The sequence below is a fragment of the Ochotona princeps genome, chromosome 2 (assembly GCF_030435755.1).
Source record: "Ochotona princeps isolate mOchPri1 chromosome 2, mOchPri1.hap1, whole genome shotgun sequence".
In the NCBI taxonomy this organism is placed as follows: domain Eukaryota; kingdom Metazoa; phylum Chordata; class Mammalia; order Lagomorpha; family Ochotonidae; genus Ochotona; species Ochotona princeps.
The window spans coordinates 16,309,662-16,572,337 of record NC_080833.1 but is presented as its reverse complement, the minus strand read 5'-3'; the positions used below and the strand labels follow the sequence as shown (position 1 = coordinate 16,572,337).

Here is a 262,676-nt window from a genome sequence, read left to right as displayed (position 1 = left end):
ACCTCCTCCGGGTCTCCCACATGGGTGCAGGGTCCCAAAGCCTTGGACTGTCCTCGACTGCTTTCCCAGGCCACAAGCAGGGAGCTGGATGGGAAGTGGAGCTGCCGGGACCAGAACCGGCGCCCATACCGGATCCCGGCGCATTCAAGGTGAGGACTTTAGCCGCTAGGCCATGCTGCCGGGCCCAAATGCATCTTCTTAAAAAGATTCTTTTTTTTTTTTTTATTAGAAAAGCAGATTTACAGAGAACAGAGACAAAGATCTTCCATCTGCTAGATCATTCCCCAAATGACCACGACAACTAGAGCTGAGCCAATCTAAAGCCAGAAGCCTCTTGCAGCTCTTCCATGCAGGTGCAGGGTCCCAAGATTTTGGGCCATGTTCCAGTGCTTTCCCAAGCCACAAGCACAGAGATGAAAGGGAAGTGAACCAGCTGGGACATGAGCTGGCACCCATTTGGGACGCATTTGCAAGTGGAGGATTAGCCAAAGAGCCATCCATCGTGGAGGCCCCAAATAAACGAATCCTGAAAAAAAAAAAAGAACTTGGGTTCCTGGACTTGGAGAGAGTTCCTGGCTCCTGGCTCTGATCTGACCTGGTCAGGGCTGAGGCAGGCATCTTGCCAGTGAACCAGTGGATAGACAATCTCTCTGCTTAGCTTTGTATTTCTCTCTCTGCTTTTCAAATAAATACCTATTTTAAGAAAGAACCATACGGCGCACCCTCCTATCATTCCCTGGCTGGTACATGGCAACCTTTCCTGTCCTCTGAGGTGCAACCCAGCAGTCACTCTCCCTGAAGGTTACCTGGGGTCCCTGGGCAGAAAACCCCTCCTCCTGCTTCTAACAGCACTCGGTCAACTGCCTTAACTCGCAGTTGAGTCATGGCAAGAAACCAAGCCAGTCTCGGGTGATCTCATATAGCATGTGGATGTTCCAAACAGTGGCTTCACTTGCCGTGCCACAAAGCCCACCCTGCAGCTCAGACCCCAGTCATGGTGCTTTCCAAGCTGAGCGACGCTGGGCAAGTCCCCTGACCGCTGTCTGTTCAGTGATCTCATTGAGAGAATGGGGATCGCCAGCCCCAGCCCAGGGGGTCTGGTGAGGGTGAGGATGAAGGCTGAGGAGTGGGTGGTGCTAGGCTTTGGGGTGAGAGCTCCAGGAGGTTTCTGCTCTGCTTGCCCCTCTCCCTGCCGTCATCGGCCCTCTTTCGTCATCCCTTCCCTCTGAAACCCTTGCCAGAGTTGGATCTACATTAAGAGGCATGGGGTGAGATGCGGTTTAATCTGGGGTTGGCGTTTGGTGGCAGGGCCTCTGGGTGCTGACACCCAAAGGAGACCAGGATATACTCTCATACTAGTACATACACACACACACGCACACACACACTTCCTGTCTCTGGCCATGTGATACCCTGCACCCCCTGGGAACTGGCCACTTTAACTGTGGCCCAGATTAAAAATAACCCCTCTCTCTCTCACTTGCCAGGTCTGGGTCTTGTATTGTCAGCAATAGAAAGCAGACTGACCCCTTGTGCCCATCCCCCTTCTCACTCTCCCGTTTCCCACCTCTCCTCCGTTGCCATCACTGCTTCTTTCATCCCTAAAGGTGCCTTCTTCTTCCACCTTCTCTTCCCCATCACCAGCCTCACCTCCCTGTCTCTCTTCTTTCCAGGGACCAGGATGCCACTGTCACTCAGAGCAGGGCGGGCTGCCTCTCCAAGGTCAGCCCAAGAAAATTCCTGGACACCAGCAAGCCTCAAGACCTCGCCATGGTGTGGCCCTGTGCATGGAAAATGCCCACTCTGAGGTCCGGAAAATTCAGGGACTCAGTGATGCCAGAAGCAGGGGTGTAGGAAAGGGACGGGGGGGACGGAGGGGTTCCCAGGGGCTGACTCCATGCAGGGAGTGAGCGAGGAAGACAGCTTTGGAACCAGAGAGAGCTGAGAAGCAGCTGTGGTTCCAACCCTTCACAGCTGGGCCACTGGAGCCAGGTCTGAAATGCAGGGAACAAGCCCGGTCCACAGATACTAAGCACTTAGCACACGCCAGGCCCTGTGTTGAGCCTCCGCGTGCACTGCTGTATTTGTCCCTCAGACACACCCTGTGCACCAGGGCCTGGTGTTCAACCCTTCTAACAGAAAAGGAAACTGAAACACTTGGAGTTTCTTCATCCAAGACCTCACAGGCCGTAAGGGATGGAGCCAGGATTTAAGGCCAGGCAGTCTGAGAATGCTCCACAGGCTATGCAGAGACTAAATGGTGTAATTGACATCTCTTACCTTCATTAGTTTAATGGGCAAAAAGGAGATGGCTTAAAGTACTTCTGTTTCATATTTCCTTAATTACTGTGAAAATTGATGCTTTTACAAAGCAATAATTTTCTACATGTGTCTTCTTGCATGAACTATCTCTTCTTATATATTTAATTACTTATTTCATGAGGACTCAATGTCTACTCCTTTTCAAAGAGAATCTATGGGGTTGGCACAGTGGGTTAAGCCATGGCTTGTAATGCTAGCATCCCATGTCGAAGTGCCCTTCTGAATCCTGGCTGCTCTGCTCCCAGTCTACCTGCTTGTTGGTGTGCTTGGCAAAGGCAGTGGAGGATGCTCCAGTTCTTGGACCCCTGCATCTGTGTGGGAGATCCAGAAGAAGTTCCTGGCTTCAGCCCAGTCCAGCTCTGGCGGTTGCAGCCTTTTGGAATGCGGATCATCAGATGGAATCTCTCTCTCTCTTCTGCAACTCTGCCTTTGAGATAAATCAAAGAATGTTTTTTTAAAAAAAGAGAGAGAATCAAAGGGCTATAGGGCTTTTCTGAGGTAGTAGCCACTAGCCATATGTGACCACTTAAAGCTAATTGAAATAAGTGACAACAGCCACAGCAGCCATCCTACTGCCAGGAGGCAGCATACTGCACAGCAGTTCAAACAGACAGCTGCTCTTGAACTTGAGCCCTAGAAGGATCCTAGCAGGGTGAGTTCTAGTGTGGCATGGGCATGGACCAAGTATGTACCCCAGCCCTCCTCTCTATAAAATTGGGCAGAGGCTGGGCCAAGTAATGAATCTCCCCTAGCGCGGACTCTTCGTGAGCTCTGTATCCATGTCCCAGGCTCTCCGAGAACTCCAGCCAGAGGACAGATGCGATGAGCTCCACATTCATGTTATTTGGAAGCTGGAGGGACAGACAGGATCTCCTGTCTGCTATTTCATTCTCCAAAGGACCACAATAGCCAGAAATGGGCCAGCCAGGAGCCAGGAACTCCATCGGTGTCTCCCTTGTGGGTAGCAGGGGCCTGACCATTTGGCTGTCCCCTGTTGCTTCCCAGGGCACACCTCAGCCAGGCAGCTGGATTTGGGAGTGAAACTGGGACTCAAATCCAGGCACTCCAATATGGGATGCAGGTGTTCGAAGTGGTATCTTAACCATCAGGCCAAACGCCTGCCCCCAGGACCTGATTTTGGGATTTAGGGTTAGTTACTGAATTTCTACAGGTGTTTGGGACCATGACTGGGAGAGGCAAACGCTATTGGTGGCTTCACCCAGCCCCGTGGACTGAGTGGAGGAGACAGCCAGTCTGAAGCAAAACAGCCTGATTTCTGACTTTCCTGGAAGGTTGAGAACATTTTCTCTTTGAAAAAAAAAATCACACAAGCTCAACAAGCACAGACATACAGACACCAGAACGCAGTAGATGGAAAGGAGCCGTGGGTTTTGAATTTGTCCAGTGTCCCTTCATCACCTGCCCCCCTGCCCAGTACTCTTCATGCCTTGGTACCCATGACCTTGTCCAATTTTCGCAGCAGTCCTTGAGAGAGAGGGGACATTTTCCCCATTTCAGAGTCAGAAACAGAAGCCCAGAGAAGCTAAGGGACTTGTGCAGGGACACACAGGTGCTGAGAGGCAAGGACACTATGAGTCAGGCGCTGGAGACGCCAGCAGGCTGGGACTTGCTGACATGAGCACAGTTCAAGAGCAAGGAAACCCACTGGGCCCCACAGCACAGTGGGCCAGAAGATGACAGCATGTGATGGGCGTGGGGGACAGAAGGATGTGGTGGTCTGCCCACAGACTGGAGAGCTTTCCAAAAAAAAGCACCCAGAACCTCTCCACAGAGCTTGTTTTCTGTCTTAAGATTTTTCCTATTAATTATTTTTTGTTTTGTTTTGTTTTGTTTTGTTTTGGATTGAGTAAAAATCACTTCTTTTACCTGGCTCAACAGAAAAGGCAATGCCCAAGTTTGTTCTGGAATCGAGGAGAGTTTATGTGGCTGCTTCCTTTACTATGCAAAGATCTCTTTTAAAACAATAAGAAGCAGGCAGAAAGCCCAGAAACCCAGAGGGTATCTATCACTTCGGGGACTCTCTGGAACACTGCTTGAGGGGTGCACACCCAATGTTGGGGTGGTTGGATTCCAGTCTCGGTACTGCTTCCAATCCAGCTTCCCGCTGTTGCAAACCCTGGGAGGCTGTGAGTAGAGACTCAGGTGTGTTGGTGCCTGCATCCTGTGTGGGAGATTCCGCCTGGCTCCTGACTCTGGCCTGGTCCAGCCCTGGCTGTTGCAGGCATTTGGGGAGTGAATCAGTAAATGGGGTTAGCTTCTATCTATCTATCTAGTTCTCTGTCTACCATCTTTTCATCTATCCATTGTCCATCTATTTATCTCTGTCTATCTATTGCTCTGATTTTCTGATTTTTTAAAAAATGCAAATTAAAACAATATAGCTATACATTTTTTTACCTTCCAGGTTTTTCTTTCTTTCCCCTCCTTCCTTCCTTTTTAAAATTTATTATTTTTTTTATTGCAAAGTCAGATATACAGAGAGGAGGAGAGACAGAGAGGAAGATCTTCCGTCCGATGATTCACTCCCCAAGTGAGCACAATGACCGGAGCTGTGCCAATCGAAGCCAGGAGCCCGGAGCTCCTCCAGGTCTCCCATGTGGGGGCAGGATGCCAATGCATTGGGCCGTCCTCGACTGCTTTCCCAGGCCACAAGCAGGGAGCTGGATGGGAAGTGGGGCTGCCGGGACCAGAACCGGCGCCCATAGGGGATCCCAGCGCGCTCAAGGTGAGGACTTTAGTCACTAGACCACCGCGCTGGGCCCTCGCATGACATTTTGGGAGCAGGAATCCAAAGCCTTAAATTGTGCCTCCTTCTGACTCAGCTCCAGGTATTCATCAGAAGGAATCCCCAGTCCAGGGCCAGTCTCTCCAGCACAATTTGCAGCAGTGGGAGGGCCTTGGGTGGACTGAGCCTGGAGGGAATTAGGGGCTTCAGCAGTGTGGCAAACGGCTGTATTTATCACCATGGTTGACACATCTCCATAGGCTGCCAGTCAGGCAGCCACACTGTGCATCCTTAACACCTGTTTTCAAAGCTGAACATTTTTACCTTAAAAAAATATATATTTCTTGGGCCCAGAGTGATGATGGTCCAATGGCTAAATCCCTGCCTCACAAGCACGGGGATCCCATATGGGTGCCTTTGCATCCCAGCTGCTCCACTCCCCTTTCAGTTCCCTGCTTGTGACCTGGGAAAGCAGTGGAGGGTGGTCTAAAAAGCCTTGGGACCCTGCACCTACATGAGACTTGGAAGGGGCTCCTGGCTCCTGGCTTCGGATTGAATCAACTTGACCACTGCAACCACCTGGGGAGTAAACCAGCGGATGGAAGATCTTTTCTCTCTGTCTCTCCTCTCTCTCTCTGTAAATTTGTCTTGCCAATAAAAATCAATCAATCAATAAATCGGATCTGTCTTTCCGATAACAAATGAATAAATCTTTAAAAAAAAAGAAAGAAAAATTAAGAATAAAAAATGTTTTTTTACTCGAAAGGCAGAGAGAGAGAGAGAGAGAAAGAAAACAGAGATCTATCCACTGGCAGCCTACTTCCCAAATGTCTGTAACAGCCAGGCCCAAGCCAGGAAACTGGGAACTCCAGCCTGGTTTCCCCCATGGGTGGACTCATGCCACTTTAGCAGGAAGCAGGCTTAGAAACAGAGGAGCCAGGCCTCACAGTGCAGTTCCATGTGGGATGGGCCTAATCAGGCACAGCTTAATCCTCCGCACCACAAGCCTGTCCTCTCTCTCTTTTTTTTTTAAGCATGGCTTTTAGTTCTTCGTAGAATCAGAGCTGGGATCCTGCTACTGCACACCCGGAAGGCAGCAGGTGATGATGGCTCATGGGCTCGGGCCCCTGCCCCCCACACGTGGAAGACCTGGATGGAGCTCCTGGCTGCAGCTCAGCCCGGCTAGGGCTTTTGTGGCCATTTGGAGAGTGAATCAGCAGACGGAAAGGCCCCTGCCTCTTGCCTGTCTCTCTCTAACTCTGCCTCTTAAGTTAATTTTTAAAAAGATCTAGACCTGGAGACTGGGGCTTTGGGTCTTGCCTTTGCGACTGCGCTGTAGGTGATGAGAGCGCCTTGGAAGGTACTGAGGAGGTGGTCTAAGCAGGTGGGAGGACAGGAGGACCTACGGCAGAGAGCCTGCTGCCTTCCCTGTCGGGCGGGGGTGATATTTTCCCAATGCTCGGATAAGAAACTTGAGGCTCTAGGAAGTGACAGGACACAAAACCACGCTGTGGGACTGGGATTTGAATATAAGGTGCTCTTTTTTCTTAGGTCTCTGGCCCTAGGCTGTGGGGCCATATGCTGTGTCCCTGGTCGGGGTAGGCTGCAGATCTCTCCCAGAGGGGACTGGGGTGGGAGCAGAGACTCATGGTGCTCTGGGTAGGGCATGTCCTCAGTAGGGGTGGAGTGAGTCCATTCTCCACTGCATTCTCAGGTCTTTAGCAGAGAGCTGGGTTGGAAGTGGAGCAGCCGGGACTTGAACCTGTGCCCACACGGGATGCCGGTGAAGTGGCTTTGACTGCCACACTACAGCAGGGCTACAGGATGTAGGCAACTTAACTGCTAGGGTAAGTGCCCACTCCTGCCCCTTCCTCACAGGGTGAAGCATCCTGATTCCAGGAGACTTCTGTGCCACCTGCTGCTCTGCAGGAGGAAGAGAGCGAGAAGGATCCCCCACCCCGCCCCTGCTGGTCCACACCCCGGATGCAAGCAGTGCTCGGCTGTGTCTCCCAGGTGAGTGACAGCAGCTCCATCACCTGAGCCCTCACTGCCACCTCCCAGGGTCTGCACTGGCAGGGAGCTGCAGCCAGGAGTCAGAGCCATGCGTCACACCTAGGGACTGACGCAGCATCCCAACCACTAAATGCCTGCCCATGCCTCTCCTCTTCATGCTGCCAACACATGATTCCCTCCCAGAGCCTGTGAGTCCTCCTCCTCGGAGTGTTCCCCGCACTGCCCTTTATCTGGGAAGCTCCTTCACAACCCTGCTCAGTCTGAAACCTCTCATCTTCCAGGAACTGTGACTTCCCTGACTGGTCCTGTCACCATCCTCTGGTTCTCTCTTCCCATCTGGGAGTCGTGCAATGATGGCATCACTGTGTCCCCCCCCCCCCCCCCGCCCCACAGTGATGGTGCAAAGTGTGCGTCTCTCGGGAACCGCCCAGGTCTCATTCGCAGTCTGGGTATGTGGCCTGGCTCTCGTGGGTGGTCATGAGGAGCTGCACTGAGCTAGTTGTGAGGCAAAGCTCACCAGGCGTTGTGCCATACAGACTCCAGTGCCAGTACCAAGGGCCAATCCGCTTATGGTCAACCAGGCACAGTGCCTTGTAGGCTCATGGTGAGGAAGATGTGAGTGTGCACTAGGGCTTCAGGACTGCTCCCACTCCAGCCTTCGTGGTTGTGGTGGCAAGTCCTGGTAGCTTCTGGTGTGTGTTCCCAGCAGTGCCAGCTGAGGGGCATGGGACTCACTCTCCCCGCTGTCATTGTCTCTAAGCCAGCCGACACCCAGACAGGAGCAATAGGAGTACTTCCTGTGTCCTTGCTCCTGTTCCCAGGGATGCTTCAGGGATGGTGTTTGGTCTAGCAGGTAAGATGTCCAGTGGTGGGGCTGACACTGTAGTGTGCAGAGCCACCACCCACATCACTGGCATCACATACGGGTACTGGCTCAAGTCCCCAAGGCTCCAACTTCTGATCCAGCACCTGGGAAAGCAGCAGAGGCTGGCTCAAGTGTTGGGTTCCTGCACCAACATGGGAGACCTGGAAGAAGCTTCAGGCTCTGCCTGTGGTCCCTGCTGTGGCCACCTGGGGAGTGAGCCATCAGATCTCCCTCTCTCTCTTCTCTCTTGCTCTCTGTTCCCATGCAACCCTCCCTTTAAAATAAATAAATAAATCTTTTTAAAGTTTTGTAGGATGACTGTATCTTACTGATCAAAACCAGAAACATAACAGAGACCAACTAGTCCAGGGCCATGGCAGGCAGAAAGGACCCCATTACTACCCTCTCCGGCCCCAGCCTGCTTCCTCAGTGTCACTTCCACGAGAAGGGTGGGAGAACCCGGAGTAGCTGAGCCCTGGCTGGGGGGCAGGACAGCAGGCCTTCACAGTCTGTCCTGGGACAGCCAAGGGCTGGCCCTTGCAGTGGGACTGTATTCAGGGAACGAGGAGCTGCCTAGGGAAGTGGAGGGGGCAGAAGGGTATCTCCTGGTGCCCCAGTTCCCAGCAGCTCTCATTCTCAGTGCTGTCTGATGCTCCCGAGGACCACCCGTCAGAGAGGTGACCCCAGGTAGCCTGAGGGCTCTCCAGTGTTCAGCCGGTGTGTTCTCTGCACTGCCCACGCACCCTCTCCTTCTCTGGGCTGTGAATTCCCACCTACTAGGATCGCTTGGAGGAGACCTGGCCAAGAAGAGGGTAGAGGAGGACGTAGCCTAACATTGGCAATGGGCACCTGCCCACAGCCAGCACAGCTCCACCGGTCGGCCAGCAGATGGCGCCGTGGAATCGCCGGTGCCTCGGCTGCCCTTCTCTCCTAGACCAGGGACTCTGTGGACTCCAGGCAAACCTAGGGCGCTCCTTAAAGCCCAAGCTTTGGAGCCGACAGATCCGGACTGGGCCCAACTCTTCGGGTTGGCGATGTGACTTGCGATGCCCCCTCCGAACCTCGGTTCCCCCGACAGGAGGCAGAGGTACCTACATCACCGAGCACAGGTCCTCAAGAGGCCGCGCGACCTTCCGGCCCCCACGTGCCACGCATACTCGGGCCACCGTGCTGCCCACATCCTGCCGGCTCCCTGGGTTTTCCTTGTGTCTTGTGCCCTCTTTCTGGAAGGTTCTTCCCTCCTTGACCCGTGACTTCCAGAACAATTGATGCTGATCCTTTCTGTGATTGCAATTCAGAACCTCATGGAGGCATCACAGATGGATCTTAACATCCACGCTACAGCTCTCAGAAGCTTGACCAAGCAGCCTCCGGGATTTGATTTGCCTTGGCCCCAGGTGCCAGGCTGTTTATCCCCCGGCCCCCTGCACACTGCCACCTGCCCCACTACAGCATCTCCACCTCCTTCCCTCCTCCCCAGCCGCCGTCCTGGTTTCGCCGGACCAGTTCCTCTGCTTTGCTTCTGTGTGGGCCTGGCCCCGAGTCAGCTAGCTGAACGACTGGGCAACAGCTGTAGCATCATCCCTTTCGCCAAGGCTGCCCCCCACCTGCCAGCCACGTGTGTCCTACCCTACCCCAGCCTCAGTCTCCCCTCCCAAGCTTGCTCCTAATATGACCTCTCACCACCGCACACCTCCCGCCCGCAACCCCACTTGCGAGCAGCCCTGGTGTGGGGTGCTCCCGGCAGTCTCAGCCTCCACCCCTTCCCCATCCTCCAACGCCCGCAGGGGTGGACTCCTCAGACCCCAAGGGCAGTAAAGGCAGGTCTGGAATGGCCTGGCCAGGACTCAGGGCCAGAGGTGTGCCTTCCTGGGCCTCAGCTGCCCCGTCTGTAGATGGGAGTCATCTCAGCGCCTGCCTCGTGCATGAAGCTGCGAGGGGGTCACGAGTTGAGCCTGGTCCGGGTTTGAGCCTCTCGGTCCGGGCAGACTGTCTTCCCCTCTCTGTCCACGGGAGGCGATGCCGCCAACCTGATGAAGCCCAGGGGGGCTCCAGGCTGGGAGGCCTGCCCTCGTCCTGCAGTCGCTTAAGACAGACCTTGCTCTGAGCCCCACCGATCCTCTTACTCCCACCATCCTGGTCCCTGGACAATGTAACACCAAATCGTACCCCGTCACCACCCAGGCAGCTCCCAGCACTGCCTGGGTCCCACCAGGGGCCCAGTAGCCACCTGCACCTGCAGTGTCCTACCTGCTCCCACTGCCCCTCCCCTGCAACCCTTCGGGGGTGGGGGTGGGTCCCCCAGCGGGGGTTCCCAGGGCCCTGGGCTCTGCCCGGTTCTCATCTGCATAGCGAGCCCCTGTGTTCTGTCTGCTTTGCACTTGCAGTCCTCGCCTGGTCACTGCTCCAGCTGCTCCTTCCCACACTGACCAGGTCCAGCTCCAAAGCCGCCCACGACACATCTTCATCACACCCTGGGCTTCCTCTTCTCAGCTCCCATTAGTCTATAATTGCTTACCCAGTGGCTGTGTGATGGCTATTTGCTTCCCCACTTCCTCTGAGACTTTCCTGAGGGTGGCATCCTTGGAAATCCTGATCCCCTGGGATCTAGATGCCTGATATGAGCCAAGGGAACGGCTGGATGGAGTCCAGCCATTTCCCTCCGTGTCTCTCTGGCCCCTCTTCTCCCCTGCCAGGGCCCCAAAGGGCAAAGCCACAGTCGATAGTGGGTCAGTGTCTGTAATCTGACTAACCTCCTGATACCTGCAGTTGGACAAATGATTGAAATTTCTTCCTGTTTTTTATAGGGCTGCTATTGTAACAGAGTTTAAAGAGCATGAGCTGGAGCCAGTGCAGTAACCACCCTGTGGCACCAGCATGGCATGTGGGCTCTAGTTCTAATGCTGGCTGCTTCACTTCCCTTCCAGCTCCCTGCTTGTGGCCTGGGAGGGCAGCAGAAGATGGCCCAAAGCCTTGGGACCTTGCACCAGCGTGGGAGACACAAAACAAGCTCCTGGCTCCTGACTTCAGATCAGCTCAGCTCTGTCTATTGTGGCCACTTGGGGAGTGAATTAGTAGACAGAAATCTTTCTGTAGATCTGCCTTTCCAACAAAAATAAATCTCGAAAAAATTAAAGAGACGACACCATGTGGTACTGGAAGATGCATCCATACAGGATCAATGATGAGCCCTGGTGGGCTGTGGGGGCTGAGCCAGCATCCCATACTTTAAAACAAGAGATTCAAGGGAGCTGAGTGGCGGGTTGTGGAGCTGGCAGTCAAACACAGGCCCTGTGTCCTGACCCCATGACTTTCCAGTCCGGAGCCTGGACCCCAAGCTGTCCCCACACCCAGCACTTGGGAAGGAGGGGGAGGTGCCTGCCAGCCTTGGGACCTGCTGGCATCTTTGCAGGAGGTAGTCTTAACGGCAGAGGCCACTGGAGGAGGATTTCCCAGAGCAGGGCTCTGTCCCAGCTGGGTGCCCCCCTTCTTTGTGGGGTAAAAGAGAGACTCAGACAGGTGTGGGATTAGCAGTAGCAGCCCTGGCTAGTGTGGCACCTGGCCTTGCCCAAGGCCCCGGCGTTTGTTGCCTCTCTCTGGGGTCCAGCTAGGCTCTGCAGGCTGCCAGGGTAGAACTTGGAGGCAAACAGGGCTTGGGGCAGCTCCTCTGCCCTCCTGGCAGCCTCGACGTGTGCTGCCCTTAAAGGTCACACCCCTGAAATAAACGAAATTGGACCACTCCATTCTGTAGGCTCACACGGCAGGTTCCCAGCAACCATCAGTGGTCTGTGGGGAAGACACCTCCATCATGGCCATCCAGTTGGACAAGGGAAATATCTGAATGTAAATAAGCCATTGGAAGGAGAAAAAAAAACCTCGCCAAATGCCATTTGCCAAAGAAAACCACTGCAAATATTATGCTGTGGTCATTCCCGGTTTTTCTGTATGTGATATGTGTTACTTTCTTCTTTTCTTTTTTTAAAAAAAGATGTATGTATTTCCATTCAAAAGTCAGATGTACAAAGAGACAGACAGACAGAGACAGAGAGAGATATTTTCCATCCACTGATCCACTGGTTCACTCTCAAGTGGCCACAACAATCAGAGATGAGCCAATCCAAAGCCAGGTACCAGGAGCTTTTTCTGGTTCTCCCACGTGGGTGCAGGGTCCCAAGGCTTTGGGCCCTCCTCCACTGCTTTCCCAGGCCACAAGCAGCTGGGATATGAACTGGTGCCCATATGGGATCCTGCCACATTGAAGTTGAGGACTTCAGCCACTATGATACTATGTCGGGCCCTTTTTTAAAAAATGAGTTAATTCTGTTTTAGGACTTGGTTTTTCACTTCTCAAAGTACCTCTTTTCTGGAATAGTTTTTGAAATATATAGCCACAACAGTTGGAGCTGAACCCAGGTGAAGACAAGAGGTGGGACCTCCATCCGGTCACCTGCTATATGGGTAGCAGGGGCCCAAGCATTTGGCCACTGCCCTAGGCACATGAGCAGGAAACTGGACCGGAAGTAGAGTGTCCAGAATTTGAAGAGTTTTTCCAGATTTCCCATGTGAGTGCGGAGTCCCAAGGCTTTGGGTTGTCCTCTACTGCTTTCCTAGGCCACAAACAGGGAGCTGGATGCAAAGTGGAGCAGCCAGGACACATACTGGCACCCATATGGGTTCCCGAAGCATGCAAGGCAAGGATTTAGCCACCAGGCTATTGTGCCAGGCCTGCATCTGCATTTCTTGCAACTGCTCTCCTGTGATTTTCAAACACACAGACAGGGGAGAGTGGTCCGAGAAGCACTCCCAGCCTCCCAGCACTTCACACCAGACATGGCCACACTTGGAACACCCTGGGCCACAGTCAGGACATCCCGGCCCCCATCGAATGCCTAGGGTGGCATCCAGCTCCGGCTCCTGACTCCAGCTGAGGCAGACCTTGGGAGGCAGTGGTGATGGGTCAAGGGGTTAGCTTCTTGCCATCCCTGTGGGAGAGCTGGCTCACCTCCCAGGCTCCTGACCTTGACCTAGTTCTGGCCAGCCTCGGCATTTAGGGAATGAACTAGTGGCTGGGAGCTCTCCCTCTCAGGGTCTCTCTCTGCTTCTAAAATAAATACATTTTAGAAAATAGTATAAAATATCCCAGCATATTGAAGATCTCTTTCTGAATATCTTCCTAGGTCTCAACACACACACACACACACACACACACACACACACACACAAATACGTACATATAATGTTGGTGTCATATTTTACAGGTTGTTCTGCAACCTGTTCTTTGTTTTATGAGCTTTCACTTCATCATACAGGATACTTCTGAATGCTCATGGAAAATGGAATTCAAAGAGGATTTTGGGATGGATGTGGTGGTGTAGTCAGTTAAAACACCACTTGGAAGACCTGCATCCATGTCAGAGCCCTGGAATTGAAGCCTGCCTCCATTCCCAGCCAGCTTCCTGCTGATGGGCACCCCGGGAGGCAGCATGGGAGGCCAGATGCAGTCCATGGACACTGGCCTGACCCAGCTCTGACTGTTACAAGTATTTAAAGAGTGAATCAGTGGATCAAAGGTCTCTTTCTCTGCCTCTGTGTTGATTTGCCTTTTAACTAAATTAAATACATAAACTTTTTTAAAACTAGGTTTATTTTGAGATCAAAAATTAAAATTTGGGCCTGGTGCAGTAGCTTAGTGGCTAATGTCCTTGCCTTGCATGCACCAGGATCCCATATGGGCACAAGTTTGTATCCCAGCTGCTCCACTTCCTTTCCAACTCCCTGCATGTGGCGTGGGAAAGCCGTGAAGGATGGCCCAAAGCTTTGGGACCCTTGGGAGCTTGCACCTGCATGGGAGACCTGGAGATGCTCCTGGCACCTGGCTTTGGATTGGCTCAGCTCCATATGTTGTGGCTATCTGAGAAGTGAACCAGCAGACAGAAGACCTTTTTCTCCGCCTCTCCTTCTCTCTGTAAATCTACCTTTCCATTTTAAAAAAAATAATAAATCTTTAAAAAAATTAAAATCTGTGCATATGTGGGATTTCCTAAAAGATCATGGAAATGTGTATTATAAAGAAAAAACATTCCTGGCTTTGAACATGCACCAAAATAATCTCATCACTTAATTGTTTCCCTGAAGGTATTGAACATCCTTATACATTGCGAACACCTCCAGTTTCACTGTGTTCCCATCACGTCATGTCCAATGGCTCGTTGGTGCCCACTGCGGGGGTCTCATACACTCTGCCGTGCTCCCCGTGGGGTTGGGCATTGCTGTTATGTTCAAGGGGCATCTCTGTGTCTTTGCCTTCCTGTGACTACTCCCTGAGAGTGAGTTCCCAGACTGGGGGTGCAGCAGGTGGGTCCATCCCCTTCCCCAAGGCTGCACCAGCTCCTCCCTCCACCACTGGCACATGGGCCACTCCAGGTACCTGCCCACTCCACGCTGACAGTCTTTTTCTTGGGGAAATTGCATGTAGAAATCTTCATCTCTACCGCTCTCACCAGAGATGATCTACTTTTCAGAAAAATCATTACTATTTAATGGAGAGGCAGAGAGAGAGCAAGCTCTCATTTGCTGCCAGGTTTCCCATGAGAGCAGAAACCCTGTTACCTGCGCCATCAAGGCAGCCTTTGAGTGACTGCAGTGGCCAACAGCCAGAATCACAAGCCAGGGCCAGGACTGGAACTGTAGTGGGACAGAGGCGGTTTATCCGCTAGACTCAAGGCCACTCCAACCTTCTGATTTTGACTATTTACATTTCAGATGTTCGCTCAGTAGTGGGCAGAGGGTGGACACCAGCAAATGGCGGTGAGTTCTCCTCTTGCCCTGCCTTTGTGGACTGAGCGAGGGAGGGGCCGTGACACACAGAACACCATGGCAGTCATCTTCCTATCAAGTCAGGTTTTAGGGTCACACATAATCAAATGTTGAAGGAGCAAATCCTTGAAAATCCTTAAGGAGAATGCCACAGGAGGCTACAAGGAGCGGCTTGTAGTTACTCAGACACTGTTTAGTTACTTACTTGTTCAGCCCCTACCGGGTGAGCCAAGCAATGCCATGGACCACACAGCCGAGGCTGAAGCAAAGTCTGGAACTTTGTGGAGCCGACCCAGCAGGAGCATCACGTGGGATACTGATGAACTGAAAGCTGCAGAGTGATCACTGAACGCTCTGAAGGGAAAGAAAAGCAGAAGACAGAGCTAGAGCATGGCATGGGGGATGGAGACCTTCATGAAGCTCCTGGCTTTTGCCTGGCCCAGTTCTGGCCATAGTGGCCATTTGGGGGGTGTGAGCCAGCAGAGGAAAGGTCTGCCTGTATCTCTGCCTTCCAAATAAACAAATGTTTAAAAAATAGAAATAAGAGACACATACAGCTCCTTCTAGAACACAGAAAGTTGTTGGGATTTTCTGAGTGGAGGGGTGAAGGAATTTGACACTCTTTTTATTTTCTAATGGCACTGTTGTCTATGGAGAGTCACATGCTTCCGTGATAGAGGCACAGAGCCCCAGCGGGAGGTCCAAGTGGTGCCCGAATGTAGGTGGTAGAGGTAAGAGGGTGAGGACAGGCTAGGGACAGCTGGGCAGAGCTGGGGAATTGGGGATGGGTCCCATGTGGGTGCAGGAAAGAGGAATCTAGGATGACCACCCCGGGCCTCGACCTTCTGGGGAGATGGGAGGACCCGAGGAGAGGGAGGTTTGGAGGTAAAGCCGTGGAGGTCAAGTTGTGGAGAGATGGAGTGAGAGTTTCCTGCTGGACTCTCCTGTCACCTATGTGGAGATGGGTGTCTGGGCTGTGAGTCCAGCGGGGAGCCAGAAAGGGGGTGAGGCCCTAGTGCTGGCTGCCAGGTGCTCCCACACCAGGAATTCAGGATGAGGAGAGATGTGCAAAGGAGACTGCAGAGGGCTCCACAGGGTGCGAGGAGAAGGAAGGAGGTGTGGGACTCAGAAGGAATGGAGGAGGTGGGCAGGGAGGAGGCTGAGCTGCCTGGCTAGGTACCTACTGATGGGAGAACACCGAAGATGCCCAATGTGAGGGCCTCCATTGCCTCAAAGGCACCTTGCACAGTGTGGACAGGGCAAAAGCTCAACAGAGGGAGCTAAAGACAGAGAGGGGCAAGAGGGATTAGGACAGGCAATCCAGGAGCAAGAACTGTGGCCATGCGGGTTCAACCACATCACATATCCGAGTGTTGGATCTAGTCCTGGCTCCTCTACTTCGAGTCCAGCTTCCTGCTCACCCATTCCGGAGGCAGCAAATGAAAACTCAAGTACTTGGGTCCCTGCCACCCAACTGAGAGAACCCGTCAGAGGGTTGGTGCTCCCTGGGTGGAGGGATGTGTGACCCCTCACTGTGCTCACTGTTCATCCTCCTCTCCTCTTCTTTGTGTGATGAGGTGAAGGCACAGCTGGAGTCTCCAGGCCTCTGCCTCCAAGCCACAGGCCTCCTGACACTGCATTCCTGGTCCATGTCACAAGGGGCAGCGGACTCCTAGGGAAGAAGGTGACACAATGGGCAGGAGGATAGAGGCCCAACTTTGCCAATTTCAGAACATCACACCTGAGCAAGCTCCTAGAGATCATCTGGCCCAATGCTGTTATTTTATAGACCCATAAAATATGTGTCAGGGGCTCACTCAATACTGCACAGAACTCCTGTTACCACCACCACCATCATCACCAGCACCACCACCATCACCTCACCACCACCATCATCATCACAACCAACACCATCACCACCACCACCGTTGCCATCATCACCACCACCACCACCACCACCACCACCATCACCACCACCATCACCATCACCACCATCACCATCATCACCATCATCACAACCAACACCATCACCACCACCATCACCATCATCACCACCATTACCATCATCATCACCATCACCACCATCATCATCATCAGTTGCCACCCTGATCCATCCTCCTGGGGACATATCCTTTCCTAGTTCATCTGTGCAGCCCCTGGCAAGTGTCTGTTTCCATGATTTTCATTTCACTGCTGAGCAGCTCAGGTACAACCTGGGAGACCCTCCTGTTACCCCCTCAGCAACCATCTTCGGCCAGGATCTTGCACTGGACCATCATGCCTGAGATTCAAACAAGCAAAGCCCCCAAACCTGTCAGGGTAAGACCCATTAGGGAGGCTTGCTCTGCCCAGAGGGTGCATTGACTGAAAATACGAGCGGCTTCTAGAAGGATGAAGATGACTTCCCAGACAGCTGTCCACATGGCTGACAGAATGGTCTGTGTAAGACACAAACCGGAGCATAGCCTGCACTGGCCAGAACAGTCAGCCGCCCTGGGAACGGCATCAGACCCTTCCCCCCCCGCCCCCGCTTGCCCAGCCTCCCCTCCCTGCTCGCCAGGCTCCAATCCTGCTGCTCCCTGTGGTTCCTGGAAATGCCAAGCCCTGACTGCTCTGGGGCTTCGGTATATCCTTTCCCTGCACTGGGCTTCCCTCTGCCCTCTGCCCTTTGCTTTCCGCTGTCTGCCTGGGTGGCTCCTCTTCATCCCTTACCCTTCAGCCTATGTGTCACCTCCTCCAGGGGGCTTTCCCGGCATGCCCACCTGGCTGAGTCAGCGCCTGGTCACTCGCTGTCTCATCACCTTGTGGTTTGCTTCTGTACTCTCGCCACATTCTTTTCTTTCTTCTTTTGGCCTTGTCCCCTTCCAGAGGCTGGTGAGCTCCCTGAGGTCTGTGTCCTCGTCTGCCTTTTGAGCCTGGCAGATTCCGGGGACAGTGCACTGCATGCCCTGGGTCTGGCACACACTGGCCATTCATTCAGTGCTGGCTGGGAGTTGGACGCTGTCCCAAACCCTCTTACATGAATCAACCTCTTCTTTCTTCATACACTAGCCTCATGAGGAAGATACCTTTCTGCTCATCCTTGCTTTAGAAATAAGGAAACAAAGACACAGTTTGGTAAGTGACTTACTTAAGATCACAGCAGCACAGATGTGGGCCTTGGGCCAGACAATGAAGACGTCTGTTGGGGTATCCACATCCTGTGTCGGGTGCCTGGGTTGGAGTCCTGGCTCTGACTCCTCACAGCAGCGCACATGTGCACCAGTTGATGGCTTGGGGAGCTGGGTTTCCACCAGCCACAGGGGAGCCTGGATTGAGTCCCTAGTCCTGGTGTTGGCCGGACTCAGCTACAGCCTTGGGGGCATTTGGGGAGTGAACCAGAGGGTGGGAACTGTGTGATGGGGTGTCTCCCTCTTTCTTTAAAATAAAAATTTCCAAAAATGTAAGCAAAGGGGCTTCAGGGTCTACACTCCTCACCACAGCTCTCTACCCCCTCTCCAGCCATTCACTGACTGGAATCAGGAGATGTTTGACGAATAAGTGGACAAATGGCAGAGGGATGGGGACAAAGGGTCCTGGAACCGACAGATGTGGATTTGGGGCCAGCTCCATGCTCTATGACCTGCAGTCTCACAAGATAACTCTATTTTAAAAAAATTAGCAGAAGAGGCAGTGACTCAACAGGCTAATCCTCTACCTGAGGGCCTGGCACGGTAGCTCAGTGGTTAAAGTCCTTGCCTTGCAAGTGCCGGGATCCCATATGGGCGCCGGTTCTAATCCCGGTGGCCTTGCTTCCCATCCAGCTCCCTGCTTGTGGCCTGGGAAAGCAGTCAAGAATGGCCCAAAGCCTCGGGACCCTGCACCTGCTTGGGAGACCCAGAACAAGCTTGTGGCTCCTGGCTTCGGATTGGCTCAGCTCTAGCCATTGTGGCCCCTTGGGGAGTGAACCATCAGACGGAAGATCTTCTCTGTCTGTCCTCCTCTCTATATATTTGACTTTCCAATAAAAATAAATAAATCTTTTTTTAAAAAATCCTCTACCTGAAAGTACCAGCATCCTGTATGGATGCCAGTTTGAGTCTTAGCTGCCCAATTTCCATTCCAGCTCCCTGTTAATGTGCCTAGGAAAGCAGCGAAGGATGGCCGACACCCTTGGACACCCACATGGGAGACCCAGAAGAGGCTCCTGGCTCTCAGCTTTGAATTGGCCCAGATCTGGCCATTGTGGTCATTTGGGGAGTGAGCCAGCAGATGAAGAATATCTCTCTCTCGGGCCCAGTGGCGTGGCCTAGCGGCTAAAGTCCTTGCCTTGAACGCACCGGGATCCCATATGGGCGCCGGTTCTGATCCCGGTAGCTCCACTTCCCATCCAGCTCCCTGCTTGTGGCCTGGGAAAGCAGTCGAGGACGGTCCAAAGCCTTGGGACCCTGCACCCACGTGGGAGACCCGGAAGAGGTTCCTGGTTCCCGGCTTCGGATTGGTGCACACTGGCTGTTGCGGCTCACTTGGGGAGTTAATCAACAGATGGAAGATCTTCCTCTCTGTCTCTCCTCCTCTCTGTATATCTGCCTTTCCAATTAAATAAATAAATCTTTTTAAAAAAAGAATATCTCTTTCTCTCTGTCTCTGTAACTGTTTCAGGTAAAATAAATAAGTCTTGAACCACATACTTGCCACTGACTGGAGAGTGGATAAAGTAACTAAGTATCTAAAGCCTATTTAGAGTACTAGACAGTAGAGAAAATGAATGGATGGCAGCTAAGAATACAAAAGTGTGGACATATTTTAGAAAATAGCAATGCATGGAAGAAGTTACACCAGAGATTGTGTACGTGCACACCAAACCACATGTTACATAGCATTCATCACCAAGTGGAGAAGTGCTTGGCTTTTTAGAGCAAAGGGAATGTGACCACACCCTTGGAGAGTATTTCTCTTGGAAGGAAGACAGGACACAAGCTCAGGGCACACAGAGGGGGCAAACACGGGGCACACAAGGAGCACACACAGGTATCAGGGGCACATAGGAGGCACATACAGAGGCACACACAGGGGAACAAAAAGGGGGCACATACAGGGAGCTTCAGTGGTCTGCCCCAGATCGCCAAGAGGGGGCAAAAACTTCACAGGTGTTCGCTTTCTTTCTGTTTTGTTTGTTTTGTTTTTAAATATTTATTTATTTTTATTGGAAAGGTAGGTTTATAGAGAGAAGGAGAGAAAGATCTTCTTTTGCCTGGTTCACTCTCCAAATGGCTGCATGGCCAGAGCTGAGCTGATCCAAAGCCAGGAGCCAGGAGCTTCTTCCCAGTCTCCCATGTGGGTGTAGTGTCCCAAGGCTTTGGGCCATCCTCAATTGCTTTCCCAGGCCACAAGCAAGGACATGGATCAGAAGTGGAGCAGCTGGGACACAAACCATTGTCCACATGGGAGCCTGGCACCACAGGCAGAGGCTTAGTCTGATGTGCTATCATACCAGCTCCATTTTTCTCTGTTAACTAAAGATTAGCATCACAGAAGCATGTTGAGGCTGAGCACTCAGACACTAGGAAGGCAACAGACTCGCCCTGCCCCGAGCCTATGTCAGAAGCTCAGTAGCTTTCCCTATACACAATGTTGTGGGGCAGGGTGAAGAGGGGATGTCACCTGTCCTGGGGAGCCTTGAGGGAGCAGAGGGTAGGAATTGTGCCCTTAAAGCTCTATGTCCCCCTCCCCCACTGTGTGAAGCAAGGCCACTCACCACCACCTCCCCTACCCCGCTACAGCCAGGATTAAGGCTGGAGATAGGAAGGCCAGGTGGGAGACTGCTCAAATCTCCCAGGCAAGAAACCGTGGAGTCCTAAACCCAGGAGCCGCCATACCGTGCACAGGCACAAGAGGACCGGAAAGGAAAGGATGAGTTCCAGGGCTGTTGGGGTGGGGGGGGGTCAAGTGCATTGTACTGAAAGACTGTGCAATGGATCACTTCAGACAAGTCCAGGGACAAAGTCCTGAGTCAGAGAGTGCCAGAAGGAAAAGCAGGCTGGGCAAGAGCAAGGTGGTGAGTCTAGAGGGGCGGGTCAAGGTGGGGCGGGTCAAGGTGAGACGGGGGCGCCAAGCATGGAAGTCCAGGGGGTGCTGCACCTGCATGGGGAGCTCAGGACCAGGAGGGGCTGAGGCTGTCCATCGAGCAGGAGGGTGTCCAGGGTGTGCAGGGGGCCAAGGTGTCATCAACGGGCTGGGAAGAGGCCAGCAGGGGTGAACATCTGGCTCAAGGTTGAAGACCCCACTTCTTGGGATGCCCACATCCGGTAGTATCACATGTGGCTTCAAATTCTGGCTCTGCTTCCCATCCAGCTTCCCGCTAATGTGCATCCTGGGCCTGTGCACCCATATGGGAGGCCTGGTTGAGTTCCAGGCTGCAGCCCCTGGATGCTGGGAGACCCAGCTTTGGAGAAGCTCTATGCTGAATCCCAACAGGTCAACATTATGTCATACCCACTTTACAAATGCGCAAATTGAGGCCCCGAGGTCAGGGATTTTAGGTCCCAGCCCTCATCTGTCGGTAAGGGGGGGGGGGCGGGGGGTAATTAGGAAAAACAAACCTGTAGCATCTGAACTCTGTGGCTCTCGAACTTAACCCTACATACAAATCACCTGGGACCGCGTGAATTCAATGAATTCGCACTCTCAGGTCCCAGAAGACAGAAGCTCTGGTCCGGCAGGTGTAAGCAGTGTGTGGGGATCCGTACTGTTACACAGGGCCCCAGCTGACCCCCTGGAGAGAGCAGGCCACCCTGGAGAAGACTGGACGCAGCCCCTGCTGCAGATGGCCTTGGGAGTGGTGGGGACCCTGAAGCTACTGGTTTCTGGCGATCTGTTAGGGCTTCGGCTGCAGCTGGGAGGGTCTGGGGCTGGGGAGGCAGAGGGTGGTAATAAAGAAACAACAGGAAGCCCTGCTTTTATTAGCCCTGGGGCGGCGCAGCTGCAGGTGAGTAATCTGATTTCTGCGGCGTCCTGTTTTCTCGGCTGCCTGGCGGTTCCTCCGTTCCTCGACACCCACTCACCTGCCACCAGCCACGGGAGAGAGGGCGACGGGCGGGAGGATGGGCGTGGGGCCCCGCCCGCCTGCGACCCTCGCCCACGCCCACAGCGGCGCCACCGGGCGGTGCGCACCTGCTGCACTCTGCGGGCAGGAGGAGGTGCCGCCCCTCGCCCCACCAGCTGTGTCCCAGGGGCTGCAGGCACCTCTACAGGTCATTTCCTAGCCCCACGATTGACTTTCTGAGCCTCAGATGCTGCTTCTGTGAAATGGAAAAAGGGCCACCTCCCAGCATCAGGCTGGTGAGATGGGAGAAAGGATGATTGAGGAATAGACTGACCAGTGCTGCACCAATAACCCAGGTGTAGGAGGAGCCCGCCGAGAGAGGGGCCAAACTGGACTGGTCTGTGCCTCGTTTCCCGTCTGTGCCTCAGGAATGCACAGCCTGTGTTGGTAAGAGGGCATTGGGAATGAGGAGGGAGAACACTGTGGCATTAGCTGGCACGGTAGTGGTTATCACCTGGTGCCATGCAGGCCTCAAATCCCTCTTCCCACTTAGATGCGCCGGTTTTCCTTAGCTCACAGCTGGCAGTTGGGAAATGAGAGGTTTGGATCAAAGAGCCTGAGGGACAGGGGCTTCCCCCAGGTGGGGACTTCACTCCATGCTCAACTCTCTGAACATTTTCTATCTGTAACGTGGGACAGATAATGCCTTCCCTGACAATGCAGAGCCGTGAAGACCCAGTGCAGGAATTGTGTGCTATCTGCTTGCCCCAAGCACTTCTGGAGCATTCTATGATGATTTGTCCTTAGGACCCAACTTAGCCAGTATGCAGCTCAGGGTGCACCTGCAGGAGTGGGTTGGGGAACAGGTTTGGGGCTTGATGGGACTCAGAGCAGGGAGGGCTCAGACTGAGGGTGTTGTGGCGGGACGAGCTCTGGGGAGGAGGCCGCCTCCATGGCATCTGGAGTTCAATCAGGAAAAGGGTTAAGGCATGGGCTGTGTGATCATGAATGTCAGTGGCAAAGTCTGGGGCAGGCCAGTGTGTTGGGGGCTCGAGGGGAGGCCCTGAGGGTCTGAAAGGAAGCACAGGAAAGAAATGGCTCAAGGGGAAGCCAAGTTCAAAATGGAGAGCTTGGAGTTCACCCTGAGGTTAATAGGGAATGACTTGGTCAGGTGAGGGTTCTAGAAAAATGACTGTGGTAATGAGTTATGGAGATTAGAAAGAAGGAAGATGGAGGAGGGGAGGCAAGAGGAATGGATGTTGCAGGGAGGGCACAGTGGCCTGAGCCAAAGCAAACAGCGGTGGGGAGTGAAGAGAGAAGCATTGACTGGGGCAGTGGATGATGTGCCAAGTACCTGGACCCCTGCCATCCACGTGGGAGATCCAGATGGAGCTCCTGGCTCCTGGCTTCAGACTGGTCCAGCCCCTGCAACTATGTGGGGAGAGAACCAGTGGATGGAAGGGCTCTATACCTTAACTCTACCTTTCAAATCAATCAGTCAATCAATCAATCAATCACTCTTTAAAAAGCATACTTGTGTTGGGGCACCCCAGAAGGCAGCAAGGGGAATGAGGTCATTGTAGATGTACCTATCACACCACCATTCTGCATTGGACACCTGCACACCTGGATATGGGAATCAGTAAGGTCCAAGATCACCTTGAGAGGCTAAAGAGGGAAGGTAGGGCCCGGCGGCGTGGCCTAGCGGCTAAAGTCCTCGCCTTGAAAGCCCCGGGATCCCATATGGGCGCCGGTTCTAATCCCGGTAGCTCCACTTCCCATCCAGCTCCCTGCTTGTGGCCTGGGAAAGCAGTTGAGGATGGCCCAATGCATTGGGACACTGCACCCGCGTGGGAGACCTGGAAGAGGTTCCTGGTTCCCGGCATCGGATCGGCACACATCGGCCCGTTGCGGCTCACTTGGGGAGTGAATCATCGGATGGAAGATCTTCCTCTCTGTCTCTCCTCCTCTGTGTATATCTGGCTGTAATAAAATGAATAAATCTTTAAAAAAAAAAAAAAAAGAGGGAAGGTAATACTATATGAAGCAGATGACAAAACCTCAGGTCAAACTAGGTTAGGGAAAACAAGGGACAGGTTGCTGAAATATGGTGGCTTTTCCACCTTGGAGTCTCAGGGGAATCACATGGGGGCCTTGTCACACTTGGGGGTCCGAGAGTGTCATCAGGGTGGCTCCCTGCTGCTCCTTAGAGCCAGCTCTGTCCGCTTTTGCCTTTCTTTGTGAAACGGGTGTTTGGCTGAGTGGTTAATATGCCCATGGGGCACCTAGGAGAACCTGGATTTGATTATAACTCCTGACTGATCAGTTTCCTGCCAATGCAGACCCCAGGAGGCAGTGGTGAGGGGTGATGGCGTACGTACTGGAGCCTTGGATTGAGTTCTTAGCGCCTGTCCTCAGCTCCCCTGACCCTTGAGGGCATTTGGAGAGCGAACCAGATATTGGGAACTCTCTCTCCCTTTCTTTCCTTCCTTTAAAAATTTTTATTTGAAAAGTGGAGTTACAGAGAGGAAAATCTTCCATCTGCTGGTTCACCCCCCAAATGACTGCAATGACCAGGGCTGGATGAGGCCAAAGCAAGGAGCACAGAACTCCATCTTGGTCTCTCATGTGGGTGTCAGGGTTGTGAGTACTCAGGCCATTTTCATTGATCTTTGCAGGTGCATTAGCAGGAAGCTAGATCAGAAGTGGAGCAGCCAGGACTTGAACAGATGCTCATATGTGGTGCTGGTGCCATAGGGGGTAGCTTAAATGGCTGCCACAACGCTAGTCCATCAGCTTCCTCTGGCATGACAAATAGGCCCTCTCCAGTTCCATGCTCATGAGTTCACATCCTACCAGCTCCTGCTTCAAATGGAGATAGCCAGTTTTTCCACTAATTCCCAAGTCCCAGGGAAGGCTCTGATTGACTCAGTTTGTGTCATACACCCAGACTCAAGTCAATCATTGTATCAAGGAAAATGGGGCACTATAATTGGCCCATTGCCTTTTCAGCCGGCAAGGCCCTATGATGCATTCCACACAGACATCAAATGAGAGGAGCTGGGGAAATATGCCAAGCTGACAAAATGTGTCCCTGCCTAGGTTTTCTGTGTGGGAACAGAACCCTGGGGAACCCCACCAAGCAAGAACTGGATAGACCTTCGAAAGAAGACAGAGGAGAAAGTGAAAGACAGTTAGGGAGGAGCTGAATCTTCCGTGGGAGGCAAGAAATTCTACAAGGAGAGATGATCAAGGGCAAATGCTAGAGGAAGTGAAACTGTTCTAGATAGGAAGGCTTTGGGGCCAGCTCTGAGAGAGAGATCTTCCACCTGCTGGGTCACTCCCTAAATGCCTGCAGTGACTAGGGCCGGGCTGGGCTGAAGCCAGAATCCTGGAATTCTACATGGGTGTGGGGGCCCAAGGATGCAGCCATCTTCCATTGCCCTCCTAGGTGCATTGGCAAGAAGCTACAGCAGAAGTGGAGCAGCCAGGACTCAAACTGGCACTCCTGTGGAATGCCATTATTGTGGGCAGCTATCATAAGACAATTTTTACTTTTCCAAGAGACCCAGTTTGCTTATTCAGGAAATAAGAATAATACTGGGACCCCAATCCCAGAGTGACAGAGATGACACTGAGCATTTTATGCCCCATGCCTGGCACATACTGAATGCTCAGTATATGGGAACTATGAATGGTGCTAACAGAAGAGACCGTTCCGGTGGTCCTGGCCTCTGCAGTCCTGACGTTAGGCCAGAGTGCAGAGGAGAGCTAATGAATTCGGAATAGCTGAGGCTTTGTTCATCCATTCCTTCAACTATCTGTGGATGTGCACAAGGTAACAGGTACAAAGAGCAGAACATGGGAGTTTGAGGTGGGTGGGGAACAGGCCCAACCTGAGTTAAACAGATGCCAGACAAGAAGTTCTGTAAGAACTGAGTTGGGGGAACTGGGAGAGAAACTCAGGTTATATTGGAGACACGAGGGCGGCCCTTGTGGGGGCAACGTCTGAGGGGGGTCCAAGACACAAGTTGCTGACATCAGCTGCACATGGGTTGGGTGTGACAAGTGTCTCCACATAGGAGATGGGTACCGCTGTCCTCATTACACAGGTGGGGGTTGGGGTCTGGATTGGGTGGGTGGCTTGTTGGGGGTGGTGGCTGACCTGGGGCCTGAGCCAACTGAGTAAGCTTGTAGGTGGAAGACTAGAGACCCCAGGCAGAGGTGCAAGGACTTTGTGACCAAGGACAGAGGGGGCCAGGAGTCGCCTTGGGCATGCCCTGGCCTGTGGGTATAGACAGGCAAGGGTGAGCCCTGGGTCTCCTGGAGCCTGCAGCATGCAGGGGCTGAGCCACAGCCCTGGTTGTGCCAGAGCAGTGACCCCCACACAGTGTGTCCCCCCACACAGCCCTGGTTGTGCCAGAGCAGTGACCCCCACACAGAGTGTCCCCCACACAGTGTCCACCTGTCCCAAGAGGATGGGCCTGGAACACCCACAGGGAGCTGGGAGTTGGCCCCAGGACACTGTCTTATGTTGCTGACAAGAAACGCAGTCTCCTAGGAACATGACACTCCACTCACATTTGGGGAGGCAGGATGGAGGGGGGTTAGGAGTGAGGCAGCAAAGCGGGGAACTTGCAAATGAGGACAGTGAGACCCAAAAGGACAAAGACTTGCCCCAGACAAGCTGGTGATAGAAGCCCACCTAGAAGGCAGGCTACCTGACACCCTGTCTGTCCCTTACTCCAAACTTCCACTCACAGGTCCCTTCAGCAAGCGCTACCCCGGCCACCTTCCCATCCTCTGCCTCTGCTCCTCCAATCCTCCCTGGGGGCAGCTGTAAGGTCTAACAGCCCCAAATCCGGCTGGCTTATGGAGAATGTGTTAAAAGCCCATGCTGCCTCCCAGTGGCTTAGGATCCCAGCCCCTCTGACTGCAAAGCTGGCATTGTCCCGTCTCCACCCTGCCCCCTGCCTCTCCACCCCCGACACCTTCCAAGCCCCCACCCCACCCAACCTTGCCTCTGGATGGAGGGCTGGCCATGGGTGAGGGCTTAGAGGGCATGTCCAGCAGGGGAGGGGACAGTTCCTGCAGCGGGGAAGCATGTGGCCCTCCAGGCCAGGCCGCGGGCTTCCTAACTCTGGGTGGGCAGGCTAGGCACCAGTGCTGTCAGCTTCCTCCTCTGTCAACCCGGGTGGGGTCAAGATAACTCTTGCTCACCCGTTGCTGAAGTGGGTGGCTGGGGGCTGGATGTGCTTGTGGTGTGAGTGTTGCCTCATTTGTAAAGCATTTGGGTTCATTTGTTTTTTTGTATTGGAGAGGCAGAGAGAGAGCACACCCCCCATCTGCTGGTTCAACCTCATATGCTCCTAAGAAGCCTGGGCTGGACCAGGCTGAAGCTGGGGATAGAACCCAGGCCTCCTGAAGGACTGTCGGGCAGGGACCTAGCTACTGGGGTCATGGGCGCTGCATCCTGGAATTGGCATCAGCCAGAACCTGGAATACAGAGTAGAATTAGGGCTCCAACCCAGGCACTCTGGGGTGATGTCTGAACTGGCTTCTAAACCGCTGGGGGAAGTGCCTATACCTCTTGTGGCCCTTGGCCTATATCTGCCCCGGGTGAGTGGTTCACTCTGCTTGTCCTTGTGCCTCAGTTTTCTCACCTGTGAAGTGGGGGAGAGTATAATGGTGCTGATCACATTAATATAGATGGATAGGCAGATTCCCTTACAAGGACCTGGAGTGTAGGAGATGCCCACTCCCCACTGGCCTCTCTAGTAAGTGGGCAGGAGGGCTAGAAAATGCACTGAGTGGATTACACACACCAGGCTTACTTCACTGACATTTCATCTTTGCAACATCTCCTTTCATTTTGCAGGTGCACAAACAGGGGCTCCTGTGGTGTTGTGCTCAGGTGACAGGTCACTAAACCCACGTGTCTGGCTGCCTAGTCTGTTCCCATCCATTCCCTGCCCCTTGCCACCCCCTACCCTGCTTATCCAGCTTTCCAACAGCTGAGCTTGGGCCAGTCATACCTTGGGCAGGAACTGTTGCCAGGCTGTGGTCACTTGAAGGGGATCCAGGAAGCTCCCCCACCGCAGCCAGCTGAGGCTGGGTTGGGCCACACCTGGCACCGTCGCCTCCAGTCTCCTTAAGCTTCCTCTTAAGCCCCTAGCAGCAGAGGCCCTGGCCCAGGTGGGGCAAGGGCTAACGGGTGACAATGACCGATTTAGAAAGTAAAGTTGCTTCTCAAACAAATAAGAAAGAAGAGGAAAGCAAGAAATGGCCTGCCCGCTTCCTGCCCCACTCTCTCCCCAGCACCTGGGGCACAGCTGTGAGCTTGCTGCTGCTCCTGGCCGTTTGTTTGGTTCCTCCTGCCTCAAGGAGCCTCTTGTTAGTTCCCTCCCCGGAAGGCTGAGCCAATGGAAATCAATGGACACCCACGGTGATTGGGGTATTGTCTCCAACATTGTCTTGGACAACAATGCCCTTAATCCTTACAATCTCTGCCTCCTGCTGCTAGGAAGGCAACTATCCCAGGAGGGGTTCCCTAGGCTCTGTGGATTCTGGGCTGTGGAGGCCTCACTTCCCTTGTCTGAAAAATGGGCTAAAACCAGCATGGGGTGGAAAAGGGCAGTGCCCAGCCTGGTGGCAGCCCCTTGACTGACCACCGGGAAAGCCAGGGACATACAGGGACTGGATCCTAAGCTGCTAATGGGCAGCTGGGGCATGTTTTTAACTGCTGTCTTTAGGGCTCTGTGTGAGGCAACTCACTTCAACCTCACCACCACCGGAAGTGGCTGCTGTGGTCACCTCCACTTCATAGCAGGCAACAGTAAGACCGACTTTATTGTCCATCGGCACATCTACTTTTTTTTCTTATTATTCATACATTTATTTATTTTTTTTTGAAAGGTAGAGCACCACAAAAGAAACATCCACTGGTTCATTCTCTCCATAAATCTGACCTGCTACCAATAAAAATAAATAAATCTTTTTAAAAAAAAAAATCCCACTGGGTCACTCTCCAGGGACCCACAACAGCCAGAGGTGGGCCAGGCTGAAGCCAGGAGCCCAGAACTCCATCCTGGTATGGGTGGCAGGGGGCCAAGCACTTGGGCCATCATGGACTGCCTTCCCCAAGAGCATTGCCAAGGGAGCTGCAAGAGATGCAGAGTAACTGAACTGGCAGTGTCACATGGGATGTGATGTCTCAAGCAGAGGCTTACCCTGCCATGCCACAGTGCACGCCACCCACATCCACTTGTTTCTGATGACTCTATACCCTCTTCTGAGAACTGCTCCCTGCCCCATTCACATGGTCCCCAAGGGAGCTGGTGTTTTATGTGCCTCCTACCCATTGGCCACAATGATCCACCTCCTAGCCATGCAGTGAACAGCAAACCTGCAGGGGGAGGAAGAGGCAGGACCACTACATTTTTTTGTCTGGAATTTTGAATTTGGTTCAAATGATTTTTTCTGTGGTGACAGAAGCTGTGTGACACAAAATCTAGGCATTGTGCTTTCTCCACGGTGAGGGTTAGGAAAACCAGTGGGCAGGAGGAAGACAGGTCAGAGATGAAGTGTCCATGGACTGCCTGCTGCTGCCTGTCCTGGGCACCTAATTCTGTTCCTATTTCCACAGGGCTACCCAAAGTGTGGCCTGTGGACCAGGGTTATTTCCCCAACTATGACCTACAAATCCATAATGAGGTTGAGTTCAGAATCTGAGGAGGCAGGGGCAGATGTGGCATAGCGGGTTGAGCCACCGCTTTTGACACATACATCCCATCCTGGAGTACCTGGCTGGAGTCCCAGCTCCTCCACTTCCCTCCTGGGTTCCTGCTGCTGCACCTAGGAGGCAGCAGAAGACAGCGCTTGTGCTGGGGTTCCTGCCAGCCACATAGGAAACTTGGATGGAGTTCCTGGCTCCTGGCGTCCCCCTGACCCAGCTCCTCACCTATTTAAAGAATGAACCAACACATGGAAGATCTCTGTCTCTTTTTCTCTTTCTGTCTGTGTTTCAAAGAAATAAATATTTAGAAAAAAAAAAAAGTGGAGTACTTAGCACCTTTGATGGCAATTGCCATTACTGAGACATCAAGTGGCTCTTTATTTTTCTAGTTATTCATACTTGTTTAATGTACCAGGTCTTGGTCAAGGTTGCAGATCTGGGCTGTGGACCCCACACCTGGGCCGCTGAGCTTCAGACACATCAGGGTCTGGTCCTGACTGTGGCTGAGTCATTTGTCTTCTAGGCCTCAGTTCTTCCTGAACAAAATGAAAGGCTCATGACACCTGCCTAGAGACAGGACTCCATCCTAAGGAGGGGTGGGTCAGATGAGTGATAATAGAAGAAGACGGTGGCTGGGCTGGGCCACAGCATGGCTGTCCCTGCTGTCACTATTGTGAGTTGTAAAGTTGCAGGCAAGAGCCAGAGGCCTGGAAGTTGCTGGGGGCCCCGCCCAGCTCTGCAAGTCCAAATCCTGTGGTTATAGCTGCCTCCAGGAGACACCTGCAGGAGGTGGCTCCACCGTTGGGGCTAAAAATGTCCTGAGGCTGCCACCATGTAATCCGCTAGTCAGCTGCTTAAGTAAAGGTAAACTCTAGGGCCTAGCGTGATGGCTCAGTGACTAAATCCTCACCTTGCAAATGTCGGGATCCCAAATGGGCACCAGTTCGTGTCCTGGATGTTCCACTTTCATTCCAGCTCCCTGTTTGTGGCTTGGGAAAGCAGCAGAGGATGCCTTGGGACTTAGGACCCTGCACCCAGGTGGGAGAGCCAGAAGAAGCTCCTGGCTACTGGCTTCGGGTTGGCTCAGCTTCAGCCACTGTGACTACTTGGGGGAGTGAACCAGTGGGCGGAAGCTCTTTCTCTCTGTCTCTCCTTCTGTCTGTAAGATCTGCCTTTCCAATAAAAATAAATAAATCTTAAAAATAAAAGTACAGTCTGCTCCCCTGCCCCTGCTGCAGCCCCTCTGAGCTGGGGGATCTGCAGAGATCCCTGGACTCCTCTGAGATTCAGGACAGAAGGATCACTCTCACAGAATTTTGTTGAGTGACATAAAATGTCTGGCAGCCTGGCAGCAGGTACTTGCCTAGAGGCCATAAGCACTGGTTTGGGGGGCCTGCCAGTGTTCCAGTCCTGACTGGGCCACTTCCTGTTGGGTGACCCTGGCCGGGTTTCTTGGATTACCCCCGCCCCTGTGCCTTAGTTTTCACCATTGGAAATTAATCAGCTGACACGTGGCAGGCATTCAGGACCGAGGGGAGGGAATAGATGTGAAAGTATATTGTCCTTTTAAATGTATACAATTAGATTTAAAAATTGTATTTTTATTGGGAAGGCAGACCCATAGAAAGGAGGAGGTACAGACAGAAAGATTTCCATCCACTGGTTCACTCCCCAAGTGGTTGCAACGACTGGAGCTGAGGTGATTTGAAGCCAGGAGCCAGAAGTTTCTTCCAGGTTTCTCACGCAGGTGCAGGGTCCCAAGGCTTTGGACCATCCTCTACTGCTTTCCCAGGCCATCAGCTGGGAGCTGGATGGGAAGTGGAGCAGCCAGGACACAAACTAGTATCCATATGGGATCCCATGTGTGCATGACAAGGAAGGATTTAACCACTGAGTCATCATGCCAGGTCCTACAATTAGATGTTTAAGGGAGTTGTTTATTTGAAAAGCAGAAAGAGAGTGCCCATAACACCCAGGGCTGAGCCAGGCTGAAGCCAGGAGCCAGGAACTCCATTGGAATCTCCCACCTGGGTGCAGGAGCCCTAGTGCTTGGACCATCTTCTGATTTCCCAGCTGCATTAGCAGGGGCTGGATCAAACCGGTGCTTTGGTATGAGATGTTGACATCCGAGGCAATGGGTTTAGCTCCATGACACAGCACTGGCCCCTTAGTGCCCTTTGCTTTAGGGGGCGTCCGCAGGTCCCCCCGCCACTCACATGTGGCTTCCTGCTCAGAGCTCTCCATTTGCCCATCCGTTCCCCCTCTGCTCCCCCAGCTTGTTTTGCCTTGCTGAGTGCCCTCTATGCTGTCCTCTGACTTCCGGTGGACAAGGGCCATAGATGGCAAGTTAGGAATGGCATTCATTTCCCCTTCCCGCCCCTTGCTCCAGGCTAGCCACAGGCTGACTGTGTCCTTCACCCAGGCCTCCTTGTGCTTCTGTCCTTGGCCTTGGGTCCAGATAGCCTCTCCCTCCCTTTGGACCACAGGTGGTGTCACCCCTCAACCTTGCCAGTCCTGGGGTCCTGGACCCTGCCCACACCTTTGTAAGAGCCCCTCAGTCATCTCTCCCCAGTTTGTGTGCCACATCTGTTTCCTGTCAGGGCCCTGACCCTGGCGTCCACGGGACATGTGTCCTGTTGCATTCCTCCAGGTGTGCCAGAACAATACTAACTTCTCACTGCTCTCTAACGTGTGTCTCCCGCTTTATGGCTTCTAATCAGTGTGTGTGCTGTGTGTGTGCTATGCAGGCTCTGTGCAGGGAGCTGGGAGAAAGAGACCAAGCCAGGCCCAGCTGTCCAGGAGCTGCTGGGTCCACTGCTGAGACAGACAGGGCAACAGTGAGCAGGACAGGACAAGACTCACTGAGAGCCCCATTCAGGCCGGCAGAATCCTGCCTGAGGTGGACTGAAAGGTCAAGGCCTAGAGGGTGCCACTCTAGCACAGCGGGTAAGCCTGCTGCATGTATCATTGTGATCTCATGGGGTGTTGGTTCGAGTCCTGGATGTTCCACTTCCAATCTAACTCCTTGCTAACGTATCTGGGAAAAGCAACCGAAGATGGCCCGGGTGCTTGGGCTTCTGCACCCACATGGGAGAGCCTGAAGAAGCTCCTGGCTTTGGGAGGCATTTGGGGACTGAATCAGCAGAGGGGAAAAAATCTCACCCTGTCTCTGTGAGTTTCCCTTTTGAAAAAATAAATTAATCTAACAAAAAGAAGAGAGTGCCAAGTCCTGGAGCAAATATGGTGGCTGTGCAGCCAAAGGACTTGGAAAAAGTGCTCTTTTTTTCCCTAATCTAGCAACATTTTATCTAATCCAATGTTCTGAATTACTATTGATGTGTGATATTATCAATTCTATCAATGTAGCAATTCTTGAGGTGCCTACACCTGCATTAAAGCCTATGTACTTGAAGCTCAGCACCTCACAGTTCAGACTGGCCACAGTTCAAGTGTATGGGAGCCACACACCACTAGCATAAGTGGTGACAGCTCTGGATGCTGTGAGGGTCTTCCCCCCCCAGGCTCATGGATGAGAATGCAGAGGCTCGGAGGAGAATTGGGTCAGTCTCCTGAGGTCCCAGTAGCTCCTTGGTGCGGCAGGATTCAAATTCAAATCAGAACTCATGTAGGATGCTAGTGCTGCAGGTGGCCGCTTAGCCCACAGCACCACAACAGCAGCCCAAGCCTCGGATCTTGCCTTCAGATTGGTAGGATGCAGAGCGTTGGCCCGATTCGGGGAGGTAAATGTGGCAAGGGAAGGTTTTATGAGGTGCGGTGTGCTGGGAGTTCCAAGGAAGACATGCTGAGGCCTTCTAGGAGGAGGGAGCACCCAAGCTGGTCTTGAAAGGGCAGCAGGACCTAGTGAAGCCAGAAGAAGGAAGCCTGGCTGCTGAGACAGGCAGGGGCTGAGGCTGGCCAGGGATGCGAAAAAACCAGACCCAGAAGGCTAGCCCCTGCACTGGGCTCCTGCCCTACCCTTCCCGGTCAGACCGGAAGAGCTCCCTGGTGCTCTTTCCATTGTCCCAGCTCAGCCCACCCAGCCCAATCCCAGGGCTGGGCTTACTCCCCTTGCAGCCGGAGCCGTCATCCTAACACTAAACCTGCACCTGCTCAGAGGTGCTCAGCCATACCTCACAGAGCTTCCACCTCCCGGCTGAGCCAGCAGGCATCCTGGAAGGCAGGGCCTGTGGCCAGGGCTGCTCAGCAGGGAAGGGGCCAAGCCTGGGTGGGAGCCGGGAGCTGGGGAAGCACCTGGGGAGGAAACCTTGGAGACTGTTTTCACCTGTGGCCTTGCCTGCACCACCCAGCAATGGAAAATGTGTGTCAGAGGAAGTTGCTGCCGTGGGGGGGACGGGGCAGGTGTGCGTGGGTGACAGCAGGTGGGGGCGCCACAGGAGGGCAGGATGTCCTGGGGTTGGGGGCATAGGCAGGGGTGCAGGAGCAGGCTTCAGGTTTCTGCCGACTTGCTCTCGCGGACTCTCGCTTTCTTTATCACGCCCTCAGAACCCACAGGAAAACTTTCACTCCCAGAAAGATGGGCAGCTTGTCCAAAGAAAGCTGTCCCCACGCTCTGCTTCATCCCACCCAGCCTGCCCTCCTGGGCCATGGCCAAGTCTGCTCAGAGCTCACTCAATAGGCACGTACAGGGCATTTGCTGGGAGCTGGGACACCAGGCTCCTTTGCCACCTGCAGAGGAGTACAGTTAGCTGGGGACAGAAGAGGACGTGACAGGACAGGCATGTCACCCAGTGCCAGGGGTGTGACACGAGCCTGGGGCCAGGGAGTGCACCAGGGAGGAGGTGACAGTTGCTCTTTCATGTGCTATAAGTCAGAGTACAGGGTTACAGCCTTTAATTTTTTTTTTTTGAAGATTTATTTGTTTTGTTTTATTCAAAAAGCAGCTTTGTAGAAAGAAGAACAGAGAGAAAGATTTTTCATCTTCTGGCTTACTCCCCCAGTGGCTTCAATGGCTGGAGCTGAACCAATCTGAAAGCAGGAGCTTCTTCCAGGTCTCCCATGCAAGTGCAGGGTCCCAAAGCTTTGGGCTGTCCTCTATTGCTTTCCCAGGCCACAAAGCAGGGAGCTGGATGGGAAGTGGGGCAGCCAAGACACAAACTGGCACCCATATAAGATGCCAGTGCTTATAAGCAGAGAATTAGCAATTGAGCCATCACACCAGCTCCATCCTTTAATTTTTTTTCACATTTATTCATTTGGGAGGCAGAGGGACTTAGAGATCTCCCATCCACTGGTTCATGTCCCAAATGGCCACACTGGGCCAAGTTGTGAGTCAGAAACTCAGTCTGGGTTTCCCACATCTGAGGTAGGGATCCAAGTCCATGAACCAGCACCTGCTGCCTCCCAGACTGTGCATCAGCAGAGAGCTGGAGTCAGGAGTAGAAGTGGGACTTTGTTAGGAGCCACAGACTTATGGGCCTTAGACTTGGCCTACCTGACAGCCTGTTGCATTGCAAAGGCTGCCTTGAGCAAGCAGGACCACAGCAAGCAGGGCCTGTGTAGAGCAAGCAGAATAGAACCTCCACCCTTGTTCCGTTCAAATGATTAGTTCCTCCCCTGTTTCAATATAGATGATTAGTTCCTTCCCTGCTTCAATGAAGATAATTATTCCCAGGAAACCCCTCCCCTTCTCCTCCTCCCCTAGAGAAGAAGGTATATATATGAGGAGTGAAATAAAGAGCAGGAGGCACTCTTTTCCACCAAGTACATGTGTCCGTGTGTTTCTTGGGCCAGCAGCCCGGGAGCTAGCAGCCCGGCATTCCCAATTCACCCTCAGGGTTTGAGCGCTGTGTCCAGCAGGTCGGGACAGGTCTTGAACTCAGGCATCTGGCATAGGATGTGGGCACCTTGACTGCTAGGCTAAATGCTGACTCTAAAAGGTTTGGGTCTTCAGTAGCCTTTTTTTTTTTTTTGAAGGCCCATTTTATTTTGTATGTAAGGCAGAATGACTCCAAAGACAGGGAAACACACAGAGAAAAGGAGAGATCTTTCCTTTGACTCACTCCCCTCAAATGGCCTCAACAGCCAAGACTGGGTCAGGTCAAAGCCAGGATTCTGGAATTCCAACCAGGTCTCCCACAGGGGTTGCAGTGGCCCAAGTTCTTTCCTGCTGCTTTCCCAGGAGCATTAACAGGGAGGCAGATTGGAAGCAGGACAGCTAGGACTCAACCAGCACTCACATGGGATGCCAGCATCACAGGTGGCCACTTCACCTGCTGTGTCACATTGCTGGCCCCTCTAATGGCTTTTCATACATTTCCATCCTTAAACAGCCCTGTGACATGGGAACTGTTGGTATCCCCACTTTACAGGTAAGGAAACTGAGTCATGGAAAGAGTCAGAATGCACTCAAGTTCTCATTGCTGATGCTGGGAAATGACAGAGGCAGGATCCAACCCAGGCAGTCTGCTGGTAACAGAGGAAGGGGAAGTGGGGACAGGTGTCAGTGCAGGGCAGGAGGGAAGATGTGGAGGCAGCAGCGAGTGGCAGGTCCTAGAGGAGATGGTGCTGGAACTGAGAATGGAGGCAAAGGTGCTGGTGGAGAGGCTGGGCAGCAGCCAGGGCCAGGGAGTGGACAGAGCCAGGCAGCGATCAGGGCTGGGCAGCAGACACGGCCAGGCAACAGACAGAGCCAAGGAGTGGCCAAGGCCAGGGGTCAGACAGGGCCAGGCAATGGCCAGAGTCAGGCAGCAGACAGGGTCAGGGAACAGCCGGGGCCAGGCAAAACATCACCACCGGCGTTGCCCTGTGGAGTCTGGACGTGTTTAGACAAAAAGGCAGCCTCTGATAGAAGGGGTCGGGGTGGGGGAACACGCTTCAATTTGTGATTTAACGTTGCTGTGGTTTAGTAACCACATGGAATGCCACCAGCCGAGCAGTTCAAAGTGAAACGGGTCAGGTGCCTAGAGCAGCAGTTAGGACACTGCTGGAGGCACACACATCCCACTTTAAGTGCCAGGGTTCAAGTCCCAGCTCCCTGCTAATGCTCACTCTGCACTTGGCTCCCCCCAGTCATGTGGGAGACATGGATTAAGTTCTGGGATCCTTTTTTTTTTTTATAAGATTTTATTTGTTTATTTTAATTAAAAAGGCAGATTTACACAGAAAGAGAAAAGATAGAGAAAGCTCTTCCAGCTGTTGGTTCACTCCCCAAATGGCCCCATGGCCACAGCTGAGCCAATCCGAAGCCAGGAGCCAGGAGCTTCTTCTGGGTCTCCCACATGGATGCAGGGTCCCAAAGCTTTGGGCTGTCCTCCTCTGCTTTCCCAGGCCATAACAGGGAGCTGGGTAGGAAACAGAGCAGCTGGGATTAGAACTGGCACCCATTTGGGATCCCAACATTTATAGGTGAAGGATTAGTCTATTGAACCACCTCACCAGCCCCTGTAACTATTCTTTAAATAATTTTTTTTTTCCTTTTGGAAAGGCAGATTTAGAGAGAGAGTTATTTTCCATCCTCTGGCATGAGCTTTTGCCATGGCCACCAGCAATCCTGCCCCAAGCTGTGACCCAGTTTCCTCGCCACATGCAGGCATGAGGGTCGTCTTGAACACAAGTCTCACCCCTCTCTTGCTGCCATGGAGCTTGCTTCCCGGAGCTCCTTATTCCTCTCGGAATGAAGATTGCGTTTCTGTGTCCGCCCCTCCAGGCTGGCTGTTTCCTGCTGCTCTATGGAAGTTCTGCACTACAGGCCGTGGGGGTTCCAGGATTCCCATAGGGACCAGGAGGTGCAGCATGGTGGGGTGGGAGTCTGATCTCGAAGCTGTCTTTCCAAGCAAGGTGTTTGGCACGCAGTTCCCACGTGGATGTTGTTTGAGACACCTACATCTCTTATCACAGTGCCTGGGTTAGGGCCCTGGGTGCAGCTCCATTTGCAACTCTAGTTTTCTGCAGACACACACACTCGTGGGCAGCAGCTGATGCTCAAGCAGTCAGATCCCCGCCATCCAGGTGAGAGACCTGCGCCATGCCCAGCTCCAGCCCAGCCCTGCCTTTGATGGGCATTTGTAGTGAACCAGTGGATGGATCTCTCCTCCATCCCCCTCGACCTCTCTTCCTTTCAAATGAATAAAATGAGTGCCTTCTGTGCCTGACAGGGCTCTTGCCTGCATCTCCACATGCCTCGCACAGAGCGAGCTCTCCCTGTCCCACTCCTGCTCTACCTGGTGGAGAAGGGGCCTCTGCCCTGATCATGAAATCAGAAGGGCCACCAGGGGCTGCAAGCACAGTCGCCTGGCTGGCCTTTCTGGTAATGGTAACAGAAGGGCGCCCCCCCCTCTTTCCTTAGGGCCAGCTTCTAGCCCCAGGTCTGTGGCTGAAGGTAGGAAGGAAGGTGGATGAGAAAAGCTCCAGAGTGGAGAACTGGCTGCTTGGGCTTCCTCGGTCCTGCTGTATGACCAAGGAATCACTCTCCATCCCTGGTCTGTTTCCTCTCTGTTGGGAGGCACCCAGGTAGGGATGGGAGCTTGAGCTAAGCTTCTGGCCAGACCTTGGGCACCAGAGTACCAGACCGCCTGGACTCCTTTAATATGCACACATTTGCATGCATTTGCATATGCACTATAAGAGGCACCTGCTACCTCTCATTCATAGAAAGAACTGGGAGTGTCTTCAAAATGATGTCCAGACCTGGAAAAGCCCCAGCCGCTCAGGGTTCTGTCCTTAACCCTCCAGGGCTTTCAGGACTGAACACTTCGAACCCCTCCTCCTGCAGGAGGCTAGACACAGAGAGGGACAATGACGAGGCCCAGGTCACACAGAAATGGGGAGCACCTGCCTCATTCATTCCAGGCTCCCCAGCATCCCCCAGGGCCTATACCACACACGTTGTGGGTCATTCCACACAGGGTGGAAGAAGGGGCAACTTGGGGAGGAGACCCTTCCCTGCCCCCTAGCACAGCAAGGCTGGCTAGCTTGGCAGCCTCTGCCCCCAGCACACACAGGAAACCAAACGGTGGTGAACGGCAGCTGGGAGTGGAAAATCCTTGCAGCATGTTGCTTTCACCTGTGCTAAAAATAAGCTGGCTTATTAGAGGTTGGTAGGTGGCAAGATAGCCCACAAGTTATTCCACTGAGGCTGGGGAGGGAGGGTGCGTGGTTTTGTTTAAACAGAAGGGGAGCTAGAAGCCACTGCGGGGTTGGGGGGCAGGGGACTGATGGAGCAGAGCTGGCTGGGCGCAGGATTCACCGCAGTGCTCACCCGGGTGAGCAGGGGGCCAGTTCTGGGACAGGCACAAGGCCAGGCTGCAGGAACAGCCCAGTGCCAGGCAGTGTGCAGGCACCTGGAGGAGACCATGGTCTCCCGAGGCAGGTAATGGCAGTCAACTCGAGTGGGCCAAAGGGGCTAAGTGCTGAGATAGACTACCATGGGAGATGGCCTTGAACCGGGAAAGCCCATGCACTGAGGCTGGGATAAATAGGAGTCCGTGCAACCAGGGCCAGAGGCAATGGCACCTCCAGAGAGAGAGAGAGCTGGGCTGGCAAGGAAGCAGAAGGTGGGCAAAGGGAGGACTTGCAGGAGGAGGGGAGAAGCGGGCAGGGCGGGAGAAGACGACTCAGACCTCTGGGTTTGAGGCTAGATGGGCCAAACCTCCTGAAGGCATTTCAGCAGCACATCCAAGAGCACCCGCTCTGGCCATGGACAGGCAGATGGTTTGTGACAGGGCTATAGTGTGACCCAAAGAGGTCATGGACACAGCGTCCAGGCAGGAGAGATGGGGGCCTGGTCAGAAAGGATGGGCAGCCAGAAAGGATGGGGCAGCTCCCAGATCTGACATGTCAAAAAAAACCCTACAGGAGCTGCTGATGAACTGGCCTCTGGGGAGGTCAGAGGAGCAGGATGCCACAGGAGGCCCCGGCTTTGGGCTTAAGAACCCATTGGATGGTGCAGCCACGTCCTCAGGTGGGTGGCAGGGCTTGGGGTGAGGGGCCTGCATGCTCTAGGGATGAGTGTGGGCCTTTAGTCCAGAGAGACTGCAGAACATTAAGAGCCCCCAATCTGCTGGGCTCTCAGGCCATGGGGGACAGGTGTGGATCTTGAACCAGGGTCCTCAGCACCTAGCACCTTGCACATAACAGGTGCTTAGTAGACTTGGGAGCTGAGTGAAGACTGAGGGGTTAAAAAAACAATCCCAGTACCTGTCCCACAGTAGGTGCTCAGTCCCAGTACCCCAGAGTAGGTGCTCAGTCACAGTACCCTCCCCACAGTAGGTGCTCACAGTACCCCACCACAGTAGGTACTCAGTCACAGTACCATCCCCACACTTCCCTCATTCAGACCCACAGCCTTCTGTCACAAGTGCCCCTCCACTTACCATGTGGTGTCACCCCAAGAAACTCACATTGAAAATCACACAAACAGAAAAGGTGTTTCACCACCCCACCACCCCACCACCCCACCACCCCAGCACAGTGGCACTGAGCCCTGCTAAGCGTCAGTCTGGACCACGGCTCTGGCTGGCTGTGAGAGAACAGTACTGCCTATCAGGAGCCAGGGAAAGACTGAAGCTCAAAATTCTAAGTAGGCTTTCTACTGGGTGTGTCTTGCTTTTGCACCATTATAAAGCTAAAAAATGTGTTCGAGAAAAGCATTTAAGATATGACTGGAGGGCTCGGCAGCGTGGCTTGGTGGCTGAGGTCCTCGCCTTGATCCCATATGGCTGCTGGTTCTAATCCCGGCAGCTCCACTTCCTCTCTGTCTCTCCTCCTCTCGGTATATCTGACTTTGTAATAAAAATAAAATAAATCTTAAAAAAAAAAAAGATATGACTGGAGGCTGTACAGGCTAATCCTCGACCTGCAAGTGTCACCATCCCATTTTGGATATAACGGAGCAATGGAGGATGTGGACAATGACCACAGCTGAGCCAATCCAAAACCAGGAGCTTCTTCTGGCTCTCCCACGTGGTTCAGGGTCCCAAGGCTTTGGGCCGTCCTCGACTGCTTTCCCAGGCCACAAGCAGGGAGCTGGATGGGAAGTGGAGCAGCTGAGATATGAACCCGTGCCTGCATAGAATGCTGGCACTTGCAAGACGAGGATTAGTCAATTAAGCTGTGGCACCAGGTCCTGCTTGACTGCTTCACCTGAGAACAGGAACTGGGTCTGTGGTTCCTCATCTTCAGCCTCGCAGCCAGCACACATCATTTGCTCAATCAAGTGTCCTTTCACAGGAGCCGCCTTGTAAGTGTCCTACTTTCTGTTGCTTGTTGGTTGGTTTTCATTTGAAAGACAGAGAGAAGCCGACAGAGATCCTCCATCCGCTGGTTCACGCCCTGAATGCCCACAGCAGCTGGAGTGGGGTCTGACCGAGGCCACGAGCAGGGAATGCAACCCTAATTGCCTGCTCAGCGGGGACCCAACTCCTTGAGCCCTCATCTCTCAGGGTGTCCCTTGGAGGAAGCTGGAGTCGGAGCTGGTCTCAAACCTGCACACTCGGGCAGCCCGGGCAGCTGCTCAACCCAGCTGCCCAACACCCACCTTTTATCTTTCCTGCTTAGAACCGAAGCCCCAGGGACAGAGAACGCATTCCATTTTCTGGAGTGGTGCGTCCAGGCATCTTGTGATCATGGTCACTCTCACCATCACGCTGCTGGGCGTGGCCTGGATTGACAGATCCACTTCTCAAGTGAGGATACTGAGGCCTAGAGAGTTCCAGCAACTCATCCCAGCCCCTGCAGCCAGCAGTGGGTGGAGATGGTGGGGCTCACCCCAACCATGCTACGTGGGGCTGGAGAAGACCCTGCAGATCCAAACCCAGTCCTGGGTGATCCAGGTCCTGAGGTGACAAGGGTTGTTAGTCACTCCCTCCCCTGGCTAGAGGGGCGGGGCCTGCTCCTGGTCCGACACCTCCCCAGGGCAGGACACCCTTTGGCACTGAAGGCTGTAGTCCTCCCCCTGTCCAGCCTCTCCCCACCCCAGGCCACGCCCCTCTGTAGCCCCCTCCAGGATCCCGGAGAAAGCAGCTGCTTGTCAGTATAAATGTGCTGGGCTCAGCTCAGCAGCTGGAGATGGATGGGCAGGAAGCAGTAACAATGGATGAAAGACCCTCTGTGCCCAGGTGGGTGGGGGAGGGGAGGCAGGAAGCAGAGTAGCCTCCCGCTCCACCGACTGGGAGCAGGGAGCTGCCTGTGGCTGGAGGGCGGCCTGGAATACCAGAGCCTCGCAGTTTGTTTGGATTCCCTGGGGATCCGAGGTGCACTGGGGAGTCCTTTGCAAACTGGAGAGCTGCTCAACCCCATGGGGTGCCAGGCCTGGACGTGGGTGTGGCAAGAATGTTGCTTGCAGGCTGTACTGTCGGACCCCCATGGCCTAGCACAGGGCCATTCCTTAAGGGACTGGATTTGTTGGATGATTAAATTAATGCATCACTATGAATACCTAAAGAATTACACTTGTTATATTGATTTGCTTGTGTAAAGTTTCTTCTTTTTTTTTCTTTTCAATTACTAAAGATCCCCCCCGCAAGTCTGTGCTTTCTCTCTTGCTGTTCCTTAGGCAACATGTGCCCTTCCCTGTGATTGTGCAAGGTGCATTCCTTCCCATGCTCTGCTTGTAGCCTGAATAAAAGCATTTCCGTGAAGCCTGGGAGTTGGTGCTAAGAGATACCCCACTTTTTGCGACCCACACTCGCCCCGCAACACACCACCCCAGCCCGGCACTCTTCCTGGCACATATAGACTGTCATCACAAGTTCTCAGGCTTAAGATGCATCACTAATTGTTTCATTTCCTGTTCCTCCCTCCACAATGCTGGCTCAGAAAGGGCTGTCTGATCCTCTTGTAGCTGGGGCCGATATCTGGAAAACACTGCAGGCACAGTTGTTGGCTTGGTGGAGCCAGCACAGGGACATCCCTGTACTAACAGCAGCCACAGCTTTGCGTGCTCACTCCTGCTGCCTGTCCTGTCCGTGGCAGGGAGCCTCCGGTGGCGGTGTCATTGTCTGCCCTGGTTGCCACCAGGGATGCTGGAGTGGCCAAGGCCGGGCTCGTCTCACCAGGAATGTGAAGGTCAGACGCATCCATCCAGAGCGTCAGCTGCAGAGTCCAGGAGAACTGTAGATTCCGCGGGTCCTCGCTCTTTTATTTGGTCACACTTTGCTCAATCAATGAAGGAAAATTTATGGAGCTGGCCCAGCATGGCGGCCTAGCGGCTGAAGTTCTCACCTTAAACGTGCCAGGATCCCATATGGGGGCCAGTTCTAATCGCGGCAGCCCCGCTTCCCAACCAGGTCCCTGCTTCTGGCCTGGGAAAGCAGTCGAGGATGGCCCAGACTTGGGATCCTGCACCCTCGTGGGAGACCTAGATGAAGTTCCTGGCCCCAGGCTTTGGATTGGTGTAGCTCCAGCCATTGCAGTCACTTGGGGAGTGAATCATCAGACGGAAGATCTTCCTGTCTCCTCCTCTCTGTATATCTGACTTTGCAATAAAAATAAATAAATCTTAAAAAAAAAAAAAACTTATGGAGCACATGTTAGGTGTACCCTGGGCTATCGCAGGAAGTGCAGGTGGAGCATCAAGCAAAGGCTCGGGGATTCAAAAAATGAAGTCAACAGTCCACCATGTTCCAGACCCGCACGCCCACCACGTGCCAAACTGCACATGCTCACCACATGCCAAACTGCACATGCCCACCACGTGCCAGACCCCGCATGCCCACTGTATGCCACACCCCACATGCCCGCCACATGCAAGATGCCGCATGCCCACTGTGTGCCAGACCCCACATACCCACTGTGTGCCAGACTAGTAGACTTTAGATGCACTTAAAGTTCTTACACGCAACTAATTTCCTACAGCCAAGTCCCGTTTTCACGATAAGTTTACTGCAAGCCAAAATGCCCACCATGTGTCAGACCCCACATGTGACACCGGAGCCTGAGTCAGTCCATGCTGATAAAATCCCAGACCGGCTACAAACAACCACAACTATTTCCTCAAGGTCAAGACCCTGATGAACCCTGTGTCTGGGGAGTGCCTGGACTCCTGTGTCCTCCAGAGGGGGGGACCGCTGTGTCCCCACGTGCAATAATGAACAGAACAGCAAGAGTTGAGCCAAATCCCGGGCTGAAGGCAGACCCACCAGTATTCAAGGCTTTCCCTCACCCCCAACCACACCCCCAGGGCTTACTCCTGTCACATTGGGAACCAAGCTACAACCTGAATTTTGGAGATGACACAAACATTCAAACCACAGCATGGTCCCATCCCACACTGTCCTCAATACCAGGGCAGGGCTGGTGAGAGGTGCCATGTGGGGTGCTCACATCCCAGGCCACAGTCCTGGGTTCGAATCCCCTCTCTGCTTCTGAGTCCAGTATTTCTGCTCATATACATCTTGGGAGGAAGCAAGTGACAGCTCAAGTTCTTGGGCAGCTGGCATCTACTTGAGAGACCCTGATGGGGTCCCAAGTTCCTGGCACCTCCAGTGGCTGTGCAGGCATTTAAGAGTGAACCAGTGATTGGGAAATCTCTCTCGTTCTCTCTCTCCTTTCTGCCTTTCAAATGAATAAAATAGTGGAAAAAAAATTTTTAATTAAAAAAAAGGAGTCTTCTACCTTCGTGGGGGCAGGCAGTTGACAGAAGTCATGACAATGCCCCACAGATTGGCAAGGACAGCCCCCAGCAGGGCTCCCAGATTTCCTTTTCCACGGTTACTGGGCAGCACAATGCTGAGAGCATAGTGGAGCACACAGACTTGGGTCTGACCCAGCTCCACGTCCAGGTCAATGTGCAGCCCACAGCAGGTGACTTTGGCATCTGCACGCTTCAGGCCCCTCACCTATGAAACAGGAATCATGGCTGTATCTGCTCAGGCAGCGCTGTGGCCATTTCAGGAGACCAGCTGTGTCACTCTTGGCATGCAGTGAGTGCTACCTTATAAAAGCCAGAAGTCAGGCGTGAGCTTCTCCTGCTCTAGGAGCTGGGCAGCTCTGGCATAGGACCCAGCTTGGTCACAGGTGCACCTTGAATTCCCTTGTGTGACGTTGCCAAGTCAAATCCCTTTAACTACCTGCCCCATTCTGCCCAGCTCCAGACCAGGACCTGTCTGGTTCACTCTGGCTCAGACCCAGGGACTGCCTCTCTCCTACTGCCTCCAGAACCCACCCCCACACCCCACCAGCCTGCTGGATCCAGTTCTGGGTGTTTATGGGTTCCTTGGTGGGAGGGCTAAGCTCCGATACCCCTGCCCCCCAGCACTAGCCTAAACCAGACCTTGTCCTGCCTGGGTTCTCCAGTCCCCAGCACTGTCACCACGATGAGGGCTCTAAGTTCCATTTGCAGGGGTCCCTCCAACTACTCAATAACACTCAAAGGCTCCCCATCACCCTCAGGCTCAAGTTCAAGTTTTTCACCATCCGGCTCCACCTCTCCATTCCTGCTGCCTTATACTTGTGTCACACCCGCTACCTTGGCAGTGCTGTTCGTCCACTTCTTGGTCTGATCCGCTCTGCGGAGTGGCTCAGATCAGACAGCCTTTGTCTTTGGGGACACTTTCCCGTATGACCCTCTTTCAAAAAACCCTCCTGGCTGTCTGCCAAGGGTGAGCAGCCCTGTTCTCCCAGGCCTAGCTTTCCAACACACTCACTTCTGCCTCTGGGTGGGCACCTGTCACTCCAAACAGCACCCATTTGGATTCTCTGTGTATGGTCTGCCTTCCCCCTGCACCGACCAACACTAGACTGAAACACTGTTGTGGGCAGGGTCTTTGTTTTATTTTTCTTTCTGTATTCCTGATGCCAGAAACTGAGGCGCTGCCTGGGATGCCTACATCCCCCAGTCCAGTCCCAGTCCCTCTGCTTCCGGTTCGTTTCCTGTTGATACGCATGCTGGAAGTGGCAGGTGGTGATGGTTCAAGTGCTTGAGCCTCTGCCTCTCACGCAGGACACCTGGATTGAGCTTCAGGCTCCTGGCTACTTTGGGCATTTGGGGTGATGAATCAAAGAATGGAAGATTATCTAGTTCTCTGCCTCCCTGCCTTCCAAGTAAAATGAAAATAAAAGAAAGTTTAGTAACCAAATGGAAAGAACTAGGACATCCAGTAAATATTGGTCAAGAAATTGAATGCAGGAATGCAATAGACAAGGGTGAGATGGGAGAAGAGAGGGAACCCGGTCCAAGCCAAGGGGGAGGAGGGTCTGGAGGACAATGTGGTGGGGACTTGGAGAGGACAGTGGGTGGGTGGTGAGGTCCAGGTGGTGGAGGAAGTGGCTTGTGAGAGTCCCCCAGCTGTGGCAGGAAAGGCCCAGGGATAGGAGAACCAAGGTCAAGTTTTGGCTCCTCTACTGCACAGCTGAGTGCGCCTGGCAGAATGCCTCCCGCTCTCTGGCCTGTTTCTGCATTCATAAAAGGAGGAGTGCGTAAATAATGCCTGCTGCAAGTACACCATGGGGACAGACCGCGGGACAGGTGCACGGGGCCGTCCGGGGCAGCCTTGATCTTGGAGGCAGCCAGGTGTGGGCTCAGCCGCCAGCTCCTGCTGCCTCATTAGCTGTGTGCCTGGGGCACATCCTCTGAACCTGCAGAGGCCCCAGGCTGGTCTCTGTGGACTCATGGGGCCAGCGTCAGGATGCCCTCACTTGACCACCTCCTCGGAGCCCTGGCCCACCTGGGATGCAGCTAGCCAGGTCATCTGTGTCCTGCCTCTCACTGAGCGGTCAGCATACAGGACTCTGCCCATGGCCCAACTGGGAGGAGCTGGCAGGAACCCCTGGGCACTGGATCCTGGCCCTTCATTTTACAGATGGGCAGTTAAGCCCAGCTCTCTTCAGTGGGTGCAATTCCAACCCTTGCTATTGTAGCCAACCCAGTGACTGAACCTCCTGCTGGGTTACCGGTCTGTCTGCAGCTGCCTCCACGGGCCAGATACTGGGCTGCGCTCTCTGCACCAGACAACCTCTGTCATCATCATAAAGCAATCAAAGCTCAGAGAAGGTGAGTGGTTTAGCCAAAATCACACAGCAAAGGAAAAGCAGGTCCAAGATTCCAATTCACACCTTGTGTCTCAGAAACCTTCATTCACCATGACCTCTATACAGGAGCACTCTGTCTTCTTAAAGTCTTGCCTAAGCATTGGTTTGCTCAGGGAATGCTTGGTGCAGCCCCAGCGCATGCCAAGTTCTGGTCCTTTGTTAGGGATAACAGAGCAGAAATGAGCAGGCCACGGTCCCTGACCCCACCTTCAGCTAGCCTCTTGGCAGGTTTGGGGCATGCTGGAGGTTCCAGCCCAGACTTCCTCTGCCCCCACCCTCTGTCCAACCCCACCCCATGTCCCCCTGGAGAGGCCGAAGGAAGGAGGTGGTGAGAGTGCTCACCCTGACTCTGAGTCATCCCCGCACCTGGCAGAGGCCTCAGGCAGCCACGCTGGAAATAGACAGGGAGGGAGGGACAGGAGGTGGCACCTGCACTTTCAACTATTGTCCCCACCCTCCCCACCAGCAAACAGAAAAAGACATGACCGAAGGGCGCCCACCTGAAATGGCCCGGCTGGGGGCTGCCCTGCAGGAGGGGCACCGTTATCGCTGACTTGAAACATCATCCCAGCAGGACCCACAAGGATGCCTCCCTCTGCCGTTGTCGCATTGGCTATGCACGGGACTGTGGCCTGGGGAAGTGCTTTGCATGTCGTCATGACCTCATGGACTGCTCACTGCTCAGCCTGCCCACGCAGCTGTGCTGTGATGAGCCCATTTCACAGATGAGGAACTTGGGACTCAGAGAAGCAAAGGAACTCGCCTAAGATCACAGAGCCCTGTGTGGGAGACAACAGGGTCCTGCCCCCATGCTCGCCACCCATTGCCCACTCAGGTGGCTCACTCAGGGCCCAGGAGCCAGTTCCCATTCCTGCCGGCCCTGTCCATGGCACCTGCCCTCTTGTGATTCCCCCACCTCCCCAGGAAAGCAGGACATGGCCCATCCACCTTGTCCTTTTTCCCCATTTCAGTTCTGCCCAGCTCCCAGTTGACCCTAAGGCCTCCCTCTCTACAACCCACATGGCTCCCCATGGCCCACAGCATGTGAGGCACTCAAGGGCCTCATGAGCTGGGTCCCAGCCACCTCTCCACCTTCATCCCTCACCTGGGTCCCTCGAGCAGGACACCTCCCAGGCCGCCCTGGTCTGATGGAATGGATAGAGGGCAGCTAAGGCATGTCTCCTCCCGAGCTGTGTACTTGGCCTTGGTTTTGTGCTGGGTCAACCTTCCTGGCCTGCTCCTAGCACTGAGTCAGCAGCTGGGGTGCAGTCAGGGGTGGGGACACGGTCTGCCTTCAGCCAGGCTGCCTGGCAGACCTGCCCAAAGCTGTCGGTATTACTGGAATTTCAACACATTCTGCAGAGGTTCAGGGCGGCGGCAGCTGGCCCTGGGAGCAGGGGGAGGGGTAGCGAAGGACGCCACCTGTCAGAATACGGTCTCACCTTTGCTATGGCCTAGAAGGTTGAGACACCCAACATATAGCAAGGAAAACTGAGGTCATCAAAGCTATCAGTGGCAGGGAGGGTCCAAAGTGCTCACTCTTTCTACGCCTACGTCCAGCCGGAAAAGCTTGCCGAGCAGAGCAGGCACTGGTTCAGTTGGGGGCAGGGGAGGTAGGAGGGCAAAGCGCTCAGGTGAAGGCAGAGCAGGGCAGGCACAGAGCTCAAGGCGATGGGAGTGCGAGGGGGTAGAGCTGAAGAGCTGGGTGAGGTCACCAAGGGCAAGCAGACACCTGCACTTGGTGCTCAGCACCCTTCAAACGCCAAACCTCCCCGCTGCGCCCATTCCCCAGCTGGAGAAACTAAGTCCCCGTGCCTTGCCCAGACCTCCGTGATGCTCTATGGTGGAGGCAGGATGGGCTGCTTCCTCCTCCCAGCCCCTGCCGCCCCCAGGCTTGCTGGGGTCTGCTGACTTATGGGTGGGTGTGACTCAGACAGGTGGCCCTTCTCCCCGGGGCCTCTCTGCTGTGATGGGGTCACGGGCTCTTCCTTCCTCCTGCACCTGCCTGAAAAGGTCACCTATTTTCAACTCTCTCTCACCCCACCCTGCCCTGCCTGTGAAGGATGAGCTCCAGCCCCAGTCAGTAACTCTAGACCATACCCAGAGAGCTTTGCCTAGTAGGTAGGAGGGGCCACCACTTGCTGTTGCCAGGTGACTGTCCAGGGCTGCATGAAGCCACCTTGGCAGCTTTTCATGTCATAAACATCCCTGAGCAGCTCTATGTGCCAAGCACTGTCCTAGGCTCCCCCAGGGGACAGATCCCTGACTGGTGGCCACTTGTACTTCAGTCACAGCCAAGCAGACACCAGACAATTTCTAGTGGTGACCTCAGGATAGGGGGCTAGACAAGGAGGGACTGTTTTACAATGGGTAGTCAAAGAAGGCTTCTTGGAGGAGGTGACTCAGAGGTGGGGAAGAGTGGGAGAAGCAGGTGCAAAGCCCCTGGGTGAGAATGGAAGGGAGCATCTGGGCGGTGGTTCTCCAGGGGTCCCCCAGCCAGCAGCTGCAGCCTCACTGTAGAACCTGCCAGAAACAGGCCTTCCTGGGACCCAGCCCAGATTTGCTAGAAGTCCATGGTGAGGCCCAGCCAAGTGGGTTTTAGCAAAGACCCTGCAGGTGACTATGCCACACCTGAAGCTCAGGGTCACTGCACTAGAGCTTAGGACCAGGGGGGTGGGGTGGGAGGGGCAGGTTGCTTGCCTCACCTCTTCCCTTCTCTCTCCCCAGGGTCTGCTCTTGCCTCCTCTTCCTGCCGGCCTCACCGCCTTCGCCGGCCCACCACAAAGCTGAAAGCCCACCCGAGGCTCCCCTGGCCCTCTGGACAGACCCAGAACATCTCAGCTGAGCTCAGGAGAAACCTCCAGAGCGCCTTCCTGTCACCTCTCCAGCTTCATGACTTATACTTCTAAGCACAGCCATCCCTTCCCCATCTGAGCACACTACTCCGTTTTCCTAGGCTACTCCTTCTCCACTTCTTCCCATGCACTCTGCAGGACTGCTGCTAGCCAACTGGAGACCCCCGGGACAGTCCAGAGCCCATGGGCATGGCTCACATTTGCCCACCCCACCTCGCCCAGGTAAGCCTGTGCCCTCCTCGCACTCCTGTTGTGTTCTCTTCCTCATGTGACTCTGGGTGACATGGAGTGACCCCCGCTACCTGCAGGGAAAAGCAGGTCACAAACCTTCATCCATGGCATTGATCTCCCGGTGTCATCACCTCCATCATGAGCCCCCCGGGTGCGTGGAAGCTGCTGACTGATGGAAGCTGAGAAGTTTCCACTTTCCCTGTTAGAGAACAGCTACATCCATCATCTCAGGGTGAGTGTGGGTCCCTAGGAAGATAGCATGCAGTTAGAAATGACCTCATGACTTTGCTGTCTCTGCAACCCAGTCCCTGCCCCACACCCCGGCCCCACACCCCGGCCCCAAATGGTATCCTTGGTCACCACTATCTTTGTTCAGTCACAACAGGAGCCAGCGCTGTGCACGGTGGCAGTGTCTGCCATGATACACACCCAGGAGACATTGCCATGACCCCCTTCACTGTGTCCCCTGCCCCCTGCAACCCTCCCATTGAAGCCATGGCATCACCCAGCCAGGATATATCTCCCCTGGGAAGGGGAGAGGCGAGGTGAGCTCTGCTGGGTGGAGTGACATGGAGAAAACGTGGCAGTGAGGGTTAGAGGGACTGTGTGACCCAGAGCCAGTGACCTCACCTCCCAGGGCAGCAGTCACTCAAGGCAATGTGTCCCGGGGAAGACAAGAAAAATATATGACGGGCCCGGTGGCGTGGCCTAGCGGCTAAAGTCCTCGCCTTGAAAGCCCCGGGATCCCATATGGGCACCGGTTCTAATCCCGGCAGCTCCATTTCCCATCCAGCTCCCTGCTTGTGGCCTGGGAAAGCAGTTGAGGACGGCCCAAAGCTTTGGGACACTGCACCCTTGTGGGAGACCTGGAAGAGGTTCCTGGTTCCTGGCATCGGATCAGCGCGCATCGGCCCGTTGCGGCTCACTTGGGGAGTGAAACATCGGATGGAAGATCTTCCTCTCTGTCTCTCCTCCTCTCTGTATATCTGGCTGTAATAAAATGAATAAATCTTTAAAAAAAAAAAAAAAGAAAGAAAAATACATGACGTCCCCTGCAGAGGTGTCCCTGAGTCCCCAGGACCTGCCACCCTTCTCCCCATCCCACACCCCCAGCCTTTCAGGTCTCTAACTGATGGTGGCCAATGGAAGCAATGACAAAAGGCTGGGGCTTAAAAAGAAATTTTAAGTGTATTTTCTGGGGCTGTGGCATCACGGGTTAAGCCTCCATTGCAGCACCATCATCAAATGGTTGGAGTCCCACTGCTGCACTTCCCATCCAGCTCCCTGATAATCTTCCTGGGAAAGCAGTCTCAAGTGCTTGGGTCCCAGCATCCCAATGGGAGACCCAGAAGAATCTCCTGGCTCAGCTCAGCCCATCTCTGGATGTTATGGTCATTTTAGGGAGTGAACCAGAGGATGGAAGGTCTTTCTGTCTCTCCTTTCTGAAAAGCTGCCTTTCTAATAAAAATAAATAAAATTTTTAAAGATTTTCTTTATCTAATTGAAAACAAATTATCAGAGAGAAAAAGAGACAGAGATAGATTTATGCATTGGCTCACTCCTCAAATGGCTACGATAGTTGAGGCTAGGCCACGTGCAAGCCACGAGCTAGAAACTCCATTCAGATCTCCCCTTTGGGTGACACTTGGGCCATCTTCCTCTGCCCTCGCAGGTGCGTGATCAGGCAGCTAGATTGTCAATAAAGCAGCCAAGACAGGAAGCAGCGTTCCCTCTGTGTGACATGTGATGCCAGCCTCAGCATGCAGGCTACAGGCTTCACCGGTCCTAAGGCTAGATGAGAGAGTGAGCAGGTGTTTCCCCCTGGGTGGCCACATGGAGCCCCACTGCCCAAGGCCACAGCTCTTGTCTGCAGCAGCAGCTGCTACCACTCCTTTCCCTGACCGTGGTGGGCTCACAGTGGCCAGGCCTTCCCACCATGGCACAGTCCTGGATGCCTCCCTCCCTCCCCGCTGCCCACCCTGTGTCCAGCTCTCCTGCTGAGCCCTTTGAGGGAGCCGTCTTCTGGGGCCTTGACTGATTTCCTAATTTCTATCAATGTGCTGTCCCTGTCTGTTCCTTACCACGGCTGTCTGTGTCCCCAAGGATAGACTAGTCTTGGAAGCACCTCCCGAGTTAGAGCGAGACCCCCCTTTGAGATCAGCAGCCCTAACAGAGACTGAGGGGTGGACTCTGCAGTGGTACTGGTCCCTGAGACCCCACCCCCTCCTAAGCTTTACAAGGTCAAATCCAATCTGTCCAACCCCCTTTCCCCAAGCCAGGTGTCCAGGCTGTGGGACCATGACTCACATGAGTAACTCATCCAGGACCACGCATTGCTCCAGAAATGTACAGTCATTGGTCATCGATCAGGCGGGGGCCGTGCTGGGCAACAGGGATTCTGGGGTCAGCTGGGTGGGAGGTTGGATTCCAGGAACGAGCAGTAAACCCAGAAACGGAAACCAGACATGAAATGCCAGCTCTGTGCCTTGCACTGTTGTAGAACTTTTTAAAATGTTCTTATTTGTCTTCATTTTATTAAGAAGGTAGAAAGAGAGAGGTTTGAGGACAGCCAGCTTTCATCTGCTGGTTCATTTTCCCAGATTCTTGCCACAGCCTAGGCTAGTCCAGGCTGAAAACAGAAGCTAAAAAGTCAGCCCGGGTTGCCCACTTGGTTGGCAGGGACCCAGCTACGTGAGCCCCAACTGGTGCCTGCCACGGTGCACATAGCAAGCAGTCAGCATCAGCGGCTAGAGGTGAAGACAGAAGCCAGACACCTCATTAGGTAGTATGGGTTCTGGTCTTAGCTGAAAGGCAGAGAGGCAGAGGCAGGCACAGAAAGATGCCCCATGTACTGACTCACTCTCCCAATGCCACCAATTCTGGGTCAGGCTGAAGCCAGGAGCCTGGAGTTCAGGTCTCCCATGTGGGTGGCGGGGACCCAAGTACTTGAAGCCTCACCAGTGACCTGCTGCCTCCCAGGGCACTCAATAGCCAGAAGCTGGATTGGAAGTGGAGGAGCCAGCAGGCTGACCGGGCACTGTGATATTTGGCTGTGCCAAACACCCATCCCATGTGGGGGGATGGATGTGTTAATTCATTCATTCGTTAGGCAAGTGTGCAGGGGAGCATTCCAGGACTTGGGACCACAGGAGGCAAGGACACAACCCTCTCAGAGCCTTAGCAGGTGAGTGTCTGTAGTTCTAGTTAGTCCTTGAAGAAGGTTACTGTGGTTGGTCCAGAGTCGCCAAGGGTACTGACTGGTGAGTAGTTAAACCAGGACTTGAACCCCAAGCCTGGCAGACTGTTGCATTAGAGAAACACGGGAGGATGGGGAGGCAGTGTGGAAGGAGTGAGGGCCTAGTTCTGCAGAGAGGGAGGAGCCCAGAGGCACGGTGAGGATAGGGCTGGCGGCACCGCTCTGCCTACACACTCAAGTGGAGGATCATGACACAGCCAGGGTGGATGCGCTGTGACATGATGCTCCTCCCACTTTCCCCTGCTTGTCATTTCCCTCTTGACGTAAAACGCTGTGAGTCACTGTTTCAGAACTCGTCGGGATTTCGCAATCCACAAGGATGACGAAGTTCCACCCAACACATTTGCAAGCAGATGTTCCCCTTCCGGTCCCCAGCCGCCTCAGGCAGTCAGGGATTTATCTGGGAAGGTGGGAGGGAGCCAGGCAGGGAAAGGTGGGCACAGAGCCACCAATGTCACTCAGGGGGCCCTCCTGCTGAGAGCAGGAATATCCTGTGCTGGGCTGGAGCTGCTTTTTTGCGTCCCTTGCAGTGAACACATGCTTTGCGCAGGCAGAGTACCAAGCAAAGCTGGGTGAAGGAGCCTAGGTCAATTGCATTCAAGATTAGGCTGTGCTGCTTGGTTGGCTGTGTGATCTCAGGCAAGTTAATTCACCTCTCTGAGCCTCAATGTCTTTACTTGAAAAAAAAAAAAAGATAAATAATGGGGAAAAATAAGATAACATAGTCAAAAGTCCGTGCTTACCTTGCAGGCTTGGTTTGAGAATTCAATGATGTAAATGCACCTAAAACTCTGGAGTATTAGAAGCGTGCCAAAAGAAGAAAAAAAGTCAACCATAATTTTGTTTAAGATTTCATCGAAAGGCAGAGTGACAGACAGTGAGTGTACGGAGGGTGAGGAGGTGGGGAGAGACGGAGAGATCTCCCATCTGCATGTTTACTCTGCAAATGACTGAACTAGCCAAGATTGAAGCCAGGAGCCCAGATCTCCAACCGGGTCGTCCTCTGTGGCTTTCTCTGATAAAGCAGCAAGCAGGCGGATCCGAAGCGGAGCAGCCAGGACTTGAGCTGGCACTTGGATGTGGGATGGCAGTGTTGCCTAGCTGGCACCTTAACCTGCTGCACCACAAGGCTGGCCCCCAACCACTCACCACTCTTACCGTGGTCAGTCTCAAGGGGAGGGGCAAGCACGTGGTCCAAACGCAGTGCACACATGTGAGTGGAAATAACCCAGCTGGGACACATGCTCTGGTCAGCAGCCATCCTCCCCACACTGCTTTCACAAGCCCAGCACCTGGCTAAGCTTGGTTCCAGCACCGCCTCTTCCGAGCAGCCCCTCCAGCTGCCTGGTCTGAGCAAAAGTTGCCTCACTGTGCTACATTACCCTTTTACTGACAAACTAGAATTTCACGTTCTTGAACATTTTCTCATTGACTGATCCTCAATGACCTCTCCCAGAAAAAGGAAAGCTTCCATCACAGCAGGAGCCTGACATTAGGATCCTTTGTTGATTCCCCCAGCCAAACCCAATGCCTGGCACTTGGTAAGCACTTTTGAAATATTTGTCAAAAGAACAAGTAATGGATCAAATCCTCCCAGCAGCCCTCTGTGGGCACTGTCACCTGTGTTTGACAGAGGAAGGAAACTCACGGGAGCTGATACAGTATTCAGCACCAGGCTTACCCCTCTTTTTTTTTCTTTAAGATTTATGTAGGGGCTGGCCCCATGGCATAGCACATAAAGTCTCTACCCTTGGCAATGACATCCCATGTGGTTGCCACTTAGAGTCCAGCTGCTGCACGCTTGATCCAGGTCCCCGCTGTCGTGCATGGTAGGGTCCCACCTTCCACTGCCTTTCCAGGTGCGTTAGCAAGGAACTTGACTGGAAGCAGAGCAGTTGGAATTTCAACCAGCGCTCCAGCATGGGATGCCAGAGTTCTGGGACTTCTTACACTGATTACACTTGACATGAAGACCGGATACATACAGAACCCAAGTGGGACCCCTTTGAAGAGCAGAAACAATGGCTTGGAGGACCCCTTGCCTTCTCCAACCTCCGTGATCCCCAACACGCTTCCATGACAGCTCTGGGCTTGGAGGCCCCCAGTTTGGAAACCAGACAAGGGTTATGAAGGTGCAGGAGTCCCCGGGGAATCGTGGGGGCCCTGCTCTCCCAGCTTGCAGCTGAGCGCGGCTCTGGAAGCTGCAGCCCAGCTGCCTCCTGAGGGTCATGAGAAAGAAGGTAAGGGCAGGCAGGGGACGCAGGAAGTGGAGCCGGCCAGCTGGGAGGCAGTCAGGGCTGCTGGTACGGCGGCCTCCTGGATGGGCCGCTGACATCACAGCTCCAGGAAGCAGCTGCCCAAGAGGCCCTAGCGGTTCCTCATTCCTCCTCTGGGAAAAGCAGCCGCCAGCTGCCACAGTCCTTTTCTGACTCGCTGGTTCCTTCTGAATTGTCCCCTCGCCAACCAGCCTCTTCAGTAGTATCAGCCACTTCCTCTCTCAGGCCAGCTACCGGAACGGCACTCTCCTTGACAGTGAAGGGGCACTTTCCTTTACAGCATGACGTCATTCAGCTGAGGATCACATGGCCATGCAATAGGAAGCAAAACCACTGGTGATGGGAGGCTCAGAGACGCAAGCCCTGCACAGGCGCTCAGGGCTGGTCGGCTCAGAGAGGGACAGGTGCTGGCTGACTCCAGGCCCTGCTGTTGATGTGAAGGGTCGCATTGCCCCGGTCAAAATGAATCAACACCAAGCCCCGAAGCAGTGAGATCACACCTCAAACCCAATCTCTGTCCAGGGCATCTGTGACCTGATAACCATACTGTTGTAGGAAGCTCCCCACGGTGCCAAAGTTCTAGGCAGAAGATGCCAGAGTCGGGGTGGGCATTTGGCACAGCAGCTAAGCTGCTGGCTGTGACAGCCACACACCCTATTGGAGTGCCTGGTTAGCCAGCAACTCCACTTCCAGACCGACTCCCTGCCAGTGCACACTGTAGGGGGCAGTGGTGATGACTCTGGGTCCTGGCCACCCATAAGGCAGACCAGCTGCAGAGCCTGGCTCCTGGTTCCAGTTTGCTCCAACTCTGTCTGTTGCAGGAACTGGGGACGTGAATGAGCTGATGGAAGATCTCCTTCCATATCTCTCCATCTCTCTCTCTCTCTCTCTCTCTCTCTCTCTCTCTCTCTCTGTCTCTCTCTCTCTGTCTCTCTCTCCCTTTCCAATAAAGTGACACTGAAGAAACACAAGACTCTAAATTGGAGCTGTTTCACACCAACCATGACTTTTCTGGCTAGGACATTTTTCTTCCCCGCCCTCTGCAAGCTGCCTCTAGCTGCTGCAGGCAGCTTGCTGCTCAAATCATTTGACATGTATTCCAGAAAGCAGGTGTTAAGTTCCATGGCGGCAGGCAAAGTTTGACGCTCTCGACTTGGGGTTTCCAGCCAACTGGCTCTGTTGTCACACTTTTCACTGTGTTTTAACTCGCACTTCCCTTTCTTTTGCAAGGACCCCAGTCTTTGGTAGTTAAGGCCCCTCCTACGTATGGGATATCTTATTTCGAGGTTTTAAATCGCATCTTTGAATGCCTTATTTCTTTTTTTTAACTTTTTAAAAATAAACCTTTTTTAAAAAGATTTATTTATTTTTATTGCAAAGTCAGATATACAGAGAGGAGGAGAGACAGAGAGGAAGATCCTCCGTCCGACGATTCACTCCCCAAGTGACTGCAACGGCCGGTGCTGTGCCAATCCGAAGCCAGGAGCCACGAACTTCCTCCAGGTCTCCCACACGGATACAGGATCTCAAGGCTTTGGTTGTCCTTGACTGCTTTCCCAGGCCACAAGAAGCGAGCTGGATGGGAAGCAGGACTACCAGGATTAGAACCGGCACCCATATGGGATCTCGGTGCGTTCAAGGCAAGGACTTTAGTTGCTAGGTTATCGTGCTGGGCCCAATGCCTTAGTTCTGAATGTGCTCCTGACCACAGGTTCCGGGGCTCAGAGCTTGGACGCACCATGATACTGCCCGAGTTCATGGCAGCAGCAGGCATTTGGTGATACCAGTGTCCCATAATGCATGCCAGCTGGAGTCCCAGTTTCTCCATGTCCTAGTTAGCTCCCTGCTAAGGTTACTGGGAAGGTGGTTTGAAGATGGCTCCAGTACTTGGGTTCTTGCCAACCACATGGGAAACCAGGATGAGGCTCCAGGTTCCCAGTTTTGGCTTGGTCCACCCCGCCTAAAGTGGCCATTTGGGAAATGAACCCTAGATGGAAGATCTCTCTCACTCTCTCTCTCTCTCTCCCTCCCTCTGTCACTTTGCCTTGCAAATGAATGAAATAAATCTTTAAGAGACAGATGTCAATCAGCAGTTTTCACAGTTTCCTCAGCTGTAAAGTGGGACAAGGAACAGCATTTGCCTCACAAACTTGCCGTTAGGTCTAAGGGAAGTTCCCGACACAGTCATCAAACTTTTTTTTTAAATAAATATTTATGGGCCCGGCGGCGTGGCCTAGTGGCTAAGGTCCTTGCCTTGAAAGCCCCGGAATCCCATATGGGCACCGGTTCTAATCCCGGCACCTCCACTTCCCATCCAGCTTCCTGCTTGTGGCCTGGGAAAGCAGTCGAGGACGGCCCAATGCATTGGGACCCTGCACCCGCGTGGGAAACCCGGAAGAGGTTCCAGGTTCCCGGCTTCGGATCGGCACAGCACCGGCCGTTGCGCTCACTTGGGGATTAAATCATCGGACAGAAGATCTTCCTCTCTGTCTCTCCTCCTCTCTGTATATCTGACTTTGCAATAAAATGAATAAATCTTTATAAAAAAACATAAAAGAAACATTTATTTATTTATTTTTGTTGGAAAGTCAGATTTACAGAGAGAAGGAAAGAGAGATAAAGATCTTCCGTCCACTGGTTCACTCCCCAAGAGGCCACAATGGCCAGAGCTGCGCTGTTCCTAAGCCAGGAACCAGGAGCCTCTTCCAGGTCTCCCACATTGGTGCAGGGTCCCACGGCTTTGGGTCATCCTTGACTGCTTTCCCAGACCACAGGCAGGGAGCTAGAGATGAAGTGGAGCAGCCGGCACATGAACTAGCACCCATATGGGATCCCCGCACATGCAAGGTGAGGACTTTAGCCACTAGGCTACTGTGTCAGGCCTGGTCACCAAACTCTTAAAGAACATCTCTTGTGCACCAGGCAGATCACACACAGTAAGGGGTCAGCAAAACACCCGGTGCCTGCATCAGAGCAGTGTCGGTTCCTGTCCTCCTTGCCCTAGTTCATGAGTCAGGTGAAAGTTCATGGCAGAGTCTCCAGAGAGGGCACAGGCAGGGGCACGCTGCAGGTCAAGCAGCGGGCACGTGCTGGGAAAGCCAGGAGGACACGGCCAGACCTCATGGAGGAAGTGGGTTTTCGTCAGGCCCCGAAGGACAGAGATGAGGGTGAGGAGGGGAGACGGCTCACAGCAGTGAACAGGCTGGGCTCGGGGAATGAGGTGACACAAAGCCCAGGCCTAGGTCGGGCCAGGGCCCTGTCTGAGGGATTCTAGACTTCACAGAACAAGTGAAGCATCTGCAAAGTTTAAAAAGAAAGAAAATAAAGACAAGGATTAGTACAGAGATGAACTGAGTCCACTGAGGCCAGTGTTGTGGGCATAGCAGGTGAAGGCACTACTCGCGATACCTGCATCCCGTTCTGGTCCTGACCTCTGTCTCTCTGCCTGACAAACAAATACATCCTTAAAGAAGACTCTTACTTAATTGTATCACATCTATTTCCATTTAAAATTCACTCCAACTTTGATACCTTTTCCACAAGGGTAGTTATATACAGACATTTCTGGGTTTGATGGCATCTAGATTTCCTCATAAACACAGCTGCTTTTGTTTTTGTGCAAAATTATATTTTTATCTTCATTTGTGTGTGTGTGTGTGTGTTTTTGCTTGTTTCCAAATTTGCTATTTCTTCTTGTTGTTCTTGGGGAGAGGGAAGAGACAAAGGGCAAAGCCTCACTTAACTTTCCACACATCCCGGCACCCAGGGATGAGGAACCGCCACCTCTTATCAACCCAGAGTCTCCATGCGTTCATATTCTGAGAGTTCTGCCCAAGTGGTTTGGATAGTTCTGAGAGGCTGTCGATTTTGCCGATCCGAGGATGATGTCACCAGAGGGTGACATAGTAAGCCTCCAGTCTCCAGCCACTGAGACATTTTGCTGTCATCATTTAACTAGGGTAGTTGTTCAGTTTGTTCTGTTCTCCTTTTTCCACTATGGCATCAAATGAGCTGCCATATTCTCTTTTTGCAACAGGGCCTGTGTCCACTGCTCTGCCTTTTTCACTAAGTAGAGTATGTTCTTGCAAGTGAGCCCAAGGACCTGGGCCAGGTGTCCCAAGCCTCACTGAATCCCCCACCCCTGGGGCTCACAAACCCATCATCCACATCACAGGCTGGCCCCAGGACCCAGGCCAGGTGACCCAAGCTTCACTGGATCCTCCAACCCCAGAGCTCATAAACCTGGCACCAACATCGCTGGCAGACTTGGGCTAGGCCACCCAAGTCCCTCTGGACCTCCCACCCCCGGGGCTCATAAACCAGGCACCAACCTAAAAGGCAGGCCCCAGGACCTGGGCCAGGCAACCCAAGCCCCACCAAATCCCCAATTCCCAGGGCTCACGAACCCGGCCCCCACCACACAAGTAGGCCCCAGGACCTGAGCCAAGCTACCTGAGTCCTGTTAGATACCCCATCCCTGGGACTCACAAACCCGGCCCCTGCTGGCACCTCAGCATCCACAATCTTACTGCGCAGCCTGGCCTGGTCTAGCCTGCCCCCTGCTCCAGCTCTTGCTGGTGCTGCAGCCTATCCCAGCCCAGCGTGATTGCTGTCCCAGTCCTAATATGAACTGGCTGGTGTTGTGGCCTGATCTGGCTCCTCCTGTCAGTGGGTGTTGTGAACTGGCCCAGACTGGTCTGACCCCAGACCTGACCCACATGTATGCCAGTGGGTACTGTAACTTGGCATTGTCTGGGCTGCTCCTTGCCTTGCTTCTTGTGCTCACCTGCAGGGACTATATCCCAATGAAGGATTTTCCCAAGCTCCTCTATCAAGTCTCCTCCAAGAGGCAGTTCTCACACCAGTGGGTCCTTGGCCCAGGTTACCTTTGTCCACCTCCTGTCCTGTGCCTTGCTCAACCGGCACACACCCATTCTAGTTCTTGTTGTTAGCTATAGGGACTGCATTTTTTAAAATGTAGATTTCTTTCTCTATTTTAAAAAGACAAACTTATTTGAAAGGCAGACTTACAAACGAGGGATGGGAGAGAGAGAGAAAGAGAGAGGATTTTCATTCACTGGTTCACTCCCCAAATAGCTGCAACAGCCAGGACTGAGTTGGGCCAGGTCAGAGCCAAAAGCTCTGCTCCGTCTGCGTCTCCCCACTGCCTTCCAGCTATTGAGGTGCATTATTAGGGAACTGGAGCTGCAGTAGAACAGGTGGAACATGGACCTACACTCAGATATGAAATGCCAGTGTCGCAGGCAGCAGTGCCACAGCACCATCCTACAGGATGACCTGAGCCTATGGGTCATCGCTGGTCCATCCCAGCCACTTTGTCCAGCCCTAAGCTTAGAAGCACTCAGTACACATGGCCTTGAACAAATGAGTTATTTTCATGTTTCTATTTTGCAGAACAGCATGACATCTTGAATAATGTGCTAAAAAATTCTTGTTTCACAGCCTGGGGCAAGTACAGTAGTGATATCTACAATCAAAGCCAGGCAGGATTCCTTAGCTGAAGACAGCAGCAAAGATCAGCCAGGAATCCCACAGGACAGAGCCGTGCTACCCAGGCTTTCCTAAGCTAAACTTGGGAATTTGTACTTTGTGCTGTGAACCAGTGGGGTGAGGTCGGAGTGCTTGCAGCTTGGGGCAGCCCAGCAAAGGTGGATGCAGAAGACTCTATAAACGAGCCAGCAGCCTGAGGCTTGAAACAGAGCAGCGAGGGAATTCACACGAGCCCACCTGATCTTCCGTGTAGGACTCTTGAGACCTGCAAACCCTGGCGAGGCGCACGCTGCCCTGCAATGAGAAACAACAGCTTCTGTATGGTTTATTTTGTTTCTGGAGCCACCAGATCCAGTGGGCGGATTGTGTCTTGAAATAGAAGCATCTCAAAAGGCCTGTGAATCATTTCTCAGCACAGGCCTGCGAGGTTTCATATCCTGTTCTTGCAGTTACCTTGGGTGCTCTGTGTGTGTGTGTGTGTGTGTGTGTGTGTGTGTGTGTGTGTGTGTGTGTGTTGTTTTCAGGCTTGTTTGCTTGGGATTTAGTTTTGAAACTTTTACTTTCTTATAATAGCTCTTTCTCTCTTTTAAGCTGGATGAATTTTTCAAATGGTTTCTGCAAGAAAGTTCAAACCCTGGAATAAATAACTCTTCAGAAGAATTTGTATCTGGTATGAATCACCCAGCCACTGATTTCTGCAGTGAGAAGACCTTCTGGGTTTAAGCATTTCAATGTACACATGGGGAAACTGAGGCTTGGGAAGGATAGAAGTCGGCTGAGTCCCTCAGCAGGTGTCAGTGGGAAGGGATAGGACCAGAATCAGGTCTGACTCAGAGCCAGCTTGGGAATTGCAAGCTTGCAATCACCCTGTCTCCACATGGGCAGATATGTTTCTTTCTTGTTTTAAAGATTTTTAAAATCTATTTATTGGAAACGTAGAGTTACAAAGAGGGGGAAGCAGAGGGAGGGAAAGAGACCGAGAAAATTTCGTATCAGTTATGCCATAAACACCTGCAATGGGGTCAGGGCTGGGTGAGGCTGAAGCTGGGAGCCAGGCGCGTGACCTGTGTCTTACACATGGGTATAGGGGTCCAAGCACTTGAATCATCTTCCACTGTTTTCCCAGGCACAATAACAGGGAACTGGATCAACAGTAGAACAATTGGGACTCAAACTGTCGCACATATGCTGATGCTACAGGCAATGACTTTACCTGCTAAACCACAACATCAGCCTCTTGGTAGATCTTCAAATTAGCAGAGGGGTGAGCATGTGCAGCGGTTGGAAAATGGCACTTGAGACACCTGCAGTGTGTGGGGTCTGTCACAGTCTATGGGATCCAGTGCTGGCTCAGCCTCCCATGCCAGCCTGCTGCTAATGCACACCCTGGAGCCAGCAGGGATGACTCAAGTACTTGGGTCCCTGCCACCGTCTTGGGGGTAGCAGATTGAGTTCTGAGTTACTTTTATCTACTCCAGCCCTGGTTACTGTAGGCCTTGGTGTAGTGAGCCAGTAGACAGATCTCTCTCTGCCTCTCAAATACATTTTTAAAAATTAAAACAAAATTAATAGAAGAACGGAAAGGATAAGAGGGTTCCAGGCAGTCCCAGTTCTAGCCTAGGTCTAGATGGAATGTGGAAGGGGATGTGTGGAGCCATCACCCCCGCATCTGTTTGGCTCATTCTCCCCAGCATCCCATTAGGCAGTGATTCTCAGCCAAGGTTGACCCTTTCCCCCCAGGGCACATGCACATATTTGAAGAGACTGGCTCATCTCCACTTGGGTGGAGGTTGTTATTGGCATCTTGTGGGTAGAGGCCAAGGGCACTTTGAAACACCCTACCCTCCACAAGACAGCCCAGCAAAACAAGCAATTCCCCAGCCCAACAAGCCGGGAGTGCCAGGGCTGAGGAACCACGCCGGTCAGAGAGCAGCACACTTGCAGGTGGAGTCTTCAAAAAGGCACACTGTGGGAAAAAAAAATGTACATGGATTTCAACTTTTCCTGCACCGAAATAAATACATCTTATCAATTTCTTTTCTTTTTATCAGTGTATTTGAAAAACAGAAGGACAGAGAGAAAGAGAATCTTCCCACTGCTGGTTCACTCTCCCCAGAATGGCCACAATGACTGGGGTTGAGCCAAGTCCATCCAGGTCTCCCAGGTGGGTGGCAGAGACCCAACACTTGGGCCATCGTCTGCTGCTTCTCAGAGTGTACTCCAGCAGGGCAGCAGGATAGCTGGGCGCTTGGCCGTGCTCTGACCTTGTTGCTCCAATGTGGGATATGTACGTCACAGTGCAGGCTCTACCTGCAGCACCCCAACACCAACCCTGAATTCTTTTTCCTGTGGATCTTTCTGCATAACCCCTATCCATCCAAACTTAACTGCTAAGAAGATTGAGGGTCAGAAAGTGCAGCCACTCACTAATTTGGCTTTGGGCAAATGAATCTCTTTGTGCCTGAGTTTCCTCATCTAGAAAATGGAGATCATAGTGCCTGTGTCAGTACTTGGTATAACCACTAAATAAGTCATGCTGGCAACACACTTAGAACAGTGCCCAGTACAGAGTTCTATGAATGTTTCCTAAAAATATCTAAATAAATGAACAGTCTTGCTTGGGATACACAGAAAAGGGGTGGAGGAATAGGAATGAAAGCCTGGGTTTTAAAAAAAAAAGAATCAGAGGACATTTAAGGATACAGGGGCTGGAAGACAAGAAGCCTTCTGGGGTTGGAAGGCCCTGTGCACAGCTGAGCCACATCTGCATGGCATCCCAGGTCTCCTGGGCCGTGAACTCCTCTCAGACCCTGCTCCCTAAAGGCAGCTTCATCTTTCCAGTTTCCAGCGATAGGCACTGCACCCACTTCTTGGTAAGCCTGCCATGGTAACCCCTGATCAGCCTTTGGTGGTGGCTCAGGAGCAGTTCCCAGCTCCCTCCCAGACAATCTCCCTCTTTGAAGGCCAACTGATCAGCAACCTCAATTCCATCTGCGACCTCACTTCCTCCTTGCCATCCAGTATGTGCAGATTCCAGATTAGGACTCAGACATCTTTGGAGTAGGAGGGACTACTACTCGGCCCGTCACACTCACCAACAGGGAGCAGTGGGGTCGTGACACCCCCCTCGCCTCACCCCCACCACACACAGACACAGCACATGCTCCCTCTAAGGGTCCAGTGGCCACTCTACCCCAGTTGATGTCATCACGCACACAGTTCCATGTGACTGGCTCAGCCACTATTTCAAGTGAAGCCAGAAAAGCAGATTCTCAGGTGAAGTTTTCTAATTCTGAAATCACTGGGGCAGAGTTAAAAAAAAAAAAAAAAGTCACAGGCTAGATTTGGCCTGCAGCCATGCAGGTGTGGCCTCTGCGTCCACCTGCACCCCCCATCAACTGTACTGAGATAGTCCCAGCCATCGCAGGCCCTCAGGGATATCCACCCAGTTGGGTCTGGGGGTGGGAAGAAATTTGGTTCAGGGGGTATGGTGGGTACTGGAGCGTACACCTTGGGGGAAAGTTCAGACGGAGAAGGGACCTGCCATCTCCCTAAGGGACCAGTCATCACCTGCAGGAAGCAGTAGTGCATCAAAGGGGACAGGAAGTCAGGCTGGGGCAACCCGAGGAAACCAGGCAGTGCATGGTGGGCCTCACGCCTTGAGTGCTTGGGACAGCTAAGTGCAGCCTTTCTCATTTCAAAATGGGTCTGGTTCTTCTGCTCCCGCAGGGCAGGGAGGACTGACACACGGTAGGAGGCTGAGCTTGAGAAAGAGGCTCATCACCTTAGGCCTTTTCCTGATGTTTGACTTTTGAACCAGGTGCAAGTATTTCCTACTGAAAACAAGAACTTGAAGTCCTTTCATGCACTTAGAATCTTCTAAAACACAAGATTTGGCTGCAGAGATGAAAACACGAGTGCAGCTGTCCTGGTGACTGTACTGCCCCTCCCGGAAGCGGGCAGGTGTGATCTTGCACAGGAAGGTTTGCAAATGGTGAGTGAGATGTGCATCATGCTGGCCGTTTACTCTGCACCAGCCAGCTATGCCCAGGGTCACCTTCCTCTAGCCTCACGTGGCAGGACCCCAATAAAGCATGCAGGCGTCGTCTTCAGTTCTGAACTTGGCCAAGCTAAGGCTCTGGAGTCAGTCGCCTGTCCCCTCTACACTGTATACACACTTCTCTCTGAACCTCAGTTTCCTCACCTGTAAAATGGGAGGGACAGTAACACCTTCATGAGGTTGTTAAGAGGATTAATGAGTGAATGTGCCGAAGGTGTTTGGAATAACACAAAATCAGTGCCCATAAATGCTGACATTTGTTAGTATTCTCACTGTTTTCTTAACCTTGTTTTTATTTGTTTATTTATTTTTAACAAATTGAGCTTGAAAGAGAGAGAAAAATCCTCTATACACTGATTCACTCCCCAAACAGCTGCAAAAGCCAGGAGCTAACAAATCCATCTGGGTCTCCCACGGGTGGCAGGAACTCAAGTTGTTGAACCGTCTTCCATTGCTTCCTAGGGATGCTAACAGGGATCTGGCTCAGAAGCTGAGTAGCCAGGATTCATACCGGCTCTGTGATGTGTGCTGCATGTGCCCCAAGTGGCAGTTCAACCCGTTGCACAATGCTATCCCTCCATTTAGCTTTTTAAAAAACTGCCAGACTAGGACCTGATGCGGTAGCCTAGTGGATAAAGTCCTTGCCTTGCATATGCCGGGATCCCATATGGGCACGGGTTCATGTCTTGGCTGCTCCACTTCCCATCAGCTCCCTGCTTGTGGCCTGGGAAAGCAGTGAAGGATGGCCCAAGGCTTTGGGATCCTGCATCCCTGTGGGAGACCCAGAACAAATTCCCGGCTCCTGGCTTTGGATCGGCTCAGCTCATGCTGAGGAGTGAACCAACATACAGAAGATCGTTGTCTCTCCTCTCTGTAAATCTGAATATCTGGGGAGTGAACCAGCAGATGGAAAAAAATCTTTCTGTCTCTCCATAAATTTGATCTGCCTTTCCAATCTTTCCAATAAAAATATTTAAAAAGCCATCAGACTGTTTTCCAAAGTTTTATATTGTATTCTCACCAGGAACTTATGAGCTTCTTGAGAGAATTAACAAAGTGCTAACCTTGCGCCTGATCATAGTAAACTCTCAATAAACTACAGCTAGAATGAATCGAAGTTTCTGTAGGATCAGGTACAGCCACAGGCCCCAGAGTCCTGCTGCTCCTGCCCTGGAGAGAGGGTATCTCAGGATGACCGTGGCACCGAAGCACTGACCAAGTTTTTCTCCCAGGCACCACCCAATCACGCTCTCATTCTTACGCTGTTAGCCTGGCATTCAGTTCTCCACAGACACCCTGCCTCCATCCACTTACTCAATCCTTTTTTTTCAAACAATTTACTTATTTTTATTGGAAAGGCAGATTTTACAGAGAAAAGAGAAGACAGAGAGAAAGACCTTTCATCCACTGGTTTACTCCCCAAGTGACCACAATGCCAGAGCTCAGTGCTTGACGAGAGAGGATTAGCCAACAGAGCCATTGCGCTGGGGCCCTACCCAATCTTTTTTTAAAAAAGATTTATTTTGTGGGCCCGGTGTGGTAGTCTAGTAGCTAAAGTCCTCGCCTTTAATGCACCAGGATCCCATATGGGCACCTGTTTGTATGCCGGCTGCACTACTTCCCACCCAGTTCCTGCTTCAGGGAAATAAGTATAGGAGGGCCTAAAGCCTTGGGACCCTGCATCCATGTGGGAAATGTGGAAGAAGCTCTTGGCTCCTGGCTTGGGATTGGCTCAGCTTCAGCCATTATAGCCACTTGGGGAGTTAACTAGCAGATAATCTTTTTCTCTGTCTCTCCTTCTCTCTGTAAATACAACTCTCCAATAAAAACAAATAAATCTTTATTTATTTTGTTAAATAAATACAAATAAAATAAATACAAAGTATTTATTTTGTAACAGGTTAAGCTACCACCTACAACACCATCATGCATCCCTTAAGGGCACCTGTTGAGGTCTCGGCTGTTTCACTTCCAATCCAGCTCCTTTCTGATGTGCCTGGGAAAGTACTTGGGCCCCACACCCACGTGGGAGACCTGAAGAAACACCTGACCATGTGAGGCAACAAACCATCGGATGAAACATCTCTCTCTCTCTCGTACTGCTGTTTCTTCCTCTGTCACTCTTTCAAATAAATAAATCTCGTAAAAAATAAACAAAAGATTTATTTAGTAGAAAGAGTGACAGAGAGGGGTGAACATCAGAGAGCTGTTTCTTTCATTGGTTTACTCACCAAATGGCTGCCATGGTCAGAGCTGGAACACCACGTGTCTCCCACACGGGGACAAAGCAGTCAGGTGCTTGGGCCATCTCCTGCGTCTTGTCAGGCACGTGAGCAGGGAGTTAGCATGGAAGTGGAGCAGCTGGGATTTACACCAACATTCGGACGAGCGATGCCGGCATCAGCAGCTGCACTATGACCCCAGCTGTCACCAGCCCAGGCAGGGTGAGTGTCCTCGCCTGTTGCTTCTGCCCCATGGAGCTGACTGGCACCTCCGTTCCTCCCACTCTGGGCTCTCCCCCTCCTGGCATGCTGCCTTTGAAAACCTCAGCTGACTTCAAAGTTTAGCCCTTCTCCTCTCTCACGTTGGCCCTGATTTTATTTCTTTTAAAATGGTTTTTATTTATTTATTTGAAAGAGTTACAGAGAGGGCGAGGCAAAGAGAGAATATCTTCCATCTGCTGGCTCATTCCCCATTTTGGGGAATGGGGAGCCAGGAACTTCATCCGGATCTCCCGCATGGGTGGCAGAGGCCCAAGCGCTTGATTCGTCTTAGCTGCTTTTCCCAGGTGCATTAGCAGGAAGTTGGAATGCACGTGGAACAGTTGGGACTCGAACTGGCACCCACATAGGTTGCCAGCACTCTAAGCACTGTCTTAACCTATTACACTACCTCATCAGGCCCCCATGCCTTGATTTTCTTTCACTAACCGGGTCAGCATTGTCCAATCAGTAGCAACTAACCATGTGTACCTATGGAGCACTTGAAATGTGGTTAGTCCAAATTGAGAAGTGCTGAATTATAAAATGTACACCAGATGTCGGGAATTTAGTATGAAAAACAGTGTCGAAATAATGGTTTTCAGGATTGATTACATGATGAAATGGAATCACATGATGAATATTATTGGGCTAGGTGAAAATAAATTATTAAAATTAACACGGGGGACCGGTGCTGTAGCCTAGCAGCTAAAGTCCTCGCCTTGCATGTGCCGGGACCCCATATGGGCTCTGGTTCTAATCCCGGTGGCCCCGCTTTCCATCCAGCTCCCTGCTTGTGACCTGGGAAAACAGTTGAGGATGGTCCAAAGCCTTGGGACCCTGCACCCATGTGGGAGACCCGGAAGAGCTCCTGGCTTCGGATCAGCGCAGCTCCAGCACTTGCAAGGTATGAATTTAGCCAATGAGCTGTCACGCCGGGCATTCTAATATGCGAAGCTGAAAGGTAGGCATCCTAGTCGGTGTCTTGAGTGTGGTACCAAGCACTTGCTTGCTTCACAAATCTAAAAAAAATCTTTGTCATTTTTATTTATTTGAAAGGCAGAGTGAATGAGAGATCTTCCGTGACTCCCCCAATGCCTTCAGCAGCCAGTGTTGTGCCAGACAGAAGCCCGGAGCCAGGCACTCAGTATGGGTCTGCTACATAGATGGCAGGGCATCTACTATGTTATTAGGGAGCTCCATTGCACACTCTGTAGGGCAGGCAGGCTTCCCAAGTGGTGGCTTCACCGGCTGTGTCATAGGGCTCACCTTTTCACAAACTTTTTAAAGTAATCTATATATATTTTAAATTTTCAGATTGCTACATTGTTCAGAAAGGTAGTGAATGTGGGGCCAACGTGTATAACGGGGTAATATACCATGTGAGGCACCGACACCCCATACCGGAGTGCTGGCAGGAGTCCTGGCTGCTCTGTTTCTGATCCAGCTTCCTGCTAAGATAGCCGGGAAGGCTGCAGGCGACGGCTCAAGCAGCTGGTGTGAGACAGGATGAAGCTCTCGGTTCTGGCTTTGTCCCGGCCCAAGCCTGGATGTTGAGAATATTTGGAGAGTAAACCAGCAGATGGAAGATATCTCTCTGTCCTACTCTCCTTGTCACTTTACCCATCAAGTAAATAAATCTTAAAAAATGAAAGATAGTGAAATTATTTTTTAAAACATTTATTTATTTGAAAGGTAGTTGCAGAGAGAGACCTTCCATGCACTGATTCGCTTCCTAGATGAATGCAATAGCTGGGGCCAGGAGCCAGGAACTCCATCAGAGTCTCCCACATGGGAGGCAGGGGCCCACAAACTTGGGCCGTCTTCTGCTGCTTCCCAGACATACTATCAGGGCACTAGGTTAGAAGCAGAGCAGTGAAGACTTGAACTGGCACTCTGGCCAGTGTCATAGGCAGGGCTTAACCTGCTGTGCCACAACACCAGCCTCACACTTATTTATTTTTTTAAAAAGATATACACAGAGGAGGAGAGACAGAGAAGATCTTCCATCTGTTGATTCACTCTCCAAGTGGCTGCAACCACCACAGTAGAGCCAATCTGAAACCAGGAGCCTGGAACGTTTTTCAGGCTTCCCACACACAGGTGCAGGGTCCCAAGGCTTTGGGCCATCCTCTACTGCTTTCCCAAGCCGTAAGCAGGGAGCTGGATGGGAAGTGGAGCAGCCAGGATGCGAACTGATGCCCATGAAGGATGCTGACCCTTGCAGGTGGGGGCTTAGTTAATGAGCCAGCCATTTCTCTGGAGCATTGCGTTGCATTTCTATTGGACAGTCCTGGTGGGTGTCACGGACACGCTGACAGCTGCCACAAATTCCACACCTATTTCCCTCTCTTTAATGTCTGTTACCTGGTGCACTGCTCATCACGGTTCTGTGGGTGGATGTCATGAGCTTCTCCTCTTACAGGTGAAGAACAGGAAGGGGTATGTGACCCCCGCAAGGACACAGTCCCTGCACGGCAGATCCAGGATTCAGATTCGAGTTGTCTGACCCCAAAGCCCCTGCTCTTCCACAGAATTCTGCTGCACAGTCTAAAGAAGCATGGAAAGATTTGGTGTGTCAGCTCGCTGGAACTGAGGTTACTGGGCACATCTCCGCTCTATTCTGTTTTTAAAAATCTGTTTACCATTTGAAAGTCAGAGTTACACAGAGAGACAGAAAGGTCGCCCATGGACTAGCTCCCTACCCAAATGGCTGCAACAGTCAGGGCTGGGCTGGGCCAGAGCCAGGAGCCCATCTGGATCTCCCACATGGGTGCAGGGACCCAAGCACTTGAGCCAGTCTCTGCCGCTTTCCCAGGTGCATTAGCAGAGAGCTGGCCTGGATGTGAAGCAGCCGGGACTTGAACCAGTGGCCGTATGGGAGACCAGTGATGCAAGCAGCTGCTTTACCACTTCTGCCACAGTGCTGGCCCCAGTTTTTTGAACTAGACCAGTGCTTTGCCGTAATTAATCATGCTAATAAGAAACTGAATGCTTTCACAAATACAAAATGAGGAGGCCAATTATTGCATAGAAACAATGCATTTGGAATAAATCGGATCTCAGGATCTGTGAGAAGCCTGGCAACCACAGATCTAAGCAACCACTTCATCTGACAGGTAGGGAGACTGCTCCCCCTACCCCAACCCACCCCCTGCCAGAGGAAGCCATTGGCACAAGATTGTGGTCTGGAAGCAGTGCCAAGCACCCAAGCTGGGTCTCCCGATCCCCGCTGTACTTTACTTTCCCGAAGTTGAAGGCCTCTACCCTCAGCCACCTGGAAGGCCTTCATCACCACCCACTCGCTTCCTCCCCCAAGCCCAGGTCCCAAGGGCTGGCGAGGGGGCCCGGAGACCCAACCCACTTCCCATCGGTATCTCAAGGCCACTCTCCGGTCCTGGGCCAGGAATTCCTTCCCGAGATTTAAACGGAAATGGTTTCGGAAGCCCTGGAAGTCTTCAGGAACTCGGAGTTCTACTGGGGGTCTCCAGGACTCCCCGGCCTGGCCTCCCTATGTCCCCTCTGAACCATCTTCCCGGGTTCCCGCCTTCCCTCCTCCAGGCCCTGTCTCCACACAGGCAGGAGAGGGAGCGACAGGGTAGGTGCCAAGTCCCTCACTCTTGCGAGCCAGCCTGGGAAGCCAGGGCCGTGGGCGCCGCTCAAGAGCTGTAGAGACAAAGAGACGCGGGGCGCGCGTCCGAGAGACGAGGAGGGAGGAAAAGAATGAGCAGCCAGCGCTGCCCAGGGAGCCCACGGAAAGCCAGCAGTTGGAGGAAGGGCACAGAGGCACCCAAGGAGGCGATGAGAATCTGAGAAAACCGATGGCGGGGTTGGGGGAAGAAACAGAGACCGCGGCGGCGCCCGACAGGCGCTCAACGCCCAGGGTGCGGGCGCGGGGGCGCCAGGGCCGCGGGGGGCGCGGGGGTCCCGGGAGGGCGGACCCTCCTCCCGGCGCCGGGGCCCCGCCGCGGCGTCCGAGCAGCCACATTCCTCCGGGTTTCCCACACACTTGCCATCAAAGAGTCCCCAAAGCCCCAGCTCGCCGCGCCCCTCCCCCGCCAGCGGCTGGAGAAGCTATTTTTCACCCCCTCCTGGTCTTTAATCTGTTGTGGGGAAAAGAAAGCAGCTTTTGTTGAACGAGGGGCTGCGCGGGGGGCGGGGAGGGGGCGCTGGCGATTGTGTGTCCCGCAGCTGCGCACCGTCACCACCGGGGGTGGGGGACGCGGGGTGCGGGCGGGGAGGGCGGAGGAAGGTCGATCAGGGCCAGAGTGGGGGCAGCCGGGGCACGCGGGCGAGAGCGTGGCGATGGGCGAGGCGATGGAGGCAGCGGCCACCCGGGTGCTCTTGCGCATTGTCCTCTGGGTCCTGCCCTGCACCTGGTGGATTTGGCCAGGGAGAGACAGAAAGGAGAGCTCTGAGGGGACCGCACCCCTAGGGAAGATCGTGCATGTCCTGGGGGGGCTTCCAGAGAGGGGTGCGTTGTGACAGGCACAAGTCTCCATGCATTCCAGGAGGGCCCCTCGCCGAGCCCCGCTTACTCAGCGAAGGAGATACACGCGCACAGCCGGAGCTGACTTTCAAACAGGGGCTTCCTTCCTCTCCCACCCCCTCCAGCTGGTGGCATGACTCATAAACTGTGCACTCTGGCAGCCCTGTTGGGCCTCTCCACAGCTGTGTGACCTTGGACAAGTCACCTTGCCTCTCTGGTCCCCTGGAGGGAGTCTGTGCATGTTAGACTCCCCGGTCGCTGGAGCTTAGTGGCTGGGGCTCCTTCTCAAACAGGTGCGCACTTGGGCCATCAGCAGGATGCTGCCCAATTGCTTGGCTTTGACCAGCAGGAGGTGCTCTCTGAGACAGCTGCGTTCCAGCTCCAAAAGGAGTTTGGCCTGGTTGGAAGTGGGGGAAACCCACCTCTCCAGCAAGGTCAGTCGGGGGCCCCTGTCCAGATCTGCCCCCTCCTCTTACAACCCCTTCCCCCTGGTAGGTTTTCACCTGCTGTAACATGGTTTTGCAAGTTTGGGGGTCTTTTCTTGCCCTAGCTCCCCTTGCCATTCTAAAGACTTTCCTGAGCTCCCAATCCAGCTGTCTTTAACAATATTATGGAGGGGGGGTGGGGGTATACTCAAAATTAGAGTTATCCAGCATAACTCACCCCACCCCTGCACAATGTGGTCTCTCGAGTATGATTGCAGGGCTGGCCCTGAGTTCTGTTGGTCTTAGCTACCTGCCACCAGGGGCCACAGCACTCAAAGACACTGGGACTAGAGAGTCAAACAGGACTTGATTGCAGAATGAGCTAGCAATAGCCCTCACAGGTGGCAGGAACTGTTCAATGGAACCGAGCATGAAAGGGCTTGGGGACACAGTGAGGCCTCGACAATAGATTCTCCTAGAGCTGTCCCTTCACTATTTGTGAACTCAGAGCTAAATTCTCACATAACCTGCTGATGCCCTCCAAAGCCTAGACACTCCAGACAATTTGCTGGACCAAGAAAGGAGGCCAAAGCCATCCTCAGCCTGGCAGTGCAAGGGACAGGGACTGGGGTGTATGGACCGGGAGCTGGTACAGCTTCACCATCCCTGTCCCTGTGTGCATCAGTGCCTGAGCCATCAGCCCAGGTCAAATCCCAATTGTGGGGTCCCCCACAACCACCATCTGTGTGGACAACTGTTTTTGAACTTCAGTGTTTTTGTGTAGAAAATAATGATAACACTCACCTCACAGAGCTCTGGCAACAGAGTATACCAGCTAGAGTTTAGAAGGCTCACAGCATGGGATGGCTCCTCCAAACCAGCTCCCTTCCTGCTGCCCTGTGGTGCACACCCCTACACTACAGAGCAGAGGCCAGGGCAGCCATGGCAGCACCATGGCCAGCCACCACACACCTGCTGAAGGAAGGGGCTGGTTACCTGCATGGAGTTGTTGCCTGGACAAGCCAGGCCTGCTTTGGGTTGGAAGAGCAATTCCAAGCAGGTTTGTAAACGCAGGAGCGGCCATTCTGATGTTCGGGAACAAACATTCCCTAAAGTATGGACCGGAAGGGTCTTGATGGGAGTGGGGTAGGAGTGGGAAGGACTTGAAATTTCTAAGAAATGCCCATGCTGAGTCTCTCTGCATAGAAAATGGTGCTTCCTCTAATATCGCCAGCACTGTGTACGGTCTTCCCACCTCAGAGCTATCCTTCCTTTTTACTACTGTTCTTTTTACTATCATTTATGTGAAAGACAGAAGAAGAGAGCCTGGGCGTTGGGAATGCAACCCAGGGCTCTCACGTGATCTGCAGGACCGGATCATTCGAGCCATCACTGTTCTTTGTCTCCCAGGATTTGCACTGGTCAGCAGCTGGATTTAGGTACTCCTATACAGGATGTGGTTGAATTAACTGCTGGGTCAAACACTACCCAGCTCCCCACCGAACACACACACACACACACACACACACACCCTTGCTTCTCTCCCTAGTAGATTAAAACTCTCTGGGTCCACACCACCATCCCAAGAGAACCTCTGGAGGGGCAGAAGGAAAAGCAGAGACGCAGGAAGACCCAAGCTTTGGGATCAGGCAGAGCAGGATCAGATCTGCCTGGCGAATCTCAGGCAGGCACAATAGCCTCCCTCAGCCTCCATCTGCCTTGTCTAGAAACCTGGTCAAGGAGATGTCTGAGAAGGCAGTTTGGATTGAGCGAATGCCATGCAGAATGACAGCACTGAGGGTTTCTGGGCTGTCCCCGGAAAACCTCTACAGAATTCATGACACTGTTCACACTCCCGTCTGGATCAGCCTCTGCTGGAGCTGCTGGAGCTGCTGGAGCTGCTGGAGCTGCTGAATTCACCTGGTGTCACCAAGCCCAGCTGGCAGGGGTGGGATCACATTAGAGCACAGAAACATAAGTGATCTAACGGGCGGTGTGGAGACCCAGCTGGTCAAGCCACTGCTTGGGGCACCTGCATCCCACAGCACAGTTCAAGTCCTGCCATGGACACTGGTTAAATAAAAGATTAGGGTTTCAGCCATCAACAAGCTAGACCAGGACAGAGCTCCTCGCTCAGCCTAGGTTGGCTCAGGCATTTGGAGAGCAAACCAGTGGATGCTAGATCTCTTTCTCCATCTTCCCCGCCCCCACTCCTGTAATTCTGCCTTTCAAATAAATCTTTTTAAAAATGTAACTAATTGCCTTCCAACGCACTTCCTGTCCCTTGCTCCCTTTCATCTGTTCAACTATGAGGCAAGTGGCTGTTACTCTCATCCCAACTGTCCAGAGGCGACAACCCAGGCATAATGAAGGGTAGGTGGTCTGGGCAAGAACAGGAGCCTGGTCTTGACTGTCAACCCCCTGTGTGTGCCTGCTACCGTCTGGACCCCAAGCAGGACTCTGGGGTCCCACTCACCAGGGAGAAGGGGTGTGTTCCAGGCATGCGCACACTTTGACACGCACCTGGCACCTGGCAGGCAAACAGGTACATACTAATGCTAATGAGGCTAGGGAAATGCTAATGAGAGTTCCCTAGGGCGGATGGGGGGGTGGTTGGAGACTGGGTTCTGGCCACTTCTCAGCTCCAGGTGCCCCAGGAACGGGGGCAAGTTTCTGAAATCCCGGCCATCTCCACATTTACATCATAAACAGGGACAAGATGCTACATACATACAGAGCTAGGGAGATAACAGGGGCTGGGCTTAGGAAACAAACAGCTTCGAAGTCAGCAGCAAAGACCCAGCGCACTAAAAAAAAATGCTGAAGACAAAACAGTGTAACTGCAACAGTTCTGCCAACTTTTCAGACACTCAGAGAGCACAACATTGACTTAAAAAAAAGTTCTGGCAAAGGACGACTCGGTTCCTGGAAATGCTTACAAAATGATTCCTGACATTGGGAGGAGATAGTTAAAAGGATTTTAAAAAGAAGAAGAAAAGTTATAGAGATCGATAAAGGGGGCCAGTAGAGAGAAAGGCAAAAAACAAAAGAGCTGAGAGCGAGAGGGGGCGAGGACCGCGGAGGCCCCCCGAGTGAGGACGGCGCGGAGCCCGGGCGGCTGCAGCGCACCAGCCGCGGGCGGCGGCCCGCCCCGCGCTCGGGTGTCGGGCGCTCATTGGCGGGGGCGGCCGTCGCCGGCCGGTGACTGCCCGAGGAAAGGTTGCCTGGGGCACGCATCCCTGTGTGAACGCATGACGTCCCACCCTGGCGCCAGGCTGTCTGGGGCTGAGTCTTAGATCAACACAGCTGTGGGACCGGGACCCACAGCTGGGCAAAGGAGCGGATTCCTCAACAAAAAATAGGATTGTGAGAAAAGTTCTGAAACAAAAACAGCGCAGACAAAAGCCTTAATGACATCCTTTCATAAAAATAAAAAATGCAAGGGGGGGGGGGAGGAAAGCTGGTAAAAGGCGCAGAAGTGGGAACAGAAAGTTCATAGGCATTCGGAATCAGGGGCCGAGGCCCTGCCACCGCCAGACGAGTTGCAGAAGGCCTGAGCTGGCCAGGGCAGCAGCCATTGGGAAAAAGAAGGCCCTGGAATTTGAGCTGTGTAGTGTGCCCCATCAAACCCCGCTGCTGCTTTCAGAACTGGACCTTTCAGAGGAACCTCCTGGAAGGCTTGTCGCCGCCCCCCCCCCCCCCCATTCATCTATCCACCCGGAAAGTAGAACCTTAGCAAGGAAGTGGGTCTTTTCTGTGCAAGCCTGAGGCAGCCCTAAAGGAGGAGAGGAAGAGAGATAAGAGAATCTGGGTGGAGGAAGCCCCTACTACACTCCTGGCCCACGTTTGGGCCCCCAGGCTCCTAGCAGAGGAAGTTGAGCCGGCGAGAGGTTCTCAGTAATTGCCAGAATGAATGAGGTTAGCCGAAAACTCCATTTCAAAGATGGGAAAACTGAGGTTCAGAGAGTTCACAGCAAATAGATGTGAAGAATGGGGAGTTGAGCATGCATCTGTCTGTTCCTGAAGGCTGTGATTGTTCTAGAAGGCCATGATTGTTCTAGAACCCTCTCTCAGGCTTGGCCAGTTTGCACATATGACTGCATGGCAGAACCAGAGGGTCTTTCGCTGGAATCCCCATAGCCACAGTCCCTGTCCCGTGACCAAATGGCCGCCGCTTGACTTGGGCGGCATGTAAAAACTGGTCCACTTGGGTTATTCCCCCTCTTTGTGTTGCCATTGCAGGAGGAAGACTTTTGAAGCCCTCATTCTTGGGACACACACAGTGATACGACTCACGGGAGAGAACAAGACTCTGCTATGGCAGTGTGACATTGAACTTGTTATACATCCTGTCTGGGCCCTCTGCCACCTTACACCTGCCTATCCCAACCTCACAAAGCCTAAGACTTCCAGAGTTGGAAATCACTTGGCAGCTAAGGTCCCGGTCCCTGGGGGCTCATCCAAGATTACCTGACAAGGGAGAGCCGGTCCTCAGAGCCAGCCCGGGGCTTCGGGTTTCCAGGGAACTGTCCTACCCGCCGTCAGTGTTTTGAAACCCTCCAGGCGCTGAGCTCCCATTGTCCTGTTAATCAATGCCACACACTATTGAACTCTTCATTGTTTCCTGTGTTAATCTTGTCTCCTCAAATTGTGACATTCTTGAAAGCAAGAAGCCACTGTCTTTGGTTGAATCAAGTCCATCAGTGTTGACTGATGAAGGAAGACACCGCTGGGGTATGGGGGAATCCTTCCCAGGGATTTTCCAAGATGGAAACCAGCATTTTGGAAATGCAGGTTCCCCAAAGGGGGTAGAAGGTGGCAGGAAGAGGAGCTAAGGATACCCCACACTATCTCACACTGCTGCTGGAGCAGCCGGGCCTTCAGCTGCTGGCTGGGGGCTTCCTGCCCTAGCCCGGAGGGGCAGAAACAGCCCTAAAATCACCCAGAGCTTGCAGAGGTGTGTGCCAAGTGGGGGGAGGAGGAGCAAAAGTTAAAAGAGATTTGCTAACCCCATGGGAGCTCCTGTAAGCCCCCACCCCATTGAAAACCCTGTTCAAAATTCTCATCAGACTCATTTCCAAAGCACAACCGGGCATGTGATTCCTTAAGGAGTTCATGGGGGAACAAAGCCGTAGCTTTTTTCTTTTCCCAATGCACAAAAAAAAAAAAAAAAAAAAAGAAAGAAAGAAAGAAAAGGCACGGATTGAGGCTGGCTCTTTTTTCCCCTGTTGCTCAAAAGTGTTCTTCACTCAAGCCCCTTTCCCCTCCTCCTCCTGCAGTCTCAGCGCCTAGTCCAAATCTGTTTTCTTCATTGTAACCTCAGCTTCACCGCAATTAATTTTTTTCCCCCTCTGGTCACAAGATAATTCCTGACGCCAGTAAGTCTGGAGGTCAGACGAACAGCAAATTGGGGAACAAGGCGGCACTAATTCCTTACAAGTTTCCCTTGAAAAAAAAATCTTTTGCTTAGGAAAAAAAAAAAAAAGCCTTGCTGTTCAGCGATTTATGACCTCGGAGGAGATGCGGGTTCGAACCGCTGATGGGTTAAGGGTGGCCTGGCAGGGGGCAGGGGAGCTCAAAGACGTGGGGCGCTGCCAGGAAAAGGCAAATTCTTGAAGTTAATGGTTTTAAGTGATTTTTTAAATCCGTGCTGGCGAAGAGGCCCGCCTCTCCCCAGTATCAGCGCTTCCTCATTCTTTGAATCCGCGGCTCCGCGGTCTCCGGCGGCCGACCAGCTCGAGGAAGCCTGTTAGCAATTTAAGTGGCCCGGGAACGCCCAGGCCCGGCGGGGCGGGCAGAGGCGTCCTATTTGAATATAGGGGCGTGCCTGCGCGGCGGGCTCTATAAAGGGTCGGCAGAGGCGGGCGTGAGCGCATTGCAGGTTTGACCCTGTGCTTGGGCCTTTCTCTCTCCCTTGCGCATCTCTAAGCCACTCTCCAACATGAAGGCGCTGAGCCCGGTGCGCGGCTGCTACGAGGCAGTGTGCTGCCTGTCGGAACGCAGCCTGGCCATCGCGCGGGGCCGTGGCAAAGGCCCAGCAGCCGAGGAGCCGCTGAGCCTGCTGGACGACATGAACCACTGCTACTCGCGCCTAAGGGAGCTGGTGCCGGGCGTCCCGCGAGGCACTCAGCTTAGCCAGGTGGAAATCCTGCAGCGCGTCATCGACTACATCCTCGACCTGCAGGTGGTCCTGGCCGAGCCGGCCCCTGGACCCCCGGACGGCCCGCACCTCCCCATCCAGGTGCGTAAAGGGATCCTGGGCGGGGCGGAACGCCCCCCCCCCCCCCGCTGGGGGATGCTGCGGGGACCCTGGAAGTCCCCGAGCCTTAACTCTTCCCGTTTGCCTTAATTTTTCTCAGACAGCTGAGCTGACTCCTGAACTAGTGATCTCCAACGACAAGAGGACCTTTTGCCACTGACCTGGCTGTCCTGGCACCTCCAGGTGAGTCTCCCCTCGTTCCTGAGGAGGGGGGTTCTGTTGGGGGTTGAGAGGGACTGGAGTCGGCCGGCTTTCAATAAAGTCAGGAGAGAGTGAGGCTGGAGGGGGACGAATGGGGTGACCTGTTCCAGCCAATGAATGACAGGACTAGTTTGCACCGAACGTGCATTTCCGTCTGGGACGCAAACGCACGTTGTCCCCTGGCAGCGTGCAGTGGCCACAGACCCGCCCGACTAGGCGCAAGTCCGACTCCATAAAATAGCCTTTCTGTTAGCAGCCGTAAAGGGAGTAGTGTCTCCCTCGGCACCCCCCAGCCTCGCCGCCCAAGTCCCCTCTAAGGAGGAGGGAGGGGGCGCGAGCTCTCCCCCTGTGGTCCCCTGGCGCCAAGGGGTGGGGGCAGTGCGGGGCGCGGAGTTATCGCTGGAGGTAGCGACCGAGTTTCCTCCCTGGCGCCGGCCAGTCTGCGGGCGGCCCCCGCCTCGGCGCGCTCGGCGGAAACTGACGGCTCCCTGCTCTTCTCCCCCGCCCAGAGTGCAGGTGCTGGCGCCCGTTCCGCCCTGGGACCCGGGACCCGCTCCGGCCGGAAGACCGAGGGCATGGATGGGCCCCAACCTCACTATGCCTACTTCACTTCCCCAAACCCTCGCCTCGAGGCTGGACCTGACGCCTGGGAGCGAAGGACTGTGAACTTGGGTGGCCGGAAGAGCCAGAGCTAGCGCGGGTCACCAGCTGGGCGACGTCACCCTGCCCTCACCACACCCCCAGTGTTTTAAAAGACTGACTGTCCCGTGTGTGGAAGCTGGGGGAGGGAGGGCGCTCCCCCAAGCTCTGCCAAGGCGGCTGCAGAGCTTTCTGGTCTCCCTGGAGAAGCCTGTGTTGCTCTGAAGATGAACTCTATAATAGAGTATATAGCTTTTGTACTTTTTTATATATATATACAGGAAGGGGAACTTTCTGTAACCGTGCGATGTATAGTAAACTTTTTATAAAAGTTCACACTTTACATAATAAACGACTTTTAAACACTTGTGCAGAATCTGAGCTCATTCCCCATCTCCTTGGTCCCTTAATCGCGTTAGTGGTGGAGCTTCCCTGGAACTTGGGAGAGCAAAACAGATGTCCCTGGCTCATCGGGGTCCAGTGCCCAGTCAGCACCTTGAAGTGTTAGACAAGGGGGAATGATACCAGCTCAGCTTGCTCCTGGGTGGCAGAAATTCGCTGTTGAGGTCCTGATGTGTGGCTGTCCTCGGCCATGTCTTCAGTTACCATGCCTTTCTAGCAGGGAATGTGGGAAGGACTCTTGGCAAGAGTTGCTGTGCCTGGTGCCCAAGCCTGCGTGATGGTTGATAGACCCATTTCACAGATGAATAAACTGATAGTTGGGCCTGGTTTCATTTTCTTCATGCTGGCATCTGGCTGCCTCACTCACTCCAAGGGAGTGGTCTTAACTCAAATTGGCAGCCACCTGCAAGATTGAGTAGGGGGTCAGGAAAGCTTGAGGACTTAGTGTCTGACCTTGAAATTAAGAGGACGGCCCCCATGACCATCAGTTCTTGGCTGTTCCTAAGCCTGCTCCCTTGGGATCCCACTCTCCTGGTTCCCTTTTCGGAGATGGGGATGAAGCACAAGATGCAAATGGGACCCAAGGTGGAGGTGACTGCTGCTGTACCCCGGACAGCCAACCTGGGGAGGTGGGGCTGGGAGAGCAAGATCGCAATCTGCCATCCAACCTTGTGGCTCCCTAGGTGGGCTGCCCCAGACGCCTGGCCTCCCCTAGATTTCTGTTTATGATATGATCTCATCTGTGTGTTGGCCCCTGGCACGAGTTATTTAAATAGTTCATAACAAACAGGTCACGTCATCACCTTTTGTGCCTTAACCCTGGTGAGCTTTTGGGGTGAAGATGGGCACCTGGGAGGAGGAGTATCCACAGTCCTTGCCCCTCATCCTCCTGGCCAAGCCTCTGATGACCCAGTGGAGGTAAGACTCAGCTTCAGAAATACACCCACAAGGCTTCTTGGAGCCTTAGGGGGTCTCTCACTGCAACCCCCCATCTCAGTCCCCATCTTGGGAAGCTGTTGCTGGGGGTATCCCTGGGATTGTTAAGGATGCTGGGATGGCTATGGGAACAGCCAGACCTCTGGCTGACGGCTTGGCTGGCCATGGTGCCAGGCTCTGCCCGAGAATCGGTATAGGGGTGCTGCTCCCCAAGCCAGTCTGAGTCCCACCACCACCACCACACACACCAGCCTGGCCCTGCTTTTACTTAACATCCTGCACCCTTCTGCACTCTGCGGGGCGCTCAGAGCTTGCAGGGCTCCCCTCTTCCCTCGCCTGCCTCCCAACACCAGATAATGGTGGGAAAGCTGTTTGAAATGCATCACACACCTACAAGGTATTATTAAGCTAATTCCAAGGAAATTGCCTGTCAGGACTCCCAGGACTGAGTTGTTCAGGTGGCCGGGACAAAAAGCTTAGACCAGCACGCCAATCCATTAGTCATGAGAAGGTGAAAGCAGTTTGGCTGCAAGTTGGAAAGCCCTCAAAAGCATGCAGCCTTCTGTCATCATCATCTATGGAGTCCTTGCCAGGTGCCAGGCTGCTTTCTTAATTGTTTTCTAACCCTCACCACAACCCAGCAAGACGGGCATCATTAGCCTGGTTTACCAGAACAGAGAGGCTGAATAACTCAATCCAGGTCACACAGCAAGTGGCGCCGGAGAACGCTGTATTCTCCAACACCCAAGCGCTGGTTTTATTTCGCCCCTCCCCCGAAATGGATGGATGCCCCCAGACTCAAAGCGCAGGGGCCAACTCAGAGCTCCCCTCACCTAGCAAAGGAGGAGGGTGTCCACCCCTCCCTGACGGGCTTGTGGTCCTGCTAAGCCACAAGGCGCGCTAAGGATGCACCAGACTCCCGTCAAGGCTCAGCGATTCAAACCCAGGCCCGAAACACCAAACTCGGCGCCCTTCGCCAACTGGGGACTAGCGGAGCAGCCTTGGCACTGCCTTCCCAGCCTCGTGCCCCGCGCGGCAGCCACTCGTCCCCGGGCCGGGGATGCACGCTCCAGCCTCCCCGCCCGGGCTCCTGCACGCACAGCTGCGTCCAGGGCCTGGCGCTGCCCACTCCCCTCCCGGGCCGCGGCTTCCCGGCGCCCGGCAGGGGCGGGATCGGGGCCCACGTGGCCCGGAGCCCCGCGAGGCGGAGCCGCCCGACCCCGCCTCCGCCGGGCGCCCGCGCTCCCCCCGCTGGCCCTGGGGGCCGCTCGCAGGTGTTCGCTGGCGCCCGGATGTCTGAGCTCTGGCTCCGCTCTGGCTCCGGCTCCCTCCGCAGCCTGCGGGCGGGGCGCGCAGCCCATCCGGAGCCTCGCGGCGCCCCCGCCGCCCTGCCAGCAGCGCGGCCTCCCCCGGTTCCCAGCCTCCCGGCCTGGTCCCCCCCCCCCCTCGCCAGCCTCAACCCCCCACTCAGCCCTCGGAGTCGCTGACCTCGCTGCGCCCAGCTGCGCCCGGGCCGCGGCAGCCCCGGCGCGCTCCCACCCGCTTCCTGCCTCGGCCGCCCTGCACGGCCCGCGGCCGCTCGGGGCGCACCCTATTGCTCGCTCCACGCTCTCGGCTCTCGCGTTCCTCGAGCGCCTGCTGCCTGCCCTGAACGGGCCTGCGCGACCTCCCGTGGGCGGCCGCAAGCCCACGGCCCCTGTGGGAGCCGGGGCCGCCGGCTGCCCCGTTCTCTCCGCTGGGAAGTCCCTTTGCACGGGCAGCGTAGCTTTCATAGGTTTCAGTCCCTCTCAGCTTAGGCGTGAGTGGGGCGAGGTGGTGGAGTCGGTCTGAAAGCAGAGTGGGGGGGGGGTCAGTGTGGCAGGAATGGGGGTTCAGCCGTCCCTGGCGGGGCTTCAGGGGTGGGGCCGCCGTTCAGTGGCCAGGCCCAGGCCAGTGTATCAGCCTTTTTGGGTGGGGGCAGCGGGTGGACAGCGTTGGGGTCGTTGGACACCCTGAGACCAGGATTGAGGAGGCTGTCTCTGATCTGTCGGTTAAACTAGCGGCAGCTGTTTGGTTCCGACTGACCCCAAGTGGGCCGTGTTACTGGCATGCCCCCTGCCCTCCTTCCTTGTCCCTGCTGCCTTAGGGGGCCTGGTTGTGATCAGAGGGAGCCCTGGGGTGAGGTGGGGTGAGGGGCTGTTGAGGCTTCCCAGAGATCCCCAGCCACCCACGTTTATAAGGGGGCAAATTGGTACTCTTGCCTGGCCTTCCGTTCCCAAGTGTAAAGGCCATAGGGGACAGGGGACCCTTAGAGGTCACAGATGTGGCCCAGGCAGGGACCTGTGTCAAGTTAGGAACCCTGGGCCTGCTTCCTGCTGTACCCATCCTGAGCCCCACTGCCCTTCCCACTCCCCGCCAGCACGGTCGCTTCCACCCCCACCAGCCCGGGTCTGAGGAGTGAAGGCGGGCAGCAGTGACAGCGCCAAGCTTGTTCCCTGTGTCCCTGCCCACCTAGCCTGCCCGCCACCCTCTGTAGAAGCACACTGAGCCAGGGTGGCAGAGGGTGAGCTGGAAACCCCGAGGGAGGGAGAGAACAGTGTGAAACTGGGCAAGAGCTTAGCCGGGCCCTGTGGAGACATGTGGAACTCATTACCCTAAGTCGAGGTGGTCGCTGGCCAGCTGGCAGTGCGTGGGTTTGGGGCTAAAGGCGTGAGTTGTGTGGCATGAGGGTCCCCGAGGCCCGGCAGTGTCCTGAGAGGACCCGCCCGCTCACAGAGCCAGGGTCCTCCAAAATCTTGCTGTTTGCAGCCTGAGCTGCAAGATTTCAAAGAAAGATTTCAAACCAGGGGAGAGGTGGGGTCCCAGAGACCCTCCAGTGGACAGCCCTGCTCCCTTGCCCATTAGCCCCAGAGGCCTGCCAGGTCCAAATTGGAGTTCAAGTGTGTGAAGGGTTGGCTACCGGCCTCCGTGGAGGGGCCGCGTGTTGGTCCCACATTCCTGCAATTGCGGTGTCCATGTTGTCTAGGCAGCTTCCATTCTGCCTGGAGAGGGTGAGAATTAATGTGTATTTATTTGAATGGTACAGTTACAGAGAAGTTGGAGTGAGATCTATCCACTGACTACTGTGACCAGGGTTTGGCCAAGAGCATCTTCTGGGTCTCCCTAATGGGTGCTGGGGCCCAAGCGCCTTTGGGTTGTGCTTCACTGCTCTTCCCAGGCCATAAGTAGGGAGCTGAATGGGAAGTAGAGCAGCTGGGACTCAAATTAGTGCCCATATGGGATGTTGGTGCTGCAGGTGGCTGCTCTATATGCTATGCCACAACACTGGCTGCTTCCTGTCCATTTTAGAAGGAAACTGAAGCTGGGTGGGCTTCACATACTTGAACATACATTATAAAATATGAATAAATGAAAAATGAATATAATCACTTGGGAGGAAACAAATAGATTTAAAAGCAATAAAGTGGGTTCATTATGTAAGACACGTGGGCTCTGGCCCTGGTTTATTGAAGAATATACCAAAGATGGCTCTTCCTGAGCAAAAAAAAAAACACCACCAATCTGGTGTACCGGTGTTTTTAGGAGCTCTTGGTTGTAGTGACGGCTGCACAGGTACCTCCATGCGTTTCTCTCCCTCACAGCAGCCCCCAAATGTGGAAATGGGGCCAGGTGCTAGCAAGCATCACGACACTGGTGGAAGCACCCTCCTTCCTCTTTGGGGCTCAAGTCCCAGCTCTGTTTCTAATTCCAGCCTCCTGTTGCCACACACGCTGGGGGGCAGCCGGGGAGGGTTCAGGTTTTGCATCCCTGCCACCATATGGGAGACATGGAGCTCTGACCTTGGATTTCATTCAGCCTAGCCCAGCCCTGACTAAGGCAGCCACTTGGCAAGTGACCTGGGAGGGGGGGAGATTGTGTGTGTGTGTGTGTGTGTGTGTTTGCCTCTGACTCTCAAGTAAAATAAAAATCAATCAAATTAAAGAGAAGGGAGGCAGTCAGTCCCCTGTCCCATACAAAAGCCCCCTGTGCCTGAAGTGGCAAGCAAGGGGGAGCCCCAGCCAGGCTGCTCCCAGGCCCTGCTAGGTGACAGCTGGCGCCCGGCTTTGTCCCAGGTCAGTGGTACCAGGGAGCGCTCACAGCCAGGGGGCGAAGGCCCCTCCACGCTTCCCTGCACGGAGCATGGGGAGGGAGCATTGGACCTGCCACAGAAGGGGGTCAGCTTCAGCCGGGGGCCGGAGGGGGTACGCAGCACAGCACGGACGCGTGTCCTCAAGGGCATGGTCCTGTGAGCATGCGTGCTCGTGTGTGTGAAGCTGGCTGTGTGCCAGGCCTCCACACACCATGTGACAAAAGTCTGGCACATTTCCTCCAAAATGTCAGTTTCACTAAAAAAAGAACATCATGCTTTGACATATATTTATTTTATATTTATATTTAATATATTTGACATATATATATTTTAAGATTTTTATTTACTTTTATTGTAAAGTCAGATATACAAAGGGCAAGAGACAGGAAGATCTTCTGATCCAAAGCCAGGAGCCTCTTCCGGGTCTCCCACGTGGTTGCAGGGTCCCAAGGCTTTGGGTTGTCCTCAACTGCTTGCCCAGACCAAAAGCAAGGATCTGGATGGGAAGCAGGGCTGCGGGGATTAGAACCAGAGCCCATATGGTATCCTGCCGCGTGCAAGACGACGACTTTAGCTGCTAGGCTACCACACTGAGCCCTGACATATTTTTTTTCAAAAGAATATACATCTTTATTTGGGGGGGGGGGCTTATTATTGTAGGGAAGGCAGATCTACAGAGAGAAGATGAGACAGATCTTCCATCCATTGGTTCACTCCCCAAGTGGCTGACATGGCCAGAGCTGAGCTGGTCAGGAGCCGGGAGGCTCTTCTGGGTCTCCTACATGGGTGCAGGGTCCCAAGACTTTGGGCCATGCTTGACTGCTTTCCTAGGCCATAAGCAGGGAGCTGGGTGGGAAGTGGAGCAACCAGGACATGAACTGGCTCCCGCATGGAATTCTGGCTCGTGCAAGGTGAGGACTCCAGCCACTAGGCTTTTGCACTGGGCCCAGTCTCTTAATTTTTAATGTTTAAGATTTCATTTAGTGGAAAGGGAGAGTGAGGGAAATAAAACAGCTTGCTGCCCACTGGTTTACTTCTCAGATGCCCAAATGTCCAGCAGTCAGGGCTGGACATGCTAAAATCAACAGCCAAAAACTGCATTTGGGGAACCAGCATGGTGGTGGAAAGTCAGGCACTGGAGCGGTCAGCTGCTGCCTCCCAGGATGCACAAGCAAGAAGCTGGATTGGAAGCCGGGGTCTGAACGGGCACTTGTGTGTCTCAAGTGGAGGCTTAAGATGCTACTCCACCACGCCCATGCCAGGATACTATATGATGGTACAGATGGCTGTATGAAAATGCAGACTCCCTACAGGGTGCCAAGATGGTGGGAAGCGGGTTCTTAGGTGACACGCCCTGATCTAACGACTCCGGAACAGCCAGCCATGGGAGGTTGTGCCAGACACCAAGGTCAAGAGCAGTGACTCATCCCATTCACACAGCGACCGAGCGGGAGCGAGCCACATACACGAGCCTCTGTAGTTTCCACTGTGTGTTCACCTGGACATTCATGACAAGGTTTACATGTGAGGATGAGGGTGCAGCTGCAGCGGGCTTCCCTTCAACTGCCTCTTGATATAATTATATGTGAGGGCTGCCAGTCAAGGGCGTCGCCCCTGGGCCCAGGCACCGTCCTTTCCTGTCTTACTTGTCTCCTGTTGCGGGGTGAGCGTGGAGCCGGGTGCAGACACCGAGGCTCCGCGCCGGTGGGTCCTGAGCAGCCTCCAGCCCCACCTGCAGCTCCTGCCTCCGACCGTCCATCCATGCCGACCCCGGAGGCTGCGATGCACACTAGAGTCATCGGGCACCTACCATGCACGTGGGAGACCCAGATGGAGCCCCTGGCTGCCAGCATGGGCCTCACCTAGTGCCCTAGTCCCCCAGCTGTTGCCAGCATTTGAGCAGTGAAACAGCAGCTGCAAGGTCTCCTCTGGCTGGCTGTCAAATAAGAATATAAAATAAAAACTTAAACATCAACAAAAAGAAAAGTCATTCCTGCAATGGCCCCATGAGAGAGAGGACACTGGGAGTTCTACAGATGAGCCAGAGAGAAGCGTCACACAGCTGGTCACACTGCTCGGAAGCGACAGGGACAGGATGGGGCTCCGTGGTTGTGGCCTCTAACCTCTGGGTTCTGCTCCCTTCAGGAGAGAGCGAGTTCACAGGCTAGCGGGTGTCCGGGCACACTCAGATGAAGCTCTGTCAGTGCAGCCCGCTGTGGACACATGGGTCAGAGAGAATTCCAGATCCTGGTCAGGAGACAGCAGCTGCTGGGCACTGACCGGAAGTGGGAGGCACTGGCTTTCGAGCCGCAGATCCCTGAGGGAATCTTTCCACGGGACCTTGGCTGAGTCATTTCCCTGCTCTGATACTTGGCTTGTCCACCTGCGAATGGGGTTGGTGACTTCCTGTCTCGGCCTGGTGGTCTTCTAGGGGCTTTGCCTTCAGTTCCCATTGACCTTCACCATGGGTTTGGCACAGGCAGGATTCTGGCTCCACCACAGGGGAGGGGGAAAGAGGAGGCTCAGAGAGGGGAGGAGTTTGCTCAAGGGGACAGAGGCTGGGGTGGAGACTCCGCGGGCCAGTGCTTTCCCTGTGACCAATCCTGCATCTTTCATGCCCCACCGGATGTGTGGCAATAAATGAGTGATGGTGACCAGAACCTTGGCCCAGCCAGGAGCCCGGGCATGGAAGGAGGCTCGACAGGAGCTTAAAAGGTTTTGTTTCTCTGCTGATCATTTCGAAGAAAGAAATTGTTCTCGTCTTCCCTTGGACATGTTTTTATTTCCACACTGAGGATGAATTAACTTTATTCCTTTTTTAAAGATTTATTTTTATTGGAAAAGTAGATCTACCGAGAGGAGCGACAGAAAGATCTTCTGTCTGTTGATTCACTCCCCAAATGGCCACAATGGCCAGAGCTGAGCTGATCCAAAGCCTGGAGTCAGGAGCCTCCTCTGGGTCTCCCACATGGGTGAAGGGTCCCAAGGCTTTGGGCCGTCCTCAACTGCTTTTCCAGGCCACAAGCAAGGAGCTGGATGGGAAGTGCAGCAGCTGGGACACAACCCATTGCCCACATGGGATCCTGGTGCATGCAAGATGAGGATTTAGCCACTCAGCAAGGGCCCTTATTCCTGGTTTTTATACATTGTCTGCCCCCACCCCCCATCAGGTGGCTAGTCTCCTGATCTAAGGATTGGAGCTAATGATCTACTGGCTGTGTCCTATTCCTGGGAGGTAAGTGACAGTAGCTCCCCACCCCCTTCCCTGGCAAAGTGCTAACCACTTCCACACACTGTTGCATTCTGAGACTCTCCAAAGCGCAGCTTAACTCCTGCTGCTTTCAGAAGCCACCTCCCTCAGGCCAGTGCTGTGGCATGGCAGCGAAAGCCACCACTGGCTGCAAAGCCTGCATCTCTCATGGGCTGGTGTGTGTCCCCGCTGCTCCATTCCCAATCCAGTTCCCTGGTAATGGCCTGGGAAAGTAGCACAAGATGCCCCAAGGGCTTGGGACCTTACCATGTGAGAGACCTGGAGGAGGCTCCCAGCTCCTGGCTCCAGCCTGGCAGAGACCTGGTTGTTGCAACAATGTGGGGAGTGAATCCAGGCATTGAAGATCTCTTTCTATAAGTCTTTAAAAAGCAAAAAGGCAAGACGAGCCCTGCCTTAATTCACTACCACTGCAAGTTCCCATAAGTTTAAATGCTGGAAGGCAGGCAAGGCCCCGGGGATGAAGGGTGTTCCACCTTCCCAAGCACTTTTCATGCCCTCACGTCACCTCTTACCAACTTCTCAGGGTCCCCGGATCTCAGACTGGGCAGCTGAGGCGCAGAGAGCCTTGGCTGAGACTGTGGGATGAGGGGCAGAACCAGTGGCCAGGTCACTCACCCTGTGAACCTGAGCTCACTCAGGTCCCCCTGAGCACCTCTGGGGCTCTGCACTGTGTGCCTGCTCACGGCAGCATCAGAGAGCAGGCCCTGTGCCCACTCTGTGGATGAGAAAACTGAGAATCAAGCAGATGGCAGTCCCTTGCCCAGGCCCCCTCCACATCCTGTGCTCTTCCCCGTAGTGCCCGGAGACCTGGGCGGTGAGGTGGCCCAGTGGGACAACCTTGGGGACCCCAAAACCAGCAGCGGGGGTCAGGGCTTCCCAGGGCAGTACACACAAGCCTCCTGCTGTGGCCCAGCTCTTCGCCAGGCGCCCCTCATCTGCACAGCCCATTGTCTCCCCAGGAGACAATACAGATAAAGGACCGAGCCCAGTGGGGCCGCCCGCATCAATCTGTAACCATGGAAACCGCTCGGAGACAATCCCAAGGCCTCTCCGCAGTCCCTGCGGTCCGCCCCCCATCCTGCAGCTGTGGCTCCAGGAACCCAGCCTCTAGCAGGCAGGGAACTGCTCATAATTGTCCTCCCCACCCCACTACCACCACCAAATGGGACACAGCTGGGTTCCCCCGCCCGCCCGCCTCAGTACTGGTGTTGGGAAAGGGGCCCGGCGTAGGTTTAAGGAGCAAGACTTTTTCTTCTGCAAGGGATGGCGCCTGAGCTGCTGCGCCGGACAATGTCCTTGATGCTGCTGCTCTGCGGAATTCTTAATTCTCCTGCCTACCACCGCAGGCCTGGACGGGCTTAGGTCTCCAGCGCGTGAGTGCCCCCTGGTGGTCTCGGGCTGCAATTGTCGCGACTTCGTAGCGGCCTAAAAAAAAGAAAGTTTGTCTTGTAGGTGTCTGTAGTGGTCTAGGTGCGCACACCTATTAGCTCCAATCCTCAAAGCACCTGCGGATGCTACTTACACGTGCTGAAACCAGGGATTGTAGAGAATACCCCCAGGAAGAACAACAGAGTGAGTGGGAGAGTGAACCCAGGCAGCTCTGGCTCAACACCTGCTCTTCCATCACCAGCCCTGCAATCTTGGGCACATTCCCCAAGTGCTCTGAGCCTCAGTTTGTTCTTCTGTAAAATGGGAGTGATGTTAAACATGCTTCCGAGGGGTTGTTTGAGGATCATACACATGAAAGCTTGTGACCAGCTCATAGTAAAAACGTAGCATCCAGAGCACTGGGCAGCTTCAGCGGTGTGCCTTCAGGTATGTGGCACTGGGCAAGTCACTGCGGGCCTCAGCGTCTTCACCTGTGCAGTGAGGCTGGCAGTGGCTTCCTCCTGGGGTGTTGTGATCCCACTGGGGCATGAATGTACAGCAGTGGACAGCATATCCAGGGCACATGGAGGATATGGCAGTCCATCGGAACCTGCAGAGGACACCTGGTACCAGAGCAGAGGACGGAGGACAGAACAAATCAATCAACTACCCCAGCCATGTGTTGGCAGTGAAAACCTGGGCAAACAGAGACTCTAAATTGAATTATATCAGCCAGTGGACTCTGGAGAGATTTCATCGTGCTTGGAATGGTGAAATTGGCAGCAATTCAGAACTGTTGAACTATCAAAACCACTCGAGCAGGACCCTCGGAGCATGCCCTACACCTGGAACCTGGGATGGGTAGGAGGCTTGGTGGGGCTTTTCCCTTTATCTCCCTCCTTACCCCAGATACAGAAAAAATAATAATAATAAAGTGGAAACAAGGGTCTAACCCCGCCTCCCAAAAAAGAAGTGGAGCCACTGGGATTTGAACCAGTGCCCATATGGGATGTGTTAGTGCTGCAGGTAAAGGCTTAGGCTACTATGCTACAGTACAGGTCCTGTTAGTTTATTTGTGATGATGTTTACATAGTGAAGAAGGATACATGCCCGTGTGGACCACTGATTAGGGTAGGAAGGGCCAAGGAATAGGAAGTGGATGAGACAATTATTTCTAATCTTATTTTTCTTCTTCCTATATCTGGGGGAAGGAAGGAGAGAAGGGGAGAGAGCTGCACCCAGCATCCTAACTGCATCAGGACCTGAAGATGGGGGACAGCCACGTAAGGTCTTCCAAGGCTCCCCGATGTGCTCACCAGTGGGAACCACGACCCAGCTGGGGTAGCCTCTTAGCTCCCCAGTCAGGCCTGCTCCCAGCCACAGATCTTGGATGACCCAGCCTGGCATACCTCATCCGCTCTCTTGGCCTTTGCCATCGGATGTTGCAGCCTGGCTTTGCCTATCCCACCTCCTGTCCCAACTCTTTTTTTTTTTTAATCCAACATTTATGAATTTTTTAATTGTAATTTTGTTGACAATCTTTACATAGTTAATTACGGTATAAAAAAAAAAAAGGGTTCGGGGGTATAGGGAAGTGGGTAATAGTATTATGTCCATATTGTTTCCATCATGTATCTGAGGTAAAGGGGGATATTGAGGGAGAAGCCCCACCCAGTTTCCCACCCACTCCAAGTCCCGGATGTGGGGCATGCTCCGAGATCCTTGCTCAAATGGTTTTAATAGTTCTCCAGTTATGAATCGCTGCCAGTTTCGCCCGATGAGGTCATCCACTGATTGACATAGTCCATCATAGAGTCTTCATTTGCCCAGTATTTTGCTGTCAACATATAGCTGAGGTGGTTGATTGACTTGCTCTGTCCTCTGTCTTTTCTTGGCTAGGGTTCTGAGTCCAGCAGTTCCATTGGGGAGATCCCCACAGAAACTTTGAGGTATTCCCAGACCAGATTCTTGTATGTTCTAGCAAGCACAGGGCCCGGCACAGTCCATCACCATGATCAGCTGGTGGTTTCAATTGCTGGGTTGGTTCTGTTTTCAGTCCTGACTTGCACTGGAACCAGCTTGGTTCTGCCCAGCACATACTCGGCCCTTACATCAACCAGTGAGAGCTGCAGCCTAGTCAGGGCCACCCACAATAACCCCCACCAGGCCCGCCCCCTACCCTGGTTTGCCAGTGTGTATAGCAGACTAGTCCAGTCTGTCCCCCCATCCTATTTGGCTCTTGTACTTGTCAGTGGGTATTAAAGCTTAGTTCCATCTAACCAACTCAACTCTCCAGCCATCACGGATGTTGTTGAGTGCCTCTCTGTCTAGCCACTCCAGCCCCTGTCCTAGTTTTCATGCCCTCCCGCAGGAGTAGTGACCCAAGAGGGAGGAGCCCACTATTTCCCTCCCAGGTCTCTCTCACTCCCAGATTATGCACTCTTTAGGTGGTTCTGTGATTTGACTTGACAGAATTAGCCCCCAGTGCCAGCTTCTGCCAGCTGATGCTGTGGCTAAGCCCAAACATCCCTCACCCACTCTAATTTATGCTTGCACCAGCAGGAATAATCAGCCCAGCCTGGCTTTTCCCTGATCTAGTCCACATGAGGCGCACAGGTGTTGTAGCCCTGCTTAGTCTGGTTTGTCCCCATCCCAGCCCACGCTCTCCAGTGAGAGTAGCTGTCTGGCAAGGGGACCAGCCCCTTAATCCCCCTGCCGGCTCTGCCCCTCCCTTCCTGGATCTCACGTGTGCTGGTTGGGTGCTGCAGTCAAATCCAGTACAGGCAACCTCACCCTAGCATTCCATAATGTGTACTGGTTTTGTAGCGACCAATCCCGGCTCGACCCACACTCTGATCTGGTGTTCGGATTTGCCAGTGTATGACATAACCTGATTCAGCCTGGTCTGCCCCTGACCCATGCCGAATGTGTGCCAGTGGGAAACTTTTCATGGCCTATTCAGGGCTGTTTCCTATTGTGCTTCTTGCGCTTACCTGCAGAGACTGTGTCCTGCCAGAGGAGTTGCCCAGGCTCCTCCATCAGAACCTCTCCCAATGCCAGATTTTGCGCATACCAGGGGGTCCATGAGCCAGCCCTACTCAGTTCACCTCCTGTCCTAGCAGGAACTGTGGCTTTTTCTGGCTGGCTTTCAACCCATTGTGGTTCTTGTTGTTGGATATTTCAGCCCAGCCATGGCTCGTCCATACCCATGTACAGATCACACATGGCTCAGTAAGGGGTTGAGACCCAGCCTAGTCAGTCCCACATCCACCCTGGTTCTCCAGGACACCAGATGATGTTGGGGTCTGGCCTGGCCTGGTGCGTCCAATCCCAGCCCACACTAGTGCCTCGGGAGATTGCAACTGTTTCCTAGATAGAACACAGCCCCCTTTACAGCACACATGCCCCTTGGTGGGAACCTCAACCCAGTTAAGGTGTCCCCTTACCTCCCCAACTGGGCCTGTTCCTAGCCGTAGATCATGCGCCTGCCAGTGGTTGCTCTGACTCAGCTTGTCTCGGTCCCTCACTTGTCCTGGCCTCTGCCTAAAACACTGTGGCTTAGCGTCCTTGACTTTGCAGACCAGTAGGTGCAAGCTCGGCATGACCTGTGCTCCATGCTGGTTTCTAGTTTTGCTTGTAGGCTAAGGTTTGCTCAGTGCTGCCCAGTACATTCCATTCCATTATCAATTTCTTCAAAGGAAGAGTTACCGCCATTGGGAATGTTTAGGATTGACTAAGATCCCAGAAGCACAGTGGGATCAACCTGGAGCTACCTAAGCAGCAATTCAGACAACCAATACCCCAGAGCTCCCTGGCGGGGCAGCCAGCAGGCAGAGTCTGGCGCCAAATGGCGCACTGGCCTGGGGACAGTTCACCACATGTACATGGTGGCTGGAGTCGGGATCTGAGCAGGACACCCCTTCCTGGGGCCCACCAACAGCCTCCCGGCTGCTGGAAGTTTAAATCCCCAGGGCCAAGGTCGCACCCCTCCCCAATCCCATTCACGGTGGCCCAATAAGGGCGGTGGGTGGGCCCCAGACCTACCCAGTCACAGAGACTCCCCCGCCCTGCGGTTTACTCACCCCAAATGGAAGCCGCCCCTGATTCCAGGCAGGCCTGGGGACAGCTCACCACGTGCACATGGTGGCTGGAGTCAGGATCCGAGCAGGACACCCCTTCCTGGGGCCCACCAACAGCCTCCCTCCTGTCCCAACTCTTGCTGGTGGGTGCTACAGGTTAGCTCTACCCAGCTTGCCTCCATCCCCGGCTTTCTTGCAAACCGGCAGGTGTAATAGGCTAGTCCAGCATGGCCCGCACCCCGTCCTGGCTCCTGTACATGCCAGTATGCTATGATTTGGCCTGGCTCTGTCCAGTCTGCTCCCCAAGTCAGCCCACACACCTGCTAACAAGTGGAGCAGCCTTGCCTGGCCTGGCCTACATCCAGCCCTGACTCATGTGCTCACCAGCGCGAGCTACAGCATGCCAGGGGAGTTCTCCAATTTCCTCCACCAGGCCCACTCCCATACCCAGATCTCATGAGTGCCCCTTTATGTGTGCTGGTGGATGTTGTGGCCTGACCTGCCCTCACCTCAGTTCCTGGGTGCACCTAAGGGTGCTGCAGCCTGGACCAGCCCAGCCTATTCCCAAACCCAGTATCCATGAGTGTAGGTGTGTTCCATGGTCATACTTAACTCGGCCTGTCACCCCACCCCCAGCTCTTGAGCAAACCAAGGGTGAGCCCATATATCCGTACAAAATCTGCTCTCAGATCTGGCTCTCTCTCATGCTGGTTAGTGTCATGGTCCAGCCTGCCGGGTAGGACCCCTCCATACACACACAGCCCTAACTTTTGTGTGCACTGGTGGGTGGTGGTAGATACTGAATAGCCCGACTCATGTCTCCCACGTGGTTGGACACATTGGTCTGACCCAGAAAGATACTCTGATTTCCCTTCTTGAAAACACTCAGTCTCAGCGCCTCTGCTTACCTGCACATATAGTGGCCATGTCGGTGGAAGTGATTGCTCACCTGCAATGTACTCCGTCAATGGTCTCCCCTCTCCCACATCCCATGCCCCCTCCCCTGAGCAATTCACAGCGCTCACATCTGCAAGCACTTGGGCTCCCCAGCCCAACCTCTGGAGGGGTGGCATGCTGGCCTGAAACCTTGCCCACACACCCAGAATCCCAGCACACACTTGACTTCTCAGACTGGTCCTCTGGCATGTATGTTGGCCTGGAACCCTACCCCTCCACCCACCTGGGACCTAAGCACTTACACAGGACCCCATCATGTGCACAGATCTCCAAGACCGGTCCACCAGCACACCATACCAGCATGCCAGCTTGGGACCCCACACCTCCCCACCCCCCCCTGCACCTGCCCAGAACTGAAGCAGATGCAGAAGTCCCAAGGCCCAGGGCTCTTCTGGCCCTGGCGTTCCATGGCCCCCAGGAAGCAAGCCTCCCAGGAGGCGCAAGAAGCCACCGGTCTGGGCAGCAGAAAGAATAAGTCTGCGTTTGTGTTTCATGTAGGTCTTCTGCATGCAACAAGGTCAGAGCCATGTCCAGTGTGTGCCCCTGTGTGTTGACCGACACCCCACATAAGGTCAGGTGTGGGCTTTTCCACTTTGTGACATCATGTCCCAACTTAGCAGAGTTGAAGAGAGAGCAGACAGTGCTCACAAACTTCCCTGAGATGGGTTTGTGGCATCTGCACTCCTTTCTTTGAGTCTAGTTCAAAAAGCGAGTCTTTCAAAACTGATATTTATGTTGGTGTTATTTGAAAAGCAGAGACAGAGAATCTCCATCCACTGAGTCACTCTCCAGATGTTATCCACAGCCAGGGAGGGCTGGACCAGGCTCAAACCAGGAGTCTCTCACACGGATGTAAGGAGCCATCGCCTGTTGCCTTCCAGGTTATGTGTCAGCAGAGAGCAGGGTCAGGAGCTGAGACTCCAACCCCGACACCCTGATGGGGGAGTCAGGGGTCCCAAGCAACTTCTGAACAGCTGTGCCAAAGGCTCGCCCCTCGAAAGCAGTTCCCGTGTGTTTCTGCCCTGCGAGGGTTGCTGGGTATTGGGTGTGATGAAGATGTGGAGCAGCGAGACATGGAAGTGAGACATGGAAGCCTGGTGCTGAGGGCGGACCGGTGTTAGGACCACGATGCCTAGCAGACGGTGGGCAGCTTTGGCAAGAGGGCAGCCGCAAGCTATCCTGTGATCACCAGTCCCTGACTGCTGATTTCGCTCCTGGTTTATGTCAAGAGTTCCGACTGTCCTTTTTTCTTCTTTTAAAGAGCCCCTTTGGGAAAACCAGGAGGTGGGGGTGGGTAAACGGACAATGACAGGAGTGGGAGGTGGTGATTCCCCAAGCTGCTCTGGGCCTTTCCCTTAGTCCATGAATCTAATGACCCTCCTTCCATGTGGGGCCACTGTCACAGGACCCAGCATCTGTGGAAAACATCTGCAAGGGCTGGAAACATCTAAAGAATCTGGTCCATCTGGTAGCTCCAGCCCCCGCGGTGGGAAGGCATCTTTCCCATTCCCCCATCCCCAGAGGGGGTTGGTTACCTTGTTGATAAGATCAGTGACTGCTGCCTGCATCTCAGGCAACCCACCCAGCTCTCTGTTAATGGCCTGGAAAAGCAGCATGTCCCAAGTGCTTGGGTGCCTGCATGCTCGTGGGAGACCCAGAAGAAGCTCCTGGTTCCTGGCTTCAGAGCAGCCCAGCTCCAGTCGTGTGTGGCCATTTGGGGAATAAACCAAAAGATGGAAGATCTCTCTCTCTCTCTCTCTCTCTCTGTAACCCTGCCTTTCCAATAAAAGTAAATATTTTTTTTAAGGTCTATAAAAAAAAAATAAATGGAGCCTGGCATGAGGGCTCAACTAGCTAATCCTCCATCAGCAAGCACCGGAATCCCATATGGGTGCTGGTTTGTATCCCAGTTGCTCCACTTTCCATTCGATTCCCTACCTATGACCTGGGAAAGCAGTAGAGGATGGTCCAAAGCCTTGGGACCCTGCACCTGCATGGGAGACCCGGAAGAAGCTTCTGGTTCCTGGCTTGGGATTGGCTCAGCTTTGGCCATTGTAGTCATTTGGGGAATGAACCAGTGGATAGAAGATCTTTGTCTCTCCTTCTCCCTGTAAATCTGCCTTCCAATAAAATAAATAAGTCTTTAAAATAAATATATAAATAAACTTGGGAAAAATAGACGGACAGCCTCACAGGCTGTGTCCAGTGCTGCAATATTCCTCCAGATGGCAGCCTTCACCTTCTAACCCGTCCCACAGCGTCTGCCTGGCAGCCCAGGCAGGCTGCTAAGGCTCCCGGGAATGGCTTACATCCTGTCTCCCGGGGTGGCAGGTGCAGTTGCACACCTCACTCTCCCATTTCACAGCTGGAAAAAGCAAGGTTCCAAGAGGGGATGTCCCTGGCTGAGAGCCACACAGACAGGGTGGGTGTGGGGCAGTTTGCTTCTCTGAGCTCCACTTTCCTTAAAACACACTGACCCCTTAGTAATTGAAGTTCCGTGTTTGTAGACTGGACTCTACTGCACACCGCACAGGAACCAAATCATCCAAGACATGGCCTCACACCAGATTTTTTTATTTTTTCACTTAGCTTGAGGCCTGCGCGTGTCGGAACACGTGCTCCCTTCCTTGCTGCGGTTGAAGGGTGCTGTGTTGCCCACATTTGGTTCACCTGTTTGTGAGCTAGCAGGGGCGGGGGGCATCTGAGGGGTTTCTCTCTTTGGTGAGTAGGGATGATGGTTCCAGGAACATCATTTTTGTGTGCACCCGGTTCCCCTTGCTGGAGTATATACCCAGGTGTGGAATTGCTGAGTCATGTGGTAACTCTGTGTGCCAGTGTAATTTTTTTTTTTGAGAAACTGCCCGGCTGCACCAATGTCTGCCCTCACGAGCAATGTACGAGGCCTCCTGTGTGCCCATAGCCAGGCCAGTCCTTGTTACTGTCCATCTTTTTCACTGGAACCATTCCAGGGGGTGCGACACTGAGGCTCATCGTGGCTGTCACTTTCATTTCCCCAAGGACTAACTAACAGTGTTGTCTGGGCTTGTATGAGGATATTTCCAATATTGTCGGAAAATTGAATGAAAAGATGGAAGTTCCTTTTTGATGCAAAAGTTTTGAAATGCAAGCATACATGGGCCTTCAAGAAGTTCACGGGGTGGGGAGGGTGCGATGTTGTTGTACAGTGAGTTAAGCTGCAGCCTGCAGTGCCAGCAATCCATATGAGTCCTAGCTCTTCCACTTCTGATTCAGCCCCCTATTAATACACCTGGGAAAGCAGCAGTGGATGACCCAAGCACTTGGGCCCCTTTCACTCATATGGGAGACCCGGATCAAATTTCAGGCTCCTGGCTTTGGCTGGTGCAGCCCTGGACGCTGCAGTCAAGTGGGGCGTGAATCAGTGGATAGATGAGATCTCTGTCCCTTCCTGCCTCTCTGTAACTCTGCCTTTCAAATAAATAAATGAATCTTTGAAAAACAAAAAATTTGTGAATGGGTAAGCATTTAGCCAGGAGGTTAAGACCCTCCTGGCCCTCATGAGTGTGCAGGAGTTGGACACCACCTCCAGCCGCTGACCCCAGCTTCCTGTTGATAGGAACTCTGGGAAGCCACAGTGATGACTCAAGTGGTTAGGCTCCTCCCACTCATGCGGGAGACCTGGGTTGAGTTTCTGCTCCTGTTTCCTGGCGTTGTCTCAATCCAGGCCACCACTGGCATCTGGGACAAGAAGCAGTAGATGCGAGTTCTATGTCATGTGTCATGGGGCCAACATGGTGGCTTCGTAGGTTAATCCTGCATCTGCAGCACCCGTTTGTATCCTGGTTGCTCCACTTCTGATCCAGCTCCCTGTTTATGACCTAGGAAAGCAGCAGAGGATGGCTCAAGTCCCTGGACCCTGGACCCATGCGGAAGACCCAGAGGAAGCTCCTGGCTCCTGGCTTTGGATCAGCTCAGCTTTGGCTACTGCAGCCATTTGGGTAGTGAACCAGGGGATGGAAGATCTCTCTTCCTTGTCTGTCTCTCCTTCTTTCCAAGAAATCTGTCCTTCAAGTAAAAATAATAAAATTTCAGAAAAAGAGAATCATGTGCATCAAAATAAGCTTATCTTTTAATTTTATTTTCTACACACTTTAAAAAAACCTTACTTTCATTCTATTTGAAAGACATAGATAGCTAAGATTAGGCCCATCCCTCTGGTAGCGGAGCAGAGGCCTACAGCAATGACCTGCCTGACAGCACAGGGCAGGAGTGTTAGGGCTTGGGATTCCATTTGGCAAACACTTGGGGATGGGCGGTTGGCACCCACATGAAAGACTTGGATGGAGTTCTGGGCTCCTAGCTTCAGCCCTGGCTGTTGAAGGCTTTGGGGAGTAAATAGCAGATGGAAGGTCTTCATCGGTCTCTCCTTCCAACAAAATGCAAATACATGAATAACTGCAGTTCCTATGAGTGCACAGAGGAGCCAGATCTGGAAGTGGTCCACAGGGGATGTCCCCTCGACTGCGCCACAGCACCTACCAGTACAGCTAGGAGCTGGATATGGGAGCAGGCCTGGCCAGGCTGTAGCACCCACTGGCACATGTTGAGGCTGGCTCTGGTATGGGTCTGGTTGGGATTCTTGGAGGTCACCCCGACTAGACTGTAGCACCCGCTGATGTACATGAGGCTGGGTCTGGAAGCAACCTAGTCCTTCCTGACTAGACCGTAGCACCCACTGGGACAAGTAAGTACCAAGTCTGGGGATAGACTGGGACAGAACACAGCACCTGCTGCTGCACCCAAGACTGGGTCTTGGGGTGCTCGTCTGGGCTGAGCTGCAGTGCCTGCTGGCACACAAGAGAGCCAGGGCTAGGGACCACCTAAACAGGGACTCTTAGGAGTCCTCCCAATGGGTGGCTCCAGCTAATACTCAGCCTTAAGGACATGGATGTCTGGTCTGGCCACGGAGCACCTGTTGCTGACTCCATGTAAGGAGAGACAACATACTGGGGTGCACAGGCAGGCAGCACAGCCAGCCTGTCTGATTCAATGTTGAATAATGCTACAGGCCAAATTCTGCAACAAGCATCTGAGGCTACGGATATATCAGACCGACATTGACAACCGGCAAGTACAGGAAGTAGTATCTCACACTTGGCACAACAAAGCCAACACCATCTCAGAACAATCAAGACTGCTCAAGTACATTCTTTTCCCATCAGGGTGCCTGGAACAAACTCAGAGGACCAACTCTGTGCCCTGGCGCTGATGTGATCTGGCAGCCAGATCACAGGAGGGAGGGAGGGGGCTTTTCCCTGGCTCACCTGCCCCCACGCCTTCCTATCCCATCAGAGACCTGTATGGTTTGCAATCCTCTCATCTATGCAACAAACATTCTAAAATAAACAAATCTAAATTAAAAACACATGAATAAAACTCTACAAACATTTTTCATAAGATTTACTATGGGGGCTGGCACAAGGATGTAGCATGCTACATCTCAGCCTGTAGAACCAGCACACTATATGGGTGCCAGTTGGTGTCCTAGCTGCTCCACCTCTGATCTAGCTCCCTGCTAAAGGCCTGGGAAGGCAATGGAGGATGGCCCAAGGGTACCTGCACCCACCCAAAGCTGGTTCTCAGCTTTGAACTGGCCTATCTCTGGCCATAACGACCGTCTGGAAAGCAAACCAGTAGATGGAAGATATCTCTCTCTCTCTCTGTAATTCTTTCAAATAAAATAAACAAATCTGTTTTAAAGATTTATTTTTATTTTTATTGGAAAGGCAGATACAGAAAGAAGGAAGTACAGAAAGAAAGATCTTCTGTCTGCTGGTTCACTCCCCAAGTGGCTGCAACAGCCAGAGCTGAGCCGATCCAAAGCCAGGGGCCAGGAGCCAGGAGCCAAGAGCAACTTCTGAGTCTCCCACATAGGTGCAGGATCCTAAGGCTTTGGGCCATCCTCCACTGCTTTTCCAGGCCATTAGCAGGGAGCTGGATCAGAAGTGGAGCAGATAAGACACAAACCAGTGTCCACATGAGATGTCGGCGCTTGAAGATAGAAGATTGGCCTATTGAGCCATGGTGCTGGCCCTGTTTAAATAAATAAATCCCTAGGGGGGAAAAATATACTATGGCCAATCACCGTGAGAGGTCCCTGAGACCCATAATTTTTCATCACTAATAAAACTTTCCCAAAGGCAACACCTTGTCTTGTTTTTTCACTTTTGTCCCCACAATTATTAGAGTGGCAGAAGAGTAAGTGAAGAAGGTAAGTGGAGGCTAGCCTCCTTTGTGTCATGACTCTGGTCTGGCTCTCAGCAATCTTGGCTTCCTCAGAGCTGCGGATGCAGTGGCGGGCCCAGAATCCGGGGCCCCAGGCAGGCGATCTCTGCTTATACGGAACTGGTTTTAGATATTTTGCATTCAGGTGAACAGAAGGGAAACAGAGGCAGCTCTCAGAAGCTTCACCAAGAATGAGATGCAACAGCAGGACTGGAAGTGTGCTTGGTCCTCTGGACTGTGTGCGTCTGCCTGGGACAGAGGAGGCGTCACTCACTCAGTCGGTGGCCTTAGGCAGGTCACTCACCAGCCCTACAGGCATCCTCCACCACCACCCTAACTCCTCCAGTTGTGGGGCACACACGTCCTATCCCTAACCATGCCCACAGCACCCAGATTTTTGGTTGGTTGGCAGAACACACCCTCCTTCACATGGAGTGTTGGCAGGAGCTTTTGTGCAAACTAGAGTTCTGAGAGATAGATGCTGTCTTTGTCCTTTTCTTCTTTTCACTTTCCCCCTACTTCATCTGAAAGGTAAAGACACAGGCCTGACACGGTAGCCTAGTGGTTAAGGTCCTCACCTTGCACGCGCCAGGATCCTATATGGGCATCGGTTCTAGTCCCGGCTGCTCCACTTCCCATCCTGCTCTTTGCTTGTGGCCTGGGAAAGCAGTCGAGCACGGCCCAAAGCCTCGGGACCTTGTACCCGCATGGGAGACCCAGAAGAGGCTCCTGGCTCCTGGCTTTGGATCGGCACAGCTCTAGCCATTACAGCCACTTGGGGAGTGACTCATTGGATGCAAGATCTTCCTCTCTGTCTCTCCTCCTCTCTGTATATATGCCTTTCCATTAGAAATAAATTTTAAAAAGAATTCATTTGATTTCATACATCTACCCCAACATCACTAATGTTCTTTCTTTAAAAAGAAGAAGAAAGGCAAAGATACAGAAAGACAGAGAGAGCACTCCTCTGCGAGTTCATCCCCCAGTGCCCACACAGCCAGGCATGGGCAGGCTGAACTGAGAAGCCTGCAACCCAGTCAGGTTTCCCACATAGGTGGCAGGACTCCAAGTATTTGAGCTACCTGCTACCTCCCAAGGTTTGCACTCTGGCACTCTGGGACAGGGTGCAAGCCTCCCTGACCCGCTGTGCCATGATGCCTGTCCCAACACCTGCCCCTCAGCTCCCCTAGCTATTCCCACCCCCATCTTCCAGGCTTTGTTGATAAGGTTCTGCATCTACCAAGCCTCGCCTCCCTTGGCTCTCCACCTGCCCAGGTCTGACCCCACATGGCCCCGCCTTCACCCAACCCTACCTGCTGTAGGCATGCAGGCAGTGAATTTGCAGGTGAGATCGCTATCTCTTTGTTGTGCTGCCTTTCAAATCAATTAAAATCAACATTTAAAAACAAAAACCCAAAAAGCCCTGCAGGGGCTAGTACTGTGTGTTAGTGAGTTAAGATACCAGCTACATTGCCAGCATTCCATATGGGTACTGGTTCAAGTCCCAGCTGCTCCACTTTTAGTCCAGCTTCCTGTTAACGTGCCTGAGAAGGCAGTGGAAGATCACCCAAGTGTTCAGGCCCTTGTACCCATGTGAGAGACCAAGAAGAAGCTCCGGGCTCCTGGCTCCTCGCTTTAGATTGGCCCAGCTATTATGGCCATTTGGAGAGTAAGCCAGAGAGTGAGAGATTTCTTTCTTTCTCTCTCTCTCCCAACCTCTGGCTTATAACTCTGCAAATATGTAAACAAATCTTAAAACAACCTCATCAGTATTTTAGGTTGATTGTGTGTGGCAAACCCATGTCACATCTATATATTAGCTAAGATACCTGAAGTCCCCACTGGGTGCCTGGCACCCATCCCAGGCCTTTGTCCGCCACACTTTCCTGGGTCCTCCCGGTGAAGGCAAAAACCCTATTTCCAACCCTACTTATGAGGTTCAGGCTCAGAAATGTCTCCTGACCTGGACAACTTCACAGCACTAGAAATTGATTGGGCAGGAATGCCACCTCCCCAACCTCAGGCATGCACCCCACACCTCCTGCAGCAATTCCTGGTTCCCAGGCAGCGAAACTGCAAAGCCAGCCCCAGCTACCCGAAACTCAACAGCAGCGAACACGCTTCGTCCCCTCGCTGGCTCCCATCCTTCCGCCTGCCCCACCCTGCCACCCCCACTGCCCTCCAGGGCCCTGGGGCCCCGCTCCGACCTCAAACCTGCTCGGCCACAATTCCTTCCAGGTTCCCTCACCTGTGAGGTGGGGATAATGATAGTGCCTCTCTCTCTCTCTCTCTCTCTCTCTCTCTCTCTCTCTCTCTCTCTCTCTCTCGGCTTGCAGGTGAAGGGCCTGCTACCTGCAAAAGTCGGTGTTCAGGCTGCAAGAGGAGACTCTGATATTGGGCGTAGTGGCCCACATGGCAGCAATGTCTGTCGCTGTGACAAACACACCAAGCCGGGAGATAGCGCAGCAGCTGCCTGCAGCTGCTCAGCCCGGCAGTGGAGAACAGACTTTAATCCGGGCTTCTGGCTCTGACTTGGTATGGTTAGCAGAACCTACTTGCTCTCCATTGGGCAGATGATATATCATAAAAAATATTTCATAAGACATATGTAGTTATTTGTTTCTATTTGAAAGGCAGATTTACAGAAAGAAGGAGAGACAGAGAAAAAGATCTTCCATCTGCTGGTTCGCTCCCCAAGTGGCTGCAATGGCTGGAGCTGAGCCAGTTCAAAGTTAGGAACCCAGAGGTTCTTCCTGAGCTCCCACACGGGTGCAGGGACCCAAGGACTTGGGCAATCTTCTACTGGCTTTTATTTTTTAAGATTTATTTATTTGTATTGCAAAATTAGATATACAGAGAGGAGGAGAGACAGAGAAGAGGATCATCCTTCCAATGATTCACTCCCCAAGCGGGCGCAATGGGCGGAGTTGAGCCAATCCGAAGCCAGGAGCCAGCAACCTCTTTTGGGTCTCCCACACAGTTACAGGGTCCCAAGGCTTTGGGCTGTCCTTCACTGCCTTTGCAGGCCATAAACAAGCAGCTGGATGGGAAGTGCAACAGCTGGGATACAAATCGGCACCAATATGGGATCCCAGCACATGCAAGGTGAGGATTTAGCCACTGAGTTATCACACCAGGCCTTTTTTTTTTTCAACATTGTCTTTTTTTTAAATGAAAATTTTAAATTTTATTTATTTATCTATTTATTTATATTGGAAAGGCAGATCAGATTTATGGAGAAGAACAGAGAGAGAGACTTTCTAGCTATTGGTTCACTCACCAAATAGCCTCAATGGCCGGACCTGAGCCAATTTGAAGCCAGGAGCCTGGAGCTTCTTCAGGGTCTCCCACATGCACACAAGGTCCTGAGGCTTTGCGCAATCCTCTACTGCTTTCTCAGGCCACAAGCAGGGAATTGAAAGGGAAGTGGAACAGCCAGGACACAAATCAGCACCTATATAGGATCCTAGTGCTTGCAAGGTGAGAATTTAGCCACTTAGCCACTGTGTTGGGCCCATAAAACATTTTTTTCCATAAAACATTCTTTTAAGATTTATTTATTTTTATTGGAAAGTCAAATATACAGAGAGGAGGAGAGACAAGACAGGAAGATCTTCCATCTAATGATTCAATCCCACATGGCTGCAATGGCCAGAGATGAACCAATCCAAAGCCAGGAGCCTGGAGCTTTGGCCAGGTCTCCCACGAGGGTACAGGGTCCCAAGGCTTTGGGTTGTCCTCTATTGCTTTCCCAGGCTACAAGCAGGGAGCTGGATGGGAAGTGGGGCCACCAGAACACAAACTAACACTCATATGGGATCCTGGCACGTGCAAGGTGAGGACTTTAGCTGCTAGGCTACCACGCCAGGCCCAAAACATATTTTTTACAACAAAATTCATTCATTGATCTGAAAGGCAGAGTTACAGCGAGAAAGAGAGAGAGATCTTCTATCCATTGGTTTACTCCCCTAATGGCTATAAGAGCTGGGGCTGGGCCAGGACAAAATCAGGAAGTGGAACTCCATCTGGGTCTGCCACTTGAGGCCCTCAGCGCTTGGACCACTGTCTGTTTTCCCAAGTGCAGTGGCAGGAGCTAGACGGAAAGTGGAACAGGCAGGACTGAAACCAGCACTCATGTGGGGTGCCCCTTTGCAGGGCCACACACAGGCATCAGTGAGGGTCATTCGTAGGGGGCTCTGACCTGGACCGTGTGGGGGCTTAGAGCCTATAAACAAGGCATGAGGGGTGCAAAGAGGCCTGGAGACACTCAGAGAGGGGAAGTGGGCTGGAAGGCTTCCTGGAGGAAGTGAGGTTTAACCTGGGCTTGGGAGGACCAGGGAGATTTGTCGACCACAGAATCTGTCCTGGAGCGATGTCCAGTGGTGTGGTCACAGCTGCCAATCCTTTCTGAGCCACATTCCACGCAGAAAGCCTCTCACGACTTCCCTCCATCCTCCGCAGTCAGTGTGAGAGGGGATGAGAGAACCAAGACCCAGCAACCAAAAACCCCAGGGTGGGCAACTGGCACGGCCATTAAACGCTGCTTGGGATGTTCCGCATCCCAAGTTGTGGCGTTCCACCTCTGCTGCCCAGCCAGCTTCCTGGGCAGGCAGCAAGTGATGGGCCAAGGACCTGGGTCCCTGCAACCCTGTGGGAGAGTTGGATCGAGCTCCTGGCTCCTGGCTCCCACCTGGCCCAGCTCCAGCTATTACAGGCACTTGGGGGAGTGGAACAGGGGATGGAAAACCTCTCTCTTTCTCTCTGTCTCTCTCCTTTTAAAATAAATGAAAATAAACATGTTTTTACATTTTTATTTAAAAGGAAAACATGTTAAAAACAGTCATTGGGTCACACAGCTAGTAAGTAGCAGAGCGTGCATTTAATCCCAGGGCTGCTGGCTACAGCGTCTGGACTCAGTCTCCACGCATTCCTCCCACCTTGTGCCCAGGGACCTGATGAGGCATGAAGCTTTTTAATTTACTTTTCAATTTAAAGCATTTATTTAAAAAGATTTGTTTATTTGAAAGGCAGAATGAGAGGTAGAGACAGAGATCTTCCACCTGTTGTTTTACTAACCAAATGGCCGCAATAGTGGGGGCTGGGCCAGGTTGAAGCCAGGAGCCTGGAGCTTTCTCCAGGCTGCCCACGTGGATGCAGGGGCCCTAGCATTTGGGCCATCCTCTGCTGCTTTCCCACGTGTATTAGCAGGGAGCTGGTTGGGAAGTGGAGCAGCCAGGACTGGAACTGGTCCCCATATGGGATGCTGGTGCTGCAGGTAGCAATTTACCCACTGTACCACAGGGCCAGCCCCTGGGAGGGGGCTTGAATGCCAAGGCACAGAGAGATCACAGACGCCAGGCAGGAACCCGCAGGCCGGCAGCCCAGCAGTAACTTCTAGCAGGTAGTCACTATGCAAGACTGCTTGGAACCTCTCTCAACAGGACAGACAGCAATAGCAAAGCTTATCAGCCAGGGAGGGTTTTGAATGACAGAGGGTCATGTGATGGGAAGAACTGTTTAGGAAAAACCTGGAGATGTTTACTGGGAATACTGTTGCGAGTTCTGGACGCCCCCCACCCCCTCCATGGGCCTGGCTGGCAAGGGGCAGGGCCTGGTTTGGGAACCAACAGTTTAGAGAGCTGGGTAATCCTGGGGTCCACGCAGGTTCTCAAATCAGCGACGCCCATGTGGTGGTTGACCTTGAGCAAGTTGGCCCACCTCTCGCCTCTCCAGCGCGAGGGCCATGGCTCCCTTTGGCAGGGTTGGCTGCCCGACGTCCAGGGCGCCTAGCCCTCCTTCAGTCTTGCTTCCATTCTAGGGAACCAGGATGTAATGCAGCAGAGACCGGCTAGCGAACGCGAGCATAGCCCTGTGGCTGCTCAAGCCGAGGTCCAGGTTGGACACCCGGCTCAACTGTTCCCCCAGCCTCCTGGCCTCGTGGCCCTCTTCTCAGCTCCCCTTGAGCCTTTCTGGTCGCCTCTGCACCCTGGAACCACGTACTCCGGCGCCGGTTTTGCCGGCTGCTAGCCCGCTGAAGAGCGGGGCGGTGGCAGGTGTCGCGGCCCCTTTAAGCGCGTCCAGGTCGTGCATCAATCGCCGCTCAGGGGACGGATCCTTTCCGGGAGGTGGAGCCTGCGTGTGTTGCAGCAGCCAATGGTGGCGCGGCATTTTCCGCGGGAGATCTGAATTTCGCGGCACGCAGTTTGGCGCTAAAAAAAGAAGAAGGAAAAAAAAAAAACCCAGGCCGAGAAAGGTTCGGAAACCGGAGAGCCAGCCGAGCGCCACCGGGGCCATCGGGGCCCCCTCCCCCGCCTGCGCGCACCCGGCCAGCGCCCGGAGACCCCTGCTCCTCGTCGGCCTTTGGGGCCGCCCCGCGTCGCGGCCGCCCCTCGGGGCGGGCCAGCCCCTGGCAGTGCCCCCGCCGTCCCCCAGCGGGCTCGGCTCGGCCGCGGGCCAGGAGGGGAGGGTCCGGTCTTGCCCTGCCGGCGTCCATTGGCGGCTTCCCCCGGTCTCCGTGCGCCATGCCGCGCGCCGGCTGAGCCGGAGCCCGCAGGTGTCGGCGGGTGCGCCCGGCCTGCTTGGGGAGGGGGTCCCGCACTCGCCATGCTGCGCGTACCTGGTGCCCCGGCTTCAGACGCTGGGCAGCCCCCAAACGGGGTGTCGGCGATGAGCCCCACCGAGCTGTGGCCGCCCGGGCTCAGCAGCCCCCAGCTCTGCCCGGCCAACACCGCCTACTACACCGCGCTGTACCCGCAGACGGTGCCTCCGGCTGCGGTTCCCGGCACCTGCCTGGACGCCACCCCGCATGGACCCGAGGGCCAGCCTGTTCACTGCGTGCTCACGGGCCGCCTGCCGGTAATGCTGTCTCCCTCTGTGCTTTTGGGGGTGTAGGAAAGGAAAGAGGGGGTGCTAAAATCCTGTTCGAATTGTGGGGAGGTGGTGGATATGAATTTTCAGTTTCCAGAATAATCCATTTCCCTACAGTGTCCCGGTGGAAGACCCATTCATTTTCAGGCTTTGGGTAAAAGACAATCGCGTTCCCTATAGTGTGGCAATGTGAGCTTGGACTGGGCATCTGGAACCCAACCCCTGACCCTGGGTGCACAGGGTGACCTAGGGGACACCCATAAGACACCCTAAGTAGCCCCCGTGTGTTATCAGAGCCAGACTGACACTGGCTGATTTCTAACTTCCTACCCAGCACATCCATTCATTCTTTCATTCTTTCATTGTTGGGCCCCCAAACCAGAACCAGGCACCTGCAATTGTCCTGGCCCAGAGTTGAGCCTGGGGACACCCTGGGGACTTTAGCAAAGGGGAATGAGTCCAGTCTGACTTGGACAGACTCCAACCGGTCGATCCAGCCAACTCCTTCCTGAGTCTCCACCCCAGTCCTTGCCCCAGCCCAGCCTTCTAGCCATGGCTTGCCCCTGTGGGAACAACCTCAGGCGCCTGTGCAGATTGGCTGCACACCTCACCCCTCAGGCCTGCTGCCAGGAAGGTCCCAGTGTGGCACCAGGCTGCCAGCCCACCTCCGTCCTCCAGGGAGGGTTTGTTTTGTGGGAGCGGAATGCCTGGAGCCCAAGTGAAACGCATCCACCTTAGGGTCGAGGTGTAGTGAGGGGGCCCTGGGGGTGGGGTGTGGAGCCCTAGTGTCTGGTCCTGACTGTGCTTTGGCCCCAGCCTGGGATTCAAGTACCTCAGCTTGAAAATGCAGGTGTTCCTGGAGGAGTGGTGGAAGCCAGCTCATCTAGGGTCACTTCTGGCTCCAGAGCCCAGGGTGGGGAAGCAGGCTCCGGGGACGGGAGGTGAGGGGTGTTGGAGCTTTGCTTAGTTGTGGGTGGGCTGAACAAGTTCAAGCACAAGAAGACTGTCCCCTGCTCCCTGAGAGGCACGTGTGGTGTGTGCTTGGCAGCTGTGGTGTCTGGCAGCAGTGGTGTCTGGATACAGGCTTTTGCTCCTGCTCAAAGCTTTCACCTTCCTGCCCATAGAATCCCCATTTCACAGGACAAGTAACTGAGGGTCTCTGGGACTGGGTCTCAGGCTCAGCATGTTGTTGTCTGATATATTTTTTGTAGAGGATATCTCAGAAGGTTGGTGGGAGATGGGATTGTAACAGAAGTTTATTCTGGTGTAAAATATTGGACCTCCTTGCAGAGAGGGGATGTGTGTTACAGAAAACAGTGTGTGCAGATTTCAGAGGGTTTTTTTTTTGCACCAAAATAACTTCATATATTTCTTTTAGGTGTGCCTTGAACACCTTGAGGTACCCTCATAGGTGGCATTAGCAGGTTACAGGGGGAAATGGGCTCAGAGAGGGGCTGGCACCTGCCCCTGTGACCCGCGGAGACAGGCTGGAACCAGCTGACCTAGGTCCCTCCTCTCGGCAGCTGTGACTTGCCCCCAGTCCTGCCTGATGTCCCCCACGCAGAGGGCTGGTGGCTGCCGCCCCTCCTCTGGCCAGCTGCTTCTACACAGACTTGCAGTGACAGCTGTGCTTCCGAACGGCTCTGAGCACTCCCAGCGGAGCCCGGCTGCATCTGCCTGGGCCCCCCTCCCCGAGGGGCACGGAGATCTCAGCAAGAATAGCTCTCTGACAGCACACTGCTCGTGTGCCAGGCACTGCTTGGCACCCCTCGTGTTCGCTATCTTGGTCAAGATGTTGAGGATGGGGTGCCAAGTTAGCAAAGGAGAGACATCATTTGCTCAAGGGCACACACGGAGAAGAGGGTGAGTCCCCTTGCCCCAGACCACCCTGATGGCTTGCAAGCCCTGGAGTCCCCCTCTCCTGTGGGTTCCCAGATGCCCGGGGCCTCTCAGCCCTCTGCTTACTCATTTCACAAGGGTGTGACCTGGCACAGCTCCAGACCCAACCCTGGGTGTGCCACTTGCTCTGTGGCCAGGCTGCAAAGTGCAGAGGGAGCTGCTGCTTAAAGGGGCCTTGGGCATTGTCCAGGGGTGGTGGCCAAGTTCAATAGCAAATGGGAAGCCAGGATCCGGGTGTCCTTGCTCCCCGACTACAGGTCTTCCCAGCAGCCTCTGCTAAGGGCTCTGGGGACCCTGTAGGTTGAGGCCTGACTGTGACCAGCTGGGCTTTGGGGTCTTGGCTTGTCCTTTCATTTGGTATTTTCCCCTTGAAAGGAAGCACAATGCTCTAAGACTGGAAATGCTGAGTCTCAGGCTTCCGTTAGCCTGGAGCAGGGCCGGGGTCCCCAAGTGGGGCTCACCTCCATGCCTTTTTCCTGGCCTTGCCCTGTCCACTTAGGGTGACCTTGGGCAAACCTCTTATCTTTCCCCCCAGTGCTGGTTTCTTCCTGGTTACTGGCCCCTAAAGAGGGCCATGCCTGGGGGTCTCCGCCTGTTAGGGGTTGTCCATGGAAGAAGCTGTGGTGGTAAGGTTCTTGGATCCAACCAGGTCTATAGGATCTAGCCCATGGGGTCCCCTAGGAGGGTCCGGGTGAAGGCAACACTGGCCTCCTCAGGTGTGGCCACCGGCCTTTTCTGGGCCATCACCCTCTCTTTTTAGCTTTACCCTTGAACTTAGCAGCTCCGTGCACAAGTGCTGGTCCCAGGCGTGGTGCTGTGCTGCACTGTCCTGGCAATGCCCATTTTACAGGGGATCCGAGAGACCAGTGTTTCTTCCTGGCTCCCCTAGCCAAGAAGGGACACGCCTTCCTGTATGTATGTGTGTGTCATGTCTGTGTGAGTGTGCATATGAGTGTATGCATGTATGTGTCCAGGTTTGTATGTATAGTATATGGATGTATGTGTGTGTGTGTGTGTCCATGTGTATAATGGGAATGTGCAGGCAGAGCCGGGCCCTGGCCCAATCCCAGCTAGGCCTGGGGGAACATGTGTGGGCTGGGCCTTGGAGTTAGACCCAGTTCAGACCCCAGCTGTGCCCTTTTTGTGACCCTGCCTGGGGACTATGAGCAGTGTGCAATGGGCCCGCCTGGGGATTCTGTCCCAGGTCCCTCTCCCTGCTCTATAGGTGGAGGTTCCTCATAGTGGGGCAGGTGGGTGTCTGGCTGGGGACACTGGGCTGCACATCTGTGTCGAGTAGGACCCAGCCTGACCCTCTTCTTCCTGCCCTTGGCGTTCCTTCTGAGGGCTGGGTGAAGGATCTGGGGTCCTTGGAAAGGCCTGATGGGGTTGAGCTTGGACCTTCCCAAGCCTCGACGAGTTAACGGGTAGGTCTGGGGGTCCGGCTTGTGAACATTGTCATGTGTGGCAGAGCCATTTTCTAGAGACAAGCTGGGGTTGGATCTAGGCTGTAGGATTTGCAGCAGCTGGGAGGGTAGATAAAGAACGTGCTGGAGAGACTTCCAGAACAAACAAGCAGGGCTGGTGTTTGGGTGGAGTCCAGGGAGGGGTAGCAGACAGCAGGTTCCTCAAACCAAGGCCATCAATCCAGAGAGACTTCTTGGAGGAGGCAGGCTTGTGGGGGAGGGGAGCTGACTGCAGGAAGAGCTGCCACCACTGCTTACACCTGTCAGCCCAGCTGTGCTTGGCGGTTAGACGCCTCAGTCCCTCTGTGCATGACCTCACCAGCAAGTGTTAAAAACAGGCTGCTCTGTCCAAGCCAAGCTGGGGTGTGTGTGCTGGGGAATGGGAGGGACCAGCAGCCAGGGGAGGGGGGACGTGGACTCCGGGAGTCCAAGGAGGCTGAGATTGGACTTTGGGCAAGAGACCCTGCATTTCCTGAGCACCCCCAGGTGCTGATTCCCCCTGAATCCTCAGTCTTGCTTCGGAGGGAAGGGGATTGGGCGCCCCATTTTACAGAAGAGGAAGCTGAAGCTTCCCAGTGTCCGACTGGCGGGTCAAGCCGGACCCTCTGACCTGTGCCCCAGTGCCCCAGTGCCCCAGCCCAGCCCTGCCCTGCCCTGCCCTGCCCAGCCCTGGAGGGAGGGGAGGCCCTTTCCGGACCAGTGCAGCTTAGGCCTCTTGGGGGAGCTGGGTGGCGTGGGGTGGGGAGCAGCAGATGGGTCTGTGGTTTGATTTCCCCAGCAGGTGTTTCCCAAGCTTGGCGGGAACGGGAAGGGGAACAGTGGGGGGGGGGCGCCTCAGCTGCTTGTCCTTAAGACGGGAAGGATTCATTGTCTGACCCTTTTGGCAAAGAAAGAGTGGCAAATGGGGTCTATTCAGCAGGCAACCCCCCCCAAGCTGGAGCCCAAACAGATCTTCTCAGTGTGGGTACCTCCCTGGGTGTGGCACTGTGCCAGGAAGTCCCCTGGGCCTGCCTGGGCGGGTGCCCAGCTCCACCCTGATAAGGGCCAGCTGTGGTGCTGTGATGGGCACCCGGGCGGCTGGCCCAGCTGCTTTTGCAGTGGGGCCTTCCAGGCCTGGTGTGGTTTAGGCCCCACCCATGGTTTCCTCCCTGTTTTCATCCTCTGGGCAGGGAAGGGACAAAGGTAGAGGTGGGTGCTGTTGTTAAGGAACCCTGGGCCCAAGCACATAGGCCTTTGATTTGCTTCCTGTCCCCCCTTCCCAGGTCACAGGTGTCTTCACCAGGACTGGTGGTAAACTGAGGCACAGAAGGTGGCTCACGCTGGCGTCAGGGAAAGGCTAAAGGAGCAATGCTTCTCACAGTTGGCTTCTCTCTCTACCCCCTCTCCTCAAGGCCAAGAGAAAGCTGGACTTGGAAGGCCTTGGGAGGCCTGCAGTCCCTGAGTTCCGAATGCCCAAGGGGAAGAACATCCGAGTGGAGGGGCTGCCCAGCCCCAAGAGTAAGCGGGGCTGATGGGGGTGGGGCAGGGCGGGCCTTGGCTCACTGTTTCCGGTTGACAAAGGTTTCCTGTGTGTTCTCTCACCGGATCCTGTCGAGCCTCGTGAGGCAACTCAGAGAGCTTGTGTGACTTTGCCAAGGCCACACAGCCAATAAGTGCAAGTGGGACTGGAGCCGGACGTGTCAACACCACACGCTGTGATCCAAGCATGAGGACCATTTTAGTCAGGAGCCTACTATTACTTTTTAATTTTCATAGTTTTGAATTTTTAATTTTCACATTTAGGTCAGTCTGAGATGGTTTTTTTTGTGAGATTTATTTTGTTTGTTTAAAAGGCAGAATTGCAGAGAGAGAGAGATTCTCCATCTGTTGGTTCATTCTTTCAAGTGGCTACAATGGCCAGACCTGGACCTGCGCAAAGCCAGAATCCAGGAGTCTCTTCTGGGTCATCCACATGGGTGCAGGGGCCCAAGTACTTCCATGGCCACAAGTGGGGAGCTGAATTGGAAGTGGACCACCTGGGACTCAAACTGACACCCGTGTAGGATGCCAGTGCTGCAGATGAAGGATTCTAAAGCTCTCACCAGCATGACTGGTGAGCAAGCGTGCTGATCCATTAGTAATGTCTGCCATGGGACAAACCTGACATGATGCTGCCTACCAAGCACGTGCCATCTACAAGGTTACTTCAGAAGCTTTACAGAGGGAGGGCTGGCTTTGTGGTACAGTGGACTAGGTTGTTACCTATGAAACCAGCATTCCATATAAATGCTAGTTCAAGACTCAGCTGTCCCAGTTTGAACCCAGCTCGCTGATAATGCACATGGGAGAGTGGCAGAAGAAGGGCCAAGTGTTTGGGTCCACATTACTGTCCTAGCCTGGCTCAGCTCCAGCCATTGTGGCCATTTGGGGAGTGAATCAGCAGACAGATGGTCTCGCTGTCTCTTCCTCTGTTTCTGTTAACTCCACCTTTCAAATAAATAAATCTTTTTTTTTTTTTGCATTTCTTTTTTTTAATTCATTAATTACATTGTATTATGTGTCAGTTTCATAGGTACTGGGATTCTCCCCACCCCTCCCCAAACCCTCCCACCATGGTGGATTCCTCCACCTTGTTGCATAACCACAGTTCAAGTTCAGTTGAGATTCCCCCATTGCAAGCATATGCCAAACATAGAGTCCAGCATCTTATTGTCCAGTCAAGTTCAATGGCTTCTTAGGTATACCCTCTCTGGTTGAAGACAGAGCCAGCAGAGTATCATCCCGATCAATTAAAAGCTCCAACATACCATCAGTAAAAATTTACATCATTATGGAATTAATTGACATAGTAATGAGTAGCCAATATGTTAAAAATAAATGCTAGTTCTTAACCACCTTCTGTGACCACCTCATTGACATTTCAATTTTAGTTTATACACAACATATAACATATATAACATAACAAATAAATAAATCTTAAAAAAAGAGAAATTCACCAAGGGACGGGTGTTGTGGTACGGTGAGTTAAGCTACCACTTTGGATGATGTCCATATCCTATTTGGGAATGTCAGTTTGAGCCTTGTCTACTCTATGTCCCATTCAGCCTCCTGCTAATGGGCCTAGGAGGCAGCAGATGGCGGTTCAAGTGCTTGAACCATTGCCACGACATGGAAGATAAGTCGGACTTCTGGATTCTTAGTTTTTACCTGACCGAGCCCTGGCAGGTGTGGGTAAAGGGAGAGTGAAGATCTAACTTTCTCTGCCACTCAGACACAGAGACACAGAGAAGGAGATCTTCTATCTGCTGGTTCACTCCCCGAGTGGCCACCATGGCCAGGCCGATGCCAGGATCTTCATCTGTGTCTCCTGTGTGGGTAGCAGTAGCTCAGGTACTTGCCATCTGTTACTGCTTTCCCATGTACCTTCGCAGGGAGCTAGATTAGAAGTGGAACAGCTGAGACTTGAACAAGTGTCCATATGGGAAATTCGCAATATATGTAGTGACTTAACCTGTTGTGCCACAGCATCAATCCAAAACTTTTTTTAAAAAAAAGATTTACTTATTTATTTCAAAAATTAGAGTTACAGAGAAAGAGAGAGACCTTCCGCCCACTGGTTCACTCCCCAGATAGCTGCAACAGCCAACGTTGGGTCAGGGTGAAACCAGGAGCTTCTCAGTGGGTCTCCCACTGTGGGTGGCAGTTGCCCAAGTACTTGGTCTATTTTCTGTTATCTTCTTAGATGCATTAGCAGGGAGTTGGTTGGAAATGGAGCAACTGGACACAAATCAGCAGTCATTTGGGAAGCCAGCAATGCAGGCTGCACTTTGACCCACTATACCACGATATCAGCTCCAACTTTTTAATGTTTGTAGAAAATACAGTTCAGCCACAATTTCATTTTGCTGCAAAAGAATTTGAAACTCATGCATAGCTTTTTCGTTGCATGTATGTCCCCGAACTTGTAGAAGAAGGCCCTTTGTATGTGTCGTGAGGTTTTGAGCCCTCTAAGGAATCTCACACTTTGTAAAAGTCAGGCTCCTGAACCCGTACGGGCCCGTTTGGCCGCAGGCCTGCTGTGTGACTTGCAAGGCATTTGATTGCAGGAGGCCCCTGTGGTTTTGATGGTGTGCCTGAGAAGTGGTTTTGCAACATCACCCTCATCAAGAGCAGGGCTTTTTTTTTTTTGTAAACCTGCCCGATTCTAGGCCTGATTCCTCTCAGATAATCATCAGGCTACTGTGGGAAAAAAAGCAAATGGGCGTCTGATCCTCTCCTCACCTCTCTACCCTGATCCCCAATTCCTGACCTATCTGGCAAGGTCCAGGTAGGGCTAAAAAGGCATACCCTGGATTCCAGCCAAACTGCCCAGATTGGAATCCCAGCATGGCCAGCTTCCAGCAGAGCGAGTTGAACACTTTGCAGAGCCTGCCCGCATCCTGTGTCCTCGTCTGTGGAATGGGGGTGGGTGGCTCTGCGCCAGCCACGGGGCAGGTTGTAAGGACCGACTGCTGGAGTGAAGACAGCCCTCACCCGGTCAGGTCAGCGACTGCACTGTTACAGGGGTCACTGTGGCTGCCCCAGGCAAGTCACTCTCTGTCCTTAGGAAACAGTGGCCTGGAACGCCCCCTGCCTCACATGCCCTGTTCATAGGGGAAGCAGGTGATGAAGGATGGCAACAGGTGTGCTCAAGCAAGCCCAGTGAGGAGGAACTCCTCCAGGCTGGCTGATGCTCCCTGATATACCTGGGCCCCTGTCTTTCTTAGCCCCCAAGTCCCCCGGGGAGAAGACGCGATATGACACATCTCTGGGGCTGCTCACCAAGAAGTTCATTTACCTCCTGAGTGAATCGAACGATGGAGTCCTGGACCTGAACTGGGCGGCCGAGGCCCTGGATGTGCAGAAGCGACGCATCTATGACATCACCAATGTGCTAGAGGGCATCCAGCTCATCCGCAAGAAGTCCAAGAACAACATCCAGTGGGTGTGAGTGTTCCAGCGGCCAATGGCATCTTCCAGAGGGGGCTTGAGTGGGTGGAGCCAGGGGCCAGAGCCAATGGCATCTTCCAGAGGGGGCTTGGTGGGCGGAGCTGGGGGCTTGGTTGGCAGAGCCAGGGGCCAGAGCCAGTCTGGGGTGGGCACCTCGGGGTGAACCTAGTACCAGCCGGTGGGCACAGGGGCTGTTTGAGAAGTGGGTTAAAGAGCAGGTGTGTAGCCTGTAGTCATAAGAGGTGGGAAACGGGGTACAGGATGAGTTCTAGGATGAGGGAGGATTACAAAGACCCCAGGTCCTTCCTTTTTTTTGTTTTGTTTTCTTTATTTTTATTGGGAAGTCAGATTTACAGAGAAAAGGAGAGACAGAGAGAAAGATCTTCCATCTGCTGGTTCACTCCCCAAGTGACCGCCAATGGGCAGAACTTGAGCTGATCCAAAGCCAGCAGCCAGGAGCTTCTTCTGGGTCTCCCATGTGGGTGCAGGGTCCCAAGTCTTTGGGCCGTCCTCGACTGCTTTCCCAGGCCACAAGCAGGGAGCTGGATGGGAAGTGGAGCAGCTAGGATATGAACTGGTGCCCATATAGGATCTTGGCACATGCAAGGCAAGCACTTTTGCCACTAGGCTACCACACCAGGCCCAGGTCCTTCCTCTTGATTCCCATCACCTAGCTTAAGGAAGTCCCTGAGAGCCGAGAAGGACTCTCTCAGCCTCCTCCCAGCTCTGAACTAGGAGTACTCGGATCTCCTCTCCCAGGTTTCCTACAGGGCCCTGGTGTGGATCCTGAGGGAACCCGGGCAAGGGGGTCAGGACTACAGTCACTTAAGTGTTGTGCCGTTTGTGTGGGTATTGGGCGTGGACAGAGTTGAGAGCCTCCCTGGAAGTGGGGTTCAGTTCAGGCCTTGACTTGTTTCTTGTCCCTAGCACAGCCCACAACTCTCATCTTGCAATCCCTGGCTGCTCTCTGAGGGTTAGGTGCTGCCACTGATGTGTGGGAACCAGGGGTGAATGGCCTTGACCTGGAGCTCCACCCCGCCCTTCTGTGCAGGGATGGAGGGGGCGGTCTCTGGATGCAGACTGACACTGAGGGGGCTGCTCTGTTTCCAGAGGCAGGGCACTATCTGAAGTCCCCAGCCGGCCCGGGCAACAGCAGCAGCTGCAACAGGAGTTGAAGGAGCTGACGAGCATGGAGCAGGCCCTGGACCAGCTCATCCAAAGCTGTTCTCAGGACCTGAAGGAGCTGACAGAGGACAAGGCTAACAAGAAATATCCTCTCTGTGGGCTCGGGGAGGGGGTGTCTGGGAGCAGCTGGGCCTGTTGGGGCTTTGTAGCCACGCCCCCGCTGAGGGCTCTTCCTGCCTCTCAGGTTCTCCTCTCCAGCCTATCAGGTTACCTGCTCATGATCAGACATGAGCCAGTGTCTTTAGATCTGGAAAATGGAGAACAAAGAAGAATCCATGAGCGTTGCCACCCCAACACAACATCATCCCCTCACTAGACATGGGGAGCCTGCTGCACGGGACATTGTTGTTCTGCTTTTGTCAGTATGTCACATTTCCACCTGCAGACGCCCATACTTAATCACTCTTAACCCACATGAAAGCAACTTCACATGACTCAACTGCATCTTTCTTTGAGCCCCATCTGTAAAATGATGCCTGGTGTCAGACTACAGTCTGTTGGTTGATAAGCCCCAGAGTGGGTCATTTAACGCCGTTGTAGATTTCTGCTTTGATGATTGACGTCGAGCTGAGGATCTTTTATTTTGGACCTCGTCCGCTTGTCGCTCAGTTCGCTAAGTCGAGTCCTCGGGTGGAAACAATGAGGTTGAAAAGCAAGGGCTGTGCCCTGGATCCTCCATACATTTTCCCAAGTAGTTTCACATCTCAATGGTTTTTTTTGGATCTAACTTGGTATTTTTGGAAGAATCATGAGAATGACAAGTAAAATATCTTCCTGTCTTCTCGGTTTAATGATTTTTTTTTTAAGATTTATTCATTTTTTATTACAGTCAGATATACACAGAGGAGGAGAGACAGAGAGGAAGATCTTCCGTCCGATGATTCACTCCCCAAGTGAGCCGCAACGGGCTGGTGCGCGCCGATCCGAAGCTGGGAACATGGAACCTCTTCCAGGTCTCCCACGCGGGTGCAGGGTCCCAGTGCTCTGGGCCGTCCTCGACTGCTCTCCCAGGCCACAAGCAGGGAGCTGGATGGAAAGTGGAGCTGCTGGGATTAGAACCGGCGCCCATATGGGATCCCGGGGCTTTCAAGGCGAGGACTTTAGCCGCTAGGCCACGCCGCCGGGCCTGGTTTAATGATCTTTTTAAGAGGACACCTTTATGTAAAAAACACCAATAGAAGACAGCTTTTTAAAAATGACATATATCCCGCGCTCTAATGCAATCCGAAGGACCTCATGATAGCCAAAGAAGACGTTATGTGTTTTAGTTTTTCCTAAGCAGCAAAAGGAGAAAGTGTTGATCACAGGCTCTGACAGGCTAGGGCGAGGGGGCTCTGCAATTTGACCCGAGGACCACTTTTCTTGACTCCTGCCCCTACACTGGCCTACGTGACGTACCAGGACATCCGTGCTGTGGACAACTTTAAGGAGCAGACGGTGATCGCTGTCAAGGCGCCTCCACTGACAAGGCTGGAAGTGCCCGAGAAGGTTGAGGTGAGAGCGGGAGCGTGGGCTGCAGGGTGGCCCAGGGAGGATCCTGGACCCCTCTGTGCGCTCTGTCCGTGAGGTGTCCATGCTGGTGTCTGCAGCAGTAGTAGTGATGTCCAAGGTGGGGCAGACAGCAGAGGCTGGAACAGAGTGGAGACAGAGAACTGGTCTAGCATGCCTCTGTGGCTGGTGCCTCCGATAGCCCGGGGACCCCACAGGCGTGTTCTTGTGGCCCCACTGGTGCCTCCATCAGCCCGGGGACCCCGCAGGCATGCTCTTATGGCCCCACTGGTGCCTCCGTCAGCCCGGGGACCCCGCAGGCGTGCTCTTGTGGCCCCACTGGTGCCTCCGTCAGCCCGGGGACCCCGCAGGCATGCTCTTGTGGCCCCACTCAGGGCCTCCGTCAGCCCGGGGACCCCGCAGGTGTGCTCTTATGGCCCCACTCAGGGCATCCTTCACACTCACAAGATCCTTTCATGCTGACCATGCTTTCCAGGGTTAGAGACCAAAATCCCTGACATGCCCCAAGGGGATGGTGCCCGCTAACCTTCCCAGCCTCCTCTGCCATACCACCCTTAGCTGTTTTTGCTTTGGCTGCAGGTGCTGCAGCATGCCAAACTCATCCCCAGGGCAAGATCTTCACATATGCTGTTCCCTCCAGCTGAAATGCACTGTCTGTCCTCCCTCCCCCTGGTTTACTGCCATGCATCCTCCCTGTCTCAGCTTGAACACCATTTCCTCCTGGAAGCCTTCCCTGATCACTCCCAGGTTCATAACCCTCAGTTTCCTAGCATACTTGACTTGCAGGATATTTTTGGCACTCTTTTGGCTTCACCCATAAGGCTGCAAGCTTCCGAAGAGAATGTTCTACTCTCCTTGTATTCCCTGACCGAGGGCTGGGCACATAGAAAGGGCTCCAGAAAGAGTTTTTCCATGGAAGAGTGAGGTTGCAGAGATCATGAAGGCCACGCCACTCCCTTGGAGAGGGTTCACCCAGTGGAAGAACGAGGCCAGTCAGCAGTGATGCGGTTGTCCGTAGATTGAATTTGAGCTTGGAGAGTGCAGGGGGGAGGGACGGTTTATCTCAGTCTTGGAGAATGAGTAGATTTTGTCCCGAGGACACCCTACGGGAGCATAGGCATGGAGGCCAAACACATGTCACAGGGGCCTGTGGGTAGCCAGCTGTGGCGGCATAGAGGGGAAGAACAGGAGTGGGAAGGCTAAGTGTTGGCACTGTTGGTCACAAGGAACAGAAAGTCAAGTCCGGTTGGTTTAAGCTGTTGAGGGCTCAGGGACCAACTTGGAGATTGCGGTGAAGCCAGATGCAGGGCTCAGCCCGGGCCTCAGGTCGGCCTCACACGTTTCTCACCTGTTCTTCTCGGTGTGGACTCCATTTCTGGTGTGTTCCTCTCGCAGGGTCTTGTGTGACAAAAGTTGGCTGTCCCACTGAGATGGTAGCTTGTTTCCTCAGGTCCAAGGCCAGCAGCAGAAGTGACAAGTGTCCCCACCGGCCTAGCACAGGGGTCTTGTGCATGGTGACTCCTGCGTGTGTGTCCAGCTGCTCAGAGCCAAGCGGTGGCTTCTTTTTGTCCTGCAGGACAATCTGCAGATACGTCTCAAGAGCATCCAGGGGCCCATCGAAGTGTACCTGTGTCCGGAGGAGGTTCAGGAACCGGACAGTCCTGTCAAGGAACTTCTCCTTTCCAGCTCTTCCCTCAGCCCCAGCCATAGCCCCAACTCCACCCAGCCCAGCAGTACCACCAGCCCTGGCATTGCAGAACCTGCAGCACCCTCAGGTAAGGCCCTCAGGACAGAGGGACAGCAGGTGGGAGCTGCAGTGTCCTCTCTGATCTCCATGCTCCTTGGGTGCCTGCACCTGCTGAGCTGCTGGGAATTTGGCCTTCCTCCCCCAACCATGCACCTTGAACTTCAGGGCTTCGTGAAGCTCGGTGCATACAGTCCTGGTCTTACTGGAGAGCTGTTGCTTAAGGGCACAGGGGCCTGTATTTAGGTCATTTCTGCGCTTCTCACAATGGTGTGACCTTGGGCAAACACTTTAGCCTTGCTTTGCCTCAGTTATCTCATCTTTAAGTTGGGCACTGTAATTCATAGCATCTAAGTCACAGGCCATGCTACAAACAACTCCAAGCAGTTCTGAGTGTTAGTTTTTGTGGATTTGTCAGAGAGGGGCAGAGTGACAGGGGTTTTTATTCTTAGGTTCCCATTCCCAAAGGCCGTCAGGAACCAGGGCTGCGTCAGACCAAAGCAGGGTGTCTGGAATTCATTTGAGGTCTTTCCCATGGGTGACAGGGATCCAACTCCTTGACTCATTGACCTGCTGCTCCGAGGAGCTGCGTGAGCAGGAAGCTGGAGTTAGGAGCTATCCTGGGACTCGAACCCAGACACTTGATGCAGCTGTCCCATGCAGTGGCGCCACTGCAAAGCAAATGCCCTCCGCTTCACAGCACTTTGGGAAGCCGATTTTGCCATTCCTGGGTTAGACAGCTGATCGGTCTTAGCCAGGGCCTCCCACCTGGAAGCAAGCTCGAGGTACACCTCACTGGTGCTCTCCCCACGGGCACAAAGTAACCAAGGCAGGAAGATGATGCAGGGGAGAGCTGGCTACACGTGGCTGGCAGCTGCTGGGGAGCAGAGAGGAGGAGAAATCCTAAAAGGCTCCTGGGAAGGAGGCGAGGGGGGCCCTCCCCTAGCACGGCGCTCACCACCCACCGGGCAGCACAGGGCACATTGGGTATCGGGCCTGGGATTCCTGCAGGCCTGTGGACCTGTGTTAAGGGGTGGAATTCCCTTAAGCTGACCTCTGTTGTGAAGACAAAGGCAGTGCTAGAACTGGTCGCTGGGGAGTGGCCCTCCCCTCACCACCTCCTACCAGGGTTAGGGTTCTACAGAGCACACAGGGTGAGGATTCCTACAAAGCACACATTGGATTCCTGTTCTCTCTCTTGGGTCAACCCTTGCTTCTGGGTCGGGTTTTAGATGACCTGAGAATGAAGAACACTTTTTTTTAATTGTTTTTTTTTTTTAAAGATTTATTTATTTTCATTTGAAAGGCAGATTTACAGAGAGAGGAAAGACAGAGAGTAAGATCTTTCATCCTCTGATTCACTCCCCAAGTGGCCATGACAGCTGGAGCTGGGCTGGTCCAAAGCCTGGCGTTTCCATGTGGTCTCCCATTTGGGTGCAGGGGCCCAAGGATTTAAGTCCTCTTCTACTGCTTTCCCAGATACAATAGCAGGGAACTGGATCAGAAATGGAGTAGCTGGGACTAGAACTGGAACCCATACCAACACCACAGGTGGAGGCTTAACCTACTATACTGAGGCACTGACCCCAACTAAAAACACTTTTTATATCTTAACGTTGTAGAGGGAAAACCCCCAGCCACTGTGGCAGACACCATAGGGGGCCCGCAAAGCCCTCAGGTACCATCTGGCCCTTCACAGAAGTTAGCTGTGACCCTGACCAATTCAGTTCTTCATTTAACACAAAGGACATGGGGCCCAGAGAGGGCAGATGGCAAGAGGATGGCAGAGCTTGGACACGAGCCAGCCTCTCAGCTGCCCTCCAGTGACCTCCCTGGGCCTGTTGACCTTGTCCTGGGAACAGGGTGCTCCCTTTGCCAGCCATCTGTCCCTGCAGGCACCGCCCTAGTGCTATCTCGCACTCCAGGCGCTGCCTCACCCTCCCATCCCTCATCCTGCCCCTCCTTTTCTCTCAGTTGTCCACACACCTAGCTCCCCCGCATCGGGGCTGCCTCTGCTCCGAGGTCCTGTGAGCCCTCCAGTGAAGGTGGCAGACCCTGCAGCGAGAGCCAAGGTGAGGGTCTCACCTGGGTTTGACTCTACAGGAGCAGAGACCCTGAGAGCAGTAGAGGCTTACACGGCATTTGGTGGAGGGCCAGCCCACAAGCCAGCCCTCTGGCCATAGCATAGCCTGTCTTCTTGCTAAGTGGCATCACCGTGTTGTCCCTGGTGAAGGGCTGAGCAGGTGTTTCTCCTGGAGGTTAGTGAATACACTTGCACACACACACACTCACACGCTCACTCATGTCCCATGTTCTGACCTAAAGCAGAGTCATTCTGGGGGCACCGGAGGCCAGGCCTAAAGAGGAAGCTGCTGTGGTGCTGGGACCCAGGGCCTGGCCCTGGCATACCAGGGCAGTTGCTAACTCTTGGCTGCCTCAGTTTCCCTCATCTGTATCCAAAGGGGTTCGAACCAGAACAGCCACTTTGCTCCAGGCCCTGACATCCTGAGATGAACATCAGTGGAGCTGAGAGTGTCCGCTGGGGAGCTGGGAGACCTGGTGCTGCTCTAGCTGCTCTCACCCCCTGGCGATGGCAGCTTTGGGGCTCATGCCTTCTTGAGCCACTGGGCCTGGCCTCAGTGTCCTCACCTCTAAGATGGGGACATGGATTGATTCTCTTGTAAAGACTGAGTGTGTTACAGGGGATGCTTCACGGATGTGTTTCCTTATTATTTTCTTTTTAAACACAAAGTCAAGGTGACTTGCGCACCTGTTGTGCTAGACCACGGATGGGTTTGGAGACCCAGAAATGCTCGAGCCATTCTAAGCACAAGCCATGGCAGGTGCTCCAAAGGGCGGCTCCGCCATGCCTGTGGGCGAGGCAGGGAGAGCAAGGTCCCACCTGCACCGGACGGTCCATGGTACCCTCACAGCCACTGCTGCCAGCAAGGCAGATTCATGTTTCACTTTCCAACAACACAGAGGCTCTGACTTGCATGGCTGGCGAGAGGCCAGGCTGGTCCCAGCACTGCTCCTGCTCCCGCGCCAAGCCTATTCTCTAATCTCAGCAACATGCTTAACAAACCTGTGATTGGCAGCAGCGCAAATGGAGTTGGCTTCTCTAGACTTCAGGTTCCTTGTCTATAAGCAGAGTGGTGGCACTGCTTCTACCAGGGCCTGCTGGGGGTCGGGAGGGTGGAACGGGGTTCACCCCTCAGCAACAGGAAGACTGAGCTCTTCCCTCTGCTGGTTCAGTCTCCCAACCGGAGCTGACCCCAGGCTGAAGCCAGGGTCCTGGAACTCCATCTGAGTCTCCTCTGTGGGTGGCAGGGGCCCAAGCATTTGAGCCACTGTCTGATGCTTCCTAGAGCAGTAGAGCGAAGCTACAATCCAAAGTGGAGCAGCCAGGGCCTGAATTGACAGTATGGGATATGGTTGTGGCAAGCAGCTTAGCCCTCTGTGCCACAGCCTACCTTAATTTTAGTGTTAACAAGGGCAGTCTGCAGACTCAGTGTGGGATTTCTACACACCATTTTTCCCCCCGCATTCTATTTATGCGTTAGAGAGAGAGCTGGATGGAGAGCTTCCGGCCACTGGTTTACTTTTCAAATGCCCGTGACAGCTGGGGCTAGGCTAGGCTGAAACCAAGAATCAGGAACTCGATCTGGGTCTCCCCCATGGGGAGCCAGGGTGGGACCCAGCTACCTGAGAAATCACCTGTTGCTTCCTAAGGATCGTGGCTGATGGCAGGGTTGGGACTTGACCTCACGCTCTCTAGGGGGGGATGCACCTGCCCCAGGCAGTATCTTAGCTGCCCAGCCCAGAGGAGCTGTTCTCTGCAGGCACTGGTCACTGTGGCTTCTCAGCAGCCCCTGGAGGTACAGAGAAGGAGCGTGCCTGGAAGCATGAAGTCACTGGCCACACCAGTGGCAGCCAGGAGGCGGTTCTCAGGCCATCTAGCTACTGGCCTTTATATTTTCAAAGCACTGCTTGCTTGAAGTTCAAAGAATGACTCCAATAGTGGGACTCTGCCTTCAAGCTACGTTTCCAGTGCCCCAATCTAGTTCCCTGTTTAGGAAATCTGCTGCCCCATACCTCTAGGTAGAAGTGACCTTGATGGGGGAGGCTGAGGGCTGGGTCGGGTGGTAGGAAGGTAGGCAGGGGCTGGATTACGCAGGTCCTTCTCAGCCAATGCACAGCAGGCAGTGAGAGCACAGCCTGAACAGGGCAAGGGTGAAAGTGAGTGGCCAGGTGATGGGGGAGGGGCGAGGGCAGGCTAGGAGCAGTGGGACCTCAGAAAAACGGCAGCCCAGAGAATATTGGATTGTGGATGCCAGACTTGTTTCTGGAATTCTGGATGATTCTTTGGCCTCTTGACTTGGGCACCTGAGTGAGTGATGGTTCACGGACTATGGTGTGGACAGATGAGGGGAAGCATGGGGTTCGGGATGGCCGGGAGTTTGGTTGTGACATGCTCAGGTGTGCTATACTTTAGCCAGGAGGAGTGTATGGGACCAATTCCATCGGATCCACTTGGGAGCAGTGGGTCCAGCAGAGGGCACGAAGCCACAGGTTGAATGCACTTACCTGTGCAGGTACACAGCTATAGAGAAGGAGACTGAAGATGGAGCCCAGGGCCTCTGGGGTCTAGAAGCTGGGAAGAGGAGGGTCCGGCCAAGGGAACAACAGGCAGATGTTGGGTAGCCGAAGTCGAGCAAAGCAGGGTGGTCCAAGGACCAGGGTGTGTGGGATGGGTTGAAGCCTTGGACCCCTTGTTCTGTGGCCTGGTAGGAGCAGACCCCAGTGTGGGGTGGGCTCAGGAATGAATAGGAATAGGGGAGGAGAGTAACACAAGCAACACTCGAGCAAGTTTGCTATGCAGAGGAGGAGCGCGTAGAAATTAGAAGGTCGTGAGGTCAGTAAAGCTTTGTTTTCTGATAGAGTAAAATATACATTTCCCAAAATGTGCCCTCTGATCTTGGAAGTGTCCAGTTGGGTGGTATGAAACGCACTCTTGGTGTTTTGCTTCCTCTAAAACTGAAACTCGACACACATGAAAAAACTGCTGGGCCACTGTTGTGCTGCCCTGGGTTAAGCCACCACCTGCAGTACCAGCATCCTATATGAGTTCTGGGTTGAGAGGGGCCTGCTCCACTTCTCATCCAACTCTGCTGATGTGCCTGAGGAAGCATCAAAAGATAGCCCAAGTGCTTGGGCCCCTGCACCCGTGTGTGGGACCTAAATGGGGTTTCAGGCTCCTGGCTTTGGCCATTGTGGTCATTTGGAGAGAGAACCAGTGGATGGAAGACCTCTCTGTCCTCATAACTCTGCCTTTCACTTATTTATTTCTTTGTAGCATTTATTCACTTGAAAGCACAGTTCCAAAGAGAGAGATCTTCCACCTGCTGGTTCATTCCTCTAGTGGCCATTCACAGCCAGCTCTGGGCCAGGCTGCAGCCAGTAGCTTTATCTGCATCTCCTGTGTGGGCACAAGGGCCTGAGTACCTAGGTCGTCTCCTGCCGCTTTCCCAGGCACATGCATAGGGCACTGAATCAGAAGTAGGGCAGCCAAAGTGGTGCCCGTATGGGCTAGATCGCTATGACACAATGCAAACTCACTCTGCTTTTCTGGTACATGAGTCAATCTTTAAAACACACCAACTCTACATGCCTCCTGCTCCAGACCCTGTCACCACCACTCATAGGAGAGGTCTTTCAAAATCGATTTACGCCATTGTGTGTCTGAACCAATATGGCTTCTTTGAAGAAATGTCCACTCAAGTCCTTTGTTAATTTATGAATCGAACTTTTTTGCAGTTGTTGAATTTTAGAAAGGCAGTTGGTGTGAGAGTGTGTGTGTGGATGGGAACTGTCTAGCAGAGTCAGAGAGATTGACAGTGCCAGAAAAAGAGGAAATGGTTTCAGAAGGTGAGGGGGTCCAGGAGCCAGGGGGCAAATCTTGAAAGCAGGGTGCCCAACCCACTCAGAGGAGGTAGGGGGAGAGGGCAAGGAGATGGGGGCGTGTCCCCGAGCCCTGTAGTGGGAGTGGGATGTACAGAGAACCAGAGAACAGGTTGGCCATCCTGGCTACCAAGGGACCCAGGCACCAGGGCCAAGCATGACCAGTGTCTTTGTCCCCAGCGCCAGCACTAATTCCCCAGCAGGATGTGCCGCTGCCGCCATCACCACCACCACCACCGCCGCCGGCCCTTGTCCCCTTGGAGGCCGCCGACAGCCTGTTGGAGCTGTCGCACCCGCTGCTGCAGCAGACCGAGGACCAGTTCCTGGCCCCGGACCTCACCTGCAGCTCCCCGCTCATCAGCTTCTCCCCGCCCATAGACCAGGATGACTACTTGTGGAGCCTGGATGGGGGTGAGGGCATCAGTGACCTCTTCGACACCTACGCACTTGGGGATCTGCTGATTAACTGAGGGGCCCACCCTGGTGGCCCACCCATCTCTACCTCCTCACATCAGACTGACGGGGCCCCCGTCCACCCGCACGGGCACAGCCTCTTGGGAGGTGTGATGTGGCAGCTGGGGGGTGAAGTGGGCGCAGGGGGTGAGATTTGTCCTTCCTGAGGGAGGCGTGGACTTCTGACCTCTGACCTCATGAGGGATGACAGGTGAAGCGCCCGATGAGGCGGACCCCCACTGCCGCCCTTGTATTTATTTCAGGTTGAGTTTGATTGTCATCCCTGAGTTTTAGCAGGGAGTGTTTAGGTTCTGGCAGCACCTGTCCTCAAACAGGCTCTTCCCGGAGCTCGAGCCACCTCGCTGGTTCCCCTCCTGTGTTGGGGACCAGGATTCAGGACTGCAGCCCAGCTGCCAGGACACTGATGGCACTTAGACCTGGCGAACCTCATGCGTGCCAGGCCCCGGTCTGGGGTTTCAGGGACCACCCCCTGACAGGGCGCTGAGGTGCCTGTGGAAGTGGGAACAGCCAGTTGAGGGGCCCCATTCCTATGGAGTTCCTCTCACCTGCCCCCTTCTCACTCCTTCCTCCCCACTCCCCTTTGAAACCCCCTCCAGAGACCTCTCCTCTTGGTCTGCCTGGCCCTGGGTCAGGGGCCACTTTGCACCAAGGACCTGGAGGAAGAGGCAGGGCCACCAAGAAGCCAGCAGCTGCCAGGGAGGATCTGGGGCTGCTGTGTGTGGAAGGGGGATGACTCCCCTTTGCCAGCCCACACCCAGACCCCCAAGAGCAGAGATGGCATGATGGTCTTCACTCCTGTGGTCACTGGGATGCCTGTCAGGAGTCAGGGAGAGGTGTGCCCTGCAGACCAGGCTGTGGGAGGTAACAGGGAGGCAGGCTCGTGGCACCTCTTCAGGGCAGGGGGCCTCTGAAGGAAGTCCTGGTTGGTCCTGGTCCCCTGTCCCCACCTCCAGACTGGTGGGACCACCCTGTCCCTGTGGTCCGTCTGAGGGCAGCAGGGCGCTCAGGGCTGAGCCAAGGCTGTACCTTCTGGTGAGTGCCAGTCAGAGGTGGTGGTCCAGGAGGCCCACCACCCACCCTCAGGGATGCGGGATTCCCCCAGCACTCAGCTGGGCAGCACTTTCGTTATGTGAAGTTTGTAGCATTAATCTGGTTTCAAATATGAAGTGGGCACCACAGGGTAGCTCCTGAGTTGACTGACAGCCACTAAAGTGGCAGCCGATGCCTGGCTGCAGGTGGTGGGGGCAGTCTTGTTTGCCTTGTTACTGGCTTCACCCCCTGGGTGCCCAAGTTTGCCTCTTCCCAGGAGGGTCTGCAGGTCTCAGCCATCCCTATTATGCCAACAGGGCTGATTGTCTCAGCTTTACTGCAGTGCCTCAACCTCTCCCAGGCCCTGCAGCTTACCCAGGAGACAGGTGCAGCTTGCTATCTCATCTGGGGCCATGGGACTGCAGGTGGCAGTGCTGTCCAGGGGGCAAGGTCCATCTCTCAGAACAGAGGTGTTAAGCTTCTTGCCTTGGGCTCTGGGTGGAACTTTTTCCTCTTACCAAATTAGAGGAGAGGGCTGTGGACCCCACTGGGAGAAGTTTAATGCCCAAGTGTGGTGGAGTTCAAGCTCATTGCCCATGTGCCTTGGGCAGCAAGCACCCTGCCTGGCTGAGGGACCTCACATCCCCGGCCACACTCGGGCTTGGTGTGGGGAATAAGCGGGGCCTCCTGGCTGGGCCGCTTTTAGCCTCTCAGGTCGCATGAGCACTATGACGGCTGTGTTTTGAGTAGGTGTTCCCTTTGTGTGTGTGTTGGGGGGGGGGGCGTGCCATGTAAACTGAACTGGGGCTGCAGGAAAGCCAGTTTCTTTCTGAAGAAAATGACTCCTGTTAGGAAAGTCCTCAGCCCCATTGGCAGCCCCTGTGTCCTGAGGGGCCCCAGGGAAGCCAGTAACATTAAATCTAAGATGGCAATCTGACCTGCTCTGAGTGCCCCCAACCTGTTGCTGTGGGCTCCCCAAGCAGAGCACTGGGAGAAGGGAGTGGTGCTTAGAACGTTAACTTCAGGGAGGGTGGGCTTGACATCACACCCTAACCCTGGTGTGTGAAGCCTCAGTTCTGCAAGTATGTAGTTTAGTGAGAGCTTGCATATTCCAGCCTGTGTGACTTAGCGCGTTTGTTTGGAAGCAGCTTTCTGGTCCTTGTTGTATCCTGAGGTCCCTTCTGGGACTCCATTTCCCACAAGGAACCTTGGGACCATGGTGGTCAGCCTGGTCGGCTTGCTGGCTGTTGGGTGGGAAGAGGTTGGAAGTGTTGGCACATTTGTTTTGGGTAAGCTGGGCCAAGGGAGCCAGGGTTCCGAACCGGGCCTCCATACGGGTCATTTACATCCTGCCTGGCCAAGCCCCACAGAAGCCTTGTGTTGTGATTTAAAAAAAAAAAAAAAAAGCATTAAATGTTAACTCTGGGTGTCTTGTATTTTCTGAAGTTCATGGCTGGCTGGGTCTGGGCTGCCTCAGAAGAGACAGGCGAGTGGCTACCCAGACTGAACTTGAAATTTGCTGGTTTCCTCGGTAGGCTCTTGCATATCTGAGATCTCACCACAGAGATACAGAGCTGTGAGCCCCACCAGATGGACCCTGGGGTCTTCCTGTGCTGCCTCTCAGCCCTGCCCCCCACCCCAACCATCTCCATTCCATGCACATTCGTCAGCTTTTTGCTACTGCAACAAAATGCCTGAGAGAAACTGGCTGGGTGAGAGGTCTTAGCTCATGATACGGGAAGTGCAAGACCAAGATCAGCCCCACTGGCCTCAGGATGGCAGGTGGGTTAGCAGAGCCACCTGTGGAGGAGGAATCATGGATCATGTGCTGAGCCAGAAAGCAGAGCCGTGGGCCCCATCGGCTTCTCTCATTAACCCTGTCCCAAGAGCCGCCTTCTGTGGGCGTGCCCCCAGTACCTCCCACTAGGCTCACTTGACCAGTGAATTCGGGTTCTGCCTTCTTACTACCTGTATGAGTTAGCTGTTGTTGCTGCAATGAGCTAAGACAAATACCTTAGGATGGTAAAGAGGTTTGCAAACCGGTGGTTGGCATGGTGATGGCATTGTTGCTGGCACAGTTCTTAGCCAGTGCTGATCTTCATGCCGCCAGACTCAGCACACAGGGAGCATGTGTCCATCTGTCTCATAAAGCCACCGTGACGGAGTCACAGAGGCCTGACCCTAAGACCTGATCCCATCACTTACTGAAGGCCCCACGCACCTTGACTGCACTGTTTCCCCTCTTTGTGCCTTTGGCATAAGGCTTTGGGGCCAAGCCTTTAGCACATGGGCCTTTAGGAAACACCCAAACTAGCACCCAAGCCGTAGCAGTACCACTCATTATGACTTGGAACTTCAAGTCCTACCTGAGTTCAGGGACCAGATGAAGATCAAGCTATAGCATCTTGAACCTTGGATTGGTTCCCAAACGTTAGTCCTTAGACCAATAGGAACTCAGAAGAGCTTGTCCTGGTGGATACCTCAGCCCACCTCCTCTGGGTCAGGAGCCCAAGGGACGGCCCTGGGATCCTGAGGCTGCAGGAGCTCCCCAGGTGATTCCAATGCAACTGGAGTTCCAGGGTGCACAGCTGCTGTGACCCCAGAGGTCCTTCTTGCTCAAAGCTCACCCCTGGCTCCTTTCTGCCCTCAGCATGAAGTCCCGTCCTTCCGTGGGTAAGGCCACAGTTTGGAACCTTGCAGTGGCTTCTATTTATCAGTCTCCCCAGCTGTACCTTCCAGCACCCAGAGCCGCACTGCTTCTCTGTGGGTTCCTGGAAGTACTCTGGCCTGTGCCTCCTATCGCCAGGTACTGTATGGCAGTACTGTAAAATCTGCCTTTCCAGTAAAAATAAAATTATTTGAAAGAGTTACACAGAAAGGAAGAGAAAGAGATTCTCCATCTATTGGTTCACTTCCCAAATGGCCAAAATGACTGGAGCGGAGCCATGAGTTCCCACATACGCAGGAGCCCACACACTCGCCATCTGCTGCTGTTTTCCTAAGCACACCAGCAGGGAGCTGACTAGAAATGCAACAGCTGGTTCTCCAACCAGTGCCCACGTGGGATGCTAGTGTTGTTGGCAACAACTTCACTAGCTATGCCACAACACTGGCCTGAGGCTGAAGTATCTGTGAACTTGAATCAGGCATTAGCTTCTTGAGAGACACCAGAAACACAGCAATAAAAGAAAACACAAATAAGTGGAACTTCATTAAAATTAAGAAACCTCTTCATGGCAAACAAACAACAACAAAACATCAAGAAAGTGAAAAGCAGGGTGAGCGTCTGGCCTATCGGTGAGGACCCTGCCTGGGACGCACCCCATTCCGAACATACCCATACTTGAACCCGTGTCCGGCTCTGTTGCCGAATCAAGCCTGCTGCTGCTCATCCTGTAGGCAGGCAGGTGAGGGCTCATGTATTAGGGTCTCTGCCTCCAGCCTGGGGTCCTGGTTGAGGCACTGACTCCCAGTGTCTGTCCCCCAGTGTCTGCCCGGAGCAGTCCTTATCACTGTGGGCATTTGCGGACCGAGGCAGCAAGGAGGTTCTCCTCTTTCTGTTTGCCTCCAAAAGAATATAAATAAATAAGTAAAAAATTCCCTATTATTATTTCTGATTTTATTTTCTTTTTAAAAGTTATTTTTTTTATTAGAAAGGCACAATTACAGACAAAAGAAGAGACACAGAGGGGGAGTGCCTATCTGCTGATCCAGTCCCCCAAATGGCTAAAATATCCAGGGCTAGGCCAGCCCGAAGCCAGGAGCCGGGATTCCAGAGTCAGGAGCTTCATCCAGGTATCCCATGTGGGTGCAAAGGCCCAAGCACATTTATCTGCTTTTCCAAGAACATTATCAGGGAGCTGGATGGGAAGTAGAGCAATCGGGACTCCAGCCAGTGCCCATAGAGGATGCTGATATCACGAGGGGCGACTTATCCTGGCAGGCCATAATGCTAGTCGCACCTCCACATACGTTTTTAGAGATAAAAGTGAACAAAGAATTTGGACAGAAAATTGGAGAAATTGGGAGCTGGGAACTCATTCCAGGGTTCCCTTGTGGTTGGCAGGAGCCCAGTTACTGAGTCAGCTACCACCAGCAGCCTCCCAGGGTCTGCACTGGAAGGAGCTGCTGTCCAAAGTCAGTGCTGGTCAATGAACCCAGGAACTCTGACGTGGGCTGCGTGCCTCTTGCCTTTTTTTTTTTTTTTTTAAAGATTTATTTATTCTTACTGGAAGGCAGATTTACAAAGAGAAGGAGACAGACAGACAGATCTTACATTTGCTGTTTCACTCTCTATGTGGACACAATGGCTGGAGCTGAGCCAATCTGAAGCCAGGAGTCAGCAGCTTCTCCTGGGTCTCCCACACGGATGCAGGGTGCTAAGGCTTAGGGCCGTCCTCAACTGGTTTCCCAGGCCACAAGCAGGGAGCTGGATGGGAAGTGGGGTAGCCAGAATAAGAACTGGCACCAATTTGGGATCCTGGTGTATGCAAGGTGAGGACCTCAGCCACTAGGCTCTTGCGCCAGGCCCCTGTGTACGCCCTTAACCTCTGCTCCTAAACAGATTCACAGTAATGGTTGTGGTTGATAACATTCCTATAGGTCATTGCATTATACACCAGACACAGGTGAATTTTGTTTGAATTTTATGATATGGAAAATGTACCTACCTCCAAGATGTTAAAAAAAAATTTCCAGGTTCTGTGGAGTTGCGGAGGTAGCTGCTGCCTGTGACTGGCATCCCATACGACTTGTGTGACCAGCGTTCCATGCCGGTTCATGTCCTAGCTGCCCCACTTCCAGCCAGCTCTCCGATACACGCCTGGGAAGAGGAGCAAAAGATGCATCCACATGGGAGACCTGGAGGAGGCTTCTGGATTCAACCTAGCTCAGTTCTGGTCATTATAGCTACACGGAGGGTGGCCAATAGATGGAGGGTCTCTCTCTCTCTCTCTCTCTCTCTCTCTCTCTCTCTCTCTTTCTTTCTGATTTGCAAATAAATAACTAAATCCTAAAATTAAAAAAGAAGAGGAAGTAGAAGAAGAAGAAAACATTTCCAGGAGTTGCAGCCAAAGAGAGGCGAAGCTATTAACATAAGTGAAAGGGATACTATTGCGGACAACAGTGGATTTACCTCAGTTGCCACAAAAAGAAACCCAAGTCATTTACTAACTTGAATTGGCACTTAGAAGCGTCTGGCCTCAAATGGGGTCAGAGCCAAATAGTTTTACGGGAAGATTTTAGTAAAACCTTAACCTTGAGCTTCTACATTTTTCAGTGAATGGAAAACAAGGGAAAATCATCCAATTTACGTTCAGACGCCAGAAAACCTTGATCACAGACCCAGGAAAGGACAGGGCAAGACAAGGATATTACAGAGTAAGGCTTTTAACAGGGGGCAGATGCCCTCCATAAAAATCAGTCCAATAGAGCTAAAGTCCTTGCCTTGCATGCCAGGGATCCCATATGGGCACCAGTTCTAATCCCAGCAGCACTTCCCATCCAGCTCCCTCCTTGCAGCCTGGAAAAACAGTCAAGGATGGCCCAGAGCCTTGGGATCCTGCACCCCTGTGGGCAACCTGGGAGAGGTTCCTGGCTCCTGGCTTCAGATCGGCTCAGCTCTGGCCGTTGCAGCCACTTGGGGAGTGAATCATCAGATGGAAGACGTTCTTCTCTGTCTCTCCTCCTCTCTGTATATCTGACTTTCGAAAAAAGAAAAGAAAAGAAAAAAAATCAGTCCAATAGAGTCTTGTAAAAGATCAAGCCCCCGCCTAGCTGGGTGAATCCAGGAATACAGGATGTTAGCAGCACTTTCACTGTAAAATTCCAAGCTTTCCCAGACACCAGATGTGCAACAGACATGCTACTTTGGGGAAGCTGGCCAGGAATCTGAGTGCTCATTGAAAACACTGGGTGTTTGCTAACACCCAGGCAGATCAGAAATGCTGACCCCCGGAAGGGGCAGGAAAGGAGTTACGCACCTACCTGCCTCCATTCAGCAAGCACAGGGAAAATCCAGGTGCCCAACCCTGCAAAGGGAAAACCCCTGGAGAAGCTGACACTTCCCCAGCATGACGTAGTCAGCTCCCGCAAGTGACAGCCTGCACGGCGAGCCTTCAGCAACAGGAGCACAGCACCACGTCTGCAAGCCAGCAGCATGCTGATGACACTGGAAAAAGCAGGAAGACACACGCAAGCCAACAGTCTCCGTGAGCCCAGGGCTGTGCAATGACCCCTTCCACAAGGCTGAGCCAAGGTCATGGACCCAAGGTCATGGCGCTGCTCCGTGTGTGCCGATCGTGCTTGTTTGCTTGAAGGGTTGGCTTTGTCTTTCCGTGGCCAGCCATGGTGTGTGTGTGGGAGCCTGTGCTCCACGTGCGTTTCTGTCACCCAGCGCTGGGTGCTTCCTAGTGCTGCTTCTTCGCGTTTGTCACTTTGATCCTCCCATCACAGGGAAGTTTGGGAAGTTCAAGTGACTTCAAACCATAAAAAGGACCCAAAGGGCTCCTCATTCATTGGCTTACCAGTTTTCAACCTCTGCTGTGTGCCTGTGTCTATGAGGGGCTGGGGAAGCCCTGGCTACCAACTTCTGGGCCTTGATGGCCGGGGACAGTCACTGAAGGAGGCACTCTCAAGCCCTGGTGCCAGGCTGGCCGTGACATCGGAATCGTTTGCAGAGCTTGTGTGGGGACAGGTTGTTGGGCTTGCCTTGACCGCAGTTCACAGCTCAGTGGGTCACAGTGCACCTGCAGGGGTGCATTTTTAACTCTCTCCCAAGGGATGCTGAGGGCGCTGCTCAAGCAGGCCTGGCTGACACAGCCACAGCGCTAGCCACCAAGTTCCCAGACACGGCACAGCGTAAGACAGAAAGAAAAGCCCTGCCAGGAAGGAGCCTAAGCCTTGCGAATGTTTGTTGTGTTCTCTTTATTTTCATTCCTTCTTTTTTTATTATTATTAATTACATTGCATTGTGTGACACAATTTCATAGGCTCTGGGATTCCCCCATTCATTCCTTCTTTTAAAGCCACAGAGATGGGGCTGATGTGGTGGCTCAACAGGTTAATCTTCCTTCCTGTGGCACCAGTATCCTATATGAGCACTGGTTCATGTCCCAGCTGCCCCTTTCCTGATCCAGCTCCCAGTGTGTGACCTGGAAAAGCAGTGAAGGATGGCCCAAGTCCTTGAGACCCAGCACCTATGTGGGAGACTTGGAAGAAACTCCTGGCTCCTGGGTTTGAATCAACTCAGCTCTGGCTTTTGTAGCCATTTGTGGAGTGAACCAGCAAATGGAAGACCTCTCTATTTCTCTCTGTAAATCTGTCTTTCCAATAAAAATAATTTTTTAAGGAAAAAAAAGGTACAGAAATGGAGCAAAAGAGACAGGGAGACAGATCTTCCATCTGCTGGTTCACCACTCTAGTAGCCAAAGCCAAGGGCTGGAAACGCTATCTTGTGTTTCTCATTTGGGGCGCAGAGGACCTAATACTTGGGCCATCTTCTGCTGTCTTCCCAGGTGTGTTAGCAGAAAGCTGAATTAGAAGCAGAGTAGGAACCCAAATCCAAACACTCTGATAAGGAATTACACATCCCAAGTGGAGGCTGAACCAATGTGCAAAGCACCCGGGCCCCTAGCCAACTTTGATAGGCATTCAGTCACTGGCTCTAACATTTGTTTAACAAAGTAGGAGCTGGTATGCATGACATCATCTAATTAAAAAAAAAAAACAACTTATAGTTGAATTTATTTGAAAGGCAGAGAGAGAGAGATAAATTCCCATCTGCTGGCTCACTCTGCACATCTCTGCAACAACTGGTGCTAGGCTGGGCTAAATCCGGGAGTCAGGAGCTGCACCAGGAATTCCATCCAGATCTCCCACATCCAGCACTTGGGCCATCCTCAGCTGCCTCCCAGGCACAGGGGCAGAAAGTGAGATCAGAAGCGCCATGGTGGCAGTGGGGACTTGAACCTGGAACTCCACTACGGAAAGCAGGTGTCACGACACCCAGGAAAGCCCTCTGAAGCAGGCTATTAAGGGTATTGTTGACATGGAGAGCTGATGTCCCCCGCACAAAGTCACAGAGCAAGTGACTGTCCTGGCTGTAGCTCTGTAAGAGACTGCAGGCCTCACGTGAACACCTCATTTAACCAGGTGCTGTGGGTGCCCTGGCGTCAGCCCCGTTCATGGAAGGATGGGCTCAGGTTGCAATGAGGATGGTTCCCGGGAGAGGCGTTTATGAGAATGACTCCTGGGAGAGGCGTTTACAGAGAGCAGAGCTGGAGAGAGCTGCACAGCAGGCAGAGGGAATATCTGGAAAGCACAAGAAATCCTGCCAAAGCTCACGGAAAACACACCTTGTCTTTCCACTCCATTTTCTATGGAAGTAAAAGCATGTGGGAAATCCCGATGCACCGGTTCCCAGGTGCTTGCCAGTCCTGGAGTGGTCTCGGTCAGGTGTGGCTTGCAGAATGTCCAGGGATCTACCATCCGGGGTGCAGACCTCTCCTGCAGTGTCCGGCCCCTCTGTCAAAAGGATCACCGAGACCCTAAGAGAGTGCACGGGTTCATCCTTGTCAGGGCTGAGATTTTCTCAGCTGTGGGGACCACTGCCCTCTGGCGGCCACTCTGCCAAAAGCAGAAATTGGAAAAAGAGACCTGTTAATGACCAGGCCTCATTCAATTTAATACTTTCAGAAACCTAACCCAACAGGCGTAACTGTCCTCCAAAAAGCTCAGAGAGGCACACTTATTGTGTGAGATCACACAGATTCTAAGGGATGGACAGGGCCAGGACAAGACAGGCCCTGGGAATGGAAAAGTGGACTGAAACTGGTTACTGACCTCCAAGGCCCGTCTCTTGACCAGCCTCCCCACTGGCACTGTGGGGGCTCCAGCCTGACTGAGGACATCTGCGGTGTGGGTACACCACTAGATGCTGAGAAACACAGACACAGCCTTTAGCCCAGGGGGAGGGTAGTCTGATTAGACACCTGATTGCAGGATCAACAAACGAGGTGTGTACACAAGTGCCTTCCTTCCCTGGTGACATGCCCCTTGAGGCAAGTCCCTGCTCCTGTCCCACCACTGCCTCTCAGCCCCCCTAGACTGAGAACAGTCTAGGAAGAGAAAAATCTTTTCCAAGGTCAAGAGGTGCCCTCCCCTTCCGGCCTTTCTGGTCTCGGCCGTAGAGGCAAAATGACGAAGGGAACGTCGTCGTTCGGGAAGCGTCGCAACAAGACGCACACGCTGTGCCGCCGCTGCGGCTCCAAGGCCTACCACCTGCAGAAGTCCACCTGCGGCAAGTGCGGCTACCCTGCCAAGCGCAAGAGGAAGTATAACTGGAGCGCCAAGGCTAAAAGACGCAACACCACGGGGACCGGCCGGATGAGGCACCTCAAAATCGTGTACCGCAGGTTCAGGCATGGATTCCGTGAAGGTACAACGCCTAAACCCAAGAGGGCAGCTGTGGCCGCATCCAGTTCATCTTGAGAAGAATTCCAACAATTAGGCAATAAATATTTTGGTTTAAAAAAAAAAAAAAAAAAAAAGAGGTGCCCATCACTCCAGCATTTGCCAGGCAAGTCCCAGAGGCAATGGTGGGATGACTGGCTGTGCCATGCAATCCTAGAAATGGCATCATGGCTGTGGGTTCGGGAGAGGCAGAGGGCGTGTGCCCCACAGTGTCAAGGTAATTAACATTCCTTTGACCCAGACAGGCCTGGCATGGCTCCTTAGTCTATATTTTGTCAGCATTTTCCTTTGGGCTCCAAGTCAGTAATTTCCCCTTAAAACCAGTTCACAAGGTCTAATGGGCACCTTACAGGAAGGCGAAGCTGGAGGAGAGGAAGAACAGAGAGGCAGAGATCACACCTCTTACGAAGTTCTCCGAGGTCGCAGCACGACCCTCCACCTGCAGCTCCCCACCAGCACCAAGTAGGCTGGCAAGGACGGACATGCACATAGGTGGCAGGGCACATCTGCAAGGCCAGGGCCCCATCTAAAACCACACAGCAAGAGGTTGAGCCATGCCAGGATGTGGTACACAGGTTGGGCCTGCTCCGGATACTTTGCTTCAGATACAGCTTCCTGCTGTAGGTAACAGGTGCCACCCATACGGGAGACTGACGGAGTTCTGGGCTCCTGGTGTCTCTGCATCGTAGCTCTTTCACACAGATTCCAATAAATACATTTTAAAGATTTAATTATTTTTAATTGGAAGGCATATTTTACAGAGACAGAGAGAGGTCTTCCATCTGCTGGCTCACTCCCCAAGTGCCTGCAACAGCTACCGCTGAGCTGATCCAAAACTAGGAGCGTCTTCTGAGTGTCCATGCAGGTCTAAGGACCCAAAGACTTGAGCCGTCCTTCTTTGCTTTCCCAGGCCATAAGCAGAGAGTTGGATTGGAAGTGGAACAGCCGGGACTAGAACCAGCACCCGTATAGGCTGCTGGTACCGCAAACTGAGGATTAGCTTGTTACACCACAGGTCTGATCCCAAATGCATTTTTCAAACAGGAAGAAAGGCTTATTAGAAAGAGCAGAGGCAAGGAAGGCAGCAGATGCCTGTTATCCAACAGGGGTAGAAGCCAGTTCATTAACTGCGTTGCCCGCCGGGTGGAGACCCTTGGCCCCTATCCTGGGCGCAGGGAGCAACTGTGCAGGGTCATGAGCACAGGTGTACTCCTGGCTAAAGATCCTGCTTACCACTGCCCAACACTGCCGTTTTCTTGTCTGCTCTGGCAGGCAGCAAACCATGCCCCTCCCTGGGGCGACCACAGTCCAACCCCAGGGACTCTGAGTGTTTCTGCGACATGCCAGGGGACCTGACGTGACCCCAGCCTAACCCCAGAGGCTGTGAGTATTTCTGTGACACACCAAGGGAGAGCTGGGAGTACAGACAGAAATGAGATTACAAATGAGGGGCAACTGTCAGGGGTCAGGGTGGCCCTGTGTGATCCTGATTCTCATGTGGGAATACGACAGGAGCCTCTGTCTGAGAGCCACGGGACTCTCTCCAGCTGCACTCACACCTGTCTCCCAGTCCCATCACTTCCTAGCCTACCGATGAACCCTAGCTCTTGCAGCCACTTGAGGGTGATCCAGCAGATGGAAGATCTCTGTCTCTCCTCTGCAAATCCCTTTCAGGCCCAGTGTGATGGTTCAATGGCTAAATTCTCACCTTGCATGTGCCCAGATCCCACATGGATGCTGGTTCATATCCCAGCTGCTCCACTTCCCATCCAGCTTCCTGTTTGTGGCCTGGGAAAGCAATAGAGGATAGCCCAAAGCCTTGGGACCCTACATCCATGTGGGAGACTGGAAGAAGGCTCCTGACTCCTGACTTTGAATCAACTCAGCTCTGGCCACTGCAGCCATTTGGGGAGTGAATCAGCAGATGGAAGACCTTTATCTCTCCTTCTCTCCATAAATCTGACCTGCCTTTCCAATAAAAATTTTAAAATCTAAAAAAAAAAAAAAATACATAATGCCAGTGTACTCATAATTAATATCCTGCTTTAATCACAGGAGAACCCATTTGGAATGCATACCTATAAATGTGCAAGAGGCAATTCCTTCCAGTTAAGTGAGAACGTGTGGTGATTAATAGTGAAACCAGACCACAGCAGACAAAGCTCTGCGGTCCTGCCCACTTTGGTTGGAACCACGGTGAGAAGTTCTGCTCATTCTGGTTTTGTGCAAATTAACCTCTCTGGGATTTAAGCTTTTTACCTCTAACACCAAGGGAGGCAGAAGCAGAAAAGTAATGTTATACTCCTCACCACACCCAGGCACTGTGGGTGTTCCCAGCCCTGGGATGCGACTGCTCCATTGTAAGTGCCCTGGGGACCAGGAACTGGTGCCTGCAATCCACGGTGTACACGCCACAGCGAGGGACATGTGGTCCTGCTGCAGCCCCTGGCCAGACAAGGAACTGACAGGTAAATGGCCGCCTGAAAGGAAGTGGGCAGTATTTTCCTTTTTCATGATGGATATTTTTATTGTATAAGTTTTTTAAGGTTTTATTTTATTTGAAAGGCAGAGTTAGAGAGACAGACAGACAGACACACACACACACACACAGATCTTCCATCTGTGGGTTAATTTCCTGAATGGTTACAATGGCCAGAGCTGGTCTAGGCCAAAGCCAGGAGCTTCTTCTGAGCTGGCCACGTGGGTGCAGGAGCCCAGCGACTCTGCTGCTTTTCCAGGCACATTAGCAGGAACCAGGATTTGGAAGCAGAGTATACAGGAGGACATGAACTAGCACTCATATGGGATTGCTGGTGTCACAGATAGTGGCTTAACATGCTATGCCACAACCACAGCCTCTATATTTTATTTTTAATGCTTTATTTGAGAAGCAAGAGAGAGAAAGGCCAGAGCTGCCATATGCTGATTCACTCTAAATGCCTTTAATGGCTGGGTCTGAGACTGGGCAAAGCGAAAGCTGAGAGGAAACTCAATTTACATCTCTTCTGTGAGTGGCAGGGAACCAATCACTTGAGCCATCACTTTCTGTTTCCAAGGGGACACATTAGCAGGAAGGGACACATCATTAGGACAGATCTGGGACTCCCCCCCCCAGGTACTCTCTTCTGGAATGTGAGCAGGGCCAAACAGCCAGGAGGTGGACCTCGGCTGTGGCCTGGCCTGGGACTGTGCTGGTCTCGGCTGTGGCCTGTCCTGTCCTGGAACTGCTGGGCATGGAGAACTCGTGAGGGTATTGTCCACTAAGGAAGAACCAGGGACGGAACCAGCACAGGCAAGGTGCGGGGGCCAAAGTGACAAGCTCAGTCACAGAAGTTTGTGGTATCTGTGGGACAGCCAGGCAGGTGGATTCAAAACCTTAAAAAAAAAAAAAAGATTTATTTTTGTTGGAAAGTCAGGGAGGAGGAGAGACCGAGAGGAAGATTTTCCATCCAATGATTCACTCCCCAAGTGGCCACAATGGCCAGAGCTGAGCTGATCTGAAGGCAGGGTCTTCCAGGTCTCCCACACAGGTGCAGGGTCCCAAGGCTTTGGGCCGTCCTCAACTGCTTTCCCAGGCCACAGGCAGGGAGCTGGGTGGGAAGCGGAATTGCGGGGATTAGAACCGGCACCCATATGGAATCCTGGCGTGTTCAAGGCGAGGACTTCAGCCACTGCACCAGGTCCGGATTCACAACTCTTACACCAGAGAAAGCTCCCGGCTGAGTTTATGACCCTGGCAGGTGTGGTGGACTCACTCCGTAATGGCCCTAATGATACCTGGGTTCTTGTCTTTGGATCCTGTATCCTATCTAGCAAAAATGTTTTAAGGGGCTCGGCGGTGTGGCCTAGTGGCTAAGGTCCTCGCCTTGATCCCATATGGCCGCTGGTTCTAATCCCGGCAGCTCCACTTCCTCTCTATCTCTCCTCCTCTCAGTATATCTGACTTTGTAATAAAAATAAAATAAATCTTAAAAAAAAAATGTTTTAAGTTTGGGATTATGGAAGGGAGAGATGGCCTGGGGTGACGTGGGTTGGAGGTGAATGTCCTCAGAGGAATGTGACCCCGGGGTGGGAGACACCAGGACACTTGAGCAGGACAGGTGAAGAAGATATCCCTGGCAAAGAATGCAGGAAATGCAGAAAGAAATGAATGCTCCCACGGGCAGCTCTGCCCTCTGGTTTTGTGCAGGCGCCCCAGGAAGCCTCCTTCCTGACCTCTGACCTCCAGCACCGGTTAAATCCACGTGGGTGCTGTGCAGAGCACGTTCATGGCCACCCATGCCCTGTGGGTCCATGTCCCAGGAGCCGCGGGAAGCCGGGAGCCATCAACACCGCAGTGGGCATAGGAAGCCTGAGCCAGGGAGCCGCCCCAGGGTCTGGCGGGAACTGGCACTGAAGGCACATGCGGAGTGGGTGCACCGTGGAAAGCGGCGGGAGGAGCAGGAACCCCGAGGCAAGGGCTACCCCAAGATTGACGCGGTTCGAGGGTCGCAGTTTCCAACTCTGAATTCCACCACGCAAGTAGTGCGTGTCCATTCTAGAAAACCTGGAATACTCAGTCCGTGCAAAGGAAAATTACCCGCCACCACCCCGGCTAGAAATACTCTGCTGTACAGCGCTTTGGCATTTTTTTTCCTTTTCTGCGCCGCCTCTCTCATCTTTCCGTCACCCCGGGAGGCCACGACCGGAGAAGGAGTGTCACCCAGGCAGGTGGCGACGCGGGACCCCAGGTCTGGCTGCTGGGCACTGCCCCGAGAACTAACCCTACGTGCCCGGCCATCCTCTCCAGGGGACGGAGAGCCGAGAGGAGAGGGGCAACCGGGGGAGGGTCCTTCCTCTAGCGTGTGCCCACTTTGCAGGGTCCGAGTCGCACACTCCCAGAGCTCCTCAGAGCTCCTCAGAGCCGAGGGCCCGGGGCCGAGCGAGGTACGGACGCCGGGCGGCGCTCGGGAAGCGACGTCGGGGCAGTGAGGCCGAGGACGCCAGCGCACCGACGACGGGTCTCAGTCTGCCCGGGAGGAAAAGGCTGGCGCACTCAGGAGAGGCGCCGGACCGACCCCGGACCGCGGCCTGGCGAGGTTCCGGTCGCCATGAAGGGGGCGCAGGGAGAGAAGGTGGGGGTAGAAGGGCGGGTCCCCGCACGGCGGGGGCGGGGCCTGGAGCAGGGCGCGCGGCCGGGGGCGGGGCTTTAGAGACCGGCACGGGGCCGGAGGGTGGGGAAGCTGGAGGGCGGCACCGCCGCGGGGGGCGGAGCTTGGGGGGGAACTGCGCGAGGCCGGGGCGAGGCCGGGGCGGGGCGCCCTGGAGGGCGGGCCCTCAGTGCCGGGGGCGGGGTGTCCTGGGGCGGGCCCTAGGGGGCGGGGCGGGGCGTCATGGGGGTGGGCCCTCAGGGGCCGGGGCGGGGCAGCCCGCACAAGGTGGGAAGCGAGGGGAAGGCCGGGGGCGGGCCCTCAGGGACCGGGGGCGGGGCTCCCGGGGGTGGGGCGTCCTGGGGGCGGGGCCTGCGGGGCCGGGGCGGGGCAGCCGGGACAAGGTGGGGAGCGAGGGGAAGGCCAGGGGCGGGACGAGCGGAGTCCCCGACGGCGCCCGCGGCGGGCGTTGAGGCTGTCCCATCGCGGAGCAGCGCAGCGCCCCCCGCTTCCCGCTCCCACAGCCTCGGTGCCCCCGCCCCGCGCCCGCCATGCCCGAGCAGCTCAGCGTCGCCGAGTTCCTGGCCGTCACCGCCGAGGACCTCAGCTCCCCGCTCGGGGCCGCCGCCTTCGCCGCCAAGATGCCCCGGTGCCGGGGGGCGGCGCTAGCGCGGGAAGAGGTGAGGGCGCCGGGGCGGGAGGGCTGCGGGGTCGGCGCGGGACCCGAGTTGCCATCGCTTCAGTGAGCCCCGGAAACCTGCGGGAACCGAACGCATCTTAACAGATCCGCGTCCTCTGGGTCGCGGGTGGAGGGGGAAGGAGACCGTGACCGTGGGCGGGGGGCGTGAGGTCCCCGGGGTGACGGACCGCTCTGGTGAGGGGCCAGAGCCCACATGGCCCGGTGACCTGCGTCGTCACAGGTGTGTTCGCCCAGCGCCTGCCAGTTCCCAGGTTTGCTCTGTGCAGCCCCGCGAGTGTGCACCCCCGCATCACGGTCGTTGCCCCGCCGCCCCGGTGCGGGCTGACCTCGCCCCGCTGCAAGGGAGGCCCCCTCCCCCTTGCGGCGGCTTGGAAGACTTGGCCCGCGTCGTGGAATGAGCGCGCATGGGAAGGCGCCAGGAGCCGGGGTTCACCTTGGCTTGGCTGCCGGCGTGAAAGTTTAGACTCTCCTCAGCCTTCTTCCCTCCCCTCCCCTTTCCTCTTTGTCTTTCCCAGCATAGCGTCCCGGGCCTTTCCTCTCGCCCTTGAAGGCTGCCCCACCCGGTCCCGGGTTCCCTCCTCTCCCTGGCTCTCCCTGACTCTTCTGCAGGGAACCTTCTAGGCCAGACACAGTGGCTTTGGGCCAACCCTGGGCGGTGTGGTTCTGCAGCTCCATCCCAGAGGATGTCCTTGGGGCCTGAGCAAAAACCTTGATCAAGTGTCCTGGGTACCCACACCCACTTCAGGATCCATACAGGGTTCCCAGGACACTAGGCAAGCCTGTGTCTTGGAGAGCAGGCTTTTCCCCTCCTCCTGGGCAGGCCGGCCTCCATTCCCAAATCCATGTGCCTCATTTTGTGAAGGTGCAAGAAGTACGTGCGGGAGGCAGAGCGGCGTGTGGGTTTAGGTCTAGATCAAGCAGGTCAGCTACTCTGTGGAGTGTCCACCTCTCCTGGCGAGGCAGTGTGTGTGTGAAGTGTGCATCTCGGATGATCTTGGCATCGTGGCCAGCAGGTTACTCACAGAGTTCTTGAAGAGGCAGGCCTTGGGTCTCTCCTCCTCGCCTCGGGAGGGCACTGAGTGCCCATGTGGAGGTCCACAGGGAGGCAGGTGTGGGCAGGCTCCCTGTGGGACACTCATCCCCAGGGCCCTCTTGGTGTCACAGGCACAGATGGGAGGACCCCCATGTCCAGGTTCACCCCCATGTCTGTGCTGTCGGTTAGAGCAGTAAAAGGGTCTGCCCTCTGAACCCTGGTCTGGTCAGACAGACCTGTGTGTGCTGGTGCACCCGGCCCTGCCTGGCTTTGTGTGTGTAAGCAGTTTGTGTTGGGGGAGGGGGCACCCAGATCTGGGCTGGAGGCTGCAGCAGACTCTAGTCCCTAGCTCAGCTTTGTTCAGACCAGACAACGCACAGCCTCCTTTCCCTTCCAGTCTCTGAGTTAAGTGCACATGAGGGTTTGTTCTTGCAACAGAAAGGCTCATGGTTCCCAAACACAGCTATTCCCTCCAGCGCCCCGGTACCCAGAATTGGCAACTGTGACCTTCCACATGGGCTACCCCAGGCTTCCTGTTGGGGACTTAGGTGCGTTTTGTATACCGGGATTAGAGGGTGTCCCCTCTGGTATGATGTTGCAGCTGTCCCCTCCCCAGTTCTGGGTGTCACTAACCCGTCCCCAGGCTCCAGAGCTCCAATGGAATCGAAATGCCGCTGATTCTTTTCATTAAAACATTGATTCTTTTGCTGGCAAAGCAGAGTGAGGAGTTGATCCAACAGGGATTGCTCACCTGGCTGGGTCTGTGTCCAGAGACTGGCGGTGAAGATCTGCCTGACCTGGGGTGAAGCCAGGAGCCAGGAACTCCAGCCAGGTCTCCCATGTGGGTAATGGGTCCCAGCTACCTGAGCCAGTCCTGGGGTCTCCAGGGTGACCTTGCACAGGAAGTTGGAATTCAGTGGGAGCCAGGACATGAACTTGGGCTCCTGGGTCGGGGATGTGGGTATGCCAGCTGGTGTCTTCACACATACCACCACAGCCGACCCTGAAATCCATCCTGCAGTCCTGGCTGGAACTTGAGTCCTTTTCTGTTTTTAAAGATTTCTTTTATGCTTGTTTGAAAGGCAGATTTACAAAGAGAGAGAGAAGAGAGACAGAGAGAGCAAGATTTTCCATCTGCTGATTCACTCCCCAAATGGCCGCAACAGGAGGCAGGAGTTTCATCTGGGTGCAGGAGCCCAAGGACTTGAGTCAGCCCTCAGTGCATCCTCAGGCCATGAGCAGGCTGGGAAGTATAGCAGCTGGGACTTGAACTGGCACCTGTGTAGGATGTTGGCACCATAGGTGAAGGTTTAGGCTACTATGCCACGGTGCTAGCTCCTTAAGTTCTTTTCTTGCAGCCTTGCTGGGACGCAGGCTGGGCGGGTTATAAGGATAGAAGGCCATAGACAAGGGGCCCTGTAAATAAAGCTGAGCTAGGGGCTGCTCGCTTATTAGGGGAACACGGATGGTAAAGAGAGCAAGAAACGAATCTATCCGCGTTCTCATTCCGGAAGTGAAAAGACTGACAGTGCTACCCACACTCTCAGCCAACTCCTGTTCCTGTTCTACCCTTCTAGAATGCGTTCATAGGGTCTTGGAACTTCAATTACTCCAGCTGTAATATAGATCTTATGTTCCCTCCCTGCTTTCTTGAGGGGCCTGCTGAGGTTCTGTGTTTTTGATTGTGAAACACCCGATCCATAGGAGGGAGTGTTGAGGTAATCATTACACCGGCCACTCTTCGGGCCTGACCCTTTGACGTCCACCGTCTGGTTGGTCGTCACAGGGACATGGATGAAAATGGGCTCAGAGAAGTTACTCTGTGTCACACAGTCTCCGTCTGGTTCTCCATGTGATCCAGTGTGAGGGTCTGAGGGCACAAACACACTCCTTTGGCTTGCTGGTTGGCTGGGGAGATGGGGGCCATGTAGGAGAGACAGGAAAGTAAAAACCAGAAGGAGAGAAGGAGAGAGAGGGAGGAGCAGTGAGTTCAGGTGCCATCAGGAAGAACTCCCTGGAGGAGGTAAAACTGCTAAATAGAAAATAGATGACTCCCATGAGAACATATCAGGAACCAAGTAAGCCATCTAAACCATAGCTGAGGGGCTGGCACTGTGGCTCAGCAGTTTAAGTCTCTGTTTACAGTGCCAGCATTGCGTATGGGCGCTGGTTCGTGCCTTGGCTGCTCTGCCTCTGAACCAGCTCCTTCTAATGGTCTGGGAAAGCAGCAGAGGATGGTTTAAGTCCTTTGGGCCCCTGCTCCCATGGGAGACTAAGAGGAAGCTCCTGGCTTCAGACTCACTCAGCTCCAGCTCTTGCGATCATTTGGGAAATGAAGCAATGGTTGGAAGACCTTTTCTGTCCCTCTTTCTGTGTGTTTGTCTCTCTGTAAATCTGCCTTTTAAAGAAAAATAAATATTTAAATCAGAGCTTAAGCAGATATCTCAAATTGCCAGTGAATACACCTGTCTGAGTGGGTCTGGGATGAAACAGTCATACAGTCTCTTCAAAGGCTTAAAGGTGTGTGTATAGTTTTGACTGTACAAGGGACATGATTGCTAATTTCGACAGTGTGGTGGTGGTGTGGGCATTTGGCCCAGTGATTGACATGCTGTTACACATCCCGTATGAGAGGGCCAGGGTTTGAGTCATGGCTCCACTTCCAATCCCAGCCCCCTGCTAACGTGCATCCTGGGAGGCAGCAGGTGGTAGCTCTAGCACTCGGGTCCCAGCCACCCACAGGGGAGACCCAGCCTTGGTCTGGCCCAACCCTGGCTGTGTGGCCAGTGAGGAGTGAATCAGCAGATGGGAGATCTTCCCTCTGTGTGCGTCTTTCAAATGAAGTGATAAGAAATGAAACACTTTCTAAAAAGATTTTTTTAAAAAAGGAAAATGTTTCACCAAAGGCCTACAATCCCTGGGCTCTCACTGGATGGAAGTCCTTTCCGTCTGAGCATCTGTCATCATAGATACCCTCTGCCAGTGAGGCACAGGTGGTTGGGGTGAGTGAGTGGCTCAGGAGGTCCCACTGAGCTTGCAGTTCACGGTCAGCTCCTTCCGGAGACAGATTATCTTTCCTTTTAATACTACCTTTAGCAAAGTGACATTTTTGTTGTTATTTATTTAAAGATGTATTTTATTTGTATTGGAAAGTCAGATTTACAGAGTAGAAACACAGAGAAAGATTCTCCAGCCCTGGTTCACTCTCCAAGTGGCCGCAATGTCCAGAGCTGGGTGGATCTGAAGCCAAGAGCCGGGAGCCTCCTCCTCCTGGTCTCCCACATCAGGGCAGGGTCCCCAAAGCTTTGGGCCATCCTCTGCAGCTTTCCTAGGCCACAAGTAAGGAGCTGGATGAGAAGTTGAGCAGCAGGGACACGAACCGGCACCCACATGGGATGCCAGCATTTGTAGGCTGAGGATTACCCAATGAAGCACCAGGTCAGTCCCCAAAGTGATTTAAAAAAAAAAATCTATTTGAACAAATTACAGAGAAAGGACCAGAGAGAGAGAAATATTTTCCATCTGATAGTTTATTTCCCATTGGGCTGCAGTAGCCAGGATTGGGCTGGGATGAAGCCAGGAGCCAGGAGTTTCCTCTGGGTCTTCCACATGGGTGCAGGGGCCCAAGGCTTGAGCCCTCCACCACTGCTTTCTTGTGTGCATCAACAGGGAGATGGGACAATCAGGACACAAACTGGCACCCATGTGGGATGGACGCTGGTGTTACGGTGGTTTGACCCGCTACACCACATCACCGGCCCCAAAATGATCTTCTCTTTTGTGAGTCTTTTGACTCTTACTTTAGAAAAGGTGCCATGCCTAATTTTGAATGTCCTTGTGAATTTTTGCGATATGCTTTGGAATGAGTCTGTGTTTGTTTTCACGTAGACACGATGGACTCTCAGACATAGCTTGTCAGAAATATAAATTCTCTCGGGCTTGTTTCTGCAGAAGGGGAATTTGTTGGCGGGAAGTGCAGAGCGCTGGGCGGGAGAGGAGAGGCCAGCAGGGACTGGGGCAGAGGCGTCATTGGCCCTTCGCATGTCCTCTCTGCTCTGCCACTCTGCACTCAGCATCTCCCAGGCCCCAGAGTGCACTTTTCAGCCCCCACACTCCCGTGACCTCCCCATGCCGTGTCTAAAGGTAACTGAGCCAGTGCTGTGTCCCACTTTCAGGTTCCTGGAAAAGGTTGGCGGCCCGGCCCAGCTTCTGGAATGCACCCAGGAGTCTGGCCTCCACCCTGGCTGTCATCAGCAGAGGTCATGAGAGGATAGACCGAGACAGGGCAGCAAGGACCACGGAGCCTTCCACGTGGTGTGGGGCTCAACTCCGAGGAGCCGGCCAACGCCTGGAAGTCCTCCCAGAAGTGCCCATAACAAATGCTCATTGGCCCGGTCCAGGATGGTCCTGGGCTTGCCCTGTCTGATCGCTTCCTTGCTACACACACTGTTGGGTGCAGGCGAACATTCCGTGGAAGGCTCAGTCTGTGGGGAAGACCCCGGGCAGGTCACAGCAGATTACAAGGTCAGGGCCTAGGGAGTCTTTTGGCAGAGTGATCAGTTACAGAGGGGTTGCTGGGAGACCTGGAAACTGGCCTGGAATGCTGATGGGGTACCTTGCGGGGCCTTGGATGCTAGTTAGGTGCTGGGCAGTGGGGATCATTGCACCTCATCACGTGGTCTAAGAAAAAGGTGAGGCTGGTGCTGCTGAGGGTGTAGCAGCCGACACAGCACTCAGGGACTGCTCGTTGCCAGGCCTCAGGGAAGACCCCAGCAGACCCCACCTGTGGGGCTTCTCCAAAGACGAGAGCTCCTGTGGCCTGCCTGCCTGCCTTCCTCCCCAGCTGGTGTCCCTACCCCTGGCCTCAGGCACCTCCCGGCTTCAGGTGACTCACGCGGCTGTGGCCCCAGCCCAGGCTTTCCTGTCCTGCTCACCTAAACCCCAGCCAGGACTGTGCCTCAGGCTGGCCCGCCAGGGGCCCCTCTGTCCCGGAATATAAACCGGAAGCCTCCCACGTCTGTGGGCGTCCTTCTTGTCCAGGGGCCAGTGCTTTGGCCTTCTCACCATCCCTGTGATATGCCTACTTCCCTCCACCCCCATCCATGTCCAGGTCCCTACCAGGTCTCCCCAGGTCCATATCCATGGCCCCCTTGATTGGTCTGTTGGCTTTTTTTCCCCCTTAAGATTCATTTACTTTTATTGGAAAGGCCAGTTTGCAGACACAGAGAAAGATCTTCCATTCAGTGGCTCACTCCCCACATGGCTGCAATACCCAGAGCCGAGCCAATCCAAAACCAGGAGTCTCTTTTGGGTCTCTCATGTGGTACAGGGTCCCAAGGCCCTGAGCCTTCCTCCACTGCTTTCCCAGGCCACAGGGAGGGAGCTGGATGGGAAATGGAGCAGCCAGGACATGAACTGGTGCCTCTATGGAATGCTGGCACTTGAAGATTAGCCAATTGAGGCATCACACTGGACCCCATCTCTTGACTTCTGCTCTGGCTCAGCTCCCCCCACCCCATCAGCACTGCCCCTTTTGCCTGACAAAACATATTGTGGCTCCATTTTATATTTCTTTGTATAATTATTTTATCAAATTGTAATTTCTCAATGAATCGATTTTGACTTCTTTGAGAATATCAGCAAGTCTCAGGGTTGTAGTTCTAGCATGTACCATTGAATCAAAGCAGGTGTTCAGTAAGTAGTGGTTGCATGATACATCAGTAAATGAAGAATGCTGAAAAGGAGCCTTTGTGGTGTGGCGATAGTCCAGAAGGAGCCAGCGGCTTAGGCAAAGGCCCTGGGGGCAGCGGGAAGCCTAGTGTTCAGGATGGGTGACATTGAAAAGAGGCCAAGGAGCACAGGCCTCCTGGCACACAGGAAAGCGACCCCAGGAGAGCTGGGCAGGGTCGACTGGAGCCAGCTCAAATGGAAACTTGTGGAGCATGACAGTGACTTTGGGCTTTGCAACAGCTTGACCCATTTTGAGCTGAGTGGGAGGGGCCAGGAGAAGACCCCAGGAGGCTGCTGCTGGTGTCCAGGGAAAAAGTGATGGTGGTGTGAATGGGGTGGTGATTGGCGGAGGAGAGAAGTGGGCAGATTGTAAGTAGTGATGTCATGGTTTGTTGATGGAGTGCCTGTTGGGAATGGTCAGGAATGGTTTTTCAATTTGTGGTGGCCAACGTATCTGCACTGAGAGGGGAAGTCTGCAAGAGGAATAGGAGCGGGGCAGGGGGCAAGGGCAGGAGTTTCCTGTGTACCTCCCCCGGGTCTCGTGACGTCTGAGGGGTCATGTGAAGAAGGCCAGTGGCTGGCTGAGTCTGGGGTGTGCAGGGCTGGGTGCACACCTGAGATTTGTTGGCCTGGCCAGAGTGTGATTCAAATTTGTCCCCAGTGTCCTTCCTGGAGGAGGTGATTTTGTGGATGGATCTCAGGGGTCGCATTGCAAGCAGGGGAAGCTGACTTGGGCTGTTGTGATTGGGAGGCCAGGAGCTAGGTGGGTTTGAAGAGTGGGCCTGGCTGTGTAGCCTCTGCTGTGAGTCACACACAGCCTGAGCCTCCCAGCGTCATAGTGGGCCCCCATCGCCCTCCTGGTTCCCTCCACTGCTCCACATGGCTCATACTCCTGGGCTCATTTCCTTGCCTGAGATCTGCTGCCTGTCATGGAGGTGACCATGGCAACCATGAGGGTCCAGCACAAGGACAATCCTTACCTTCCTGAAGGTGTTTCCAAGAGTTTGTTGAAAATGGAATTAAAGGTTAAGTTTCTTTGGCTCAGAAGGTTTTGAGATCCATACATGGGAGTGTAATCCCCTGATGCTGTAGGAGGCCCTAGGCTGGGCCCAGGGCTTGGCCCCAGGCAGCTGAAGCCTCTGGCTCTAAGATAGAGAGCCCTGGGGCAGTGTGATGCTGCAGCCCTGCCCTAGGGTCACTGCAGGCGCCTCTGAGTGTTTGCTCGGCCAAGCTGAGTGCAACTGCCGAAGGTACTCTAACTTTAGACCTTGACCAAGCTTTGAAGGACCTCAGCCCTCACCCAGAGCTCCTGAGTCAGAATCTCCCAGGGGCGGGTCCCAGGGGAGGGAACAGTTCCAAGTGCTCTGAACCCGGACAAGCAGTCAGGTGAAAACTGTTGTGGTGAGCTGTTGTGTGTCGCTGGCTGGCTAGTAATCAGTTCACCCGTGTTTATGGCATACCTGCTGGGCACAAGGCACTAGGCAAGGCCCCCAGCTGGCTAGGGCAAGAAGTGTGCATTCCACAAGATGATCTGCAGCCCTCAATCTGAAGGGATGTGACTTTGGGTCAGACAAGTCTGGGTTTGAATTCCTCCTGGCCGTGTGATCTCAGCAAATGACTTAGGCTTTCTGGATCTCAGTTTCCTCATCTGTCAGTTGAGAGTGAAGATAACTATCTTGTTGGTTTATTCCGAGGGAGTCGCATAGACAGCATGTAACGTGGAACTGGGCATGTAACAGGTGCAAAATTCCTTTTGATTAAAAGCCTGAGCATACCTGCCAGGGTCCATGCAGTAGGTGTGAATGACACAAAGGTGTGAAGAGAACAGCTCCCTGCATGGCAGGGCCCAGGGAGCTTCCAGCTGTTTGGCAGGGCCCGGCGGATTTCTCTCTGACCACCTTGATGCAGTCTCACCACCCTTTTGCATGGACACTCAAGCACCCCACTAAGAATCCTGTAATCTATTGAGGCATTGTTTGCCCCTGTGAGATGGCTTTGGCAAATAATATCAGCTTGAGAGTTAATGTTACTGATAATGTCTTGGTGAGTGGGCCTTTAACTGCACACAGGAGTACAATCAAGCCCATGCTGTTTCCAGACACCTTATTGTGTACCTACCCATTGCCATAAAATCTGGCCCGGACATTTAGCATGCTTTCTGGGAAATGGCTTGATAAGAATTTTACAAACTAATGGAAATGATGGGAGTATGGGTTAAAACTGCCATGACAAAAAATATAGCTACTGGGACCCTAAAAGCTATCTTGTTACTGGGACCCTAAAAGTTATTTTGTTACTGTGACCCTAAAGGCTATCGTGTTACTGGGACCCTAAAGGCTATCCTGCTAAAGCAAAAAATATAGTTACTGTGACCTTAAGGGTTAGCCTGTCCTTGCAACTCTTTAGAACATAGAAACTGTAGTTGCTTCAGCTGCTTTCATAATTTCTAACTAGAGGAAATATAAGCTGATTTCACTAACATCACAAAGATATACTTTTGATTATTGTTTAATCACTTACGAGATTGTAGAACCTGCAGTTGTAGAGGAACTTAATGTTTGGAACCTTTTGTCTTAGATCTTTGTTTTTTCTCTTTTGATGTATTTCTCCCATTAAGTAATGGATAAGTTGTAGAATAAGAATTGTAGTAAGAGTGTATTACTGAATACGATGTGTTGCCTACTGATAAATTTTTGGCTGCAACGTTGGAATGGATAATGCCCTGTCTTGAGGTGAAACAATTTGTAGAATTGTCTTTGGAAACACTCACTTGTCAATTGCAGAATTGAAACTTAAATGGAGTAAACTTGGCTCATTGCTAATTACAATTCTTTCCGCCGTTATAACTCTTGCTTTACTTGTTCAGATAACAAACTGTGTGAGCTTGCTGACCTAATGGCCTTTAGTGCCAATGGCCCGTAATCCCCATACACCAAGACCCCGGATTTACTAACCCATACATAATTCAAGGTAGGGGCCTGGTTGTCACAGGTGGCGCCAAGGTTAGAGCCCAGACCTGAGGAGAGCGGATGAAGACTGGCAAACCAAGATAAGCAAGGAATGTGGGATCCTTCCTCAATCATTTCTCAAGAAGCTGTAAATTGTGCCCCCCTGAAACTATGTCAAAATGCCCCTAAAAGAAAACTTTGTACTGCTTCTGTATAAATAAAGCGGACAGCTTTCTTGCAATGTCCACAATCATCAAGGAATCCTAGTGGTCCGTCTCTCTTTTCTTTCTCTCTTCTTCTTTCTACGCCTATCTCACGCACCCTTCCCGAGCTCCGAACTCTCGGCTGGAGCTGGACTCCGGCACATACCTGCATGTAGGGTAGAGATCTGGAACCACATAAAAGAGACTGATTACTGCAACCAACAACAATTTGTGTGCATGTGTCGTCTGCCATCCAGGCAAGAAGAGAAACCCTGTGCGTTGTGGAGATCTCGGGGAGCAAGGGGTGGAGCTGCTTTGGGGCTTTGTTCCATCTCATCCTGTTTCTCCAACAGGCGTTTGCTGAGAGCCTCCCCGAAGGTGTCCACTCACTGCTTAAGCTGTCTGCTTTTTTAAAAGATTTACTTATTTTTTATTTTTTCAAATATTTATTTTTTTTTATTGCAAAGTCAGATATACAGAGAGGAGGAGAGACAGAGAGGAAGATCTTCCGTCCAATGGTTCACTCCCCAAGTGGCTGCAACAGCTGGAGGTGGGCCAGTTCGAAGCCAGGAGTCTCCCACATGAGTGCAGGGTCCCAAGACTTTGGGCTGTCCTCTACTGCTTTCCAAGGCTACAAGCAAGGATCTGGGTAGAAGGTGGAGCAGCTGGAACACTACCAGCGCCCATATAGGATCTTAGTACGTGCAAGGGGAGGATTTAGCCACTAGGCTATTGCACCAGGCTCTTAAACCATGTAAATACTCCTGGAGCTTTACAGCCTTTAGTGCATTCACACTGTTGTGGAGTCATCACCACTATTTAATTCTGGAACATATCTGTCACCCCCAGAAAAATAACTCTGAACTGCATTGATTCCTGGTTACTCCCCAGTCCTTCTTCCCCTTCCCGGGTCGGGGCCACTATCTCCTTGCGTTCACCTATTCTTGCAAATGTAATTCTACTGTATGTGGCCTTTCCTGCCTAGATTCTTGCTGTTTTTAAAGATTTATTTATTTATTATTTTATTGCAAAGTCAGATATACAGAGAGGAGGAGAGACAGAGAGGAAGATCTTCCATCCAATGATTCAATCCCCAAGTGACCGCAATGGCCAATGCTGTGCCGATTCGAAGCCAGGAGCCAGGAACTTTTTCCAGGTCTCCCACATGGATGCAGGGTCCCAATGCATTGGGCCGTCCTCGACTGCTTTCCCAGGCCATAAGCAGGGAGCTGGAAGGGAACTGGAGCTGCTGGGATTAGAAACGGCGCCCATATGGGATCCTAGGCGCGTTCAAGGTGAGGACTTTAGCGGCTAGGCCACCATGCTGGGCCCTAACATCCCATTTTCAACATCCACTTGTGTTGTTTGGGCATTTGGCCTAGTGGCTAAGATGCCAATCGGGGCACCTGCATCCTGCATCGAAATGCTGGGGTTGAAAACAAACACATAAATACGCCAGCAAATACGCCAATCTGTGTTGCAAGCGTTTCCCACATATTAACTGCTGTAATCCCCAGGTAAGAGACAGATAAGGCATAGGGAGGTGACATAGCCTGGAAAGCTGCCAGCTAACGTCCAGGCTGCCCAGGTAATGCCTGGGACATTCTTATCCTCAACAATGACAAATACTCATTGACATGCAAACAAAGCTGCAAGTCCTATACTTTTTTTTTTTTTTGCTACACCTGGCAGTTCTGCTAGTGGTGAAGGGTAGGGCCTGGTGTTGGACTTGGCAGCTAGTCACGGAGCCAAGCCTCACTGTTCGCTCAGCTGGTGAAGCCTGGCTCCTCCTGCCCAGGGCCTCTGACATAGCAGGTCTGAAGTGAGACCATGACATCCTGATTGATCAATCGACTGATTGGTCTTTTGTCATCTTGATGCTTCCCCTGGCTGCGCAGCTGGGGACACAGAGGAGCTATCTGCTGGGCAGTAGGGGCTGTGGTGGAGCCCTCCCACATGCCACCCACTGGGCTGGCTGCTTCCATAGCTGACTTCAGTCCCGGCAGATGGGTGTTGTTATCCCATTTGGCTCAGAGAAGCTAAGCTTTTTGCTCCAGGTCACACAGTGAGCGCACTAGCATCAGAATTTGGACACCTAAGCTGGTGTGACATGAAAGCAGAGGTCCTGCGTTCCCATGGGGTCTTGTTCATATGCATTCATTCACGTCATCATTCATTCATTGTACATTTGTTGACCCCGCATGCCCAGCTGTGTGCTGAATCTGGCAGACACAAAAGCAAATGAGTCAATCCCTGCCCTTCTAGAATGTTCAGCCCCATCAAGGTCAGTTGCCTGCAGTGCAGGAGAGCCACGGTGCCCTGTCTGTAGTAGGCATGGGAAGCCTAAGAGCAACTGGGTCAGTTCTGTTGTGGTGGGAAGGGCTGACCTGCAAACTTAGTCAGGGCAGGTGAGGGGCTCGCTGCGGAGACCAGGCAGTTGCATTGTGAGCAAGGGCCCGGCGGGCAGAAGCAGCTGGGTGTGATTAGGGCACTGCCAGGCGCTCCCAGGGCCTGTGTTGAAGGGCTTAGTGCTGTACAACAAACTCAAAAGTGGAGGGTGCTCTGGAGGGGTCGGTCCTGGCTGAAGAGGGGGCCTAGAGGGTTGGGAGTGCTGTCCGGGAGGGAGGGCCGGCCGAGCTGGCTCCCAGGACTGAGTGGAATCCAGGGGGTGGGGCTGGGGATTGGGTGGGAATCTTACATGTCCGTTCAGTGAAGTTCCTGGTCTCTTAGCTCATCCCTGCTGATCAGTCTCCAGAGAAAAACCCCTGCCAGGAAACTTGGGGTTTGCAGAGACCTCAGCATTTGTGGAGGGTACAGCTGTTCCCTTTCTGCAGCCCCTCTCCACCGCCCTGCAAGGGGAGCCAGGGAGGCCGAGCCGGCAATGCTGGACAGGTGCCCGGGCTAGGGAGCTGTCTGCAGAGGCCCGAGCAGGGGGCACAGGAAGGAGAAAAGCGAGAGGCTCTGGGATCCTGAACTAATAAATGTCAGAGCTGGCAGGAGCGTGCCCTGTGCATGCCTAGCCCTTTCTTTCCAGAGCTGGAGTCAGAGGCTTGGGGAGCGAAGGAGACTGGGTAGAGTCCTCCGCTCCACCCCTGCCGAGGGGCTAGGGCAGAGCCAGGGACTTGGCCCAGGGTCCTGGCTCCCAGGCCTTGTGGGCTGTGGGGTAGGCACAGCCAGGGCACAGCTTTGCATGGGGAACCAGAGGGGAGGGCAGGGGAGCCCTGGCCTCCTCTGACACTGCTGGCTGCCCTAGCCGGGCCTGGCAGGGTTGTGGTGGGGTGGAGCCGGATGAGAACTGCTTTGGAGATGTGTCCCTCCTAGGGGTGGCTGAGGTTGTAGCAGCCTTGTAGGAGACAGAGCCCCTGCTCTGAGCTCCAGACCTTGGAGCTGATGTTGGAGCCGATGTCCGTTGGCCTGCACTGAGGCATGGAACGGAGAAGGAGCTGGCTCTGAGGCCGGCAGGTAGCTTGTGCCATAGACAGACCTGAAACTCAGCCCTTCCACAGCCCCCTTCCCTGGCTCTCCCTGTGCAGACAGGGGGTTCCTGGGCTCCCACCCCTGTGCCAGGGCGTGGGAGGGCCAAGCCTCGGGTGGTGTCTGCACAGCCTCTGATGACACCTGGCATCCACAGGAGGAAGAGGGTGGCCTGTGTCTACCTGGAGTGACCTGTATAGAAATGACTGGCTTGGAGCAGTGGGATCCCTCTGTGGATTAGTGGTCCGTGGCATGGAGGCGATGGCTGCATACTTCCTGAAGCCTCCTCTGTGATCTCCAGCAGCCTGGATTGCCTTGGCTGTAAAATGGAGGGGTAATAACTACCTCGGTTGTGCTGGGAGCAGCAGGCAAAGTCACAAAGCACTTGCCCACAGGCGAGTGCTTGGTAAACAGAGCAGTGCTGAAGTCACGCTGGTCACAGGCTCATTCTGGGAGCTTGGAAGCAGAGTTCTTCCTGTTGGGCGACCTGCTCCTGAGCACCTTGTCCTGCCAGAGGGAGATTAGTTTGTTTAATTCAAAGTCAAAGAGAGAGAGTGGAGCGCGCGGTATCTTCCATCTTCTAGTTCATTCCTCAGATGGCTGGCCAGTGCTGGGCCAAGCCAAAGCCAGGAGCCAAGACCTTCCTCTGGGTCTCTCACATGGATGGCAGGAGCTCAAGTACTTGGACCATCTTTCATTGTTTTCCCAGGCCTTTAGCAGGGAGTTGGATGGGAATTGGAAAAGTCAGAACTCAAACCAGCACCCAGGTAGGAGAGTAGCATTGTAGGTGGTGGCTTTACTCACTGTGTCACAATTCTAGTCCTGTAAGTTTGAAGTTTATGTAAAGAAAAAGTGGTACAGAACAGAATTCCCATATACCCCACAGCAGCTTCCCGCTACATCTTAGATAAGTACGTTTTCATTGTGATTAATGAACCACACCCAGTTTCCCCTACATTTTTTCAAATTATTTATTTGAAAAGCAGAGTGACAAAGAGATCTTTCATCCACTGGTTCACTCCTCAAATAGACACAACAGCCAGCGTTAGTCCAGGCCAAAGCCGGTACCCACTCATTCATGTCTCTCCCAAGATTGGCAGGGATCCAAGTCCATGGGCCATCTTCTGCTTTTCCCAGGCGCATTAGCAGGGAGCTGGATCAGAAGCGGAGCAACTGGGACTCAGGGCCCATTCTCCAGTAGGGGCTTCTAGTATCACAGTAGTGGCTTAACGCACTGTGCCACAATGCCAGCACCCTCCCCTAATTTTTTTAAACATATAAACACCCTCTACCCCCTGACTTATCCTTGGTTCTAATAATCACCATTCTGTGTGAGAATTGAGTTTATTTCTTCCTTTAGTTTAGTTCCCGTGTGTGAGGGAGAACATGGATTTGTCTGTGTTTGGCTGATTTCGCTCGACATGATATCCTCCCGTTCTGTCTGTTTTGCTGCAACTGATAGGATTGCACACTGCTTTAGGTTTGAACCGTATTCCGTAGTGTAGCGGTGCCACCTTTTCCTGCTCCTGGTCTGGTGGGTCCGTATCTGTGAGCAGTGCTGCTGTGAACATGGTGGAGCCGGTGTCGCTTTGATCCAGTCCCGGTAGTGGGGCTGCTGGGTCATGTGGCAGACCTACTTCTGGTTTTTAGACATCTTCATGCTGTTTTCCATAGCAGCTGCCCTCATGTACATCCCCACCAGCAGCCCTCTTTGGAGGTGAACTTTGAACCCTGAGAATTTATCAGGTCATACCTCCTTGAGGAGAGCCCACACCCTGTAACAGGATGACATCCAGAGCTCGGAGCTGACCTTGTGGTGCAGTGGGTAAAAATACTGCCTGCTACCAGCATTTTATATCACACCACCAGTTAAAGTCCCAGCTGCTCTGCTTCTAAGCCAGATCGCTGCCAGTGTACCTGAAAAGACCCGTATATGGGGATGGGGAACCCTGCCTGTTATGTGAGAGACCCCAGTGGAATTCCTGACTCCTGGCTTCAGCCACTTGAGAAATGAACCAGCAGGTGAAAGATCTCTTCCTTTTTCTCCTTCCCACCCCCGCCTTTCAAGTAAATAAGTCCAATAAATCTCTTTAAGAAACACTAGGGGGCCCGGCAGCGTGGCCTAGTGGCTCAAGTCCTCGCCTTGAAAGCCCCGGGATCCCATATGGGCGCCGGTTCTAATCCCAGCAGCTCCACTTCCCATCCAGCTCCCTGCTTGTGGCCTGGGAGAGCAGTTGAGGACGACCCAATGCATTGGGACACTGCACCCGCGTGGGAGACCCGGAAGAGGTTCCAGGTTTCGGCTTCGGATCGGCGCAGCACCGGCCCGTTGCGGCTCACTTGGGGAGTGAATCATCGGACGGAAGATCTTCCTCTCTGTCTCTCCTCCTCTGTGTATATCTGGCTGTAATAAAATGAATAAATCTTTTTTTAAAAAAAAAAAAGAAACACTAGGGCATGACTTTGGAGTTCAGAGCACAGCCCCTGGAGCCCACCTCCCCAGGGCTGAGTGAGGAGTCCCCACATCCATGTGAACACGCAAATGCTGTGAGTTTTGAAAGGGTCCGTGAAATAGCACACAATGGGTCAAGCACTAGAGTAAATCTGGCTCATGGGAAGGGCGTGGACACAGCTGGCCACCCTCCCTCATTCCCTCAGCTGGTTGTCTGGGGCTCTGCTTAGCCCTGGGTCATCCTGCTGGCCACATCCCTACGGGCCCTGCCTTGCTGCAGAGTGTTCCCTGCATGAGCTCAGGCTCCTGTCCTGGGACATGGCAGGGATCCCTCTGCCCTCTGGAGTGGTCTGCCCTTTTCCTGCCTTGCCCTACCTGTGTCTCCTACTTTGTTTTTATTTGACAGACACAGAAAGGGGCAGAACTGGGGAACCTCTGGTTCATTCCCCACCTGCACACAGTGGCGAGGGCTGGAGCTGGACACCAGGAATTCAGTCCAAGTCTCCATGTGGGTGGATAGGAACCCAACCACTTGAGCCACTGCTGCCTCCCAGGGTCCTCTTTGGTGGGAAGCTGGGACTAGAATCCTGGACACTTTCTGGTGTGGGATGTGCGTGTCTTAAGTCACTAAACCAAATGCCAGCCCCTGTCCCTTGTTTTCAAGCCTGGGGAGGAAAGTCACTTGTGTTCCTCTAAGTTGCCCGCTTACCCAGGTTTTGCGAAGCTTGCCCCACCCTAAGCAAGCACCTCCTCAACCGTGTCGTCTCCCACACTGGGCTGGGAGCCACTTGGGTGTGGTTCCATGCCTGCACAGGGCTCAGTAGGTTAGACCCTCAGCATGTGTGCGGTGTGAGATTCACTGGGTTCTTTCTGTGCCTCCCATGGCACAGGAGAGGGGCAAGGCTACAGACTTGAGGTCTCTGTTCAGGTGGCCATAGGGACTGAGCTGAGGTTGCGCCCAGAGAGGATGCTAGCCAACACTCCCCAGTCACACCCTTTGCCTTCCCTGCCACCACCCAGAGAGGTCTCGTGGGGCTGTGGGGCTGCTGGTTGGTTGGGTGGCTGGAGCCAGGCCTAGAACCTGGTCTCCTCACTCCCCTGTGTCCCCCCGCCCATGTCCCCTGAAGTTTGGCTGTGCTGATTGGTGGCAGGTCAACTTGGCCGTACTGCCTTTGCCCCTTCCTGCCTCCCCCTAGAAGGTCGCCGCACCTGCTCCTTGCCCTTGACCCCAGGCCCAGGCCTTCAGATCTCTCTTGGGCCAGCTCCTCCCAGACTCCAGTTTCTTGCTCATTCACTGAGAAGAAGCCAGCTCAGTGCAGTAGGAAGGTAACAAGGACCAGCGTCCAGAAGTTCAGGAAAGGATCCCCCAGCTTCCCCCAGTGGAATAATCTTTGTCTTTTATTAATTTGCATCGTAGAGGTTTTCAAGCACACAGCTACCTGCTATTTTGGCAAGCTTGCTTTTTTGTTTTGCCAGCCCCCAGTTTTTCTCTTATTGTGTGGAATTTGGGATAATCACAGAAGCACAACAGAACGGTGAGCCCTGCTGATTCCCCGCCCAGTCCTGCCCACTCTGCATCCCTGTCTACGTCCCTGCCTTGTTTTTCTTTCTTTTTTTCCCCCTTCATATATATTATTATTTTCAAAGATTTATTAATTTTTACTTGAAAGTCACAGATATAGAGAGGGAAAGACAGAGAGGGAATCTTCCATCTGCTGGTTCACTCCACAGAGCTGGGCTGGTCTGAAGCCAGGAGCCTGATGCTTCATCTGGGTCTCCCACAGGGTGAAGCGACCCAAGGACTTGAGCCATGCCTACAGCTTTCCTGGGTCACAAACAGAGAGCTGGATTCAGAAGTGGAGCATCTGGGTCACGAGCCCACACCCAAATGGGATGCCAGTGCTGCGGGTGGAGGGTTAGCCCACTACACCACTGTGCCAGCCCCATCCCTGACTCGTTTTGAAGCAAATCTCAATTATGTCTTCTCATTTTTAGGTGATTCAGTGTGTATTTGGAATTAGTAAGGACTTCTTTTGTTTACCTTCCATGGAACCATCAGTGGTAACCCCTAAATTGGGGCTGGGGAACCTTTTCTTCTGTTAAGGATCGCTGGGCTGTTTAGACCTTCTTTTATGGTCTATACAAACTTATTAACTTAAGAATTAGCCTACTGTAGATTTATTTATTTATTTATTTAAGAGTCCTCTTTTTCAAAAAAATATTTATTTTTATTGGAAAGTCAGATAACAGAGAGGAGGAGAGACAAAGAGGAAGACCCTCCGTCTGTTGATTCACTCCCCAAGCGGCCGCAACGGCTGGAGCTGAGCCAATCTGAAGCCAGAAGCCAGGAACCTCTTCCGGGTCTCCCACACGGGTGCAGGGTCCCAAGGCTTTGGGTCGTCCTCGACTGCTTTCCCAGGCCACAAGCAGGGAGCTGGATGGGAAGCAGTGCCAACCGGGATTAGAACCGGCATCCGTATGGGATCCTAGCACGTACAAGGCGAGGACTTTAGCCGCTGGCTACCGCACCGGGACCAAATCTCCTTTTTAATGTCATAGTGTCAGCATCAATTGAGAGACACAGGAAGGACAAGAACCTGCTGTGGGGTTAAGATGTGGCTCAGACCTGTGCGTTTCACCTCTGAGTGCCTGAGGTCAAGTTCCAGCTTTTTCCAGACACTGGCTGGCAGCTCAGGTACATTCTGGGAGGCAGCAAGAGATGGCTTTCACGTGTTGGTCTCTGCCATCGACACAGGGCACTCTAGTTGAGTTCCAGGCTCCGCCTACTAGCTACTGCAGTTATTTAGGGAGTGAACCAGAGGATAAGAAATCTCTCTGTGGCTTTCAGATAAATACATGATTTCAAAGATGCTAGCATGGATTTGGGAATACTTCTAAGGATAAGCTGCATCCTATTGGGAATGTGGTCGAACTATCGTGTGAGGCACTTTGCTTGGTACTTGGTGCTAGGTGCTTGGTACTCCTAAGGGTGGCATCAGGGGTCCCTGGGAGTCATTCTGGGGCCTGTTGGGGTCTGTCTGCATAGTGGGACTGAAGGAGGGAGGGGGAGCCCCACAGTCTGCGCCCCAGGGACCCTTCTGGCTGTGTGAACTCAGGCAGCTTCCTTTCCATCTCAGAGCTTTCCAACTCACCAGCCAGCTGTGAACAAAAGCGACGGTGCTCTGGGGAGCACGGGAGTCCCCTTTGGTAGATGCCAAGCTGCCTGACCTTTGTCTTTGAAGTCCTAAGCCCCGAGTGTGTTTAGAGCTTTTGTTTTGTCTGTTGGCATTTTTAGGTTTGCGTGCTTTTCTTACTGTATGCTTATTTGCAGCAAAACCTGGGGCAGGAGACTCATAGGAGCCCATGTTTTGCAGTCTGTGTAAGTCTGTTAAGTGATGTTGGGTTCCCTTTATCATTTTTGGGGGGGGGCAACATTCCCTGAAGGGCCAGCGTCGTGGTGCAAAGATAAAAAAAAAAAACAAAAAAAACAAAAAAAACGACTTTCATTTGCTGAATCAGCGCTGGGTGAATTGGCAGAGAGGCTTCCTGATTGGATCAAACTCACAGAGCGTCCTGTGATTGATTAATGATGGCTGTCATGGTTGCAGGATGCCACAGAAGTGGTGCCCAGGCCCCATGGTGTACCCGTCCAAAGGAGCGAAAGTCTAACAGTGAATCTTAATCCGCAGCTCCTAAGGCCTGAGCTCTAACGGCAATGGCCCCTTGGCTGAGTTACCATGGTAACCACAGCTGACTCTAAGAAACCACAAGCATGAAGAATGGGTCCCATTGATGGATCCTGACGCAGGAGGGGGGCATGCAGACGGCCCTCGCCGGCAGGGCGGCTTGGTGTGGCCTGGTGCTGCCATCTGTGGTCTTGTGCCTGCAGAAAGCATGAACTAGAGAGCCAAAGCATGATGATGATGATGATGGTGATGAGTGTGTGTGTGTGTTGGGTCCGGGGATCTTGGGCAGGGCCAGCAGCTGGCGTTCAGGCCTGTGCAGGGCCCACCAGAATGAGCTGCCTAAAGAGAGCCCGTGTCTTACCCACCTTTGCCCGCTGCCCACCGAGGCTGTTGGCTGTTAACTCACGTGTGAGCCTTGCGACCAGAGAGAATCAGAGACTGGGACTCCACACACAGCCCTCCCCATGTGATTTTGGTTTTGATTCATTTCAAAACAGCAGAGAAGATAGAGAGAATCCGCTGGGCTCGTGGCCTCGGGGGAGAGGGCAAGGCCAGAGGTGGAGTCTCAGCTCCTCATTATGGGAAATGGGAGACCAGCTCCCTCCCCTGAATCCCTTCCCTCCCCGCCCCCGCGGGCTATGGGCAGGATGGGCATCCTGGGGGCGTTTATTCCCCAGGTCTTGTCTTGAGAAGGGGTGGTCTGGATTGGCCCCTTTCCGTGTCCCCATTCCCCCAGGCACCTCTTGTTCAGGGGTCTCTAAGCATCTTGAAGGAAGGGGCCTAGGTCCTTCACATCCCCAATGCCTAGCTGAGACAGGCACGAAGAGTTGCTTCTTGAATGAGTTAATGAAAGTACTAACTGCTTTCTTCTCCCTGCCCCTTCCTCCCCGAGTGAGCCTCCTCTCTCTGACAGTGCCAAGCCCCACCCCACCCCCTTTTCTACCTGTGTCCTGGCCAGAGTCCAGAGTCCCCACCTTCTGCCACCGCCCTTATCACACCACAGTGTCCACCTGGCCTGCCTGTCCCTTAGAGCTGAGATATTCCCTCTCAAAGGCAGAGAACACTCACCTGCTGGTTCGCTCCCCAAATGGTTGCAACAGCTGGGTCTAGGCCACTGGGCCAAAGCCAAGGGCCAGGAACTCACTGCAAGTATTCCACGTGGAGGCAGGGGCTCGGCTCCCAGAGCTGCTTCCCAGGGTGCACATTGGCGGGCAGCCGGAATAAGAAGCAGAGATGCAACTCCGTCCCTGACATCCCAAGTCACGACTCAGTGCTAGGCCCAATGCCTGCTTGAGCTCATGTCTCTCCTACGCAGGGTGTGAACACATGGCAGGCATTGTGAAGTTACTGAATGCATGACTGTGACCTGTGGCAGTGAAGAGCGTTCCTGATTCATGTGTCTAATTCATGGCTGATCTTCCCCCTAAGCCATTCAGTGTCATGCACAGGGCAGGAGCCCTGAGCGGTGTACCCAGGGGCAGGCGGCCAACCTGGTGGGAACTATGTCCTCACCCCCTCCCCAGTCCACCGGGCCTCATGGCCAGAGTCCAGCACAAAGAGCAGGCCAGCGGTTACTGGGGTGACTTGGCCAGCACAAGGACCAGAGTGGGGTTCAGCCTCAAGTGATAAAATAGCTGGTAGTGCAGGACCTGCACTAACAAGTCAAACATTTATTTCTCTTTCCATAAGAGAAGTCCATAGGACAGTAGTCTGGGTGGGTCCCTGAACCCCCAGAGATATATTTTCCATTGTTGCCTTCACCCTTCACAGGAAGTGGTTGCTACCTCAAGGATCAAGAAGGTTCCCAGAGCTCCAGACATCATAAACTTATCCTAGCCATAGCGAAGAGTATAAGAAGTTACCTTTCCATTCCTTTTAAAATTTATTTTATTATTTGAAAAGTTTGTTTTTGTTTGAAAGACAATATATAGAGCTAAGGCAAGACAAAGAAAGAGAGCTACACAGTTGGTTCACTCCAAATGACCACACTGGCCACAGCTGTGTGGAAGATGGCCGCCGGATCTCTGCCTGCTGAGACCCCAACATGGCCTGTTCCCTGGGCATGCAGCAAGAGTGATGGGCTGCACCCCAGCACCTCTTCTCTGCCTGTTTAAGGAACTGTGCTAGAACTTCCTTTGTAAACAACTCTAGGAAGTCAAATGTCCGTTCATCCTGCTTTTCCGCATGTATGGAGTTTGCCCTGAGACACAGCTTCCTGTGCTTCCTGACCTTTAACTTCATTGGAGGGTCCAGAGAGATAGACATACCTGTTAGCCAGTCACAGTGTTGTTGTCGGGTGGCAGTACTGTTGGGACCGCCCTTCTGCCTGCCCCTTTTCCTACCGTATATAAGTTGTGACTTCTCTCAAATAAACTGAACATCCAGAACATCCGTCACTACCAGTTTGTCTCCAAGGATTCTGCTGCAGAGGAGCACTCGCTGCACCCCCGCTCCCCCTGGGCCACTGCGCCAGCCCCTACAATGATCTTTGCTGCTGCTTTTTTCTAAGAGTTTTATAAGTTTGTTTTTTGTTGTTTTTAAGATTTATTTATGGGCCTGACTAATCTTCGCCTTGTAAGTGCCAGGATCCTATATGGGCACCAGTTCATGTCCCAGCTGCTCCACGCTCACTTAGCTCCCTGCTTGTGGCCTGGGAAAACAGTCAAAGATGGCCCAAAGCCTTGGGAGCCTGCACCCGTGTGGGAGACCTGGAAGAAGTTCCTGGCTCCTGGCTCCAGATCGGCACAGCACTGGCTGTTGTGCTCACTTGAGGAGTGAATCATCATCTATCTGTCTCTCCTCCTCTCTGTTTATCTGACTTTGTAATAAAAATAAATATATAAATATTAAAAAAAGAAAGGAAAACAGGTACTTAGAAAAAAAGAAAAGAAAAGAAAAGCCAGTGCTGTGCTGATCCGAAGCCAGGAGCCAGGAACCTCTTCCGGGTCTCCCACGCGGGTGCAGGGTCCCAAATCCTTGGGCTGTCCTCAACTGCTTTCCCAGGCCACAAGCAGGGAGCTGGATGGGAAGTGGAGCTGCCGGGATTAGAACCGGCGCCCATATGGGATCCCGGAGCGTTCAAGGCGAGGACTTTAGCCACTAGGCTATTGCGCCGGGCCCATAAATCTGACTTTTCAATAAAAATAAACACATATCTCCTTTTTTTAAGGGAGAAAAAAAAGTTACATCGAGAGGGAGAGTCAGAGACAGAGATCTCGTATCCATTGGTTCACTCCCCAGGTGGCTGCAGGCCAGGGCTGGGCCAGGGAGAAGACAGGTGCTTCTTCCAGATCTCCCATGTGGGTGTAGGGGCCACATAAAAAATTTTTTTTTATAAAGTTTATTCAAAAACTGAGGCGATCATGGACCTGTCAAGTCGTGTTCAGGATGGAGTGGTCCAGGAGAGGAGAGATAGGAGAGAAAAATATCTCCGCCTTCTGTTCTCTGTCTACAAGAAGAAACTGAACGTCTCTCCGCATTGCCAAATTGCTTTTGTTGCTGTTGTTGTTGTTACATTTTATTTTGAATTTTTGAATTTTGTGGTACAATTTTGTATAGACTGGGATTCCCCTGCCAAGCTCCCACCCCTTGACAGATTTTCCCCACGTTGCTACAATACTATAGTCCTTCATAAGGAGTCATAACTGCATCAGTCTGTTATTTAAGTGTGCCCCGACATTGCTGGTACAATGTCAGACAGTCCATCATCCCATTGTCTACACATTTCCAGCAGTTTCATTGGGAGGTCATCCCTGATCTGGAAGCAGGGATACATATTGTATTGTATCCCCACATCTGGATATGGTAGTCTCTATTACTCCATCACTATACATTCCCATAAATGAGAAGCCATGAAATAAGGTCAGCAACTGGTATGAATTAGAACAACAGCAGCAACAAAATTACAGCACCATGAAAAAATGTGCCACTGAGTAACCAACGCATGGGTGACAAAAAGAAAACAAAAGTCTCTTGGGTAAAATGATGCCACTGTGTAATCTGTGTGCCAGTGACAAGAGAAAAGAAAGTATTTGGAAGAAATTAAACTGAATTGGGCCCGGTGTGATAGCATAATGGTTAAAGTCCTCACCTTGCACGCGCCAGGATCCCATATGGGTGCCAGTTCTAATCCCAGCGACCCTGCTTCCCATCCAGCTCCCTGCTTATGGCCTGGGAAAGCAGTTGAGGACAGCCCAAAGCCTTGGGACCCTGCACCCGCGTGGGAGACCGGAAAGAGCTCCTTGCTCCTGGCTTCGGATTGGCTCAGCTCCAGCCATTGCGCTCACTTGGGGAGTGAACCATCCGATGGAAGATATTCCTCTCTGTCTCTCTTCCTCTCTGTATATATACCTTTCCAATAAAAATAAATGAATCTTTTAAGAAAAAAAGAAGCTGAAATAAAAAACAGCAAAACACATGGGATGCAGCCAAAAAAACCCACAAAAAACAAACAAAAACCAAAAACCCAGCATGGAACGGGGTTATTGAAATTACACTTTGCATGATGATTTCCTTGTATTCGAGAGAACATATGGTATTTGTTATTTTGGGATTGACCACATTGCCAAATTTCATACGAGCCTGCCCCGTTTCATTCCCCTTTCAGGGACTTCCAGCCCTTAATCTTAATGATTGCTGGAGGGTGCAGATTCATCGCATCTTCTGTAGTTGGTTTCTGCTGACTAGGGGCATAGGGCTTGCCTAGCCCAAGTTCAGGAATCTCTGTTTCATCTGATGCATCCCTCTCACGAGCTGGAGAATTCCCAGGCAGTGCCAATCGATGCCTCCCTTGCATGCTGATTACTCTGAGAAGTTGCTGGCTTCTTTGCACAGGAATCTGCAATGTAAGCGGTCAGATCATACAACGTGTGCACCAAGGCCAGACCATCCACCCCTGGTCTCCGAAATTGGAGATTCCAACATGTCTGAGGCCAACAGGACATGCAAGCTGAACTCATGAGTGCTCTCCTGCCCCAATGGCAGGTGCTGCAGCCTGGCCCAGGGAGCCCCAGTGTACTGGCTCTTTAGACACGCTGCCCAGCCTGCTTCCAGTCTGCCTCCAGCCACAGTCCTCACATGTGCTGCTTGGTGCAGCAGACTAGCCTGGGGAGGACTGGGGCACTGACTGTGCCAGCATCAGAAGCCCTTGGGGAGTCCCCACCCCAGCCTGTCCCCAGCCCCACACATAGGGCTAGCAGAAGGACCCTGGTGTGTGCCAGCCAGCCCTTTAGCCTGTCCCCAGCCTATTACGTGGCTCCAGAACTAAATTTTTTTTAAAAATTTATTCATTTTTTATTACAGCCAGATATACAGAGGAGGAGAGAAAGAGAGGAAGATCTTCCATCTGATGATTCACTCCCCAAGTGAGCCGCAGTGGGCAGATGCGCGCCAATCCGATGCCGGGAACCTGGAACCTCTTCCGGGTCTCCCACGCGGGTGCAGGGTCCCAATGCATTGGGCCGTCCTCAACTGCTTTCCCAGGCCACAAGCAGGGAGCTGGATGGGAAGTGGAGCTGCTAGGATTAGAACCGGCGCCCATATGGGATCCCGGGGCTTTCAAGGCGAGGACTTTAGCCGCTAGGCCACGCCACCGGGCCCCAGAACTAAATTTTAAAAGAAAAAAAACAGGCCCGGTGTGCCTGCCAAGTCACAACCCTTCCATCGCTGCTTTCCCTTGGCCTGTATTGGAGTTGGGAGAAAAGTTTGTGTTCTTCCTTGAGGACTGTGACTGGTCTGTGGGTTCTGCGAGGTCTGTGTGCTGGAGGTGGAGAGGGAGGAGGGGAGGCTAGGTGCAGCAAGTGCTGTGTGTTTGTAGGGTGAGAGCATGACCTTGGGATTCCAGAAGCCCCCAGCTCAGCCCTGCTGACGCTGTGTCCACATTCATTCACTTCCAGATCCTGGAGGGAGACCAAGCCATCCTGCAGAGGGTAAAGAAGGCTGTGCGGGCCATCCACAGCTCTGGCCTTGGTGAGTGAGTGACTCGGTGCCCTGCCCGCCAGGCGGCCTACTGCCCAGCCCTGCCTAGGGTAGACCTTGAGCTCCCTCCTGCCTCCACAGGCCACGTGGAGAATGAGGACCAGTACCGAGAGGCCGTGGAGGCCTTGGGCAACAGCCACCTGTCCCAGAGCAGCCACGAGCTGTCCACAGGCTTCCTGAACTTGGCTGTGTTTACCCGTGAGGTGGCTGCGCTCTTCAAGAACCTGGTGAGGCGCTTGCTCCTTCCTCAACCCAGGCTGGAGGAAGAAGGGTTTGCCCCTGACCTAAGGCTCCTTTCTAGTTCCCACCTCCCCTGGTGCGAGCTCCTTCTTTCTCTCCAACTTCTAGCTAATTTCTTTGTGTTCCTTTTTCTTCTCCCACAAGCCCCAGGAGCAGGGAAAGGCCACAGGAGGGCAGGCATTGGTGGGTTGTGAATGGGGTGGGACACACACACACACACACACACACACACACACGCCATGTGCTCTGCCTCCTGTTGCATCTGCTCCTTGCTCCAGTGCTGGAAGCTGCCTTTGCCTCCAAGGGCCTCTCAGCCTCTGCCCAAGTCCCCTTGGCTCAGTTTGCTTCCTAGTGGCCACCTTGGTGATGGCCTCCTCCCTAGTGCTTCAAGTCCCTGCCTCGAGGCCAGCCCCTGAGACCAGCTCTGCCATGTGCGGCCACAGTGGTCAGTCCTCTTGTGTGAACTCCATCACCTCCTGGTGCACAGCCCCATGGGGATGACATGACTGTCATCCACCCCTTGTAGGTAGGAGGTTAAGAGGCCTATTGGAGGCTTGGGTCACCTGACTCAAGAATCTCAGTTCTGCCTTCCAGGACAGCCTCTCCCCTTTGCCTAGAGTCCCTCCTACCTGTGACTGGTCAGCTCTCCTAGCTTCCCCTTCCTGGGGGACGGCATGCCCAGTGGTTTTTCACTGGAGCCGTGGACTACCTGATGTGCTGCTCATGGGATCACATCAGTCAGTGCTGCCCAAGCATGTCTCATTTGTGAAACTGGGACAGTAGCTGAGCCTGCCTGGCGGAGCAGGAAGCAGAATTGAGCATGATGAATGCTCCTTCCACATCCACATGCAGTAGACACTTACTGAGGCTGCCACTGTCATCGCTGCAGCCGGAGCTCCATGTCCCCAGCATGGCACATGACACCTTCACCCAACCAGTTATCCAGCATACAAAAAACAAATGTCTACCCTGAGCAGGCACAGGCATGAGATTTGTGGGCACAGCATTGACTCCACAGCAGGCACCGATGTAACCTAGACAAGGTTTAAAGCAAGCGGGAGCAGGTGCAGTGCTGGGCTCACACATGGTGTCATCTCATAGGAGGGTCGTGGGCATCCCTGGGAGCAGGGTCTGGAGAGGGTCCTGGAGCTGTTCCCCTAGGTTTGAGCAGTGACTGTCCTTCCCTTTAACAGCAACTTGAGCCAAATTAGTGTCTTCTGTCCTCCATGCCTCCTCTCCCATCTTGGGCATCCTAGCATTTGCTCAGGGTCTGCTTGCTGGTGGGCTTTGTGCCTGGAGCTGGAGACCTAAGAAAGCGTCAGGCTGTGTCTCAGAGAGCCAGGGTCTCCCTGCAGCAAGAGAGATGGAACTGTGAGAGGACCCCCACAATGCTGGCAGCATGGCACCCACTCCACGCTTCTGCATCCTGGGTGGCCAGGCCTTGCACTGCCTCTGGTACACAACAGGGGGCATCAGACATGGGACTGATGCGGGTATGGTCTGTTTCTTGGAGGAGGGCAGATCTGAACTACACCTTGAAAGGTGTGTTGAAATGTGAGGTTTCTGGTGTAGCACACTAAGCTGCTGCCTGTGATGCTGGCATCCCCTATGGTGCTGGTTGGTTCATATCCCAGCTGCCAGCCTGCCTCCGGGACTCTCCTGGCACCAGAAGGCACTGGCTCTGGTAGCCCATGCTCCCTGTCTGCTCTTCCATCTCCTTCTCTGACCCACTGCCTCCCATACTCACCCACTCCTTCCCTAGGCTGGTCTTAGCTTACGGTGCATCCTGTACTCGGGTGCAGGACAGCTGGTTACCCAAGCTGAGAGCATGGGTCTCTGCTTTTTCCAGATTCAGAACCTGAACAACATTGTCTCTTTCCCCCTGGACAGCCTGATGAAGGGACAGCTGAGGGATGGCCGGCAGGTGAGTCTTCTTGAGTATGGCAGTGGGGTGGAGTTGGGGGCATTAACAGGGGCCTACTAAGCTGTGCTGAGGGTGAGACCAAGTGAGTGGGGGTTTGTCAAGACAGGGGCCATGTTGCTGACTTTGGAAGGACTGCGGGAACTGGTCCTGGGGTTCGCTGGGGTGGCTAGCCTACTGTGCACCAGGCCCCTGGGGTGAAATAGATCATCTACGGTGTGGCCTTTCCAGAGGCGGGCTCCGTGGGTGCTGGTCTCTCTCCTGCGTTGCAGGGGAGAACCTGGAGGGCCAGGCAGGGCGTTAACTTTGGGTAAGCTGGTGGGGGGTGGTTTGCATAGCTGGACCGTGAGGGAGTCGGGGTGGGGTCTCTGCATCTGGTGGGCCTGGCTGACACAGAATGCTGAAGGTGATCTGGGAAAACCTCCCCCAGGAAGGTGCTGGGAAAATTACCCTCCCAGGGGGCTGCCTTTCACCCCAGGCCACTCTCCAGTCTGGAAACCACCCAAACCGGACCGGCAGCTTCCGGGCTGCAGGTTCACAGGGGGTGTGGCTGGAAAAGGCCTACCAGGCCAGCAGCCAGCCAAAGTTTCTCTGGCTTGCTGTGTGATCTTGAAGAGCCATCTCAACCTCTCTGTTGTGTAACCTTGTCGCCCGCTGGGGTTGGGAGATAATGGTGGGATGAAGTTAGGGGCGGAATCTGAGCCTCACCGTCTCCTACACTCCCTCCTGGCCAGCCTCTATCTTCTTAGGGAGGGGACCTGGGCAGAGCCTGAGGATCTCATGGCACCCTGGGGCAGAGCCCACCAACCACAGCAGGTGGGGGTAGGGAGGTGTTATCAGGTGGGAGAGGCTCAGCCCTGGGAAATGGGGTCCTTTTGGGGGGGGCAGGTTGGCATTCAGGTGGGTCACCAACTGGCGGCAGCAGGGGGGTCCCCTTGGGTCTGGAACCCAAGCGCACTGCGGTGCACCTGTGCTTGTATTGCCCTCAGGATTCCAGGAAGCACCTGGAGAAGGCATGGAAGGACTACGAGACCAAAGTGTAAGTGGCCCCAGGTGGGAACGGGAGGCTGTGCCGACACCCCAGCAGGCTGGCATCTAGTTCTGTTAGCCAGTCCCTGGAGGCTGTTTGCACCTAGGCCTGCTTGGAGCTGTATGGGGAGGCCACCTCAGGGCAGCTCCCATATTTGTTGTTAAAAATGTATTTATTGGACCAGATCTGTGGCATAGTGGGTAAAGCTGTCACCCTGAGGCACCAATATCCCATGTGAACATCAGTTCAAATCTTAGCTGTTCCACTTCTCATCCAGCTCCCTGCTTGTGGCCTGGGAAACAGTGAAGGGTGGCCCAAATATCTGGGCCCCTGAACCCATGTAGGAGACCTGGAAGAAGCTCTAGGGTTCTGGCTTCGTACTGGGCCAGCTCCAGCCATTATGGCCATTTGGGGAGCAAACCAACAGATGGAAGACTTTCTCTTCTGTCTCAGTAACTTTACCTTTCAAATAAATAAATCTCTTTTAAATTTTATTTATGTATTTCAAAAGCAGAATTGAGAGAAAGATCTATCTATCTATCTATTTACTCTCCAAGTGGCTACAATGGCTAAGCCGGGTCCAGGCTGAAGCTCACTGTCACCGTAGGCAGCTTAACATGCTGTGCCACAACACCCACCTAAGGGGGATCTCCGGAAAGGACTGAAGATGTTTCCCTCAAGGAACTGTCTGTCAGAGAGTCAGCAACAACAGGGAGAGGGGGCAGGATGTGCGGAAAACCACTGCTTACTGTGCCTGTCACTCAACCTCACAGGCACCCAGCCCAGTGAGAGGAGCACAGTGTCCCAAGTACTAGAGGAGGCTTTGCAGGCTCAGAGAGGGTAAGTCACCTGCCTGAGTCCACACAGCAGAGCAGCGGCAGAGCTGGAATTCAGGCTGCCTGCTTTTTCTTCCTCAGTGTCAGGAGGCAGTTCTCTAGATAGGTGTGGCTGGTGGTAGAGCAGGGAAAGGTTTCCTGTGCGTACTGCACGGCCCTGTAGCTCCAACCTACCGGGACCTCATGCAGACAGGAGGGGAAGGGGTGCCCTGGGACCACCTCTTCCCATGGGCTCTACCCAGGATGCAGCCAGGCCCTTGCTGTGTTTGCGCTTCTTTGTAAAGTTTTGTTTGCTATTGCATCTTGCCAAAGCCGTGTGTATTTACTATGAATAGTTCAAACAGTCTGAAGAAGAAAGAAAAAAATTTCTTTAGGGGTGGGTTAGGTCACATGAGGGTTGTCTAATACTTCATTGTTGTGTGAGGTTTTTTCTTTAGAGATTTGTTTTTTTATTGCAAAGGCAGATATACAGAGAGGAGGAGAGACAGAAAGATCCTCCATCCATTGATTCACTGCCCAAGTGGCTGTAGCAGCCAGAGCTGAGCCAATCCGAAGCCAGAAGCCAGGAGCTTCTACTGGGTCTCCCATGTGAGTACAGGGTCCTAAGGCTTTGGGCCGTCCTCGACTGCTTTGCCAGGCCACAATGGGAAGCAGGGCCTCCGGGATTAGAAACGGCGTCCATATGGGATTCTGGCATGTGCAAAGTGAGGACCTTAACCACTAGGCTACCGTGCCAAGCCCTGTGTTTTTTTTTTCTTAACAAGGTGAAAGGAAGTGCTGGGATTTTATCTCTCAAGAATATAAGTAGGATAGAGAGAAACTAATAAAAAAAATGGCAGAAAAAACTTCAGTGACTAAGCCTAAGATATTAATACTTACCTGTTTATTTTTCTAAACAAAAAAAATTTTAACTGAGATTATCATTACCACACCGTTGTCTTACTAAAGATTTATGTTACTAATTTAAAATGCAGAGTGACACACAGGGAGAGAGAGTGACACAAATCTTCCATCTACTGCTCCACTCCTTCAGTACCCTGCAGTGGCTGCAGCTGGGCCAGGTAGAAGCCAGGAACGAGGAACTCCATCCTGGTCGCCCACATAGTTGGCTGGGACCCCCGTCCTTGTGCTGACACCTGCTGTGTTACAGGCAGTTAGCTTGATTGGAAAGAAGGCAAGCAGCCAGGACTAAAACTGACACTCCAGGATGGAATGCTAACAGCTTAATGCACTGTGCCACGAAGCCAGCTGCACTGTGCCACGAGGCCAGTTCCACTGCTCCATGAGGCTAGCTACCCTGTGCCACGAGGCCAGCTGCACTGTGCCATAAGGCCAGTTCCACTGTGCCACGAGGCCAGCTGCACTGTGCCACAAGGCCAGTTCCACTGTGCCACGAGGGCAGCTGCACTGTTTTCTAATCCCCGTTTTTCCATTCAAAAAGCCGTTGTGATCGTCTTCCCACATCATGCCGTGTTCCTCTGGGCCAGTCTGTAACATGATTGACATGCCTAGGTCAATGGGCAGCATCCTTCAGCTGAAGTGTTTGCTTTTGCTTGTACTTGTAATTACTTCTGTGGGGTCAGTTCCAACTGCTCACAGGTTCTGGAGCCTTTCTGATCCCTCCAGCTCCCAGAGCTTTGGGCACCTCCCCAGGCTGAGGCCTCCTTCCTGCAGCAGCCATGGGTGAGGGTCGTGGGCTTCCTCCCTACCCATGAAGACCGTGGCCATCTGCTCATGTTAGAGACTCAGGGACTGGAGGGGGAGCCGCAGGTGCCATGTCTTCTCTGCTGTGCTGAAGGGCTCCCTTGGCTGTGACCTTCCTCAGCCCTTCAGGGACGATCTCTTGGAAGGAAAGGAGCCCCGCCCTGTCAGCCCTCCCAGGCAGGTCTGCTCCAACCAGTTGTGTGTGAACTTCTCGGAGAGTTTCATGCATTTCTTGGATGGGAAAAGTGTTTCAGCTAAGTGGGTGAGTTACAGAGAGGGCCCAGGACAGAACTCCAGCCTCCCAATCTCTTTCTGCCCCATGGTCTGGCTCCTACCCTTGAGCTGGAGTTAGGGCCACACCTCCATGCCCAGGTGACTGGATATTCCTTCGCATGGGGGCACCAGGATAGTGAACCACAAGTCACTGTGGGTTCTGTTGGTACCCCCTTTTAATTTTATTTTTAAAGATTTCTTTTTTGTTTTTGAAAGATTTATTTTCATTGAAGAGGCAGATTTACAAAGAGAAGGAGAGACACAGAAAGATCTTCCATCTGCTGGTTCACTCCCCAGGTGGCCACAGTGGCCAGAGCTGAGCCAGTCTGAAGCCAGGAACCTTTTCCTTTTCACCCACACAGTACAGGGCACCAAGAACTTGGGCCATCCTTCACTGCTCTCCCAGGCCACAAGCAGGGAGCTGGATGGGAAGTGGATCATCCAGGACACAAGCTGGAGCTCATATAGGATCCCAGAACTTGGAGGTGAAGAGTTAGTCATTTGAGTCATTGTGCCTGCCCTCCTTCCTCCTGCAGAGTTGCAGGGAGAGAGGGAGAGACTAGCTATCTCCCCAGATAGCCCCAATGGCTGTGGCTGGGCCAAGCTGAAGACAGGAGCCAGGAGCTGCATCTGGATCTCCCACAGGGGTGTAGGGCCCAAGCACTTGACCATCTTCTGTTGCTTTCCCAGGCACATCGTAGAGAGCTAGGCTAGAAGTGGAACAGCTAGGTCTTGAACTGGTACAAGTATGGTATGCTGGTGTTGCAAGCCGCGGCTTAACTCGCTGCACAACAAATACCGGCCTCATCCCACCTCATTCTTGCCAAGTCAGTCTGATGGCATGTGTCAGACAGCAGCTCCAGGACCTCATTCCCTGACTGTTTACCTAAAAGGGTTTGTTCTTCATGATGGGCAGCTGACCAGGAAGGCATCCTGGGGCCGTGCAAAGGTCTGGGTCATCTAGGCTGTTTGTGAATAGACTTCTGGCCTTACCCCTAACATGGGCCAGGTGATATGATGCAGGGCCCGTAGAGGGATGAAATGAGCACAGAGCACATGAAGTGCCCAGTGCTGCAGGTCAGCAGGGGCCTCCCTGCCACTCTTCAGAGCCAGAACCAGGACCAGATCAGCCCCGGAGGAGACCGAGAGGCCCAAGGCCAGACGTGTGCTCCCAGTGTGTCCCCTGGGCTGCTGGTGCAGTGGCCTCTGACTCTAAAGTGTCCCCAGAGGACGGGGACCAGGTGGAGAAGGAGGGAATTCATCAGAACAAAAGCCAGGCATAGTACTCATCATCGAGTTGAGTAACTTCCGCTTGTGTTCCCTACCGGCATTAAACAAACAAACAAAAATGGTGAGGAAGTAGCCTCTGCTGAACAATACTTGACAAGGACTCCCCGTTGGTCCTGCGCATCAGCCTCCATTGCCCGCATCCTTATAACCTGCCAGTTACCAAGGATTTGTGTGTGTCAGACTCCCATGCGTGTCACCCAAGGCCTAGAAACCACTATCTTTCTCATTTTCAAAATGGGGAAATACACTTATGAAGAGATATAAAGTGTAAACGTCAAGCAAATGAAGGAGCTGCCATTCAGGTCCAGCACCCACTGTTCTGGCCCCTGTGCTGTGGCTTGCTTTGTGTCCACGGGCTCTGATGCAGGTGTCATCCCAGGTCAGGAATGTAGAGCCACTCCACCCTCTTCATCGCTGCTTCCGTGTACTCCTTATGTGGATATACCATGGTTTATCTCATCCCTCTCTGCTTGTCCTCATTCTCTGTCCCCTTACCTGGTGAGCTGCCAGCGTGTTGCTGACACACCGTAGGCTCAGCCAGTGCCTCCCCTCTCTACCCACCCATAGCTGTCTGCCCTTACTTTGCAACTGTGTTGCAGGCTCAGTTCCCACCATGGCTCTATCAGAACTAAAAAGGAACCATTGCTGGGGGAATAAAGGGAACCGAAATCCTTCAGTGATCAGCACCAGGGCACTGGTTCCCCACCCTGGAGCGATGGTGCAGCCCCATCCTCACGAGACATTTCTGGTTGTCACACACCAGAGTGGCCCCTGCAGCTGGTAGTTAGAGGTCAGGGATGCTGGAAACAGTGTATGTCCCCGACAGCTCCCATGACAAGGAATCATTATGTGGGGGTTCGTATTGTGGCACAGCAGATCATTCCCCTGCTTGGAATGTGCCATGTCTGAGTTCTCTGTGCCTGACCCAGCTCCCTGCAGATAGGCCCAAGAGGCAACAGATAATAGCCCAAGTACTTGGGTCCCTGCCTCTCATGTGGAAGAACTAAACAAGACTTCCTGGCTTGAGCCTGGCCCAGCCCCAGCTGTTGTAGTCATTTGGAGGAGTAAACCAGCAGATGGAAGATCTCTCTCTTCCTTTCTCTCTTATCCTACCTTTCAATAAAATCTTTCTAATAATAATAACAGTAATAATAAAATGATGCAGCCCAGAAAGTCCGTGGTCCCAGGGTTGAAATCTGCTGTCCTCCAAGGCCAGCTCCTTTGTCTCAGGTCTCCCAGCGGTCCTAGCACAGTAAGGCCCACAGCTGGAGTACCCGAAGGGAGCCGCGAACTCCCTGGAGGCCATTGCCTCCTCAGGTTACAGGTGGGCAGAGGTATCAGGGAGGATCCTGCCAGCTGCTGGGTCTCCAGCATGCAGAGCTTTCTGCGTGCCCTGTCTTTGCCCACACACACACAGGGATCCCCATATTCCAGACAGAAAGGCTGAGGCCCAGGGAGGGGAAGTGGTGCAGCGAATAAGCAGCAGGGCCCTAGGAGTTCCCATTCTGTCTGTCTTCTCCACCCAGGGCTGTGTCCCCTGGGGAGGAGCACCCTCTTTCCATGGGGTTATGGTCACAGAGGCCCAGCCTGAGTTGGCTGCAAGTGGCTGGTCTGATGGGTGGAGGGTTTCCCGGAAAACCATCTGTGCACAGATTCTCTCAGCCCCAGGGGAGGCACACGGCCAACCCTGCAGGCCTGGAGGCAGAAGGCTGGGGGTTCCTCTTTGCATTTTCTGTCTCCACTCAAAAAGGCTTCCGGTGGGAAGCTTCACAGACTCCAAAGAATGAGGGCACTTTGTGGCCTTCAGTTCCTTCCACTGATTAGAACTGGTCACCCCAGTCCCGCCTGCCCCTAGTCTGAGTCCACCACCTCTTTACATAAAAACCTCCATCCTTCCCATTCTCTTAAGATAAAGAGCTGGCTGCTTGGGGCTGGTTTTGAGCCTTGCAATGCAGGTGGCTGCCATGTCCCATACCAGAGTGCTTTGGTTCAGGTCCCAGTTCTGGCTCCTAACTGCAGCTTCTCATTACAGCGGACCCCAGAAGGCGACAGTGTGGGTTCGAGTAGTTTGAATCCTGCCACTCATGTGGGGAATCTAGGTTCAGTTGTCAACTTCCTGCTTTGCATTGGCCCAGCACCAGCTGTTGCAGGAATCTAGGAAGTGAACCAACAGATGGGAACTCTTTCATTAGGAAAAAAAAAAAAAAAGACCAAGAAGTTTAGTGTGGACCCTGCATGATCTGGGCCCTTTCTCTGTGCCTGGGACCAGCTCCTGAGTATGGCTATGTTGGAACTTTCACAAGGTCCCTTGCCCCTGCCCAGTCACTCTCAGGTGCAGCCAGCCCTTTATAAGCAGCCCCCATGGGGTCAGGTCCTCCATTCTTCTGTCTCACAGCTCTCGGCATGGCTCTGACTTGGCTCCTGTCTTTTCCCCTGTACAGCTAGCTGCCCTGTGCACACTTGTACCCAGCCCCTCCTTCCTCCTGGCACACGGGAGGGCTTCCTGTGTGGGGCGACCCTGATCTGTATCTGTGGCAGATAGAGGATGAAGTGAGACGCTGGGAGACAAGCTCAGGCCTGTCTTTCCTCGGGACCTAGGACCCGGCTGGAGAAGGAGCGGGATCGGACCAGGATGACAGGGGGGAGCCCCGGGGAGGTGGCCCAGGACACGCAGAGGGAGCGGCGCATCTTCCAGCTGCACATGTGTGAGGTATGGAATACTGGAATGGGGGGCGGGGTTGGGTGGGCAACGGTTTCCTGTGTGCCCCCTGCGAGCACCCAGAGGCTCAGTTACAAACAGCCCAGGTCCTGGCTGGATGGCCCTGGGGGATGCAGCCGAGGCTCAGTTTCCTACCCAAGAGGATCAGTTTGGGGTGGGAACTCCAGCCCCTGGTCCAGGATCTGGCTTTAGCTCACGGTGCGTTGTGCCCCTTTCTCCCACCAGTACTTGCTCAAAGCCGGGGAAAGCCAGATGAAGCAAGGGCCCGACTTCCTGCAGAGCCTCATCAAGTTCTTCCATGCCCAGCACAAGTAGGTGTCTCCTGTGTCCCCATCCCAGACCACTCAGGTGACCCGCAGTCAGCCCCTCTCCAGGGACTGGCAGACCCTCCAGCTTGGCATGTCTGGACCTTGTTGGCAGTGTTCTCACAGCTCCTCTCTCAAGAGTTATTGAACTTCTATCCACTGGTTTATTCCCCAAATGAGTCAGGTCAAAGTCAGGGCTAGGAAGCCCATCCAGTCTCCCACACGAGTTATAGAGACCCAAGTCCTGGCGCCATCACCTGCCTCCCAGGGTGCGCAGGAGCAAGAAGCGGGGTTGAAAGTGCAGGTGGATTCAGTCCTGTGCACTCTGACGTGGGGTACAGGTATGCCCAGGGATGGTGGCTTAACTGCTCTACCTGCCGTCTGCCCTGGCTCCTCTGTGGAGTCCTCACCATGTGCCAGCTACTGAATACTTTACAAATGTGATTCTATTCAAGCCCCCACCACCTCTGGGAGTAGGTGCTGTTATTTCCATTATGGATATGAGAAATTGGGGTGTATTTACCAAGGTCCCATAGCCAGAGACAGGAATCTGGTCCCAAAGACTGAAAATGAGTCCCATTTTAGAAAGAAAGCGTACCCTCCCGGCCAAGGCTCCTATTCCCAAATGCCTGCAAAGCCAGGAGCCAGAAGTTCAGCTAATGCTGGGACTTGAACTCAGGCACTCCTACATGGGACATGGATGTCTTAACTGCTGGCTAAGTGCCCACCCCAACCCAGACTCCTTATTTTTTTAAGATTTGTTTTACAGAGAGACAGATAGACCTTCCATCTGCTAGTTTATTCTGCAAAGACCAAGGCTGAACTGGGCCATAGCTGAGAGCTTGAAACTCCATCTGGTCTCCCACGTGGGTGAACTCTGCCTATTCACAATAGCACTGGCCCCAATCCAGAGTATTGACTCAGGGGCTCCTGCTCCCGACCAATAGGCTACCTTGCCTCAGGTGCCCTGGGGTCCTGAGACCCCCCCCTCCCTGCGCTCTGGTTCACGTCTCATTTTTGTCTCTCTGGACTATTTTGCCCTCTGGCTCCTCTCAGCTTTTTTCAGGATGGCTGGAAGGCTGCGCAGAGCCTGTCCCCCTTCATTGAGAAGCTGGCGGCCTCCGTGCACGCAGTAAGTCCAGCCAGGGAGGAGCTGGGTGCTGCCCTAGCAGGCATCTGCAGTCCTGCTGCTCTGGGTCTGGGCTCCAGGCCTGGCACACCTGCCAGCTGCCAATGGGCATCCTGTCTTCTGACCCGCAGCTGCGCCAAGCCCAGGAGGAGGAGTTACAGAAACTGAGCCAGCTCCGTGATTCTCTGCGAGGGACACTGCAGCTTGAGAACAGAGAGGTCAGGTCCTGAACTGTGCTAAAAGAGAATGCCCAGTCCTCAGGGCCCACCTTGAGGGGGAGTATAGGGGAAGAGGAGGAAGACCACATGGGGCTCCTCCCACTCAGGCTGCATGTCTGATGGACAGGAGCACCTGAACCGGAAGAACTCGGGCGGTGGCTACAGCATCCACCAGCACCAAGGCAACAAGCAGTTTGGGACAGAGAAGGTGGGCTTTCTGTACAAGAAGAGTGATGGGTAAGTGGCCCATAGAGTTTAAGTAACTTGCCCAAAGTCACATGGCTAATGACAGATTTGAGGAGGCTTCCCCAAAGGAATTTTTTTTTCTAATTTTGATTAGGAAGGTGGATATACAGAGAGGAGGAGAGACAGAGAGGAAGATCTTCTGTCTGATGGTTCACTCCCCAAGTGGCCGCAACGGCTGGAGCTGAGCCAATCCGAAGCCAGGAGCCAGGAGCTCTTCCGGATCTCCCATGTGGGTGCAGGGTCCCAAGGCTTTGGGCCGTCCTCGACTACTTTCCCAGGCCACAAGCAGGGAGCTGGATGGGAAGCGTGGCCGCTGGGATTAGAACCGGTGACCATATGGGATCCCAGTGTGTGCAAGGCGAGGACCTTAACCGCTATGCTATCGCACCAGACCCTCCTTTTAAAAAAAGTTTTATTTATCTAATTGAAAGGTAAATTTAGAGAGAGGGAGAGATCTTCCATATGCTAGTTTATTTTCCAAATAGCCACAACAGCCAGAGCTGGGCAAGGCTGAAGCCAGGAGCCAGGAGCCACTGCTTCCAAGGCACATCTGCAGGGAGCAGCGTTGGAAGTGGTGCAGCTGGGACTCGAACTGATGCTCATATGGAATGCTGGTGCAGCAGGTGGCAGCTTTACCAGCAATGCCACAGCACCAGCCCAATCTTTGTTCTTGACCCAACAAAGAGCAGCAGCCCCAACTGTGCCCACACTCTTAACCTTCACTGTGTACTAAATATGTCTGGCAGTAAGTGTTGACTGTGCCTTGCTCCTTGTTGTTAAAAAAAAAAATCTGAAACACAAAGGCCCTTTGGCAGTGTGTTCACATCTCTATCAAAGAAAAGCTTAGACAAGACCAGCTTACCTCTAGCATGTATGAAGCAGCTTGGGTCACGGATGTGGTGGTATCCATAGTGGTCTTACCTTGCCATTAACCATGACTCTGCTGTTGCAGTAAAAGCTCCCTAGGGTTCTGAGCTGTGTCTCCTGGAAGCTCTAGACCAGGGTCCCCTCCAGCCTAGGGATCCGCACAGCAGAGACAGCGCTCCATTGGCCTGGGAGCTACCAGGGGGCAGGACTGCATCTCCTGCATCAGAGGGGAGCCCCAGGGAGTGGGAGGTCTCAGGGGGATCATGCTGGGGGGGCGGGGCAGGAGTGTTCTGGAGAAGGGGTGTCAGCCCTGGCTCTGACTTTCCCTCTGCGCCCCAGGATCCGCAGAGTCTGGCAGAAGAGGAAGTGCGGAGTGAAGTATGGCTGCCTGACCATCTCACACAGCATGGTGAGGCCTGGGATGCTGGCGCTCTCAGGGTGGCCTGGGGCCCCTCCTCAGTGTCAGGCTTTCCCTTCAAGACTGGCCCCCTGCCCCCTGCCCCTGTGGAAGGTAGGATGGGACCCAAAGCTCCCCAGCCTGGTCTCATTTCACACTGCAGGTGCCAGGAGAGGGGAGACACAGACTGGAACAGGAGAATTATGCCCATTTCACAGCTTAGGAAACAAAGGCCGGGGGATCACATGTACATCCTCCACCTTCAAATTCCCACAGATCAACAGGCCCCCAGTGAAGCTGACCCTACTGACGTGCCAAGTGAGGCCAAACCCAGAGGAGAAGAAGTGTTTCGATCTGGTGACCCGTGAGTGGTGCCCATCCCCCACCCCCTTCATCAGTCAAATGTACCCACAGACCACCTGAAATGTGGCAGTTTCCATAAAGCACATCTGAGTGGCCTTTGAAGTATTGCTGGAGTCTGTGGGGTCAGGCATCAACATGAGGGTGGGCCTGGGCTGAGAAAGCTGGATCGGTGTGTTTGTGTGTGTTTGTGTGTGTGTGTGTGTGTGTCGGGGGGGGGGGGGTGTTAATCTGGCAAGCGTGAGGTCCCAGGACTGTGGGATGGGGGAGGGAGTCCAGCAGACCGGTGCAGAGGTGACCCCATGGCAGATGAGTGGGAGGACAAGCCTGCCCTCCTGAAGGTGGGGAGGCAGGGAGAGCCGCTGGTGGGAGGCAGATGGCAGCTTGGCCTTGGAGGATGTGCAGGAGTGTGGAGACAGCTGGCATGGCGAGAGGCACGGCAGTAGGAGTGTTGTCCTTGCCGGCTTGCCCAGAGTGGGGGTTTGCCCAGGAGCAGTGGGAGATGAGGCCTACACCTGCCTCTATAAGGTTTGGGCCACATTTCCTGGCAATAGGGAGCCATAGCGGATCTGGGGATGAGGAAGAGGTATGATTAGAGCAGAGCCTCAGGCAGCATCGTGGGAGCCTGCACAGCTGGGGAGAGGGGGTCAGGGTAGGAGTAGGGAGACAGTACAGCAGGCTGGGAGCCAGCCTGGCAGTGGCAGCAGGTCAAGGGACCCCACTGCCTGACCTGGGGGTTGGTCTGCCTCGACCTGAAGCCAGGTCCACACTTTGGAGACAACTTCTGAGAAACACCCTGGCTGATGCCATTACCCACTCTGCCCCCCCCCCCACCCCGCTGGAGAGAGCCTGACCCTTAGGGGCAAAAGGGTGTGGGTGGGCGCTCCGTGCCCTGGGAAGGCCTGCAAAGTCAGGCGCCCTTTGTCTTCCCAACAGACAGCCGGACGTACCACTTCCAGGCGGAGGATGAGCAAGAGTGTGAAGCGTGAGTGCCCCGGGCTGGCCGACAGGTGGGCCGGCAAAGTGGCCTCACCCCTTGCAGCCTCCCATCCCATTCCTGCCCTCCCACCCTCGCAGGTGGGTGTCAGTGCTACAGAACAGCAAGGACGAAGCCCTGAGCAGTGCCTTCCTTGGGGAGCCCAGCGGCAGCCCGAGGCCCTGGGCAGGCGCTGGGCCAGACACAGAACCCCAGGAGCTCACGAAGCTGCTTATCGCCAAGGTGAAGAGCCAGCCTGGGAATGGCCAGTGCTGCGACTGCGGGGCCGCAGGTCAGGTCTCTGGGGATGGGTGGGGAAGGATGCGGGTGGGACGTCAGGACCGGCGCCCCAGATTCCAACTGTGCTCCTCCGCAGACCCCACGTGGCTCAGCACCAACCTGGGCGTGCTCACCTGCATCCAGTGCTCCGGCGTCCACCGCGAGCTGGGCGTGCGCTTCTCGCGGATGCAGTCGCTCACCTTGGACCTGCTGGGCCCAGCGGAGTTGCTGGTGAGGGCGGGGAGGGGCCGGTGGGTGTGGCTTAGAGTGGGCGTGGCCTGGTGGCTCCGCCCATATGATCGGAGGCGGGGCCCGGGAGAAGCTCCACCCAGCGTCACACCCATCCCAGGATCCCAGACATGGGGCATGCTCTGAGAGCACTACTCAAGTGGATTTTGATAGTTCAACAGTTCTGAATTGCTGCCAGTCTCACAATTCCAAGCATGATGGAATCTCTCCAGAATCCACTGGCTGACATAGTACACCTTAGGGTCTCTATTTGCCCAGATTTTCACTGCGAACACATGGCTGGGGTAGTTGAATGATTTGTTCTGTCCTCCGTCCTCTGCTGTGGTACCAGGTGTCCTCTGCAGGTTCCGATGGACTGCCATATCCTCCATGTGCCCTGGATATGCTGTCCACTGCTCTGTCTGAGCCTCTGAGGAGGCTCAGCTTTGACACATGCGCTCCAGGGTCAGACCATGGAACCTGCAATTTCTTCCACGGTTGGGGTTCTGAGATCAGCAGTTCAGTTGGAGGGATCCCCAAAGAAACTTCGTCTGAGGTGATCCCAGACCTGATTCTTGTGTGTGCTTGCCAGTACAGGGTCCAGCACAGTCTGTCGCCCCAATCATCTTGTGCATATGCTGGTGGTTGCAATCGCTGGATCAATTGTTTCCAGCCCTGTCTTCTACACGAACCAATGGGTGTTGCAGTCCAGCCTGATTCTACCTACCATGTACTCAGCCCTCACACAAACCAGTGGGAGCTGCAACCTAGTTGGAGCGACCCACAATAACTCCCACCAGTCCCGCCCCCTGCACTGATTCCTGTGCTTGCCAGTATGTACAGCAGACTGGTCCAGTCTGTTCCACATCACATTCAGCTCTCATATATGTCAATGGGCATTGAAGCCTAGTTCAACCCAACCAGCCCCACTGTTCAACCCACACACGTGCCAGTGGGTGCCACTCTGTCTAGCCATGCCGGCCCCAATCCTGGTTGCAGTTCTAACGACTGGATCTCCTCCCTGCCATCCCAGCTGGCCTTGAAAATTGGAAACACGCGCTTCAATGAGATCATGGAGGCCCAGCTGCCCTCACACCATGGCCCTAAGCCCACTGCTGAGAGTGATATGTAAGCAGGGGGAAGAGGGGCTCAGAGGAGGGATGTCCTTGCTGTTGTGGGGGGGCAGGTGTTCAGGTGGGAAGGCCCTGGGGTTGGAAGTCTGGGAGGCATGGCTCTATGGAAAGGAGAAGCGTGGATCCTGGGCTGGGCAGTGTGGACACAGCCCCTGGGCTGAGACCGCATGATGTCCATGACAGGAGCACCCGCAGGGACTACATCGTGGCCAAGTACGTGGAGCACAAGTTTGCCCGCCGCTCCACCCCCGACCCCCAGAAGCTCCGGACAGCCATTTGCAACAGGGACCTCCTGGCAGTCCTGGAGGCCTTTGCCAGTGGGCAGGACTTCGGTCAGCCACTGCCAGGGCCTGAGGGGCAGGTGAGAGCCCCTGCTGTTTACAGTCTGCTGTGCTCACCCTGGCCTTCTCCTCCAGGGAGAGCTGCTTCTCCCGCGCCATCCCCCTGTGGGCTCACCTATTGGAAGGGTAGAGGAGAGTTCAGCTTGGCTCACACACAACCAGGCGGGAATCCTGGCTGTGTGATCCAAGGCAGGTTACATAACTTCTTAGAGTCTCATTTTCTCGATGGGTTAACAACAGCACCCCTGGGATTGAGTGAGAATGAAATCACATTTACAGATGTGTATCCTCAGTGGCCCATAAATACTCCTGTCTTGTCCCTTGGATAGCTTTGGTGGTGGGTCAGGGTGGGCAGACCAGAGCAGGGCGTGCCCTGCACTGGCTGGTCCAAGAGCACATGTGTAAATGGGGAACATGGATAGTGGGGGCATTCAGAAGAGTCATGAGGTGACTGGGCATCAAGGATTGGCTATCTCCTGGCCACTGTCGGACGTCTCGGAAGGCTGTCTGGTGGGCAGCCCTGGCTCAGCACTCGGGAGAGCTAAGACTCTGGAGCAGTCTCACACAAGCAACAGCAGAAAGCAGGAGGTTGATGAGGTTTGGGGCAGAGAGGAACCCACGGCCGAGAACCAAATTTGGGAAGGCTGGGGACAGGGAGGAGAAAGTATCCAAGGGAGCCAGGGCAGGGCAGAGGCTGGTCCTTCATCTTCCTCCCACACCTGACTTCCATCCATTGCCTCATCTCCTGTGGCACTGGCAGCTTCGCAGCAAGGGGGCAGGAGACCAAGAGTTCACGAGGGGAGTAGCGGGACTGGGTGTTGTGATAAGACAGGTTAAGCTGTCACTTATGGATAACTGCTTCCGCTGTGGGACTGCTTGGGGACAAATCCTGCCTCAGCTTCCTCTTAATGCTCACCTTCGGAGGCAGCAGGTGATGGCTCAAGCTCTTGGGTCCTGGACATCCAAGTGGGAGACCTGGATTGAGTTCCTGGCTCCTGACTCTGGCGTGGCCCAGCCTGTTCGAGGTATGCAGAGAATGAACCAGTGGATGGTTTCTTTCTCTTTCTATCTCTCCCTTCCTCCCTCTCTTTGCTTTTCAGATAAATAAAAGAATAATAAGCTTTTTTTAAAGATTTATTTATTGGGCCCGGCGGCGTGGCCTAGTGGCTAAAGTCCTCGCCTTGAACGCCCCGGGATCCCATATGGGCACCGGTTCTAATCCCGGCAGTTCCACTTTCCATCCAGCTCCCTGCTTGTGGCCTGGGAAAGCAGTTGAGGACGGCCCAATGCATTGGGAGCCTGCACCCGCGTGGGAGACCCGGAAGAGGTTCCAGGTTCCCGGCTTCGGATTGGCGCGCATCGGCCCGTTGCGGCTCACTTGGGGAGTGAATCATCGGATGGAAGATCTTCCTCTCTGTCTCTCCTCCTCTCTGTATATCCGGCTTTCTAATAATAATAATAAAAAAATAAAAAATAAATTAAAAGAAAAAGATTTATTTATTTTTATTACAAAGTCAGATATACAGAGAGGAGGAGAGACAGAGAGGAAGATCTTCCATCCGATGATTCACTCCCCTAGTGACCGCAACGGCCTATACTGCGCCGAACCGAAGCCAGGAACCAGGAACCTCTTCTAAGTCTCCCATGAGGGCGCAGGGTCCCAAAGCTTTGGGCCGTCCTCGACTGCTTTCCCAGGCCACAAGCAGGGAGCTGGATGGGAAGTGGAGCTGCCAGAATTAGAACCTGCACCCATATGGGATCTCCGGCGTGTTCAAGGCGAGGACTTTAGCTGCTAGGCCACGCTGCCAGGCCCAAGAATAATAAGCTTAAAAAAAAAAAAAAGAACGATTACAGAGATAGGCAGATTCCAGATTAGTTACTGACCTTAGCAAAAAAAAAAAAAAAAAAGGGAGTGGGGACTGCTGGGTGGGCGGGCAGGTGTGCGTGGAAACTCAGGAGTGGATGTGTGCACAGATGCCCGGAGAGTTCGCCTTGCACTTGGCCGTCCAGGTGGCCAGCCAGGCCTCACTGCCACTGGTGGAATTCATCATCCACAACGGGTGAGAGCCCTGACCAGCTGCACATCCCTCACCCCTTCGCGCCTCGCCCTGACTCCCCTCTCCCCCGCTCCTCTCTCCTCCCTCCTTTCCTCTCCCCATTTTGCCCCCTGACCTTGACCCTTCCACCTGCCCCCATTCCTCCTCCTGAACCCTCCCCGCAGCGGTCACCTGGATGCCAAGGCTTCCGATGGAAACACTGCCCTGCACTACGCAGCCCTTGCCAACCAGCCAGACTGCCTCAAGCTGTTGCTGAAAGGGAGAGCTGTGGCTGGCACAGGTGGGCTGGCACACCTCCTTTGTCAGACACGCATCCTGAGTACCCCTTGGTGGAACCTTCTGCCCTTTGCCCAGATAGACACCACTGACCACTGGCGTGGGCTGTGCTTGCAGGTTCTAATCCTGCTGTGATTGTGTCCACCCTGTGACCTTGGTGGGGGGGGAGGTTTCACACATTAATGAATGTAATCCTTATCAGGTAGTTACAGGGGCATGCTCATGTTAGAGGTTCCATGAATTAAGGTCCAGGGAGGTGAAGGAGCTCACCCAAGATCACACAGCCAGGAAGTGGCAGAGCCAGATTTAAGCCCAGTCACACTCTCACACTGGAGTCCTGGCTTAGCCTCTAAGCTAACTTGTCTCTGCTCTGACCACGGCTGCTGACTTCACCCCCAACAGTGAACGAGGCAGGAGAGACAGCCCTGGACATCGCTAGGCGGAAGCAGCACAAGGAGTGTGAGGAGCTGGTGAGGCCAAAGGGCCAGCGGGTGGGGGTACCCCGGCCCTCCCCTCCCCTACTGAGCCCCCTGACCCTCAGGACCGCCCGCCTTTGCAGCTGGAGCAAGCACAGGCAGGGACGCTCAGCTTCCCTCTGCACGTGGACTACTCCTGGGGAATTCCTGCAGAGCCCGGCTCGGACAGCGAGGAGGATGAGGAGGAGAAGGTGGGTCCTGGGCCTGCCCTATGGACCTCCAGATGGGAGAGGGGGCAGCTGGGTCGGGCCTGGTGTGGGCAGGGGTGGGATTGTCCTGGAGGGCCCTGACTGGCTGGGCCCCTGCCCACACTGTTGTTGCGCAGCGCTGCTCTCTGAAGCCCTCGGCCCAGGCCCGCTGGACCAGTGGAAGGCTGGACATCAGTAACAAGACCTACGAACCCTTCCCCAGCCTGGGACCAGCACTTCCTCAGAGCCAGAGTGACACCTGCCCCCCTCCCTTGCCGGCCAAACACTCTTCACGGTCCGTGGGCCAGGGACGCGCAGGACCTGGCAGTGGAGGTATGGGGATGGGGTGGGGGACCTCCTGGCACAGTGATCTCGGCTGTTCTGTGCTGGGACCCAGAGCTGAGCTGGCCCATGCTGGTCCATGCCATCCTCACAGTCACTCTTGGGCGACTCCCCCGTTGTCTTTTTAAGATTTATTTTTATTTGAAAGGCATGTACAGAGAGAAACAGAGAGACAGAGATCTTGCTTTGCTGGTTTGCACCCCAGATGTTTGCAACTGCCAGTCTGAAATCAGGAGCCTGGAGTTTCTTTTGGGTCTCCCGTGTGGGTGCAAGGCCCGAGGACTTGGTCATTTTCCACTGCTTTCCCAGGCACATCAGTAGGGAACTGGACCAGTAGTGGAGCAGCTGGGACTCGAATTGGTGCCCATATGGATACTGGTGCTATAGGCAGAGGCTCAGCCTGCACCATGCTAACTCCTCTCTCTCTCTCACACACACACACACACACACACAGAGCCATCATCTCTCTAAGGTCAGGGCAGAGGTGTTAAGTGACATGTTTAAGGTCCCACAGCTACTGAGCTTTTGATGTGGAACTCAAAGCCAGGTCTGTCTGTTCCACATCCCTCCCTTCAACCAGAAGACCTGTCAGCAACTGCTGTGTGCTCTTGGGGTTACAGAGGCACAGTGTCGTGGGGACATGAGGACCAGGACACAGGTGGTTCTGGCTCTAGGCAGTGAGCATGCATTCCACAGAAGGTGGGCACTGGGGCTGTGTGCTGCCCTAGCGCCTGGCAGCGAGCCTGCTGCTTGTGAGAACTGTTTGCTGGATAACCAAGCAAGCTTGTTCTGGGAGAGGGATGGGTGGTTCAGGAAGGCTCCCTGGTGGAGGAGGCACCAGGGCTGAGCAGGAAAGTCCACACTGAGAAGGGGCTGTGAGCATAAGCACGGATGTGAGTCAGTGTGGTTCCAGCCACTGTGAGTGCTACTCCTAGGGAAGGAGGTGCTGGGAAGGGAAATCCAGAGCGCACGGTTGGAGAGACCATGAAAGAGCCCCTAGAGGATGGAGCCTATTGCGGAACTGAAAAACACAAGCTATCTCTTCTGATTTTAGATCATTCTGAAGCACCCAACCTGAACTTGGAGCCCCCCGAAGCCCCTGAGAACCTGGGTAGTCCGGCGTCTTCTTCCTCCAGCCTCACGAGCCTGTTGGAAATTGGGGGTCTCAGCGCAGCCTCAACTAGTTCCGAAAATGTCCGGGAAGCCCCAGGCTCCTCCCGGACCAGTGTGACCTCCGGGACCAGCCCTGCAGAGCCACACCTCCCCGTCAGGTTCAGGTTGGCAGCCCGGAAGAGCGCCCCAATCGCTTTGAGCATCTATGTATCTCCCTACCCCTCGACAGGACTCCATGCCAGCTCTGGAGCCCATGCTTAGAGAGACTGGGCCTTGAGTTGGAGGGTGACCAGACCCCATCCTCCTGCACACACCCGTTCCTAAATCCAGCTGTTGGAGTTAGAGAAGAGAAGGCATGCCCCCCTCCCGCCCTGCGTAGTCCATGGGGTCTTCACTCTGCCCCACCTTCAGTCTAGAATCCTTTTGCCCCTTTGAGCCTGGAAGCAGGAGACTTGAGGATGTGCCCAGAGCCCACTGAGGGTCAGTTCCAGACCTTGGGCCTGTGGCTGAGCTAGTCTGGGGACCTCACACACCCTGTCCACACCCTCACTCATCCTGTGACCCCAGCCTTCCTCTGTAACTGAGCCCTTGGCCCCACTTCCACAGGCTGTCAGTACGAGGGTGACATTGGTCTTTCTCTGCCCTCTAGCTCAGAGAGCACACGCTCCTACCGGCGAGGAGGCCGCAGCGTGGAAGATGGTCCCTCAGCCAGGCATTCTTTGCCCAGAAGGAATGCACCGGTAGGAGACCCAGGCCTGCATTTGATGGGTAGCAATGGGGTGCCTGGGACCAGAAACTGTCTAGGGAAGGAGTGGGTGACATCTTATCCTGGGGCTGCCTGGGAGCCATTTGACCACTTTGGCCAGCCTCTGTCCTGCTGCTTTTCCTGCCCCAGTCCACCCAGAGCTGGGACAAGCTGAGAGCCCAGGCTCCGAGGGACAGGCCAGGTGACAAGACCAAAGCTCTGGCTGCTCCCGTGTGTGTGTGTGTGTGTGTGTGTGTGTGTGTGTGTGTGTGTGTGAGCCTTGCAGAAAAGGCAGTGTTGTGCCGGATTTTGAAATCCCCAGGAAATCATCAAGTCTGAAGTCGGTGCTAAGGCATAAAGGTGGTTTATTCAGGTTAGCCTAGGTCTCCCAGCCACCTCCCCCAGCCCAGCAGGGCTGGGCGGGGGAGGGGCAGCCGCAGCTGAGGCTGCTGCAGGATCCACAGGGAAGGCAAAAAAGGAGAGAGCAAGCAAGAGACCAAGTTGAATAGCCCAGCATTCTTATACATTTTAGGCTATGAATTATACAGTCATGATTTAGCAGGCTTCTGTTGGTGGGTTTGAAGCAAGCACTTTCTTTTCTTTCTTTATTTTTATTTTTTTATTATATTTTTGACTATCTTTACATAGTTAATTAGGGTAAAAAAAGGTTCAAGGGCTATAGGACGGTGAATCTTATCAGACACCAGGTACCTCCTACCTGAGAATTGGTCTATCAGGCCTGGAGTTCACACAGCCCCTAGCCAAGCCATTAAGGTAGGAATTACAAAAGGCAGAAAACATCTAGATTCTTCAGGCAGGACTAGTGTGACCTTGCCAAGTTGTTGCTTTGCCAGACCTTCCCCTCCTGGAACGTTGGGACTTGCAGACCCCAGACACAGAGGGGCATGACAGGGACAGGGTGAGAATTGTCATCCTTAGCCAGGCTGCTTCCTGCCACGTTGCAGGCTGCAACAGTGGCAGTCTGTTGAGAAGCCCTGGGGGTATCCTTGGATCAGAGCCAGCTGCGTTGGCAGGTAGCCCCCTCTTGGTTCTGTGCTTCCCCAGGGGTTTCTTCCCCAGGAATGGCCAGGGACAGGGCTCTCTGGCGTGTCCTCATCTTTAGCCCAGCCAGATCAGGCACCAGACATGAACCTGTGATCCACATCTTTGTCCCACTGGTGTCCCAAAAGAACAAGTCTCTGTCACTTGCCGCTGTGCAGGTGGTGTCATGGCCTAGTAAGAGCTGAGGCTTTAGATGGAGGGACCTTGGGCAAGTGGCATCGCTTTGTGAAGCCTCAGGAGAAAGTAGGAGAGATCTGTCTCCCCACAATAGGACAGGGAAGAGGGGGGACAAAGCGAAAGAAAGCCTTGGAAGGCAATGGGTTCAGACAAATGCTAAGTTCCTGTTTCTCCCCCCAGGCCAGCTGCCCTGAAGGAGATGGCTCAAGGACTGGAGTTCTGTCTGCAAGTTCAGTACAACTTTTGCAAGACTAGCCCCTTGCATGCCACCTGCTGGACCCCAGCATTCAGCTCTAGAGCTCAAGCCCACAAAACGGGGGTGATGGTGCATTCCTTCCCCCAAGCCTCACTCCCCCTTGTCCTTCTTGGTGGTCTTCTGCATAGGCCATGCCCCTGCTGGGGACACTGGACCCTTCCCTCTGGGTAGTGGGGGGCAGGGTGGTGTGGTTCCTTGGCTCTGTCTCATTACTCTCTGGGACCGGCAAGCCTGTGACTGCCCCTGAGGCCCCTGAGCTAGCTTCACCTACAGAACTCTCAACCCCTCAGCAGACCAAGCCTGCTTCTCCCAGCAAACCCCCAAAACTGCACAGACACGAGTAGGACCAGCCCTCTACCACCATCTCCCCGTGTCCAGGTTGGGGACTCTGCCATGCTGGTACCGTTTTTCCAGCCATCAGGTTGAGTATTCCTGAATTCCAGCATTCTCTCCGCACTTTTCTGACTCTTCTGGGAAGCTGGTCTCAGGGACTGGACTTGAGAAGGGGACTGCCAGATTACAAGGCCTGGTACTGAGGTCAGGGGCAAGATGGACCAGCCGCTGCTGAGACTTGTGTGTGACCACTGCAAGTTGTCTGCAGCCCCCATCTGTTCTGGTTGCCTGATGCCCAAGCTGTCCGGGCTATTAAAGAAATAACCCTCTGCCCTTTCTGAGGGGCAGTGAAGCCTTCCTTGGGATGGTGCTGTACTCCCTCCAGCCAGGAGGTGGAGCAGGACCCACCTGCAAGTGCCTGCTGCCCTTGGCTCTTAGCAGGAAGGAAGGCAGTGGTCTGGTCACTCCTTGACCTCTTTTTCTCTTGGCCAACTTGGGAGCCTTCCAGATTGGGGGAAGTGGGGCTGAGATCAGAGAGAGAGAGAGAGTGAAAGAAACGAGTGGGCAAAGCTTTGCTATTCTGCTGGTCAGCGCCAGATGTTCCGTTGCTGCTCAGCCTGGGGAAGCAGCTGTGCCCAGACTGTCCTTAGCAACTAACCTCTCAGCTGACCCTCAACTGGGCGCTGGACCCCAACAGGGATGGGCTGTGTTTCCTGGCATCCTGACTGCTCTGTAGTCCCACAGGAGCATGGCTGCCTCCTGAGCCATGCATCTGTGTCTGGTTCTCATCTCCGACTGACCTCACTCATCTCTAATAAAGGACCATGGGGAGTGAACTCCGTGTGTTTTCATCTTTGCGATCAGGACGGTAGGGGAGAGAAGAGGGAACTTTGGGACTTGATTTTTTTTAACATTTATTTATTGGAAAGGTAGAATGCCAGAGAGATAGGAAGAGACAGACACAGCTTCCATCCACTGGTTCAATCCACAGGTGGCTACAACAGCCAGGGCTGGGCCAGGCTAAATGAAGAGCCAAGATCTTTGTCCTGGTCTCCCACATGGGTGATGGTGCCATCTTCTGCTGCCTTCCCAGGCATACTGGTGGTAGCTGGATTTGAAGCCGGGGTCTGGGACTCCAGCGTTCAGACATGATGCTGACCTTGTAGCCACTGCATATAAACTGGCCCCTGGGGCACGGAATTCTTACTGTGGACCTGGCAAAGCAGTCAGACTGGTGTGGAGCAGTGGATTGCAACTGGGGGGCAGTTTGGCTGGGGCATTTAGTGAAAGGCAATTTTGTTATTCCCAGCATCCAGTGGAGCAAGACCAGAGATGTGGTCATGGTCCACTTTGTGATGCTGTAACAGAATACCCAAGGCTGGGTACTTGGTGAAGAACTGAGTTTGGCTCAGGATTCTGGTGGTTGGAGCCTCCAAACAGCATGGCACTGGTGTCCCAGCAAGCCCCCTTCCACCCCCCAGTACTGGAGAAACAATGAGTCACACACAGAAAGAGCCCCAGGTATGGGATGGCCTTGCTTTACAACAACCTGCTGGCCACAGTGCCCACTCAAAGTGACTAGCACTAACCCCTTCAGATGGTGCCCTCATTACCTTCTGCCAGGTCCCACCTCTTACTTGCCCTATAGTATGGCAATATCAGCCACCTTGGGGTCCAGCTTCCTGCTCAGGAACTTGTAGGGGACTTACACTCCCGCAGCAACCACAAGTTATCCTGTCCCAAGTGTGAGTTGTGTGAAGAACTCGCAGTGTGGAAGGAGGAGCCCTGGACCAGAGTCTGGGGCCCCCCTTTCCCCAACAAGCAGTGGAGACAGGGCCACAATTGGAGCAGTGATCCTGAGAAGCCTAAGAAGGGAGTAGAGAAGTGAAGTAGCTTGCCCACAGTGCTAAGACCTAAGAAATCAGGGGCTTGTCTGTCTGGGAGGTGTCTGCAGGTGAGCTCCAGGCTGGACAGGGGGTGCTGAGGGAAAGGGGCAATCCAGCCGTGTCGGGTGCATCTGTGACCCTGAGGCATCACCACCCTCTGGGCTCAGTCTTCCCATCTGTAGAATGGGAGGGCTGAACCCATTTCCTTACAGTTATTTAGGAGTCCTGGTTTCTTTTGGTGTCAAAAGTGGGGACTCAGTGGACATTGGAGGAAAATCACACTTGATCTTAGTCAAAAGGCCGAGAAGTGATAACCTGAGGAAAATCAAATCCCTTTTTAGAAGAAGGCAATCCTGGGGCCAGTGTTGTGGTACAGCAAGTATCCCCTGTGGGCAGCAGTTGTGTCCTGGCTGCTCAAGTTCCAGCCCAGCTCCTTGACCCAGGTGTTTCACACCCGGTTGCCCATGAGGGAGATCCAGAGGAACAAGAGGCTCCTGGTTCAGCTGTGATTGGCGCAGCAACTGGACGAGTGAACCAGTGGATAAGATTTCTCCAAAACTTCTACTTTTAAAGAAATACATTTTTTTTTAAAAGGACAATCCTGAGTGATCACAGACATGTGTCTCTTCATCCAAAGGGCTTGGCTTTTGCAGAGAAGATGGTCCCCCCAAGGGTGCCTTTAAGGTGCCCTCCACTTCTTCCTGACCTTCCCCTAGCTCTGTGTGAGATTCTTGCCTGTAGATGCCTGCTGGGACTGGGTCAGTCCTGTTCACCACCGAGTTGTTGAAGGAAGTCCAGCCCCATTAGTTTTCCCGGACAGCAGCCCGGTGGTGGCACCTGCAAAAAGCAGTTCCCGCCAGGCAGCAGGGGGTGCTCCAAAGAAGAACTGGAGTTTTCACTGGGCACCCTGAGGCATGAACCCAGCCCACCCACATAGGCACCCTGAATAGAACTTTTCAGGACTTCCCTTTGTGTTCCTAGGTCTCCAGTCGCTTCACAGAATGCACATTTTCTGTCCATTAAATTTACCCCTTTAGAAAAAACCAGGTCCACAGGTGACACCTCTCCTGGGAGGTTCACCCACAAGAAGGCAAGTGTGTGAGCTGGGGAACAGAGCGAGCTGCAGTTCCTCCCTTGCCCCCTCCCCGCCAGGTGACTTTTCAGTGCACCTCCCTTGGGCAGGCACTGGCTTGACTGATCCTGGAAAAACCGGGTCGCCACGTCCCAAGACCAGCAGCTAGAAACACTTGGCGCACCTCAGCATCCAAGCCGTCCTGGGACTCGCAGCACTTTTTTAATCGTTTTTTTTTTCCATTTTTTATTATATTTTTGACGATCTTTACATAGTTAATTAGGGCAAAAAGGTTCAAGGGCTATAGGAAAGTGGGTAAGACTAAAAATTCCATATTGTTTCCTTCATGTATCTGAGGTAAAGGGGGATACTGAGGGAGAAACACCACCCAGTCTACCACCCACCCCAGGTCCCAGAAGTGGGGCATGCTCTGAGAGACTTGCTCAAGTGGTTTTGATAGTTCACCAGTTCTGAATCGCTGCCACTCTCGCCATTCCAAGCATGATGAGGTCGTCAAAGAATCCACTGATTGACATAGTCCATCACAGAGTCTCCATTTGTCCAGTATTTCGCTGCCAACATATAGCTGAGGTGGTTGATTGACTTGTTCTGTCTTCTGTTTTTCTTGGTTAGGGTTCTGAGTCCGGCATTTCGGTTGGGGAGATCCCCAAAGAAACTTTATCTGAGGTGTTCCCAGACCAGATTCTTGTATGTTCTAGTAAGCACAGGGCCCAGCACAGTCCATTGCCCTGATCAGCTGGTGGTTGCAATTGTTGGGTTGGTTCTGTTTTCAGCCTCGACTTCCACTGGAACCAATGGGTGTTGCAGTCCAGCCTGGTTCTGCCCAGCATATACTCGGCCCTCACATAAACCAATGGGAGCTGCATCCTATTGGGAGCGACCCACAATAACCCCCACCAGGCCCACCCCCTACCCTGGTTTGTCGGTATGTGTAGCAGACTAGTCCAGTCTGTCCCACATCCCGTTTGGCTCTCGTACATGTCAATGGGTATTGAAGCTTAGTTCCATCTAACCAGCTCAACTATCCAGCCCTCACGGATGTTTTTGTTGGTGCCTCTCTGTCTAGCCATCCCAGCCCCTGTCCGAGTTTTTGTGCCCTTTGGCGGGTGGGAGTGGTAACCCAAGAGGGAAGAGCCCACTATTTCCCTCCCAGGCCTCACTCCCGGATTATGCACTCTCCAGGTGTTTCTGTGGTTTGACTTGACAGAATTAGCCCCCAGTGCCAGCTTCTGCCAGCTGATGCTGCAGCTAAGCCCAAACAACCCTCACCCACTCTAATTTTGTTTGCACCAGTAGGAATAATCAGCCCAGCCTGGCTTTTCCCTGATCTAGTCCACATGAGGCACACAGGTGTTGTAGCCCTGCCTGGTCTGATCTGTCCCCATCCCAGCCCACGCTCTCCGGTGGGAGTAGCTGTCTGGCAAGGAAAACCTCCGAATATTCCCCCTGCCGGCTCTGCCCCTCCCTTCCTGGTTCTCACGCATGCTGGATGGGTGCTATGGTCACATCTGGTACAGGGAACCTCACGACCAAACCTGGTTCGACCCACACTCTGTTCTGGTGTTCGGATTTGCCAGTGGATGACGTGAACTGATTCAGCCTGGTCTGCCCCCGACCCATGCCAAATGTATGCCAGTGGGAAACTTTCCATGGCCTATTCTGGGCTGTTTCCTATCATGCTTCTTGCGCTTACCTGCAGGATCTGTGTCCTGCCAGAGGAGTTGCCCAGGCTCCTCCATCAGAACCTCTCCCAACGCCAGATTTTGCGCATACCATGGGGCCCGTGAGCCAGATCTACTCAGTTCACCTCCTGTGCTAGCAGGAACAGTAACTTTTACTGACTGGCCTTCAACCCAAACTGGTTCTTGCTGTTGGATGTTTCAGCCCAGGCACGGCATGTCCATACCCACATACAGCTCACACATGGCTCAGTAGGGGTTGAGACCTAGCCTAATCCGTGCCACATCCACCCTGGCACTCCAGGACACCAGACGGTGTTGGAGTCTGGCCCGGCTTGGTGTGTCCAGTCCCAGTCCACACTTGTGCCAAGGGAGACTACAACCGTTTCCTGATCAGAATGCAGCCCCCTTTCCACCCCACGCGCTCCTTGGTGGGAACCTCAACCCAGTTAGGGTGTCCCCTTAGCTCCCCAACCGGGCCTGTTCCCAGCCATAGATCACGCACATGCCAGTGATTGCTCTGACTCAGCTTGGCTCAGCCCCTCACCTGTCCCGGCCTCTGCCTGAAACACTGTGGCTTAGCGTCCTTGACTTTGCAGACCAGTAGGTGCAAGAGCCTAGCTCGGCATGACCTGTGCTCCATGCTGGTTTCTAGTTTTGCTTGTAGGCTAAGGTTTGCTCAGTCCTGCCCAGTACATCTTGTTGCATTACCGATTCACACATTAGGCAGCTGTTGGAGCTACTTTGCCCAGCTTGTCCGGCCCCCAGGTCTGGATCACATGTTCACCAGTGGGAGCTAGGACTCGCCAGGGGAGTTTCCTAAGTTCCTCCACTTGATCCACTCCCAGACCCAGTTCCCATACATGCCATTGGGTTTTTTTTTAAAAGATTTATTTTATTTTTTTTTTAATTTTTATTACAAAGTCAGATATACTGAGAGGAGGAGAGATAGAGAGGAAGTGGAGCTGCCGGGATTAGAACCAGCGGCCATATGGGATCAAGGAGAGGACCTTAGCCACTAGGCCACGCTGCCGAGCCCGATGCCATTGGGTTTTAGGCCAGTGTCCGGCGTAATCTGGCCTTCCATTTGGTCTTGTATGAGCTGGTGAACGTTGCAGCCCGGCTCACCCCACACCCTATTCAGGATACACATTTGGGTGCTGCTGCCTTGACCAATCCAGACTGTTGTGGGTTCCTTTAGCTGTGATTGATGGCAGGCTTCTTGGTCACACCTAGCTTAGTCCATCACCACCCCAACTTTTGAGCTAACCAGTGGGGCTAGAATTTCCACAGGTTTTGGTCCACACATCCCCCACAGAATCTACCCGCAGAAATGGTTCTCGAGTGCTAGTTAATGTCATGGCCCTGCCTAATGTGACCCCTCTGCTGATCCATCATCATGTCAGGTAATAGGACATGATCCTGCTGGACAAGCCCCGAGCCTTAGCTTTTGCCTGAACTGGTGTTCGGTGCTCAGCATTGTTAAGTGATTACAAGTTCTTCAAAGGAAGAGTAACCGTCATTGGGAATCTTTAGGATTGATTCACATCCCAGAAGCACAATGGATTCAACCTGGAGCTACCTAAGCAGCGATTCAAAGAACCAAAACCCCAGAGTTCCCTGGCTGGGCAGCCAGCAGGCGGAGCTAGGCCCCAAATGGTTTAAACCCCCAAGCCCTAGGTCTGCACCCCTCCCCAATCCCATCCACTGCTCAGTGAGGGCGGTGGGTGGGCCCCAGGCTCACCCAGCCCAGGCCAGCCCCGGATACTTCCACCTTGGTGTACTTACCCCGAAGGGAGCAGCCCCCCAGAGCCCAGGCAGGCCTGGGGGCGTATACCACATGCATGTGGTGGCTGGCGTCTGGGATCCGAGCATGAGACACCCCATCCTGAGACCCACTCAAAGCCTGTAGGCTGCAGCAAGTTTCAACCCCCATGTCCAAGGTCGCGCCCCTCCCCAATGCCATCCACCGCTCAGTGAGGGTGTGGGGAGACCTCCCCACCCTCGGTCGGTGTGCTCACAGCAGCACTTTCTAATGGAGCTGCAGCGGGACAGAACCAGGCACCTCAGGATGCTCCTCGGGGGCGCATGGGGTTGCTCTGCAGCTCCGTGAACGCCTCCAGTGGCCGGGAACAACGCCCTCCCAGCTCGCCTCGGAGCCCCCTCTCCAAAACTCCCTCCCCCTTCTCTGCGCCCTCGCTTCGGAGGGTGAAGGGTGTCATCTCGCAGCCCCGGGTCCTCCCCGAGTCCCTGCAGGCGGGTGCGGGCACTCTTTGCCCTGGCGAGTCCTTGAAGTCTATATTTAGTGCACGCCACCCCTCCCCCACGGCAGGGAGGGACCCGGGAGGTGGGGGCGGCCCCGCCCCCGCCAGGCGTGTATGTGTCGTGTGTGCTGCGGCCCGTGCAGGTTGCGCGCCCTCGGTCTTGGCGCCTGCTACCCTGGAGGCTCGGCCGTTGCCTCAACGCCTCGCTTCGCCCCGCCGGTCGTCGTCGGGCTAACATGGGCCAGGAAGAGGAGCTGCTGAAGATCGCCAAAAAGCTGGAGAAGATGGTGGCCAGAAAGAGCACGGTGAGGCTATGGGGTTTGGGCCTCGGCCCCCACCCCCGGGTGGCGCGGCGCGAGCCAGCCCTGGGAGTCACGGAGGCGCCGGCTGGCCCGGTGCCCGTGGGCGCGTGCGGGACCCAGAGGCCAGCTGAGGGTGGCTAGCCGTGGACCTCTGAAAGACGCTTGCCCGACACTACTTAGGGGTGGGTGTGTGCGGGTTTCGGGGAAAGGGAATGCGGTGGAGGAATCCTGCGGGATCCTGCAGGCACAGCGCCACTAAGCGCCGGACGGGAAGGGTTCGCTCCCCGCCAGCTTGCGGAGGGCCGGGCGAGAAGGCGGGCCAGGAGGGCTGAACTTGAGCGACGACTTTCTCTGGAGTCCCGTTTTCACGGCGGGCGCTAGGGGACAGACTCTGGGTGTCCTAAGAAAGCACGGAAACTTGGAAAGAAAAGTGCTTAATCCCGCCGCTCCAAGCCTGCACCACCGACCGGCGGGAGCGGTTCTGTTTGCAACTTTCCTTACCCTTGGCCACCGGGTGGGGCCGGCCTGGCGGGAGCCGAACAGGTGTGGGGCGGGGGAAGGGGGCCGGGCTGGAAGCCTGGTCCAGGCGGGCGGGGTGAGGGAAGGGGGAGGACAGGGATATGGCCGCAGACGTTGCCTGTGTTGGAGCGCTGGAGGGGGAGTGTTAGGGAGTGTTAGGGCCTGCAGCTCTCCCAAAGCTCTCAGCGGTGGTCCGGCGGAAAGTTAATGTTTGATCCTACGGGTGATCTTTGCTTCTGCCTGGCAGCTAGCCGGGCCAGAGCAAACCTGGCGTCGGATGCCTGAGGACCTGGGCTCGACCTGGAAAGAAAGAGAAGCGGCAGGGAGAGCCTGTGGCAGCCCCTTCAGGCTGCCCTGTTCCAGGGCTTTCTTGTACCCATCCTCTTCAGCATGTCCGCTCCAGTGCACTCTGCGACCCTCGGGGAGGTTTAGAGCAGAAAAGAGGGGCCCACGCCAGTGGGAGGGGTCCACAGCCCTGGAGCAGATCTTGTCTGGGCCTCAAATTCCTCATTTGAATGAAGGCGATGAGGTCCCCTCCCTCTGGAACAGGTGTCCCTGGGTTTTTTTCTCTGCTGGCAGTGGGGAGGTTGTGAGACTTAGTGCTTGGGAAGAGCTCATGAGTGATACCTGCCACACAGCCTCGTGGCACACGCAGCGGTGCAGATGGTAGGGAGTCACTGCCCTCTGACATGCCTAGCCTCCTGTCACCTGTTTGTTCCAACTTCAACATCCTCAGTGAAACTGAACCTCAAGTTGGAGGGCGTGTGTCCCTGGCTGGAGGAGGCAGGGAATTCTGAGTTGAATTCCGGTTTTCCTAGCCCCTTACTAACAATTTCCAAGGCTTGGGCTAGGAAGGAAATTTGGGGCCTGTGCTGAGAGGGGTGGGCTGTGGTGGGGAAAAAGAAGCGAGGGTTGAATAGGTGCTCGCTTCCCGCCCCATGCTTGCCTGGCTCCATGCCCACCTCTCTCCTCTCCCAGCCTGGCTCTGGGTCTTCCTCCATGAAATGGGAAGAGGGTGTCCCCTGGGCACAGTTTCCACAAGTACTGAGAGATGCCTGCCTCCAGGAAAAACACAAATCTGGCTCCAGGGTCCCTTCAGCCCGGAGCCAGTCGGCAGCCTTGTCTGCACCTTGGACTCCTGCAGCAACGGAATGGGCACAGAACTCTGGGCGTGTGGCCGGGAGATGTGGGGCCTGCGGGGGGGGGGGGGGGGAGCGAGGGCGGGCCCAGCCTGCTGTGGTCAGCAGAGCAGGGCGCACTTCCTGAAATAAGACGGATCCTCCACGTTGCAGCCCAGGCCGGTGTCAGCTGCCTATTGGTGAAGTGTGCTTTGTTGGATGCTCGGAGAGAGAACCGAATGAAGCAGGTTCATACAAACAGGCAGGTTCCAGGCTCGGACAGTCACAGCCACACACGCAGCTAGCCCAGCCTCTGCCTGTGTGGGAGACAAGGTTAGTTACGCCTGTGACAGAAAAACACACTCAGCAGCCACCGCATTCCGCGCCAATGCACAAAGCTGCAGATGCAGCAAACAGCCACATGGACACATCCAGATGCACTGTCCTCTCCGAATCAGAGTGGCTGCCGGCTGTCACCCCAACCGGGCTGCTGGACAGCCCAAGGTTTTGCGACTCCAGCTATGACCTAGGTCATCCTGCTTCAGGATGACCCAGTTACACAGCAGTGACCAGCAGAGCTGCATATGCTGTGCTGAGCTGGAACCAGCTTAACACTGTTTGTTGACTTTTTCAGGAATTTTGCAAGCTGGTCATTATTGTGCAAGCCATTATAGAAAATTATCAGGTTGCAGTTAAATAAATGGTATAAAAGTAAAGGGAGTAGAGACTCCAAAATCATACTTACTTCCTGATTATTTTACTACATTTTACTGTCATTGCGTGATCTAGAGGTATTGCACTTGTACTTTGTCATAGGGAAGTGCTGCCAGTGCTCATCAAAAAGTTCACAGAGAAACAAGCATTTGAGGCAGCAGTTAAAGCACCACTTGGGACACCTGCATCCCGTGTCACAGTGCCAGAGTTCTGAGTTCCAGCTTCCCACCTGTCGCTGTCCCACAGAGATGGACTTGGTGCACTGAGCCTGTAATAACGTGTGTGGACTGTGACTGATGGTCAATAGTTTATTAGTGGCATCAGACTTTATACACTGAGGGTCAGGTGGGATAAGAGAGGAGGTATTGAGCTTATCAACAAAACCCATCAACTCTTTCTATACTTTTGTTTGGAACTCCTTTTGTTTTGTATATTCTACCAAGTAAAGTGTTCTCATACAAATGATATCCAATCAGTTATAGAAAAGGTATCCATTCTGTTGTTATCATACAACTATTACCCAACCAACTGTAATCCTGTGCTCCTTGACCTTCCAGGGTCACAATGTCCTTCTACATCCACCAATGCAGACTTGGGAGGCAGCAGGGGGTCCTTGCCTCCCATATAGGAGACCTAGATTGTGTTTCAAGCTATTGGTTTCAACCCAACCCAGCCCTGGCTATTGTTAAATATTTCGGGAGAGGAGGAGTTGATAGATGATCGCTCTATCCATCTGTTTCTCTCTGCATGTGTCTTTCTGTTTTTTAAATGCAGAAGTAAAATGTTGATATAGAGATGAAGCAGGTGAAGCACCGAGGAGAGTGGCCGGCACATGGATGCCTTCACTGAATGTCACACCTGTGGTGTATCCCACAAGTTCACATGTGCGTGCATGTGTAGGTGGTCACACCTCTGAAATTGGGCTGGGAACGAATCCAGTTCTAGCAGAAGCTAGGGACTGACAGCAGGCAGCTCTTGGCATCCAGGTCCTGGGCAGGGCAGAGCTGGCAGCTGGAACTATGCTGTGGGGGTGGAGACACTGGGGACTCCTGGGGAATGCATCTCAGGACAGGAGGCCCAGGCTGGCTTCTCACTCTGCACTTGATCTCAGCCCATGGGCCCGGAAGTGACAGGCGAGGGTGGAGGAAGGAGGAGGAGGAGCAGGGAGGTGACTGGTGCCTGGCAGCCTGACTTCCACCTGTCAACCTCCTCTTCTCCCTGCCGCCTTCTGTTTTCTGCTCTGTTCATTAACCTTACTGTTAATTCTTTTCCTGTTTGGATAGCACTGGGCTGCAAACAGAGCCCTAAGCTCCCAAAGATTAACACAGTTTTCCAAACCCAAGAGAGATGAGAGTGTTTGTTGGTCCACACAAAGACCCAAACATGAGCATTCCTGGGAGCTTCATTTGTCTGAACCCCAAGCTGGAAACCAACAGTTCCACCAACAGGTTAATGGATAAGTAATAGATGAAACTGAGGTATAGGCAAGCCAGTCAGCAGTCAGTAGGAACTGTGGTTTTGTGAAGCAAAAAAAGAAACCATTAGGGACTTCGCGCAGTGGTTCAGTTGAGTAATCCTCCCTTTGCAAGTGCCAGCGTCCCATGTGGGCACCAGTTCTTGTCCTGGCTGATCCACTTCCCACCCAGCTCCCTGCTGATGGCCTGGGAGAGCAGTAGAGGATGGCTCAAAGCCATCCTGCACACATGTGGAACGCTACACACACGGGAGACCCGGAAGAAGCTGCTGGCTCCTGGCTTCGGATCAGCTCAACTCCAGCCATTTTGGCCATTTGGGGAGTGAACCAGCAGATGGAAGATTTTCCTCTCATCTCTTCTCTCTGTGGATTTGCCTTTCCAATAAAAATAAATAAATCTTTTTTTTTTTTAATCCTTAAAAGTGCAAGATCACCTGCAGTGACTGAAAACAGGGCATGGATTATGTGAGGTAGAAGGCAGAGGCTGGCTTGGAAAGAGGTCCCAGAAAATGGAGTGTCTAGGGCTGCGTTCCTGGGTGTCAGAAATTGTCAAGCTATGTTCTTCAGTGTGTGCAGTATGTGGTGTGTCCATCCCAAGTTAATAAAACTCCCACAGTCCTTGCCCTGTGATGCTCATGGCTGAGGTGATGACAGGAGCCTCCACACGCACACAGACAACCAGTTGTGATATCTTTGACATTGGAGGGAGCAGTGGGGGAGGGAAGGGCCCAGTGGAAGTCAGAGGGCACGGTCAGGAGTTTAGGCTGAACCCTGGCCAGAGCCATGTGAAGCCAGCTGGGTGGTGGGGAATGGATAGAGAGCTGCTCTGGGGCAGAACTGTCCCCTTCTCTTCTTTTTGAAAAAGATTTATGTATGGGGCCAGTGTGGTGGCTTTGCCAACATCCCAAATGGATGTTAAAGTCCTGGCAGCTCCACTTCCCATCCAGCTCTCTGCTTGTGGCCTGGGAAAGCAGTCGAAGATGGCCCAAAGCCTTGGGACCCTGCACCCGCATAGGAGACCTAGAAGAAGCTCCTGGTTCCTGCTTTAAATCAGCTCAGCTCCGGCTGTTGCAGCCATTTAAGAAGTGAACCAGTGAATGGAAGGTCGGTCTATCTATCTATCTATCTATCCATCCACACACACACACACACACACATACCCATCTCTCTCTGTAAATCTCTCCCAAATAAGAATAATTTTTTTTAAGGCAGAGTGGCAAAGAAAGAAAAAGAGATCTTCCATCGACTGGTTCACTCCCCACATGGCTGTAACAGCTAAGACTGGGCCAAGCCAATGTTAGGAGCTAGGGACTCCTTCCAGGTGTCCTAGTGGGTTGCAGGGGTCCGAGAGTGTGGACCCTTACCTGCTGTCTCCCAGGTGCAGCTGCAGGAAGCTGGCTCAGAAGCAGAGGAGCGGGGACTCCAGCAGGGCACCCTGCCCAGGAATGCAGGCCACGATGCCCACCACCTCTTCTTTCACTTCTTTCTGCTCCTGACCTGCCCTTCAGCCATATGTCTATCTGGCCTCCTGTTCCCTCCCCCACAAAAGCCCATAGCAGGTGGAGAAGCCTTGGCAGGGTTGCAACCTCAGCTGTTGTCTTCTGGCTTCCCGCAGGAGGGGGCCCTGGACCTTCTGAAGAAGCTGAGCGGCTACCGGATGTCCGTGCAACTACTGCAGGTGGAGTGGTGCTGAGAGCTGGGGTGGCCGGTCGGTCGGGGCGGAGAGAGAGGAAACTGCCACAGATGGGAGGAAACTCCAGCAGAGAGTCTGGGGGAGGGGGCAAGGGGTCCCCTCCAGTTCTGGGAGAATGACTGGTTGACTTTTCTTGGATGCCCAAGAGGCCAATGAACAAGAAAATCTTGCCCGTGTTGTCCTCATACCCCCAGACTATCACAGAAGCTTCTAGGCTGAAAGATGTGCACAGATCTTGGGGGTTGGGCGTCCTAATGGCACCCAGCCCCACCCTGCCCCATTGCCAGGAGACCAGTTATCCATCCAGGAGCTCTGAGCATCAGATCTTCCAGCACTCGGGGTTTATTAAAACTTGGGTCAGGTCTGGAACTCAGAGGAAGTGGTGGAGGTACTGGGGGAGGTCCTGTGTGCCCAGCTCAGCCCATAACCTCCTCCCTTTGCAGACCACCAGGATCGGAGTCGCTGTGAATGGGGTCCGAAAGCACTGCTCAGACAAAGAGGTGGTGTCCTTGGCCAAGGTGCTCATCAAGAACTGGAAGCGGCTGCTCGGTGAGCAGGGCCGAGGTTAACTCGAGCTGCCTTCTATGTGGAACGGGTGGTGCCTGGCTCATAGCGTGCACTCCGTGTGTGTCAGGTGACTTTACAGATGGCAAGTTACAATGGGGAGCACCAGGGCCTGTGTGGTACAAGAGCACATGTTTCATGCATGTGTCAGTTGTGTGTATGTGCCTAGGTGTGTGTGTGTATTTGTGTGCTCCTATGTTTGTGTATTCAAGGGAACTTGAGAAAGTTGGTACTCAGGTGTAATTAAGCAGCAGCATTGGCTCAGCATATTGAGCTGCTCCTGGAAACACCACTTTGCTACCAGACGAAGTGATCTGGCCCCTGTTTCTGGCTGCTGGACAGCTATTTCACCAGAAATGAGAGCCGGGAAGAGGAAAGATTTTTTAAGATATGATCTCTGGATCCAAATCTATTTTCACCCAATCAGTCAGAAAACAAAGAGGGTGAGTGAGTTAAAAGCGTAGGAGTAGGGCTTGGCGGCGTGGCCTAGTGGCTAAGGTCCTCGCCTTGAACCCATATGGCTGCTGGTTCTAATCCCGGCAGCTCCACTTCCTCTCTATCTCTCCTCCTCTCAGTATATCTGACTTTGTAATGAAAATAAAATAAATCTTTAAAAAAAAAAAAAAGCGTAGGAGTAGCTGCAGGTGAGATTGGAAAAAAACATGGGTCCATATGTTAATTGATGACCAAGCAGATCCCCAGGCTCTGACAGAGGATGGTGTCTCCGGGCGGTCCAGGCATCAGCCACATGGTGGCTTCCCCACTGAAGCTCAGCCTGCTGGTGACAGTGTACCTGTGCTTAACTGGGGGCAGGTCTGCTGTCCCCAAGTCATCTCCTCTTAAGCCCTTGCAGCTCCCATGCCAAGTCCCTCTCCCTCACCTCCCACCCCGGTAATCCAGTGTCAGTTAAAAAATAAAAAGGGACCACTCCTTCATTACAGTTTCGTATCGGAGGACCTGGCTCTGCTGCTAATTCCAGCTTCCGGCTCGTGCACAGTCTCCGAGGTAGCAGGTGATGGCTCAAGTATGTGGGTCCCTGCCACCCACATGGGAGACCCTAATGGAGTTCCTGGCTCCCGTCTTTGGTGTGACTTGGGTGTTGCAGATATTTGGGGAGTGAGCCATCAAACCAAAGTTCTCTTACCCTCGTTCTCCTGTGTATGTCTCCCTCTCTCGGTCACTTTGCTTTTTGAATAAGTGGATACATCTTTCAAAATAAATACGTATTTTAGAATTTATTTCGATGTAAATTTTTTTAAAGATTTATTCATTTTAATTGGAAAGGCAGATATACAGAGAGGAGGAAAGACAGAGAGGAAGATCTTCCGTCCGATGGTTTACTCCCCAAGAGCCTGCAACGGCCGGAGCTGAGCCAATTTGAAGCCAGCAGCTAGGAGCTCTTCCAGGTCTCCCACATGGGTGCAGGGTCCCAAGGCTTTGGGCTATCTGCTACTGCTGTCCCAGGCCACAAGCAGGGAGCTAGATGGAAGCGGAGCCACCGGAATTAGAACTGGCACCCATATGGGATCCTGGCACATGCAAGGCGAGGACTTTAACCACTATGCTATCGCGCTGGGCCCGGTGCAAAATTTTCAAATACATGCATATTTTTGTAAAATATTCATTTTCATAAGTGTTTTAAAGATCTGTCATTATACATGAGTTTCAAATTTTTCTTGCACCCAGATTAACTTACCTTTTAATTCCATATCTCACAAACTTTTGAAAGTCCCCTGTGCAGTCCATGCTTGTATGCACACGCATGTATGCAGGTGTTCATAGATGTGTGTGTGCGTGAATGAAAGCCCTGCACAGGAGAAGATGCGTTTGTACCCACTGTCCCTGGGGGCGGGCAGTGGGGTCTGCACAGCTGACGTCACCCCGCCCTTTGCTACTTGTTTCCAGAGTCTGGTTGAGGCTGAGACTGTGGAGACAGAGCTGAGTTAAGGGACTGTATCACCTTTTTGTTTGCAGACTCTCCGGGACCCCCTAAGGGAAAAAAAGGAGAGGAAGGAGAAAAAACAAAGAAAGAAAAAGGTGCTGAAGGTGCAGACTGGAAACCAGAACCAGGCCTCTCTCCATCAAAGAAAAATCAAGGGAAAGAGTCCAAAAGCAGGTATTTTTTCCACAGTCATTTTATTTATTTGTTTGTTTACTTATTTATTTTTAAATAATGATTACATGGTTGATCAGGGTAGGAAGGATCAAGGTTTAGGTTGAGTGAATGCATTGCTTCCAAATTTGCTGTTTCTTCTTGTTCCTTGGGGAATGGGAGAGAGAAAAGAGGACCGCTCACGACTTTCCACACCTCCCAGTACCCAGTCATCCATTTTCCGTTACTGTCACAAGAGACCTGAGGCTGCACCACTGTGTAAGAAAAGCAGTTTCCATCTTGAGGCTGGAAGTCCAGCCAGTGTGGCAGCACTGACTGGCAAAGGCCCTCTTGTGGGAGGATGGCATCATGGTTCTCAGAGTGGCAATGCTGAAAGACTGTGGGACATGCCAGGCGTGGGCTCAGGGGGCATTAACAAGGTCACCAGGGCGCTTTACTGGGAGGAATTGAAGTCATCCTGTGGGTGGGATTCCTACTCAGCCCCTGGATTACTGTCTCGCCAAGAGATCAGCCGCTATGGCAGGTGCTCCCTGGTCCAGGGAGTCTCCCAAGAGCCTGCGTTAGTAGGAAGCTGGCTGGAAGCAGGACTCAATCCCAAGCACTGTGATACTGTGACACAGTGCTCCCCCTTCCCCTGGCTGTAGTGCCTGGTCACCCTGGGCAGTAAAGGTCACCATCTCGGGCAGTGCTTTCTCCACTGGTCTGCCAAGACCCAAGTAGGCGGTGTGTGGCATTGGATCCCCTAGAAGGAGACAGGGGCAGGAATCAGCGGGCCGGCAGGGCAGCCTCAGGGAGACCACACAGCCACCCTTGGCTGTGTTCTGTGGTCACAAGGACAATAGTTCAGATGAGGCCATTGTAGGAGGGAACCCCCAGCTTAGACGCACGCACACACACATACACACCGCTATTGTATGTGCATGCCCCAAATCGTGTAACCGTCCGTAGATGAAGCTCCTGTGATTCTAGCAAGGGTGAGACCCTTGCACTCAGGGGGCCTGGAAGCTGTGGTTTTTTCCCCCTGGTTGTTTATGGGTTTGTTCGACGTCCTTCCTGTCTAGACAATTTAGCAGGCAGAGGTCATTTGCACTCCAAGCAGTGTTGTCTAGTAACCCCACTGACAGTCTGCCTCTGCAGGTTTCCAGGGCAACCGGGGCGAGGGGGTCGCTTGTCCATTAAGAAGACTTGGTGTGGTTTATATCTTTTGTTAATATTTTCCTCTAATGAGAAAGAAACCAAATGCCCCCAGTTACAGTAATGCAGAGCTTTATGGCAGGATGCGTTCTGGAAAACACATCTATCTCTAGGCGAGTTTGTCACTGTGTAGACATTATAGTGTGGACTTGTACAAACTGACACAAGCTACGATGTGATCCGGATGTGATCTGTGTGGTCCTCATGTGGTCTGTCTGACCCAGACACGGTGCATAGCTGCTGGTTGCACTGGAGACAGAGTGGATCACCCTCTGTCAGGCCCAGGTCCTCCTGCTGAGAAAAGCAAAGCAGTTCTTTGGCCCCACTCCGTACCCTTTGCGCCTGTGCCCCTAGCCGGGTGTCCCCCAAGTACATGACTCTGAGAGAGACCCTGCCATCTCCGTATGGCAACTGAAGTCCTGCCTGTTTGTTCTGACTACAAGATTCTTTGACTCTTGGGGTCTGCCTTTGTCCATCTGGCCATGGAAGGTGTGTCAGATGTTGCTGGAGACACCTGCTACCTTGATCTAACAACACGTTTGTGTGGATCCCGTCCAACGCTTTCTACAAGCAGTTCCGTTTTTTTTTTTTTTTTTTTTTTTTTAAAGATTTATTCATCTTATTACAGCCAGATATACACAGAGGAGGAGAGACAGAGAGGAAGATCTTCCGTCTGATGATTCACTCCCCAAGTGAGCCTCAACGCGCCGGTGCGCGCCGATCCGATGCCGGGAACCTGGAACCTCTTCCGGGTCTCCCACGCGGGTGCAGGCTCCCAATGCATTGGGCCGTCCTCAACTGCTTTCCCAGGCCACAAGCAGGGAGCTGGATGGGAAGTGGAGCTGCCGGGATTAGAACCAGTGCCCATATGGGATCCCGGGGCTTTCAAGGCGAGGACTTCAGCCGCTAGGCCACGCCGCCGGGCCCAAGCAGTTCCGTTTTAAGAAATTCATCAGGGGCAGGTATTGGGCCTAGCAGTTCAGATACTAATTAAGACACTCGTGGCCTGCACTGGAATGCCCAGGTTCAATTCCCAGCTCTAGATCCTGGTTCCAGCTTCCTGCTGAGGCAGACCCTGGGAGGCAGTGGCGAAGGCTCAAATGATTGGGTTCCTGCCACCCACGTGGGAGGTCTGAATTGTGTTCCAGCTTCTGGCTTTGGCCTGCTGTCCTGCAGCTGTCATGGGTGTTTGGGGAATGAATTTGCAGGTGGAGGGTCTGTCTGTATCTCCCTCTTTCCCTCTCTATCTTCAGTGAATTAAATAATTGAAAGAAAATCAGATTAAAGCACAAAGATGATGTCTTCCTTGTGTTACATTTCTCTGCTGGTGTTGCTGAGATATTTTTGAGCTCTGAATCAATTTTAGAAACATTTTATTTATTTGAAAGGCAGAAGGAAAGTAATGGAGGGGGCAGGGAGAGAAGGAGATCCTTCATTTGCTTGTTCGTGCTCCTGAATCGTCATAACAGCCAGCGCTGAGCCGTGTCACAGGCAGGAGCTCCATCTGGAACACCACCTGGGTGACGGGACCCCAGGACCTGAGCCCACCAGCTCACCATCTTCTGCCTCCCAGGATGCATTGGGGAGCTGGACTGGAAGTCGAGGAGCCAGGACACGACCTGGAACTCCAGTGTGGGGTGCAGGTGTCCCAGCAGTGGCTGAACATGCTGCACCACAGCACCCATGCCTGTACTGGGGCATCTGCACATTCATATCCACAGAGCTGCTGCAGTGGATTCCCCAGGGATAACAAAGGATGTTTGCATGCGTGACATTCACATGCCACAAAGAGAAATGCTACAGTATTGAAAAATGTCTAATGGCACAGGGAAATTGCACTGAAATTTAAGAGAAACCATGTATGATATAATATATACAGTATAGACAGATTTATAGAAATCAGGGAAGGCAGGTTACCATGGTAATAGTGATTTAGTGATTGTCTTTGAATGACAGCATAAGGAATATTTTTGTTTTGCAAGTTTCTGTTTATACTTTTCCAGTAGATATGTACTAATTTAAAAGATTTATTTATTTGAAAGGGAGAGTTACAGAGAGGGCAAGAGAGATCTTCCATCATTGGCTCACTGTCGCTGTCCCACAGCGATGGACTTGGTGCACAGAGCCAATAATAACGCGTGTGGACTCTGACTGATAGTCAAGTTTATTAGTGGCATCAGACTTTATACACTGAGGGTCAGGTGGGATAAGGGAGAAAGTATTGAGCTTATCACCAAAACCCATCAACTCTTTCTGTACTTTTGTTTGGAACTCCTTTTGTTTTGTATATTCTACCAAGTAAAGTGTTCTCATACAAATGATATCCAATCAGTTATAGAAAAGGTATCCATTCTGTTGTTATCATACAGATATTATCCAATCAACTGTAATCCTGTGCTCGCAGACCTTCTAGGGTCACAATGTTCTCCTGCAGCTCACTTCACCAAGCAGCCTCATTGGCTGGGCTGCGGCAGTGCCAGGCCAAAGCCAGGTAGGTGCCTGGCCATCCAGGCCTCCCGTGAGGGTGCAGGGCTCCAACTGCTTGCCTTGGCAGGGAACTCAATTGGAAGCTGAACAGCTGGGACTTGAATGGACTTAATCTGCTATACCACACTGCCAGTCCCGTACTAATTTTTAAATTAAAAGTAAAAATAAAGATGCAGCGAGGCAGTGGGTTCAGCCACCACCTGTGACTCTGATGTCCCAAAGCAAAGCTGCTCTGTTTCACTTTCACCTTTCTGCTGATGCTCCTGGGAGGCAGTGAAAGGTGACCCAAGAGGTGGGGTCCCTGTCACCCATGTGGAATACCAGGATGGAGTTCCTGGATCCTGGTTTCTGCCTGGTCCAGCCCCACCTGTTTTAGGGGTGGGTGAAAGAGCTCTATTCCTCCATGTCTGTCTTCTTCTCTTTGTATTTCCCCTCCACCTTCTGTCACTGTGCCTTCCACATAAAGCAGTGACTTGAGCCGCTAATAAAGATGCACATTCCGGGCTGTTTCTCAGTGTTTCAGATTCATATCAGCTGCATTTTATCGGGGAGCCCGGTGTGGATGTTGATCTCGGTGCAGAATTGTTGGCTTTTTCCTCCACAATGATCCTCTGTTGCTTTTGAAATCAGAGCAAATAGCATTGTTTCATTATTATTATTATTATTATTATTATTATTATTATTATTATTCCCCTGAGGGAGTGCACTGTTCCTAGAAGCATTGCACTACCAGGTCAATGTGCAGAGTGGACAGAACAAGCTCCTATTCTAATTCCTGCTCTGAACACCCATTTAGTATATTGTCCAGGGGGTAGAGGACGTATCAGATATTAAACAGATAAGAACAGATATTATCAGGGATTGGTGATGTCGCTCATCGGGTTAAGCTGTCACTTGCAGCACTAAAATTCCATATCACATGCCATTTCTTTCTCTTTTTTTTAAGCTTTATTTTTATTGGAAAGGCAGATGTACAGAGAGGAGAGACAGAGAGGAAGATTCTCCATCCGATGGTTCACTCCCCAAGCAGCTGCAACAACTGGAGCTGAGCCAATCCGAAGCCGGGAGCCTCTTTCAGGTTTCCCACACGTGGGTGCAGGGTCCCAAGGCTTTAGGCCATGACTGCTTTCCCAGACCACAAGCAGGGAGCTGGATGGGAAGTGGGGCTGCAGGGATTAGAACCGGCACCCATGTGGTATCCCAGTGTGTTTAGGACGAGGGCTTTAACCACTATGCTATCACGCCGGGCCCTCACATGCCATTTCAAGTCCTGGCTGCTCTGCTTCTTATTCAGCTTCCTGCTAATGGTCATTCAAAGCAGCAGGTGAGTGGTCCAAACACTTTGGTCCCTGCTGCTTATGTAGGACAACATGATGGAATCCCTGGCTTCTGGTTTCAGCTGGGCCCAGCTCTAGCTGTTGCACCTTTTGCGGAGTGAATCAGCTGATAGAAGATTCCTTTTTCTTTCTGTTTATTCTACTCTCTCTGGTGTTTTGCCTTTCAAATACATAAATAACTTAAAAAATAAGAGTGATAAAAGTCTGCTATAGAAATGTAAAAAGAGAAAAAAACTCACGATCCAAAATCAATGTTAGTATTTTGAATTGCGACCGGTCTTCCTATTCTCTTTGATTTGTTTTCTAAACCATCACCAGTTTTCTCATCTGCTTTTTCAAATTTAGGGGGTGAGTGTTGGGTATAGCTGTTAAATTGATGCTTGGGACACCCCCCAAATCCATTACATGTGTAGTTTTGAGACCTTAGTTTCTTATAATGTGTAGCTGGGAGGCAGCAGGCAATGGCGGGGGAGGGGGGAACTGGTGGCTGTGTTCTCTTTCACTGCCTGCCTTTCAAATACATACATACATACATACGTACGTACATACGTATATACATACTTCACAAAGTTCCAATAGGAACTGGAAAAAAAATTAGTGAAATGCAATAGAACTTATTACTTGTCAAATGTGTCTATAACAGCTTCTATGCTCTTTCAGTTACTCAATCTGCAATTGTATGCTACCTTTTCAACTCCTAGTTAACATTTAACTTTCCATTGAGGTGTGTTTGTTTTCCCAGAGAAGTTAGAGCTGCCAGGGATGCCCTGGCATTGTTCAGGGTGCCCTGCACAGAGCGAGCATATCCTGGGTGCTAGACCCCAAAGGGCCAGTGCAGTGCTCTGGGGACTCCTGGTCATGACCCCCCTATCTGGTCCTGCCACAAGGACCTGTTTGCTTTTTAGCACCTTGGCCAAGTGAAGGGCCAGATGAGTGGTGTCTCGTGAGATGAAGTCAGAAGACCAGGAGCTGCACTGCTGGGTGAGCAGATGGCTAGAACAGGAAGTGGAGGTGGCAGTTGCAACACATGGATTTCCATTGACTGCATCCCCAAGTCCCAGGATCAGGGGAAGGGATTTCTTTGAGAGCCCTACAGGAACCACTGGGGTGGGAGAACAGGTAACTGACACACAGAAAGCCAGGGTTCGGGGCTGAACTTGACCATTTATCCTCGTACTTGGTCTCTGAGACTCAATATTATGGCCTGAAAAATGGACACTATTACTTTAGTTCTTAAAAATGAAAGTTGGGTTTGTAATAGAATTATTAGATGATTGAGATCATTATCCGGGTAACCAGTTGTTACTGTGAAATGTTTTCAGACACAAAGAAGAAAGTAAAGCTTCAACTCTATCTAGAAACAAGCACTCATATTATATATAGGGTTGGGCTTTAAGATCCTGCTTGGGGGCCCAGCTCAGTGGCCTAGTGGCTAAAGTCCTTGCCTTGAACGTGCCGGGATCCCATATGGGCACCGGTTCTAGTCCCAGCTTTAGGCCATGACTGGGAAAGCAGTCACCTCCTATCCAGCTCCCTGTTTGTGGCCTGGGAAAGTAGTCAAGGACAGCCCAAAGCCTTGGGACTCCCACCTGCGTGGGAGACCCGGAGGAAGTTCCTGGCTCCTGGCTTTGGATTGGTGCAGCACCAGCCATTGCAGTCACTTAGGGAGTGAATCATCAGATGAAAGGTTTTCCTCTCTGTATATATCTGACTTTGAAATAAAAATAAATAAATCTTAAAAAGAAAAAACCCTGCTTCGGATGCCCACATCCCAAGTTGAAGTACCGGGGTTCAACAGCCAGGTCTGCTTCTGATGCTAGTTTCCTGCTCATGCACATCCTGGGAGGCAGCAGATAATTCCCATCTTGAAACATACAGGACCTTGCCTCTTCGTGCAATTGGAAGTGTGCTGTAGGTGCTGTTTGTCACCAGTGTTCTGTGTGTGACAGTGTCTGCCTGAACTTCCTGCAGCTGTAGCTGTGTGATTGTCACTGCCCTGAGGGGCCTCTCCACCCCGCTGGGAGAGGGGCCAGAGGTTCCACAGTCTGTCTTTCTAACACGGTTCCAGCTCTGGAATCGCATAGAATATGAACTGTCATTAAGAAAACTCAAAGGCAAGGACACTTATCAGTTGTGCTGAAGTAAGAGCCTGCCTGGCCCCTCTTCAAAAAGTCAGATTTACAGGGAGAAGTAGAGACAGACAGAAAGTTCTTTCATCTGCTGATTCACTCTCCATGTGGCCACAACAACTGGAACTTAGCCAATCTGAAGCTAGGAGCAAATGCAGGGGCCCAAGGCTTTGGGCCATTCTCGTCTGCTTTCCCAGGACACAAGTGGGGAGCTGGTTGGGAAGCAGGGCCATGAACTGGCACCCATTTGGGATCTCAGAGCATGCAATGCAAGGACTTTAGCCACTTGGCTGCTAGACCAGGCCACATTGGCTATCTTGCGTGACAGCACAGTAAACATGTGGTAGACCACTGCTTTTTCACATGTTGTTAGAACCCAGCCAGCTCCTCTTTGCTAGACCCATGTGCTCCAGCTCTCCCTTGAAGGTGCCCTGCTGGGGAGGCTGAAGCAATCTCACTTTCTGTGACTACAGATGAATTTAGGGAGCCCCGGAATCCGGTGTTCCCCCTTCAGTTAGCCACAGCCTGCCTGACATCAGGATGGGAGCCACCTGCTCAGAATTCAAGATGAGGGGTTGGTGAATGCATGACCCAACACCTGGGCCTGGCATATACTGCTTTCCTCCTCTGGATGGAGGGCAGGTGAGGGCTGACTGGAACTCTCCAGGCTGCCAGGGCCTGGGGGTCTGCTTTAGCCCAGCCCACAAGGCTAGCCCACGTGACAGTCTCATTGCCAATTTCTCTGGTTCCAGGAAAGACTCTGCGGACTCCAGGTCTTCTACCTCCTCGTCTCCCAAAAGGCCCTCGATGGACAGGTAAGGGAGGCTGCCATGTGTGCCTCTTCTAAGTTCAAGGATCCACAAATGTGGCTCCTTCAGCGAGGTGGCTGTTGGTCCCTCATGGGGGAGTGTCCCCAAGGTCAGGTGGTACCTACTGAAGAGAGAGGTCATGAGGCACGTTCCTGGAATGGCTTCTCTGGATTTGGTGTGAACTGGTTAGAGTGTCTGTCCAAGAGTAGCCTAAATCATCAAGACCTTCCTTCCTCAGGTGTGGATGGAGATTCTGTGTGCCTGGTGCAGAAATCCTTGCAATCAGGGTGTGGGGAGACAGGCAATGCATCGAATAAGAGACTTACCCGATGGTTTCAAAGGGACAGTGCAGGGAGCTGGTGTTATGCGGCGCCAGTATCCCATATGGCTACTCCACTTCCAAGTTAGCTTCTGCTAATACACCTGGGAAAGCAGTGGAGGATAGCCCAAGTGCTTGGGGCCCTACACCCACTGGGAAGATCTAGAGGAAGCTCCTGGCTCCCAGCTTTGGCCTGGCCCAGACATGGCCGTTGCAACCATTTGGGGAGTGAAACAGCAAGTGAAAGAGCTTTCTCTCTCTGTGTCTCTCTGCCTCCAAATACATCTTTTTAAAAAAAGGAAGAAAGGAAGAAAGAACGAACGAAAGAAAGGAACAGAGTGCTGTGGGAAGGAGTGGGGGAGGGAGGAGGCTTGGAGACACGTGCTCATCAGGGTGATCAGATGTGGCCTCAGGGAGATCTGTCAGGGAGCTGGCCATTGCAGTCACTAGGGTGGGAGTGTGACTGGCAGCGTGGAGAACAGTAAGCAGGCAGAGAAGGTGGGGAGGGTGTGTGGCAGTGGGAAGAGTCACTTGGAGTGGCTTAGAAACAGGAGCTGCTGGAGGGATTTGAGTTTGGGACTTTAGCCTCTGAACCCAGCAAGGTTGCACTGGCTAAAGCACTGAGCGTGTAGGGGCCAGGGCCAGGCCAGAGGGCCCCCCACAGAGCTGTTGCAGGTGCTGGTGGCCTGAGCCCAGGGGGAAGCAGTGGGTTGGGAAGTTGTGATGAATGAAGCACTGATTTCCATGGAGCATGAGGAACGCACAGTCCAGGGTTTCCACTGAGCATCTGCAAGGGTGGAGTGTCCATCCGTGATATGGGGAAGGGTGCGCGTTGGCCGGACTTGAAGTGCAGTGTCAGGAGCTCGGCTCGACTGTGTGGGACTGGGAGTGTGCTTGTCATCCACAGGGAGGGGCGAATAGCAGCCGAGTGATTGGAGGCCAGAGAAGTCTAGGCTGGAAATGTTGATGTCAGAGTCGTTAGCATGTAGCTGGCGTCCCAAGTTCAAAGCTGCAACCCTGGGTGGGATGACCAGGGAGTGATGTGAATTGTGGCTCAGTGGGAGGCCTGAGGTCAGAGCAGAAGCCAGGGAGGTGGGCAGAGTAGCCGAGGCAGGATTCTACACATTATATAATCTATTTATCTTTTTTTTTTAAAGATTTATTCATTTTATTACAGCCAGATATACAGAGAGGAGGAGAGACAGAGAGGAAGATCTTCCATCCGATGATTCACTCCCCAAGTGAGCCTCAACGCGCCGATGCACGCCGATCCGATGCCGGGAACCTGGAACCTCTTCCGGGTCTCCCACGTGGGTGCAGGGTCCCAATGCATTGGGTCGTCCTCAACTGCTTTCCCAGGCCACAAGCAGGGAGCTGGATGGGAAGTGGAGCTGCCGGGATTAGAACCGGCACCCATATGGGATCCCGGGGCGTTCAAGGCGAGGACTTTAGCCGCTAGGCCACGCCGCCAGGCCCTTATCTTTTTTTTTTATTCTAATGAATTTGAAAGGTAGAGAATTTCTGCCGGCTGATTCATTCCTCAGATACCGACAGCCTGGGCTGCCCAGGGTTGTAGCCAGCAGACAGGAGCAGAATCCAGGTCTCCCACATGACCGGCAGGACCCAGTTCCTTGAGCCATCACCTGCTGCCTCCTAGGGTGTACCTTAGCAGGAAGTTGGAATAGGAAACAAAGCCTGGATTCAGCCCCAGGCACTCCTGTGTGAGGTGCCCATCCCTTATTTGTTGAAAAGGGAGGGAAAGAGAAAGAGATCTTCATCCACTGGTTCACTTTTCCAACGGCAATAACAGCTTGCTTGTGCCAGGCTGAAGCCAGGAGCCAGGAGCTTCTTCTAGGTCTTTTGTTTGGGTAGCAGGGGCCCAAGCATGTAAGCTATCTTTCACTGCTTTTCCCAAGCCTGTAGCATGGAAATGGCTTGAAAATGGGCCAGCTGGGACTCAAATCAGCATCTATAAGCAATGCCAATGCTGCGGGCAACAGCTTTACCTGCCACAGCGCCAGCCCCCTCACTGGCACTGAATCGACTGTCCTGGGCTGTGGGAGAAAGGACTGTCCTGTCCTTGGTAAAACAGTGACCATGGGTCCAGTTCTTGGTTTACTGCTGTGGGAGAAGCACTTGACAACTGGGTCAGAAATCTTCCAGAGTCCCCTCCTGGCTTTGCTTTGTGACCTTGAAGCCTGCTGGCTCCCTCCCTCCCTCCTTTGCTGAAGGTCTGCCAAGGGTACTAGATTTGTCCTCTTCACATTGGTACTGTTTCTTGCTGGTTCTGCACTGAGGGTGGGAGGACTACCCAAAGGAAGAGAGTAGATCTCCTGTGGGCACACTCCCTCTCCTATCCTGCATACTCAAGTTCCCTTCTCTTCGGACTCTTGGACTATCTGCCTCTGCATCATCTTTTTCATCTACCCATCCATCCATCTGTTCAACCATCCTCCCTCCCCTCCATCCATCCATCCATCCATCCATCCATCCATCCATCCATCCACTCATTTAGCAGGCTGCCTTGACCCTGGCTAGAAACTCAGCATCCCCTGGGTAGAGGCCACATGCACACACAATGGAAACCACGGCAGGCAGCCCAGCCCCCAGCTGATTGCTGCTTCATGGAAATTCAGACCTGATGTGAATTTTGAAAATTTTTGTTTTTATTTGGAAGGCAGACAGAGAAAGGCTTCCATACACTGGTTCACTCCTCCAAATGCCTGCAACAGTCGGTGCTAGACCATGTCAAGACCAAAAACCTGAAACTCAAATCATAGCCCTCATATTCCTAGAGAGCAGGGACCCAAATATTTGAGCCATCATCTGCTGCCATTCAGGGTGTGCATTCGCAGGAAGCTGGATCAGAAGTGGAGCTTGGGCACAAACCTAGACACTGAGAAGGGATGCATTCAGCTCACATGGTGTCTTAACTTCTGCTCCTAGAGTTTGCTTTGTATGCCCACCTGTTAGGGAAAGCTGGACATCTAGATTATGTTATGAAGCCCCCAGTGTCTTTTTTTAATTGGAGAGACAGATTCACAAAGAGAAGGAGATACAGAGAAAGATTTTCCATCTTCTGATTCACTCCCAAAATGGCCTCAATGGGCAGAGCTGAGCCAATCCAAAGCCAGCAGCCAGGAGCTTCTTCCAGGTCTCCCACATGGGTGCAGGGTCCCAAGGCTTTGGGCCATCCTTTACTGCTTTCCCAGGCCACAGGCAGGGAGCTGGATGGGAAGTGGGGCAGCTGGGACATGAACTGGTGCCCAAATTGGACACTAGCTCTTGAAGGGAGAAGATTAGCCAGTTGAGCCATTGCACCACCCACCCTCCCAAGCCCCCAGTTTTAAGTACTGGCAATATATTCATGTTTTTCTAAGACATAGCCAAGCAGGCCAGACATACATGAAACCTGTGCGTTTGTGACATCTAAGGCCAAGCAGTTTGAAACTCGGGGCTGCTGCTTTCCCAGGGCCAACAGCTCCTACAGAGTACAGGCAAAGCACTTGTTATTACACTAAGGGAGAGGGAAAAAAATATGGAATGAGTATATAGTGTTAATGTCCCGTGGTGTGGAGCAGTGGGGGGGGGACTTCACAGAGAGCCAGTGTGTAACCGGCTGAGCCATGCAGGTGAACAGTTTAGTAGACTGCCAGAAGGGGGCGTCCCAGGCAGCGGGAATAGCACATGCAAAGATGTGACAGCAGGAGTGAATGTGGTGCTCCGGGAACAGTCCCCTGGAACACCAGGAAGCTGACCACAAAGGATATCCTGGTGACAGGAAAGACCTTGTACATCCATCAGCTGCCCTTAACTCAACTCTCAGGATTGTTGGACTGCCTGTCACTTACTGCATGCTTGGCAGGGCAGTGCCTGAAATGACCTCGAGGTGGCGCTCTGAAACAGCAAGCCCAGCCGGAAGGTGCATCTGCTCAGACCCGGGGCCTGATTTTCCAAGGGCTGGCATTGGCGCTGGCAGATCTGGAGAGCAAAAAGAAACTGTTGATAAAGCTGACTCCCACGCTTGCACCGACCGATGCTGTCTTCCCTGCAGTTTGGCCCAGTTCCCAATCATATGCATTGAAAGCAAAATGAATGTGGCTTGCCTGAAATGTCACCCTGACACAAATTCTAGCTAATCAGCCAGTTCCTAGCCAAGCAGGAAGAACCTGGGCCGGTTAACCCCACCACAAAGGTGGGGAGAAAACGTCCCAGGCAACCTAGCCCTGCTCTAAAAGAGGATTCTAGAAAAACTCAGAAACACAATGGGATGTGTTGGAAAGAACTTGAAGATGGGCAGACTTTATTTTGTGGTCTGTCTTTTGGTGAGTGGATAGTGTTAGACAAGTCAGTTTAGCTGGTTGAGCCTCAATGCTATGATGTGTAAAATGGGGTAATTACAACCTTCAAGGTCATTGTTAGGACCGACTCTAGTAATGGAATGCCTAGCGCTGCTCTGAATCCATTAAATGCTCAATGAAAGCACGAAGCTTGACTGCAGGAGTGAACTATGTCTGTATTTTGCTGCTGGGATTCTCTCAGCTGCTTTTTTCCCTAAAGATTTATTTTACTTTTATTGCAGAAATCAGATATACAGAGAGGAGAAGAGACAGAGAGGAAGATCTTCCGGCCGTTGGTTCACCCCCCAGGTGACTGCAATAGCCGGTGCTATGCCGATCTGAAGCCAGGAGCCAGGAACTTCTTCCAGGTCTCTCACGCGGGTGCAGGGTCCCAAGGCTTCGGGCCGTCCTTGACTGCTTTCCCAGGCCACAAGCAGGGAGCTGGATTGGAAATGGGGCCACTGGGATTAGAACCAGCGACCATATGGGATCCTGGGGCATTCAAGGCGAGGACTTTAGCCTCTAGGCCACGTCGCCGGGCCTCTTAGCTGCTTTTAATCCCATGAGTTCTGCTTTTCTTCCCATTTTACATGTGGGAAAACTAATGCATCTGGAAATTCAGAAACTCACTCAGGGTCCTCCAGCTACAATGTGAGTGTAAGATACCGAGGTACACACCGCAGGGCAAGTAAAGCCCATGTGCAGCTGATTCAGGCTGAGTCTTGGCTCCCGGCAAGTGCAGAGGAAGACACTAAAATGTTTGCTGTTGAAAGTGGGAGGAGACATGTGATGGGAATGGAGGGTGAGTGTTGAGAGTACAAGGGAGGCATCATGGGAAAGAGAGTGTGGAATCTGGGAACAAGGAAGCTAAGCAAGGAGGCCAGCAGCGTGGCCAGCTGGCTGGCGGACACCAGGAAAGGACTTTGAACCTCAGAGTGGGTGTTGTGGCACAGCCAATTAAGCCACCACCTGTGACACCAGCATTCCATATCAGAGTGCCAGTTTAAGTCCTGAATGCTCTGCTTCCCATCCAGCTCTCTGCTGATGTGCCTGCGAGGACAGTGGAAGATGGTCCTGGGAGGCCAGGGCTCCTGGCTTCTGCTGGGCCCCTCCCCAGGCTTTAACAACTGTTTGGGAGTGAGCCAGCAAATGGAAGATCAATCTATTTTTTTTCTCTTCCCCTCTGTTACTCTGCCATTCAAATAAATAAATACACCTATCTCTTTTTTAAAAGATTTGTTTATTTATATTGGAAAGGCAGATTTACACAGAAGGAGAGACAGAGAGAAAGATCTTCCATTTCACTCCCCAAGTGACCACAGCGGCCAGAGCTGAGCTGATCTGCAGCCGGAAGCCAGGAGCTTTTTTTTTTGTTTTTTTGAGTCTCCCATATAGGTGCGGGGTCCCGAGAACTTGGATCATGCTCTGCTGCTTTCCCAGGCCAAAACCAGGGTGATGAATGGAAAGTGGAACAGCAGAGACACAAACCAATGCCCATATGAGATGCTGAAGCTTGGAGGTGGAGGATCAGCTAATTGAGCCATTGTGCCAGGCCCAACCAATACATCTTTTTAGAAATAATTCAAGAGTGCCTCCGCGGGAGCATCCAGGAATGACAGCAATCAATGCAGGTGTCTGCTTTGGTGCCCCCTTCGGCGAGTTTTCTCCAGTAAACCCTGCACCTGGGGTACATAGGTCAGCAATGCCTCATCGCTGCTGCTGGAAATGGTAGCCAGACCCCCTTAAGCCCAGGGAATGGGGTTTCCAGGCACCCCCTCCCTGATTTAGTCTTGTCTGGACCCCCTGACTTGTCGCTTCCCTCGCTCTGAAGCTCCCTAGATTTGTCATGTGTGCATTCACTGAACAGATTCACCAGGCGCCTGTGGCAGGTGCAGGGGTGCGGCGGTGAGCAAGGCACAGATTCTGTGCTCTGAAGCCTGCAGGCTGGGGCTGGCAGCCGCCAATGTTTGTAAACACCCAGCAAGTTAATTATAGAACTTGGAGGAGTGCCGGAAGGAAAGCAGTCAGGTGATGAGCTGCAGACAGGGACAGTTTGCCTGGACTAAAAGTATCACGGAAGCCCTCCCTGAGGACATGACACTGAGCTGACCAGCAGGAAGGCCCCGGCTGTAGGAGGAAGGACCAGCTAGTGCAAAGGCACAGTGGCAGGGAAGACAGCAGTACTGTGGGGTGGAGGGCACACAGCAGGGGATTCAGCTAGAAGGGGCTGGGAGGCAGTGGCAAGCACTTCAATGTTGTGCTGTAAGTGTTTGGAAGCTATCAGAGGGTCAGAAGCAGGGAATGACTTGTCAGCTGCTATGTGTGCATGTGTGTCTGGAAATTTTATTTATTTGAAAGGGAGAGAGAATCTTCCATCCACTAGTTCATTCTCCAAGTGGTGACAACAGTCAGGGGGCTGGGCCAATGGAAGCCAGGGGCCTGGAACTTCATCATGATCTCCTGTTCGTGTATGTGCCAAGGGTCCAAGCACTTGAGCCATTTCTACTGCTTTCCCAGGCGCATCAGCAGGCAGCTGGATGGGAAGTAGAGCAACTGGGATGCAAACCAATACTGGGGTTCAGTTCCCAGCTCTGGCTACCAACACCACTCTCTGGGGCCAGTGGGGATGGCTTGGTGCTTGGATTCCTGCCACCCACGGGGGAGACTTACTGCCTGCTTTGGCTCCTGGGCATTTTGGCAGGTGAGCTACCAGATGCAAGCTTTCTCTCTCCATTTCAAATTTGTAAGTTGTAAGAAATTTCAATTATTTTAAATTATTATACAGAGAGGAGGAGAGACAGAGAGGAAGCTCTTCTGTCCTTTGATTCACTCCCCAAACAGCTGCACCGGGGCCCAAGAAATTTAAATTTTAAAAAAGCTGGGGAGGGGGGCTGGCACAATAGCCTAGCAGGTAAAGTCCTCGCCTTAAACACCCTGGGATCCCACATGGGTGCTGGTTCTAATCCCAGTGGCCCCGCTTCCCATCCAGCTCCCTGCTTGTGGCCTGGGAAAGCAACAGAGGACTGCCCAAAGCCTTGGGACCCTGCACCTGCGTGGGAGACCCTGAGGGAGCTCCCGACTCCAGCCGTTGTGGCCACTTGGGGAGTAAACCACCAGATGGAAGATCTTCCTCTCTGTCTGTCCTCCTCTTTGTATATCTGCTTTTCCAATTAAAAAATAAATAAGCCTCAAAAATACACACACACACACACACACACACACACACACAGAGGCAAATGCCTCTAGGGTGACGTAGGAACAGACTACACAAACTCACCAGGGCTGAAACTCAACTCCCCAGGGGCCACACACACACCTCTGAGGGGCCTCATAGTTGTTGAGGACACAGAAGTCCCAGTGGTCCAGTGGTGCCTATGGTGACAGAGGAGCACCAAGATCAGGCCAGATAGCAAGCTTAGCAGGTGAGTTAGATGGGATTCTCTTGTAAGCCAAGATTATTTGAGTGGGGATTGTTTATAGACCTTAGATCTACTTATTCACTTCCCAAATGGCTGGGGCTGGACCTGATTTCCCTTACGGGTCACAGATGCCAGTGGCAGGCAGGGCTGGGCCAAACCCAAGCCGGGAGCTTCTTCCATGTCTCCCACAGGGGTGGCAGGGACCCAAACACTCAGACTGTCTTTGCTGCTTTTCCTAGAGATGGTAGTGGGAAGTTGGATCTGAAGTGGAACAGCTGAACATGAACCATGCCTATATGAGATGCCAGCCGCTGTAGGCAGCTTTACCCGCTAGGCCACAATGCTGGCCCCTAGTTAGTGTCCTTCTGTGAAGGCACACTGAGGGCTGCTTCCTTCTCTTCCCACGTGAAGACAGTGAGGAGGCGGCCATTGACAAAGTAGAAGAGCCCTCCCTGGAAGCAGCCAGTGCCTTTACCTTGGACCCCATATCCCGCAGAACCAAGAGGAATAAAACATGTGTTGCTGAGGCCCCTGCCTACCTGGTGGCATCACAGCGGCCCCAGCCTGTGATGGGTACATGAGGAGCCTACCAATCATCTGTACCCAGCCATGTGCTCTTTTAAAAATCGCTTTATAAGTAGGGTCACTTAGGGCCCAGCACTGTGGCACTGTAGGTTAAGCCTTTGCCTGTGCCACCAGCCTCCCATATAGGCACTGGTTCAAGTCCTGGATGCTCTACTTCTAGTCCAGCTCCCTGCTGGATGACCCAGTCCTGTGCCTCTGCATCTGTGTGGGAGACCTGGAAGAAGCTCCAGGCTCCTGCCTTTGAACTGATTCAGTTCCCGCCATTGCAGCCATTTGAGGAGTGAACCAGTGGGTGGAAGATCTTTCTCTCTCTCTTTTTCCCCTCTCCTTTTCTTTCTATAAACCTGCCTTTCATATAAAAATGAAATAATGCAATGCAGTCACTTGTCAGTAGTAGATCCTAGAGTGAGGTACACAGGCCTCAGAACCGAGTACTTGGTCTGATCTCGGTGGATGGAACTGCAGGCCTGACTCCATGCTGGGACCTCCTAGGCTTTTTTCCTCACCTGGAAATGGAAATGCTTGAAAGAATCTGCCTCCTGCACCTGCATTGAGGGTTGTCTAGAAAATGCTTACAGGAGCCTGGCACGGTAACCTAGTCGCTAAATCCTCGCCTTCCAACCGCCAGGATCATATTTGGGTGCCAGTTTGTGTCCAGGCTACTCTGCTTCCCATCCAGCTCCCTGCTTGTGGTCTGGGAAAGCAACAGAGGATCGCGCAAAGCCTTGGGACCCTGCACCTGGAAGAAACTCCTGGCTGCTGGCTTCGGATTGGCTCAGTTCTGGCTGTTGTGGCCACTTGGACGGTGGACCAGCAGATGGAAGGTGTTTCTCTCTGTATCTTCTCTCTGTGAATCTGCCTTTCCAATTAAAAATTAATAAATAAACCTTAAAAAAAAAAGGAAGGAAGGAGGAGCGGGTAAGCTCACAGGCCTCTGGCACCGTCCTGGCACCAGCACCTGCTTACAACCAGCCAGTCAGCGGTGGGGACAGTCCTGTTGCTGGGCTGCAGACTCCTGGGCACAGAGCTTCTCCTGCTCTAGTCCGGGCTCCCCGCCCAGTGCTAGGAAGAGATGCCTCCAGAGGTCTGGTCTAACCAGGTACCTGACATCTGGGATACATACCAAGAAAGGCAGTCTAGTTGGCTCAATCACTCTGCCAAGACCAGCTTTAATGAGCTTATGAGCTAATGAGCATTTCATGACCCCTAATTACCTTCCACTAGGTCCTACCTCTTATAGGTCCACCACCCCAGCATTGCCACTCGGGGACCCCACTTCCAGCACCTGCACCTGTGTGGTGCATGCCATATCAACAATGTAGTCCTGCATAATCACTACCTACTGAGTGAGTGAATGCAGGGCCTGTGTATTTATGACTTCCTAGTGCATATCAGATTGTCCTGTAATTATTTGTGTCCTCGCTGTTCTGTAAGGGGTAAAACACAGTGATTACATAAGAGCATGGGTGCCCAGGGAGTTCAGCTGCCTGTGTTTGAATTCTGTTGCAGATGTGACCTGAGCCAAGAGCCTCTTTATTAAAAAAAAATAGATCTTATTGTATTTATTTTATAGGCTAAGCTACAGGGAGAGAGAGAGAGAGAGAAACCTATATGCTGCTGATGGACTCTGCAAATGGTTGGGCCAAGCTGAAGCCAGGAGCCAGAAACTTCTGCTGGGTCATCCACATGGATGCAGGGACCCAAGCACTGGAAAGATGGTCTGCTGCTTTTCCAGGTGCATTAGCAGGGGACTGGATCAGAAACAGAATCGTGGGGACTCCCATATAGAATACCAGCGCTGCAGGTGGTGGCTTAACCTGATATGCCACAACAGCACCTCTTTCAATGCCTTTTGAGAGTTAGGCCTTGTGCACCGTGAGTTACACTGCTGCTTGGGACACCTGCATCCCGTACAGAGTGTTTAGTGTGAGTTCCAATACTCTGTGCTTCTGATTTCCCTTCCACAAGCAGCAGACAATGTCCCAAGTGCTTGGGTTCCTGCCACTTATATGGGAGACCCATTTGGAGTTTCTGGCTTCTGACATTGGCCTCGCCTATTCCTGGCTATTGGGACATTTGAGGAATGAATGAACAGATGGAAGATCTCTCTCTCATCCTCTCAAATAAATAAATAAATAAATTTTCTTTAAAAATAAAAATGCAAGGAGCCATAGTTAAGTTAAAGCTCTGCCTGCTGTTTGGCACTCCCTGTAGACGCCAGTTCAAGTCTCAGTTGCTCCACTTCCAATCTAGCGACCTGCTAGTGTGCCTGGAAAAGCAGCAAAAGATGACCCAAGTGCTTGGACCCCTGTACCCATGTGGAAGACCTGGAAAAAGCTCTAGGCTCCTGGCTTTGGCTCCAGCTGTTGTGGCCATCTCTCTTTCTCCCTCCCTCTGCACTTTGGAACATGTGTCTGAAACTGGGATAGGAATCATACCTCCCTGATTCAGGGAAAGGGGGACGGGATATCAGGAGGACAGAATGAGTCAATCCACATCAAGAGCCTGAAGCAGGCCCTGGCTTAAACGGTTGTTCCGGGACTGGAAGGAAGTCATCCAGGAAAATGTCTAGAACAGGACCCGACTGACCACAGTGTCTGCTACTGTCATCCTCAGATCAAACAGCAGCAAATCCAAAGCCGAGACCCCCAAGACACCCAGCAGCCCCAGCACTCCCACGTTCGCTCCCTCTGTCTGCCTCCTGGCCCCCTGCTATCTCACGGGGGATTCCGTCCGGGACAAGTGCGTGGAGATGCTCTCTGCAGCCCTGCAAGCAGAAGGTGAGTGGACCCTGCTGGGGAGGGAAGGGGTTGGGGGTCCCCAGGGCAGCCACACCACCACCCTGGCAGCGGCATAGGCATGACCTTGCCTTCAAGGGCAAACACTGCCACAATCTTGTCTGACTCAAGCCTCCATGTCCTGCCTTCCTCTAGGTGATTACAAGGACTATGGAGTCAACTGTGACAAGATGGCCTCAGAAGTTGAAGATCATATCCTTTAGCTATGCTGGGCTGTGGGTGTCTGGGCTGTCCAGGAGCTGACCACCAAAAGACAGTGAGGGCCCAGTGGACAGCTCTCTGCCCTAAACCATAGTGCTTAGTCCCAGCTAACATTTATCATAAGTGTTGCACCTGCTGGCCTATGGCTAAGCCCCTGGAGAACAGGGCCTGATTCTGAGTGAGAGCAAGTCCTGAAGTGGACTTTATGGTTAACTCAGCCTTAAACGTGAGGTGGCTGGGATTCAAGAAACTGCAACCCTTCCCCAGAGCCTACACAGCAAGGTTAGCCTGGGGACTTGAACCCAGCACGTTGTTGTCTCTTGGTCCACACAGAAGCCTTACTCAGCTTTCCCCCCTTCCATCTCTCAATGACAGCTTCTTTTCCCCATCAAAAGGAGGCTGGTGGGGGGCGGAAGGCTGGTGTTGTAGCATAGTCAGTGAAGTTACTGCCTGCGAAACTTAGCAACCTGTGTGGGTGCTGCTCCACCTCTGATCTGTCTCCCACTTGCGGCCTGGGAAGGCAGCAGAGGATGGCCCAAGTACATGGCCTCCTGTGCCCACATAGGACACCCAGAAGAAGCTTCTGGCACCTGGCTTCAGCGTGAACCAGCTCCAGACATTGCAGCCTTCTGAGGCCTTCTCTGCGTCTCTCCCTCTCTCTGTAGCTCTGCCTTTGAAATAATTTTTAAAAATCTTTTTGTAGGGCTCGGCGTGATAGCCTAGTGGCTAAAGTCCTCACCTTGCACTCACTAAGATCCCATGTGGGTTCCAGTTCGTATACCGGAGGCCCTGCTTCCCATCCAGCTTTTGGCCTGGGAAAGCAGTTGAGGACAGCCCAAAGCTTTGAGACCCTGCACATATGTGGGAGACCCTGAAGGAGCTCCCAACTCCTGGCTTCAAATTGGCTCAGCTTTGGCCGTTGCAGCTGCATGGGGGGGAGTGAATCAGCAGAGGGAAGATCTTCCTCTCTGTTTCTTCTCTATGTATAATTGATTTTTCCAATGGAAATACATAAATCTTTTTATAAAGATTTATGTATTTTTATTGGAAACACAGATTTATGGCCACAACAGCCAGAGCTGAGCCAATCTGAAGCTAGGAGCCAGAAGCTTCTTCCAAGTCTACCACATAGGCATAGAGGCCCAAGGACTTGAGCCATCTTCTGCTGCTTTCCCAGGCCGTTAATAGGGAGCTGGCTGGGAAGTGAAGCAGCTGGGACTTAACTGTTGCCCATATGAAATGCCAGTGCTTGTAGGTGGAGGATCAGCCAGTTGAACCATCACACTGGGCGCTAAAAGGCAGAGTGGCAAAGGAAGAGAGAGCTCCCATCTACAAATTCACTTCTCAGTTGTCCGTAACAGCAGGATTTGACTGAGCTGAAGACAAGAGCCAGGAACTCCATCTTGAGCCTCCCATGTGGGTGGCAGGGGGGCGGCCTCTACTGGCCTATCCTTTGCTGCCTTCCCAGGGAGCTGGATTGGAAACAGAGCAGTCATAACTTGAACCAGTGCTCATATGGAAGTCAGCATCCCAGGTGGTGGTCTAGCATGCTGTGCCACAGCACTGGCTCCAGCTCCCAGGTTGGATTCCTTGATAGGTACTGGGCACTGGGCCGGGCTGTTGACGCTTGCTCCCTTGATTAGGCAGCAGCTGTGGTTCTCATTGTCCAAGTGGGGAGGCTGAGAGCCGGCAACTCCTGGGAGTGTCAGAGCTTAACTGGAAGCCATACTCCCTGGATTCATTCTGTATGGCTCTCCCCCGCTTCCCATCTCACAGGGGCCGTGGGTCACCCGGGCAAGGTGTCCACCCTGTGATAATGGCCATGGCTTCAAAAGGCTTTGGGCTCAGGAGAGAATAAGTCCACAGTATTCCCGTGGAATGCATGCCAAGACAGAACTTCAGACAAAGGTTCACCTGTCCAACCTCAGGAGGTATGTAGGGAGGGGGCAGAGTGCCCAGGGCAGGGAGAATTTCATGGAGGTGGGGAGACCCTTTGGAATCCCCCTGTGTGATAGCTGGGGAGCTCAGCTGGTCTTCAGCAGCCCTCTCTCCTCCTCCTCTGTTGCCCAAGGCCCACTCCTAGCCACCAGGGCCAGGCCAAAGCTGGGAGCCTAGAATTCCATCCAGGTCTCACACAGGTGTCCGGATTCAAGCACTTGGACCACCTGTGGCTTCCCAGAATCTGCATTCAGCAGGAAGCTGGAGTCAGGAGTTGAAACTCCAGAGCAGAAGTTCAGTATCTTAGCCACATGGCCAAACCCTTGCCCCTAGTCAGCCATGCTTGGAGTCTTGAGTCACCCACACCTGAACGGGTTCCTAACTTCTGTTAGTTCAGGAAAGCAGAGTGTGAGGGATCAAGACTAGCCCGGTTTTCCTCTCCATTTTCTCCTCAGCAGTCTCTCTTCCAGCCCACCTGGAGAGTGAGGGGGCCACCGGGCAGGTGGGGAGAGCAGACATTTGGCGACATGAATGCTCTGTGTCCCGTTAAAAACTTGTCCTATTTGGAGCAACCCTGGACTGATACAAGGGTTCTTGAAAACAGAATTGAATTCTGAGAACAGAATTAAAAGGCAGATTTTTAGCAGGTGATGAGCTTGATGACTAAGATGTCTGCGTCCCAGGTGAGAGCCTCTGCCCCTGATCCCCACACGGGAACCTGGATTATGTTTCTGGCTCCTGGCTTCAGCCCCAGCCCAGCCTCAGCTATCGCAAGCAGCAAGTGAACCGACAGGCGAGAGCTTTCTCTGTATGACCCTCCATTTCCCTCTTTCTGTTTCTCTGCCGCTCAATTAAATAAAAAATATATACCTTTAAAAAAATAAACTTGGAGCTAACATCGTGGGTCAGTGGTGTCCCATATCAGAGAAAGGGTTCTGTGTCCAGGCTGCTCTCCTTCTATGTAGCTCCTTGCTAATGTGCCTGGGAGGTAGTTGGCCCCTGCACCTACGTGGGAGCTGGAGTTCCAGGATCCTAGCTTCAACCTGACCCAGCCTCAGCCATTACCATTTGGGGAGTAACGCAGCAAAAGAATGGTTTCTAGCTTGCTGTCTTCCCTGTCACTCTGCCTGTCAAATAAAAAATAACTTCTTTTAAAATGTTTATTTTGATGTGAAAGATTTTGAAATTTATCCACAAGTTCTTATGATTGTCATTATCTAGGGTCTTTATGAACAGCCCGGAAAGGAAGATTTCAAACATTTTGGCACCAAAAATGAGTATCTGTTAATTCCAGTTTTCCCAGACTTTTTGCAGTGCCCTCATTCGGCATGCATGGAGTACCCATGGTGCCACCTGAAGCTGTGCTTCTCCCTCTGCTCCTCGTTTATGGTCCTGGGAAGCAGGGGAGTCAGGAAAAGCTGATGTCCCCACTTGCCGGCAGACGCTGCCAGAAGTCCCAGAGGCCGACCCGGAAGCGCACATTTTGTTTCCCAGTGCATTGTGGTATCTCCTTTCATGCTGCTCCTCGTGACAGCACTGACACACCTCCTTTCTTCCAATCTTCCCATGTTCCCATCAACCTCTTTCTTGGGCACAGAGCTCCCAAACGCAGCTCTGTCTTCCCAGTGGGGCTTGACTCCAATCAGAACATGAGGCAACTTTCCCTGAACTCCTCCAGGAGGCCGAGGGGTGGGTGTGGGGAGGCCAGGAAGGCTGCCTGGGGGTGGGGGTGGCCCATCCAGGAGGCCGCATTTATGACAGCAGTTGGTGGCCAGGGACGACTTCCTGCTGGGGGTGGAGAGAGCATGACTACTAAAGGGGTCTGGCTTCCAGCCCTGTCTCTGCCTGGAATTTGCCATGACCTTGAGCCAGGGCATGCGTCATTTCTAAATCTCAGCTTTGTCATCTGTTGAGTAACTGGCTGGTAATTCCCAAGGTGAGTCCCCTGGGGTAGTCCTGGATGTCATTGCAGGGCAGAGAAGTGGGGGACATGGCGCTCTGGGAGCACCCTGCCAGAGCTGACACCTGGACCCTGGGTCTCCCTCGCCCTCCCTGCCTGGAGGTATTGTCACCATTGTCATGATCTTGGCAGCCCCCAGCTGCTGAGACTTTGATTCCTTTAGGAAGCCACAGACTTCCCAGAACTGGCCCAGGGACTCCAACACAAGGTCTCTCCATGTCTTTTCACTGGCTTATTGACCCTTGACCCTATCACATATCTACCAGGAGCTCAAGGGCACAGACATAAAGTACCGGAACCGCGTGCGCAGCCGGATCAGCAACCTTAAGGACCCCAGGAACCCCAGCCTGAGGCGGAATGTGCTCAGTGGGGCCATCTCCACTGCGCTCATTGCCAAAATGACAGCAGAGGTGAGGGCTCAGCACAGAGGGCCAGAGGCAAGGCCCAGCAGAGGCGAGCCCGGGGACTTTTCCTGCCTGTCCATGGGGTTCCTAGGCACAGCTCAGACACCTCCAGTGCTGTGCTGAGGGCTGTGTGTCCACTCCCTGAGATGATGGAAATATTCGCCATGCCCATTTTATAGACAGGGGAACTGTGGCTCAAAGGAGACACCTGATATTCCTTGGCGAATGAGCCAGAAGCAGACCATCTGGCTCTACACTGCTTTGTTGTCAGCCTCGCTCTTGTCCAGGCTGATACCAGTCCCAACTGTGGAGACAGAGATACCCCCTACTATGGGTGCCACTCACACAGAGTAGTCAGGCTGTGATGGAGCCTGCCAGGTGTGCTATGGAAAGAAAGAATGGATTCTGTTCAAAGGGATTGGAAGGGAAGGGAAAAGGAAGGGAATAGGCCTAGGCAGGCAGCTCAGGTCCTGGGTGGGAAGCTTGGAGCTGGGCCAGGACCTGCTTGGTTTCCCCTCTGTGAAGATGCTAGTGTAACCATCTCACGAGAAAGGGAGGGGACTAAGAAGGAAGGAGACTCTAGGAAGTCCCTGGGAAATAGAATCCAGCGAGAATTTTGTTGCAGTTTGCTCTAAATTCACACATAGTTTTTTCAAAGCAATTTTCCAGGAGAGTGTGAACTGCTTAGAACAGGGGTGGGGAACGTTCAGCTATGAAGTCATCAGTCTGGCTCACCAAGACACTGGAAATTCCGTCAACAACAGGGTCATTTTGGAGTTGATGGCTTTGTGTGGCCCTGGGTAGGAAAAGGTTCTCCTCTCTTGTGTTAGAAGGTGAATAAGCATAAAGCCCTCCCCAGCACATGGCAGGTTCATCTACCAGCCAGTTCACATACCTCATTACATGGAAGAGGAAATATCCCCATTGTACACTCTCAGGTGTGGGTGTCTTGTTCTAGCCAGAATTGACAGAATAGAGAGTTGAAGAGGCCCCGAGAAGCGGCGTGGAAATGTATTAGGGTCTTGGATGGATGAGCCTCATGGTGTACAGGAATCCTCTGAAATTGTTGGTAAGAGTGAATGGTATGTATGTGTGTGGTGTGAATGCTGTATGTGTGGGGGGGTGGTGTGCATGGGTGTGTGGTATGTATCATGTGTTGTGTATGATGTGGGTATGTGGTATGCATGATGTGTAGCTGCAGTGTGTGTGGTGTGTGTCACATTAGTTGTGTATAGTATGTGTGTGTGGTGTGCCTGATGTGAGAATGGTGTGTGGAATATGTGTGTGGTGTGTATGATGTGTGGAGTATGGTGTTCAGTATACAGTGGAACTTCAAAAAGTTCATGAAAAATGCAATTTAAAATCATTTTGATACAAAACACCTTAAAATTCATGGATATTTAGGATCTTCAAAAAGTTTGTGAAAAATATACATAATGAAAAATCTGCATGAATTCCAAAAATTTTTGCACCAAGATGAACAATTCCATCTTTCTGTGGACTTTCGGAAATGCCCTTGTGTGCGGGAGTGATGTGTGTTGAAGTATGCGTGGTGTGCGAGCATCGTGTGGGGTGTGAACGTGCATTTGCTGTGTCCAAACTACCCAAAGCAGTGGCAGTCCCTGCTCCAGGATAAAATGAGGGACTTGGCTCAGGTTGCCCAGTGTTTCCAGCATCTGAACTGCTTAGGCAGGTGGCAGCATCTGCCCCGAATGACACCTGCACTTGGACCGTAGCCGTGACTTTGTTCAGACTGCTCTAGCACAGGTGCCGGAGCGCGCCGCTTACCGACAGCACATGTTCGTGCCTGCCAGTGCTGGGGTCCTGAAGGCCAAAGTCAAGACACCGGCCAACTCAGCGTATGGTGAGGGGACCTTCCCCTGAGATGGTGCCTCTCAGTATAATACCTCTGGTGGAAAAAGCAGGTGTCTCTTTCAGGCCTTTATTTACTTATTTGCTTATCTGGTTTATTTGAAAGGCAGAGAAGGGTCTGCTGTCTGCTGGCTCACTACCCAAATGCCTGCAACAGGTGGGGCTGGGGGAGGCCAGAGTGAGGACTTGGGGACTCCATATGGGCGGTAGGGACCCTGATACTTGGAGCCGTCAATTGACTGGGGTCCAGCGGAGCCTTGCCTGGAACCAGGTACTCTGAAAAGGGCTGCGGGGTGTCCCAGGAGGCATCTTGACCACTGTGCCGAATGCCAACCCCTCAAGCCCTTCTGTAAGGGCACTAATCCCACCCTAAGGGCCCTGCCCTGGGGACCTTGTGGCCTGCTCAGAAATTTGGGTTTCAACATAGAGAAACCAAGGATCCCTTCATTTCAGGTCATCATTTGCCCAGGCAAGAAGTTTCTGCTAGAAGTGGAGGTACTATTGGAGGATTTCTGTTGCAGTAAGAGAAGTAGCTGGGTAGGATTGGGCTACGTACTGGCTGGAGACCCAGAAGACGGAGCGGCCTGGAGAGCAAGCCTGGGCAGCAAGTGCCTAGGGCAGCCCTATCTGTGTCTCCCTGCTTGCCTGACTCTGCACTTTGCCACTTCCTCCTCCCAGGGTCCTGAGGGGATGTCTTGTTTTGCTCCAGACTCACCCAGCGTTGAGAACAGCAGCACCTGCTCCAGCCTGAGTGCTCAGCAGGTGTCTGCTGAAATTACACACAGCATCCCTTCTCTAACAGCATACAAATGGGGAAGGTCCTGGGCATCCCTCTCCCACTCTTAGTTCCTTCACTTGGGATCTTACTTTCCTTTTGTCTGTATACTCCCTGTTTCACTGCTTTACAGCGGAATGTCCTCCATAGATACAATCATAGATATTTGGTTGTGCAAGAACGGGTAGTGCTGATATACAAATGAGAGGCGTGACTCTTGTTTTAAAACAAATACTAGGGGCCAGAGCAGTGGCTCCACAGACTAATCTGCCATCTGCAAGTGCTGGAATCCCATATGGGTAACAGTCCATGTCTCAGATGCTGCACTTCCAATTCAGCTCCCTGCTGATGGCCTGCAAAAGCAGCTGAGGATGACCCCCAGTCCTTGGATCCCTGTATCCACATGGGAGACTCAGAAGAAGCTCTTGGATCCTCGTTTCAGATAAGCTCAACTCTGGCCATTGTGGCCATTTGGGAAGTAAACCACCAGGTGGAAGAACTTTCTCTGTCTCTCCTTTTCTCTGTAAATCACCCTTTCAAGTAAAAATAAATAAACCTTTAAATATTGAAACACACCGCAGGTCCCACAGGCAGAGCTTCCCAGCGGCCCATAATCTCCCTCCACAGAATCAGAATGTCCATGGTCAAATGTGATTATGATGAGTCCATTTTCTAGAACCTTCCCCAATCCCCAACAGACATGATCAAGCCAAGACAATGATGACTGGAATTTTGCAAAGGTCAGGGGTCCACCATAGCAAAGTGTCCTACGTGGTTCTTTGGGCTCCCATTGCCCTGATTTTTGGTATTATTGCACTTTTGGCATCTCCCATGCTGCTTTGTGCTAAATAAGCTGGGCAAGGAGGGATTGGTGGGTTGGAGGATTTTTCTATTGTCTCTTCTTAGCTGGCTCACAAGACCCTGCTCCTACAGTCTGGCTTTCTGCTTTTTTTTTTTTTTTTAAAGATTTATTCATTTTATTACAGCCAGATATACAGAGAGGAGGAGAGACAGAGAGGAAGATCTTCCATCCAATGATTCACTCCCCAAGTGAGCCGCAACGGGCCGGTGAGCGCCGATCCGAAGCCGGGAACCTGGAACCTCTTCCGGGTCTTACACGCGGGTGCAGTGTCCCAGTGCATTGGGCCGTCCTCAACTGCTTTCCCAGGCCACAAGCAGGGAGCTGGATGGAAAGTGGAGCTTCCGGGACTAGAACCGGCGCCCATATGGGATCCCGGGGCTTTCAAGGCGAGGACCTTAGCTGCCAGGCCACGCCGCCGGGCCCATGGCTTTCTGCTTTCTTGAACCCTCCCCTTAAATATCCTTCTTGACCTCTGTGTCTGCCTTCTGCCTTTTGGAGAAGGCTGGTTAAGGCACAGCTTCACATCAATGAGCCCTCGTGGTCTGTGCTTCACCCTGCACCAAGTCTTTGCTTTAGTCCTTCTTTCCCTTGCTGGAGCATCGTGCAAGTGCCTGGCTACACTGCCAGATGAGCGCTGCCTGGGGCAGGAGCCAGACCCCGAGTGTGAGTCTCTAGGGGCAGTGACCAGCCACAGCCAGCTCTACTGCCTTGTGAGAGCAGATGGTGTGTAGCCCTTCTGGCACTGCAGTCACCTCCCATTAGTAGTTTTGTTGGAGTAGGAGTGTTGTTCCATGGAAGTTGATGAATGCTGTGAATCAGGCACTCCCACAGCCGAAGTCAGTTTATCAGCAGAATGATCTAGTTGGAGACATCCAATCAATATCTAATGCATTTTGAGTGAAGCAATGCATTACATTCTGGAACCTGATTGACTTGTGTGTGTGTGTATATCCTTGTCATTAGGTGGAATCGAGCTCTTGAATTTAACTCACTAGGACTTAAACCTTAGTGTGCAGAAGAATAATCTGAAAAATAGATATTGTGGTATAGCCAGATAAGCTGCTACTTGCATTTCATACTGAGTCACAGATGTGAGTTCTGGCTGCTTCGCTTCTAATGCAACTGCCTGTTAACATGCCTGGGGAGGCAGCAGAAGATGGCCCTAGTGTTTAGGGTCTCCACCACCCAGATGGGAGACGAGGATGGATTCCTGGATCCTGGCTTGTTCAGTCCCACCTGTTGCAGGTATTTGAGGGGTGAACCAGTGGATGGAAGAGTTCTTTCCCTCTACATCACTGTTCCTCTCTTTCTGTTTTTCTTCATTTATTTCGACTTCTAGTCTGCCTTCTGTCATTTCACCTTTCATATTGGATAGGTAGCATCAATGGAAATGTTTAGACTGTACCAGATCAGCAGTTCTCCAAAACCAGCCTGTAACCAGAGCTCTCCCCGGTTTGGGTGTCCCCCTCTCTGCTGTTCTCTTGCATGGGCTTAAGAGGAGTCAGATGGCCCAAAAGATGGATAGAGAGAGGCCCATGGTGTAGGTGCTGTGTGTCCACGGGGAGCTGGTAGGAGACAGGAACTCATACTAAAGAATTCCCTGGGGTCAGACCTTGAGCTAGGGGTCAGGCTGCTGGTAGAGCTGCCCGAGTCCCAAGTGGGAATGCTGGCTCCTACTCCCACTTCCAGCCTCCCTCCGTTGCAGACCCAAGTAGCAGCAGATGATGGCTCCAGTAGTTTGGTGCCTACCATCCACATGGGAAACCTGGACTGAACTAGAAGCTGCTAGTTTCAGGCATGTGGAGAGCAGATCAATGGACCAGAGTTCAGTCTATCTGTGCGTGTGCGCATACATGCGTGGTTGTGTGTGTGTTGCATGTGGAGTGTGTTTGCCTCTCAAAAAGAGAAAAGGGGAGGGAATGATGTTCTGTGATGCATGTTCCTAAGGGAACAGGTGGTTGCCTGGGAGAGTCTGGATCCTTCTAGGGTCTGGCGGCCATTGTGAAAGCAAGGTTCCTACCAGGCAGAACTGGCTGGGCAGGGATCACAGCTCAGATAAGTCCTGAACCAAGCTCAGACTGGGAGGACAAGGAGGCCATCACAACTCAGTTGGGCAGTGATGTGGGCAGCTCAGGTGTAGGCCAAGGTCCTGGCAAGCAGGGTGAGCACCAGACTTAAGGGAATGTGCACAATAGGCTGTTTGCTGGTTTCCTGCATGGTCCCTCGCCACTGATCTTGGTCCAGCCTGAGCCTCCAGATTTGACCTTCTAGCCAGGGATGGGATGAGGACTCATCAGGTGCAGGCTTTTCTTGCTGAAGATAGGCCCAGGAGTCCAGGCCGTCCTCCGGCTCTTTGCCCTTGGTGCCAATTACTCACTTGCTGCACAAGCGGCACTTACTCCGTGTCGCTGTCTGGAAACTAGGGTGAGGCCGGCTGCTACAGTGCTCCGGGCTCAAAGACAAACTCCTCTCTCTCCAGGAAATGGCCAGTGACGAGCTGAGGGAATTGAGGAATGCCATGACCCAGGAGGCCATCCGTGAGCACCAAATGGCCAAGACGGGCGGCACCACCACCGACCTTTTCCAGTGCAGCAAATGCAAGAAGAAGAACTGTACCTATAACCAGGTATCAGCAACAGGCAAGGGGCACGGTGCACCTGTGCACCTTCTAGAAAATGTTGTGTGCATCGAGTAACCCAGCTGGTGTCTGAGAGGCTGGGCCTGTGTGTCCTGGCCTGCCCTGTAGTGGGAAGCTCCCTCTGTGTGCACATAGAGACCTGGAGATGGTTGTTGGGGCTCAGTGGCATCAGCCACTGCTTGGAGCACCCTCATCCCACCATGGGAGCAGCTGTTCAAGTCCTGGTGCTTTGTTTCTCATCCAGTTTCCTGCTAATGTGCTTGAAAAGGCAGTGGGAGATGGCCCTACTACTTGGGTCTTTGCCATCCACATAGGAGACTTAGATGGAGTTTCTGGCTCCTGGTTTCAGCCTGGTCCAGCCCCGGTTATTGAGGGCATCTGGAGAGTGACACAGCCAGCCCTGTCAGCCATCTGGAGGAGCCTGGGAGGACTCTGGGCTGGGATGTGATACACAATTGTCCCCATGCCTGCTCCCTCCCGCTTCCACAGGGGGCACTGTACTTTGTGCAGGAGTCAGCTGCCCTGTGGTCACATTTTCTCTCCTCTCAGGATGCCTATCTGCCACCCTTTCCCAGGTGTCATTCCTTCCCAGTGACAGGGCTGGGCCGGTCTGTGTCTTCCGCCTTAATGCTGAGCTCACACACTAGCCCTGGGAGATGCCTCCTGATGACTGAGGTCCTTGCCTTGCATGTGTTGGGATCCCATATGGGCGCTGGTTTCTGTCCTAGCTACTCCACTTCCCTTTTATCTCCCTGTTTGTGGCCTGGGAAAGCAGCAAAGGATAGCTCAGGGCCTTGGGACTCTGCTTCTGCATGGGAGACCCAGGGGAGGCTCCTGGCTCCTGGCTTCAGATCAGCTCAGCTCCAGCCGTTGTGGCCACTTGGGGAGTGGACCAGCAGATGGAGGATCTTTCTCTCATCTCTCCTTCTCTCTGTGAATCTAGCTTTCCAATAAAAATAAATAGATCTTTTTTAAAAAAATAATTCAAAATGAGGATGGGTCTTTGTGCCCTAGCAGGTTGAGGTGTTGCCTGGGATACCTGCATCTGACTGCATGGGGTCCACATCTGACTGCATGGGGTCCAGGTCTTCACTTGCCTTCCTGTCTAGCTTCCTGTTAATATGCACTCTGGGAAGCAGCAAATGACAGCTCACATACTTGGGTCCCTGCTGCCCATATGGGTCACCTGGTTCAAGGCTTCTGGCTTTGTGGCTTTAGCCTGGCCCAGCTTGTCTGTTTTAGATATTTGGGTAGTAATCCAAGATATGGAAATTCTCTGTCTCCTCTCTCTTACTCTGTTACCATGCCTTTTTAAAAGAAAACCAGAATAACGACTGTGAAATCTAAATCTCCAGGCGGTGCTGTGGTAAGCAGGTTCCTACGCCTGAATCAAAAGGCTAAGAGGGTGAGAAGCCAGGCACCAGCCTTGTGACATAGCATACTGCCTGTGCTGACAGCATCCCATATCAGCACCAGATCATGGCCTAGCTGCTCCACTTCCAATCCCGCTCCCTGCTAAAGGCCTGGGAAAAGTAGCAGCAGATAACCCAAGTGTTTGGGTCCCTACATCCATGTGGGAGACCCAGATAAATCTCTTGGCTTCAGCCTGGCTCACTGCTGGCGATGGTAGCCATCTGTCATTCTTTCAAATAAATCATTCAATCTTTAAAAAAAAATTTTTTTTAAGGATGATAAAGTGGACATCCTTAAATGGTGCCAGTGAGCTCCAAGTTCCTTGCCTCCCTGGGCCTCAGGTGGTGAACCTATAAAACAGGGAAGATGAAGGAGATGAGTGCTAAGGATGCTGCCAGCTTCTTCCAGTTCTGGACAGTGAGGCAGAGTTCATGGGTGACAGGGGAAAACTTCTTGTAGGAGATAAGTCCTGGGGCAAGGAGATCCATCCCGAAGGATCAGCCACACAGGGATAGTCGAAGGCCAAGCTGAGCTAGGGTGTTATTGGAGTGTACCCTAGAAGAATGAGGCTTGCATTGTGGGGTTCCCAGTGGTGAGGGGTGGGAATTTCAGTGCCAGCCTCCGTGGTTTGGATCTACTTTAAGGCCAGTGGGAGCCATGGCATGTCCTGGGGCAGGGGACCGACCTCATCAGTGGTTTTCTCCCTCAGGTGCAGACCCGAAGTGCTGATGAGCCCATGACAACCTTTGTCCTATGCAATGAGTGTGGCAATCGCTGGAAGGTCTGTATGTCTGGGTCTCTCTCCCTCCTCTGTCACCCAAAGACCCTACCCTACATAAGTAGTATTATACCCTCAGCCCAGAAGGAGCCTTGTGCATGGACCAGTGAGGAGGGTAGTGCTGCCAGCCTGCAGGGAGTGGGCCTGCAGAGCCAGAGACAATGTGGCTTGCTGCTAGGGATGTGGGGGGGGGGGGGACTATGTGGGTTGTAGTTTCAGAAGGACACCTTGCTGGGCAGGGTTGGCAGCAAACTACATTTTATCACATGGTGAACCAAGTCTGGCAGTAGAGCCTAGATGAAATTAACTTTCTGAAACTCAGAGGAGAGAATAAAAAAAAAACAATAGAATCACAGTGCCTTTGGGCTCCACCTCTTTGCAAAGTGCTTTCCCAGATGGGGTTTCCTTTGAGCCTGATCACAGCCAGACTGCAAGGCAGGAAGGCTCCTGATGGAGGGAAGTGGACCCCCCTGTCCCTCCCTGTCCCCTGTCCTGTCCCCCAACAATGCTCCCAAGTCATCCTCCCCTCCCCACATCACCCAAGGTCATTCTCCAGGCTGCCCTAGCTTCTCTGCCTGTCAGTCTGGGAGCCTGGCAAAGACCCACCCTCTGCACCCCCAAGTGCACTCTCTGTGAGCCTTCCCTCCATGCCTTCTTTTTTTTTTTTTTTTAAAGATTTATTTTTATTTTTATTACAAAGTCAGATATACTGAGAGGAGGAGAGATAGAGAGGAAGTGGAGCCACCGGGATTAGAACCAGCGGCCATATGGGATCAAGGCGAGGGCCTTAGCCACTAGGCCAGGCTGCCGAGCCCCCTCCATGCCTTCTTCGAAAGCCCCAAATGTGCTCACCAGATCCAAGTCAAAGTCCAGTGCCATCTGACTGGTACATGCACTGTATGATGTCCGTTCCACCCGTCAGATGCCTCCAAACTCTTGAGGTACTTTGAGGCCAATACTGGGCCCTGATTCCAGGTCTCACTTTGCACTTCTCTCTGTATGACCTTGAACAAGTCACTCCTCTCCCTGAGCCAAAGGCTCCTGGTGTCGTCTCTCTCCTGGGAAAGCACTTTGCAAAGAGGTGGAGCCCAAAGGCACTGTGATTCTATTGTTTTTTTTTTTTTTTATTCTCTCCTCTGAGTTTCAGAAATTTAACACATGCGCACATACACACACATACACACATGCCCCTTGTACCCCACGTGTTCCTTTAACACTGTTCTCACTTCCAAAGGAGGAAGCGCTGACAGTAGTTCACCAACAAGTGTAGACTGACACAGTTTAGAGGCTGAGAGGCAGTGCTCCAAATTTCCTCTGAACGGATTTTTCTTAGAAAGGACCTCAGTGGACTCTCTAAGCCTGCATTTCCTCCTCTCTAAAATGGGAATGCTAGGATTGCATATCTCCCAAAGCTGTTTGGGGAACTAGAGAAGGTAACACCCAGAAAGCATTACAGGGTCCCCTCGGGGGGCACCTGTGCCCAGTCGGCGAAGGTTGCCTTCCTCCAGGCAGAACCAGCCTCATGCTAGAGCCAGCAGCTCACTGAGTTCTTTTGTGCAGTCAACAACTTGTATGATCATTCACAAAAACAAAGCAAAACATGTACCTGGTACATGGAAACCACTCCTCCCATGGCCCTGAGTATGTCTTCACCTACATTGAGGAGAGTCTGTGCAAGTCCCTTAACCTGTCTGGGCTGCTTTCTTCTCCACCTGTGAAGATAGGAGTGATGCTGGGGTGAAGGCGAAGGTGAAATGCTATGTTGGCACCTGCCCAGCCCAGGCTGAGTGCTGCCAGTAAGTGGTGGCTCTTGAGGCCATCCCAGGTTCCTATGAGCTGGAAGGGGCAGGAGCCATCGGGGCGGTTCCTTGACTTCCAATGGTGTTCTCGGTCAGCACACATAGCCAGCTGGGAAGCCCCGAGTCCAAACAAGTGGTTGAAAATAGTCACAGTGACATGCCCTGTCCTGAATGGAGTGCCCACCATGTGCCATGCATCCAATTGCTATTCCTTCACCAGCCACTACCATCGCTGCCTTGGCCAGCTCCATAGCTCCATGTTATAGGTAGATGATGTGTTCAGGATCACATAACTCGTGAGAGCAGAGCTGGGATGTGGTGCTCTGTGGGGCTCCAGATTCCACCTGCTTTTTCATGTTTCCTAGGAAATCCCTTAACATCGGTGGCCTTTTTGTCATTGTAGTTCTGCTGATGGGACCACCACCATCAGGACCACCCACCGCATGCAGAGGGAGGGAGAGAAGAGAGAAGCAGCCTCCACTGTCAGATCGAAAAACAAGATGCCAACTCAGAAGAAGAGAAAAGCCAAGGCCTTCCATCAGTGGTCAGCTATCAGCTATGCTTGGCTGATGGGGAGATGCCAAGTGTCTGTGTAGCTGAGCCTCCAGAGACTCAGAGGTCACGTGTCTCGTCTTTGACAATGGGCTCAACAACTTCTGCTTACCAGGCCTCTGAAATCTCCCAGCCTTTTCTGAAATAAGAGACATCATACTGACAAAATTACCCGCACTTGGAAATGGTGGGCGGGTGGGTGGTGAGTGGTCCTGCAGAAAGTTCATGGAAAGTGAGTTATGAAAAACCCATGCATGGATTTCAAAACATTTTATACCAAATAAATTTCTCTTTTGGAGCTCAGCAGTTGGGGTGCCTGACTCACACCTTGGCTGTTCTGCCTCCTATCCAGCTTCCTGCTAACACACACCCCGGGAGGCAGCAGGTGATGGCTCAAGTCCTTGGGTTCCTATCTCCCATTTGGGAGACCCAGTTGAAGATTGGGGTTCCTGGCTTTGGCCGTGACCCAGCCCCAAGCTGTTGCAGGCATCTGAGGAGTGAATCAGTGGATGGAAGGTCTTTTTTCTGTCTTGCTCGCTCCCTGTCCCTCTGCCATTCACGTAAAAAAAAAAAGAAAGAAAGAAAGAAAGAATGAAAAGAAAGAAACTTCTTTAGATTCTTCAGCCATGAATTTTCAGAAGTACCCTCACAGGACTTTCATACCACGTAGAAATCTTTGTCCCCTATGCTATAGCTCCTCCGATACCCTGCCATTCTGTGTGCATAGCTGTGGCCATCAGAGAGGCCACCGGACAATGTCTCTTGAGGCAAACATTAGTGCCCTTGACCTCAGGCTTTGCTTGAAAGCTCCAGGAAGGCCCTGACCTTCCATGGCCTCTGGGAGGCCCCGAGTCTGCCAATCTGCTCAGGCCCTACAGGGTCTCCCCACAGCTCTATTGGTGGCCCCAGCTCTGGAGGAAGTCTGCAGAACTCATGGCCCTTGATCATCACCACCTGTGGAGAATGCTGATCAGGACATGAGGTAAAGCTGGACATTTCTGGGAAAAGACTTGCTGATGGGTCTCCATCTCAGCTTGCCTCTGGCCTTTCGGTGGTCCCAGACTGAACCTGCTAGACTTCCTGTTTTCTAAGTCAGTGGAAGTGCAAGAGCCTGTGGACTCCTGGGAGCCATGCCCTTACCTGTAAGTGGGGAGGGGCCCTATTGCTTCTTCTTGGGGTGACTACGCAGAGGCTGCTGGGCTCCCTGCTGCTGGCATTCACCCATAGAGGATCTGCTGGGACAGCAACAAGTACCGGATACACCAGCAAGGTGTCATCTGCGCTGGGATGGTGCTCATCTGCCTTCCCCAAGTGCCTTCATCTGCCAATGGGGCCTGTGCATACCCTGTATGCAGAGATCTGTCTGCTTCAGGGTTTAGACAGGTGGCATGGTCCTATGAAAAGACTGGCATTTCTTCCCAAAAGACACGACAACCTCAGATCATCAGTAACAGCCTGGGAACCGAAACCTAGGTCTGCTGTTCCCTGTCATTGTGCCTGGAGAGACCCGGAAGTGCCCTGTGGTTGCTTAGAAACCCGGGCACTTCCAGGTTCAGGTGGGTGGGAAGCGGCCTGAAGGCAGATCCTGAGTCAGGGGCAGGCTCTGAACTTCTCACAGGGGATGCCCATGCTGCGGGGCCCCAGGCCAGACAGGGGGCACTAAGAGTTTCTATCCTCCCCGTCTCTGCTTTTCCTCCATGCGAAAGTCTAGAATCCCAAAGCAGAACAAAGTAGCAACTACTGCCAACCTAATGGTGTCTGTTAAGGTGACTTTGGGGTGAGCTTTTTACAGGTGTCACCCTGAGGCCACTTCTAAGAGGCGCGGTCTAAATACCCCATGTCCTCCAAGCCGGGTAGGGATTTAGAGCACAGGAAACAAAGCCAGACGCAGTCTCCACCCTCATTAACCTCATTGTTCACAAAGACGGTAGGTGAGTCAGGCTGATCAGCCAGAGAACAAGTCTTCTCAAGTCCGCACCTCCATACGCTGTACATCACCACCCACGAGAGGAAAAGTAGCAGTGGGCCTCAGCCTGTGTTCCTCAGTGATGCTGACGCCCTCCCACACCGTAGTCACTGCAAACGACCGGGATCAACTTGGCAAAACCACAAATCTGGCTCATGGCCTGGAAGCCAAGACGTCACTGTGTTTTGCATTGGAGTGCCTGGGTTTGATTTCCAGCTCTGGCTCCCAGCTCCTGCTTTCTGAAAGTGTAGACCCTGGGAGGTAGCAGGTGATGGAGCATGGATATGTGTCCCTGCCACCCATGGGGGAGACCTGGACTGAGGTTCAGCTCCTGACTTTGGCCCAGTCCTAGCTGTTGGTAAACCAGCTGGGAAGTAAACTAGCAGATGTGAGTGCATACTCTCTGTCTCTTTAATAAAACATGCACGTTTGCATCACAACATGTATTCATGTTGGATCCCCGCTCTGCCATCTCCATGTAGCATGTTTTTCCTTCCTGTTGCTCTTGGCTTGGCAGAGCTGGCTTCTACACTGGCCATGCTGTTGGCTCCGGAGGCATCTGCTTTTCACAGCTCTTCCCAGCCAGCTCTGCGCCTTCCCGTACACTGTTGGCTGGAACACAGATTTTCATTCCTTCCCCTCCTTCACGTCCAAGATGAACAAAGCATGAGCCACAAGTGCCTGAATGCTAACTTCTGCCAGCCAGGAAGGCTTCCGCGGGGAAAGGAGATGGTTGCACGAGGAGGTTGAACAAGGTGAATCAGAGAAGCCTGCGTGGAGGAGAGAGGGTGTCTCAGGAATACTGCGGCCAGAAAACCCTAAAAACCAAAGTCCATTCAAGATCCTATGACCATTTTAAGAGATGTTTTCCAAAGGTGGTGGGAACCAAAAACACCGTGGAGGGAGAGTCCCATCCAATCAAGAAGCTGTGACTTCTGCCTTCATGGGTTTAGCTCATGATGATGCCCCATGTGCCTATTAGTATCTCCTCCCAGGTCTAAAGGCAGGTGATCTGAGATTGAGCTCATGTCCTGTCTTGCCTAAGTCTCCTCACTGTCTTCTGTGTCCGTCCACTGGTTCATTGCCTAGAGCCATGTGTGGCCATTTGCTCTGCCCCTATCTCTTTATCAGTCCCCCAGTCTCACCCTGGTCCCACCTTCTCTCCACTGCCAATGCAGCCAACACAATCTGCCTGGGTTTCTTTCTGCCAGGACTAGGGCTCACACTGTCTGCTGGTCTCCCACCTCAAGCTGCCCCCTGCCATTGCACCTGTATGTACCCCACCCAGCTCACAAGTGCCCCTCACTCTTGCCCCATGGAAAACCCCACAGAGTGCCTGGGCCTGCTCCAGCCATGCCAAGGGGGTGACTATGGATACACCCCACTGGGACAGTGTCAATGGCTATTGCTCATGGAGTGTTTATCAGCTGTGTGGACGCTCTCTGCCTCTACGTTTCGTCTGTGATTGGTGGTAGGAACAGCTGCTCACTCACAGCGCTGTTGTGAAGCCAGATGCCTCTCATCCACACAGACCTGCCTGCCGCATGGGAGCAAGCACAGTAAGCATTAACTCGTGTTGCTCCTGGGCATGTGCAGAGTTTCCTGCCAAATCTCTGATCCCGTGAACTATTATTACTATTACTGCTCTTCTACTCTCGGGAAAAGCTCTGGTGAATAGCATAGGCCATCTTAGCCAATGAATAGGCTTTTAAGTGTTATTATTTGAGAGGCAAAGGGAGAGAAGTGTATGGGGAGAGGCAGTGAGGGTTGAATGACCCCCATCTGTTGGTTCACTTCTAAAGCCCTGTGAACCCTGGGACTGAGCCCAGACTGGGAGCCGGGAATTCCACCTAGGTCTCCCAGGTGGATGGCAGGAACCCAGTTACTGGAGCTCCCACCTACCGCTCACCAAGATCTGCATTTCCAGGAAGGTGGAATCCGGAGCAGCAGAACCAGGCTTCAGCATGGATGCAGGTGGCCCAGGCTGCCCGATGTCTGCCCTTAGCCTTCCCAAGTGGCAGGGTAGATAGGGTTAAGTGCATTCCCACTGTTGCACAACCACCTCACAACTTTTATCTTGCAAAGCTGCACCTCTGTAGTGTTAACACCTCATTTCCCTCTCCTTCTCGACCCATATGTGCAGCCAGGTCTCTGGGCATGCTCTGAGCCCCTTTGAAAGCAGGCTTCCCTTCATGGGGGCATCTGTGATGTCTTTGACCTCCACAACAGTGACGTTGGCCACTGGGAGCCAAGGCCCTCCTCCACATTCAGTCCTCACTGCTGTCCTGTTCCCAGCTTGTGTCAGGGATGGAAAGGCCTCCGTGAATATGGCTACCTGATGTCTCCCAGCAGGTTAAACAGCACTAAGTCTGTTGCAGATTTTAAATGAAATTTGTCTACATGGAGATGACTGATTCTCTTTGGAGACAATGAACCAGTGGAAATGGGCTTATAAAGTGCCTCCCCTCCCCCACCTCTCCAGTGCGACCTCACATCCACCCCCAGCAGTGTGCTGTCCTCCTGTTCTTTCACCCTAGCCAGTGCCCAGACACCCTGACTCAGCCTCCTCAAACTGCTTTGCAGAGGCAGGCAGGCAAGGGCACGCAAGCGACATTCCTGCCCGGCATCTGCCCCCTGCCACTCCACTCCCATTCTTTCCATGAGCCATAACCAACCCTGGCCATTCTAGAACATGCTCTGTCTTTTTTCTTTTTTTTTTTTTTAAAGATTTATTATTATTGGAAAGTCAGATATACAGAGAGGAGGAGAGACAGGAAGATCTTCCATCCGATGTTTCACTCCCCAAGTGAGCCGCAACGGGCCGGTGCACGCCGATCCAATGCCGGGAACCCGGAACCTCTTCCGGGTCTCTCACGCGGGTGCAGGGTCCCAAAGCTTTGGGCCGTCCTCGACTGCTTTCCCAGGCCACAAGCAGGGAGCTGGATGGGAAGTGGAGCTGCCGGGATTAGAACCGGCGCCCATATGGGATCCCAGGGCTTTCAAGGCGAGGACTTCAGCCACTAGGCCACGCCGCCGGGCCCCATGCTCTGTCTTTTTACATCTCTGTGCCTTCACACATACTGTTCATGAAGACTGTGATGCTTTCCCTCCCACCTTCTCTACCTCCAGCACACCCACAGTCTGCAATTGGCCTAGACTTGCCTTGGTGAGCCCCCTCCCTTCCTCACTCCTCAGGAGCTCCCTGCCTCCTAAGGGCAGACTCCCCCACTACCTGGCCACCTGGACAGCAGTAACTGCAGGTCAGTGTGGGCTGGCCCATCCCCAACTCCCAGTGCAATGAGGAACTTGGTTACTGTTCCCCGTAGGGGTAATGAGGTAATGAGGACATTTTATTTTTTTAAACTTTACTCAAAAGACACAGTGGCAGAGAGAGAAACAAAGAGAAAGGTCTTCCATCTGCTAGTGCAGTTTCTAAATGGCCATGGTAACCAATCTGGTAACCAACCTGGTCTGAGGCAGATTGAAGCAAGGAGCCAGGAACACCATCTTGGTCTCCCACATGGGTTGCAGGGTTAAGGCTAATGGGTGACATAGAAGTACGGTGCTGAATCAGAAGCGAAACAGTCATGCCTTGATCCCTAGCTCTGATATGGGATGCTTGCATCACAAGATGTGCCAGCCCCACCCAGAACACTTTGGATTTATTTGAAAGGCAGAGTGATAGAGTGGGGGTGATAAAAAAGATCTTCTGGAACAGGTACCATGGCATAACAGACAAATCCTCTACCTGCTGCACTGGCATCCCATGTGGGCCCATTTCAGTTTCGATCTAACTGCCTACCAATGTGCCTGGGAATGCACAAGAAGCTAGCTCAAATCCTGGGGTCCCTGGACCCTTGTCAGGAACCTGGGAGAAGCTCCTGGCTTTGGACTGGCCCAAACCTGGTTGTCGCGGCCAATTGGGGAGTTGAGCAATGGATGAAGAACCTTTCTGTCCTTCCTTCTCTCTGTAAATCTGTCTTTGAAACACAAGAAAAATCCTTTTTAAAAAGTATTTATGTCTGGGAACACCTCAGACAAAGTTTCTTTGGGGATCTCCCCAATCTAAATGCTGGACTCAGAACCCTAACCAAGAAAACACAGAATCAACCACCTCAGCTGTATGTTGGCAGTGAAATACTGGGCAAATGGAGACTCTATGATGGACTATGTCAATCAGTGGATTCTTCAACGACCTCATCATGCTTGGAGTGGCGAGATTGGCAGCGGTTCATAACTGGTGAACTATCAAAACCACTTGAGCAAGGATCTCAGAGCATGCCCCACATCTGGGACCTGGGATAGGTGGGAAACTGGGTGGGGCTTCTCCCTCCATATCCCCCTTTACCTCAGATACATGAAGGAAACAATATGGAAATAATAGTCTTACCCACTTTCCTATAGCCCTTGAACCTTTTTACCCTAATTAACTATGTAAAAATTGTCAAAAATATAATAAAAATAAAAAAGCATTTATTTATTTTTATTGGAAAGGCCTATTAGCAGGACAGGTGGCTGGATGGGACTCAGAGTGGCTGGGCCTCTTACGTGGCATTCCAGTGTCCAAGCAGTAACCTGCTTCCCCACAACACCAGTCACACTTCATGGTATTGAGGTTCCTCATCCTCTGGAAAAATGAAGAAATGACAGTACAGGGTTACAAACATTAAGGCATATTTTTAAAGATTTATTTATTTTTATTACAAAGTCAGATATACAGAGAGGAGGAGAGACAGAGAGGAAGATCTTCCGTCCAATGATTCACTCCCCAAGTGAGCGCAATGGCCGATACTGCGCCGATCCGATGCCGGGAACCTGGAACCTCTTCCAGGTCTCCCACGCGGGTGCAGGCTCCCAAAGCTTTGGGCCATCCTCTACTGCTTTCCCAGGGCACAAGCAGGGAGCTGGATGGGAAGTGGAGCTGCCGGGACTAGAACCGGCACCCATATGGGATCCCCGGGGCGTTCAAGGCGAGGACTTTAGCCGCTAGGACATGCCGCTGGGCCCAAGGCATATTTTTAAATGTAACAAATTAACACTTTTCTCTTTTGTTAAAGGTATTTTTTTATTGCAAAGTCAGATATACAGAGAGGAGGAGAGACTGACAGGAAGATCTTCCATCCAATGATTCACTCCCCAAGTGAATGCTACGGCTGGTGCTGCACTGGTACAAAGCCAGGAGTCAGGACTTCCTCCAGGTCTCCCAAGTGGGTGCAGGGTCCCAAGGCTTTGGGCCGTCCTCGACTGCTTTCTTAGGCCATAAGCAGGAAGCTGGATGGGAAGTGGAGCTGCTGGGATTAGAACCAGTGCCCATATGGGATCCTGGCACGTTCCAGGCAAGGACTTTAGCCGCTAGGCCTTGATAGCGCTGGGCCTTCGGCGCCAGTTCTAATCCTGGCTGCCCTGCTTCTCATCCAGCACCCTGCTTGTGGCCTGGGAAAAAGCAGTCAAGGATGGCCCAAAGCCTTGGGACCGTGCACCTGTGTGGGAGACGTGGAAGAAGTTCCTGGCTTTGGATTGGCTCAGCTCTGGCTGCTGCTGCCACTTGGGCAGTGAATTAATAGATGAACAATCTTTCTCTGTGAATCTCCTCTCTGTAAATCTCCCTTTCCAATAAAAATAAATAAATCTTTAAAAAAGAAAAGATAGATATGGTTCTGTAGGGACAGTGACCTGGTAATAGGGCACAAACTGAAGAATATACAAAGAAGGGTCCTCAATCAAGTCCAACGGTGGAGCCCACATATCTTCACTAGATAACAAGAAGCCTGAGTTGGAGGTACCGTCCAGACAACTGTCCTGGCCCCTGGCGTCATGATGAACCAGCCTGCTCACTCTGCATGTGATGGGTGCCCGTTCCTGGCTGCATCCTGGGGACGAGCTCGCCTTTCCACGTGCTTACTGCAAACCGACAGACACCAAGAATCCTGCGGAACTCCCCGGTCCGGGACAATGGGACAGGAAACCACCTCCGCCTCCAGGGACCCCAACTCTCAAACTCCAACAGGAAGTCCATCACCAGTGTCCTTCCTGTCCCTCTTCCCGCCCCCACCCCCAGGGGCTCCCTATGCAGCCAAGCTCTCCCTCCACTCTCAGCTTCTCACCTCCACCCTCTGGAGGGTCCCAGGTAAAGACGGGACAAGGAAAAAAAAAAAGCAGTCGCTGAAGGAGGCAGGCAGCCAGGCAGCCATTCTGCCCCCAGGCCAGCCCAGGGGATGAGAGCAACTGCCAGAGAACAAAGAAAGTCTTAAAACCCCAGAGCCAAGGGGGGCAAAAGACCTAGGGAAGTTTACCAACAAAGCAATCTGTCAGGCTCGGGATGAGAAAGCAGCCCCGCTGGGCTGCTTTCACCTCAGGCCCAGTTAGAAACCTGCAATTTCTCATCCCTTGCCCCTCCTCCCTGGCTCCTGATCCATCTGGAGGGTTCCCCAAGGATCAGGCCTCACTTTGCTCTACTCGGCTCCACATGCCCTTCACCTGAACACACCAGGTGCGGCCCCCAACTCCCCAGGCTGATCTGAATTTCTGGCAAAAACATGCTTCTGACCCAGCTACTCTGATCTTCGGCAGCTCTTCCTGGAGGTCTCCCTTGCCACCGCTGTCCTTTGAGTGCCCACTCCCTGCAGAGGCCTCACGGTGTAAGAGAGGGAGATGGACTTGGGGAGACTCAACTTTCCGGAGGAATAACCAGAGAGGATTTCAACTCAGGTGTGTCTGATCGTGAAGCCTTCCACTGGGGACACTGCCTCTTGGGAGCCCTCTGGGATTCCACTGCTGGCAATACCCACATGTGTTTTGTGATGGGCTATGAGGGTTCAGTTCTGAAGTGGAAGATTCTACGTCATGGCTGCTGAGGGGTCTCCTAGTTCCTTTTGGACATTTGAGTGATTTAACCATAAATAACGGGACTCTGGGAACCTGACACTCTCAAAAAGCATGGCTGAAAAAAAAATTCAAGTCTCTCAGTGGGTGGATGTGTGCACCATTCACCAGTAAGGCCGCTTTCGCCGGCAGAGCAGAGAAGTCTCCTGGACAGAGACAACAGGCTTCCGGGCACCAAGCCAAGCTCCAGGATATTTATAACTGGAAGAGGGTGGGAGTCCCTCAGAAGCCGCTCTCGTCTTTCTCCATCACTTTCCTCTCCAAGGCGGCTGCGAGCGCCGTGCTCTTCCCCGTGCGGCATGCCCGGTTCCCCAGCGCCCCACTCCCACCGCCTCATTCCCTCCTCGGGCCTGGAGAAGGGCAAGGCTGCCAACCCTTCCGTTCCCAGGGACTCCCGCTGAAGCCGGCTGGGCTCCTGCAGGAGACGCCCCAGAGTCGGAGGATCGCGGGCCTTGGGTAGCAAAAGGAGGATTTCCCACATCTCCCATCTTTTCCCCCAACACAAGCGGTCTGAAAGAACTCGGTCTTCGGCGTCGGCATCTGTGGGCGACCTCTAGGATCGGGCAGCAGTGGATCTCTGGCGGGCCCGGAGGTAAGTCTGCCTGTCCTCAACTCGGGTTGTCGGCCTGCTACCTTCAGCTGGACAGGGTCTGCTAACATCCCAAGCAACCGCTCGGCTGAGACCCTGAAAGGCCTCCAGGAGACCCGCCCTCAGGGATGACAGGACCACCCGCCCCGCCCTGGCTCCATCCCCATCTCCTAGTCTCTCCTCCTCGGCTTATGATTTCCGCCCTCCCTTTCGGGGTTTCGTTCCCCCCTCAGAGAGGCGCAACTCAACGCTCGGCTCAATGGTCACCTTCTTCAAGATGCAGTCGGACGCCCCTATGAGGCGGACAGAGGCAGAACCGCGACACCGCAAGGCCCAAGTGGCGGACCGCACCGTGGGGCGGGGCGAGGCAGGGCAAGGCCTCCTGGGAGTTGTAGTCGGCGGTCCCGGGCGCTACGCCGCAGGCGCTGTCGGGAGCTGTGGTGCGTGGGCGGGGCCCAAAGTTGCTGCGCGCCCCCGAGTCTCCCCAGGGGAGTGGGCGGCTGCTGCTGCTGCTTGTCTCCGGCCTGGGCTGCCACCTGAGGCTTGGCTTCAGTGGAGCTCAACCCAACCTGCTTCAATGACGCCCCACGCCGCAGATAAACTCAGCCTGAAGGGAGGCTCCAGGGCTGTTAGAAGCAGGACAGCTTCCCCGTGTGAACTGGGCTGTGATTTTTTTTTTTTTAAGATTTATTCATTTTATTACAGCCAGATATACACAGAGGAGGAGAGACAGAGAGGAAGATCTTCCATCCGATGATTCACTCCCCAAGTGAGCCGCAACGGGCCGATGCGCCCCGATCCGAAGCCCGGAACCCGGAACCTCTTCCGGGTCTCCCACGCGGGTGCAGGGTCCCAAATCCTTGGGCCATCCTCAACTGCTTTCCCAGGCCACAAGCAGGGAGCTGGATGGGAAGTGGAGCTGCCGGGATTAGAACCGGCACCCATATGGGATCCCGGGGCTTTCAAGGCGAGGACTTCAGCCGCTAGGCCACGCCGCCAGGCCCTGGGCTGTGATTTCTAAGAGGAGGAAAGGAGAAACACTCCGCTCGGGCCAGGACGACGCGCCCCGAACCCTTTTGTTCTTTTCCCTCCTCCGCCCGGCCTCTGACTGGCTTTTGTACGCCAGGTTGGAACTTCAACTCCCGGCAGGCCACGGCACGAGCGCAAGCGCGGTGAGGGGCACAGCCACCCCGAGGGAGGCGGGCCTCCGGGTCGGCATGGGATTGGCAGTGTTGTGCAAGCCTCGCTAGCTGATGGGCTGAGGCAGCTGCCGGAAAGGACCGGGTCTGGAGATGGAAGAGCGGAGGCGTTCTGTGGGCTGGGCTGAGCGCCTCCTCCCACAGACAGCAGCGGGCTGACCCCCGGCCCGGGAGGCACCCTGGCGGGAGGCTGGCCTCAATCGACTTAGGCATTGCCTCCACCCCCTGGTGGCGGAGACCCAGAGGGCGTGTGGCGCTCGGGGGTCAGGGAGGAAAGTGACCCGCCCTGGTCCTCCTGGGCCCTCCCCTCCTGCCTGGCGGCCAGAACTCCAGCCCTGGGGAGCGGGCAGGGCCTCCCCTCCGTGCCTCACGCCCTGCTTTTCGCCTCCTGCAGTGCTGTCTGCTAGCTGCCTGTCCTGCTTTCTCACAGGAGGCGAACCCTGGTGCCCGAGATGGCAGCTGCCCTGCTCATGGCTGGGTCCCAGGTAAGCCGGGGGTGGCTTCTCTGCACCTCCCTCTGCCCACCCACCTCGTCTGGGGTTTCGATGGTCTGCAAGCCCCTCATGTGGGAGATATCCTGGGCTTGGTCATTTACTCGTTCCGGTATTCTGCCTCTAAGGGTCTAGAACCAGGCCAGTAAAGCCGCAGACATACACTGAACGCTTGCTGTGTGCCTTTAGCTATCAGGAAACTAAAAGGACGCCTCTGTGTGCCTGCTCCCAGCCTGAAGGGACAAGAAAGACACATCTGGCTAGTGGTGACACAAGGTGATAAGTGCGCTTGCCGAAGCAGCCAAGTGCTGTGATGGGGGAACCCAGATGTGGGAGTGATTAGTTCTCTGGAACATCTGGGGGCAGAGTGGGACGGAGCAGAGGGGTAGGCGGGGATCGGTCCTGTAGTGGGACCATTCAGTAGCATTTTGCTGCTCTGAGAAAATATTCCAGGGGACCGGGAGCGTTGTGAGGACAGGTATGGAGAGCTGGAAGTGCCAGATGGATTCCAGGAAAGTGTGCTAGGGTCGGCTGGCCGAGTGGGGCAGCAGTGTCCTTAAGCCCTGGGCAGTTGACATCCCTCCCTTGTCTCCTTTTCTCTCCTCCTGTTCTCTCTTGTTTTCTTTTCTGGTCTCCGCAGACCAGACTTAATAGCCCTTTGCCTCCTCACCATTCTTAACCATGTCTAATTTCAACAAGAAAGACTGGCGCTCAACTCCCCGAGGCCAAGTAGTGAGGAAGCACTGTGTCGTTTCAGGCACCTGTGACATTTGAAGATATGGCCATGTACCTCACCAGGGAGGAATGGAGACCCCTGGACTCTACCCAGCGAGACCTTTACAGGGATGTCATGCAGGAGAGTTATGGAAATGTTGTCTCCTTGGGTGAGTAGTCTGCACTCCTTCACCCCCACATTTTGAAGGCTGTCCAAATGATTGAGCTCTTTCAATAAAGTCGGTTTGATTTTTAAAGCACTTAATCACATTGCTTTGAGCCCAAAAGCAAATGTTGGCTGTCTGTACATCCAGGTCACATGGTCTGAAAGCAGCAGGTGGAGGAGGCTTTGGGCACCATATAGAAACACTCTGATTTCTGCTGCCCCGGGTCCAGTGCCATCTCCAGCCTGTTTGCACACATCGCTGACCCAACAGGTCTGACGTAGTGGTGCTTGCCAGGATGTAAATGCTGCTGGGGAAGGGCCCTTTTACTGTGGCCACTAGGTGATGATGGGATTTTGACCCAGGTTCTTGGGAGGGCAAAAACTGCCTGTGCGTGTCTGCTTTGGCTTCAGAATCATGACTTATTTCAGGTTCCGTAGCCGAGTATTGTCTGCAGATTTTGCTCATAGATATTTTCCTGAGGGTGTCAAATGATGTTCCAGGGAATCCTGAAACAGTGAGATTAAAATTCTGTCAGAGAGGACAGGTTTGTGTGTTTGTTTTCTGCAAACCAGTCTTCTCTAGCCTTTGTTCTTGGTGGACCTAAAATGAAGAGTAGATTCTAGAGGTGAACAGTCTTTGAACTCAGTATCTTGTAAAGAATTGACCTTGGCACAGTAGCCTAGTGGCTGAAGTCCTTGCAAGCACTGGGATCCCATATAGGTTCTGGTTGATTCCCATCCAGCTCCACTTCCCATCCAGCTCCCCGCTTGTGGCCTGAGAAGAGGATGGCCCAAAGCCTTGGGATCCTGCACCCACATAGAAAATCCGGAAGAAACTCCTGGCTCCTGGCTTCAGATTGGCTTAGCTCAGCTCTTGGGGCCACGTGGGGAATGAAATAGCGGGTGGATGATCTATCTCTCTGTGTCTCCCCTCTGTAAAAGATGTTATTCCAATAAAGAATAAATAATATTTTTTAAAGGACTTGTCAGTTCACCAGTGTGAAAGGTTTACTAGGTCATCAGTTGCTCATTAGGACTAATCCTTTTTTTAAAAAAATATGTATTTTTATTGCAAAAATAGATTTACAGAGAAAAGAAGAGACAAAGAGAACGATCTTTTGTCCACTGGTTAACTCCCCAAGTGACTACAATGGCCAGAGCTGAGCTAATCCAAAGCCAAGAACCTGAAACCTCTTCCAGGTGTCCATGCAGGTGCAGGGTCCCAAGGCTTTTGGCCATGCTCTATTGCTTTCCCAGACCGTAAGCAAGGAGCTGGATGGGAACGGAGCAGCCACGACACCAACTGACAGCTATATAGGATCCCAGTGTTTACAACAGGAGGGTTAGCCAATTGAGTCACCATGCTGGTTTCCTAATTCCTTTTTTTAAAAATCCCAATTCCTATAGTTTTTCCCAGAGCAAAAAGTGACTCTGAGGTAATCCTCCTCCCACATACTTTTTAAAAATGTTTATTTATTTATTTGAAACACAAAGTGAGAGATAAAGAGAGATCTTCCTATCCACCGTTCACACCCCCAAATGACTGCAGCAGTCAAGACTGGAGTCAGGTGGAAGCCAAGAGCCAGGAGCTCCGTCCAGGTCTCCCACGAGGGTGGCACAAACTCAGTTCCTGGAGTCACCATCTGCTGTCTCCCAGGCACATTCACAGGGATTTGGACTGGAAGCAAAGTAGGCAGAACTTGAACTGGCAGTCAGATACGCCATACAGACATCCCAAGAGGCAGGAGCCACTATACCCACTCGCAATACTTCCTTTTTAAAGATTCTGGTCTTTTTTTCTGTAAAGGCAGATTTACAGAAAGAAGGAGAGAGAGAAATATCTTCTATCTGCTAGTTCACTCCATATATAGCTGCAACTGCCAGAGCTGAGCCAATCCGAAGCCAGGAACTTCTTCCAAGTCTCCCACACGGGTGCACAGTCCCAAGGCTTTGGGCCATCCTCCACTGCTTTCCCAGGCCACAAGCAGGGAACTGGATGGGAATTGAAGCAGCTGGAACATGAACCAGCACCCATGTGGGATCCCTACGTTTGCAAGGAGAGGTTTAGCCAATTGAACCACGCACTGGGTCCAAGATTTCCTTTTGGACCTGGACTTTCTATGATATTTCAAAAATCTTGGCTTTTTGCTTGAGAGAAGCCACCACAGATAATGTTATTAACCAGACTGAGTGCAGTCAGCAACCCAAATATTCTGCTCAAGCTAACAAAGTCCAAAAAATAAGAATCTTCAAAAGTGCAAATTTCCATTTCTACAGTTTCAGCCCAAGGAGCATCTTAGAAGGTAACTTCTTTTCAACTATTTGTTGGCTAACAAAACCTGGCATTTTTATTGGCTGTCTAAGTTTGGGAGCCGATTAAACAAGGTCTGGAAAGCTTCTGTACCTCAAGACTTCTCGGACCCTGAACTGTTCGTCAGGCGCTGGGGGTTTCTGTCAGCACTTGCTAGGCTGATTCAGCCACGGATCCTTGTCTTCCCGCATACACGGCCATCCTCATCTCACACGGTGAGGTGAGAAAGCCAGTTGGGAAATGCAGGGTCTGGCACAGAATTCCTTGTGAATGATAGTTGGACATTTTGACTCTTGTCTGAAGAAATACATGTAGATAGTAACAAGAAAGTTCCAAGACATCTTTTCTTGTAGGAGGAGGCACCTTCTCCAACCTCCTCCTCTCCATATTTATTGAAAGTAAGGGAAGATAGCAAGTAATACTTAATAGTCATTTTTTTCTGCCAACTAAGACATGACATAGATAGCTAAAAATATGTTTTTCATACTGACCTGTTAAGTATATGATGCTAATGATGAAGTTTGAACAAGCTAAAAAATAAATAAATTATGAAGGCTCTTGAATTTCAGAGATTCTAATTTAAAGTCTTTTGTATTTTCTGGTATTGGTTGTTTTCTTTCTTTTTTTTAAAGATTTTTTTATTTGTGTTGCAATGTCAGATATACAGAGAGGAGAGACAGAGAGGAAGATCTTCTGTCTGTTGATTCACTCCCCAAGTAACTGCAATGGCTGGAGCTCTGCTGATCTGAAGCCAGGAACCTGGAGTCTCTTCTGTATCTGCTATGCAGATGCAGGATCCCAAGGCCTTTGGACCATCCTCGACTGCTTTCCCAGGCCACAAGCAGGAAACTGGATGGGAAGTGGGGCCGCCGGGATTAGAACTGGCACCTATATGGGATCCCAGTGTGTTCAAGGCGAGGACTTTAGCCACTAGGCTATCTTGCTGGGCCCAGTTGTTTTCTTTATCAAAACACCAAAAATATGTAGTTTTCTTGAAGAACCATCAGTTTTGATATGGAACCTGAACTTAGCAGGTAGACTGGGTTTGAATACCTGCCCTGCCATTTACTTTTTTTTTTCTTTTTTTGAATTGAACCCCTTTATTTTTTACAATCTTTGCATGGTTAATTAGGGCACAAAGGTTCAAGGGCTACAGGAAAGTGGGTAAGACTATTATTTCCACATTCTCTTCTTTTTCTGTATCTGAGGTAAATGGGGAGATAAAGGTAGAAGCCCTACCCAACCTCTCACCCAGCCTCCCACCCATCCTAGGTCCCTGATGTGGGGCATGCTCCGAGGGTCTTGCTCAAGTGGTTTTGATAGTTCAGCAGTTATGAATTGCTGCTAATCTCGCCATTCCAAGCACAATGAAGTCGCTGCAGAATCCGCTGATTGATGTAGTCCATCTTAGAGTCTCAGTTTGTCCAGTTTTTCACTGCCAACATTTGCTGGGGTAGTTGATTGATTAGTTCTGTCCTCTGTTGTGCCAGGTGTCCTCTGCATGTTCCGAAAGACTGCTATATCCTCCATGCGCACCTGATTGTGCTGTCCACTGCTCCGTCTGAGTCTCTGAGGAGGCTCGGCTCTGTATGCCATTTACTTTTGGCAAGTCATTGTACTTGACTGAAGTTTGCACTTTTCTGGGATAAAATGAATGAATGACTCTCAGGATGGCTATAAAAATGAATGAAGTAGGGCTTGGCACGATAGCATAGTGGTTAAAGTCCTCACCTTGAATGCCGGGATCCCATATGGTCACCGGGTCTAATCCCAGCGGCCATGCTTCCCGTCCAACTACCTGCTTGTGGCCTGGGAAAGCAGTCGAGGATGGCCCAAAGCCTTAGGTTCCTGCACCTGCGTGGGAGACCCGGAAGAAGCTCCTGGCTCCTGGCTTTGGATTGGCTCAGCTCCAGCCGTTGCGGCCACTTGGGGAGTGAACCAGCAGACAGAAGATCTTCCTCCCTGTCTCTCCTCCTCTCTGTGTATCTGCCTTTCCAATAAAAATAAATAAATCTTTTTTAAAAATGAATGAAGTAACCATAGTAAGAACTTAGGCTAGTTCCTGGAACACAGTGAGTACCTTTTTAATACCTTTACTTATTTCTTTACTCTTTATTACAGATTTTGAAATTAGGAGTGAGAACGAGGTAAATCCAAAGCAAGAGATGAATGAAGATGTAGAATTTGGGACAACATCTGAAAGGCCTGTTGGAAATGCTGAGGAAAATGCTGAAAGTGAAGAGGTCTTTGAAAATGGGGATAGGTCAGAAAGACAGTGGGGAGATCTCACAGCAGAAGAATGGGTAAGCTATCCTCTCCAACAGGTCACCGACTTGCTGGCCCACAAAGAAGTCCACACAGGGATCCAATATCACATATGTTCTCACTGTGGAAAGGCCTTCAGTCAGATCTCAGACCTGAATCGACATCAGAAAACTCACACTGGAGACAGACCCTATAAATGTTACGAATGTGGGAAGGGCTTCAGCCGTAGTTCACACCTTATTCAGCATCAAAGAACCCACACTGGGGAGAGGCCCTATGACTGCAATGAGTGTGGGAAAAGTTTTGGAAGAAGCTCTCACCTCATTCAGCATCAAACAATCCACACTGGGGAGAAGCCTCACAAATGTAATGAGTGTGGGAAAAGTTTCTGCCGCCTCTCGCACCTAATCCAGCACCAAAGGACCCACAGTGGGGAGAAGCCCTACGAGTGCGATGAGTGTGGAAAAAGCTTCAGCCGGAGCTCGCACCTGGCTCAGCACCAGAGGACGCACACGGGTGAGAAACCTTATGAGTGTAATGAATGTGGGCGGGGCTTCAGCGAGCGATCTGATCTCATCAAACACTACCGCGTCCACACGGGGGAGAGACCCTACAAGTGTGATGAGTGTGGGAAGAATTTCAGCCAGAACTCTGATCTGGTCCGCCACCGCAGAGCCCACACAGGAGAAAAGCCGTACCACTGCAACGAGTGCGGGGAGAACTTCAGCCGCATATCTCACCTGGTGCAGCACCAGCGAACCCACACGGGGGAGAAGCCCTATGAGTGCAACGCCTGTGGGAAAAGCTTCAGCCGGAGCTCGCATCTCATCACCCACCAGAAAATCCACACGGGAGAGAAGCCCTACGAGTGTAACGAGTGTTGGCGAAGTTTTGGTGAGCGGTCTGATCTAATTAAACACCAGAGAACACATACGGGGGAGAAGCCCTACGAGTGTGTGCAGTGTGGAAAAGGTTTCACCCAGAGCTCCAACCTCATCACACACCAGCGAGTTCACACGGGAGAGAAGCCCTATGAATGTACAGAGTGCGAGAAGAGTTTCAGCCGGAGCTCAGCTCTTATTAAACACAAGCGAGTTCATACCGATTGAGTTCCGTAATTGTGACTGCAAATGGATTTCCTCAGAAGGTACAGTTTGATGTTAAACAGGAGCCCCTTCAAGGCTTCCTCAATGACTTTAGTGACTTTCTTAGTTGAAGCCACTGTTTAAAACACCAAATGAGATGTGCTTTTCGGATTTGGGACCATTATCTCCTCCAGAATAATAATTTGTATTCACTCCATGGATTACCCCCTTCAAGGTCAGCCCCCACAACTAACTGGAAACCTGAAGACCACAGGACAAATACTGCTGAACGCTCGGGGTAGAAATGGAATAAATCTTTCAGTTATTCTGTTCATTCTGGGCCCAAAGAACTCCATCCACAGAAGTGTGGGATTGCAGTAGAGTGGTCATGGCCACTTTGGGAAAAGGCAGCCAGAGGCTGGGCCTCAGCTGCCACACCTGTTCACACACACCATAGTAGCTGGGCACATGCATCTTCCCACCCAAAGGGCTTTTTTCTTGAGTCATTCACACATTGCTATTTCTCCATCTTCCTGAGAGCAGAATTCTGCACGATGAAGGCAGTGATTGTTAACTTTCTTCCTTCTCATTGTTTGTAATTAGCTTGTTTAAAGCTTGCATCTTTGTGAAAGATAACTGAAGATACTGTGTGAGAGAAAAAATGAGACATAGGTTTGGGGACCAAGGACCCATCAATGTGGTAACTTTAGCATTTATCAAATATATACATGTTCTTTGGAAAACACTTCAGGGTACATTGTGAGGGGAAGATCTTTTCAAGGAAAAATAGAACCATAAGTTGTGGTGGTGTGTGAGGGGCAAGTGGGATTGACCACTTCAGGGAAGGAAGTGCAGAGTGCTTTCCCAGGGACCATTGGTCATTTCTATGTCCTTTCCCCCACTAGTCTTTAGGTTCTGTTCTCCTTATATTGCTAACTCTGATTTGGTAAGGGCCACATCCCAGTGTTTATCTTAGCTTGCATAAGGGCATGTGTACTTAACAGTGAAATGTGTATTCCTGTGGGTTTTTTTTTTCTGATAGCAGAAACTGAATTTGCACAGAATTAGCATGCTCTTGGGTGATGTGGATCATGTGACAGAACTGCAGACATAACTCTAATGTGAGAAATGTCCTGGTGTTCATTCTTCTGAAAAAAACAAATTTAACACTAATACTCAAGTGTGCACTGTCCTGTAAGGTTTGTCTTTGTATAGAACTAAGCCTTTGTTTGTATGCGTCCTTCAATTATGGAGATAATGACTGGGCAGATAGGTTGGATGTCCTGTTCCCAGACTGAATTATGTTCCAGGGTTTTGAAGAACTCTGGCTTGTCAGAAGAATTAATAAACCTAGATAAGAGTGTATTTCTAAACTCCCAAACTACAGCTGTAAATGATTAAAGTGGGAGCCAACCTGATTTAAGCCCAGTAGTGTCTGTTCTCTTTATCTCAGCTGGAGTAGGAAGTAAAAAATATTGTACATGTTGACGCTTATTCAGCCTTGTAGTGGTGGGAGTAAACTGGTATCTAGGAGACAGAACTATGTTTTCAGAGTACCCTGGTTTATTGCTACTGTGCTTCACTCCAAATGCTGTAACATTTTTAAAAAAAATGTCTTTGCAACAGCTATTTTGGGATCTGGTGTGAAAGGTGCCACTGGTCAGTCCTGTGATATACAATAGTGAGTTGTACACTACAGTGACCTACAGCTGGGTGACTCCATCACTTGCAAGGGACACAGCTTTGAAGATAACAGAACACCCCTGCCAAGAGGGCGTCTTCATGTTTGCCACCCTTTCCATCCAGAAACAAGCAGAAGTTATGCTTTTGTCATTATGACTGGGTATTCATACCTTGTTGGGTGACATATGTATTCTTGGTAACCTAGAAACAACTGTGTCTTTTTCTGTATCAGTGTTGGTGATGGTTTTAATGGATATCAAGGTTGTCCAGCTGCTTCTGTCAGCCACTACAGCAGTAGGCTAGGGAGTGGCCCTGGAAGGCAGGAGCTTCTTCACCTAATGCTTACCACATTCCCTCTTTTCCCTGCTCTCTCGCTTCACCCCAACTTGCTCCTGCTGCTGTTTTTTGGCTCCTTAGTAGCAAAGGGTTCAAGAAGATGCTGAGTGCCCATCTCCGTGTACATACGCACTCCCGCGGGGAAGTGAGAAGGGCCAGGTCCGCACCTGCCCTGCTTCTCTCTCCTGCCCATTGCTGGCCATTTGCTGCGTTGGCCTTTGTGCAGAAGTTAAGGAGCAGGCTCTTTTTGCTGATGCTTTTTGCATGCTTTCTGCTTCCAAGCCCTGCCTGCTTCTTGCACACACCCTGAACACTCGGTGCCTGCTTCCTATGGTTGTGGAGAGTGAATGACCACGTGAGGATGTAGAGCAGTTTTCCTATGGTATCGGTTACAGTTATCCCAATGTCTATCTACAGCTGTATTATTCTAACAATATTCTATAATTAAAAAGTATAATTTTTAAAATAAAAAGATCCGAGAATTATTTTAGCAATCCAGGGATTTTTCATCCCATCCCTTAAACCTGGGGGTGACTGTCGTGACATTGATGCATGTTATATTTTTGGACAAAGGTAAAAACCTGGACAGTTTCCTAAGAAGGTTATTCTGGTGACAAAAGCAACATGGAAATATTTGGTTTGGATGACTCTAGCTTTGGAGAAGAGGGTAAAAAAACCCCACATCCAAAAGGAAAAATGAGAGAAAGCCATGTTACTTTAGGAGATATTTTAGGGGTACCCATTACAAATGCTAAAACAGTTTATAACCTAAGATTGGGTTCTGGGAACAGAGATACCTCTTAGAAGCTGTTAAGGCTTCTCTGTTCATGACACGGTGACATAGTCTGCCTAAGACAGGAATTATGCACTACCAGGTAGTGGCACCAGTTTTCAAATTACGTGCAAGTAATTTTCTCTTGGGAAGCTTTTTGTTGTTGTTGTTCAATGAAAGCTCAGCCTAAGCAGAAG

At 53.0% G+C, this 262,676-nt stretch overlaps 6 protein-coding genes, 3 long non-coding RNA genes and 1 other non-coding gene across 13 annotated transcripts; 6 read left to right on the top strand and 4 right to left on the bottom strand.

Annotated features, from left to right (window-relative positions):
• The first annotated feature begins 77,998 nt into the window (after positions 1-77,998).
• On the top strand, positions 77,999-79,557 carry ID3 (inhibitor of DNA binding 3). Its single transcript, XM_058676787.1, has 3 exons — positions 77,999-78,331; positions 78,450-78,532; positions 79,060-79,557. Exons 1-2 carry the CDS (start codon positions 78,032-78,034, stop codon positions 78,507-78,509), a joined length of 360 nt encoding a protein of 119 aa, XP_058532770.1. The 5' UTR covers positions 77,999-78,031; the 3' UTR covers positions 78,510-78,532; positions 79,060-79,557.
• Positions 79,558-98,248: 18,691 nt separating this feature from the next.
• On the bottom strand, positions 98,249-105,968 carry LOC131482496 (uncharacterized). 2 transcript variants are annotated; one of them, XR_009247044.1, is made up of 3 exons: positions 105,651-105,968; positions 103,855-104,040; positions 98,249-98,354 (listed from the first exon to the last, which is right to left on the bottom strand). It is a non-coding gene; the product is annotated as an uncharacterized LOC131482496 (long non-coding RNA). The 2 variants fall into 2 exon arrangements; XR_009247045.1 differs by having other exon boundaries at positions 103,855-104,028.
• On the bottom strand, positions 100,756-101,045 carry LOC131482497 (uncharacterized). The gene is made up of 2 exons (XR_009247046.1): positions 100,964-101,045; positions 100,756-100,823 (listed from the first exon to the last, which is right to left on the bottom strand). It is a non-coding gene; the product is annotated as an uncharacterized LOC131482497 (long non-coding RNA).
• An 880-nt stretch (positions 105,969-106,848) lies between the features above and the next one.
• Positions 106,849-127,130, top strand: E2F2 (E2F transcription factor 2). Its single transcript, XM_004592264.2, has 7 exons — positions 106,849-107,429; positions 112,195-112,300; positions 115,549-115,768; positions 116,882-117,040; positions 118,336-118,450; positions 120,042-120,240; positions 126,351-127,130. The coding sequence occupies exons 1-7, from the start codon at positions 107,178-107,180 to the stop codon at positions 126,638-126,640; spliced, it is 1,341 nt and encodes a 446-aa protein (XP_004592321.2). The 5' UTR covers positions 106,849-107,177; the 3' UTR covers positions 126,641-127,130.
• Positions 127,131-136,826: 9,696 nt separating this feature from the next.
• LOC131479554 (large ribosomal subunit protein eL37) lies at positions 136,827-137,221 on the top strand. The gene has a single exon (XM_058660798.1). It carries the CDS (start codon positions 136,869-136,871, stop codon positions 137,160-137,162), a length of 294 nt encoding a protein of 97 aa, XP_058516781.1. The 5' UTR covers positions 136,827-136,868; the 3' UTR covers positions 137,163-137,221.
• Positions 137,222-142,670: 5,449 nt separating this feature from the next.
• Positions 142,671-192,103, top strand: ASAP3 (ArfGAP with SH3 domain, ankyrin repeat and PH domain 3). Its single transcript, XM_004592265.2, has 25 exons — positions 142,671-142,953; positions 168,394-168,466; positions 168,557-168,702; positions 170,565-170,639; positions 171,626-171,675; positions 178,368-178,479; positions 178,714-178,799; positions 179,850-179,925; positions 180,054-180,140; positions 180,268-180,377; positions 181,593-181,662; positions 181,927-182,014; positions 182,947-182,995; positions 183,088-183,278; positions 183,363-183,496; positions 184,527-184,621; positions 184,810-184,987; positions 186,942-187,027; positions 187,189-187,304; positions 187,703-187,770; positions 187,860-187,967; positions 188,102-188,297; positions 189,361-189,583; positions 190,069-190,159; positions 191,584-192,103. The coding sequence occupies exons 1-25, from the start codon at positions 142,825-142,827 to the stop codon at positions 191,656-191,658; spliced, it is 2,712 nt and encodes a 903-aa protein (XP_004592322.2). The 5' UTR covers positions 142,671-142,824; the 3' UTR covers positions 191,659-192,103.
• A 6,802-nt stretch (positions 192,104-198,905) lies between these two features.
• Positions 198,906-241,912, top strand: TCEA3 (transcription elongation factor A3). The gene is made up of 11 exons (XM_058676742.1): positions 198,906-199,219; positions 204,657-204,719; positions 205,178-205,283; positions 207,273-207,414; positions 215,311-215,373; positions 226,647-226,810; positions 226,964-227,020; positions 231,183-231,337; positions 237,320-237,466; positions 239,601-239,672; positions 241,872-241,912. The coding sequence occupies exons 1-11, from the start codon at positions 199,151-199,153 to the stop codon at positions 241,878-241,880; spliced, it is 1,047 nt and encodes a 348-aa protein (XP_058532725.1). The 5' UTR covers positions 198,906-199,150; the 3' UTR covers positions 241,881-241,912.
• On the bottom strand, positions 199,923-200,926 carry LOC131482461 (uncharacterized). Its single transcript, XR_009247017.1, has 2 exons — positions 200,698-200,926; positions 199,923-200,035 (listed from the first exon to the last, which is right to left on the bottom strand). It is a non-coding gene; the product is annotated as an uncharacterized LOC131482461 (long non-coding RNA).
• On the bottom strand, positions 211,789-211,983 carry LOC131479694 (U2 spliceosomal RNA). The gene has a single exon (XR_009245052.1). It is a non-coding gene; the product is annotated as a U2 spliceosomal RNA (small nuclear RNA).
• A 9,168-nt stretch (positions 241,913-251,080) lies between the features above and the next one.
• On the top strand, positions 251,081-261,224 carry ZNF436 (zinc finger protein 436). Of its 3 annotated transcripts, none has more exons than XM_058676740.1 (4): positions 251,081-251,460; positions 253,087-253,141; positions 253,905-254,031; positions 258,460-261,224. In XM_058676740.1, the coding sequence occupies exons 2-4, from the start codon at positions 253,109-253,111 to the stop codon at positions 259,710-259,712; spliced, it is 1,413 nt and encodes a 470-aa protein (XP_058532723.1). In that variant the 5' UTR covers positions 251,081-251,460; positions 253,087-253,108; the 3' UTR covers positions 259,713-261,224. The 3 variants fall into 3 exon arrangements, with proteins under 3 accessions (XP_058532723.1, XP_004592324.2, XP_058532724.1); XM_004592267.2 differs by having other exon boundaries at positions 253,051-253,141; XM_058676741.1 differs by lacking the exon at positions 251,081-251,460 and adding an exon at positions 252,492-252,629.
• The last annotated feature ends 1,452 nt before the right edge of the window (positions 261,225-262,676 follow it).

What these genes read in the sequence shown, in the direction of transcription:
- ID3 (XM_058676787.1), top strand. Translation starts at nt 78,032, where the DNA reads ATGAAGGCGCTGAGCCCGGTGCGCGGCTGCTACGAGGCAGTGTGCTGC. An exon ending in GCCCGCACCTCCCCATCCAG is followed by an intron (nt 78,332 to 78,449) that starts GTGCGTAAAGGG and finishes AATTTTTCTCAG; the next exon opens with ACAGCTGAGCTGACTCCTGA.
- E2F2 (XM_004592264.2), top strand. Translation starts at nt 107,178, where the DNA reads ATGCTGCGCGTACCTGGTGCCCCGGCTTCAGACGCTGGGCAGCCCCCA. An exon ending in TGCTCACGGGCCGCCTGCCG is followed by an intron (nt 107,430 to 112,194) that starts GTAATGCTGTCT and finishes CCTCTCCTCAAG; the next exon opens with GCCAAGAGAAAGCTGGACTT. An exon ending in AAGAACAACATCCAGTGGGT is followed by an intron (nt 115,769 to 116,881) that starts GTGAGTGTTCCA and finishes CTCTGTTTCCAG; the next exon opens with AGGCAGGGCACTATCTGAAG.
- LOC131479554 (XM_058660798.1), top strand. Translation starts at nt 136,869, where the DNA reads ATGACGAAGGGAACGTCGTCGTTCGGGAAGCGTCGCAACAAGACGCAC.
- ASAP3 (XM_004592265.2), top strand. Translation starts at nt 142,825, where the DNA reads ATGCCCGAGCAGCTCAGCGTCGCCGAGTTCCTGGCCGTCACCGCCGAG. An exon ending in AGGAGGATGAGGAGGAGAAG is followed by an intron (nt 187,968 to 188,101) that starts GTGGGTCCTGGG and finishes GTTGTTGCGCAG; the next exon opens with CGCTGCTCTCTGAAGCCCTC. An exon ending in CGCAGGACCTGGCAGTGGAG is followed by an intron (nt 188,298 to 189,360) that starts GTATGGGGATGG and finishes TTCTGATTTTAG; the next exon opens with ATCATTCTGAAGCACCCAAC.
- TCEA3 (XM_058676742.1), top strand. Translation starts at nt 199,151, where the DNA reads ATGGGCCAGGAAGAGGAGCTGCTGAAGATCGCCAAAAAGCTGGAGAAG. An exon ending in GAACTGGAAGCGGCTGCTCG is followed by an intron (nt 205,284 to 207,272) that starts GTGAGCAGGGCC and finishes TTTTGTTTGCAG; the next exon opens with ACTCTCCGGGACCCCCTAAG. An exon ending in GGGAAAGAGTCCAAAAGCAG is followed by an intron (nt 207,415 to 215,310) that starts GTATTTTTTCCA and finishes CTCTGGTTCCAG; the next exon opens with GAAAGACTCTGCGGACTCCA.
- ZNF436 (XM_058676740.1), top strand. Translation starts at nt 253,109, where the DNA reads ATGGCAGCTGCCCTGCTCATGGCTGGGTCCCAG. An exon ending in TGCTCATGGCTGGGTCCCAG is followed by an intron (nt 253,142 to 253,904) that starts GTAAGCCGGGGG and finishes GTGTCGTTTCAG; the next exon opens with GCACCTGTGACATTTGAAGA. An exon ending in TGGAAATGTTGTCTCCTTGG is followed by an intron (nt 254,032 to 258,459) that starts GTGAGTAGTCTG and finishes TCTTTATTACAG; the next exon opens with ATTTTGAAATTAGGAGTGAG.